This window comes from Alternaria dauci, chromosome 5 (genome assembly GCF_042100115.1).
Source record: "Alternaria dauci strain A2016 chromosome 5, whole genome shotgun sequence".
Classification (NCBI taxonomy): Eukaryota; Fungi; Ascomycota; class Dothideomycetes; order Pleosporales; family Pleosporaceae; genus Alternaria; species Alternaria dauci.
This window is the reverse complement of record NC_091276.1, coordinates 2,574,867-2,843,612: the sequence shown is the minus strand read 5'-3', so window position 1 is coordinate 2,843,612 and position 268,746 is coordinate 2,574,867. Positions and strand designations below refer to the sequence as shown.

General features: G+C 52.5%; 74 protein-coding genes across 74 annotated transcripts in view; 34 read left to right on the top strand and 40 right to left on the bottom strand.

Annotated features, from left to right (window-relative positions):
• ACET3X_006360 (uncharacterized protein) overlaps positions 1-284 on the bottom strand; it is a gene marked incomplete at both ends in the record, with an annotated part of 1,323 nt that extends 1,039 nt beyond the window's left edge. Inside the window, one exon of the mRNA XM_069452563.1 lies at positions 1-284. This exon is cut by the window's left edge and continues 1,039 nt beyond it. Coding sequence (XP_069306720.1) covers positions 1-284 — 284 coding nt within the window.
• Positions 285-852: 568 nt separating this feature from the next.
• Positions 853-2,111, top strand: ACET3X_006359 (uncharacterized protein; the record flags this gene model as incomplete). The annotated part of the gene is made up of 2 exons (XM_069452562.1): positions 853-1,145; positions 1,211-2,111. 2 exons carry the CDS (start codon positions 853-855, stop codon positions 2,109-2,111), a joined length of 1,194 nt encoding a protein of 397 aa, XP_069306719.1.
• A 311-nt stretch (positions 2,112-2,422) lies between these two features.
• On the bottom strand, positions 2,423-3,123 carry ACET3X_006358 (uncharacterized protein; the record flags this gene model as incomplete). Its single annotated transcript, XM_069452561.1, has 2 exons — positions 2,423-2,883; positions 2,937-3,123. The coding sequence occupies 2 exons, from the start codon at positions 3,121-3,123 to the stop codon at positions 2,423-2,425; spliced, it is 648 nt and encodes a 215-aa protein (XP_069306718.1).
• A 1,678-nt stretch (positions 3,124-4,801) lies between these two features.
• ACET3X_006357 (uncharacterized protein) lies at positions 4,802-6,393 on the bottom strand. Its single transcript, XM_069452560.1, has one exon. The coding sequence runs from the start codon at positions 6,178-6,180 to the stop codon at positions 4,996-4,998; it is 1,185 nt and encodes a 394-aa protein (XP_069306717.1). The 5' UTR covers positions 6,181-6,393; the 3' UTR covers positions 4,802-4,995.
• Positions 6,394-7,042: 649 nt separating this feature from the next.
• ACET3X_006356 (uncharacterized protein) lies at positions 7,043-7,899 on the bottom strand (the record flags this gene model as incomplete). Its single annotated transcript, XM_069452559.1, has 2 exons — positions 7,043-7,708; positions 7,774-7,899. The coding sequence occupies 2 exons, from the start codon at positions 7,897-7,899 to the stop codon at positions 7,043-7,045; spliced, it is 792 nt and encodes a 263-aa protein (XP_069306716.1).
• Positions 7,900-8,807: 908 nt separating this feature from the next.
• ACET3X_006355 (uncharacterized protein) lies at positions 8,808-9,719 on the top strand (the record flags this gene model as incomplete). The annotated part of the gene is made up of 2 exons (XM_069452558.1): positions 8,808-9,097; positions 9,146-9,719. 2 exons carry the CDS (start codon positions 8,808-8,810, stop codon positions 9,717-9,719), a joined length of 864 nt encoding a protein of 287 aa, XP_069306715.1.
• A 158-nt stretch (positions 9,720-9,877) lies between these two features.
• ACET3X_006354 (uncharacterized protein) lies at positions 9,878-11,237 on the top strand (the record flags this gene model as incomplete). The annotated part of the gene is made up of 4 exons (XM_069452557.1): positions 9,878-10,051; positions 10,158-10,245; positions 10,318-10,475; positions 10,563-11,237. Exons 1-4 carry the CDS (start codon positions 9,944-9,946, stop codon positions 11,235-11,237), a joined length of 1,029 nt encoding a protein of 342 aa, XP_069306714.1. The 5' UTR covers positions 9,878-9,943.
• A 212-nt stretch (positions 11,238-11,449) lies between these two features.
• ACET3X_006353 (uncharacterized protein) lies at positions 11,450-15,546 on the top strand. Its single transcript, XM_069452555.1, has 4 exons — positions 11,450-11,731; positions 11,782-13,736; positions 13,799-14,096; positions 14,179-15,546. Exons 1-3 carry the CDS (start codon positions 11,497-11,499, stop codon positions 14,054-14,056), a joined length of 2,448 nt encoding a protein of 815 aa, XP_069306713.1. The 5' UTR covers positions 11,450-11,496; the 3' UTR covers positions 14,057-14,096; positions 14,179-15,546.
• A 582-nt stretch (positions 15,547-16,128) lies between these two features.
• On the bottom strand, positions 16,129-17,303 carry ACET3X_006352 (uncharacterized protein; the record flags this gene model as incomplete). Its single annotated transcript, XM_069452554.1, has 2 exons — positions 16,129-16,473; positions 16,533-17,303. The coding sequence occupies 2 exons, from the start codon at positions 17,301-17,303 to the stop codon at positions 16,129-16,131; spliced, it is 1,116 nt and encodes a 371-aa protein (XP_069306712.1).
• A 1,395-nt stretch (positions 17,304-18,698) lies between these two features.
• ACET3X_006351 (uncharacterized protein) lies at positions 18,699-20,314 on the bottom strand (the record flags this gene model as incomplete). Its single annotated transcript, XM_069452553.1, has 4 exons — positions 18,699-18,829; positions 18,893-19,418; positions 19,476-20,052; positions 20,097-20,314. 4 exons carry the CDS (start codon positions 20,312-20,314, stop codon positions 18,699-18,701), a joined length of 1,452 nt encoding a protein of 483 aa, XP_069306711.1.
• Positions 20,315-21,522: 1,208 nt separating this feature from the next.
• ACET3X_006350 (uncharacterized protein) lies at positions 21,523-24,714 on the top strand (the record flags this gene model as incomplete). The annotated part of the gene is made up of 11 exons (XM_069452552.1): positions 21,523-21,525; positions 21,580-21,675; positions 21,732-21,845; positions 21,895-21,929; positions 22,006-22,144; positions 22,192-22,614; positions 22,664-22,899; positions 22,947-23,591; positions 23,643-24,183; positions 24,242-24,395; positions 24,449-24,714. The coding sequence occupies 11 exons, from the start codon at positions 21,523-21,525 to the stop codon at positions 24,712-24,714; spliced, it is 2,652 nt and encodes an 883-aa protein (XP_069306710.1).
• Positions 24,715-25,068: 354 nt separating this feature from the next.
• ACET3X_006349 (uncharacterized protein) lies at positions 25,069-25,680 on the top strand (the record flags this gene model as incomplete). Its single annotated transcript, XM_069452551.1, has 3 exons — positions 25,069-25,210; positions 25,261-25,593; positions 25,643-25,680. The coding sequence occupies 3 exons, from the start codon at positions 25,069-25,071 to the stop codon at positions 25,678-25,680; spliced, it is 513 nt and encodes a 170-aa protein (XP_069306709.1).
• A 650-nt stretch (positions 25,681-26,330) lies between these two features.
• Positions 26,331-27,329, bottom strand: ACET3X_006348 (uncharacterized protein; the record flags this gene model as incomplete). The annotated part of the gene is made up of 1 exon (XM_069452550.1): positions 26,331-27,329. One exon carries the CDS (start codon positions 27,327-27,329, stop codon positions 26,331-26,333), a length of 999 nt encoding a protein of 332 aa, XP_069306708.1.
• A 3,727-nt stretch (positions 27,330-31,056) lies between these two features.
• Positions 31,057-33,738, top strand: ACET3X_006347 (uncharacterized protein; the record flags this gene model as incomplete). The annotated part of the gene is made up of 1 exon (XM_069452549.1): positions 31,057-33,738. One exon carries the CDS (start codon positions 31,057-31,059, stop codon positions 33,736-33,738), a length of 2,682 nt encoding a protein of 893 aa, XP_069306707.1.
• Positions 33,739-36,242: 2,504 nt separating this feature from the next.
• Positions 36,243-37,879, top strand: ACET3X_006346 (uncharacterized protein; the record flags this gene model as incomplete). Its single annotated transcript, XM_069452548.1, has 2 exons — positions 36,243-37,450; positions 37,870-37,879. The coding sequence occupies 2 exons, from the start codon at positions 36,243-36,245 to the stop codon at positions 37,877-37,879; spliced, it is 1,218 nt and encodes a 405-aa protein (XP_069306706.1).
• Positions 37,880-38,048: 169 nt separating this feature from the next.
• Positions 38,049-38,696, bottom strand: ACET3X_006345 (uncharacterized protein). Its single transcript, XM_069452547.1, has 2 exons — positions 38,329-38,696; positions 38,049-38,271 (listed from the first exon to the last, which is right to left on the bottom strand). Exons 1-2 carry the CDS (start codon positions 38,646-38,648, stop codon positions 38,163-38,165), a joined length of 429 nt encoding a protein of 142 aa, XP_069306705.1. The 5' UTR covers positions 38,649-38,696; the 3' UTR covers positions 38,049-38,162.
• A 484-nt stretch (positions 38,697-39,180) lies between these two features.
• On the bottom strand, positions 39,181-40,793 carry ACET3X_006344 (uncharacterized protein; the record flags this gene model as incomplete). Its single annotated transcript, XM_069452546.1, has 3 exons — positions 39,181-39,513; positions 39,574-40,691; positions 40,739-40,793. The coding sequence occupies 3 exons, from the start codon at positions 40,791-40,793 to the stop codon at positions 39,181-39,183; spliced, it is 1,506 nt and encodes a 501-aa protein (XP_069306704.1).
• A 3,446-nt stretch (positions 40,794-44,239) lies between these two features.
• On the bottom strand, positions 44,240-45,911 carry ACET3X_006343 (uncharacterized protein; the record flags this gene model as incomplete). Its single annotated transcript, XM_069452544.1, has 5 exons — positions 44,240-44,743; positions 44,800-44,889; positions 44,957-45,050; positions 45,109-45,554; positions 45,621-45,911. 5 exons carry the CDS (start codon positions 45,909-45,911, stop codon positions 44,240-44,242), a joined length of 1,425 nt encoding a protein of 474 aa, XP_069306703.1.
• A 1,603-nt stretch (positions 45,912-47,514) lies between these two features.
• ACET3X_006342 (uncharacterized protein) lies at positions 47,515-50,370 on the top strand. The gene has a single exon (XM_069452543.1). The coding sequence runs from the start codon at positions 48,133-48,135 to the stop codon at positions 49,351-49,353; it is 1,221 nt and encodes a 406-aa protein (XP_069306702.1). The 5' UTR covers positions 47,515-48,132; the 3' UTR covers positions 49,354-50,370.
• Positions 50,371-51,562: 1,192 nt separating this feature from the next.
• Positions 51,563-52,045, top strand: ACET3X_006341 (uncharacterized protein; the record flags this gene model as incomplete). Its single annotated transcript, XM_069452542.1, has 2 exons — positions 51,563-51,606; positions 51,739-52,045. 2 exons carry the CDS (start codon positions 51,563-51,565, stop codon positions 52,043-52,045), a joined length of 351 nt encoding a protein of 116 aa, XP_069306701.1.
• Positions 52,046-52,294: 249 nt separating this feature from the next.
• Positions 52,295-54,544, bottom strand: ACET3X_006340 (uncharacterized protein; the record flags this gene model as incomplete). The annotated part of the gene is made up of 2 exons (XM_069452541.1): positions 52,295-52,439; positions 53,448-54,544. The coding sequence occupies 2 exons, from the start codon at positions 54,542-54,544 to the stop codon at positions 52,295-52,297; spliced, it is 1,242 nt and encodes a 413-aa protein (XP_069306700.1).
• A 3,542-nt stretch (positions 54,545-58,086) lies between these two features.
• Positions 58,087-60,776, top strand: ACET3X_006339 (uncharacterized protein; the record flags this gene model as incomplete). The annotated part of the gene is made up of 2 exons (XM_069452540.1): positions 58,087-60,268; positions 60,328-60,776. Exons 1-2 carry the CDS (start codon positions 58,138-58,140, stop codon positions 60,774-60,776), a joined length of 2,580 nt encoding a protein of 859 aa, XP_069306699.1. The 5' UTR covers positions 58,087-58,137.
• Positions 60,777-63,628: 2,852 nt separating this feature from the next.
• On the top strand, positions 63,629-64,900 carry ACET3X_006338 (uncharacterized protein; the record flags this gene model as incomplete). Its single annotated transcript, XM_069452539.1, has 2 exons — positions 63,629-63,977; positions 64,032-64,900. 2 exons carry the CDS (start codon positions 63,629-63,631, stop codon positions 64,898-64,900), a joined length of 1,218 nt encoding a protein of 405 aa, XP_069306698.1.
• A 1,264-nt stretch (positions 64,901-66,164) lies between these two features.
• Positions 66,165-67,488, bottom strand: ACET3X_006337 (uncharacterized protein; the record flags this gene model as incomplete). The annotated part of the gene is made up of 2 exons (XM_069452538.1): positions 66,165-67,357; positions 67,407-67,488. 2 exons carry the CDS (start codon positions 67,486-67,488, stop codon positions 66,165-66,167), a joined length of 1,275 nt encoding a protein of 424 aa, XP_069306697.1.
• A 1,639-nt stretch (positions 67,489-69,127) lies between these two features.
• On the top strand, positions 69,128-70,591 carry ACET3X_006336 (uncharacterized protein; the record flags this gene model as incomplete). The annotated part of the gene is made up of 3 exons (XM_069452537.1): positions 69,128-69,146; positions 69,200-69,855; positions 69,905-70,591. The coding sequence occupies 3 exons, from the start codon at positions 69,128-69,130 to the stop codon at positions 70,589-70,591; spliced, it is 1,362 nt and encodes a 453-aa protein (XP_069306696.1).
• A 1,547-nt stretch (positions 70,592-72,138) lies between these two features.
• Positions 72,139-72,777, bottom strand: ACET3X_006335 (uncharacterized protein; the record flags this gene model as incomplete). Its single annotated transcript, XM_069452536.1, has 1 exon — positions 72,139-72,777. One exon carries the CDS (start codon positions 72,775-72,777, stop codon positions 72,139-72,141), a length of 639 nt encoding a protein of 212 aa, XP_069306695.1.
• An 838-nt stretch (positions 72,778-73,615) lies between these two features.
• Positions 73,616-74,290, top strand: ACET3X_006334 (uncharacterized protein; the record flags this gene model as incomplete). Its single annotated transcript, XM_069452535.1, has 3 exons — positions 73,616-73,663; positions 73,762-73,808; positions 74,080-74,290. The coding sequence occupies 3 exons, from the start codon at positions 73,616-73,618 to the stop codon at positions 74,288-74,290; spliced, it is 306 nt and encodes a 101-aa protein (XP_069306694.1).
• A 364-nt stretch (positions 74,291-74,654) lies between these two features.
• On the bottom strand, positions 74,655-75,732 carry ACET3X_006333 (uncharacterized protein; the record flags this gene model as incomplete). Its single annotated transcript, XM_069452533.1, has 5 exons — positions 74,655-74,931; positions 75,018-75,361; positions 75,462-75,568; positions 75,661-75,682; positions 75,730-75,732. The coding sequence occupies 5 exons, from the start codon at positions 75,730-75,732 to the stop codon at positions 74,655-74,657; spliced, it is 753 nt and encodes a 250-aa protein (XP_069306693.1).
• Positions 75,733-77,645: 1,913 nt separating this feature from the next.
• ACET3X_006332 (uncharacterized protein) lies at positions 77,646-79,800 on the top strand. Its single transcript, XM_069452532.1, has 2 exons — positions 77,646-78,868; positions 79,129-79,800. Exons 1-2 carry the CDS (start codon positions 77,735-77,737, stop codon positions 79,135-79,137), a joined length of 1,143 nt encoding a protein of 380 aa, XP_069306692.1. The 5' UTR covers positions 77,646-77,734; the 3' UTR covers positions 79,138-79,800.
• An 8,316-nt stretch (positions 79,801-88,116) lies between these two features.
• ACET3X_006331 (uncharacterized protein) lies at positions 88,117-96,035 on the bottom strand (the record flags this gene model as incomplete). Its single annotated transcript, XM_069452531.1, has 9 exons — positions 88,117-89,781; positions 89,829-90,182; positions 90,231-93,367; positions 93,419-93,878; positions 93,928-94,371; positions 94,764-95,283; positions 95,333-95,372; positions 95,422-95,816; positions 95,956-96,035. The coding sequence occupies 9 exons, from the start codon at positions 96,033-96,035 to the stop codon at positions 88,117-88,119; spliced, it is 7,095 nt and encodes a 2,364-aa protein (XP_069306691.1).
• A 2,468-nt stretch (positions 96,036-98,503) lies between these two features.
• Positions 98,504-100,076, bottom strand: ACET3X_006330 (uncharacterized protein; the record flags this gene model as incomplete). The annotated part of the gene is made up of 6 exons (XM_069452530.1): positions 98,504-98,565; positions 98,615-98,838; positions 98,893-99,218; positions 99,266-99,487; positions 99,536-99,600; positions 99,710-100,076. 6 exons carry the CDS (start codon positions 100,074-100,076, stop codon positions 98,504-98,506), a joined length of 1,266 nt encoding a protein of 421 aa, XP_069306690.1.
• A 2,426-nt stretch (positions 100,077-102,502) lies between these two features.
• On the top strand, positions 102,503-103,252 carry ACET3X_006329 (uncharacterized protein; the record flags this gene model as incomplete). Its single annotated transcript, XM_069452529.1, has 5 exons — positions 102,503-102,525; positions 102,584-102,675; positions 102,720-102,821; positions 102,868-102,945; positions 103,011-103,252. The coding sequence occupies 5 exons, from the start codon at positions 102,503-102,505 to the stop codon at positions 103,250-103,252; spliced, it is 537 nt and encodes a 178-aa protein (XP_069306689.1).
• A 3,364-nt stretch (positions 103,253-106,616) lies between these two features.
• Positions 106,617-108,072, top strand: ACET3X_006328 (uncharacterized protein; the record flags this gene model as incomplete). Its single annotated transcript, XM_069452528.1, has 2 exons — positions 106,617-106,913; positions 106,999-108,072. The coding sequence occupies 2 exons, from the start codon at positions 106,617-106,619 to the stop codon at positions 108,070-108,072; spliced, it is 1,371 nt and encodes a 456-aa protein (XP_069306688.1).
• Positions 108,073-108,605: 533 nt separating this feature from the next.
• On the bottom strand, positions 108,606-110,160 carry ACET3X_006327 (uncharacterized protein; the record flags this gene model as incomplete). Its single annotated transcript, XM_069452527.1, has 5 exons — positions 108,606-108,853; positions 108,927-109,725; positions 109,783-109,879; positions 109,940-109,976; positions 110,064-110,160. 5 exons carry the CDS (start codon positions 110,158-110,160, stop codon positions 108,606-108,608), a joined length of 1,278 nt encoding a protein of 425 aa, XP_069306687.1.
• Positions 110,161-110,505: 345 nt separating this feature from the next.
• ACET3X_006326 (uncharacterized protein) lies at positions 110,506-112,854 on the bottom strand. The gene has a single exon (XM_069452526.1). The coding sequence runs from the start codon at positions 112,078-112,080 to the stop codon at positions 110,887-110,889; it is 1,194 nt and encodes a 397-aa protein (XP_069306686.1). The 5' UTR covers positions 112,081-112,854; the 3' UTR covers positions 110,506-110,886.
• A 6,298-nt stretch (positions 112,855-119,152) lies between these two features.
• ACET3X_006325 (uncharacterized protein) lies at positions 119,153-121,819 on the bottom strand (the record flags this gene model as incomplete). Its single annotated transcript, XM_069452525.1, has 8 exons — positions 119,153-119,279; positions 119,652-120,376; positions 120,424-120,699; positions 120,752-120,919; positions 121,021-121,144; positions 121,205-121,276; positions 121,326-121,701; positions 121,762-121,819. 8 exons carry the CDS (start codon positions 121,817-121,819, stop codon positions 119,153-119,155), a joined length of 1,926 nt encoding a protein of 641 aa, XP_069306685.1.
• A 3,146-nt stretch (positions 121,820-124,965) lies between these two features.
• ACET3X_006324 (uncharacterized protein) lies at positions 124,966-125,446 on the bottom strand (the record flags this gene model as incomplete). The annotated part of the gene is made up of 2 exons (XM_069452524.1): positions 124,966-125,177; positions 125,341-125,446. The coding sequence occupies 2 exons, from the start codon at positions 125,444-125,446 to the stop codon at positions 124,966-124,968; spliced, it is 318 nt and encodes a 105-aa protein (XP_069306684.1).
• A 1,508-nt stretch (positions 125,447-126,954) lies between these two features.
• ACET3X_006323 (uncharacterized protein) lies at positions 126,955-128,966 on the bottom strand (the record flags this gene model as incomplete). Its single annotated transcript, XM_069452521.1, has 2 exons — positions 126,955-128,484; positions 128,535-128,966. 2 exons carry the CDS (start codon positions 128,964-128,966, stop codon positions 126,955-126,957), a joined length of 1,962 nt encoding a protein of 653 aa, XP_069306683.1.
• Positions 128,967-130,831: 1,865 nt separating this feature from the next.
• ACET3X_006322 (uncharacterized protein) lies at positions 130,832-131,752 on the bottom strand (the record flags this gene model as incomplete). The annotated part of the gene is made up of 1 exon (XM_069452520.1): positions 130,832-131,752. One exon carries the CDS (start codon positions 131,750-131,752, stop codon positions 130,832-130,834), a length of 921 nt encoding a protein of 306 aa, XP_069306682.1.
• Positions 131,753-134,073: 2,321 nt separating this feature from the next.
• Positions 134,074-135,681, bottom strand: ACET3X_006321 (uncharacterized protein). The gene has a single exon (XM_069452519.1). The coding sequence runs from the start codon at positions 135,624-135,626 to the stop codon at positions 134,658-134,660; it is 969 nt and encodes a 322-aa protein (XP_069306681.1). The 5' UTR covers positions 135,627-135,681; the 3' UTR covers positions 134,074-134,657.
• An 893-nt stretch (positions 135,682-136,574) lies between these two features.
• On the top strand, positions 136,575-137,718 carry ACET3X_006320 (uncharacterized protein; the record flags this gene model as incomplete). Its single annotated transcript, XM_069452518.1, has 2 exons — positions 136,575-136,981; positions 137,042-137,718. The coding sequence occupies exons 1-2, from the start codon at positions 136,735-136,737 to the stop codon at positions 137,716-137,718; spliced, it is 924 nt and encodes a 307-aa protein (XP_069306680.1). The 5' UTR covers positions 136,575-136,734.
• A 3,647-nt stretch (positions 137,719-141,365) lies between these two features.
• Positions 141,366-142,061, bottom strand: ACET3X_006319 (uncharacterized protein; the record flags this gene model as incomplete). The annotated part of the gene is made up of 1 exon (XM_069452517.1): positions 141,366-142,061. One exon carries the CDS (start codon positions 142,059-142,061, stop codon positions 141,366-141,368), a length of 696 nt encoding a protein of 231 aa, XP_069306679.1.
• A 453-nt stretch (positions 142,062-142,514) lies between these two features.
• ACET3X_006318 (uncharacterized protein) lies at positions 142,515-144,055 on the top strand. Its single transcript, XM_069452516.1, has 4 exons — positions 142,515-142,749; positions 142,801-142,836; positions 142,893-143,727; positions 143,778-144,055. The coding sequence occupies exons 1-4, from the start codon at positions 142,602-142,604 to the stop codon at positions 143,899-143,901; spliced, it is 1,143 nt and encodes a 380-aa protein (XP_069306678.1). The 5' UTR covers positions 142,515-142,601; the 3' UTR covers positions 143,902-144,055.
• Positions 144,056-144,214: 159 nt separating this feature from the next.
• On the top strand, positions 144,215-145,705 carry ACET3X_006317 (uncharacterized protein). The gene is made up of 3 exons (XM_069452515.1): positions 144,215-144,516; positions 144,600-144,871; positions 144,946-145,705. The coding sequence occupies exons 1-3, from the start codon at positions 144,333-144,335 to the stop codon at positions 145,525-145,527; spliced, it is 1,038 nt and encodes a 345-aa protein (XP_069306677.1). The 5' UTR covers positions 144,215-144,332; the 3' UTR covers positions 145,528-145,705.
• A 4,063-nt stretch (positions 145,706-149,768) lies between these two features.
• Positions 149,769-150,417, bottom strand: ACET3X_006316 (uncharacterized protein; the record flags this gene model as incomplete). Its single annotated transcript, XM_069452514.1, has 2 exons — positions 149,769-150,243; positions 150,296-150,417. The coding sequence occupies 2 exons, from the start codon at positions 150,415-150,417 to the stop codon at positions 149,769-149,771; spliced, it is 597 nt and encodes a 198-aa protein (XP_069306676.1).
• Positions 150,418-151,775: 1,358 nt separating this feature from the next.
• On the top strand, positions 151,776-153,535 carry ACET3X_006315 (uncharacterized protein). Its single transcript, XM_069452513.1, has 5 exons — positions 151,776-151,886; positions 152,106-152,127; positions 152,243-152,319; positions 152,372-152,617; positions 152,667-153,535. Exons 1-5 carry the CDS (start codon positions 151,845-151,847, stop codon positions 153,228-153,230), a joined length of 951 nt encoding a protein of 316 aa, XP_069306675.1. The 5' UTR covers positions 151,776-151,844; the 3' UTR covers positions 153,231-153,535.
• Positions 153,536-153,614: 79 nt separating this feature from the next.
• Positions 153,615-154,379, bottom strand: ACET3X_006314 (uncharacterized protein; the record flags this gene model as incomplete). Its single annotated transcript, XM_069452512.1, has 1 exon — positions 153,615-154,379. The coding sequence occupies one exon, from the start codon at positions 154,377-154,379 to the stop codon at positions 153,615-153,617; it is 765 nt and encodes a 254-aa protein (XP_069306674.1).
• A 1,653-nt stretch (positions 154,380-156,032) lies between these two features.
• On the top strand, positions 156,033-157,290 carry ACET3X_006313 (uncharacterized protein). Its single transcript, XM_069452510.1, has one exon. It carries the CDS (start codon positions 156,118-156,120, stop codon positions 157,099-157,101), a length of 984 nt encoding a protein of 327 aa, XP_069306673.1. The 5' UTR covers positions 156,033-156,117; the 3' UTR covers positions 157,102-157,290.
• A 9,937-nt stretch (positions 157,291-167,227) lies between these two features.
• On the bottom strand, positions 167,228-169,558 carry ACET3X_006312 (uncharacterized protein; the record flags this gene model as incomplete). The annotated part of the gene is made up of 1 exon (XM_069452509.1): positions 167,228-169,558. One exon carries the CDS (start codon positions 169,556-169,558, stop codon positions 167,228-167,230), a length of 2,331 nt encoding a protein of 776 aa, XP_069306672.1.
• A 651-nt stretch (positions 169,559-170,209) lies between these two features.
• ACET3X_006311 (uncharacterized protein) lies at positions 170,210-171,615 on the bottom strand (the record flags this gene model as incomplete). The annotated part of the gene is made up of 3 exons (XM_069452508.1): positions 170,210-170,542; positions 170,597-171,344; positions 171,599-171,615. The coding sequence occupies 3 exons, from the start codon at positions 171,613-171,615 to the stop codon at positions 170,210-170,212; spliced, it is 1,098 nt and encodes a 365-aa protein (XP_069306671.1).
• Positions 171,616-172,271: 656 nt separating this feature from the next.
• ACET3X_006310 (uncharacterized protein) lies at positions 172,272-173,162 on the top strand (the record flags this gene model as incomplete). Its single annotated transcript, XM_069452507.1, has 5 exons — positions 172,272-172,305; positions 172,357-172,391; positions 172,448-172,557; positions 172,636-173,041; positions 173,100-173,162. 5 exons carry the CDS (start codon positions 172,272-172,274, stop codon positions 173,160-173,162), a joined length of 648 nt encoding a protein of 215 aa, XP_069306670.1.
• Positions 173,163-176,650: 3,488 nt separating this feature from the next.
• Positions 176,651-178,865, bottom strand: ACET3X_006309 (uncharacterized protein; the record flags this gene model as incomplete). Its single annotated transcript, XM_069452506.1, has 5 exons — positions 176,651-176,775; positions 177,180-177,509; positions 177,957-178,137; positions 178,512-178,552; positions 178,802-178,865. The coding sequence occupies 5 exons, from the start codon at positions 178,863-178,865 to the stop codon at positions 176,651-176,653; spliced, it is 741 nt and encodes a 246-aa protein (XP_069306669.1).
• Positions 178,866-181,958: 3,093 nt separating this feature from the next.
• On the top strand, positions 181,959-183,869 carry ACET3X_006308 (uncharacterized protein; the record flags this gene model as incomplete). Its single annotated transcript, XM_069452505.1, has 1 exon — positions 181,959-183,869. One exon carries the CDS (start codon positions 181,959-181,961, stop codon positions 183,867-183,869), a length of 1,911 nt encoding a protein of 636 aa, XP_069306668.1.
• Positions 183,870-186,850: 2,981 nt separating this feature from the next.
• ACET3X_006307 (uncharacterized protein) lies at positions 186,851-187,921 on the bottom strand (the record flags this gene model as incomplete). The annotated part of the gene is made up of 1 exon (XM_069452504.1): positions 186,851-187,921. The coding sequence occupies one exon, from the start codon at positions 187,919-187,921 to the stop codon at positions 186,851-186,853; it is 1,071 nt and encodes a 356-aa protein (XP_069306667.1).
• Positions 187,922-188,076: 155 nt separating this feature from the next.
• Positions 188,077-188,831, top strand: ACET3X_006306 (uncharacterized protein; the record flags this gene model as incomplete). The annotated part of the gene is made up of 2 exons (XM_069452503.1): positions 188,077-188,114; positions 188,162-188,831. The coding sequence occupies 2 exons, from the start codon at positions 188,077-188,079 to the stop codon at positions 188,829-188,831; spliced, it is 708 nt and encodes a 235-aa protein (XP_069306666.1).
• A 470-nt stretch (positions 188,832-189,301) lies between these two features.
• ACET3X_006305 (uncharacterized protein) lies at positions 189,302-191,144 on the top strand (the record flags this gene model as incomplete). The annotated part of the gene is made up of 3 exons (XM_069452502.1): positions 189,302-189,610; positions 189,852-190,974; positions 191,029-191,144. 3 exons carry the CDS (start codon positions 189,302-189,304, stop codon positions 191,142-191,144), a joined length of 1,548 nt encoding a protein of 515 aa, XP_069306665.1.
• Positions 191,145-193,903: 2,759 nt separating this feature from the next.
• ACET3X_006304 (uncharacterized protein) lies at positions 193,904-196,146 on the bottom strand (the record flags this gene model as incomplete). Its single annotated transcript, XM_069452501.1, has 3 exons — positions 193,904-195,394; positions 195,449-195,584; positions 195,644-196,146. 3 exons carry the CDS (start codon positions 196,144-196,146, stop codon positions 193,904-193,906), a joined length of 2,130 nt encoding a protein of 709 aa, XP_069306664.1.
• A 636-nt stretch (positions 196,147-196,782) lies between these two features.
• Positions 196,783-200,148, top strand: ACET3X_006303 (uncharacterized protein). The gene is made up of 4 exons (XM_069452499.1): positions 196,783-198,105; positions 198,169-199,430; positions 199,508-199,677; positions 199,760-200,148. Exons 1-4 carry the CDS (start codon positions 196,941-196,943, stop codon positions 199,767-199,769), a joined length of 2,607 nt encoding a protein of 868 aa, XP_069306663.1. The 5' UTR covers positions 196,783-196,940; the 3' UTR covers positions 199,770-200,148.
• Positions 200,149-200,859: 711 nt separating this feature from the next.
• On the top strand, positions 200,860-202,119 carry ACET3X_006302 (uncharacterized protein; the record flags this gene model as incomplete). Its single annotated transcript, XM_069452498.1, has 1 exon — positions 200,860-202,119. One exon carries the CDS (start codon positions 200,860-200,862, stop codon positions 202,117-202,119), a length of 1,260 nt encoding a protein of 419 aa, XP_069306662.1.
• A 1,926-nt stretch (positions 202,120-204,045) lies between these two features.
• On the bottom strand, positions 204,046-208,757 carry ACET3X_006301 (uncharacterized protein). Its single transcript, XM_069452497.1, has one exon. The coding sequence runs from the start codon at positions 206,550-206,552 to the stop codon at positions 204,258-204,260; it is 2,295 nt and encodes a 764-aa protein (XP_069306661.1). The 5' UTR covers positions 206,553-208,757; the 3' UTR covers positions 204,046-204,257.
• A 761-nt stretch (positions 208,758-209,518) lies between these two features.
• Positions 209,519-211,869, bottom strand: ACET3X_006300 (uncharacterized protein; the record flags this gene model as incomplete). Its single annotated transcript, XM_069452496.1, has 3 exons — positions 209,519-209,526; positions 209,700-211,109; positions 211,158-211,869. 3 exons carry the CDS (start codon positions 211,867-211,869, stop codon positions 209,519-209,521), a joined length of 2,130 nt encoding a protein of 709 aa, XP_069306660.1.
• An 875-nt stretch (positions 211,870-212,744) lies between these two features.
• On the bottom strand, positions 212,745-214,605 carry ACET3X_006299 (uncharacterized protein; the record flags this gene model as incomplete). The annotated part of the gene is made up of 3 exons (XM_069452495.1): positions 212,745-213,268; positions 213,319-214,383; positions 214,437-214,605. The coding sequence occupies 3 exons, from the start codon at positions 214,603-214,605 to the stop codon at positions 212,745-212,747; spliced, it is 1,758 nt and encodes a 585-aa protein (XP_069306659.1).
• Positions 214,606-216,213: 1,608 nt separating this feature from the next.
• On the top strand, positions 216,214-217,599 carry ACET3X_006298 (uncharacterized protein; the record flags this gene model as incomplete). The annotated part of the gene is made up of 1 exon (XM_069452494.1): positions 216,214-217,599. One exon carries the CDS (start codon positions 216,214-216,216, stop codon positions 217,597-217,599), a length of 1,386 nt encoding a protein of 461 aa, XP_069306658.1.
• A 460-nt stretch (positions 217,600-218,059) lies between these two features.
• On the top strand, positions 218,060-220,640 carry ACET3X_006297 (uncharacterized protein; the record flags this gene model as incomplete). The annotated part of the gene is made up of 2 exons (XM_069452493.1): positions 218,060-220,431; positions 220,595-220,640. The coding sequence occupies 2 exons, from the start codon at positions 218,060-218,062 to the stop codon at positions 220,638-220,640; spliced, it is 2,418 nt and encodes an 805-aa protein (XP_069306657.1).
• Positions 220,641-231,574: 10,934 nt separating this feature from the next.
• On the bottom strand, positions 231,575-237,178 carry ACET3X_006296 (uncharacterized protein; the record flags this gene model as incomplete). Its single annotated transcript, XM_069452492.1, has 4 exons — positions 231,575-232,923; positions 232,971-233,320; positions 234,249-236,903; positions 236,970-237,178. The coding sequence occupies 4 exons, from the start codon at positions 237,176-237,178 to the stop codon at positions 231,575-231,577; spliced, it is 4,563 nt and encodes a 1,520-aa protein (XP_069306656.1).
• Positions 237,179-237,532: 354 nt separating this feature from the next.
• Positions 237,533-238,804, bottom strand: ACET3X_006295 (uncharacterized protein). The gene has a single exon (XM_069452491.1). The coding sequence runs from the start codon at positions 238,421-238,423 to the stop codon at positions 237,899-237,901; it is 525 nt and encodes a 174-aa protein (XP_069306655.1). The 5' UTR covers positions 238,424-238,804; the 3' UTR covers positions 237,533-237,898.
• A 2,312-nt stretch (positions 238,805-241,116) lies between these two features.
• On the top strand, positions 241,117-245,289 carry ACET3X_006294 (uncharacterized protein). The gene is made up of 6 exons (XM_069452490.1): positions 241,117-241,619; positions 241,677-241,827; positions 241,884-242,040; positions 242,094-243,730; positions 243,778-244,443; positions 244,502-245,289. Exons 2-6 carry the CDS (start codon positions 241,774-241,776, stop codon positions 244,694-244,696), a joined length of 2,709 nt encoding a protein of 902 aa, XP_069306654.1. The 5' UTR covers positions 241,117-241,619; positions 241,677-241,773; the 3' UTR covers positions 244,697-245,289.
• A 1,101-nt stretch (positions 245,290-246,390) lies between these two features.
• ACET3X_006293 (uncharacterized protein) lies at positions 246,391-248,763 on the bottom strand. Its single transcript, XM_069452488.1, has 2 exons — positions 248,071-248,763; positions 246,391-248,019 (listed from the first exon to the last, which is right to left on the bottom strand). Exons 1-2 carry the CDS (start codon positions 248,143-248,145, stop codon positions 247,396-247,398), a joined length of 699 nt encoding a protein of 232 aa, XP_069306653.1. The 5' UTR covers positions 248,146-248,763; the 3' UTR covers positions 246,391-247,395.
• Positions 248,764-251,899: 3,136 nt separating this feature from the next.
• On the bottom strand, positions 251,900-252,773 carry ACET3X_006292 (uncharacterized protein; the record flags this gene model as incomplete). Its single annotated transcript, XM_069452487.1, has 2 exons — positions 251,900-252,048; positions 252,113-252,773. The coding sequence occupies 2 exons, from the start codon at positions 252,771-252,773 to the stop codon at positions 251,900-251,902; spliced, it is 810 nt and encodes a 269-aa protein (XP_069306652.1).
• A 1,489-nt stretch (positions 252,774-254,262) lies between these two features.
• ACET3X_006291 (uncharacterized protein) lies at positions 254,263-256,551 on the top strand (the record flags this gene model as incomplete). The annotated part of the gene is made up of 2 exons (XM_069452486.1): positions 254,263-254,907; positions 254,953-256,551. 2 exons carry the CDS (start codon positions 254,263-254,265, stop codon positions 256,549-256,551), a joined length of 2,244 nt encoding a protein of 747 aa, XP_069306651.1.
• A 962-nt stretch (positions 256,552-257,513) lies between these two features.
• Positions 257,514-259,909, bottom strand: ACET3X_006290 (uncharacterized protein). The gene is made up of 4 exons (XM_069452485.1): positions 259,757-259,909; positions 259,040-259,695; positions 258,905-258,973; positions 257,514-258,838 (listed from the first exon to the last, which is right to left on the bottom strand). The coding sequence occupies exons 1-4, from the start codon at positions 259,868-259,870 to the stop codon at positions 257,803-257,805; spliced, it is 1,875 nt and encodes a 624-aa protein (XP_069306650.1). The 5' UTR covers positions 259,871-259,909; the 3' UTR covers positions 257,514-257,802.
• A 153-nt stretch (positions 259,910-260,062) lies between these two features.
• ACET3X_006289 (uncharacterized protein) lies at positions 260,063-261,149 on the top strand (the record flags this gene model as incomplete). Its single annotated transcript, XM_069452484.1, has 2 exons — positions 260,063-260,242; positions 260,295-261,149. The coding sequence occupies 2 exons, from the start codon at positions 260,063-260,065 to the stop codon at positions 261,147-261,149; spliced, it is 1,035 nt and encodes a 344-aa protein (XP_069306649.1).
• Positions 261,150-261,900: 751 nt separating this feature from the next.
• ACET3X_006288 (uncharacterized protein) lies at positions 261,901-262,433 on the top strand (the record flags this gene model as incomplete). Its single annotated transcript, XM_069452483.1, has 3 exons — positions 261,901-262,244; positions 262,293-262,335; positions 262,392-262,433. The coding sequence occupies 3 exons, from the start codon at positions 261,901-261,903 to the stop codon at positions 262,431-262,433; spliced, it is 429 nt and encodes a 142-aa protein (XP_069306648.1).
• Positions 262,434-263,913: 1,480 nt separating this feature from the next.
• Positions 263,914-264,921, bottom strand: ACET3X_006287 (uncharacterized protein; the record flags this gene model as incomplete). The annotated part of the gene is made up of 2 exons (XM_069452482.1): positions 263,914-264,805; positions 264,890-264,921. The coding sequence occupies 2 exons, from the start codon at positions 264,919-264,921 to the stop codon at positions 263,914-263,916; spliced, it is 924 nt and encodes a 307-aa protein (XP_069306647.1).
• Positions 264,922-268,746: the final 3,825 nt, after the last annotated feature.

Sequence of the window (268,746 nt, the reverse complement as noted above, 5' to 3'; positions counted from 1 at the left end):
ACGCGCTTGCGACGGCCGGTGAAGTTGCGGTTGTCGCGCTTGATCCAGCTCTTGCAGTTGGCTGGCCGGATCTTGACACGACGCTGGCGACGGGCTTCTCGGTCTTCGAAACCACCGTTGAAGGCAATCTCTGCGGCGAGAATCTCCTGGTAATGAAGGTCCTCTTGGTACTCGGCAGTGGATTGGACGGCAGCTGAGAGGCTGGCGAGCTCAGCGTAGAGGCGTGCAGGGTGGTCTGGCTCGGGGTCAGCCGCCTGGGCGGGGCTCGGGCCAAAAAGACTCATGGTGTAGTCTGGAGTGACTTCTGAATGGAAAGAAATGGGATAGAAAACGGGTAGACAGACGAAGAGTTTGAAAGTGGATTTGTAAGATAGAGGGTACGTTGAAGACGAGAGATTGCAACTGAACAGAAATTTTTTCAACGAAGCTCAACGTATCCGAGACTGAAAGAGGAAGGCTGAAAAGAGAGAGGCTGGGAGGTCACCGGCGCATGATGTTTGAGTTGACATACCTGAAGTGAATGTGAAAGGGCGACTTTGGCGGGTCTAGGAAGCGAGCTCAATCTGACGCTACAGGATGAGGCAAAGCGACAACAAATATCAAAGCGATCAACGCAATCAGTACTCGATGTAGGGCCTGAGCTGGTACGTAGTAGTGTACAGCATCGTCAAGTCTTGGCAGTCTCAAAGATGGTGGTTGTGACTGCAATGTCAGTTTCGTGCGCGCTAAGGTGGGGTGGTGACTAGCGTCATTGTAGAGTTCCCCACTTGAGATGCACCGCGCATCCCCATCGCGAAGCATGTTGCACACACCGATCGCCATGAGGGATACACAGACACTTGCATCCGCGACATGACGAGCAACGCGCACCCGGCGTCGTCGACGAAGCCGCCGCGCCCAAGGTCTCCGCACTTTCCGCCCCACAATGCTCCGCGCGTTTGGTTCATCACAAGAGGCGTGTCGCCGATCGCCATCGCGTTGGCACGGCAGGTGCTGGAGCATGGTGATTATGTCGTCGCCGGCGTGATGCCGATTGAGTTTGAGAAGAGAGAAGGTCAGAGTGAAGACTTCCGTACGTTTCTCGAGGATGCGAAGGCGACGGACCGGTGGCGGGAGCATTTGAGGGTCGTCGGGCTAGACAGCAGGTGAGCACGCGATGATGCGAATTGAGGTCAAAAGTTGCCGCGCTGCTAACATGAACGTTGTGCAGAATAGTTGGCGAATGCCAAGCAGCGGTCGCTGAAGCGGTAGAGGCATTTGGGCGCATCGACGTGTTGTTGTGCGCGGCAAGTGAAGCTGTGATCGGTTCCGTGGAAGAGCTCGCGCAAACTAGCCGGACAAGAAGTCTAGTGGATGAGATCTTCGAGATCAACTTCTTCGCCAACGTGAACATCATCAAAGCCGTGCTTCCGATCATGCGCGAACGCAAGAATGGACATGTCATCGTCATAACCGGAATCACCGGCCATCTCGGCACCCCGGGCTTAAGCATTTACTGCTCATCGCAGTGGGCGGTCGAAGGATACTGCGACAGCCTTGCCTACGAGATCGCTCCCTTCAACGTCAAGATGTCCATAGTGCAAGCCAACATGGAAGTCAACGTCCTCACTAATCGCATAACCTCTGTACCGCCCATGTCCGAGTACCTCCAGGGCGAGAACCCTGCGCCTCTCGCCCGCGAGATCTTCTCCGGTCTGCTCGACAAGCTCGAGCGCATCGACAACCCCGCTGCTCATCCCTCGTTCGACGAAAACGCGACCAAGTCGCCTGGAGAAGAAAGCATCGCATCAGACATGAATCCGGATGCCGAACCGACCATGGGCGACCTATTGAGCTCCGACAGCGTCACGAGTTTGTATGCGCCCTTGCCAATGCGCGTGAAGAGTGAGCTGATTGCGGAGACCGTGCACGCGCTGACGGCGATCGGTGGCCATGACAACCCGCCTGCACGGCATATTGTGGGCTCAGAGGGTGTCGCGGCGGTGAAAGAGAAGTTGAAGACAACGAGTGAAGAGCTGGAGGACTTCATCGAGGTGAGTGGTGCTGTGGACATTGTGCAAGGAGATGGTGATGCGTTGATGGGTATGGGTATGGATCAGGGGCTGATGTGATGCCCGTAGCATATCATTACTTCGTGTAAAGTCAGAAGAGATGTGCTATCCGTCGTCGCTATCCAAATTTTCCAGTCTTTCGTTTCCTGTCTATTGGGGTCAGAACTAGACTACTTTCTTTCTGAGCTCCCTTTCGCAAACGCGTGGGATGTGTTGTCACATGACGCATGGTTCAGGAGAGTAGGTAAACACCAGGGGTTTCAGGATTGTATTGCTACTGCCTACAGAAGTAACGAGAACAATTTCACCTGCGCATTGATCGCGTTTGGGTCAGGGTTCCCACGAAGCGTCTCCGTTCATCTTCTACCCATCTAGAAGTCAGGTACAAAGACGTACTTGTCAAACTCAGCACCCGGAACGAGGTCAGTCCACGCGCACTCCATCAACGCCTCCCGGTCTGCCTCAGGTACACTGGCAAGGTTGTAGTACTTTCCGTCAATGTGTACAGCACTGGGGTCCTTGGAACCGTTGCACCTCCAGATGGGGTCGTCATTGGCTTGACGCTTGACCTTGTCGTTGTCGTTGTTATCATCCGAATCATCGTCATCAGAATCACCAGAGTCACTGCCATCAGCGCCGGGTTCAGTCCATGAGAAGCCATGGATAGAGCCGGAAAGACAAGTCTCGCGCTTCTTGACAGGGACGTTCTGGGCAATGGTTCCGCACTGAAGAGGACCATCGGCATTGGATCCTGGGCCTTCGTCCCAAGCAATGAAGTGCTTCTTGCCTGTCTCTTGCACTTCGAGCTTGCCGGAGCGGACGGTAGTCAGACCTGAGAGAAGTCAGATGATGTCTTTGCGTTAGATCGAATGGTGATGTTCTTACCCCTTGCAATCGCATCGGCTGTGGAGGTAGCATTGCCGGTGATGGTAAGAGCGCAGACGTTGTGGTCAATGTCTTTGAAGAAGAAGGCCGCACCCTTGCAGCCGGGCTTGGTGTATGTGTAGATGTTGTCGGCCACGGCGAGGCTGGCGAGCGCGCCAAGGGCGAGGATGTTGGTAAGGGAGGGCATTGTGATTGTGGTATGAAGTTTTAGGCTTGATTGTGCGGTTTCGTAGTTCGTCGTGCACTTGTTGGATGCTTGATGCGCGCGGTGCAGTGGCTTTTATGCGATGGCAGCCAGACGCAATGTCTTCGTGATGCGGTCATGTCGGTGATGACTTTCCATACCGTGCTGGCCGAAGTAAGCACCGGATTACGACCTGTAGTTTCTTTCACGCCGAACACGGTCTTGGTGATTCCGCGCAGGTACCTAAAGATGGCATCGGCGTGTGATCGTCATAGTCTCTTCCTCCCTGCGCTTCTTCGCTGCCGAGCGTGATCGTGATGATGGTTGGAATTGGCGGCCCAAGGGAATGGCCATCGTTTGTGAGGACGCATCATCGACTGACGATCATTTATTTTCGGTTTGCGTCCGCTCCGCGAAGTCGATCCTGTTGAGGCGGAAAACCTGGCATTGGATACACCGGACGAGTTTTGATCGGCAATTGCTCGGTCGGTACGCCAGGAACCGGTAAGCCGGAAGTGAATGTGCTCTCAGTGGAGCAAAGAGGTTGCGCTTGCGCACGCACTCACGGTAGACGTTGCGCTTGCATCCGCACCCGCACCCGCAATACACGCTGCGCCGTGCACAAAGCATCTCAGACTACATGCACTTCTTCGTTGCCAAGCGCAATGCGACAGAATGGCAGCTGGGTACACTGAGTGCATACACGTCATCTGACCAAGGTCGGGCCCAGAGATGGCATGCCAAGGTGCTAGGGTGAATTGATTGTGAATCAATTCAGAATTAAATCACTCTTTATATAGGAACAACTTCTTAAGAAAAGAAGATATAAGAAAATTTTGTATTCTAACGTTATAGATCTAGCTTATATCTCTAGATTTATAATATAAAGTTTTTTTTATATCTTCTTTTCTTAAGAAGTTGTTCCTATATAAAGAGTAAATTAATTCTAAATTAATTCTTCTTTAATTTTAATTTTTAAGATAATGTGGCATGGTCTTAGCATGCTATGTGAGAGAAATTGCCTATTTAGGTTAGACCATGTCATGTCTAGGCGCGACCTTGGTCAGATGGGTTGCATCCTGGTACACTGATGCGCCGCGCATGCTGACGTAATTGCATCTGACTTCCCAAGCATCGAGCGCGCGCACCTGATGAGGCGGAGTCCCACCTGAGCAATCTCGATCGACGCCGGCTTACGACCTGTGAGTGCTGTACCTGAGTGCGCACCCTCGCGATGCTTATTCACGGGACGGCTCGGCGATCGTACGTAGCCACGTCGTACGACTTGACGGTGCGCTTCGATGTCCAAATGCCGTGTAATGAAGGCATTGGCATTAGTGTAAGGTTTGGAGATGAGATGCGCCGCGAGAGGTTGGATGAAGTGATACTGCGAGCATAGTCCCAGTGTGCGGATATGGTAGCATCTGGTTGGCCTGCAAGATATTTTACGTTCGATTGTTGTCCTCTTGGTGCTGCGCGTGGTCACAATCTTGAAGAAAGGGGGTTCTCTTCTTAGCACACTCGGATCTTGACGGAGTAGAACCGTATGCGTAATCATGATGCCGCCTCAGCTGCAACAGCTTGCGAGCGCTGACGCGCAGACAACAAAGTGCGTTGTGGACCGCTCGAATGTGGAGAAGCAACGAGTTCAATGTTCAAGATGGCGGGGTTTGCAGTTGGATCAGGATAGAAATAGCTACATTCGGTCTACTAAAAAGGTCTAGCGCAAAGATGCCAAAGGGTGGAGAAAATCAGGTGTTCTGTAGATAATCTTCACCATGACTACATGATACTGCAATCCAGCTGTTATGGCTCCATCAAGAAAAGGTAGAGGTGTAGCATACTGCTACGCTTTCTCTAAAGTAGGCGGGATCGCTAGAACGTTTCTCTCTCGACCTCGATGATGAAGTCATCGCCTTCCCGCGCGAGAACCTTAACCTTCACGCCCAACGTAGTATCGAGTTCTGCATCGACATCGCGCAGCGGCGCATCATTCAAGGCCGAGCCATCCCACTCGTTACCGCATCCCGAAGTCGCGTAGTTTGTGTCGAGAATTCGGATTGGACCTTCACCACTCCCAAGCGCAGTGTCTGCCGTATAGAGGAGTACCCCGGTCGCGGTTTCGCATGCCGCGTAGTCGATTCCTTGCATTGAACGTACTTCCACCATGACATAGCCTGTCGCGTTCACTGGGATAGCAACGGCCTTGACACCGCCATCGACTTCGATTGGACTCAAATGGTGCGTAGTCGTGCCGGACTCCGTGATGCAGGCCACTTGGTTCTCCTCGATCCAGTTCAGGCGCCACTTGTGCCACGCGAAGAGATCGGGTGACTGGCCCCAGACGACGCCCATCATGTCGAAGCCCCCCACCCATAGACCGTTGCCTCCGGGGCCGTAGGGATACAGATCAGGTAGGCCCATTGTGTGGCCCACCTCGTGATTTACAGTCTTCCAACTTCCATCCGGGTACAGGTCATTTCCAAATGTGATGACACTGCCCGCACGGAATTCTCGGCCACTTGGGGTGATGACAGGACTACTGTATGAGGCAGAGCGATTGATTTGCTCGGTCCCGTTGGGCGGCGCAATGAACAGGATATCAACGCTCGCAAAGTCGAAGTCGTCACGGACGGCTGCAAGAGCATCGGAAATGTATTGTTCATGTTCCGTAGCGGTGAGGCCCTCCTCGTCAGCGAAGCCATAGGATGCAGAGTCACGGGGCATGCGGTAGAACTTGTCCAAGAGGGGTACGATCTCGAAATCGAGCTTTCCGAAAGACATCTGTCGATACAGGTCGGCGGGTTGTGCCTTGAGCGGCTCAATGAGCTGCCATGGCTCTTGGCCAAAGTGGTCGTCCGGGGTGTCGGGGAAGTCGACGAAGATGAGACCAGCACGTAGGCGGCCGACCGAAGGCGCATAGTCCACAGCCCCCCACGCAGGACGGCAGCTCGGTGGCTCGGTATCGCAAGCAAGTTCGTCTTGCGATGCCAGTGGGTGGGCAAAGACGGTGCTAAGCAGCGCACTCCCAACCAGGTACGAATACCACGCTGAATGCATAATGACTTGGAATGGCTCGTGATAATGGCGAAAAGAGTCTGTTGTAAGATGCGCGGCGAAGGCGAGGGTGGCAATCGTTGAGAAAGTGACAGTGATGGAGTGATGAGATGATGAAGGGAAAGTGGACTGGATTTCCACGCATACACTCTTATACCTTTGTCGCGGAAGCAGGACATAAATCGACTACAACCGCCACTGGGACTTTTTGGCGGTGAGGATCATTTGGCTGACTACGTTTCGTCGAGCTGAGTGTAGCTGGATGTAGCATGCGGCTGAGGCTGACTGCCAAGCATTTTGAACGTGGTTCGATGTTCATATACTTCAGCTCGTATCTGCACCCGCGATGCGTTCCATAGCTATATGTTACTAGAGACTATTCACAAGAGGTATCTTAGTATAGGTGTGAAGCTTTGCTTACTATCGAATGACCTGCACCCGGACTCGCAGATCCTCTTGCTATCCACACCTGTCTTATACACCGCATCCTATTAATCTCCAGCTGCTGATCTTTCTAACACAGTCTTCAAAATTCCTCCCTAAAGGCCGTCTAGGCCCTCGTCAAGACCGTATTCTATAACGTTCCCCCACATTCTTAGTTGCTTAGATAACTCTAATCGCTTAGCATTGCCTGAGCCTGGAATGATGATGTCATGCTTGCCGGAGTTATTCTACTGCCGGACCCCACAGACGTACCGCTCGCGCACACCACCATGGGACAAGCACGACAGATCTTCGCTTTATTTTAACAATCACACACCATCGCAGACTTGAACACCTTCCACTGAGACTCTTACTGTGGCCGAAACGAATTCCAGGCGAATTCTCAGGTCTCGACACAACATGCGCTCTATGTTCATCCTAACTAATACATAGCCCATCCACCGCTCGCAGACAGCACCTGACCACTTATCCACCGACTCTCTTCGCTAGCCAGCCATGCGACGATCTGAGCGATATCGTCAACCGTACCAACCCGTTGTTGCACTGGAGTCTGCGCCTTTTGCATCTCGATGTAATCCTTAGGAATGTTTTCCATCATCTCAGTCTGCACTGGCCCAGGGTTGACTGCGTTGACTGTATGTCCAGCAGAACCCAGCTCGGCAGCCCAGCATCTGGTGAGACCCTCCAATGCTGCCTTGGAAGAACAGTACACGGAAAGCTCCTTGAAGCCATGCCGAGCGCCGACTGAGCTGATATTAATGATACGACCCGGAGCGCGGAGATAGGGCACGACTGCCTGAGTCATCAGAAGAGACCCACGAACGTTGAGATCGTACACAAAGGAGAAGTCCTCGGTTGAAATATCCTGGAGCGGCTTTACAAGCTCTACGCCTGCGTTGTTGACAAGGATATCGATGTGGTCGCCGAAGGCTTGGCGAGTCTGTGCGACGATATGCTTGGGCGCAGATGGGTCACGAAGGTCAGCTCTCAGCTTGAGAATAGTCGAGCCATTCTCGAAGCTGGCGATCTGCTCGATCAGTGCGTCCACCGCTTTCTCACTGCCTGGCGAGGTATAGGTTGCAGCTACCTAAGCCCTTGTCAGAATTTCCACCTTTTGATGGATGCACACCAGCCTCGAACTCCTGTACTCACCTTGGCCCCACGTCGGGCGAGCTCAAGGGCGATTCCAGCACCAATGCCTCTTGATGCTCCTGTGACAATGGCAACCTTGCCTGCTAGGCTGAGGGATTTGTACGCCGAGTCTGGTACAGAAGCCATGTTTGACGGTCCGCGCAATTTGGCGTCGATTATAGATCAAAGGTGTGTCCTTATAAGCAGTGTTTTGATGACTGTAGCTGCTTGACTAGTTTTTAGGTGCTAACATCACAGCAGTCATTGAAAGGCCAGCCTTTATGTCGGTAGAGATGCTAGAGAAACGAGAATTGCCACTGGACTACCACCGCAAAGCCTGACAGATGGCCGTGGCTCTTGCCAATCCGGTTTCCGGCAGAGATACATCTCAGCTTCGGTCTTTATCTCCGACTTGGCCACTTTGTCAAACATGGCTCGAGATTCCGAATGAATATTGTCTCCAACAGTTCTGACGTCATAGCAAATCCTCAAGCGCGCCACTCTCGTCTTCCGACGTTGATCGTATCCATAGTCGGTTGGATAAATATTTCTTCAAGCAAGCTACGTGTCAGCCTCTGATAACACCTCTTCGACCTCTCTTGCACCGAGCTCATGCATCATGCTGGACGCCAAGCAAGTCGTCCGAATCTTTCTCCTTTGTCCGAAGACTTTCGGTCGTCTTGAAACCAGCTTCAACGTTCAACTGCGTTTCAAATGAACCCGTATGGGTTAGCTTCGCCCTCAGTAAGCGTGCCAAGATGCTTACTGAGAGTCCTGCATGTCTTGGCGTATATGCTGACAGTTACCCCATTATCCAGCACTCAGATTCTTGCATCTTGGAACAGCGTGTTTGCATGCAAACACCGACAGTATGGAAGGCTCTAGATAGTCGACAGAGCTTCTTGGCGATCGGGTTGTAGAGCCAAAGGATATTTGTTTGCTCCCCAGTCTGCAGAAATTCAAGGCCTCAGACCACATCGCATCTTGTCTCTTGTCACTACTCGGATCCTCTGCATACTGCACCTCCTGGCGTTATCTGTGTGTTGAATCCCACAATGTCCAGCGATACTCCGGTTTGGCTGATTACAGGTTCCTCGTCCGGCTTCGGAAAGTTCATTGCTTTGGAGGCTCTAAAACGTGGCCACAAGGTCATTGCCACAGCCCGCAATGTCTCTCGCCTCAATGACCTTGAGGCTGCTGGAGCTGTTGCTTTGGCCCTTGATGTGACTGCACCACTTTCAGACCTGAAAAACGTCATCAAAGCAGCTCATTCGAAGTATGGCCGCATCACGCACCTTGTTAATGCTGCAGGCTATGTCTTGGAGGGAGCAGTGGAGGAGATCAGGTATGTCCAATGAAGCAGCTAGACTAGTACGATACTGATGGCGAACAGTCCCGAGGAAGACTATGCAACCTTCAACACCAACGTCTTCGGCATGTTGAACGTGAGCCGTGCTGTGCTTCCGTACCTTCGCGCTGCACCTGGCGAGAAGGTTATTGCAAACTTTGGCAGCATTGGGTCTTGGAGCGGTGGGGCAGGTTACGGCCTTTACAGTGCCACGAAATGGGCGTGCTCTGGCATCAGCGAGAGCATGCGGCCTGAGCTCGAGCCTTTTGGGATCATAACCACCGTCATCGAGCCCGGCTACTTTCGCACCAATCTACTAAATGCTGATGCCAGGGTCAAGTCTGCGGTGCGGATGAAGGAGTATGACGAGACAGGCGTGGGAGAGACTCGCAAGATGCTGGATAATAAGAACAACACACAGTTGGGTGACGTAGAGAAGGGAGCAAAGATAATTGTGGATATCCTGACACACAGCGGTGTTGCGGAAGGACGAGACATACCAATTCGGGTTGCGCTCGGGTCGGATGCTACGCCATTCATTATAAACAAGTGTAAGGAGACAGAGAGACTACTGAAGGAGTGGAAGGACATCACGACTGTTACGGACCATGTCGATTAGAGCGATTGATTCATAAATTGAACGGTTTTGTTGGCACATTCGCTGGAGTAAGCACTAAGAGACCTGTTCGATAATCGTAAAAGTGGCTGGCCTTGAACTGCTATGCGCTTACGTGGACATCGACAGATTAGTCACGGTTCAGAATACGAGCGTTCCACTTTCTATTAAAGTCAAGAGGTGCTCCCGACACTTTGCTGCTCGAACAACCCTCTTTCAACAGTCTAATGGCGATGGTTCAGAATATTGCAGCCTGGCTGCCAGGGGTAGGGAAGCAAATTGAAATCGGTCCTGCCGATATTCCACAACCTGGGCCAGGGGAGCTTCTGATTGAGGTGTGTAGAGCAAGACAGTCAAGTGGTGGCAGTCATGACAGTCGACTACTCACCACCCGTATCAGTCACCCTATACATTGTTAGTGACCAACTAATGCCGCGGCAGGTCAAAGCAGTCGCTGTTCAGCCAGCAGAGTACAAGATCCAACAAGGAATACTCCCTTTTCCGTTGAAATATCCGACCATCATAGGGTGTCAGTACACAGTCCAGGAGCTTGCCGCTGCACCACTACTAGGAACGTATGCTAACGAATTCGGGTGCTCAGTATCGTTCTCTGGTACGGTCGTCAAGGTCGGCAGAGACATTACCCGCTTTAAGCCTGGGGACCGCGTTGTCACAAACAGTTGTGGGACTATCCGCAACGACGCGCGGTTTGGAGCATATCAAAGATATGCACTTACCACCCAGGAGTTGACAGCGAAGGTAAGACAGCCTCTTGCTTAGCTGTAGTTCCTCTAGAGCCTGGTCAGAACCTCCGCTGGGATAACTGTTGACAACACTACATTTTAGATTGGACAAGAGTCTTTCGAGGCGGCAGCCTCCGTCTCCAACCTGTACGGTGCAGCTAGTGCATTAATCCTGCATTTGCACCTTGAAAGGCCATCAACAAGCCCTAACCCGGACAACAAAAATAAGAAAGTCCTTATCTGGGGTGCTTCGTCTTCCTTTGGCGCCTATGCTACCCAGTTAGCTGCTCGAGCTGGCTACAGCGTGATAGGAGTTGCATCAAGCAAGAACGCCACGCTCGTTGTATCATTTGGTGCTGCACACTGCGTCGACCGAAAATCACCAACAGTAGTCCAGGAGCTTGCCAGCATTGGCCCATTTGACGCCGTCCTGGCGGCTGCGGACTCGGCCGAAGATCAGGTCTTGCTGGGCGCCGTCCTGGCTGCACAGGGAGGTGGTTCGTTTCTGACCACGATGGGCGTGCGAGCTGGCGTGGAGTTGCCGGCAGGCGTAAGTGGATTCTTCAGGCAGTTTGTGGACGACTATCTCGACCCCAGGAATGCGGAGTTTACGCAGTGGGTATGGTGGGATTTCCTGGAAAGCCAGTTCGCATCTGGCGGGCTAAAGCTGGTGCCTGTCCAAGTCATAGGCGGATTGAACAAAGTGCAGGAAGCCTGGGACCTGCTGAAAGAGGGGAAAGTGAGTGGTCAAAGGCTCGCGATAGCCCCTGGCCTTTAGACATGTTGTGGGGAAGGGTTGGCAAAATAGTATTTCACCGATGCGAAACGACGCTCAAGCAGACGCCGAGTGTTTTGCGTTGTAGCTGGACTTGTCCTGTGGGTCAGACGTCCGAATGTACTCTAGTGCCTCTACTGACTAAGCACATTGAGGGCGTACCCACATGGGCCAATCGGCGCCCGCATAACCCCCGACCTCCGCGAAATGTGTCCCAAAGCCGTCCCCGCAGAGCTCCAGACAGCTCCGACGACACAACACCATGACGCGCGAATCCCGCCATGGCACCCTCTGGAAGGGGCTGACATGCCTCCTGGCTCTCCAATTGCCCCTCGCAGGTGCGCAGGTCGCAGAGGTCGAGAAGGCGACCAATGCGAGCTTGCTCTGGGGACCGTACCGCCCCAACCTCTACTTTGGCGTCCGGCCACGCATCCCCAAGAGCCTGATGGGCGGGCTGATGTGGACACGGGTCGAGGACTACCAGAGCGTGCAGCACAGTAGGTTGTCACGTGCGCAGCTCAATGGACACCACGTGCTGACCTGGCAGACTTCCGACACACGTGCGAGCAGCACGAGCTCGACGGCTACGGCTGGGACGAATACGACGTGCGCAGCGGCGGCCGACAGACGATCCACGACCCCGCCAACAAGATTGACGTCACCACCGAGTTCATCAAGTTGCCTGGCGGCGAGCACGGCGGCAGCTGGGGCGCGAGGATCAAGGGCACGCCACGAGACGACGCGGGCCCAAATCTGCGCACGACAGTCGTCTGGTACAACACGCTCGAGGGCTTTGGGAACCTCCAGGTCGCAGATGCTGACACATCGGAGCCTGGCATGGAGGGCGACGTGGTTCTGAAGGGCCAGACGATAGAACTGGGCGAGTTTGAGCTCACAGTCACAGAGGGCAAGGCCAAGCACCCCATTCATGACCACCCCAGCTACGCCGAAAAGCCACTGGATCGGACTCTCGTGCATAGCGGACAGGTGCCCGAGGAAGCGCTGTGGCAGGTCAAGCCCATGATGTTCGCACACATGAAGGGCCAGATCGACGTGCTCGTCCCCAAGTATGGCGAGCAGAACCCACCGCCGCCTGAGCAGGTCTACACGATCCAGCATCTGCCCGGGAAAGGCAACATGCACCTGGTACAGAAGGTCTTTGAAGGTCCCTTTGAGTTCGACATCCTCTTCTCGTCTGCGTCGGCGCCGGAGAAGATTACGTCGGAGCATCTCACTCAGCAAATCGATTCCGTCACATCTAGTTTCTCGGCTCGCTTCACGGATATCTTCAAGCCCCAGCCGCCTTTCCTGAAGGAGCGCTACGAGGAGTTTGGCAAGTCGCTGTTCTCGAACCTCATCGGTGGCATCGGCTACTTCTTCGGCGACTCCCGCGTCGATCGATCCTACGATCCTGCCTACGAGGAGGACAGCGAGGGCTTCTGGGAGGAGGCTGCCGAAGCGCGAAGCAGGAATCAAGCCCAGCTCGAAGGACCGTCGGAGCTGTTTACCGCCATTCCATCGCGGCCTTTCTTCCCCCGCGGTTTCCTCTGGGACGAAGGATTCCATCTCCTCCCCGTCATCGACTGGGACGCCGACCTCACGCTCGACATTATCAAATCGTGGTTCAGTCTCATGGACGAAGACGGCTGGATCGGACGCGAACAGATTCTCGGCCCCGAAGCGCGCAGCAAAGTCCCAGAAGAATTTCAAGTCCAATACCCGCACTACGCCAACCCACCCACCCTCTTCATGGTCATCACGTCCTTCCTCGACAAGCTCGACGCCATCAAGACCGACACCAGCAGCGAGAAGCTGCAGCAGGAAAAGTCCTACTCGATGCAACTCTCGAACCGCGAGGCCGCACTCGAATACCTCCGCTCCCTGTACCCCCTCCTCAAACGCAACTACTTCTGGTACCGCAAGACCCAGGCTGGCGACATTAAGAGCTACGACCGCGAAGCTTTTTCGACAAAAGAAGGATACCGCTGGCGCGGACGCACACCGAGTCATATACTTACCTCCGGTCTCGACGATTATCCACGCGCGCAGCCGCCGCATCCGGGCGAGCTGCATGTCGACTTGATAAGCTGGATGGGCATGATGACGCGCGCAATCAAGCGCATAGCCATCTATCTCGACGAGGAAGACGATGCGGCGGAGTTCGCGCGCTACGACGAAGCGATTATGCACAACATTGACGATTTGCACTGGTCGAACAAGGAGAAGACGTATTGCGATGCTACGATTGATGATTACGAAGAGCATAGCTTGGTGTGCCACAAGGGTTATATTTCACTGTTCCCGTTCCTGACGGGCCTTGTGGATAAGGAGAGCGAGAAGCTGGGTCATGTGCTGGATTTGATTGAGGATGAAGAGGAGTTGTGGAGTCCGTTTGGAATCAGGAGTTTGAGCAAGAGTGATGAGTTTTATCATACGGCCGAGGATTATTGGAGGGGCCCGGTATGGATGCCGATTAATTATCTGGCTGTGAAGCAGTTACTTGTAAGTCTCTTGTCCCTACCTACTACCCATTTTTCCCTGTATACCAATCTAACGGATGATAGAACATCGCAACTCAACCCGGCCCTCACCATACCCGCGCATCCAAAATATACACCGAACTCCGCAAGAACCTGGTCAATACTGTGTATGAGAGTTGGAAGGAAACGGGCTTTGCGTGGGAACAGTATAATCCTGAGACGGGCAAGGGGCAGCGCACGCAGCACTTTACTGGCTGGACGAGTTTGGTGGTGAAGATTATGGCTATGCCGGATCTGGGTCAGGGTCAAGAGGAGGTGGAGATGGTCAGGGATGAGCTATAGATGTTGATAGGTGGAGATGATCACTCTCGATGGTTAAAAGGTGAGCGTTGGCAAACGAGACTTGTCCCACGTCACGCTGTGGGAAGATGGCATCCCGCATGTACTAAAATCCTGCTCTGTAGCATATTTATTACTACATACAGCTAAAACACTTTGTGTTAGTTGTATTCTCCTGGCACTCTATTCATAGACGCTAGCCAATCTAAATCGTACCATCTATAAGCAGATGGTACAGGCTCGACCACCATACTCTCGCGCCTCCTCCGCTCCGTCTGAAACCCATAAACAGGTTCAGAAACTCCGGTTATCCCCTCACCAAGGCCGATACCCTCGTGTCTCGTCCGCGTCGTCTGTACCTCAGATACAGGTCCCCAGCTTCTCCCTCCACCCTCACCAGCATCACCACTCTCCGTATCCGTGGCCTCAGCATCAGAATCGTAATTCCGAGAACCCCACGTCCGCACCTGGTTTCCCAACCGACGCTGTATCTCTTCGTCCATGGCTGAAGTATCTAACCGCGCTGCCGCCCGTGCTTGTCGTGCCTGGAGCAGCACGCGGTCCGTCATACAGACGAACTCACGTCTCTGGACATGGGGCCGTGCGAGTTCATCTTTCGGCCATGAATCCGTCGAGTCAGTGAGCTTATCATATACATCGTTGTATCTGACCGGCCAGGACGCGTTTCCCTGCTCCACTGCGTTGCGTTGGAGATTTTCTTCGTATTCTCTTCGTTCGAGCATGACTGTCATGCTATAGGCGAAATACATGGCCCGCCAGTATGGGGTGTAGTGTGCGAGAGATGGGTGGTTCCAGCTTGGATGGTTGGGTGGATCTGCGCGCGGATCGTGAGATATCATGGTGAGGAACATGGCTCTGGCGGCGGGATGGAGGTGCGCGATGTATGGGTGAGTCCACGACCAACGCTCTGGTGGCGATGCGTTGGGTCTGGTGAGATACAGGGCTAGGATCCTGGCCCTGTGCTCGATCCAGAGGTGGGCTAGGAATGGCAGGTTCCATAACAGCTGCACGGGTTGGGGGACGGCTTGTGCAGTGATGGAGGGGCTGGGAGCATCTGTGGTGGCTGTGTTCATTACATACGTGGAAGGCTGAGCGAGCTGTTCGTCGTCTCCGATTACGGGTCGGTCGACGGGGTCGGTGGAAGTCGTAGTGCTCGGCCCAGCGAGTGTGGGATCGTCAGACACCGTTTGAAGCTCCACCTGAGATGTTTGAGGAGAAGCGGGTGTAGATGGATCCGACGCAGTGTTTGTGGGCTGGCAGTCTTGACCGCTAGTATCGGTAGCCCGTGAATTGCTGGCGGGTGCATCGCTCGATTCCTCTTGTGGTGCGGGCGAAAAGACTTCATATCCCTCTGGCGCTCGTCCCTGCGCCAATGTAGGAAGCAGGGTGTTGAAATGACCGGAATGAGATTGCTCTCCTTCAAATGTACGGGGATCATCGGGTGCAGGTGACGTCGGACGCGAGGGCTGCAACGACTGATCGCCCTCAGCAGCCACTGGAGGGTTCTCTGACTCTTGTCGAGAGTCCATCTTGATTTGCGTGGCGTTCAGCACTTAAATGTTATTCCAGAATGAAAATCCAGAGCAAAGGTAGCTCGTCGTGACCTCTTCGATGCGTCGCTGAGATACGGGTTTTGTTGTGATTCCAGTTGTGAGTGCGACGGCAAACAAGCGAAGGACGTATAGAATGCAGGAGTGATATAAGTAATAGAATGCCTAGCTCTTGTAGAGTAGCGATGTGAGTGTCGAGCGGTGCGGCGTTGTGATGTTGTATCCAAGTAGCGAAAGAAGGTCAGGTGTTTTTGAGCACTTACCACAGGTCGAGGTAGGCGCTGTTGCGTCGCGCATCCCATTTCCGCCATGGCAACGAACGAAAGACCCCATTACTCATTAGCTTTCTGCACCCACGGCAACGATCAAGATGAAGTGGACAATTGGTAACGGCACAGATCTATAGACGTAGAAATTACACATCAATAATAGAAGCTTGTAATGAAACTAGTAATAACAGATCGAAACAAGAAGTACAAACACCGTTGTCGACAGTCCTCCAATCTACAAGGCCCAAGTAGCGAGAGCGCCGAGCGTGGACAGTGCCATAGCGAGTGTGTTGACCGAAGACACCGAAGTAGAGGTTCCTGCACCAGTTGCAGCGGCAGCTGCATCTGCAGAAGCATTAAGTGCGGGGCTAATGTCAAAGGGGGCGGGAAATGACGAGTTCTGGCTGCCTGGAGGGCAAGTGAGGTCCCAGCGAGGGGTGGTGCTCAGGTTGTCGGTGACAGCGAACTTGACATCGTTGGCAGGGTTGGCGTCGAAAAGGGTATAATAGAAGACATTTCGTCTACCGAAGAGGCGACAGCCGATTTCTTGCCAATAAGTAGCAGCGTTTTCGAGGGAAGGCTACAGAAGGATACAGATTAGTACATGTCTCGCATGCATCTCGAACAGTTGCAACTTACCACAGCATTACCCCACGTTCGGCCACTGAATGGCCAACCAGTTTCGGTGATCCAAACGTCTTTCCCGCCAGCAGCTTCATCCATAGCTGTCAGAATACCGTTGAATATAGCCGGCGCATTGTCAATGGTGTTGTCGAGAGTGTCAATGTACGAGGGGAAGATGTTTGTGGAAACGAAGTCGACCTCATCAAGAACAGCGGAGTTGGAGGTGTTCATCCAGGCGTCCCAGGCATCGACATGAGTGAAAGGCTTGTTTGCAAGCGCCGTACCATTCAGACGCTGGCGAGCCTCCCTGATGAAGCGTGCGATGGTGTCCGGACCGTTTCCAAGTCCAGCATTATTCCTCACGCCAGATGCTGAGGCTCGGTAAAGATCCTCGCTACCAACCGAGATAGCAATGACCAGGTCCGCCAGGTCCGAACCATGCTCTTCGAGAGCTGCTTCCAATGCATTCAGCTCGTTGTCGATGCTGTCGGTCCCCGAAGCCCAGATGCCTAGGAGAAGGCTTGTGTTTGTCGCGATTGCAGCCGGGAACGCAGCAATTGGTGTATCCTGAGTTTCCCATTGGACATTAGAGTACAGGCGGATGGTGTTGAGTCCATCAGGGGCGCCTTCTAGATTCTGCGCAGCTCTAAATTCACGCTCGAAGTCTTCCTGGGTCTTAGGATTGCTCTCGGCATCGGACGCGCCAGAGTTGAAACCCACGACGGGACGCTGAGCAGCTGCACAGCCTAGCGATGCTGCGATACTGAGGGCGGTAGAGATACGCATGTTTGCAACGAGTGAAATGTAGTTGGTGACAGGCGGGAAAGTGGAGGACAAAAACGCGTAGCAGGACTGATAGCGGGCCACAGCTGTTTAAGCAGTGAGACGGAAGATTCCTTATTGCCATATTCATCAAGCAGGGCGCCGAGCATCGCATAAGATTTGGACTGCACCTCGGAGGTATTTGCGGATATTTGTGATAGTAGTTGACGTTTCGATTGGATCCGTGCTACTTGGTTTGTCTAGGCAAGGCTCCGTGCCAACCCGCTAGGAAGTTTAACGTTCGCGCACTGCCGCACTTGAAGGTGGCTCACTATCCACTTGTAGCAAGATGTGGGGATCATGTGTATGTGGAGAGGCAGTGGGGTTTAGTGGAGATCAATCCTTGAGGATCAGGATCTCGTATCGTGAACGAGATGATGTGTTGTATGCCTAAGGCACGTGACCGTGGCTTGCATTAGCAGCGAGACTCCTCCCGCTTTGAAAGAGGTCGTCCCCTAACGCTCGGGAAGCTGGACCGGGCATCACGACATTGCCGTTGAACTCATTTCGCGATTGCTCATCCAGGTAATGGCGGCGGCAGAGCTATCGGGCCGGTCATCTTTAACTCCGACTCCGTAAACCGTCTCAACAGCCGTTACAGCGTATCATGTTGCTCGCAGTCGAGCGCGCCTGTGAGGGACGGCCGTATTCGTCTTGGCGACGGTGTTAGAATGTCCCGTCCCGCGCCCCAACTTGAGTGCAGTCGGGTCGTTCTCCAGTCGCTTGTCTGGCACGTCTTGGATGGACGTATCGGATACCCCTACATTTCCTTGAGCTGAGACGCTGCCATCTCTCCGGACCAGGTTACGATCTTTATACTGTCATGTTAGTTAACACTAGCGGGATTATACGTCTCAGTCAATATCGAGAAGGTTTCCAACGTTTCGCATCGAGCATACGCATGATGCTTCGGTATGCCTTGTTATCGTCGCCCCTATCATCACGATTACGCGTCCCTCGATGCTCATCGGTTAGGCACCATGTCTCTTGTCGGGATTGTCAGTTTTGTTCATGCGACAACTCATTTTTTGTTACTTTGGTGTGGGTTGCTTGTAGAGCGAAGAAATGCGAATTCGAGAGGATGGAATGGCTGCAGCTTGGTGTGCGGCGGGCAACAGTCCGAAGCGGATAGCTCGGATGCACTAAGCTACTTCAGTATCGCAATTGGACCAAAAAAGATCTCAAAGAACAAGTGCACGACCTTGACGTGTGTCTCTATTTTCACGACGTCTGTATTCATCTCACGGTTAGGTGTTCTAGAGTGTTCTAGTTCGCGACGCCAAAAGTATCCACAATCGTCGCCCGTGGTCGCCCCGCCATCATCGCGTCATCGATCTGCGCTCAGACCCGTGCCTGCGCTCACGCATCAGACATCCTCTTCTTCTCCTTGACTCTGCGCAGCAACGTCTTCCATCCCAAATAGCCATGTCCGCCCTTCTCCACTCCATCTACCAATCTTGCCTTCGCGTCCCTGTACCATACCCACCAGACTGATTGTTGGCACGCCATGTTAGCATATCAGCTAGAAAGATTTGCGTCGGACTCGCACTTACTGGTCAAGACTACTGCAGTCAAAGGAATAGCGATAACCCACATCAACCAGAAGTCGCGCGACACCGTAAGGTGGTACGGATGGTCATCCTGAAGCTTCATAAACTGGCTACCGAAGATGGAGGCGACCGTGCCGAGCGGCATGAACACAAGCGTCAACCCCGCAATAGTCTTCATACTCTGGTTCTCCGACTGCATCACCTTGCTGTCGCCCTGCGTAACGATGTTGAAAGACATCTCGATGATGTTCGAGAGCCTCGCATTCAGGCTGGCAAGCCGTCGCTGCGTTGATTCGAAGAGGGTCTTTCTGTACTTGAGTGCCTGTCGTGTATGCCTTTGCGGCATCCCTGGGCTTTCGCCTGTCGCTGCCTTGTGATGGTTGTAAAGGTCATCCAGGGTAGCCAAGGCTGCTTCACAATTTTCACGCAAGTATAAAGTATGTTTCGTGAGGATGTGAAGCTCCGTGAAGAAGTCTTTAGGCAATTCTTCAACTGCCTTCCCTGGGTTGCTCGCAATTCCTGAAATTCGCTGACACACTATTAGCACGAATGGTACTGCTACGGTGAGTTGAAGGGCTGAAATTACCGTCTCCAGGGGTCCAAACGTGTCAGCTACGGCCCAGGCCGTCCAATCCAGTATCTTATACATCTCGTCGAACACAATCTCCAGCAATACATACGGATCGTTGAGTAACTCCTCGCACGTGGTTGTCGCTATAAGTTCTCGGATCCTATCATGCAGCGTGCTAGGGGCACCAAAACATACCAGCTCTACCCTGGCTTTGACTGGAGTAGCGGTCAAGGTGTCATCGCTGTCTGATGTTGACGTCCGTACAGGCTTTGGCAATGCCGTTGATGGCTTTCTGATCTTCAGGACAACACCCGGCTTCAACCAAGTGAAATGTGTTCGACTCGGAGGTTGTACAGACTTCCCGCGTCCAGCTACTTCAGAGGGCGCGGTCGCGTTCTCGGCTATAGCAAGCGTATTGCACAAGAGATGGAACCATATGCACATCGAGCCGTCAACGTCTTCTCGTGCTGCGAATGACTGCGAAACAGCGCGCAGGCTCTCATCGACAAAAGCACTTGGAATGCTGCATGTTTCGAATAGTTCAACCAGTCCTTCAGTTGTACCTGGTGCAGGCGTATCTCGGGGTGCAAAGCTAAGACTGTCAGCAACTTCGCTGTAGCTCACAGATATGCTCACATCACACGGACTATCCCCTCGCTTTTCGACTCGAGCTCTTGCACAGACTTGAGGCCAGATTTCTCAAGACCTTGAGCGGAACCTTCGGACCATTCGAACAGGTCCATTTTTATGCCAGCATGTGTCGCATCGTGCTGCCTCGCAGCGAATGTTGAAGCTCTCCTTCCAAATTCATCCAAGGGCTTGCGATCGGCGGTTAGACTTCGATACGAGCTCATGTTTACGTGTGGTCTCTCGGAAAAAGGGTTGCTAGATTGAGCGTGTGAGTAGTTGAGTTATGAAGATGGTTGGGAAGCAGTTCCGCAGTCACAGTACAACGACACTCTAACAATAGCGGCCACTCGCGAGCTTGAAAGCCATCGCTCAAATGGAGCAAGCTTCAAGGCAATTGCCGTGCTCGTCCTCCCTGGTCATCCTAAAGCTGCAAGCCAGCGCCACGAATTTCTGAGATAGTCGTGAACCAAGTCAGGCGGGGTTTTGGGTCAAAATCTCGGACCATGAGACCACAGGCCAGCGGTTCAGTGCTTGGCATTTGCCAGCTCTGTCTGAAAGTGGACACGCAATCTCAGGAGCTGAGAAAAAAGGTCCGAGCGGACCTATCGGGATAAGCCGCCAGCGGCACGCTTAATTGGTGGCGCAAGGCTGAGAATGCCAAGAGGGCAGCTGGCAAACATCAGAGCCCCTCAATGTGGTACTGTACACGAGTATGCGACCTGTGGCATCCTTCCAACGCCAGAACACCAGTCAGTTCACTACGAGAGTGAAGAGTCGCTTTTTAGTCTTGGTTGAGGCCTACTGCATCGCGATAATCATTGGGTTGAGCGTTGGGAATCTCTAGATATACCAGCTTGCACGAAAGCCGACGTCAAAGGTTGCGAAGTTGTAGCGGCCGCTTTTCGCTTCATGCCACAAGGAAGATCATACCCTGCATGCAGCAGGCATACATGTTTCAACGACCGATATGCAATAACCAGGGTAGCCGAAGATGTAAAACTCCTCCAGGCACCCACTGCAGCAGCGCTGCTAATACCAACACACTGCAGATAGCGTTAAAAACCGCCCCCACCGCTATTTTTCGCCGAATGATACTGGATGTCACATGGTAGTGGTCTCGGCCCGTTCTAGTCGTACCTCCGCCTAAGAGTCGGCCTCCAACGCCACAATGCCACAATGGGACGAGTGGAGTGATCCGGCAATACGAACCGACCAATTGAACAAAATCTTTGGGCAGGCTGAACTCGATCGTGCACCCAAAAGCAATTATTCCAGGACGTTGCGCCTTCGAACGGGCGCTACACCGTCGTACTACTTGAGCATTAGTCGGGGCAGGTATCTAAATATGAGGGGCATGATAGACTATCGCCGGTCAAAGGTTAATACAAGAGCAAGCCCAACTCCACCGCCTCCATTTGGCAAAGAGATCTGAATGGTACATAACCTGACGCCCTCTGTAACCCTCATTAGCAATTCTAATACCCATCAGGCTTATCCTTATGATATCTCTGGTAAACACGGCGGCGGCTTTGATCCTAACAGTGACACGTCTGTACAAGTAGTTCCATCTCAGCAATATTATCCGGTGAGCTTGCCACAGACTCTTCTACCTTCCTCTACTAATCTGACGATTCTCATCAGACCCAGTCACATCATTGTGGTGGAGGTGCTTACGACCCAGACAATCCCACAAAACCTGTCGTTCTAGTACAGCAACAACCAGTATCACGACCACAGCCGACATTCGCACCACAGGTATGTATCCCACTCCCGTTTCCTCGTTGTCTAACTAATAGAGGCAAAGGCACAAGCTGCGAATTACTACCCGCCTTATCAGCAGTATCAGCAACCTCCGCCGCAACTCCCAAGCAACCAGCCGGGATTCATCACTCAGCTGTGTGCTTGTTTGAAGTAGACTCACCAACATCGTCATCACAATGGTCGCAAATGACGCCCAAGCTTCGGTTCGCGAGATCGCGCCCTATGAACAGGCTATTCAGCACCAAGGCGACAACGGAAACAACGAAAAACATCCAAGCGTCGCTTCCGTACCGGTTCGTTGATTTATTCACTCGATTCGTCATCAGCTAATGTGAGGTAGCGCAACGGCCCGATGCAGCTCAAGGGATACGCATATATTTTATCCCCTTTCACCACTGTGAAATGGGGATATCCGAACTTCTATCGCAAGCCAGGCCTTGGGTATCAGAAGCTTGGCCAACATCGTCATCGCGACATCTTTGATCGCGAATGGACAGGCGACTATGACGACCGATACATCTCATCTTGGGATGGCAAGGTTTCCAAGCTCGTTGTACAAGCGGTCGACGACATCTACGAGAACAACTTGGGATCTACGTACAGGAGGACGTTCATCCGCAATGTCGCACCAGTGTATATGCGACTGGCAAATTGGCCCTTCAATCACATTGACTTTGCGCAGCACGATGGAAAGATCCCTAGCGAAGACTATCCTATGCTTTGCCTCAAATGGTTCGTCGCGTCGTGCATCATCACGATGTTTGTAAGTTCACGCCCTTCTTAGGGCAGATATATGGCTGACAGTAGTGCAGATTTCCAGTCCCAGTCCCGCTGAGATCGCTTCACGCAACGGAGGCAACTACGACTGTGTGCCGTATCAGTACTTTGGATATCCTAAAGTCGCCAGAAACGCGATTGAAATGCACAAACCTAAAGGTCTTCCGTCGAGCGAGGCAAACCCTGTCGCTGAACGCGTCTTGCGTCCCAGATACCTCTGCTTTCTGCGCGAGCAAGGTAGGCCAGCGAAGATCACGAACGTCGAAGAGTGGTAAGTTGGCTCGGCACATGTCACTCATGCACCTCTGACATCTCCAGGCTGGCCCAACAAAGTGGTCACTCTCTCTCATACGTCTTCATCGCATACACTGCCGAACAGTTCAACACGCCCGACGACTTCAGGGTGCTCCATGAAATCGCCGATGCCGCGGCGCGCAACGCGGGAGTCATTGCATACTGGGTTGGGTGTTCTTGCATGCCCGACAACCAACTCGAGGAGGATGTGTATCGCATCTGCGACGTCATCCGAGGCGCGCAATCCCTTGTCATTGCAGTCGCACCTCCGGCAAACAACAGATACGAGATCAACACACCCGACCTTATGCTTCAGCAATGGGGTAGCCGGGTCTGGACGTTTCCGGAAGTGCTGTTAGCTCCTGCTGGTGAGAGCATCAAGGTCTATGTGCGTGATAGCGACCTATTCCGGCCAATTCTGGTCGCAAAGAATCAGTTCGCCGCTCAAGTCTGGCGGGACGACGCCCATGTTGCTCGACAGCTTATCGACCACTACGAAGGAAACTTGATTTTGAGCCAGCTCGAGCTCGTCACGCTTGCTCTCGAGTGCCTGCACAAGCGCCAGACTGGACAGTACCTTCCCGGAGATCATAGTTACGCTCTGATGGGCTTGCTTCGCGTCAGGCCACAGATTGATCGCACCGACTCTGCGTTCCAAGCATTTGCTCGGTATGTAACAAAGCAAGTGCCTTTACATGTCGTATCACTAATTTCTTGTAGTCTCTCCCTCGCAAACGGCAGTGATCAGCTCCTCGAGCGCCTGGTATGCATGTTGCCAAAGACGCCGGATCAACCTTGGCATTCGATGGATGATGCCTACAATGCCAAACTCTGGGACATACTGCCTCAAGATGTCGGCATCGCCGGTGTTGGCGAAGACGACAGTATCATTCTTGACGGTTGCCGTGCCGCAAATGTACGGTGGAAGGCGTTCACACCAGTCGCCCACACTCGGCGTGACTCGTGGAAGCGTATCTTCGCGAAGATGATGTTGCGTACCAGTGGTATCGTGTTCCTTGCGGCCATTGTATTCCTCGCTATCCCTACGCTCCTCGGTGTCCCTGCATTGCACACCATCGGCGTCATCTTGCTCATCTACGCATTGGTAATCATGGGCCTATCGCCATGGTTGCTTCGCTTACTCTATCTTGGCAAGTTTTGGGAGCAACAATGTTGGTTTTTCGGCTTTGAGGGCTACATGGACCTGGATACGATTGAGAGCCAAATCTTTGGTGGTAGGCTTGGGCGCATGAAGTGGACCGTATGTGTGCTCTCATCCCATTCATAACGTCATGCTAATCTTGTTCTCGCGCATATAGGCAGCGGCTAGTCCACTTTCCAGGCACGAGCGCAACATCCACGGCGAATGTATTCCTGTCGATCCAACATCCGACCCCGCTGTTGCAGCTCTTGTACAAAAAGCGAAGTCAGCTGGACCAGGAGACCAACGCCTCTTCACGCTCGTGGATACAGGTACGTGCTAGCAATAACGCGAGCCACGAGACTAGAGTACTAACTCGCCATAGGCAACATGACTGCGACGCTCTTCCTTGCCGAACGACCACCCGTGTGTTTTCTCATGGCCGGCTCTGAGGGTGGTATGAAACGCATCATCGGTTGTTCATACGACTGGACCACGGCGACGATGTACCGAGAAACTGTACTGCGAATTGGTACAGAGTTCGAGGACAAGATGTCGCGTGTTGGACGTGTCAAGATCGGCTTCAAGCGCAAGCAGCATCCCTTCGGGCCGTTGGAGCAAGTCGGTGAACCGGAAGGCAGGCAGATGTAGTGAAGGTAGTTCTGGAGTGCTTTATGATGTTATGCTTTGCTATCGCGTGGCAGGTTAATTGCGCATGAACCTCTACTGCGTTTTTAATGGCGAATCGGGAGTATTGGAAGCCTTGCCCCTTTCTCTCGCACCATCATTTTTGTAGGGAAAGCCGCTAGTGCAGATCGGGCGAGCCGAGTCATCTTAGTGCTAAGTCTGTGACGACGAAAGGGCCGAATGTAGCGCGAGGCCAATACAATATCTCTTGCTCATCACATGTACAATCCATCGAACACTTCGGCTTGCCTTTATCAATATCAACAAGAGACAACGTCGCTGACCCATCGGTTCACGTGTATTCGTGACTAATTGACTATGCATCACTTTATCGCCCCACTCTTCCTGGTCTCAGCTGAGGACCAAGCGAACGAGGCCGACCGGCAGCTCGACAACATCGAAGCCCTGGCGAACAAGCAGCGCAGAAAAGTCCAGAATCGTAAGAACCAAAGACTGCATCGTGAGTTTGGTCGTAGCACCCTGCCCTTGGCTGAGCTTATCTTCAAAAAGGACTACGAAAGAAGGGACCCAACGCAGCTTCTGCCCAAACCTCACGCCCATTCCAAGTCGAGCGATGGCGCCTGGACGAAGTCGATGGCTTAGTAATCGACGCCGGGGATTCCATTACCAAGGATGCGAAGAATGTTACTTCGATTGCTATATGTGCAAGCACTGTGGGACTCCGGCAGTCACCTCCACGCGTTTCGACCCTAGCTCCGACCACGCTAAATCCTCCGCCCATGGTCTTCCCTCTTTCCACCGACCATCTCCTCCATCTAGTCCAATACAATGTTTTTCGAGCTTTCGTTTCCAACAAACAAGCCCTGAATGTGCTTCTCAAAGGTTGGCCATACGGTAAACCTTCTACGACATGCCCGGTTTGTCCCATCAGCTTTTCCTACACCGACGACACCAACATCTACCCTCTGAACCCTAACATACCTCCGTCGCTCTTTCCAACCCGCCTACAGCAAGAGCGTGGGAATTCCTCCTGGATCAATCTCTTCCCGTTTCCTTCGCTGCGCGACAATCTTATTAGGCACGAGGCACGACTTGATCACTGGGATCTATTAGGAGATCTCATTGGCGAGCTTATGGGAACTATACCTACCCGAGAGCGGCGAGGCACGCCTGTCGCTATTACTTTGTCGAATCCAAAGAGTGTGTCGGAACCGTCCATCACAACAGTAGGAGACGATGATGAAGGGGTCACAGCGGGCCGCAGGGGACTCATAGTGTGGGGAGAGCCTCACAATATACGAAACTGGGAGGCTACGCCTGGGTTTCTGACCAAGTGGTCTTGGGCGGTTCAAGGGTGCGAAGACCTGCTTGCATCTACCAACTGTTGGAGGCTGGCCAGAGGGGAAGAACCTTTGAGTCTTTAGCGTTGGAAGACTCGTCCTTGAATCAGGGACATCTCCACACGGTATGAGTGAAACCGCTCGTGGAGTACGATATATGGTATTGTGAAGCCACGATAAGGATAGTAGTTGCATCACGAGCTGCTGTAAGAAGATCTTTTATTGCTATGCTACTAAGACCCTGAAAGCACAATTGAATACATTGTTGCTCCCTAATATCTACTCATCTTCCGGCAGTCCTACAATCTTGAGCGAGTCCTTCCACAGTCTCTGCGCCTTCTCTACATCATAGGCCCACGGGGCGTAGCCTTTCGAGGTGTACTTGTCATCGCCCTCCTTGTATGGTTCCGCCTCTGCGCAGTCGTGCAAGTACTTGCCACCCTTGTTCTTCCAAGTGTCGGAGACGGCCGCCCATACCGTTGTCGCAGCACCCTGGTCTGGGTTCTTCATCGTAGGATATAAGTGCTCCTGACCCTTGAATGCATCCGCAGGCATATGCTGCGTAAGTGCGGTCATGACAATGCCGGGATGAACGCTCGTAGCGTGGAGGTGGCGCTCGCCATGTCGGCGCTCGATCTCATTGGCTAGGTAGATGTTTGCTGTCTTGGACTGGCCATAGGCCAAGGAAGGATCATAGCCGCCTTTCTGGAAGTTGTAGTTGTCGGAGTCGTTGATGCCGCAGACATTGTGTGCTGAAGAGGAGAGGCTGACAACGCGGGATGGGAGGCTGGGCGAGGCGGCTGCTAGTAAGGCAGGCTCTAGGAGCTTGTACAAGAGAAAATGCGACAGGTGGTTCGTGCCGAATTGTAGTTCGTGTCCATCAGCTGTTAGGCGCAGATCCGGTATAGCCATAATTCCAGCATTGTTGACAAGGAGATGAATCTTTGAAGTCTTGCTAAGAATCGTCTCTGCGGCGGCCCGGACAGAGGACAACTTCTCTTGATCCATCTCGACAATTGTCATGCATGAAGGGTCGAAGATACCAGCAAGGGCAGACTGGGCCTTGGCTGTGTTTCGAGCTGTGAGGAAGAGGGTCGCGCCAGTAGCTGCGAGGGCACGAGCGGTTTCAATACCGATGCCGGAAGATGTACCAGTAATGACAACGACCTCTCCTTTGAGAGTATTCTCAGCCTTATCGTCCTTGATAATTTGCATAGCTGTTGGACGCGCATCGCCTGGGCCGTTCGGCGAAGCGTAAACCTGGGCGTAACGAGACATTGTTTCAACGAGAATGAATTTGGTTGAAGAAGGCTAAGGGTTGCTTGCGTGTGCTGAGTTGGCGAATTCTTGAGTGATGGTGATCTGGAGTGACAAAAAGATATTCCACGGACAGGCTGGCCACATATATAGTCGGGGCTCTTGACAAGTTCGCACGCCGCCAGATTGCCGCGGAGTCCGCACTAACAAATCAGCGCTTTCCCGGGCAAGACAAGACGAATGGTTCCACCGCAGCTCCATGTAGGTCATGTAGGCCGTGTCAGAATTCATGCGCTATACGCTCAAGATATCACTCGGAGTGAGGCTCGCTACCTGAACGTGTTTGGATACGTGGACACCGAACTGCGAGCTAGGCTAAAGAGAGCGACAATGTCATCCGGTGGAGCCAAAGCTAGACCGCGAGTATGGCCGGCGAGGCACCGGGGCTGAGACGCGCTAGGTAAGAACGGGAGAAAATGTCATCCCCGCTAGTAGTAGATCTTCCAAGGACTCCGCTTTACCTAACGTTAGGCGAAAATTTCTTGTTGGTAAAGCATCATGCCAAGAACGGTGTTAAGTGTAGGAGATACCATCTAACGCCGTAAAGCAGAATCGTCGAATGGGTGAATATGGTATATTTATAGGACGTATCAGCAAGGAGTAATCACAACCCAATGTGCAAACATTGTCTCGACTTTCTAGCCAACAGCATTGTCAACAAAACCTTTGATACTCAACAATATATTTGCAATCTCAACATGGCTTCAGTTCCATCTGCAACACCTCTCCGAGAGCGAATCGAGATCACAGCTCGTGCCTTCTTGTTGGCATTCGAAGAAGGCGCAGCTCATGGCGACGCATCGATCATTAATCGCGACGTTACATTTGACTGCACACGTCATTTACTCCCGGCGACTGTACCCAAAGCTTTTGAGCTTGCGGCGGACGCTTTCTTCGACACGACCACTTTTCAAGGCCTCTTTGAAAACGATATCAGGATATTGAACTTCAAGGATAACATCATGTCGAACTTGGTCATCGATGTGGAGGCGCGCCGGGCCGCTTTTACATCCAAAGCCGATGTGTATGTGAGGAGCAGTGGAGAGACGTACTCTTCTGAAGCTGCTTGGTTTTTGTACTTTAATGAGGATGGGTCCAAAGTGAAGAAGGTCATTGAGTTCGGCGAAAAAGATGCGTTATTGAAGATGGCAAGCGATGTGGCCGCTGCAAAAAGAACATAAAATTGGCTTTGCTAGATGCTGAGTTTTTAGGAAAAGCAAAACAAAATCTTGATTTAGCAGGCAACTGCTTCAAAACTGTAGCCGTGTGGGGTTATGTGACGTCGCGATCGTTTTGTGGGACCCAGATATCGAACCGCGACGCGATTGTTGTAAATTCTTGTCATATGTTAGCTATACTCGTTGGGACTTTTAACGAGCAAGTCAAAAAAGGCGAGAGGTGTAATTAGTAGAGCAGCAATCAAAGGGGGACGGATTTTGAACCGCCAGTGCTCGGGTTCGCGAATCGAAAGACGTGACTGGCTATGCCTGTGACTGAACTCACGAGTATGCGACGTGATTGCGAGTCCCCCCACAGTGAACACGAAAGACATTTCCACCAGTGTATCTAGAGTGCCAAGCTGCCAGCTGGTCATCCACCACATCTGCATCATGGTTGCGTCTATTGTCCTCAAGTGCTAACGACCGGAACGAAAAAGTAAAACTGGTCTTCGGTGACCAGCGGTTGGTTGTACATGTGTGCAGTTGGTAGGGTTGCGTGCTTGAAGTGGCTGCATCGTAAAGGCGACCAAGTACCCACATGTCGCACAGTGACATGCAGAATGCATCCGACCCTGACGTGCATGCGAAAAACGACCCCATTGTCTGCTTGCAGATGAGATCGATATCTGACATCGCGCGTCAAGGCACTGATTGGAAAGATCGCAACGCGTGCGAGGTACCTTGTCGCATTGCACCAATTGAAGGACTGAACTCGGTATGCGAGATCAAGGACATTGAAAGCGACAAAGGAGACGAAGGACTGCGAGGTGCAGGCTCGAAGCAAAACTGGACCGGGGTGTGGAACCACTCCTACGAACCGTACGCGGCCTGTCTGCCTGGGCGATCAGAACGCGATCGGGCTCGAACTTGACACTCGTGAACTGCGCATCAATCGTGAGCAACTTAGTTGCATGTTACCACCTCTTTAGTTGATCATGTCTTATAGTTATGGCATGACTGCTCGATGCCAGTGTCAAACGGCATCGAAGTGGAACCGAACGATGTGGATGCGTGGGTTCCCGCACTCCGCCCTATCCCTTTGAAAGCCGTGTTACGTGCATAACCGGGAACTAGACGGAATGACTGACATGAAACCGTGCTTTAGCTTACCTATAGTGTTTATTGTAGGATGGCGGTGTGCGCATGGAGTGCGGACTGTGTGGTTCGATCGAATCACCGTTGTGGCAAGGTGGAATCTAGACAACTGGCCTGGGTATATTGAACGGTGAAGTCGTATAGCTTTGTAGGAACATCTCGGTCCGGAGGAAGGGTGTTGAGTAGGCGGCTCGCTGTCTTGCTGCAGCAGAGCTAGCCATGCAGCTGCTGAACGGGGCTATAATATTCGTTCGGCAGAGCTAGAGAGAGGTACGCCTTTAAGTTTCTTGCTGCGCCATGAACAGGCACACTCCGAATTTTCGGCAACAGGTACTAGACGTAGGATATCAGGTTGTGTACAGAAGGTGAGGCTGTATAAAGGCCCATCGCAACTACGCGTTATGGCGAGCCATGTCGGCTAGTGACTGGGTATCTGACAGGCGATAATACCCGAGTTGATGGAAAGACTTGCGTGGAGCCGGACGCCCGGCATACTCTTCTTTCTTGTTGGTGGTCAAATGAGCCATGAACGGTAAAGAAGCCGACATGCAGGGTGGTGTGGTTGCCAGCCACCAAAACCAAGAATTTATGTAACAGCATCCTCAAGCCCGGGTGGCTTAGTGAAGCGACTGAAAACCTTCTGCTGGTAGTAGGTGCATTACCACCTGAGGGTACGACTCGCAATATCGATCAGTATTGCAGATCACAGGGTAGACAATAGTGGAATTTGAAGGCAACTATACTTCCCTTGTTACCGAGGGTTCATGGTGACAAGTGGAGTGAACACATTTCCTCTATATCCCCCGGTTCCACCCGCCGGGCCGAGCCCTGCGTTAGACTTCGGTAAGCTGCAGCAAGCTAAGGCAGCCTCGCTAGCCTTTGCGGGTACCCCTCCATACGAACTGAACACCATTTCAGAAAAAGCCCATTTCCTGGATATAGTTAAGCGCTCGCTGTCGTCGCCAGAAAAAGAAGGGTTAGTCACTAGGTGTTGGTGACTTATCCACACACACACTCTTGTGTGGGGGAGGTAGACCCGCACTACTAGTGATTGTATACAACGCCAGACGGCGTTACCTGGAACGACTTGAATGATGCCTTCGATATCTTTGTTTTTGGTCGTGTGTTCTGCCTCTCACACTAAGTTCGAGATGCATAGTGAGTTGCAAAGACGTACAGCTTCGCTTAGATGCGAGGAAAGTTCTGTTCACACAGCCAGGGCGGTGTGTGTGTGGTGGATCTCTCAATCTTCCTGATATACTATATAGGCCGATTGAGCATATCTCAAAAGGTTCTATAATCTTGTCCTGGCTAGAGAACCTCGCCTATATCTCTTTTCAAAAACTCTCGAGCACCAGGTACTCACGGCACTCATGATGAAGTTTCTTCTCACTGTTAGACTTCGCTCCCTCTTTTCTGGCAAGGACCAGCTCAGTTACGCCGTCTTCAAAGACGCCAGCTCTGATCTTTCCATTCCGTTGACCAGTCGAGAGACAGTCGACGTTTGGATATGCAATGGCGATGAAGTGACCAGTGACCTTATGGACAGCTGGCTCGCCCAAGCTTGTCATATACCCAAGTCGATGCTAGTGCGAGATGCCACTAGCATCCCTCGCCTACAGGAATATGCCAATGGCCGTGTGGCTCAAATTGCCAAGTTTTCCGAGCAAGATCCCAACGCCTCGACAAAGGAGTGGGAGATATCGGTCCTTCGAGATGCAGAGATGCTTTATGCCCGAGCGCGCGCCAATACCGGAGATCTTCGAGCCAATATCAACAGAACGAATTTCCATGCCAAGAAGAACACTGTCCTACTCGTTGGCGCGGGCATCATGAACCTGATGACCGCGCAGCTCCTGGCTATGCGTGGCTACCGGGTGCGAGTCGTGGACCAGGGACCGGATCCTCGCCTTTGCCAACTCAAGGACTGGACTCGCCTAGGCGTTACAAGCGGCGGCCACAATGCTCGCATGTTCACCAACACTGAAGCCGACAACTACAATGAGCAGGGCAGCGACATTTACCAGGACATGCAGCCGATATTCCGGAAGAGTGTCCGCGATGGTGGGTGGAGTGTGAAGTTGCCCAAGGACTTTTCCAGCAAAGAACAAGTTTGGGTTGACGCTTTTGAACGCATTCCGAGTTGGATGGCAGAGACCTTCAAGAAAAATATTCACGAGGTGAACTGTGAGTCCGGAAAGATCTGGAAAGAACTCATGGATACCAGTCCTGATCTGTTCGATGATGTCGGTTTCCACAAGGACATCATACGCATGTATGTGGAGCCAGTCGCCTTGGAGTCATCCATCAAACTCAACGGTAGGCTTGGTGCGCTGCTCCAAGTCCCTTCTCCTGAAGATTTCCTGGGAAGATACCCTGGCTTTCGCATCGCAGCCGAATCAGATCATCTTGCAGGAGCCATCATCGTGGACGGATTCACAGTGAACATCCACCTATTCATGGCAAAGTTGATGCACCACATCGCTGACCTGGGTGTGACGTTCGAATGGAACTGCGAAGTTCAGAGCATCCAGCGCAATCCTCAAGGCGAGGTGACCATGCTGAAGTCAGGGAAGGGAGATTTGGAAGCTGACCACTTCGTGATAAGTCCTGGCACAACAAAGAACGATCTCTTGGACGGAACGATCTCGGAGAACTTGGTCCATGGCGTGCTGGGAATATGGTTGCAAATCCCCAACCTTCACCCGAAGATGCAGAATTCCATCAAGATTCACCGACGTGGCCACAAGGTAGAAGACATCAACATCACCGTAGCTAGTGACCCTGAAACCGGCGAAGACATCCTCATCTTTGGAGGTGGTTACGGGTACGTCGGCCTAGATCGCCCAGCACCGAACTCGCCAGAAATGGACGCTCTTTACGCCGAGCTGGAGGAAGTTGCACGTATCTACTTTCCACAGAACTATGCCGCGGCGAGGAATCGTGGCCCGATGGCCATGTACCCAGGTGGACACCGTAAGTTCTGCGTGCGTCCTTTCACACCTACAGGCCTCGGGCTTTTCGAAAGAATTTCCACCGCTGCTGGCGGCCAGCTTATCATTACTGGAGGCAACAACACGGGAGGCTTCGCACAGGCACCCGCTGTGGCGCATGCAGTGTTGCGATCATTGCTGGGCGAGGAAGATCCTATTCATGTACTTTTCCATCCTGATCGCGGCAAATTACGTCCCGCTGAGACCACGAAGTTTCAGGCTCCATGCAACAGTTTGCAACTCCAGAATAGTTCAGGTGCCAAGACCCGGCAGCCATTGAAACTGCTCCTTCTCTGTTCGGATGGCCCCCAACATCGTTACCTTCGCTATCGTCTGGAGCAGGCATTTCCCGGCTACCATTGCATTCAGGAGACAAGCTATGGACAATTCCACCAGCTTGTGAAGAAGCGCCGCTTCGTTGATGCGTTCTGGCAGAAGTATCACGGGCTTCGCCGCCAAATCTTCGGTCATGATCGCCAGCGCAAAGCCTACTTCGATCGTCTTATACCGCGAGATCATGTCTTGGCTGAACCGAACCTCGTCGTTGAGAGTGTCAACTCTCGTGGCGTATGGAACGCAGTGGAAGAGTGGAAGCCCGAGCTGACCATTGTCTCCGGGACAAAATACATCGGCAAAAAACTGACTGCGCGTGCGGGACTGATGATCAATATGCACACGGGCCATCTTCCTGAATACAAAGGAAACCACTGCATCTTCTTCGCACTGTATGATGGCGCAGTTGATAAGATCGCATCAACGCTGCATCAGCTGACGTCGAGTTTGGACGGAGGTGACGTCCTGGAGAAGGTCTTTCCGCCAATTTTGCCCGGCGATAACGAGGAAACGCTGTACACTAGGTGCCTGGAGATGTCGATAGACCGCTGCATAGACCACGTCGGGCGCTTTTCACAAGGAGAGCAGCTGAGTTTCGTTCCACAAAAGGCGGAAGGGAGGACGTTTCGACATCGGGACCGTACGCCGATAAAGGAGTTATGGCTGTGGTGGAAGTTGAAGGTGAACGGCTTACTGACTGGCATGGCTAGGTCGAAGTTGCCTATCTGAGAATCTGATGGGTGACACATGTTGGACTTCGAATGGTCCCAGAGCCAAGCGTTGGGGCCCTGTCTGGTGGATGTTTTGAAAATATGACGGGATGGTGATAAGGTGATAGACCAAAGACATCGGTAGAGAAAGCTAGCACTTCACGACTCATTTTGTTGAATCAGATCATTGATCCAGCCCAACTTTTGTTCAAAGATGGGCGATGAGAACAAGACCGTTACTTGCGGCGCCATGGTCGGCGGACTCGATTAGCCAAAGGTGGATGAGCGTTGGACGTGAAGTGGTGAGATGGGGAAGCTTGAAGTTTTGATTTTTCTCGGAACATTCCGATGCACGAGCCATGTCGGCAACTCATTTCCGTCGACATCGTCTTCCCTCATGGCTGCTCCCTTATCTGCACTCCCACAGCTCTTGATTTCCTCCCTAGCAGCACCCACACCTTGGTGAGACCTATTGGACTGCCACCCGAGTTTCTAAAGTCACAACAATCAAATGGTCTGTGGCAAGGGCGATAGTAAGAGTGGAACCTCCCGATATAGGCTAGCGCTGGTTTTGTCGCAATGTCGGCTCGAAAATCTCTTGATACCTGTTATCCTGCTTCAAAGACGCGTAATCTAGCTCCGTTCACAACCAGCGCCATCCACGTACTCTCAGCGACTTTGCAACGTCTTTCTCAGACGCATAGCGGGACCCTCCCTAGCCGGCCGGGCTATGACGGCTGATTACTGGTATGGAACTATAGACGGCGATCATCCGTCTATTATAGGTTAGGTACGTTCCATCAACTCGCAGTACCTTCACACTTACCTGCAACGGGGCATGGTCATCGGCCGACATCCAGATCTGATGTTCGACCCTGTGGACGTGCGTAGCAAGCAAAATAGGCCAAATCTGATGCAGATTGGACCACTATCCAACCGTCTCAACACTCCTGGACATCCGTTAGCGGTCGCCAGAATTTGTTCAGGAGCATACTTGTGTAAGTTGCAGGCGAAAAGTTCTCCTGTCCACAATCGTTCGATCGATACCTTATGGATCCCGATCTGTTCAACGCAACCTTCGCCGTTCTTGCTCAAACAACGAAAGATCGATGTACTATTTTTTAGAAGACACGTTTTGGATAACAAAATAAATGGGCAAAGCAACGAAAATCGTGCGAATAGAGATTTCCGTGGCTTGTCGTGGTGAACTCTGTCACCCCAGTCGTTCGTCACTTCCTTGCAACAGGATTGAACCTGGCGATGGACGATTCATTACCTACGACATGGACCAATCGGTATATGTGAACACCACAGCAGGGCACATACTTGCATTTTTCGGATCGTACCGGCGTACTTTCCCGTCATGAGGTACAGTTTAGCGACCCTGATAGCATAGCGTGTATTAATACTCCCAAGAAAAGCTTGTCGACTCGCGTCAGAGCTTGAGATATCACAAGAGTGCGAACACGGTATTTGTACAAATGGAATGCTAGCCGAGTATACGCAATCCACCTTGGCAACCCCTATCGTCGATCGTCACTGAGTAATCCACAAGGCGTCGCGATGAACTCGTCTTGAGCACGCATCGCTACCCGGCGCTTTGTTCATATCTGTAAACCTTCGATAGTAAAGTATATGACTATGTTACAGAAATACTATAGCGAACAACAACATAAGATCTTTTTGGCATTGCAAATATGCACCAGCTGGAGGGACACAGACCCCAGCCACGATCTCGTATCCCGACCAGGTAGTTTACCCGAATGCTCCAGACATCAGCACTAACGGAACACGAGCCAAATATCGACGAAATTATACCGTTGTCTACAACGGTGTAAAATGGTCCAGGTTCAGGGGCTCCTCGAGGCGGTCTGCTCTCATGACGTATGACTGCCGTCCTGGTGCGAACAACTACTACACGGTACACGGTAGATAGTTGCTGAGTTAAAACACAGGACGAGTCTGACGTTCGATACAACTTACCTTTCGATCGTCTGAACGGATTCAAGACAGCAGCAAACCTCCGACATTGCGCCACATCGCGGCTACGTCGGATGTGCCAGAGGCCAAGCATGGTCGTGAAAGAAGAGTGGAGATTCTAGAACACCACAACTCGGGACGCGTGGTGATCAATCTGAATGGCGAAAATAATTCGCAATAGCTGGTCGGCAATCTTTCATCTGGTCGAAGACAATGCGCAACTTAACTACTAATCATTAGGTATGCTCGGTGGTCGTTTCGTCCGTGAAACGAATCTCCCATTCATTTCGACTAGTGTATCTCAATCCTCATATTCTGTCAGCTCTTTTCATGAAGTAAGAAAAGTCGTCTCTCGCTACTCCCAACTTCAGTTCTTCCTCACGATACGTTCTGTCTCCACAAGTTCATTACACCACAGGCGCAAGAAGTTCGAACTAGAAGTTAAACCACATGAGTAATATTCCCATCTCCAATCACGCGCATGGAGTCACGCGGCGTCAATTGCTGGCCCTGGGCCTTCAAACCGCAACATTATTCCTAGTCATGTGGAACAGCTTTGTGCTACTAAGACCAGGCGGCATCAGCCCTTTCGAGGTCTTCCTGATCATCTGCATTCTCCTCGGCTCCGTCTCCTTTGTCGTTGATCTCTGGACCAGCATCATTGGCCTTTGTATCATGACATTTGGGAATGCAGAAAAATCCATATTTCCATATTTCGACGCCCACGGTCCGCTTCCAGAACTGCGTTCGACAACTGCACTTACTATTTACATGCGCAACGAGGACCCGGGTCCAGTACTCGATCGCCTGCTTGCTATCCACGATAGCTTGTCTCAGACGGGTCGCCTTGGAAACTTCAGATTCGTCTTGCTAAGCGACACTACCTACCCGGATATCATACGCATGGAAGAGGAAGGATTCGAGAAGATCAAAGATGGCCTGAGCATAGGCACGTACCGAACGGCATTCTACCGCCGCCGCAGCGAAAATATCGGTTTCAAAGCTGGTAACGCTTTCGATTATGTCGAGCGCCATTCCGAAGGCGACGAATTCTTCGTTCCCCTCGACTCGGACAGCACCATGAGCGGGGACTTACTAGTACGGCTAGTCTCTAGTATGGAGAACAATCCGCGAATCGGCATCATCCAAACCCAGTTTGGCAACACACCGTCGACAAGTGGCTTCAACCGTATCATGAACTTCTTCACCAGGCATATCCACAACACAGGACTGAGCTGGTGGTACGGAGATCGTGCGATCTACTGGGGCCACAACGCAACGATCCGCACCGAGGCATTTCGAGACCACTGCAAACTGCCATTTCTTACCGAAAGACCGCCGCTCAGGGGCCACATTCTTAGCCACGACGTTATCGAATCCAAGTTCATGGGCCGCGCCGGCTACGAGGTCCGGCTGCTGCCCGTACAGCATGGAAGCTACGAAGCAAACCTTCCTACTCTCATCGATCATATGCGCCGCGATATTCGCTGGTGCCGGGGCACCATTCAGTATCTTGCTTTGTTCAACCAGCCTGGTCTCGACTTCTTTGATCGCGTCCAAATATGCCATATTTTATGTTCCTATCTGGGCCCGGTCGCTTGGACTGTGGTGACCTTTGCAGTTCTCATCAAATCGGCAATATCCGGGGATAAAGCTCGCGATATGGAATATCTCGAAGTCTACTCTCAACCGCTGGCCATTGTCTTGGCATCCTTGTCCAGGATTGCTGGTGATTTCTACATAGCAACCAAGTGCGTTAGAAGCTTTGGAGACGCCCTCCGTTGGGTCGTCTCCTGTTGTACCCATTTTTCCTATGCGGTCATTGTCGCTCCCGCCATGAGTATGGTAATATCTGCGCAGGTCTTTGGTTCTTTTATCAATAGTTCATTTGCCTGGGACGGCCAAAATCGCGATCGTATCGGCCTCAGTTGGCGAGATGGCTTCCGAAGCCTTTGGCTGCCAACTTTGATCGGCGTTGGTCTCGCAGGCGCGATACTTACTCTGGATGATTTCCGACGCGGCAGGCTCTTTATGCTTACTATAAGCTTGTTGTTGAGCGTTCCGGCCGCAGTCTTGACTGCGTCGCCGTCTTTCAGCCGCATCGTCCTTTGTATGCGCTTGTTCAGGATCCCGGAAGACGTCGAAATGCCACCAGTACTGTCTTCGATAGTGCCGCCTGAACTTCACTTAATTTCTCGGCAGAAGGCAAAGAACCAGTGAGATAGTATGTCACTAATCAGTAATGCTAATATCAACCACTTTCACGTTTTATCCTGACGGCTCTCGAGGATTTCCGGCTTTCACACGCTTCAACGGAACCAAAACACATGATGTGAACATACACCGATAGCACATACACATGATATTTCTGCTTAGCTTTTCCGTGAAAGACTACCCATCCCGCCAAGCACTCTCATCCAACCAACCCCCTCGCATCCCCATGCGTGATGAATCCCCATCTCTCTAAGCCACCGCAGTAACCTCCGTAGGAATAATCTGGAACTCCACCGCCGGACCCAGACCAGTATGCGCAACCGAGTTATTACCCGTATACGTATACGTCACATCACCCCTGTCACGAATCAGCTTCCCTCCCCCGCACCCACATCATCCTTTGATCTATACTCACTGCGTAAACGTGTACCGCACACTAACAATCGCGCCAATATCGAACCCCTGATTGAACTCCTGCGTCTGGACATTGGCCGGTACATCAACGCCTACTACACTGCATGCTTTATATCCGCCCTGTACACTGGTACCAGAACAGAAACTGGCGTCGAAAGAGGGCTGGCCGGAGGGTCCTGTGGGAGCAGACACGTTGAACGAGTAGCGGCATATGGCCGCGCTGCAGATGCTGGAGAAGCCGGTGACGTCCCAGGTCCAGGGAATTGCTGCTGCGGAAGCGCCGGTGGCGAGCAGGGCGAGGGCGGGGATGGTGGTACGCATGGTGCTTTGGTGAAGTGTGTGTGAATGGAGTGGGTGTTTGGAAGTGTATTGCTGGATTTGATGCTGGGTTGGAGGTACGGTCGCAGGGCTTTATAGAGGTTTGTTTATCGGAATTAACGCTACTGTCGCTATATTGTAGCTCTTGTGGTTCCGAGGGTGACATGGCATACGATGTTACAGAACCCACTCAATGTTGCAACACGTGAGGCAACTGTGGGTTGAGGTCGCTTCCTGCGGTATACCTCGCCGTCCGTATTCGTGATATTTTACTCCAGGGGCACGTAATTTGGTCCTGCGCGTCGGGTATGTCGTTGTAGCATTAACTTTAACGACTTCCGCTTTCGGTGGGTTGATGATGCTGACTGATCGTAACACGAGTGGCAAGCGGTGCCGAGAAGGGAAACATGCAGAAGCGATGTCTCGAAATATCGCGCGATACTTCGACGACCCATGTCTTAATCGCGCGATGATCCGTCATCGATACCCGCTGTGCTGCGTCGGCTCATCCGGCGTTCCGCAGTGGCACAGCACCTCACTCCGGCACACCCAGCGTGTCCCCTATGCTCGTCATAACCCTCTTCTTACTCACGGGGCTTCCCGTATACACATGACTATCAGTCACAGCCCGCATCATACCCGGCCTTCTCTGCGTACTCGGCAAATCAAAAGGACTAGCGTGACCATGCGCAGATCCGAAAAGCCCAATCCTCGACTTGTCGCCAGGTGTCGCTACGGATTCTATAGGTATCGGTACCGGTTCTGGTTCGGCGAGCGGATCGGAGAGGAAGAGCGTGAGCAGCTTTTCGACGATGTCGCGCATCTTATCGGGTGTGGCATGTAAGGGGAGGGTGGACATGTGTTTGCGCTGGAGATGGTTAGGTGGAATCTCGAGAAATGCGTATGTAGAAGGGAGCGTGTGACTTACCAGTGCCAGTGCAGCGCCTTTGTAGGTCTGGTGGTAGATGAGTTTGTATTCGTCGTCCCTTGCAGCCTCTTCAGCCGCCGCCGCCTCACTCAGCTGCTGGCTTTCTTCTGCACCAGCGGCAGAGGCGCGACGCGATCTGTTCTGTTTCCGCTGCTGCAGTCCATGCATGCGCATCGCAGCCATGACCACTTTCACAAGTGCATCTTTGTTGCGCGACTCTGTTGTTGGCTCTTCGGGCTGTATCGGGACTGTGGCAACCTGTGACAAATTGCTCCGTCGAGCATGGGATTCCGGCAATCCCTTCCGACTCAGCGGTCTGGTATCGGACGAGATGCTTGGCGATCGGGAGATGCGGCGCGATGTAGGTCGGGATAAGTGGTCGGAAGCAGACGGCGGTCTGGAGTCTGGATAGGGCGAGGCTTTTGTATCGATGGAGAGGGACGATTTGCGATGGGTGTATACGTTCTGCGATTCGCTAACACGTGCTGCAGCTGCGGATACTGCGCGTCCACCTCGGCCTCGTGCTTTCTTGTACTGTATAGTGGCCTCTTCGAAGAGGTCGCGGTTGCGTTTCGGTGATTTTGGGTGGACGTGGGAGTCGCGTAGTGGCGGGAGGAATTGCGGTTCGGTGTCGCTCGGAATGTCAATAGTAGTATGCAGCAAATCGGACGATAGTGGCAGAGCGTGTACTTGAAGCTCAGGCAGAATCTCGCCGTGCGCATTGTCGACATAAGACGAAGAGGACGGGGGTGTTGGTAGCCCACTTGTGACCAGAGCAGCAATTGTGCCATAGAAAAGTATCTCAGTCACTCGTGGCTGATGCGCATCTTCTCCCTCAGGTCTTTCAACTTGCACGAGAACGCCAATTGGCGACTGCGAGCGCGCAAGCTGCCACCACTGTTTTGCATCGTGGCTGGGTGCTTCTGCAGGCGGGGGATTGCTCAGCAGTATCGCCTCGAACCAAGCCTGAGTTGCTTCTTCTGTTGTCCATACATCGAGACTGGGGCCAGCGGCAAGATAAAGCGGTATCTTGGAAGTATCGACGGTTGCGAGGAAGTGTAGAGGCGTGGCGGGAAGGGCTAGTGAAGACGCGAGGTTTTGCGACGCAAGGCTGATGTCTGGAGCATGTTAGCCGCGGTATACCCGGAAAAGCGATCACGTGTACCTCTGACGGTATCATTATCTGGCAGCAAAATGTCGCCGCTCCAGATATCGGTCATTGCTAATGTTCATGTGTGGTTCTTGTCAAAGACATGTGGGCCGCAACGCGGCTGTCATGACGCGCCGTCCCGAAGTCGCGCTAAAGACACGCGACTGCACGTGGGAGAGTCAAGGGTCTATTTTCGTTGTAACAATCCATCAACCCACGAGAGTGTAAAGCCGCTTTTTCGCATCCACATTGTCATGTAGCGCAATTTCGCAGGCACTCATTAAAACCTCCCTACCCTTGTCCTAGTCCGTAAGCCTCAAGATGCCTCCACCGTCCCATCACCTCTTCAACCCAGCACGCCCATCATAACCGCTCCCCACCCAGCCATCACACTCCCATACCCCCAATGGTTCCACTCCCCTCCCCCCGCTTCCTTCCCCACGACCCACCCATCCACGCCAGCACACGCCCCGGCCGCAACCAGCAACAACCCCGCGATCCTCCGATTTCCGCTCCACGTCGCCGCTAAGATGGCAACACCCACGAACACGTCCTTCGCACCGTATAGAACCATAATGCGCTCTATCAGCGCCCACTCGGGTTGAGACCAGGCGGCCGGTGTGCTGGGGGCAGCGCTGAAGCCGAAGAGCTCATAGCCGCGGCGGGGCGAGAATAGGTAGGTTAGGCCAATTGTTAGGAATATGCCGCCGAAGGCTGTGGAGACGTAGCGGAGAGAGGGGTGGGTAGATAGGGCGCGTGGAGACATTTTGCGTGTTGAGTCTATAGAAAACAATGTAGAGATTGTATATGGACCTCGGGTTGGGTACGAGGACGAGAGCTGCAGACTCGCTGAACATGGCTGTTCACGGCCTTTTCAACGCGTAAACACGAAATCACGCGATAGCGCATTATGCGAGAGCGAATAGTAAGTGCACTGCTGCCTAATTTCTTTCGCGCTATATGTAAGCCACGAACACCAGCTCTTCATGACTTCTGCCGTCTTATGTGCACTGATAAGACGGACCTTATTTACCCCGCCTCGAGGACTAAGCGTCACCATTCATTCAGCCGTATCACCAACATTGACCAGAACCTGCCCTGGAGGCTACTGGAAGCCAAATTCACGTGGCAACGATCTGGTCTGGCTCCAACAAATCTGCGCAGCGATCAAGACAGGACGAAAGAAGACGGATGATATCCCCGAAGAACAGCAGCTACGGACGAGTGTCAGTATCGACTGAGACTCTGACCCACTCCATCTATTTTCCTCCCTCAAAGTCGTCGGCACCGGTACTCTTTCTTCCTAACGCAATACCATTAAGGTGGAGCTATGTCTGCCTCGGAGGCTCCAGCACTTTGTAATCAGTGCTCGCGTATATTTCAAGGCTCTTTTGAAATCAGTCTAGAGGCAACTATGAACGCACATCATGTTTCTGTTGCAAGTCTCGCACGTGCAGCTAACGTGAACTGTTTCATCTGCAAGACGCTCTGGAAAGAGTTTTCAAAACTATCAGATTTGGAGAACGAAATTCTCTCTGATGATGCTGATGCCAGTGAGCACAGCATCACAGCATACACCTTTACATCGAAGACGTTCTACTTTCGTTTCCCCTCTCATCTAGCCCTCGATTACGTACAATTTTCGTATGGGGAAACGCAGCGTAGGCCCGCCATTCAATTATTTGAAAGCAATTCCGGTTCACTGACGTCGAACAGTAGATCATCAGACTCAACATAGTTACTCGCCTCTCTCGACTACATCTACGTCTAACTTAGAAGCTCCGAAGAAATGGTTGTCGCAGTGCCTTGCGACACACTCCAAGTGTCAGGCTGCAGAGCTTGTCAGAGCGCGGAGCCTTAGGAAAGCATCTGCCATGCGTCTTCTCTATATAGAAGACAAAGATCGAGTCCGCTTGTTAATGGAGCCATTATCGGACATAGCACCCGCCCCTCGCTATGCCACCCTAAGTCATTGCTGGGGGCCAGATGAATTTTTCAAGCTGACCGATACCACCAAGGACCAGCTGATTGAGGGTATCTCAACGTTGATGCTCAGCCAAACGTTCCAGGATGCCATATTCACAGCGAAGACTTTGGGGCTGCACCACATCTGGATAGATTCCTTGTGCATATTTCAGGACTCGAAGAAAGACTGGGAGGAACAAGCACCTAGGATGTACGAAGTCTACAAACATGCCGTCCTCAGCATTGCCGCGACTGCTAGCGCGAAGGGCAGTTCTGGATGTTTTCGCACACGTGAAGCTGGCTCCATGGTAACCTGTGAAATACAGACCTCCTGGGACGATCGAACCAATGGTATTGTCCAGATATATCATTCAAAAATCTGGCTTGAAGCTTTCGATGACCAGCCTCTCATGAGAAGAGCATGGGTAGTTCAAGAGCTACGGTTGCCTCCGAGAATCCTGCACTTCAACTCCAACCAGATGTTTTGGCAGTGTTACGAACATCTAGTCTGCGAAGAACTCCCCACTACGATGAGCGCTGACCTTGAGACCACAAATTTCGAAGAGCAAAATTATCAGTTCAATATTTACGAACACCATCATCGCCCATCAGAGATCGACCAAACTATACCTAACCTTTATGACTATAAGTTCTGGCACGCCTGGCACGACCTCCTCGAGCGCTACACAAAATGCCACCTCAACAACAGCTCATCAATTCGCATCTATATCATGGTAGAATTCAGAGGCTGCAAGGTGACCACTAAAATAGACGACGATTTTTCCGAGGTTCTGGATGGCGTGCTTCGATTATTCGGGTTCCTTACAAAGATGGAACTTCGGTCAAGTTCGGACATGAACTTCGATACATACATCGATGGGGAGCGGCTGTATAACTCAACATATGGCTCACCACGCGTCATACTGGATTATAAGCCCTCTGACGCACAGGTTATGTTCTGCCTACCCATCCTGCTGCATCATCGGTGGGGCTACTGGACACTCGAGTGCCTCGTTATTGTTGCAGCTGAAGATGACACGGCGACCTTCAAACGTATTGGGAGGTTATCAATTTCAGCTAGTGGGCTCCTGAGACAGTATGACTACAATAAACTTCAAGGTGATGCTGAATCTCAGGAGGCTCAGGGCGAGGGCGAATTCCAAGACCAGAGACAGCGACTGGCATCGCTTTGTACTATCCTGGAGTGAGCGCTGCAACACTTTTGCACGATCCTTTGATTGCTTGGAGTATGAAACAATAGCTGTTCCCGGGGCTGTCGAAATATCGATTGTATAGAGCTGTAGAAGTATGCCCCTATGATACAGCGATTAGGCTTCCAAGGAATTTATTCGAGTATATCAATGCGAATGGAGATTGGAGATTGTAAGAACAGCAACACGTTGAAATCAGTTTACCAAGTCAGACACAGCCCCCTCTTTCGTTTCACCTTTGCTGTAAACCGCCCAGTCCAGTTTGAGCAGCCTCACCAACCCAAAAATTACTCTTCAATCAACCAACCTGGATTCCAACACGATCCAACTCCGCAAAGAGCTAAGCTTTGCCCAAAAACAACGTCTGAGAATTACAATACGACTTCAAGCCACCCACGCCCCACTCTGTCCCAACCCCACTCTCTTTGTGACCCCCAAACGAAACTCTTGGATCCAGTTCAAAATGCGTGTTAACCCACACAGTCCCCGCCTCTAACCTCTTCGCAACGCGATTCGCCCTCTCCACATCTTTTGACCATACACTTGCACCCAGGCCCATGTTTGTATCATTCGCCTTGCGCACCGCATCCTCCTCGTCCTTGAAGGTAAGGAATGGAACAATGGGGCCAAATGGCTCTTCGGCAACTATGCGCGAGGTTTCTGCGGGCCGGTCGATAATAGTCGGTGTGATAAAGTATCCACGGCCGTCTTTAGGGTTCTTACCGCCCACGGCGACAGTCATGTTTTCTTTGTCAATGTCTTCAAAGAAGCCCTTGACGCGGTCGTATTGCATGGAGTTTTGGACTGGGCCGAGGTATACGTCTGGTTCGTTGCCTGCGCCGACCTGGTTGTTCGTAGTGAGCATACAAGTAGTGTATACAACAGGAAATAGCTTCGTACCTTGAGATTCTCTGTAGCTTTGACGAGCGCCGGGAGGAATTTTTCGGCAATGGATTCTTGCACGAAAATACGCTTCAGCGCGAGACAGATCTATACAGGCAAAGGTCAGGAAATTCGACTAGACAAGAGCACGTGAGGGACGTTTTCCCAAACATACCTGTCCAGAGTTCAAAAACGCCAGTCCGGCCACCTTTTGCGCGACATGATCGACATCCACGTCGTCAAAGACGATCGCAGGATCGTTTCCTCCCCTGCAGTTGTAAGTCCATGTTAGATCCCCGTCAGTAAGAAAAGAGACTTTCAACATACAGCTCAAGAGTGACCCGCTTCAGCGTCTTACTCGCACTCGCCATAACCTTCTTTCCCGTAAACGTCGAGCCCGTGAAACTAATCTTCGCAGGCACAGGATGTTCCGTCAGCATCGGCCCCAGATTATCACCACCAGACAGCGCCTGTAAGACCCCTGGCGGGAAGAACCTCTGACCCAGCTCCACAAGCTTCAAGCCACATGCCGGCGTGAACGGAGACGGTTTGATAATCATTGTGTTACCAGTAATCAGCGCTGGCACAATCTTGCCCGCTGCAATAAGCACAGGATAGTTCCAGGGCACGAGACCGACGGCGACGCCGAGAGGCACAAAGCGCGTGACGATTTCCTTATCGCCATTGTCGATGCGCTCTTCGGGTATTTCTATCTTTGCAAGCTCCCGCATCCACTGCACTGACATGTCGAGTTCGACGCGGGCAAACACAAGCTGTGACAGACGTTATGTCAGCCGGTCAAAATACAGGCGGGCAGGCGGGCGTCAAGTGGCTCTTACAGGCTTGCCCTGTTCCTTGGTCAAGTGCTGCACAAATGGCTCGCTCTCCTCTTCAAGCGCATCTGCAAAGGCCAATATAGCCTTTTTGCGCTCAGCCCATGGTACCTGTGCCCATGAGACAAAGGCCTTTTGGGCAGCGGCCGTTGCGCGATCTACATCGTCAGCGGTCGAGACAGGCACCTCGGGGCCTGCATCTCCCGTCGCGGGGTCAATGCCATGACGGGTTTGAGAAGTAGACTCTAGCTTTCCGTTGATGATGTTGTAGAAACGGGACCAGTCAAGCTTCGGCATCGTAGCAAACTGCAGCGTGTGGCGTGGAGATAATTTGCAATTGAGAGTTTGGCACGAGTCTCAATTTAAAGCGCCATACTGCTCTTTTTGTGAGCGGAATGAGCGGAGGATGTTCCGCTGACTCCGCAAAAAGGCTATATGCAACACACGCGCAGCCGTAGCTCTTGCCGTGCGGGCACCATTCGCTGTTGTGCTTGGGCACGAACTACTGCACCTCAGCTCGGCTAACTCTGCGACGGCCCAAGCCATACCCGTGCCGATGGATACAGCGACCTATCAAATATACATGTTCCATAATGGCACAACCATATCAGACGACTTCTGTCAGCAGAAAAAAGTACATGCGATGTGAAGAGGCTGAAAGCGCCACAGCTTGCTGCTCGGTGGAATGAAGAGGTTGACATGGCGATGTAGGAAAGGAATTGCGATTTCGAAAAGACCTCTGTATAGTTGGCAAATGGCGTAAATCGTGTTGGGAGAGATGGGATACGATGTATTCTATGAGCTCGGCGGGTAGAAGGGGCAGGGAGCCACGACAGTGGGTATGACGAGGAGAGGCAATCAGCTTTGGTCATGCCAGGGCCCATCTATCTAGGAGAACCATGCAGGATTCGGATTTTCCCGCCCAAGGTGGAGGTTAGTACCAGGTCTTGGTGTTGTCGATGGTTGTGCCACTCACAGTGATGCCTGGTGAGATAGAGGGGCGAGGGCCCGTGCACATAGTAACCAGATGCCTGAGCTGAACGGCACATGACGTAAACATTCACCAGACGTCCATGTGCAGACGCCATTTTCAAGAGCTGATCAGTCGCTGCCATTCCCATCAGGGTGACATGTTGATCTCCCCTCCATCCGCCCTGTGGTCAAGAGAGTACTTAATGCACACCCATCCCTATGGCTACGTCATAAGCGGCTTTAAACGGCTATGTGGATCATATGAGTCCACGCACGCGAAAGAGCGAGGCTAGTCCTGGCGCCATGAGGCGCGCCGCATCAGCCTCTATATATGTATGCTGCGCTCAGCCCTAACACGATGGTCCAGCCCTTGCCCGGAACTACCCCGCGTTCAGGCGGGCATCGATAGACATGACGAACGCTAGTTCAGCCGCCGTGCATCGTACGAGATGCGACAGCGTTACAGAGAGCACGCTTTCCGCATGTTGCCCGGGTACTCGGGACTGCTCGGTGCCGACGTGAGGTATGTGAGCACGCGATCTCAATGGCAACGATGCAGGTCGGCGAACAGCAGACCACTACGTGATGAGGTAAGATCGGACACCCCACACTTGGTTACGAAAGGAGAGAGTGGGGCGGTCGATGTTCCCTTATCATGGGGTGATGACTTATTCTAAACGACTACTAGAGAATTTTTGCAGCGTCAGCTGCACCCACAAATGAAAGCACGAATAGGCCAAGCCTTCGTCTGCTTGTTATAACGATGGATCAGGTGATTTTCTCGGCCGATCACGGCATGATAGATCGTCCCTTCTCCGTGTAAAGGCAATGCACTAGGTTAGCACTGCCAATGTCTTATTATGGTATGTGGATACGCTGAATCGGGCCGTTCCTAGAGGTCTGCTAACCAGAAGTGCTTACCTAAATAGGATGTCTTTTACGTGACTACAGGGCCCATGAAATAAGCCCCCTGCTAGCTGTCCGTATACCCTTCTACGAAAGTACAGCACAATAGGATTGAGAAACGGCCACGCACCCTGCTCAATACTTTTGATTGTGCTGAGTAGCTTGAGCACAGAGCTTACCAATGACTGCGGGAACCAGGTAATGCAACATCGATGATTCGATGTATTTCAGTACGCATGGGATGATACAATGGTTGAAATCGCGTTGTCACAGTGGAGAAATGACTCCTTGGGACTCCCATACGCCCGTACGGCATGTTTCAGGTTCACCCTAGAGTTTTGTTTTATCTGATCTCCGGTACGCTATAGCTTCAGAGTGTCGCTCCGATCGGACCTTGCCCGACTACGAGCTCTACCTACCGTAGGTAGATCATTGCCAAGCTCCCTGTATAGTTAGCGCTTACTTGTTCATCACCACACTGCACACCTCTAGAACCGACAGCGCCACGCAGCTCTAACACTACCTAGGTAATCTCAACTTAGCTCTCGTGTCACGTTATTCCATGAAAGTGTAGCGTCGCCTTTCGGTCCTCATCCATCCAACTGCGAACAAAGATTAATACCAGCTATACACGAAAGACATGGCTGCCTCAATGTTTCAAGCGTACCAACCCACTCTCCACCTTGACTATTCCCGCCTCGCCGTTAAGCTTCCCACAATAGCAAACCAGGTAAAAAACTTCGACCCAAACGTCATCCAAGCCGACGCCTCGAGCGTCCGTGTGATCCTCCACGCCAATTTCCCTTCTCTAGTCCAAGATGTCCTCGCTCACAAGCGCACCCACGGCTCCGCGCACGAAAAGGCCCTGTACACACCCTCTTTCACCTGGCGCGATGAGGTCACCCGCCTCGTAGCTAAACGCCCACTCATGTTCATGGGGGAATCAGATACAACGCTGTTACGCAACGGTACAACGCTTTGGAACGGGGTGAAAGAGTGGGATCGCAACGGTACGCCGGGTCAAGATCAGAACGAATATCTGACGTTGGACGAGTACCTCTCGTATGATGAGATAATGTTATCGTCGCTACTGGGCGTAAGTGGGCAAAGTTACTTTATCAATGACGGAGCGCGGAACAATCGAGGGAAGCGCGGTGCGCCTGGGACTTTCCAAGAGCGCGGTGTGATTGTTGGGTTAGTGGGCGCGCGGTTCGAGAGAGAGGACAGAATGGATTCTGTCTACGTCCTGCCGTCTGAAGGAAAGCACCAGCATCCCGATCTGCTCGCGCTATTCGAAACATTTTTCGGTGTTACAAAAAACGTAGCGGTAGCTGGCCAAGGCGCATTCGATGCGAACATGTACATGGCGCGCATGCGCATCACCATCGACATGCTCCTCTTGGAAGCAAACGACCGCGCACAAGAAACAGGTCAAACGGCTTACACGTACGTCGTCGGCCTCGGCCTGGGCGTCTGGCAGTACAGTCACACACAACCTACCCTTTACATCGACACTTTCACCGCCGCGCTTTCCGAACTATCGCTGCCCAATGTATCCACGCTCGAATTTGCGTGGATCGACGTCGACGCAGCGTGCATCGCACGCGTTACTGCTGCAGCAAAGAAACAAGTCATCAAAGTCCTCTTTAGCAAGCGCAATCCAGCCGAGAGGCTCGATACAGATGAACTGCTTGTGATCAGCTACGCGTGGGATGGGAATGCGTTCCCGGGGAATGAGTATTGGGCTGGGATGTTGGCTGCAAGTGGCGATCCGGCAGCGGTATGCATGAGTACGATTGCTGAGTTGCACAACCCGTTAGTGAACGACTTCACGGGCAGGATCAATGTGCTTAGGGGGTGAACATTGGGTTCTCTTAGTCAGGTAGAAATGAGCTTTATGGGGGGTTTATGGTAGAGTCTTTATTTGTTTGAATTTTCTGCAGCGAACGAAGCCGTCACTGACAGTGTGGCATCTACCCTCTTCGAGCTCCATGCTCGCAGATGTCATCCAAACAAGGGACTTTGAGAGCCGTACAAAGGACAATCTCACATGTCCAACTCAGCACCACCAAAGTGCAGAACCTTCCCTGCGTGTAGGAACTGTGGATGAATCCGGGTCCGCCGGCATCACTTGCATTCACAAATTCAACTTCCGATCTTACCAATACTAGGCGGTTCAACGGCAGACAAGAAGCCTTCTCCCAAGTCATACACTAAATTCTATTCACACAGACATACACCTGGGCAGCAAGTGCCACGCAACAGGCCAGGGGCACGATTCATTATTACCACAGAACAGAAACCCAACACCTTCGCGGACGGGCAAAAACACACTGCCCGCCATACCATCTCTACCGCATCTCACACCCCAGCACGCCCCGGCAAAGCCTGACCGCAAATTCTTTGGCCTCATCCCCTGTAGCCAGGAAACCGGGGCTACTTCTATCCCACGTGATATCGGTGATAGTAGCAGCCCAGTGACCAGCCTGGCCAGGTACGTTAGTAGCGAGCCCCGGCGTCTGAACGTGAAGGCGAAGTTGCTCGTCGCCAGATCAGCTTCGGCAGATGTGAATCACGATACAGCCGTTCGCGTCTGGTGTCTCTGCGCGGCAGGCCCAGTGGTGTTCCATTTGCGTTGGCTCGAAGCCGTGGGTTAATTTCTTGAGATCGTGGCTGGATATGGGGAAGTGTCATAGGACTGTCTTTGGGTATCTCATATTGGCGATGGTTGGGTGCGACGGAGCGGAGTGTGGAGAGTTGAGAAGATGATTGTAGGATTTTGAAAGTGAAATGTCACAACTCGAAAGAGGATAGTAGTAGTTCTTGCTTGATCAAGAAGAAGAGGGATAGGCTAGGACAAATTCAAAATACATAGAAGGTCATGCTTTGTATTTAAAGATTACTACTATGTACCGTAGAAGAAATCAAGACTAGACTACTTAGAGTAGCCTGATGACGGTTTTATCAACGTCTGATTAGTGATTCGACTAATCCATATCAAGCATTAAGCTAAATTATCAAGATTAAGAACAACTCCCCCTCAGACCACATCACCACGATAGTACTGGCGCCCGCAGCAGCTTACCCAGATGAACCCCTAACGTACAAGGCGAGCTTTGATAGGGCCGAGTATCGGGACCTCGCATGACAAGACTAGTGAAGAGTTCTCTAGTTGGATTGCTTTTTGTACACGGGCCCATTCCAGCTAGTGCATCTAACACAACTAGTGCAGACAGACGCTCACTAGAGTGTATCACAAGTCACCGAAGCCATTGGAGAAGCCGATGGGCACGGTAACGCTTCCCGAGAATACCATGCCGAAGCCGATAGAGACATAGGCTATCGCAGGAGCCATATTCCATACGGGCCGTCCTGTCATCGTTGAGTAAGGCTCTACAACCCGAACTAGTAGAGCTGTTTCATTGTTCAGGTTCGTTGCTTTACTTCGGAGAATTGCTTCAGCGTGAATCTTCGGTGTATGAAGCCGTGCAGACAAGCAGAGCTGCTAAGATACTACCTAAGCAAGGTTTCATATTACTCAAGGCTCGACCATCATCGAGCTATCGAGTTTGACCGAGTACCACACAAATTTTTGAAGGTTGTGAAGTAGGATCCTGGACAGGATTGCTAGAGTCCATGCCTAGGTGCGTTAGCCCAGGTGTTGCGGTCAAACAACAAGAGCAAGATTTTCGCACCGATAAGTGTGGATGCTGTGGATAGTAGACTTGGTAGAGATTAACCGTTGCATGAGCTGTGACATCTCACCTCATCTTCCACAAAAATTATCGTACGTTGTTGTTCGTGACAAGGTCGACGACAGGGCGTGGCCTGCAGCATATGCTCATAATTGTCGGATCAATAGATGATGGTGATAATCTGAGATGCTAGACGGTGAGAATGTGAAGGGCATTTGAGTATAAAACAGGACCTCATCCTACAGTGGCATTACAGCAGAGATCCAACAGCAACGATCACTACTCCCATCTCCAAAGACCATTCCCCTTCTTCTCAGAAAACCTCTTCTCTCTTCCTTCTCCACCTCCAGGCCTGCCACGGTCTCCATCGCCACCATGCTCGCCGCAAAAAACAACCTCGTCCTCCTCGCCCTCACTCTGTGACTCACTCTCTGCAACGCCCAATTCAGAGTCTACCGCGGCGACTCTCGGTCTCCATCAGACATTTGAGCCGCCGCTGGTTTCCGCGCTCGAGGCGTAAGCGCCCTCGCCGCACTCCCCCTCGACATCAGCATGTACAACCACGCGCTCGGCATCAACGGGCAGAGTCAAGACAACGACGGCTACGTCTCCACATCCGCCGAACGCACCGTCGCCATCCAGTTCATCAGAGCGCGTCCCGGCGGTAACGGGTACCTCTACGAGATGGCGGCGTCCCCGGGCTTCATTCAAGTCTCTGGCACGCTGGGCGAATTCAGTCCGTATCCCGGCGAAGCGGAGTACGCAGTCATGGGCGGCTTCACGCTGGACCAAGTCATTGGGTGGACGCGCTTCGAGGGCGGTATTGCCATTGGTGGCTTTGTGCCTAACCCGGATTAAGTTTGCTTCCAACATGTTCAACTCGGCCAGACTTTCCAACGGTATGCCTCGCCTCGCGGGCTTTCCCCCGGGTCATGCTGCATGGCGTCGCGCTCCTTGGATCAATTTTGCGGCTTGCAACCCGGGAACGAAGTCGAAGCGCCAGGCTGGTGGTTGCAATCCTCGCACGAGTGCTTTCGATGCCGCTAATGAGTTTTTGAGGCAATGCGTCAGGGACCACCCGGTTTGCTAATCTGCCTGGAGAAGGCTCTACTCCCAAGGCTGGGGCCATTCGTCGATGCCGGCGGGATTGGGATGAGGGTGCGCGTTGAGAACATTGGCCCTGTCAGATGATGTTTGTGGTTGCTGGGAGACGCTCGGGACTAAGATGTGACATGCAGGGAATGAGCCCAATCTGCATGCTTTAGAGCGGTTAGAGGGGGCACATGCTATTTGTTGTCAAGTATTCTATTCGCTGGTGAGGATAAATATCCTCCACTGTCTATTTTTAGAGTCTTCTGTAGTTTTTAAAATCAAAACAGTCGTGCTTAATCTCTTGGAACCTACTGGATTGTGATCTATCCCATATTCCCTACGCCGCAGCAGGCCGCCGTGGAGTTTCTCAAGAAGATGATCATAGCAGTGTGTCATCTCGCTGTTCCTTTGTGTGTGTCAATGCCCGCTGTGAACCCAAGTCTAGCCTAGTTCTCAAAGCATACGGCTAATAACCCCTTTTTACTCTATGCGAAGTAGTGCCGTCTTAGTAACGCTTCTCGCCTATGCTTAACCGCTCACTCGCGAGTCCAGTCCACAACCAAGAGGTCAGCATAGTCCACGACAAATCCTAGTCATCGTCTGGAAAAGAGACGCAGCATTACTAGTCTAGACAGTAGGACTCAAGTAAATCATGTCCCTCTGAACCCAAAGCCCCGACCCTTACACCTCCCCACCCCCCTCCTTCCTCGCCGCCTTCCTCTCCTCAATCCCCTCCCTCCACCCCCTCCCCCAAACCGCCGTCGCATACGTCATGCCCGCCCCAGCCACAAGAAACCCCGCACTGATAGTCGAGAACCAGCCCACGCCAATCGCTCTCACAGCCGGTAAACACACAGCCGACCCCCCAGCCGCAAACATATACCTCATAAAATAATTGCCCGCGACGACCTCCGCACTCCGCCCCTGCATGACATCCAAACAATACGTATTCAGGCTCGGAAAACAAAAAAGCTGCGCCACTCCTTGCAAAAACATCATAATAACGGGTAGCGCAACGCCACCAACGCGTTTCTCCACGCTCCACCCGTAAACAATCATACACGCTGGCATCACGACCCCAAGAAAGAGCACACAAGACCTCAACCTGTCTTCCGACACCCTGCGTCCACGTTTCGCGATGTACGTCTTGACAACATGATCCGCGTACCTGCCGCCAAAAAAGGTACCAAGCAGATATCCGCAGCCAGGTGCGATATAAAACAGACCGGATTGCAGCGGGCTCTGGAGATCGAATCGCGGATTGAGAACGTACCGAATAGGCGTGAGCAGGGAGTACATGTTCCAGACAAGACTCGCCGACGCGAGCGCCGTAAGCAAGATATTCGGGTACCGGTATAGAAAGATGATACGGAACGGGTTCAGCCACTCCCACATTTTGCGACTACGTGCGCGGAATGGAAGACCCGTGAGCTCAGTGGCGCGTTTCTTGTGAATCGTTTCAGGCTGCAGGACAGCACAGAATACCGTCGCCGCCCCTGCGAGCGCAGTCTGCAACCAAAAGATATCGCGCCAGGATCTGAATGTGACAATAATACCGCCAATAAACGGACCGAGCGCAGGTCCAATCAGAGTACCAGACAAGAACCAGCCAAGTGCTGTTGCGCGCTCAGTCGGTTTATATATATCGCCAATGACCGCTGAGCCAATAACCAGGAAAGCGGTGCCTTGGAACGCAGTCAGGATCCTGAACACGAAGAAAGATGTCAGATTTGGTGACAGCGCGGTGCCGATGCTGAATGCGGTGAAGAGAGCTGCGCTAAACACGCTGACCCATTTCCGGCCGTAGATGTTTCCGTAGGGCCCATAGAAACACGGCGACAGGCCCATGAAGAGCATGTACAGCGCGTTGGACACGTTGATGATGGAGCCGTCTGTGGAAAAGGTGTCTGCGACCTCGGGCACGGCAGAGAGCACGGTGGTGGAGGAGATGGGCGCGAGGAAGCTGCAGAAGGAGACGACGGCGACGATGACCATTTTCCGGCGGGGGGTGAATTTGGTGTAGATGGTGTCGTTGTCGCCGGTGGGGATGTAGGTTACGTTTGGGAGGTCGTGGTGGCTGATGGACGAGACTGTGCGTTGGAGGTGGAGATTGTTGTTGTTGTTGTCATCGGCGAGAGGGCGTTGGTTGGGGATGATGGAAGCGTATTCTGTGTTTTTTTCAACGTCGACGGCATGGTTTTCAGGTCCGGGGGCGGGTTGCTGTGGGCCAGCGGGTGCTGAGGCGGATGTGGAAGAGTGTGCCATTTTGTGTACTCATAGAAGGCGAGCGAGTCGTGTGTCGAGTTACTCTTTCTACGAGGAGATTTACAAGGACGTGTGCTGCCGTGATACAAGACCTCGCAGTACTCTACTCCAGTCGTAAAGAATATTTAAAGAAAAGAAGAACAAGTGACTCAAGCCGTTAGATATGCAAGTCCTACGATACGCGTTGGGCTATCGTTCTGCAATCTTTCCATCCTAGCGTCGTCCCACGGCTTATATCCGCGGGTGGGTCCTCGCCTTCCTTGCATGCCATCCCCTCGTTTGCCCAACAAGATGTTTTTCCGTGAAGATTTTCGCGCGCATCGCTTCGACGCGTTGGCGTATCCGGCGAGTGGAGTACTGCAAGTAGCGCGACGAGTGGAGCGCGACATGGGGTGGCGGCGGAGGAAAAATGTCCGGGTCGGATACTTTGCCGCCGATGGATATGTGTAGTGTGTCGCTCGGTGACGAAATGTCTAAATTGGGAGTGTTTGTTGGGTGACGTTGGGTTCGTCGGGGTGATGTGAGGTGCAGTGCGCAGTCAGTCGGGCCGGATACAAGAGACTTTTTCCGTGGACACATGACTCATGCCAATCACCGTCACATGCGTGCTGCCACATGCGCGAACACAGTGTATCTTTGTCGATAGCTCAGCGAAGAGCTGCGCAGATGTGTATATGTATATGTACGCCTATAGCGCGGCCAAAATATATATACGACGGAAATAAATCTAAATACCCAGAGCCCAAGCTGGCATCTTTGCCACGAGATGTCGTCCCATGTCCCCCAAACGCCAGTGATGCAATAACGCTTTTCACCAAACCAAAACCCCCCAACTCATATACTCAGCTTATCCAAACTCAGTCGATCCGCACTCCGATGCCTCTTCACCATGCCCAGCTTATAAAACTTGTCCTCGCCCGTCGCCGTCCTTCCCCCAATATACCATTTCTCCGCCCCCATCGCCTCGTGGAACCCCTCCGACGAACTATCTGACCCCCGCCGCCCCCGGCGCGTCGCACCCGGTATGGGAAACGCCTGGGCCTTGGGCGACGTGGAGCGGTTGTACGGCGCCGTGTGTTGGCGTGTGGGCTGGAAGTGGCCTGTTGTTGCTTGTTGGACGGACACGGTGGTTGCGCCGGGCGAGGGGGAGCGGGTTTTTGTGGTGATGGTGCGGGAGGAGGGTGATGTTGTGTCGAGTGTCTGGGGTTGTTGTTGTTGTTGTTGTTGTTGTGGAGAGCTCGTAGTGGTGGTTGGAGAATAGGTGGCTACGGATGCGGCTTGCGAGGCTGTTGTTTTTTGGAGGCTGGGTTGCTGCGCGCGGAAGGCGGCGAGGAAGCTGCCGAAGAAGGGGCGGTTGGTGGTCATGCTGGGATATGTTTTGTAGAGTAGAGGTGGGATAGGGCGGGTGTGTTTGTGTATATATGCGGCAGGGCAAGCGGCGGTGTGGACGTGTGGTGAGGTGTGTAGCTGTGTGTTGGCGGCGGCTCCGCAACACGTTGTTTGGTGTTGTCGCGCGCGAATAACAACAGTCGAGACGGCACTGCTCGGACTGCGCCGTGAACTAGGATGCGACGACCACGTCTTTCTTTCTATTCCATGCGCTCAGTGCGGCGTCAAAGGGGGAGACTCGGACACGCGGCGGGCCTAGGCCGGGTGGTCGTGATGGCCGGCGTGGGCAATTATACGCGCGAGTGTGCGTGTGACGTATGCGAAGTGCGTCTATGTATGCAATGGGAGCGGGCTGCGGTGCCGTTGGTAAACGGGCGGGGTAAGGCGACTCAGCGGTGTTTATAAGGGAAGATGGCGGGGCGAGGGAAGCGAGGGCGTCTGTCCAGTGTTGGTCTGGCAGCTTTGGCGTATCGGACCGTTGTAAAGGGTCATCGATGAGTGTGAGCGAGGAAAAATTCGGAACCAGGTGATTGGGCATGCGACCGCCCTCCCGAGCCTTGACCGAGGTTAGACTACACGGTATTCTGCCCTGCGAGTCCTTCCACCATACCGCCTCTGCGACGCCGTGGAGCTACTGACTTCTCCCACGATGCGCTGTTTGGTGTGCTCCTCGCTTCGTCATGGCGTGCAGCTCTGACAGATCCAAGGCCCATGAGTGGCTGCACACGTCTTTGCGCCTCTTCGCATAACCACCACCACAACTGGTTCGCATGCCCCAATGTCCCGCTTCTCCTTACCCACGCAAATCATCATCACCGGCCATCAGACAAACGCCCGGTAGCGACCCCCCATGGCGCTGCCGTGCCACACACAACGACCAAGGCGATAAACAAGGATCGCTAGATCGGCGCAATTACAGGACCCATAGTCACGTGGTGCATCGAGTGTCACCCTGGTTCGTATTGTGATAAAACAAGCTACTGGAGAATGGTTCGCAGAGTGGGTCTCTCCGCTATAGCGCCGAGATCTGGCAGCCCTTGAACAGGCAGCGACAGAGGCAGAACATTAAGCGAAGCGGCTGGCTTAGTAGCAAGAATGCTCTCGACTCTTCGAAAGACTACTTCCTGCGAGAGCAAGATGATGGTGTCGTGCTTCCGGTACGGCTGATGACAAAAAATATTGGCGGGACTTTCTTAAGAGGTGTCGTCTCCTACCAATGCACCGCGGAGCAGCTTCGCAAGGGATAGCGTCATCGCGTATAGTCAACTGTAACAAATTTCTAGTTTGGAGAAGAGCACGGAGAGCTTGGAGAACCTGCAGAGCGAGACTAGATATCCGATTCATGTTACTGTCATCCCAGGCTTGGAATCACAAGGACCACAAACGCGCGCGGCACACAAGTCAACGGTGAACTTGGCGCTGAGCACACCGGCAGAGTAGCAGGCTGTGCTGTTCAAGTGTGTAAGCCTTGAGAGGGTTGAACATATGCGTAGCGCAAGGGATAACGTTGCTTCTCTATTTCCACCAAGCAGAGATGACAACTGAATCGAATCCACGTTTGCATACGAACTAATGTAGACATGTTGGCGTTTTCGCAGAATCGTAGTCGTCTGTGCTATCATATCAACGTTTGATTCAAAGCACTCGGGTGAGGAGATGGTAGGTGTGAGAAGCGATGCATGATTTCTCTCCAGGTGACGAAAGCAGACATCGACATCGTGAGCTCAGTATTCAAATTGCTGTTGCAGTGCTGCGAACATGTACAGACGTCGTCGTTGGTCAGGACGTCGGTGCTTACCTAAGTACTTGTTACCAGGAAAAGGCGTCACAGTTTAGCCGCACGCAGTTTTCTCAGCCGTGGTCCCACCAATAGCCGGTCACCTACCGTGCGGTGACCCTCCAACGCCATCGCAACACAACAACCCTCGTAGTCAAGAACATGCTGACTATTGCAATCGTACATGCGCGAAGTGAACCCATGCTCTGACAGCATTCTGTAATCACCACTGTGCAGCACAATCCCTCCACCAACGCGCATGCCGCCTCGCTCGCTACACAAGCCCGCCTCCCAGCCGCCTCTACCCGAGACGCAAAACCCAGTCATACCCGGTCCACCCGCCCACCAAACATTCCTGCGCCATCCGCCCTCCGTCGCACCACCCTATCAATTCCCATTAATTATTTTTCCATCGCCGTTGCAATAAATGGACGATTCCAATCCGAGCTCCGGCCCACAAGATGCCAATTCGAGCTCGGCGTCAAGCAAGAAGCGGACCCACCCTGAAGACTTCAAGCGCGCATACAAAGCTTGCATCAATTGCCGGCAGCGCAAGGCGAAATGTATTCTGGGCACGGGGCCAGATGGGGGCGAGCTGAAGCCGCCGTGTCAGAGATGCAAGCGCGAGATGCGCGAGTGTGTGTTTAGGTCGGAGAGGAGCTGGGTCAAGAGGCGGAAGCCGGGCGATGTGGCGAGGGAGGGTGAGGACGAGGACGAGGGTATCAATGGCGGCGGTGGTGGTGGTGGTGGTACTACTACATCCGCACGCGACCGCCCTCAGTCACATCCTGCGCCGCTGCCGTCGCCAGGTCATAGATCGTCTATATCGACGCATGGATTCACACCGGGTGCTAGTCCACATGTCAACGGCACGAACCGTTCCGACTTCCATTCTCCGCATGCCCACTTGCGCAGGATCTCGTCGTCGCACGGGCAGCCCGATCTTGCGCATTCGGTGATGCGGACCGTCGTGTCGAGCGGGAGCGATGCACTGAATTTGCTGTTTGAAGCCGCGCACCATCGCGATGCGATCGATAACCAGGAACAGTCCGGGTCGCAGGCATACGAAACGCCCAGGTCTGGTCCATCGGGCTACGATAATGGCGTTCCGTCGTCGCCATTCCACACGTTCAGAGCCCAGCCGGTGCAGATGTCGACGCCGTCGCCGGAGACGCTGAAGACGTGGACGTCGTGTCGGTTTGTGCAGATGGGCTGGTTTTCTGCACACGAGGCGGTGACGTATGTTGATTTGTTCTTCAAGAATTGCTCGCCGCTGTCGCCGATACTGGGGGAGTTTTATGCGCATCATGAGAACCATTATACACTGATTGCGCTGGACCCTTTCTTGTGTACTACCATACTTATGATCTCGTCGAGGTACAACATCCTCCCTGGCGTGGGCGGCGCGTCGAGAGGGTACTTTGTGCACGATAGGCTCTGGGAGCAGTGCCAGCGTTTCATCATGAAGATCATGCTCGGACAGGTCAAGCCGTCCAAAGCGCAGAGTCGGACTATTGGATCGATAGAAGCCTTACTCCTGCTATCGGAGTGGCATCCTCGTGCGCTGCATTTCCCTACGGCCGCTGACGGCTGGGACTGCGAACTCATGATCGGCGCAAACAACACCACGGAAGAAGGCGCGAAGCTCTTGGAAGGAGACGTGACGTCGAACCGATGGCTTGAGGATGTCATTGAGCCGGCGAAACGCTCCGACCGCATGTCGTGGATGTTGATGGGCTGCGCATTATCATTAGCACAAGAGCTGGGACTCTTCGAGGATAACGCCAGGATAGACAAGGACCAGGTGTCGTATCCCAAGTTCACCACCGAGTACCTCATCCTACGAAGAATCCGGGCGCGGAAGCTGCTGTACGTTCTACTCGAACAACTCTCATGGCGACTGGGCTGCACGTCGATGATACCTCAAAGCCTCAACCACGCCCTGATGGAGAAGATACCTGTTGACTCTGCGACGGGCGCTGTAGAGCAGTGGCAGTCCTTCATGAGCGCATGGGTCGAGCTCACCAAACTCGCCCGCTCAATCTCCGACACCATCTACCCAAACACAGCCACAACACGAAGCTTACTACGAACCGGTCGCTACATAGGCCTGCTCGAGCACTTCCAGCCGCTGCTCGTCTCGTGGAGGAAAAAGTACCTCGACCCCTGCAAGCTCAAAGTCGGTTTGCACGATATGCTCCACATCGAATACCAATACGTTCGCATCTACACCAACTCGCTGGGCATGCAAGCGGTCGTCGAACGCACGCTCGCGGAAACAGATCCCGATGTGCCGCAGGAAGACAATCTCCCGTTCAATCTCGAACCGCGAGACTACGATTTCATCCAAGAGGTTGTAGATGGAAGCTGCCAGATACTGCAAAAGGTCTGCCAGCTCTCTGAAACAGGAGCGCTGCGTTACTCGCCTGTACGCATCTTCCTCCGGATAACTACGAGTTCAATCTACCTAATCAAGGGCCTAAGTTTGGGGTCAAGAAACGCAAAGCTACAAAGTTCTCTAGACATCCTAGATGCCGCTATTCGAGCTCTTCGCGCAAGTAAGTCTCCTCCCCCCTTCCACACCGTAAATATTCCCGATACTGATCACACGTCCCAGGCACCCTCGACGACATGCACCTCGCCTCCCGCTACGCAACCCTCCTCGACCTCCACGTCGCCCGCCTCCGCGAATCCTTCGTCGTTTCCTCCCGTCCCCCTCGCCTCCCTTCCCGCGCTACATCCACAACCCACAACACCTCTTCCTCCTCCTCCTCCGCCGCCGCCGCCGCCGCCGCCGCCAACGCCCTCTCTTCTCACACCCCGTCCGCTGCAACAGAGGGCATGGCCTTTTTGAACAACCATAACGCGGGTCAAAGCAGTTTGTCGAGCCTAGCGGAGAATGTGACGGGTCTGATGCCGGATATGCCGGATGATGATTGGTTGGCGTTGCCGTTTGATCCGGCAATGGCGCCGTTTGGGTTGGGGGATGGGGGGGTCGGGGGGAGTGGGGGGTTTCAGGGGTTTGATGATGGGACGTTGGATTTTATTTGGAATTTGCCGATGTAGAGGAGGAGAAGGGGGGTATAGGGGGGATGGTGTGGTGGGGTGGAGAAGGAGGATATGGGGCTAGTTGTGTGGATATAGTGATGGAATGATTTTGTTGTGGTGGCTTAAGAAGTGTAATAGATTTGTAGATTCTTGGTGGTTCGCTACACGTCTGGTCCTTGGATGTGTGCTAGGTCGCGAGGAAAGGCGCTTCCAGACATGATCATTTGGCAAAGAAATGGCTAAAAAAAAATACATCTTTTGTAGCGAACAAGCATAGAAGCCTTGACATATACCCTGATGAACCTCACATCCATTCCATCCACCCCAGCATCCGATCTCCGACCCCAAACCCCAGGCCCAACACATCACCTCCACCACCAAGATCACATCGCAACCTACCTACGATGATATGCGCATCCCAACCGCCCTCTCCGCCACCCTCTTCGCCCCACTCACCCTATCTATCTTACTCTTACTTCCTACAGATGTCTTCAAATGCGCCTGATAGATCATCCAAGCCGCCTACTTCTACCACTTCTTCCTCGGCATACGGCCAGAAGGCACAGATCTTTACATTTCGCAGGCCGCCATATTAGTAGGCATTTCAGTGTCGTACTGGGGACTCAGTGATAACGACGAGGTCGTGTGGGGAGATGGAGAGGGCGGGGATGAGGACGTGTATGGGGTGGAGATGGCTGGTGATTTGGAAAGCTGGTTGATTGGGGATGTGGTTGGAGATGGTGGGGTGGATGGTAAGGATGGGTATGTAGATTGGGAGGTAGACGGTGGTGAAGATGGGCTGGGAGTGTTTGGGCTCTGGATGTTTGAGGATTCTGGCGAGAGTACGCTGAAAGGAACTAAAAGCGAAGTCAGGCACTATAGAAGGGTCGAGAGTATTGTGAGGGATGCATATGCCGGCCATCGGGACTTGATAGTGACAGTGGCGGCGCCGACGGCATCTGTTCTAGCATATATCAGAGCCAGATTGGAAGACAGGGGAAGGAGAAATAATATAGTATAACCTTCCCAGTCAAGAAATAATCTAATTGCAGGGAAAAGACTTCAAAGTAACACAAGGCCCACTGATCGCTAGCTTAAAAGTGCTAAAACATCCACACCTCCCATCACAAGCTCCCCACCCATAGACAAGAAAACACCCATACAACCAGCTCACCTCCCCACCCCCATCTCCTCCCTCAACGCATCCCTCACAATAACCCCACACATCTTCTTATACGGATTCGTCCTAACACTCATCTCCCTCGCCACCCCATCTCCATACCTCGCTGCAGCCGCAAAATCTTTACTCGCTGCCTCCTCCAGCTCCGACGTCGTCAACCCCTTCCACCGCGTCTCCGCTTCCACAGCTTTAAGATACAAATACGCGCGGTGCGAGTACGCAGTCCGCAGCACCTTTGCGGCGTGGGGAGAGACTGCTGGTGTGGAAGGGGGTGGCGAGGAGAGATGGATTGCGTGCGCGAGATCGGAGAATATGGAATCGAGAGCTGGTTCTGAGGGCGGGGTTGTGTTGTTGTTGTTGTTGTTGTTGTTGTTGAAGATGTTTTTGCTGGCTGAGAGGTGCGCTTCGAGGGTCATTCGCTTGAGCATGGCGCGGTTTACCCATGCGCCTGCATATTCTGGGTACTGGTCTATCACCCTGTCTAGTTCTTCTATTGCAGCGTCGATCTTAGTGATGCTAGAGGTGCTGGATGTGCGTCCTATAATGTCGCTTTGCTGGCGCTCTAGCAGTGTGAGCTGCGATGTGGAGATACTGGGATGAGCGGGTAACGAAGGGTCGATTGACGACGAAGTCTCTTTTTGTTGGCCGACGGATGATGGAAGGGTTTCTGGGTCGAATATCGCATTCAAGATTCGGGCGTCGTTTGCGGACAGAGATGTGTTGGGGACGGTGACTGCCATGACGGGTTGATGTCTGGTGTGATCCTTGTAGCGATGGGCCTGGGAGCGATTGGTATGGTCACGGAGATTGGAAATGGGTTGAGGTTCAATTCAGATTCCACTATGCGTTAAGAGTAATGCGCAGAAAGCCTGTTAGTGCTATTAATCCGACCCTCTTGACATGTGCAGGTCACGTTCGTTCACTCGGCTTAGGCGGAATTCCACGGCAAAGAGCTAGGTCTGGTACGGAAGGCGGCTTGTGCAAGGCTCCCTGGAGTCTCGGCCCGCTGCGGGACCATGACACCTATCACAACGAATCTCGACACACACTTAACCTACCAGGCTTTTGGAGAGACGAATATTGCAGAGCTGACCAAGCGTATCAACACCAGGAGGAAATTGAGCATTTCAACGATGGAGGCGTGTGGTATTGACTTGTGTCATCGGAAAGAAGCCTCGCCAGGCAATCGCCGGCTGACCTGTGACCTCGCCACGACGCGACAAACACTCTTAACACAACGTCGCGACCGCGCAACCTCGCACCAAATTGCACGTGAATGACTACCGGCGTCATGTCACCAACACGCTCGACACCGTTGGTCGCATGCCTGCTCGGGCTACGCTGTTGAGACGCGTTGCGTGCACAGCGGCTGCCGGCGGAACACCCATTGGCGGAAAGCAGCGGTACCGACCTTTGCTTTCTTCTGACGGCCACCACACGTGAGCTCGGCATAACCGACATGATGACGCTACCAGGGTTGGATAGGGCAGTTGGCAGCAAAAGAGATCGGATATCGGTTCGAGAAGGAAAGTGGATGCAGAGTGGTAGAAGATAAAGAATGGCTGCGCATCGGTGCCTAGTGTTGGGTTCACTACACTTTGCGGCACTGCTTTAGTTTCTCTCAAGTACAGGCCTGAATACTTCTGGTTCTACTCACACATAGTTGTTGTTCGCTATCGACTCTTGTATCATGGCGCCCGCTGCTATCTCTCCTCCTTCATCGCCACGGCCATCCGCCGCTTCTCCTTCGGATGTCTCGGCATACCAAGGCTACCACCACGTCCACTGGTATGTTGGTAACGCCAAACAAGCAGCCTCTTTCTACGTATCGCGTATGGGCTTTGAGCGTGTCGCATACCGTGGTCTGGAGACCGGATCAAGAGCCACTGCCTCTCACGTCGTACGGAACGGCAACGTGACTTTCATCCTCACATCACCTCTGAGGTGTCTAGAGCAAGGCTCACGATTCAGCAAAGAGGATGAGCAGCTACTACGGGAGATCCACGAGCACCAAGAGCGCCACGGTGATGCCGTCAAAGGTAAGCGATAGCACCCCCTGCAACCATATCGCCCATTACTGACGAGGCCCCCAGACGTCGCATTCGAAGTCGACAACGTAGATGCCATATACTCCGCAGCTGTCTCAGCAGGCGCAGCCGTCATCTCCGCTCCCCACGACATCTCCGACACCTTCGGCTCAGTCCGCCTCGCCACTATCCGCACATACGGCGACACAACGCACACGCTCATCCAAAAGAACAACTACGCCGGCATCTTCCTGCCCGGGTACCGCCCAGAATCCTCCGCCGCAGACCCCCTCCAAAATTTTCTGCCGCAGGTCAAACTCGAAGCCATCGACCACTGCGTCGGCAACCAGGACTGGGATGAAATGGAAAACGCGTGCGACTACTATGAAAAGGTGCTTGGCTTCCATCGCTTCTGGAGCGTCGACGACAAGGATATTTGCACAGAGTATTCTGCGCTCAAGAGCATCGTGATGAGTTCGCCCAACGACGTCGTCAAGATGCCCATCAACGAGCCGGCCAAGGGAAAGAAGCAGAGCCAGATTGAAGAATATGTTGATTTCTATGGCGGGCCCGGTGTCCAGCATATCGCGCTACGGACGGATAATATTGTTCGCGATATTACGAATCTGAAAGCGAGAGGCGTCGAGTTTATCAAGGTGCCGGAGACGTACTACGATTCTATGAAGATGCGGCTCAAGAAATCTGGGCTCAAGCTCAACGAGGACTTTGAGGTGCTCAAGAGTTTGGATATTCTGATCGATTTTGATGAGGGCGGGTATCTGCTGCAGTTGTTTACGAAGCATTTGATGGACCGACCGACTGTGTTCATTGAGATTATCCAGCGCAACAACTTTGACGGCTTTGGCGCAGGCAACTTTAAGAGTTTGTTCGAGGCGATTGAAAGGGAGCAGGATGCGAGAGGGAACTTGGTTTGAGCGAAGCCGTGACCTTGATCGTTCGGGTGTTGTCGCATTTTCTGGTGTTCAATATGTTCTCTAGCGGGTCAATCTCTGGTTTCTTATCCGCACATTAGCACGCTTTTTGGTTCATTGAATACGATACATTCTACTTCCATTGCAAAATTCGGACCTCACGCTTCGCATGAACACAACCCGACTGGTCCCAATGTCCCCGTCTCGTCCTGCAACGTCACTCCGAAACGCGTTTCATCCCCCTGCTCCAAGCGTCGACAACACCAGCACCCTTTGAGACGAACAACTTCTCATCTCTCACACAGCCAAGAATAGGGTAACCAAGAAAACAACCCCGAAAGGACGCGTAACCAAGCCTATCCACAACACACCGCGACGTCTTGACCCAGCCAAGCCACACCCGCATCAAGGGCGAGCAACAACATTTACAAATCTCGTGACACGCGATCCTCCGGCCACGTAGACACCCGGTCACGCTCCTTCTCGGCGACCGCATCTCCATCGGTAGTTGGTGCATCCGTAGTAACTGGTGAGATTGCGTATAAAGCAGGCGCTTTCGCTCGACTGTAGTAGTACAACGAGAGTAGCGCCGACTTTTGCTTTCTGGAGCTGACAGCGGAGCTCTGCCGGATGATCGCATTTCGAAAGGAACCTCTGCTTCGACACTTGTTATTGATTGGAGGCGGACCTCTGCCGCTGTAGTGGATCACGACACAAAAGCTCTCTGGGATCCGCTGGGGCTTTTGTTGCTGGTGTTGGTTTAGCCGCTGGAGACGGATTTGGGTGTAGTTCGACGAGCGGGCGATAGCTTCCTTGTGACGGAGCATCATACAGATGGCATTGGGAGCAAGGTTGTCGTACATGACATATGTGCAAAGTCTTGAACAGCTTGACATCTAGTCTCGAGTCATTACTTTGTGATGCCTATAGTCTGAACCACATTGGAATCCAACAACAGTGATTGAGCAAGAGATGAAGACATGGTGATGATAGGCAGCGGATGAACATGACATTGTGCACTAGAAGAAAAGAATGACCACGTAAAGAATGAATGGCTGCCCCATTTGATAAAAATTTCTTGTTTCAGTTTAACGTGTACCGTCATCGACGTAACGACGGCCTATTGTGTTCCCATACTCGTACAATTGATCATTCTGCCAGGTGTGATGATGGCAGATCTTGTCTTGACATGAAAGAAACGCGTTGCGTATAGTGTAGTCCGGCTCTGCAACGCACGCGATTGCTCAGGACAGCTGTGACAGCCCGCTTAAGCAAAGGCTCCGACAACGGACATGCCAGCTGCACCCATGAGAACGTAGCAAAACGCGGTAGTCTTAGTCTTGCCCGTCATTGTGTGCGAAGCCTCTTCGGAGAGGAAGTCCTCAGCCAACAGATCAACGAGCGCAGCGTAGATCAGCAGACCCGAAGAAATAGCGTTGAACACTCCGACGATGATAAGTCCAAACGCCGAGTTCGGATCATAAGATCCACGAGTCATCAGTCCAATGGCCTGGCCAATGGGCGCAGTGGTTCCGAAAGCGACAACGAGAGCCCACGGCTTCCAGCTGTTCTTGGGGTAAGGCACATCCGCGATACGCGTGCCGAGACCGAGTCCCTCGAACATTTGATGGAAGACGATGGCAATAAGGAGGATGATGAAGCCCTCGGCTGTGATGGAAATGGTCATACCCACGAACACAGAGTGGAACAGGATACCGCCTTCGATGAGCGTAATCTGCATGGACTGCTTCTTGAGGACCATGGGGTCAACGGCCTGCTCAACATCGTCGTCAAAGAATGAGTTCTCTGCTGGTGCTGAAGCGACCTGCTGTTGTTGATAGTTGGGAAGAGCAGGCATGGCGCGGTTGATCGTGGCGAGCATCTCGTCGCGCTGGCGCACGTACTGCTCGTAGAAGACGATGAACCAAGGTGGCATCTCGGACTTGGCCTCCAGCTCGTCGCTTCCGCTCTTGGGAAATGGGAAGTTGTCGACAGGGTATGTGGTCTCTTGGGTCCATCCGCGCTTCTCGTCTCGCATGGCCAGCATCGTCTTTTGCGAGTCATAGCTGTCGACGCGTCGGATGGGGTTGTTGAACTGGGCCTGGATGCCGGTGGTGGAGTGTTGTGCGCCGCTGAATGCTTCGCCCGTGGCACCTCCGTGGCTGTGACCGCCAGTCTTCGCATGGAGCCACATCTCGATCACGAAGAGGATGAACAGCGAGCCCATCATGATAACGCCTGGTAGAGCGGGGTACTTTTCGGTGAACAGATCTGGTAGGCATGGGTCGTTGAGCGAGGCGAAGGCGGTCGGCAGCAGATGGACGAAAGCAGTGGCAATGAGGACACCAGTACCAAAGTGCTTGCAGAAGAAGAAGATCTTCGGTGGGATCTTCATCCACTTGATCTTCTTTGCCACTACTGGGAAACCGGCACCGAAGATGGAAGCAATGAACACAATGACTAAGGCTGGGTTAGTAGTGCACCTTCACATGACATTCGATGTACTTACAAACGGCACCAACGTGCAGAGGGAAATCGTAGGCAGCAGCATCCGCCTCACTGCCACACTGCGGTTTCTCCATGTCGGACATTGCGATTACAAAAAGGATAAATGTGTCGTTCAAGGAATGTGCGGAGGAATCCCAGACTTGCCAGCAGTCCCGTCGCCGGCGACGATGAACAAGAAAAAAAGAGACGAAGAAGAGAAAGGAAGGAAGAAAGAAAGCAACTCAACACACTCTCTCAAAGAGTAACAGAAACCCAAAATGCAACGAACAGGTGTTGTGAGGTATGGGGCAACAAGCTCGGCATTGCAGACTATGTATTGCTTTGACGGCCGGTAGGATAAGAGACACTAACCGCATCATGCTGATCAGCGGTCTCCAGAACACCTGAAGACGAAAGTGGGACCTCGATACCGTGGCCTGTGCCTCAGACGCCGCCGCTGGTGATAGGTGCTTCACGCAGCAAATGCGGAGGTCCAGACGGTGCCAGGACCAGCCAGCCTTGCGCCCAAGACAAAAGAAGCATTGCTGTGAGGCAGCAAGGCTGGAATTGGAATTGCGCTTCGCCGAGACTGCGAAGCTCACTGGAGACAGCTGTCGTGCGCGTAGATGCTTGGCGGGCGCGCTTGATCTGCGAAGAGGTGGGGATGTGATGCGGCTCAAGTCTCGTTTCTGTCGAGTGGGACAGCGAGTGGGTAATCGAAGGGCAGCGAGTGGGACAGCTGACGAAGTGTGGAGGTGCGAAGCATTAGGGGTGAGGCTTGACTGCAGCCATCTGGTGCAGCTGAGGTATCGGAGTGGCTCAGCATACAGATGAGGTTGGCCAATGGCACGTTTTGCAATTGCCTTGACGTGTATGGGCCAAGATCGGCATGGTTTCGTGCCGTCGAGGAGAAGCTTGGCATCGTCCGACGTTGTAAAGTTTGAAACCTGGAGAGACGTAAAAGAAAGCTTTGTGGGGTATAGATGGCGTTCACTATGCACCCGCGCGTGTAGCCGATGCAATCCTCCCGTGACGATCACTGCGTTGTGTGACGAATTTAGCCGTAGAGCGCAACGGAAAGAATGGTCGGCCCTGCACAACGTGCGACGTGGCCAAGTCGTCACCACCACCGCATCAACCACTCCATCGACTCCACCGAATCCATCGCCGTGTATGCGGGGAAGTGTTCGTCTTCGGACAAGCTTTTTGCGCGTCTTAGCACCTAAAATTTCCGGTCAGTTTAGATCGCGCTAGCATCGCACATCCACAGCACACACGCGCGCCCGCGGGCATCTTCACCGCGCCTCCACGTATGCAGAGAGCCAAGCCATCTAAGGTATCAAGATCAGGCCAAGCTCTTTGAGCTCTCCCCAATCAGGCATCGCCCTAACCTCAGATGTAGTAGCTGGGCGTCGAGAAGGCTTAGCGAGTTTCATGCTCCGTGCCCAGCATTCCTACACCTGCACCAACGTGCAGCATTCACACAATCTGACAGGAAACTGGCAACTTGCAAACCGTCTGGCCAATCTACCATGACTTCTGGGTTCACAGAAAGACACTCGAGCGGAGGGGGGCGGGAACAGCGCCGCGGGTGGCATTCGCAGTGTTGCTTTATTACGCTGCTTGCCCGGCGCTGAGGCATATATCACACACCCCATAACCTCCTTACACCACAAGATCCCAGAGATTGCCCATACACACACAAAAACGCATACGCGTCCCTCATCTCTTCATTCGGACAGCATGTCTTCCGACGCTCAGAGTATGTCTCAGGCAGCCCAGAGCTGTGGTTCTCTTGTCTGACAGCTCGCCTAGTTTCACCCACCGGCCCATCACACGACCAAGCTGCTGGGCAAACAAGCGCTCCAGTGATCGCCAACCCTACCACATCTTCAAGCCAGGCCAACGTCAGCGCCGAGCACAGGACAGATGTCATTGAGCGCCTGTCATCTGTCGACAATGCATCGTCGCGCGAAGCCAAGGACGATGTCACCATCGTCGTCAACGGCGACCCACTCGATCTTGGTAAACACCGCAAAGACGATGTCACGCAGAAACAGATGAAGGCAGACCATCCGCTCGCCAAGCCCAGGCACATGAAGAAGTTTTACACGAGACAGAATGCCTTGATTGACCAGTTCCTCCAGAGTGGCGACGAGGAGCGGTTAGCTGCTCTCGACCAGCTCGAGAACGGACCAAAGGTCCGGTTCGCAGTCAATGCTTCGTTCATTGTCAACTTCTGTCTGTTTGTCATCCAGTTGTATGCCGCCGTCTCGACAGGTTCGCTGTCGCTATTCGCAACAGCTGCAGACGCTTTCATGGACTTGGTCTCCTCGGTGGTCATGCTCATCACGTCTCGCATGGCGGCACGGCCAAGCGTGTACAAGTACCCCGTGGGGAGGACCCGCATTGAGACGATCGGCATCATCATGTTCTGTTGTTTAATGACAACCGTCGCTATCCAATTAATCGTAAGCACACCGTCTTGGGACGATGATGCGGCTGCTAACGTGTGTCAAGATCGAATCTGGGCGTGCCTTGGCTGGCGGTGCCACGGATTCAGAGGAACTCCACATCATCCCTATTGCCTTTGTTGCGACGGCCATCTTCTGCAAGGGCTCACTTTGCGTCTACTGCTTCATCTACCGACGCTACCCAGCTGTCCATGTCTTCTTCATCGACCATCGCAATGACATTGTCGTAAACGCGTTTGGTCTTGCCATGTCCATTGTCGGCAGCCGAGTCGTCTGGTACGTCGATCCTATCGGTGCCATTCTGATCGGTCTCTTGATCCTCGTTTCCTGGGCCGCCAACGCTTTCGACCACGTCTGGTTGCTCGTGGGGAAATCAGCGCCAAAGGACTACATCAGCAAGTTGATCTATCTCGTTGTCACACACGACGATAGGATCCAAAAGGTGGATACCTGCCGCGCATACCACGCTGGACAAAACTACTACGTTGAAGTAGACATTGTCATGGACGAAGGTCTACCGCTAAAGGTCACCCACGACGTCTCGCAGACACTGCAGAGGAAGCTCGAAGGTCTTGCCGATGTCGAGCGAGCCTACGTACACGTCGATTATGAAAGCGAGCACGATATCTTTGAGGAGCACAAGCCACTCTACGAAGTCACGCAGTCGAGGACGATTAAAGAGCGTGTCAAGGCTATGCGTTACTTGTTCAACAAGTCAGAGAAGGGCGCTTGAGCATCGGACGATGCGTGTTTTGTACATTGCGGTGCTACGATCACCAAAAGTTTGAGTTTTCTTACGAGTCATTTATACCCCGTGCAGCAACACACAAGACTGCAGAAGACACTGTTAATTCAAATGTTAGTACCATCAAGACGAGTTTTCCTGATTCCGGGCTAGAAGACCCTTTACCGTGAGTGTTTTCACGATGCTTACGTTTTACCATGTACTGTTCTTTGTGATTGAGCGTTTGATACACTGTTAGAGCACATGTGAAGCCATCATATGACGATCTCCTTTGTCTCGCGGCATCACGACACCTCTTTCTGACCTCGATTTCACCATCGCCGTCCGTCACACACCTTTCCAACTCAGTCACGTTATCCTTCCCACTCTCAACATGCCTGTCCACCAGAACCCCAGAATTTCCTCCATCGCACTGTTCCAAGTCTATCCCGCAATGTCCGCAACTGTGCATGAACTCGCTCTCAAACGAGGTTCTCCCATCACCAACACCCCATCACCAACAGTGCCATCACAACCATCGCCATCAGTATCATCACCAACGGCTCAACCTGAAAAGTCTGATAAATCGAAACCAAAATCTCCTACTCTGACAGGGAAGTATGGAGATCCTCCGCGTACCGTACGCGAGCTAGCGGCTTGGTTTGATAAGAAGACAAAGGGAAGTTTGAAGCTGGAGGTTTTGACGTGGGATGGCAAGATTGTACGGGTACCTATGAATGAATCGGGTGACAGCTGGTGAGCTGAGTAAGGAGAGGGTGTGAGTCTATAGTTTTGAATGCAGTAAGCGGATAGAAGGACCTAAACACGTCGGATTGATTCAATCCAGGGAATCTTACAACTTCGACTCGCTTTACTCCCGAGGTTCATTCTTTGGCCAAGTATGAGATGTTTGATGATGAGCTGGTGGATATTCAACGAAAGAGCGTCCTGGTAAAAGATTCTTGCGCCCTGCTCACCGTGGTGTAAACATTATTGGAGACTCTATCGGTGTTGTCCAATATTGTCGTTCATTCTCTTCCGAAGACTAACGAGAGAAAGATACAATAGACATTCATAGTTCATTCCAGCACAATGCAAGAACATAAGTTTATCGTGGTGGGACAGTCGGGCGAGATGATGAGCGCGTGAAGGGCCGGACTGGGAAGTGATTACGTGGGAGGTGAGAGGGTGGGATGTATTATTGCGCCTCGCAGACTTGTAAGTTAGTATACGCCAAATAAAGGTGAATAAGGGAACTAGAACAACTATCAGAAGGCCGTAAATTCGTTCTCCGCAATGTGTATTCGCATACTGGCTTTGATTGGATGAAAAGCAACGAAGACGACGGGCATGACGATTGGGGACATGAGAGAATGTATTTATGCTCTTTGATCGCCAGTAGGAAGGTGAAGGCCGTGCTTTAGTTTGGACATTCTTCCAATGTACCGTAATATTCCACTCTCAAATTTCCGTAGTGGCTGGACTTGTTTCGACAAGGTAATCGTTCAAGTCCTGTTGCGTCTGCTGTTTGCGGTCCATCCCGTGGTATACTAGATTTATCCGGACAGCACGTCGGAGATGCAAAACACCCCCCCGTGCGCTTTGGACTGAAGGGGAGAGCCCCGAAGCCCTGAGCTGCTGCAGCACGAGGCAACATATACTCGCTCTTTTCCAAAATTTGCATAGACCTGGAGGGCGCCACCGCCCAAATCATACCATGCACCGCCATCGGCTTTGACAGCTTCATAGCGGGCTTCGCGGTTGACTTGGAAGAGAGCAGGGTAGCCGCGTGTTGTGGTGACGCTCAAATGTTTGTTTCCGTCTTTCTCTTCATGCTCATGAATGATGATGCTGTTGCCGGAGAGGCGGAGTACCCACAAATGGAAAGGCTGTGGTGCCAGCTCAATCTGATCGTTCACTGCCATAGCCCAGATCCTGGTGCGGAGCTCAGCGGGTAACCGCGGGAAAGGATGGAATCCAGTTTGCTGCTTGGGGTCAGCCTTCTTAGCTCTTTTGGCTTTTGTAGGGCGCTTGACCTTGGTGGCTACCTCGACGTTTGCATCTGTGGTAGCGGTTGTATTCGTTGAAACTCGAGCGAATCGCTCATTTGGAGTGGAGAAATATACAGGTGGAGCGGTTGCGGGAGCCTCTGTATGACCCAAGACCGAGCTCAGGACCGGCGCGTTGTTCCACATGATGCTAGCGAGTGGGTGTCGATGGTAAAGCGTGAGGATCGTCGAGCTCGTTCGGTCCCGAAGTATTTGGTCGGTTGCTACGAGATTATTGAAGAGAAATTGGCAAATTTGGAAGAACGGGATTTTGTGTGTAGCGAGACTGTCTCTCACACGAGGTGAAGGTGAGAGCGTTTGCTGGTCAACGCGACGCCAAGGCTTACTTGGTCGTTACTTCCCTCTCAGTCAGCTTGCAGTGTATCCTGAGATATGGCAACAAGAAAGACTCGTCAGCAATAAGAAAAGAAGGACATGCTCGGTCACATTGAATCCAGACAGCTGCCTGGACTGTCGTTCCTGTTGTTGACGTCTTGCGCTAGGAGGCCAGGTAATTGGCAAGAAAGAAAGGCAATGTGAGGACTGTCTTCACTCTGCGAACGTAAGTATAAAAGCAACTGAATCCGCAATGTTTCAGTTGCTTTGTAAAAGCCATGCATGGAATGCGCGAAGGACGAGGGAAAGGTGCCTTAAGCTACCTCCTCTCCGCGTCGTAGAGGACCGCACATGAGTCCTGCTTTCAAGTCAACACTGGCAATCAAACAGCTTGACATAAGTCAAAAAGAATACCCCACTGCAAGGGCGTAAAGAATAATACGCGCATCCCCATCTCGAATGCTGAAGAAACATCGACGTTCCCCCCCAGCCCGCTGACGCCAACACCCGCAAAATCCCGCCTCACCTGATTCGCCCGTCCCGCCAAGCCCCATCACTCCCGCGCTTTCTCTGCCGCCATACAACGCTCACCCAACAAACCCTCTCCACACCCACGCGACTCGCACACCCCAACGCCGAACCGCCAAAGATGTCTGTCTCGTCCTTCGGCCACCATGGCAAGACGCCCGCTGCCGTCGTAAGTCCTCACCGCGCGCAATTGAGCAGGGGCGAATGAGCCTTCTGTGCAAAAGGAACAATGACGAAATGGAATGGGAGCTGATAGACTGGTGATAGAGCATGCGCAGCCCGTACAAGGCTTACAGGAGTCCTTTTGGCCCTCAGTAAGTGGTTTTTTGAGTGTTGCGATGGGACAATGGCGTGGGGAAGGGGTGGTGGTGATGGTGGGTGGAAGCATTGGGGACGGTGGGAAGCTACAGGAGGATATACGGCGACGGCATCCTCCTACCAAACTACGACACACGCATTGCAGCGCCACAAAAGAACACAGAAACGCATACCCGCGCAAGAGGAGGAACCACACAAACCCCCCGCTACCCACGCCGTCCACCTCCCACTCTCTCCCTCTTCAACCCAGCTAACCCTCCCTACCAGATACACCATCCCCAAAAACTACCACGGCCTCACTCTCAACCAAGCCGCCAAATACGGTGTCCTAGCCGCGGGCTTCGGCGGCGTCGCCGGCTTCTTTGCCCTCTTCTTCTTTGCCGAAGTGCCCAAGGTGCGCGACGATATCATGAAGAAGATCCCTGTGCTCGACAAGTTCTTCACGCACGAGATACCGCCTGAGGATAACCCTTTCTGAGCTTGTGGCTACGTGTGGCTATACGAGAGGGACTGGGGGATGGAAGGAAGGAGGAGCATTGCAAAGACAGGAATGTGTATGATATGGGCATTGCGAAGAGGGAATTAGACCGCTTTTGTCTTTGTTCAAGGCTTGGTGTCGTCGTGAATTGAGACTGCCGTGATGATGGACCGCTCGTGATACACCGCTCACTGCACAACAGCTCGCCACTCAACCTCTCGAGATACATTTGGTCATTTCTTCATTTCCACATAATCCAAGCCACATGGCCCGAGATGCTATCATATCCCATCATCCACCACCCTTCCATTCCGCCCAGCCACCCCGTTCTCCCTCTCACACACCAAGCTCAGCCATGTCCAGTCTAGTTGGTAGGCAGCCTTCCAACCACCTCCGCCATCTCCTCATCCGTGTAGATTCTGAATCCCTTGTCCTTGGTCACACTCGCCAACTGCACATTCTTGCTATCCAGCTTCTCCTCCATGACCTGCTTGAGCGTCTTTAGCGTCAGCACCTCGGCCTCGGGCAGCGTAAGCGACTTGTGGAATTCGTTCTGGAGCTCGGCCTGCGCGCCCTCGGAGCCGGAGCCAATAGCTTTGGCGTCGTAGCGGTAGAACGTGCCTGAGGGTTCGGCGTGGTAGCTATCCATGATCAGTTCTCTTTCCTCTTCAAAGAGCAAAACAGGAGTAGAGGTCGGTGGAAGAGAGAGACAAGGGAAAACACATACAGACTCGGCCCATCCTCATCATACCCCGCAATCAACAACGCCACACCAAACGGCCTCGACATGATACTCTCCTCGCCCTCAGCCCCCTCGCCAAACCTCAGCGCCAAATCACATATCGCCTGCGTGCAGCTCTCTACACGCAGCGGCTCCGCGTAGTTGAACGCATGGTTCTGGGATTCGACACGCGCGTGCTCAATCATGCTGCGGGCATCGGCTTGCAGACCGGACATGGCACAGCCAATGTGGCGATCGATTTCGACAATCTTTTCGACAGAAGAGGTCTCGAGGAGCGTGGACGTGACACGCTTTTCTACGCCGAGGATTACGCCTTCGCCGGTGGCTACCTGTGGGGTTTGTGAGTTTGTGTTTGGGGGTGATGGCGGGTTGTGGGGGAGGGGAGGGTATAGATATGGATGTGGGTATGATGGGTTTGAGGAGACGTACGCCTATTGCTGTCGAGCCGAGCTTGATGGCTTCTAGTGAGTATTCGACTTGGAAGAGACGGCCTTCGGGCGAGAAGGTGCTGTGAGTTTGTGAGCGGGCCATCTTGTCTTGGGAGGCGCGGGGTCGACGAACTTGATACCACGGTCTGTGACACTTGATTAGCATATATCCTCTTGCTATGAGCTGCGGGAGAGCTTACCATATTCGCTTCGTGCTATGAACTGCTCGTGTTAGTACAAGAGCTCCAGCGGGGTTCAATCAAGCGTACCATGGCGGCGGTGTTGCGGACAAGTCGAAGAAGGGTGCAGGTGAAGATTCGTGTCAAGTCTCGGGGAGAGGAGTGTATGTTGCAGGGGTGCGGGCGGTGGTGAGGTGTTGCGGCGTTGTCGTTGGCGACTTGGATGTTTCTCTAGCTAGAGCTTCAGGCAACATGAGCCGCGAGGTCGCGCTAGGGCGGGATGCCAAGACTTTGAGCTGGTAAGCGGAACGCGCTCTCACCAACACTTTTTACTACCCGCGATCTCATTTCGCCCATAACTACAATGGTAATATTTTCTTAGGGCTGCGATTCGAACGTCAAAGAAAAGTGTTCGGCGCCACCCACATAACCGTTGTCACTCAGCCAGCTACTTTGAGACACAGTCCTTGGGAGACAAGAGGAGCTATGGACTACAAGTTCTCGTTGTATGAGACTGCGGATGAGATATCCTGTTGAGAGCTGAGCGTCTTGGTGATGTGGAAGACTCGTTGAAGCGCTGAGTTTGCTTCAAGCTCTAATCGCTGAACCGTCAATCTCGCAGACTCCACCAATCGCTAAGCTCGACAAGGACGACTGTGTTACTACGCCGCCCGAAATACTCATGCTGCTCGTAACGTATCTCCGCCAATCCACCTTCGACGTGAGGTGAGATCGTCTGGTGCAAAGACGCAGGCAAGCTCGACTCGCCAGTCGGGCATTTCGCATGGGAGCCGGCAATGCCAGGCCCCTGGCGTTCATAAAGGCGAACGGTCCATCCCTCATTACCGTGCCCGTGGCTGGACTCGCAGCGCAACAAAGCGGCATCCGCGAAGGATCCCACAGCCACAATACCCACCCGTTTTCTTCTAGAATCCTACCTGTCGCAGAGTGCTCAAAGTGCCTGTTTGATTGATCAAGCTTCCGTCGACATACCAAACTCGTGGTAAGGGTAGAAGCTTAGCGCTACCGAATCGTGACGTTGGCGCATGTAGCGGCGGGTCGAAACGCCAACCAAGATAGCAAACCGCTGGAGAAATGCTCCGCATCAACTTCTCACCCTCCAGCATCGACTACACGTCTCGTTGTTGACTGGGAATTCTCGCCTCACCATCCGCGGATCGAAAGCCGAGGATGCGCGTCATAGCTCGGATCAAATGTCCCTGGCGTCCGCACCGTTTCTCCTGAGTTCGGACCAGCAGCGCTATCCACGTCACCACATTCTGGAATCTCGGCCATGAAATGAACGATGCCGTCTGTCAAGAACGACACCCCATCACAGTACCACACGACATCAAGTGATGATGGCACGGGGACATGTGTCGACCAGACACTCGTATGCTGCAGTCGTACTCGCTAAGAAAAAAACTGTTGATTGTGCAGCCACTCAGGTATCGACGTATTTCGATAATTCTCGCATGTGCCATGTTGCACGCAGGATAGTCGAGATGTGCAGCTCATCTCCCGCAGCGGGGATGATGTCGATTGCGAGTTATTTTTATCCGGATACGACTTTGTGCCGGGGGCTTGACGTCGCTGCTAGGCTGTTGAGTATTGCCTTCTCCACATGGGCCAATGGCTAGCGAGACTGGGGCAAAAGGGTCGTTCCTTGTCCGGCTGCATCGGGCTCTAGGATGCTTGGAAAGCTTCTTCAGTCGACAACGCGAGGAGAGCAGCAATACACGATGCGATAGATGTAAGGAGCGAACGCAGGGTAGAAGAAAGAATGCTGTGGTGCATGCCAAGATTGCTTAACCAGGAACAAGGACGGGGATCACCGCCGGCATCCGCGTTCCTGCTTCTTAGAGATGGCACTAATTTGCTCTGACCGTGCGGCTAATGCACGTCCGATGAAAGGCCTTCGACGGCAGCGACGTCTAGAAGCCGCAAGACGTCACCAGCAAATAAATACTTCGCCGCGTCCACCTCACCATTCCTCACGCACGCCTTCTTCTCGCGCCCTTCTCACACCTTTCTCACACCCTATCAAGACTCCATTCTACACTTTTAATATTGTTTTCTTCCTAATACAGCAACCATGCGTGTCTCCTCTACCCTCCTCGCCACAGCCGGCCTTCTCACCTCGGCCAACGCTGCCATCAAGGGCTTCAACTACGGCGCAAACTTCAACAACAACCAGGCCAAGACGCTCGTCGACTTTGAATATGAATTCAACGCCGCCAAGCAGCTTCCCGGCACCGATGGATGGACCAGCGCCCGTCTATACACCATGATCCAGCACGGCACCCAGACCAACATCATCGAGGCCATCCAGGCCGCCATCAACACCAAGACCACCCTCCTCCTCGGCATGTGGGCCTCCGCCGGCCAGGCCAACTTCAACAACGAGATCACTGCGCTCAAGGCCGCCATTGCCAAGTACGGCACTGCCTTTACGGACCTTGTCGAGGGTATCTCTGTCGGCAGCGAGGACCTCTACCGCATCACGCCAACCGGTATCGAGAACAAATCTGGCGCCGGTGCCCAGCCCCAGGAGCTCGTCAACTACATCAAGCAGACCCGCGATGCCATCCGCGGTACCCCTCTCGAGGGCAAGCCCATTGGCCACGTCGATACCTGGACTGTCTACGTCAACGCCACTAACAACCCTGTCATCGACGCTGTTGACTTCATCGGCATGGACGCCTACCCTTACTTCCAGTCTACCATGAACAACAACGTCGGATCCGGCAGCCAGCTCTTCTTCGACGCGTACCACCAGACCGTTGCCGCTGCCAAGGGCAAGCCCGTCTGGATCACCGAGACCGGATGGCCCGTTACCGGCCAGACTCTCAACCAGGGCGTTGCTAGTGCGGCTAATGCTCGCATCTACTGGGAAGACGTCACCTGCCAGCTGGTCAAGGACAACGTCAACCTCTGGTACTACATCCTCCAGGACGTCCAGTACGGCAACCCTGTTCCCTCGTTCGGCATCAAGCCTGCGGGCGACCTCATGCAGGTCGCGCCTTTGTTCGATCTTTCTTGCCCCGCAAGCTCCACCCCAGCTCCTACCAAGAAGGTCTCGACCGATGGTACTTGCGGATCTCAGGGCGGTGCTACTTGTGCTGGCTCGGTATTTGGCAACTGCTGCTCGCAGTACGGATGGTGCGGAAACACGGCCGGACACTGCGGTACCGGTTGCCAGAGCGGATCGGGTACTTGCACCAGCTCGGTAAGCTAGTACCTTCCCATGCTCTTCTTGTCACCCATGCTATCGTCGTTCCTGTATACTTTGTCTGTGCTCTTGTCGCTTTCTTGCAATTGCCTGTGCTCCGGTACTGCCCCTTACGGGGCTGCGCGGACTAACGGGTATGCGAAGAATCCTTCGAGTAGCAGCGGCAGTCGTATCGGGATTGCAACAGGTATCGGGTCGTCGAGTAAGAGGGCTGAGGGAATCTTCAAACTTGATAATCAGAAGCTAACATGTCCCAGCGCAAGTAAACACCCCAACCGTCACCATCCCAGTACTAAGCTTCGACCGGCCTACCCCAACTCCTCTCGAGAGCCTTGAACCCTTACCACAACCATCATTCACCCCACTCCAGGAACCATTCGAATACCCCCACCAACTTATTCCTATCGACATATTGGACCCCACAAAAGTAATTAGCAATGGCTACACAGTCCGCCTCTCACCCACCACATCGACACTCTTCATCTACAACATCCGCCCCGAATTCGCTGGCAGAACTTGTACCCTAGCTCTCTACATGCCACCACCTTTTCCCACACCAGATACCGCACCAGTACATATCCGCGTCCCTGGCGGTCTCATCGCCTCGCGTCTTGTCAATCAGATTCCGGATAGCGTGTCTGTGCAGAGTGTTGGTGAGTCTAGGTTCGTGGGTGTGGTGCCGCGCGTGGAGATGCCGGGAAGGTATGATGTTGCTAGGTTCCCTTGTGAAGCGGGACAAAAGGTTGGGTATAGGGTAGATTCTGTGGACGGGCTCGAGGCGGATTGGTTTCAGATGGTGTATCCGGCGCTGGGGCTGTTTATGCTGGTTGGGTAGATGAGGTTGATGGTTGAGGGTGGTCTGGGATGTGGATGCGGATTGTATTGTTAGGCGAGAAAAGTACTAGGATTCTTTTAATGTAATGTTTGTACCTTGAAGGTAGTCTCTTTGGTGACGATGAGTGATGTGATGCTGGATATGAGAATGAAACCTAAGAACGCCGCACAAGCATAAACTCCATTACACGACTACACAGAAATCCTCCACATCCAATCCATCAGCCACCCCCCCCTCCCTTTCCCACCTCTTCCTGTCTCTTCATCCCCATCCCCCTCCATACCACGCTCCTTGTCTTGCTCCATTATATCCTGTGCTTCCTCCTCCTCCTTCTCCTCTACCTCTCCATCCCCGATTCTTTGTTCCCTAACACGTAGACTTTTTTCGCGACCGAAAGCTGCGGTGGAGAGCATACAGCCTACGAGAAGCACGGCGAGGATGTAGCATATGGTTGGGTGGATGGCGTGTGAGATGGGCATTGTGTTGTAGTCGAGAGGATGAGGTGTTTGGCGGGTGGTGTTTGGCGGGTGGAGTGAGAGGGGTGTGGAAGACGGCGATAGTAGGCGAATGGAATAGCGATAGCGGCGGTTATTGGGTTTCGGGGTTTTGGTTCTCTCTCGTATGGCTTCGAATATGGGATTTGTGTGTGATTGGAAAGGATTTTTTTGCGTGGTTGGAAGGCGATGGGTGGGGTGTTAGTGGGGTTGGATTTGGGGTTGGGTGGATGGGTGGCGCGGTGTTTGTGGTTGGAGAAGCGGGGAGTGAGGAAATGCTTGATCAAGGGTTGGGTACTGAAGGCGGCTTCTGAATAGTCCACACTGGTGGGAGTTTGTTGGATCGGCGGTGTCGTAGTGGGGTTGCTTAAGCAAGGGGTTTCCTTCTATTTCACTCCGCCCTTCCTGTAACATTCATGCTCTTGAAATCATCCGCTTTCTTTTTCGAGAAGTGGCCCGCTGAAATCTCGGCGGATGCAAACACCGCCGTCTTTATGGTTTCGCATAAGCGTCGGGAAGTGATGTTGTTCAGCTTGTGAAGATGCTCTTCGCTCATGGGTACAATGTACGAGGAGCATTCTCGTCGCACTTGCATCGCGCGACTCTACACTAGACACAGAGTGCGCATTTCCCAGCCATCGTCCGGCCGAACACGATTAAGCCAGCTGAGAGTATCCTCACCTTGCCAGACAGCTTTACTGCTGTGGTGTATACGCAGACCAACTCGGCGCCACGTCGAATCGTCGACCATCTCTACTACCAGGAATCGTAATTCTCTTAGCTCTTTGTCATTTAGGCTCCAAAATGATGCCAGATGTCCAAGATATATCGCAACCAGATTGTCACCCAGTGGGGTGTCTAAAAAGTCTGGCCAGAATTCAAATTGCCCTTGGAATCCAGAGATGTAGAACGGATAGCCATGTTTAATAAGTTCTGTATCGCATGAAATCATCCAGCTTCGGATGGATATCATTGGTGCAAGCGATCTGCCATCTTCCTGACTAAACTTCTTGATGTAGTGATTCAATTCCAAACTGCCCTCGCTCTCATCATGCAACCAAAACCGCAAATCCTGTCCGCATGAAAATATCACTAGCGCACCTGCCTGCATGATTTCCGAAAGGACATCCGGCTTCTGAGAGGCCTTGACGCTGGCCCAACTCCATGATGGAAAAGATATATCGATCGCAGTACTGTTCGTTTCACCAGTGTCTCCAGACACAAACCAAGCCAGACTATATGCGAAGGTTGACGTTGGTGTGAAAACGGTGTTATCATACTTATCCCCCGGTGGCAAGCAAAACGCAGGAGACATCTGACTGTAGAATATTGGCAAGCCAAATACATGAGTGGTATCTACTCGGTCTGTGGTTTCTTGCAGTTCGAAGGCATGAATGACACCAGTTACAGCTTTAACGGTATCTTCGGGGAATGATAAACGTCTCAGGAAATATTCACTTATCTGGATGTAGAGTGATTGTGCTGTGGACCTCGTATCCATTCCATGAAATGCCTGAAGTTCGTTGTGGAAACAGTTGTTGTCAGGCATAGAGCCATAAACAGAAGCTGTCGCCTGCGAAGGAAGGCTTTCTATGCGATGCATGGTGTTGCACTGAAAGTACATTTGCGACCAGGTGAAGATTAATCGGCGTCTTGAGAGTACCAGTTCTTGATATGTCCATCCACGAGTATGCCAGACTGAATCTTGTATCTCTTCCTCCGGATGCTCGAGGCCGACAATCTTTTGACTCGATGTCCCTATTGAATGACTGTAGTGTTGACGTCGAGGTGTCCCGTTGACACCAGGAAGACCACTATGTGGACTGTCCCCTACAGCAGCGATAATTGTAAGTGCTGCGCCTTTATAGATTGCTCCCATGTTCGTGATAAGGTGATGTTTTTCGGCAGTGTTGTGTTGGTCGATGCAATATCGATCCACCCATAGGTATGAATACCCTAGTTGTAGGGTGACCCACATCGAATCTTCTATAGTCTTAGGCAGTAATTTCGAAAGGTCTACATAGGTCTCGTCATCGACAAAAGCCTTGCCCCAAACATAACTCAAGCAGATGTACGGAGTTCCGGGAAGGATCTCGCACAACTCCCGTGAATTACAATCGATCACTTTTAGTGGAAAACCAGAGGACTTTTCATGACCACAATGTTCCTCATGTGATCGTAAGCATCTGGTAATCCAGCTCTTGGCAAGCTTCATATCGTGCAAGTCTGTGGGTACCGATCGCAGGATACTGCTCTCGAAAAAGCTCACTCTCCTCCTGTCGCAAATGACCTCAAAGCCTAGAAATTCTTTCCCCCTATACTCAATAGTGGAAGGGTGACAGCGGACCGTTTCCTTGGCCGATCCAGAGGAATCGCCTCCGTCATCTCCTGACCCGTCGGATACCCCAAAGTGAGCCACCAAACTGTCGCATAAAGCACATCCTTTTCGAGCGTCATCCCAAGTGCCACTGAAAGTAACCTTTACCACCTTCGAGGTACTTCTCTGGTTGTACAGGCTCGAAAAAACATGACGAAAGCATGCCATTGCATTCCCAACAAATGCCTCTGCGCGGAGGGGTCGAAGGTCCACCAGCCGAAATGGCGGTACTGTTATCCATGACGAAGAAGATAGAATAGCAACATGAAGACAGTGCCAGAAGTTTGCGAAGCGGGAAGACTGGAGCAGTGGCGAAGGGACTGAGCGTCTTATCATCTAGGCTACCATGCCAAGGCTGAGCAGAACGCCCTAATGTGGGCTGTGCAAACTTGCATATCTGTACTTAACCGAGATCTATTTATAGACGGTCCGGCCCAATGAGCATTCAAAGTAAGCCGTTCAAGGTGCTCAGCTGAGGTCTGCGGGGTGGTCACCTGGGTAGATCTAGGGGAGAAAGGGTCAGATTGATAGGTCTCACATATACTCGGAAAGCTGAGCGAATGAGCATCTGATTAGTTCATGTGATCGGCTTGATGCTCCAACAATATGTCTCTGGTCCTTTCCCAACGGTCAGAGATACAACTGCCACTGTCACTATCGATGCCACTGTCATCATCGCCATCGATGTCGATATCGCCGTCGCTATCACTTCCACTGTAACCATCACTCTCGTTTCCGCCATAGTCGTTTTTCGCGGCCGATTCCAAAGCGTAATCCAAAGCTGTGCGACCAAATGTGTCCTTTTCACCTGCTTGAATGCCGATGTTATTGACGAGAAAGTCCAGCGATTGGATAGTGACAGCGCCATTCATAGCCGCATAGTGTAGAACAGTCCTTCCATCATGATCCTTCATCGCTAAGTTGACATCGTAGGCGCTGAGTACTTGCAGTAAATCGACCCTAAGATCGGGACTTTCAGCACACAGGTGTCCAAGGGTCTGTCCGTCGTCATTGACAAATAACGCGTTTTCCTTATACTCGAGGAACACCTTGAAAACCTCGATATCTATCGACAAACTGCACCTCTTGATCATGCTTGCTAGGGGGGGATTCCCCAAAGTATCAAGTTCTGTAATATTCGCTCCTTGGTCAAGTAGCCATTGTATCACCTCAACTTGGCTTTCAGAGCGCTGGAATCCAATATGGTGGAACACATTGCGACCGCTCCCGTCCTTCGATAGTAATAACTTGACTGACTTTGCGTCTTCGGTCTCAAGGATGGCGATGATGGTATCGAGACTTCCACTTTGAGCTGCGTAATGGATTGCATTGAGGCCGCGTTCATCAGTCAGCGATACCTTGGCACCCGCACTGATCAGGGCTCGAACTGACTCAGTATCACCAGCTTTGCTAGCAAGGTGCAGTGGGCTTTGTTGGCTCGAGTCGACGCACGACGGGTCCGCTCCTCGTGATAAAACCCTCTGAACCAAGGCCACAGTTTCTGGGGTTCCATATTCAATGTAGTGCAGGAGGTTTGCACCTGTGCAGTCCCTTGCTGCAGTGGAAGTTTTGGGATGTGCCAGCAACATATCCAATCTTCTACCACGTGCAGACGCGGCAGCCGAGCGGTCTGCATGAATGTGATTCGTGTAGAAGTGTTTTCTCACCAACCTGGATTTCGCCCTGAGTTTTATATCCGTCCAGCTATCTTCGTATTCCGTTCCATAGAGTGTTCCGCGCAGATTAAGATGCAGAGGGGTCTCACCATACTCAGAAAGAGCATTGGGATTAGCGCCGTGATCGAGAAGAAACTGGGTCATTGTAGGATTGCCGATCAAGGCTGCCAAATGTAGGGGAGTCAGGCTACCTGCCATGGCTTCCCAATTCGGATGCATGGTCTCCATTTGGTGATCGAGACTTGATGCGTCGCAATCCCTAGGCCACGACTTTCGCTGAACTCCTATGTCGATCGACACCCCTGCATCAAGGAGATATTTTGCTATCGGCTGATTGCCAGATATAACACAATAATGGAGCGGCGTCATGTTATTGGCATCGATCGAGTCCAGAGAAGCGCCATGTTGCTGCAAAATAGTAATGATTGACGGTGTGCACCGTCCACTATTAGCAGCATAGTGAATGGGACCTTTTAATTTCTCGTCCAAACCACAGTACGCACCTCGTTCAAGCAATAACGCAATCGTGGCTTCATGTCCGTCTTCGATAGCAGCCTGGAGTGCGTTACGCGGATACCAATTAGGCATAGTCGCATTAACGTCAGCGCCCGCGTCGATTAGCAACTTGACTATTGCCTTGAGACCCCGTTGTGAAACTACGCATAGCGGAGTGCCCACATATTTATAAGCGCAGTTGATGTCTATACCGGCATCAATAAGCAACTTAGCCACCGCTGTGTAACCTCGAGCAGAAGCTGCCATGAGCGCATTCCTGTAAATTCCACCCTGCGCATTGACATCGGCACCTTGTTCTAACAGGAATTCCGTAATCCTACTCAAGCTCAATAACGACGCGTAATAGAGCGGTTGTGCTATGTCATTCAACGCACGTTGCAAGGGCAGATATTTGTGGTCTGAATCATACAACTCCAGCCAACTGATATATGCTGGGTTGTCCATCGAGAAAACACTCATCGCTAGCCGGAATACGCTTTCCTTCTCTTCTCCTGCCTTCTCAAAATGCGAGATCCAGTGCTCTGCTGAGTATATTGCGAGCGTGGAAATGTCTAACTGTGCGTCGGATATCGGTTCTTTGAACTGTTTCAAGTACCCAATACATCCTCCCATGATCGCTTCATGGCTTTCAGCCTCTTGCATGTGATACTGTTTCGCTGGCCCTTGTTTGATCCTGTCTGACACAAGGTACTCTTGGACTGAGTAGTGTGCTAGGCTGAAAATCCGTGGGTCAGCTAATCGTCCATATCCATTTTTTCGCTTCTCTGCTGTACCAGTAACAGTAACTAAACTAGAACAGATGTCAAGCACTTCTAGCGGGTCTATTAGTACTTCATCACGGTCAAATACTGGCTCGCGCGTAACATCAAGTGCAACGACTTCAGCAACTTCTTCAACATTAAGCGGCTCTTCAGAGAAGGTCAACCACCGCAAGATGCGTATTACGTACACGCAGTCTTCTTCGCTTATAGAAGCAAGAATGCGATCGTATATTTGATCCAAAGTTAGCGGCAGACTAGCGAGCGACTTACGCAGCATCGCTAGATTGCGACACTTTGCCAGCATGTCAAGCTAACATACAGCCCATCAGAACCTAAGCTATTATTAGATTAAACTCATTAAATAATTCGTAGGTACACATACATTCCGCCAGCTTTTTGCATCAGTGCTGTCTCGATCTCTTGCCTGATATTTGCATCCTTATTCCATTTCGCCAGGGCGTTGTCGCTTTGCAGCCTATCTCAAACGTATCATGATATGTCTTTGTCCACTACGTCCCTCTAGAGACCAATAACATTGTCTTGTTTAATACGACTCTCCAGGGACATTTCTATGTCCCTCTCTTTCTGACTAGTCAGGAGCAGATGTATCATATCAACCTTCCATTCAATGACTGATTTAAGCATAGTTATCAATTCCAGGCGTTGTGTACACTCATCGAGCGCGTTAAGAACAACATAGACATGTGTAAACTTCTTTATCACTTGCGGGATCACATCAAGAAGTTCGTACAGTAATAGCTGTCTATTTCTGTTCTAACAGGACAAGAATAAAGTGTCGACGCCCTCGCATGTCGTTACCAAGTGCTGCAGGAGCTGGTAAAGCAACGAGCGAAGCATCAGCTCTAGGTCCTATTTCTGCGAATCGTTGAAGTCAAAGTAGAAGTAGACTATTACTTTATTAACGTCATCGTTGCAGTGCTGCTGTAAATACTCAATGATAGTAGAGCTCAGGATGGTCTTTCCGCATCCTAGTATTCCATACAGCCACAGTCGTGACGCTGCATCCTGCTTCCAATTTTCAAAATGTGCGCTGTTCAGCAGCCAGAGCCCGGTATCAGCCTACCGCTGCTTCTGCGCTTTGTGATAGTTTGCAGACGGGTCTGGCGCCGTAAGCCAGCAGCGGATCTTGCTGAGCCTCTCTAACACCTCTGGCATCTCCTTCCTTAGTCGCTCCAATGCTCTTTTCTTGCCTTCGCCATAGATCAGCGGAAGGTAGCAGCCGAATATACCTAACAGACAGTATGCACCATCTTCCTCGCGTGTCGTCTGGCGATTTTATGCCCAAGAGAACCGTTCATTGATGTCGAATTTAGAAAGATCACTCCCTGTCAGAGCCTCGATAGGTATCTGCGTAATCTCGTGTATCGTCTGCCTAAGCGACTCTTTGTCGCCCAACCATGCGTCGTCTTTGGAGAAGAACTCAACGGTACGCAGAGCCAGAAGCTCTTGCAGCGTCCAGCCTCAGCTGAACCACCTGCTCGCCCTGAAAGCTGCCTTCCATCTCGATGATGACCTGTCATCGCCCTCTGATGACTTGCCCTCCACGTCCGAGAGGAAGACGTAGCACTTGTCCGCTCTCTGGTACCAGCAAAACATCGAGTTGATCGCCTCCGAAAGCTCCGTGTGATTGGCCTTGTCGATGCAGCATGTGTCTACCCAGAAGTATTCCAGGCCGTCGCTCTTTGCCTGCTGCGCGCAAAAGTCAATTTTCTTCCACCCGTCTTTCTTTCTCGCATCCCTATTTCCCGTGCCATCCAAGCTGTTTATATCACTAAAGAGAACCTCTTGTTGTCCCCAAGTGTGCGAGAGGATTGCATAGCGGGGGATATTCTCCTTGAGAATGATGTCTCCTGTAAACTCGAGCTTCCCGTCGTCGGTCTTGCGCAGTAGCCGCATCTTGCTTACTCCGCCTCACGCGTGCGGGTGGTACAGGAGAGCCTCGGAGGGTCGCGAGAGGTCAGGCAAAGGAACGGTAGATACTAGAAAGTGACTTTCGTATGCAAGGCGTAGAGCTCGTAGCTGTCGAGCTTATTGCGAACGCCAACAGAGAGTTGAGGAAGGGAGATTGACCCCTGGCGGCTAATTGTTGGAGCAGGCTGCATCCTCGACACTCAAGGCAGCAGACGCAGCCCGCATGCGCCATGGCGTTCATCGGAGAGGGCGGTGCAAGGCTGAGACGGCATCGTTGCGCGTGAGCACATTCTATAGGCTGAGGGCTTCAAGGCGCAACACGGTGGTGCGACAGCGCGATGCAAGGTGTGTAGCAACAAGTGGGGCAGCAGATCCTCGCTATATGCAAATGACGTGGGGCTTAGAACGAGAATTGTTCGATACGATCAGGGCCGAGGAGCCGCTATAAAATCACCACGATAACATCACCACTATAGGTAACGTCCCCACTATGAAATCACCAACATAAAATCACCACGGTTGAATTGTGCCATGGTCTGTTGTTAACCGCAAGAGGTGTCAGCACCTTCATGCATCGTCTTCGCCCGTGGACAGGATGTGCGATGTGTGGGATAGCGGTATAATTTTTCCAAGCTAGCTAATAGTAACTCTGATTTATACTCGCGTACTAAGCACAGCCTCTATAGCGCCTTTCGCCATGTCTCTGAGGGTGCTCTGCATGATCTCGAGAATGCTGATCTCATACCCAAGTTGCTGCTTCGCCCAATTCCTCAGTTCAATGCCGACTAAGCTATCCAGTCCAATCGAGCGCAACGACTCGTCAAGATCCATGTCTTCGACGTTCCGCATGAGAAATCCAAATAGCGTCTTGCCGATTTCCTGGGCCACATATTCTACGTTCTCGGCAGCCGCAGAACTCAGGCCGGATACGTAAGCCTTGAGGTTGGATGACGTAGAGGATGAGGAAGTGTTCTCCACATCATGTGTCCGCGCGATAGCAAAACGGCGGTCGGCCTTCCAGATGATACGGTTGTTGGGATCGTACAATGAGAGGGTAGTGCGGACGCCTGGAGCAAATTGGCTCGGGTTTGAGAAGCCATCCCCTTTCCAACCTAGTGTAGGACTGGAGCGGGACATGGCGAGCCTCACGATATCGAAGATTTCCTTCTCAGTCAGCGTGACGGATGACTGTGACTTGAAGTAATCGAGCAAACTTTCGGCTTCGGCGACGAAGCCCACATCTTCCATGACGCCTAAATCGATGACTGAAGCGGGCAGCCCGAGACTGTGGCGGTACTGCGCAAAAGCGTCAAGGAAGCTGTTTGCTGATGCGTAGTTTGCTTGACCAAATTGGCCCATCAAGCCGCTGATGGAAGAAAACATGACGAAGAAATCAAGGTCTTGAAGTGCGTTGTGTAGGTTCCAGGTACCGGCGACTTTGGGCTCAGTGGCTGCCTTCCATGCGTCCCAGGAAATCGATTCGATGGCTTGATCATGCAACACCATGGCAAGTTGGATGACACCGCGGATAGGCATTTTAGCAGTTGAGACCGCAAGCTCTACCACGTCCAAATCCGCAGCTGATCCTGCCACGACTTGAGCAGAGCATCCGAGGACCTCAAGCTCTTGGAGAAAGTGCTCATTCTTTGCAGATCTTCCCGACCGAGAGATAAACATGAGGTGTTTCGCCCCATTAAGAGCGAGTGACCGAGCGATCGAGCGACCGATACCTCCCAGGCCACCAACCAGCAAATACGAACAATCGGGATGAATGTCGAGTTTAGGATGATGCTTCTTGCAGGCAATCTCGTTGAAAGCCTGCGGATCCTGAGGCATAGTCACCGTGATCTTGCCTATGTGTGTACCTTGCTGCATATATCGGAACGCATCCGCAATCTCTGCTACGCCAAAGTTCTTGATTGGCCGTATCGGATGAACGTGACCTTCGGAATATAGCTGCGCAATGTCGCAAAGTAGCTTTCCACACAACTCCGGCCGCGTGTGCTGGATGTGGTGAGCATCCAGACCGATGAAGCTGCGATTGTCCGTGAAGCCGACGAGGTCTAGTTTTCCGTGCCCGTAGAAGTCACGCTTTCCGATCTCAATCATTGCGCCAAAGTCGCCAATGCACTGCCATGTTTCGTGCAAGAGCTCGCCAGCGAGAGAATTGAGAGCAATATCTACGCCGCGTCCGTTGGTTGCTGCGAGGATCTCTGTGCGGAATGCGTTGCTGCGGGAGTCGAAAATTTGCTCGCGTGGGATCCCGAAGTTGTCGGTCAGGAACTTGGCCTTTTCTTCATTGCCAACTGTAGCGAAGATCTGTAAAGAGTCAGAAGCAGTAAAAGAGAGTCTCGTAGAGTCATTACCTTGGCACCAATCATCTTCGCAATTTGAATGGCTGAGATGCCCACACCTCCAGCAGCGGAGTGAATCAGAATACTCTGATCTTTTTGCAGCTGCCGAGCATGTCGCAATGCAAATAGCACCGTCAGATAAGTGCAAGGCATCGTGGCGGCGTCCTCCATGCTCAAATTGTCTGGAATTTTGGCAAAGAGCTTGGCGCTGTTGACCACACGGTTCGCGTAGGAATAAGAGACCATGGCGAAGACACGATCGCCGACTTTGAAGTCTGTAACGTCTGGCCCGACCTCAGTCACAACACCCGAACATTCTGATCCCAGATCGCTGCTGTCAATCAGGCCTGAAGTTTGGACGATATCCTAGGTATTCTTAGTCATCGTTTCGAAGAATTAACCACTTGAACTTACTCTGAAGTTCACGCCCACTGTGTGCGGGCGGACAGCAATCTCGTCGCCCCGACATGGTCGACTGACAGCCTCATTATTCTCCCAACGCAGGCTGTTCAAGGAGCCCTTCTGCCCGATGCAGAGATACTTGTTCTCGACATCTTCGGTAGCTTTTTCTAGCTCGTCCTTGACGGAGATCCAATGATACCTCGGCAGATGAAGAACTCCGTTCTTGATCGCATATTCAAAGTCAGGCTCCATGTCATCGTCTGGTGGTCCGTTGTTGATCTTTTCATAGAGGACAACGACCTTCTGTGAAACATCAGGAGCGTCAACGTCGTCAACCTCAAGAGTCGTGATGCTGGTCTTCTTCTCTGAGCGGAGGGTACGCGCGAACCCGAGCGACATGGAGTAACCAGGCTCCTTTGCGCCCATGGACGATGTTCGCGTGATCCAGAGCCATTTCTCTGTGCCTATTTTGCCAACCATCTCAACCCAGCGCTCAAACTCGGAGCGTTTTATGTCGTGGAAGAAAGGCAATTCAAGCTCCAAGAAAGAGACGACATCTTGATCGATTGGGAGGGGGCTTCCAAAGGGTACTGGCTGAACCGAGTGACCACTGGCTTCGAAAGCGTTCCGGTACGATTCTAGCCTTGCGTCAAAAGTTCCACGGTACAAAAAGGAAACACTCTTCTTGGCTGGTTTTGCCTGGACAAGTGAAGAGATAATGGTGGCGGAGACCTGAAATGGCGGCGTGCTATCGTACCATTTCGCATCAACACCAGTGAAGCCAGCGGCCTTGAGCTCGATATCCCATCTCTCTGGAGCAATATATGGCTCATCCGCGCGACCGTCTTCTTCACCAAGCCACCAACCAGAGAAACCAGCCATGATGAAGTTGACCCACTTGGCGGGCATATCCATCTCCTGAAGCATCAAGCGGCCCTTGGGGTGCAACAGCTTCTTCACCCGCGATAGGGTGTCTTGTATGGAAGGCGTCGCATGAAGAACGTTTGCTGCAACAATGAGATCGTACGAGCCCTCTTCAAATCCTTGCGTCAGCGGGTCCTTGCTAATGTCAAGAACTGAATACTCAATGCCCTGGTAGTCTTTGAAACGCTCTTTCGCGGCTACGAAGAATCCAGATGAAATGTCTGTGTAGCTGTACTTGGAGTACAGACGCTCTCCAAATTCGGAAATGAGGCCTTGTAGCAAGTTCATTGTGGTGCCTCCCGTGCCCGCCCCAATCTCGAGGATCTTCATTGTTGGCTTACAATGACCAAGAACCTGCAGAAGAGGAGAATAATCCCAACAGACGTTGAAAAAGGCGTAGATCTGCATCAGGATATTGTCCTCCATGAGGTAAACAATGTTCTCTGCAGTTCCTTCAAGGAGGCCCTTTGAGTTCTCATGCACCCTTCTGATCGCTGTTTCCATCGTGCGCGTCCACTGATTCGATCTCAAATGGTCTTGCAGCTCACGGATCAGATAATTGCGCTTATTTTCAGACAATGAAGCCAGTTGAGGGCCCTCGGGGAGAACAACGTGGTCCCCTCGGGATACCTTGTCGACATAGGAATTGAGCCATGTTCGGAACTTCTTTCCATGGGGTAACTTCACTTCCTCAACAGCCGCCATGATCTTGACTGTATCGAGGGCACGGAGGAAGAAATACTCCTCAAGTGCGGGAGTATAATCTGCCATGTCGATTGGCGTACGAACCAGATTGTCCAGATTCAAAAGATCAATGTCGGGCTTCCAAACAGCTTGGACTGTATGCTTCAGCTCCTCGTTTTGCTCTGCGCTTTCGCCCAACGGCGAAAACTTGAGACCCCTCATCTCACAGACAAGCTTGCCGTCAGCAGTGCCGAATGAACCTCCACACCAGGCTCCCATCAAGTCTTGCCACGCCTTTGTTGTCACTTTGATCTCCTTCATACCACCCGAGATGTAGACTTCTGAGATGTATGTGGGCATACTAAGTTGGTTGAACTGTGCCGGGTTGCCTTGATACATAGAGACGGTCATGGGCTGGAGAAGATTGTCCAAAATGCGGGGATGCACTTCGTAGAAGGACGACGTTTCATCCACAATGTTTTCCACAGTGCACACTGCTTCGTGTCCGATCGGATTCGCTGAGATGGCTCGCATATTTCTGAAGGTAGGACCGTAGCTGAAGCCGATTCTCTCCAGAATTCTGTACCAACCCTCTGCAGACACCTTTCGTAGATATTCGGGCTGAGGGTCTGGCAGCATATTTGGACGAGCTGGACCTGATTTTACCTGGCCCGAGCAGTGCTCGCTCCAAGTGGAGCCGTTGAACGAAGTGACGCGGAAGTCATACCAATCGGTCTCGATCGTCGTGGTGACTTTTGTGCGCTTGAAAGTAGTGACAATATCGACGGGTCGGGTGTCATTGACAATCATGGCACTACGAATCGCAAAATCGCGGATAGAGTAATCAGAGCGCCCTGTAAGCTGCCTGATAGCTTCTCCTGCCATAGAGAGGTACCCAACAGCCGGAAAAACGGTGTCGGAGCCAATAACATGATCACGTATCCAAGGTACGTCGCTGAGGCGCAAGACCTTCCTCCAAGTAGGCATAAGGTGGCTGCTTCCGGGCAACCGTACGCCTAGTGTTTCGTGTGGAAGAAACTCTCGGCTCTTCCACTCTTTGCACATGCGACTTTCATCCCAGAACTTGACCGAATGATCCCAAGAGTAGGTTGGAAGATCAGTCAGCACTGAGCCAGTAGGGTAAAGAGCACTCAGATCGACATGGACGTTGTTTCTCCAGAGATTTCCGACGGCATTGTACACTGATTCGGTATCATCTTGACCCCGTACCAGGCTAGAGACGTATGTCAGGGTCGCATTCTCAGCAGAGAAGATTTGACGAAGCGGTCCAGCGAGAGCAGAATGGGGTCCAACCTCGAGAAAAACAGGGTTGTCCAGATCATACTCGATGATGTTGCGAACTGCTGTATTGAACAACACTGGATTTTCGAGGTTGCTGCGCCAGTATGATGGGGTGAACGTGTTTGCCGACTTGATAACTTGACCGGTAACTGACGAGAAGAACGGGATGTTGGGTTGATTGGTTGCACAGACGTCGGAGAGTGCTTTCTCGTAGGCGTCACCAAAGACTTTCATGTGGTCTAGATGGGTTAGCAGGCTTGTTTAAGTGTACAGTGCCATAATGTTCTTACGAGAATGGTAGGCATTGTCGACTTGCAGAGCACGCACGAAGACATCAGGCGATTCCTCGCGAAGGGTGGCGATGAATTCCTCAACTGCGACACGGTCGCCGGAAATCGTAGTTGAAGAGGGACTGTTCTCACACGCAACCACTACTCCTGGCTTGAGGAGATTCCGAACGTGGTTAGGACCAAGTCCTACGGCCGCCATTGCTCCATCAGCCAGTTTCTTGCCGGTGATTAGACCCCTGAAGTAAGCTGCGAGCACCGCCTCCTTCTTTGTAAGGCCATCCGCTGCGTATGCTGCCGCAATCTCTCCGCTTGAGTGGCCGACAACGGCATCAGGTTTGATGCCCCACGTATGGAAGAGGTCAACAAGAGCGATCTGAATAACGGTGCACAATGGCTGAGAGAATTCCGCTTTCGAGATCCGACTCCGCACTTTCGGTTTCCTCAGTTCCTCTGTGAAAACCTCGTCAGCGGCGTTCTCATTTGACGGATAGAACTTACTTGCCTAGTACAGTCCATGATGGGGGGGTATGACATTCTTGTAGAATCTTATCCATCTCCTGTATATTCTTCTCGAATGAAGGAAAGTCGTCTACCAGAAGTTTCCCCATCTCCGCCCACTGGGCGCCCTGACCAGTGAATACGAAAACCATAGAACGAGGAGTCATCTTCGTTCTAACGGACGGCAGAGTCACGAGTGGCTCTTCGCCGTCGGAAACACAGAAAGTGCGATGATCATGATGCTCCCTACGTGTACCTAGGGTATACGCAATGTCACCCAATCGTGATGAGCCATGTTTTTGAACATAACCTGCGTGCCTCTCGACTGAGTCTTGGAGAGAGATATTGCTCTTCGCTGAGAACAAGAGCAAGGAAAGCCTCGGTCCTTGCTCTGTGGATAGCGACTTCGGCTTGGGCACTCCATAAGTAGAGGCTGATTCCAGAATGGCCTTTACCTCTCGTTAGCGAAATGACCGCTAGTGAGGTAGATTTTGAGGAATACATACGTGTGCGTTCATTCCACCAATGCCGAAAGAATTCACCGATGTCCGTTCGAGACGATCCGATGGCCACTTCATACATTCAGTAGGCACCCTGAGCTTTGCTTCTTTCCAAGGGACTGAAACAATTTGATTAGCATATACTCAAACGCAGGTTGAGATGTCTTACTTTTAGGATTAGGCGTTTCAAAATTCACGTTTGGTGGGATGATCTGGTGCTCCATTGCTAAGATGGCCTTGATGACTGACGTGTTTCCACTCGCGCCTTCCGAGTGCCCAATGTTGGATTTGACCTGTAATCGTCAGTGGTTCTTTCTTTCTTCTAGGGGGAATGCTCTGTCGCTTACCGATCCAATCACCATCCCATCCTTGCCAAAAACTCGAGCCACAGCGCCGACTTCGATTGGGTCACCGACGGCAGTGCCCGTTCCGTGGCACTCGAAAAACCCAGTCTTGTGGAACTCTTCTTCTGAAATTCCTGCAGTACGATATGCTGCCCTGATCAAAGCCTCGTGGGCGTCGGTATTGGGTTGGGTGATTCCTGGTGTTTTACCGTCGTCGTTGCATGCAGTTGACCGGACGATCGCGCGTATGGGGTTCCCATCCTTCAGAGCATCGTCCAAGCGCTTCACCAGGAGAGAAGATACAGCCTCTCCTCTCCCGTAGCCTGTTGCCTTTGCATCGAATGAGCGGCACCGTCCGTCCGCAGAATTAACTCCCTGGCCGCCTAACGCGCCAGAGAGAGCAGGGCTCAGGATAAGGTTGGCACCACCAACGATTGCGGCGTCACAGTCTCCAGCATTGAGCGCTTTGAAAGCTTGGTCGAGACATACCAACGCCGCAGAGCATCCTGTCTTGATTGTCATGCTGTCCGTTGTTAGCTATCATCACACGTGGAGGGGTGTCGGGTACCTACCTAGGCCCGCTCCAATCGAACTCATGCGAGATACGATTACCTAAGACTTGGTCAACTTGACTCACGAACATTCTGGGGATGAAACTTACTTCCAAAGAGATCCAGGTGACCTGTAAGAGACAGGAACTCATGAGGTTCTGAATCCTTTGCTTGCATTTCGACGAAATCATCGGCAAACATACCCACATACACACCAACTTTTTTGCCTCTGAAGTTGATTTCTCCAGCATTCTCAAGCGCCTCATATGTAGTCTCCAACAGTACCCTATGTTGAGGGTCGACTTTGGCAATCTGCGCCGCTGACATCGAAAAGAAACTTCCATCAAAGTCCGCTAGATCAATGCTGCCCAGAAAGTTGCCTTGGTTGGTCTTGACCGTACCAGGTCTTCCGTGTGGATCATAGAAGCCTTCGTTGTTCCATCGACTAGACGGAATATCGATCACTCCTTCACGCTGGTTGATGAGTAGGTCCCAGAATGCTTCGCTATCGTGACAATTCCCTGGCAATCGCATTCCCATCCCAACTACGGCTATCGGAACAAACGCCTGCGATGACTTTTCCGTTGGAGTTGAGACCCTATTCTGTAAGCGAGACATTCTCCCTAGTGGGGAACATGACTTACCCATCGAGAGAACCACTCGAATCATGTTCAACATATATATACTCATGATTGAGCTTCTTGGATGTTTCATAAGTCTCCATCATGAGGGGTTTTAGAGTTGTAGTTGGTGAAGCTTGATAGTGAGGGCAGGTTGTTGCAATGCACTTGTGTGTATCGTAGACACCAAGGGACATACTCGGCTTATAACATTTTGATTCTCAACACTTAGCCGTGTGCTTATCGTCCCTACACATAGACATGTGTTGTCGTCATACCGTGAAGTTCCGCGCAAACAGTCCTGTGCCCAGATATCTCCATCTTTCCATACATTGCGTTGCTGATGCCGAGCTCTTGGTCTCGTCGCAGATTACTTCGTACTCTAGGACGATGTGTACGTACTTCAGAGTTGATACAGTGGGTCTTCACCAAAAGACCGATAAGTGACGTTACACTCTCATTGCATCCGCTATAACGCCGGCTTAGCCTTCTTAGCCTAGAATAAGGCCGTACGCCAACGCGCAGGAGTTTACCTAGGTATTCTTGGCACCCCGCACCCTCGGTACTTAATTTAAAACATTACCCGGATTGAGCTTGATCATGCAGCACTGCGTGAGATTGCTTTCAGAAGAATGACTAGTGCTATCTATTCGCTTACAGAGCACATGTTTTTGGTGATTGCCTCGGCACAGAAGCAGGAACTGCCGCGCCTTTCCTTGGGCCTTCCAGCAGCTGATTCCCGATCTCCTCACCTGTCCATCTTGCGACCAAATCCGCCTCAAACCGCAGTGTCCATCAAGGCAACTGTAATTTCGATAAGACTATCACAATGGACCCAAAACCTGGGTCGAACCTTCCTAATGCTGGAGAAGGAGCAGCAGGTTTGGACTGGGACAACGTCAACAATGTTGACAATCCCCGAAACTGGCCAATCTGGAAGAAAATCCTCCACAGCGCAATCCCAGCCGTGTACGGTCTGGCGCTGTACGTCTGAAGATCTCATTTGCTGAGAGGGAGCTGACGGTCTCATCTAGCACGATGGGAACTTCCACATATGTTGCAGGCGTTCTACTCGTTATGAGACAATTCGACATAAGTAGAACTGTCGCACTACTTCCTATCGTCGTATACACCCTCGGGTTTTCTCTAGGCCCACTTGTCGCCGCTCCCATGTCCGAGATTTACGGTCGCCTTATTGTCTATCGAACCGGCCTTCCGATGCTGATGATATTCAACGTTATCGCGGCTGCATCTAACAATTTCACTGTACTCGTCATTTTTCGGTTCCTCGCAGGCTTTGGCGGCTCGGGAGTGCTGGCTGTAGGCGCGGGCACTATTTCCGATCTATGGAGTTCAAGGCAGGCCGGCTTGGTTGGATTGACATATATCCTGGCTCCCTTTCTTGGACCTACCCTTGGGCCTCTCATTGGCGCGTATATCATTGCTCAATATGGAGACGATTGGAAATGGTCTATCTGGATTATTCTGGTCCTATGCGCACCCATATCTATCTCTCTATTGTTCATGCGGGAGACTTCTAGGAGCAGGATAATCCATCTGAAAACCAGCAGAACAACAGAAGTTACTCAGGGAAGTTTCACTACACGTCAACTTGGTATTGCCATGTTGCGCCCACTGCACATGATCTTGCTAGAGGTACGTCAATTTGGTTCCCACGAGCCCACTGTTAATCTAACGTCTGAAACAAAGCCACTCGCGTTCTTTCTCAGCCTTTATACGGGCTTCAACTTCGCTATGATTTTCTCATTCTTCGGTTCCTATTCATTTGTATACAGTAGGGTCTATGGATTTGACCTGAAGGAAATTGGGCTGACATACATCGGGCTTGTTGTGGGATATCTTCTCGCTATTGTGACAATTGCATATTTTGATCGCACGAAATACCAGCCGGAATTTCAGAGAACCAACGGAGCAGTCGCTCCAGAGCATCGCCTCTATTCAGCCATGTTTGGGAGCTTTCTTTTACCTATTGGACTTTTTGTAAGTGAACATGGGAGCCACTCATGCCCCGCATCTCAGTTGTTGCCGCCACTAATGCACACCTGGGTCTCTAGTGGTTTGCATGGACGCCACGCGAATCAGTCCATTGGATGATTCCAGTGTTAGCTGGCGTACCTTTTGGCTGGGGAACGTTGGCCGTCTTCCTTGCATCTGTGACCTACCTTGTGGATACATATCAAGCGACGAACGGTGCTTCAGCTATAGCTGCCAATGGGTTTCTTCGGTTTATCTTGGGGGCTGTCTTTCCTCTCTTTACAATCCAGATTTATGAAAATCTCGGAATTCACTGGGCTGGAAGCATCTTTGCGTTTATTAGTCTGGCTTTGATTCCAGTGCCATGGGTCTTCTTTTGGAAAGGAAAAGAGCTTAGAAAGAGAAGCTTCTACGAGACCTGTGGTTATTAAAACGAATAACGCTTTCCTTATTCTTAAACTATAAACAGTAGCTTGAAAACACTTATAATATCACTCCAATCAATTCGCCAAAATAAGCTGAAAATGTAGTCCCGCTGGTTGACTGGAATGACCGGCTATCTTGCCTATGTATGTTCTCAAACGATCATCGTCCAGTCTTGCTTGTTGACGAACCTGAACCACCACAAGCTGTAACTATCTGATAGATAGCGTAAGCAAAATCCTCACGAATCGAATGCAGTACTCACTCCACGGGTACATTGTGTGGTTCCATCCGTTTTCGGTCACGTAGTAGGTATGGCAACCCGATCCCCAAACACCTCTGCGACAGGCCGCTTGCACCTTGTCCACGTATTTGCTCTCAGCTTCAGCTGTAACCTCGACATGATTCAGCTCTCCCCGAAGGAGAGGCGTTATGACATTCAAAATCAGTTCTACTGTTGCTTCGATGTACCAGATCACTGAATTATGACTATCGCAATCAATTAGTCGTTATTCCAAAGACATAATGCCAAGTCCTACTTACCCAGAAGCCATGTTTGGGCCCCTGATCATGAAGAAATTTGGAAAGTCGTGCATCGCAATGCCTTTGTAACAGCTGGGCCCGCCAGCCACAGCCCAGTGATCATCAGGGGTAGTACCGTTGCGTCCCTTGAGTGGAAATGTAAAAGTCTCTGACTCGAAACCATGGGCAAGAATCAGTATATCGCATGCGTACTCTTTTCCTGATCTTGTAACCAGTGCTGTCTCGCGAAGAAACGCAATTTCATCCTGAATCAAGTGCATTTTGGGATCTTTGAGGCACTCTAGGTACTCTGGAGCAAAAACAAGTCGTTTGCATCCTGGTCGATACTGACGATATTAGCAAGAAGGAAATAAACCCCCTGAGAAGAACTAACTGAAGGTGTAAGAAGGTCATAGTACTCCTCGGGTACTTCGTGTTGTTGTAAATACTTCCTGCTCATCTGCGGAATTTTCTTCCCCAGAATATGGAAGAAAGATTCTGCGACTGCAAAGAGTACTGTGCGAAGAATTGTGAACAGAAAAGGGACGCGGGTGAGCAGCTGCAGTATGGTGATTGGAATCTTCGGGTTTGGTCGATGCAATATCCATTGTGGCGCCTTTTATGAAGTTAGCAACGCTACTTATATAGATCTCTGGTTACTCACTCGCTGGATCTGTGTACATTCTTTTACATGGTTCAAGATGCCAGGAACTAACTGGACAGCAGTGCCTGCCACTTGTTAGTGATCTTTGTTGACTCGGGCAGGAAGTCAATTTACTCCCGTTCCCTAAAACCACCACGCTCTTCCCTTTGACATCGATATCGCTAGTCCACTGACTTGAATGTACAATCTTTCCTTTGAAGACAGGCTTTCCTTGTACCTCAAGCTGCTTAGGGTTGACTAGATGGCCTGTCGCGCTGATGAGCACCTTGCACATTTGAGTGAAGGTGTTGCCCGTAGTGCAATCCCGCAAGATGACTCGCCAGCAGCTCGATTCCGGAACCCATACACTCTCCTTCCAGCTCATACTGAACTTTACATGGGGGACGATATTGAACTGATCAGCGACTTTCTCAATATAGTCATGTAGTTCATTCCACATGGGAAAGGCTCGCGAGAACTTTGGCTCTGGCGCGAATGAGATTTGATACACGGCTCCAGGGATATCTGCCGCTGCTCCAGGATCTTTCTGTGTTAGAATCATTGGTTCTGGTAGTGTATTCGGTGCAATGACTCACATCGATTGTTATGCCATGTCCCCCCCAGGCCAGTCTGTTTTTCATATATGACGAAGTCATTAAACCCGAGTTTGCGCTTCAACTGACAAGCCATGACCAGACCTCCGAATCCACCCCCGATGATAACAACCTGCCGGAAAGGCAGGGCAGATGATGGTGTTCCCATGAGTGCAGCAGAATAGAGAGAGCAGAAAAGTCGGTTGATGCAGCACGACTTCAATCACTTGAAATGCGCAAGATGAATAAAGATTGATACACAGTTCTGGAAACCTTGCTCTAACGTGGTTATAGCTTGAACTCGTCACTCTGCTCTATTAGTTGAGCGTATTTGGTAAGATAGCGGTGAATGACAAGATGGGCTGCAGCAGAGCGTATCCAACAGGGATTGTTGGTCCGATCGTTGATAAGTCTGACTGGGTTGTATATTCTGTCCTCGCCAGATGACAACATGTATGACGTGGGTTGGTGGTCGACCGGCCTTGTCAGCAACTGGATACCTAACCGAGCGGAATCTCTTCGGTGCCTAGAATCTTGGTTTTAGACGTTGAGATGCCAAACAATCAAGTGCTTCGTTGTCTCTGAACAGAACGGTAGCTGGTGGAACGGGCCAAGCTGCGAGATACGGAAGATGACGCAGCTAGTTCGCAGGTCACTAGCTCATGCATGAATATACGGGGCTATACCTTGCGTCTTAGGCCGGCTTACGTGACTCTTGGTATCCCCACATTGTCACCATCTTGTGTCCGGATGATTCCGGAGCTCGACTTCACGATTCATTGTTGATTCCAAGACTGGTGATATTTTAGTTCAAACACCGAAATCGCGGGGTATTTTGGAGGCCAGACAACGCACTGTGCACACACTTTCACATGCCGAGGCAGATTTGTAAGCTGATGGTCTGAATTTCGCCGCAATATCATGGACTTGGAACCTTGGCCCTCTTCAACTACGACATTGGCTCTACGCCGTAATATTTTGGGTGGAACAAGGTACGAGGTATGTACGCTCCTATGCATAGATGTACCTACCAAGTTCTAGACTAGCAAGGGCAAGTCGGTGTATAAACGTCGTGTAGAAGAATGTTTACCTAGATATCATCTATCAATCAAATCTCCTTCCTCGAGAGTTCAGACAGCTCTTGCAACTCTCTATCACAAATCATTCTCGTAACATTCACACTTAGCGCACAATGGCGATAGTTTCATCACCCTTGCTCCTCGGGGCAATTGTCATTGCCGCACTTGTTGTTCTCAAGTCGTATCAAGTCGATGCTGATAGAAGGCGAAGATATGCTCTTCTTGGTGCAGGACCGCCTAAGGATGTACCCTCTCATACGTTTGGTTAGTATTCCAACTTCTTCCTACCTAGGTATGATTCCAGAGCTGACTCACTTGCCACAGGTATAGGAATCGCCATGCAGATACTATATGCTATGAGGAAACATGAGTTTTGGCATTGGACCAAGGACATTCTGGATACCAATAAGCATACGGTTGACGTGCGAATGTTCGGAAACAGCATGTACTTGACCGACGACCCTGAGAATATCAAGGCTATTCAAGATACTGAGTTGCGCCTTCGCAAGCGAGGTTTAGGCTCACCAACTGACAAATCATTAGTTCACTCGATTTAAGAAATCGAAGGCTCAGCATGAGATTTTTAAACACATTCTCGGGGATGCAGTATTCTCAAGTATGACGCACAGAGGCTACACAGACCTGAGTGCTAATCGTTCTTAGTGGACGGTGAAGAGTGGAAGCAAGAAATTGGTTTTCTTAAAACACACGTGAGTTACTCAATCCTTCTTCCGATCAACTCTCACCGTTGTAGATGAGTCGAGTGCGAGATTCAGACTACGGGATTACCGAGAAACATCTGAAGCATGTGATCGATATTCTTGCCAATCCTGGAACTGATGCATTCGACGCCATAGATCGATGGCAATTAGACGTTGTGACGCACGTCTTCTGCGGCAAATCGACAGACTCACTCACTTCCAATCAACAACCTTTCCGTGACGCAGTGGACGTTCTACTTAGAATTGCTAGCTTTAGGCAGCTTATGGGGTTCGTTCAAAGTCTGTTGGTGATGTCCTTCCGATACTGAGCTATGATCTAGTCCTGTCGGCGTCTGGCTTCGAGATGACTGGCTTGCGCCGCGAGCCACACGTGAGATCGATCGATACTTGGACCGATTTGTCGACGAGGCCTTCGCTAGAACATACAGTGGGGATCAACCTTGCCTGATCGAAGATTACGTTCGAATGGGGAAAGGTCGTGGTGTTGTTAAGAATGCAGTCATATCGACGCTGCTTGCTGGCAAAGATCCCACAACAACAACGCTCGCATGGGCCTATTACGAAATTGCACGCCATCCGCATGTATTTGCGAAAATGAAGGCCGAGACACAAGAACAGTAAGAATATCAAAACATGCCGAGTCTGTTGTACATTAGTCTGGCTAACACACCGCAGTATTGGAGATCGCTTGCCAACCAAAAGCGACCTACATGAATTGAAGTATATACGGAATGTAATCAAAGAAACACTACGCGTCCACCATCCTCGTACGTTGAATGTCCCACATACTATTGCCAAGCTAACTTATCAGTGGGTTTCAACGCTCGTGTGCCTGCTGAAGATATGATCTTACCGCGGGGTGGGGGACCTGATGGTAAATCGCCGATAGGTGTCTTGGAGGGAACACAGATTGGTTAGTAGATTCTTGGCTTACTTGGCTATTGCTGACAATTTCATAGTGTACGGCCTCCTCTCGTTGCAACATCGTACCGATCTCGGAGTAAGGGATGTTAACCTATGGATACCTGAAAGATGGGGTATGTTGACTCCTTTCACCTCACGTCCGATGTGAACAAAGATTCCCATTGCTAACTTTGAACAGAGTCATGGAAACCTAGCAGCCAGTGGGAGTATATTCCCTTCAATCACGGTCCCAGGATCTGTCCTGGTCAGCAATTTGCGAACTTCCAGATGGAGTATTTCCTCGCTCGGCTGTGTCAGGAGTTTGAGAGCATCACTCTCACACCTGAATCCATGTCCCAGGAAGGCAAGGTCAGAATTGAGCTGAACACCAAGCTGGCCTATCCGATCTTTGCGGATGCAGTAAGGCGGACGAAGTCTTAGACAAGTGCAAGTGCACGAAGCATACTCTGTGGTGTACTCGTAGATAACTCGATTGTTAATCAGCCGACCTGCTGGTCATCATCGGTAGAATGCAGTTCATGTTTGATCATAGTAAGTCAGCCTTAGTAAGACCATACGCCCGAGTTAGGGCCGGAATCGGGCCCACTGTGAACCCCTGTCCCCCAAGATGGCAGTTCATCGATTAGCTTCTTTCTCGTGAGAAGCGCTGTCCCAGAAACCAGGAAATAATGTTTTAGTGTACCTCACGTCGGCCGTACTATCAGTGCGGAGAAGGACGGAACTGACAACACCTGTGCACGGTAGAGGTCCATCTGTGCGAATGCTTAAATCTACAGCTCAACCCCAGATGCTGTTCAAGCCCGCACGGCAATGACATCTTAACACAAACATTGAAACGAATATCACGATGCAGCATATCTCACGCCCGTACGGGCTCGATTTTGTACAGCTCTCGCCTAGTGTCTTCTACCGAAAACCTCTAGACAACGCCAAACCGACTTGGGGAGCAATTTCAAAAGACCCTCATCTCATCATCGTTGCGACATGGCTCAATGCCTCCCCGAACCAGATTCAGACTTATCTGTCTGGCCACATAACCATCTTCCCAAGCTCTGGCCTGCTGCTTATCTTGACAACTACGAAACACTTCCTTTTCCAGCCGACTGCCCAGCGCATAAGCGAACTCCAGCCTGCGCTGAGCATTCTCCAAGACACCAAGGCCGAACAAAAGGTCTTGCTCCATGTTTTCTCGAGCGGCGGTACTTGCGCCGTCTATCAACTCGCATCCGCGCACAGACACCAGACATCCCGTCCACTTCCGGTATCCAAGATTGTTTTTGATAGCTGCCCAGGAGTCACATCTTACAGCTCCACGGTAGCTGCATTCTCCGCTTCTCTTCCCAGGAATCCGATCTTATGGACCATCGGAAGCGTGTGGTACCGCATTCTTTTCCGTGTCTGGTTTATCACGGAGAGATTGACTAGATGGAAGAATATTGTTCGAACGGCTTACGAAGGACTGAATGAGAAAGCACTGATTCCTGACTCCGCTGCCCGACTTTATGTGTATAGTTTGGCAGACGAGTTAATCCATTGGAAGCACGTAGAGCGACATGCTGATGAAGCATGCAATGTGTGCCACGAGGTTTGGAGAGTGAGATATACACGCACACCTCACGTCTACCACATCTCTGAAGGCAGAAGGAAATATTGGAATGCTGTGGTTGGTTTATGGGATTCAGACTATCTGTCTGCGCCAGGGAAAATCCGTATAGCGCTTTAGTGAGCTTTGTATCTAGTGTCCTCTTGTGTACAAGCAACCAAGAAGCGGGGTTATCTATTTGAGATACAAATCACATGATTTCTCTTGGGAGATAAATTGATTCTAATCTTCAGCGAGAAGATCGCATGCCCGCCTTATCATTTCGGCAGTCTCTTGTACCTGGAACAATTTTAGTCAAGATCTTCATTTTTGATGCATCCAAACTTACAGCTTTCTCTTCGAATAACTCAAAGTGATTGACCGGCATATCCCATATCGCGGCAATAAATCGATGAGGAAACAAGCCCCATCCATTCCTCTGGTCACGGTACTGATCCACCATGCACCTCGTACCCTCCGCATTGTCTTCGACAAGAAACTTGTTCGCGTGAAGCAAAACGGCAGGAGCAGGCTCTTCGCACTCGACTTCACCAAGTTGATCAATGTCGCCTTTCCAGTTTCTGAGAACCCATTCGTCGCAGTCTTCTTTCGACCAGCGCATGCAGCGAAGTATGTTCTCTTTCAGATCAGGTGGACAGTCCTTAAGCACAGTATCGACGGAGACGCTCGCGTGAACAGTGCCTGGAGGACCCCAGTATGGGAACATTGTATCGATCATTACAATGCCTTTTACACTCAATTTTGAGCGTCGATTGAGAGCTAACACACGTCCAATGTCGATACCTAACTGGCCACCGAGCGACCAACCTTGATCCATGAGTTCATGCAACACTACCAGAAGTTTTGGGGGCGTTTACCTCCAATCAATATCTCTCCCGTCAGAACCACGGATTTTATAAGCTTAATGTATTCTTCCACCAAGCCCATGATTCCCCCTTTCCATTTCGTTGGCGAATCAAACCATGGGTTGTGAATCGCGTTGATGGTACGACCGATGTGTTTGAGCCTATGATAATAGGATGCTGTTCCACCGGCGTCGTGTAAGAGAAAGAGTGGTGCACGGGATGCATCTCCCTTGTGAACAAGTGCAGGATTGGCAAGAAGTGCTACAGATGGAGACATGGTCGGTCAAGAAACGAGAATAAGTTGACCTTGCAGTGAGGCCTAGAGGTATCAGTCCGAGTACCGAACTCTGGGGCTTGGGAACGGTTGTTCGTTTCAAATTTGAAGCCAGGTGGGCAAGCGGCTGCGCATTCTGAACCTCGGTGAACGGCTTCGGTGTGTTATCCGTGAGCTGGTCAAGGATATCCAAGGAATTCTGCAGGTCATGGGCCCCCTCTTACTGCATTGTTCGGCAGAACGCAAAACCAGGACTGCGAGAATGGGCCAAGTAGCAGAACGGTGGTTACCGGACGATGAGATAACGGACGGACGGACGGCTAGAGACTAGTGACACGACAGCCAAGTTTGCGTGTCCTTCAGAAAGGACCATCTCCGTGAAAATGCGTAATCGACTCGATATACGGTGGTGATTAGGTACCTACAATCACGCCGACATAAAGTGCCACGCAAGTACCCAAGCATGTTGAGTAACCCCTCAACAAGTCGAGTCAGTGGAATTAATATATTCCCTTCGGGCCAAGTAAACTGCATGACGGTGCTTACACAATTACCTTGGCAGCTGTACTGAGAACACCTGTGTCGGGTCATCCACGGCCTTATACTGCCATTAGCCTATCCTACGGCAATTGCAATGATGACAAGAAAACAAGTTCTGGGCACTCAGGTGCGGAGAGTTGAGCCGAATCGCCCAAAACCTGCCAACATTTCAAATCATCTGGTACGGTAATTGCGCTCCCCCCACCCCCCGTTGCCGTTCGCTGCTCCACCGAAACCGAAACCGAAACCGAAAAGGCTCGCAACAAGTGAGGCGCTCCAGACCTCGCATCATGATACGATCAATGATGGAATCTCTCGGGATCCAGTGGATGGACGTTGTCGAGGAGAAGGCCTTACTTGGTCTCACTACCGTTGGCTGCTTGCTGCTTGGGCGACTGTTGTGGGCTGTTTATCTGTATCCTCTTTACTTTAGCCCCTACCTTTTCCTGCCACAAGCCAAGGTACGTGTACATTCCACAAAGGAAGGAAAAGAATGCAGAAACCACGTACTGTTCGATCAAAATGAGTATTATTGAACTGACGATCGAACAGCAGCGCGAATCTTGGATGGGCATCACGCTGAAGCCGCTCCAAAACGGTAGCAAGGTCCTCGAATATCTTGACAACACGCCTAATGAAGGCATTTTCCGTGCTCTAGATCTTCTCAACAGAGAAGTGCTGGTAATCACGACCCCGGAAGTCATCAAAGAGATCTTGCACACCAACGCCTATGACTTTCGAAAAGTGCCCAATGTGCAGAACTTCATGAAAGTCCTGCTCGGCGATGGCCTTCTCACTGTGGATGGCGAAGAGCACAAGGTCAGTCACTCGCCCATCAATGAGTTAGAGATTGCATTCCGTTGGTACATCAGTGCGACGACAAGACTGACGCTTCTCTTCGCAGCAACAACGCCGAGCACTCAATCCTGCCTTCTCCGCCAAACACGTGCAGAAACTGTATTCTGTCTTTTACTCCAAGTCTCGCGAGATGGTCTCTTATATAAAAAAGGAGTTACATTCCTCGCAAGGCCAGCAAGAACATGCCATCGATATAACTGCGTGGGTCAACAGAGCCACTCTGGACATCATCGGCATTGCGGCGCTCGGCATCGATTTCAAGTCACTGACGGACCCGAGCAACGAGTTAAGCCGTGCTTACCAAGTCATCCTCGAGCCTGACGGCACCTCGACCATCATATTCTTGCTCTCGATCTTCGTCACAACGTGGGCAGTCAAGCTGCTGCCGCTGAAGAAGGCGCGCGAAATTCGAGCCGGCTCTGCGTACGTGAAGAAGTACCTAGAAGAGAGAGTGACGCAGAGGACTCGGGAACACGACGATAAAAAAGCCCTCCATGAGGACATACTGTCAGTCGCGTCTCAGTACGGCAAGCTTTCCACGAACAAGCTCGTCAACCAAGCGCGCACTTTCCTGGCGGCGGGCCACGAAACAACAGCAACTGCAATGCAATGGGCGCTGTACACGCTAACCAGACCAGAGAACCTCCACGTCCAGCACCGTCTCCGCGACGAAGTCCGCGCACAGCTACCTCCTCTAGCCTCGGACCAAGAAATCTCAGCATACACAGTCGGCAAGAACATGCCGTACCTGGACGCCGTCAGCAAAGAGTGTCTCAGGGTCCACGGGCCTTCGCCGTTCTCAAAGCGCATAGCTGTAAAAGACACGGTGCTCCGCGGTATTCCCATCCGCAAAGGCACAAGCTTTCTGATCCCGAACTGGGCAATCAACAAGTCGGAGAAGCTTTGGGGAGAGCGTGCGAGGGAGTTTGATCCGGAACGATGGCTTCATGGCAACGAAGCTCTCAATGGAGGCGCTGATGCGTTGGCTTTTCAGACCTTTTCGTCCGGCACGAGGGGTTGCATTGGGAAAGGTGAGACTCCTACATGTGTTTCAGAGTATGATACACCCGAGACTGACGAGAAACACGTACAGGCTTTGCGTTGGCGGAGTTTAAGATAATGTTGGCTGTCCTGGTAGGCACGTTTGAGATTACGAAAGCTGCAGATGAGAAAGAGGTTGAAACAGAATGGAGTATTATTGCTCGGATCTATAATGGCTTCAAGGTAAATTTGAAACCTGTGTAGCTAGTAGACTATGTACCTAGGTATCCTCTTAGACTAGAGACACTATATTAGCCAATGCGGAACAGAACTTTAATGTCAACTCTTTACCTCCATGTCAACTCCTTTACCCGTTCAAAACACTTGTCCCGCATGCACTTTACTTCACATCTCATCAATATAGCTCTATCACCCTCAAAAAAGTCCCCGCAGTTCAACTCAGCAAATCAAGCTTAAAACATGATACGATGAAACTGCATAATACCCGTAGCAAACCAGACCAAACTCTAGTCCTCGCGCTCATCAAACACCAAAACTCCCAGCCCTTATAGAAAAAAAAACCCCCCCACTCGTAATATCCGCACAATACGACACACCACCCCCACCAACAAGCGCAAACACCCAGTCCCACAGCCCGCATCCCTCCATCCCTCAAGCACCCCCCTGCCTCCCCGTCGTCGTCGCAGTACTAGGCTGATCATTATTCCAAGTAAGATACGTATGATCGCCCAACTTCCTCGGCTTAATCAGATGCGTAGCCAGAAACACGGCGCCCAACAACAAACAAATCCCGCCAACGACTAGATACGCAATACCCAGGAACGGGTTCTTGCCGCCCATGACGGTGCGCGTAGAGATGAGAATGGATTTCGTGCCGCTGTACTTGTCGACTGGGAAGCCTAGATACAAAAACATATCAGTAACCCACGCTCTAGAAAGGGGGAAGGGAGGAAGAGAGAGAGAAAAACTCACGATCATAAACCTTCAACCGATACGTCCCCGCCCCCAACTCCTCGTCATCATTCCTCTGATACAATTTACTAAACGTCGGCAACCCAGCCGTCCTCATCCACACCTGAAACTGCTCCCACGTATGCAAATCCGGCAGCGTGTCATTATACCTCCCGTTGTGGTACTGCTGCTGCCAATTCGGGGGCGGAACCACATCTTCAGGTCTATATTTCGTCTTGCCATACAAATCCCCCTCGTGCGCCCAGCTCGTGCCGGAAACAGTCATGGTGTAATTTTTGCCACCGGTAGAATCAGAGTCGGAGTCAGCGGAAGGATTGGCGAGCGTGAGGTTCGAAAAAGTATCGTTGAACATGGAGTTTGCAATCAGGCCACAGGGATAATATGGTAATCCCGTTTCCGGATCGTTATCGAGCGGCGAACAGTCTCCAGAGCTGAGGTCACTCGCACTTCTCACATCCCCTTTCAACTGATCAATATCCACACTCTTCACATACCTCCGATGGTTCTGATAAAAGTTCGTAAGGCGGTAATAGAACAAGATCGGGGGCTTGATATTCTCCGGCACCGTGAAACTCAGGATACACACATTCGTCTCGAGCGTGACACCAGACTCAAACGTATAGTTCTCGAGGCCCCAGCCCCACATGGCACCCGGGTCGGCGTTGGATTTGAATGTCGCGGATACTCTGCTCGACGGGATGGGCTCGAGCTGGTTTTCGGCCGTGGGGTCAAAGTACGTCGAGTCTTGGCGGGGCGCTGTCGTGTTGCAGTTTGTGTAGTCGATGGCGATCTCCTGGACCTGTGGGGGACATCGTCAGCATGCCACCCTGTATACACCATTTCAACCCATTCATACCTGCGCACTAGCATACAACAACAACCCCCCAATCGGCGCAAAAATAACGCCAACGATAAAGAACAACGGCAGCACCGTTTTCGGCGTCAAAATAGGTCTGTTAGCGCCAGTCAGTCAGTCGCTGATACCAATAACACTCCAATGCAATGCCACCTACTGCCATGCTTTCAAGCGCTGCTGCCTAAACGCAGTATCTATTCCCCATCGTCAGCAACATTCCTCTCCATCGCACATGCACATGCAACGTCGCATTGCATCGCGCGCAGGAAAACACTTCTTACTCGGCGGCCTCCTGCTCTTCGTCTTCTTCGGCTCTTCGCGGTTAGGGTCCTGGCTGCTGATCGAGTCGGTATGCTCGACCTGCTCTGTTCGCGACATGCTCGTGGATTCCGCGCGACGCGGCGGGTCGACTGTTGGGAGGGGCGTGAATGTGTGGTGCGGTGTGTGGTCGTCGCTGGTGAGAGATGGGTGAGAACGCGCGGGTTGGAGGTCGGCCAAGCCGCGAGCCGTTTGTCCCAAATTAGTGACAGAGCGGCCGCGCCACACGCCTGGCGGAGCTTACACATCCCCGCTTCCGGGGACCCTGAACTCGAACCGCTTCTTACGGACATATCGCGGACTCGTCGTCGTCATTACGGATCTGGTAGGAAATGCGCACTACTCTGCTAGATTAAGTCTTTCACGGGCATCCGTAATCACTTGCAATGCATTGTGCATGATGCTGAGATATTGCATTCGATCTATCGCCACCAATTCGTAACAAAGCCTGCATTTGCGGCGACAACGGGTGTGAGCTGGGGGGTATCGCATGCCGTGGATGTAAAAAACCAAAGTAGTGGTAGTAGAGAAACCCAAAAACGCCGTGGGAGAGCAGTGCCCAGTCCCAAACACCTATGCATGCCAACACTGATATCCATAACGCCCCATCGTAATTTCATGCCAGAGGAAAGACAACCGTGAATCCCTCCGTCTTGTTCATGTCAATCTTATCCAAAACAAAGCGTACTCAGACCACTGAGCCGCGAGATGCGACGACCAAATTGATGCATCATAATCGGGGGAAAAAGAAAATAGGGATAAGAAAAGGTGCCGCGCGCGCTACGATCAGAGATATTGGCGGAAGTAGTCGGGATTGAACCAGCCCACGCGATCATACGACTGCCACAGCTTGCTAGCCTTGTTGACGTCAATCTTGCACGCCTGCTGGGCATCCGTCTTGCGGAACTCCTTGCCAATCTTGAGTGCCTCGATGCGAGCCTGGAAGATGCGTCGCTTGCTCGTGAGATACGTGGCGCAGTTGAGGCGGAGCGTGCCAGCGAGGTTCAGCTCAGCCTCGTGCAGGAGATCACGATCGGGATCGTCGGCCAGTGACAGCGCCTGCCCTTTCCACTCAGCCTTGAGGACTTTGGTGTTGCCCTTGGGCAGTGTATCGAGCGGTGGCGAGTAGTCTGGGATGGCATTGTAGTCGGAGTCGTCGCGGTTGGTGGCTGGCCGCGAGGGCTTGGGAGAGGCTGACTTGGTTGCGGTTGCAGGTGTGGTTGTGGTGGTGGTAGTGTCGAAGGAGTCGAGGGTTTGTGCCAGAGGCGAGCGCTTGGCCTTGGGTGCAGCGCGAGAAGTGCGAGGAGGCAGCCGGGGAACAGCGACCTTGGGCTGGCGGGATCGCGACGACGGTGCAGGTGCGAGCTTCTTCAGGGGTGTGCGCTTTTGAACACCAGTGGGCTTGCCGTAGTAGCTGTCGAAGCGTCGCTCCTGGGCCCACCATCCCTTCGGGTCCTTCTGCGCCGACGCGAAGACATTGGAGACAAAGGAAGCGGCCAATTCGTAGTCTGCGCGGCTCGGCTTCTCCTCTAGCTGCGCGTACTCGTGCGAGTTCATGTGTGCGGTGATGGCATCTCGCGCGGCCACGGGGACCTGCGAGGCTGACTCGGAGGAGTCGTCGGGGAACAGCGGCATGTCAGCAACGGGCGCCGCTGCATCGACCGGAGCGAACAGCTGGGGGTCCCGCGTGCCCTGTTCGTCAGTGCTCTCCATGTTCTCCTTTTGTGCCTGTGTGTCGTATGGCGAGATTGGTGGAGAGGCGTAGGCGATGCGGTGCGCGGCTGCTGCCTGGAGCGTCATGTCCTGGCTGTTGCTGGCCGACTGCGAAGGGCCTGAGTGGAACGAGGAAAAGGGCGATTGAATAAATGCAGGCGGGATTGAAGTGCCAAACGACTCTGATCGCTTCATCTCTGGGGGTGAGAGGAGTGAGGAAACGGAAAGGCGATTGCTCGGGGGCGTCTTGTAGAGCGAGTTTGCCATTGCGTGGTGGGTGCGAAGTTTGTCCTTTGGTTGCAGCGCAGCGTCGGGGCGGTAGCGGTATTTGGATACTTGGATGCGTCCAAGGCAGCCACACGAAAAATGCTGCGTTGGAAATGCGATCAATGGTTGAAGGATGCGATCAATGGTTGAGGGATGCGATCAATGGTAGAGGGAGATGCTTCAATGGGGGGGGGAGAGGTGTGCGTGGAATGTGTGGCAGGCAACCTTGGTTGAGTAAACGGCTTCGCCACAGTTATATCGTCAGGTGCGAGCAGGCGCAAACGTTACCGTGGAACCCGGCAGAATGGTCCGACCGACTGACTGCTTTGGCCAGCTTGGTAGCAAGTCGAATTAGTAACCCTAGCTGCGAACTGGCAGTGCGGAGATAGGACGAGTTGAATGGAATGGCGAGTCTAGTCGTCCCGAAACAGACGGGGTGGGCGCGGCCGAGTTATAAGATGGACCACACACGCCCAAGGTTCGTCGGGGTTTCAGCAGGCTACAGCATGGGCGAACAAGGCCAGTGTGACTCTCCGTTTGAGACACTGCGGCCCATGTGTGCTAGCGAACCAGACAAAGAGGGTGTGCGGTTGGCGCGTGCCAGGCTCTCCTCTCTCCCAGGCATCATCCATATGAGGAGCGCGGCCGGCAGCTGACGAATGCGGGCGGCCAAGAAGTGAATAGAAGGAAGACGAAGGGGGCTCCAATTAGAGCGGCCAATTGCAGCGCGACGCCTGAGGCGGAGCTTGTGCGGACATGGAGCGAGCAATGGGCTCGTCGCAGTCAGAGTTGAGTCACTGTACATGGCTGCACAGTTGCTGAGCAATTACTTGTCGCTCCGTCTATACAAACCCGGCTAGCCCGCACACGACTCGGCGCCCGCCCATGCATCCCCGACATTGCACTCGCTCTCGTCATGAGCAGACTGCATACACGTTGCCTGCTGCCATTGACGAGCAACTGTGACGGGAGTCTTGCCATTGCAGCCCTCTGGTACCGAATTCGCATTCCACGGGCGCTCGCTGCCTGCCATTGGGCGCCCAATTCCCCAGCCAGCGTGTCACGGCAGCGCCCAATGCCATGCCCCTCGACACATCGCTTCCGGTCGACAGTCACCGCTCTCCGTCATCTGCGATCTTCGCCTCGTACGCTACAGTATGCGCAGTCTGACCGCCGTCGTTGATGCAAACATGATTATGCCCCATGCTCCACCCTCTAGCCTGGCCTGCCACGGCTGCCCAATTCACTGCAACTGCCTCTCCAGGCGGGTGGCGGACTGATTGGGTCTGTTTCTCACCCCTCCGCCGTCAGCGGCGGCTACCGAGGCCTCGCTCACCGAGTTCTGTGGAATGGCGGTGCCCGTTCGTGGTCTTGTGACATGGCCTCTCATGGCTCAAGGCTCAGGCCCAAAGCTCAAGCGGCTGCAGTGCCAACGCCACTGGCGCCGTCGCTGTGCAATTGCACCAGCGCCGACTAGAAGGTTCACTCAGGGCACGCCAATGTCTCGCAGCGGGTAGACAGGCGACGTCTGCATCCTTAGCACCAACTGCGGTACCTTCCCGCCCATGTGTTATCGATTGCCCGTGCTGCGCTTCTTGCATGTGAAAGTCCCCGAGCTCAGCAGGACATAATAGCTAGCAGGTCATCTCCACCATGACGCCTCCATCATCTGAACACCTCCCACTCCCCTCCGCACCACCGCAGCTCACGGGACAAGCGGTCCACACACCATCTCCTGGCTCGTTCAAGGTCATCCTCTAGCATACTCCGGGGTGTCTTATCGTCGTTATCGCGCCTGTGGGGGAGGGGTTCCAGCATACCCCTCAACCCTCTCCTTGTATTCTTCCCGCCCAGCGCTGTTACCGCCCACATTGCCATCTGACCTCAGCCGCCTAATACCGTCTGTTGCCTTGCCCGCCATATCAACCTCCCAGGACATGGCTTCCGCCATACCCCTCACGCACCTGTATAGTTCCGCCGGACACCTGCACGGCCCAGACCGATGCCGAGTAGGTTCCGCGGCCAAAGCAAATACAATGCCCATCGACAACCTGACTCGATAGACTTTGCCCTTGCGATAGAACGCGTATCGATAGTGAACACCCACCACATTTCCAGCACGTCTAATCAGTCTAGAAGGCCTGGCCATGTGCGCTCCTGCGCCGTGCGGGTAGATCTGCGCACCCCAGCCCTGCCCGCCCAAATCTGGTCAGCCGACTGCGAACCGATAGGACAATGCGAGCAGATGACTTGCTGCCCCATCTTCGCAGGCTCAGGTTCCCACACTACACAGCAGGGCACCAGTCCCTGCATCTTTGGCCCGCCAAACATGCCATTCCTGTTTGAGTTGTTGTTCAATGGAAGTGGAGAGGCCTGCACGACCTTGTTTCATGGTCGACATGGCTCGTCGCAAAAAGCAACGTTTGTTGGCGTCCCTTTCATCACCACATGCTGCGACATGATGTCATGCACATGCCAGGTTCACCCTGCATGCATGCTTGCATTTCAGAGTACCGCCGAAAACAGACTATGGTGAGGCGCGCCCATGCCGGTCAGCAAGAAGCAGGCTGCAGGCTGGCAGGCAGGCACGTAAGTAAGACGTGGACTCGAATTGACCAACAATCTCAGCGTATGCGATGGTAAGCAAGGCATTGGAGAGCCGGCTGCTAATGACGCAATTGTACGTGCCAGCTGTCAGATACCAAGCCGTGGATACGTACTCGTGAGATCAGGATATCGATAGTGTCGTTGTGCTAGAGGTCTGGACGCCGGATGCAGCCGGATCACGTTACTTGTTTGTTTTCACGTGGTGCGGTGGACTGAGCGTCGCGCCTTCCCGTACCCGCGCTCCCGTCGCGACTGCGTGTTGGTCTTTGCGGTGCGAGGAGTTTGTAAAAACCAATATATCTTAGGGGGGTCTATGCTTTGTCTCCTATCGAAAAGTAGATTATTGAAATGACGCAGGCTATGTGATGAGCCGTCTCCACGTCGTCTATCACAATGAAGAAGTGTTGGTGCTGAGTCAGGACGCATAGTGCAGTCAATCAAGTTAGTCCATGAAGGCGCACTGCCGAAGACTAGGTGTTCTTGATAGGACCTAAACACTGAAGAAGACACCTGGTTGTTGTATCGGTGCCATCTTCTCAGAATGCAACAAGTCGACAGCCGAAAGCATATGTGCAGAACGAATTACCTTCCCAATAAGTTCTACATTGCACCAGCAGAAGACCATACTACGTGAACTGACGCTTTCAAAGAACATGCCTCGCAATACCTGAGCACCTATCTTTAAGTAGTCGCGAATCGTGATAAAACAGCAGAACCTTCTCTATTGTCTACTTCTCACCTTCACCACGATGTGTATACCCGAATCGGGACTAGCGTACACGCAAGCAAACGCCTTGCGATAGTTCGCCTCGCCGCTCAAACCCACAAACAATCATCACACACCACTAAACTCTACCTCTTGCTCTCGGCTTCGACCACCGCAGCTGGTAGCTGAGGGAGCAGCTGATCTGCGCACTGCGCAGTGCCGCCGCCGCTGCTGCTGCCCTCAGCATCAACGCGAATGGTTATCGACAAGATGCGTGGTACCACTTGATTGTCGGTCCAGCCACAGCCCTTTTAGAGGCACTGAAAAACAAAACCCTCCCACTCCCACTCCCGCTACGACTTTTTCTTCCGATTAGAGAATACGCCTGCGAACCTTTATCAACGCTTTTTGGGGCTGCGAGATTGGTTCTAGGGAGCACGTATTACTCGCTGAACTGCGGTTCCTGCGAGTCCGATCTTTCATCATACCTACTCTGCCGCCGGTGGTACTTGGTAGCTTTGAGCTGCCAGGTGTTCAGATTAGGAATACGATACGAGTAAGTAAACCCAGAGTCTTGCAACTGTCTCTGTTACTGGAAGAAAAGCTAATATGTTGCTAGAAACGGCATCACACACTCCCCATCTTCCCAACTTCTTCGTTCTTCTCTTCGCTGTACCCCGCATCTTGTCTATCGCCCGAAGAGAACTGCAAGCACTCGCAAACTCTGACGACATGATTGTTGGCGTCGGCGAAGAGCTTACGTTCGGTGAGAGCAGTCATGGCGCGGAAGGCAACGGCACCAACCACGACTTCCTTCGAGAATATCCTGGCCTTTGCGATTATCCCAAGCACTGTGACGGTCTATTGCAAGTAAGTGGATCCCTTACAGAGCCCTCTCGAGTGTTCACTAACTCACTGCTCTAGTGGTAGCTCAATCAAGGCATACAGGCTGAACTAGCAAGGTCTGCTCGGCAACGACAGCAACAGCCCATGCCTCGTGAGAGTCATTCTCGTCAACAGCATCTGGCATGGCGATGGTCTGTTCAAGGTGAGAGGACGACTAGGTGAAGACGCCTTAAAGCTCGGACTTCCGCCGCATATAAGAGTTCGCCCTGCTTCTCCTCTCCTCCACCTTACACCAGCTCAAGACCACTCATTGCAGCGCCGGTGGCCTTTTTCGCAGCTACCGGCGCTGTAGATGATCCCTCATTCAATCGCGGGCCCGACAAAGCATTCGCCTCAGCCGCATCACCAGCCCCCACCTCCAAACACAGCCCCCGCCTCCGCCGAGCATCGTACGCCAGCCAAGCATCTGAGTCACGCCAGGGGAGCACAAGTACGATGACGAGGATCTAACTCACCCGAGGACTCCTTCGTCCTCACAACACGACTGCGAGAAGCAATGCCTGAGATAGTGAGTACTCGGAAGCAAGGTTTTTGGTGCTAGGCGCCAAATCCGAACCTTCCCTGCGCGACCTCCTCAGGTTCGTCTTCTCGCATGAGTACGACCAGCTGTCGCGCCACCATGCGAGCGCAGCCCTTTTAGAGGCATTCAAAACTTTTACATCACCCTCAATTTCCAAAACAAAAATCTAAACTCACCTTCAGCTTCATGGCAAAGGTCTTTGCGTACGCACAAACACTTTGACAAGTCGAGCAGTTGCGGCTTTGGCACAGACTCGTCCCCTGAGCCATGCCTTCACGACAAGCTCAACCTTACCCTCAATCATCCTCTCCGCTACAAGTTCGCCACATCAACTTGATGTATCCTTCACCACCACACCTTTCATTCGATCGCACCACCACCTTCCATTCGATCGCACCACCACCTTCCATGAACTGCGTTGGTCACAACTGCTTGAAAGCATGCAAGACACACAGACTAATTCTTATCTCCATAGGCCTTGATCACCTCGCCACGGTCTCGCACTCCGTACGCAAGGACGTCAAGGGTCTTCGGACTGCGGATGTTGTCTAGACCGTCAATGTCAACTCGCCTCAGAACGCCATGTCGCGCCAGGCCTACGACAAGGTCCTGGGGCTGAGTCGTCTGCTGGAACCAGTTAAGGTCCCTCACACGCCAACCAAACCTTGCATTCATCACGATAACCATGGCTGGCTCTCAGCGCCTATGGGGCTCCCCAGTTTAGTTCCTGGCTCAGCATACGAGACTGAGACTTTCCCTGCCGACAGTCAGTGTGCTTTTACGACTGTTCGTGAGACATAATCCAACTTTGCTCTGGCCATTCAGATCGATATGTGTTCTGCCGGTCATGCCAGCTTCTGGATTCACTCAGCGCATAGTCTCAATCACACTCCGCCCTTTTCCGCGCCTGCTATCGTTCATCTGCGTGGTGAGTGCTGCGAACGTGGATGCGGGACCCCGCCAACCCGAGCCACCCGCGGCAACGCTCGCCATCTCGCCTACTCAGCCTGCGCACCGGTCAGACTTGACCAACGTGCAGAAGGTCTCGTTGTCCGAAGAGCTGCTCGGCCAATGTTGGGCGTGGCGCCACCCACGACCCTTTCTCGATACGGCTTTTACACACAGACTGCTACGACGGGGGCTACACACCATCAGGAGCTGACCATTAAGAAGCTTGCTGTACACTGCGACCACGCATGGCTGCTGTACCATCGTCTTCTCGATTCACTGCGACGACCTCCGGCCCTCCCTATTATTTTCCCACCAGCCGATCACACCACCATGTCTCTTCCCAAATGAGGGTCTCGATACACGACTCTTCCTTGAAGAACTCGCTAAGAAGTTGGAAGAACGGATGGTCAAACAGGGGAGGGAGGGCAGTTTACCGGCTACGAGTGTTCATCTTCCGCTGCCGGACGTGTGGAAGATGTCCTAGAGCTTCCACGCCATCGCGGATGTTCACGAATACCTCCAGGGTATCTTATGGAATCCGACAACAACTCCGGAGGGCCTGACGTACGCTCCAACTATCTCATCCTTGGCCATACCTTACCCAACATGCTCATGAGAGTGCCAAGCCAGAACTCTACTCCGTCCAGCCAGGCCACGACGCAATCTGCGGCGCCCAGAACAGCACTGTTGACGAGGTACATCGAGGCCTTGGTTGAGTCGCACTTGGCTTCATGAGCAAGATGAAGATGCCCGAGAAGCTGGTGCTTTGCTTGTGTTGGTCGAAGTCGGAGATGGGCGCTATTCTTGCCATGGCACGTCTATCACATAGCCTGACTGTGGGTCGGGAGCTATTCGAGGTCGATCTGGTGGCGTATGGTAACTTTTGGAGATGCGCTGAGCTTGACACTCGTTTCTTCGGTCAAAGCCTAAGAATACTCGCATGGTTCAAGCAGCACCCACCGCATTCCAGAGGTACTACACGCACTTCCTTTTTTGCTGTACATCTCTTTTGAGAGCCTCGTTTACGTATGGAGCATATGAATTTCAGAGGTTGCGAGTGGCTCGTCGGTCATGGGTCATCGCCATACCATGGTTGGGTACTAGACGCACCTTGATGTTCATCTGTCGCTAGGAACGAACACAGGAAATCCTGTTACTGAATAGCAAACCATATCATAGCCCTCCCTCACATCTTGAATGAAACGAATGGCTCTCTCTGTCTGCACCCAAGCATTATAGTTCTTCTGCACCGTCTCCTGCATCTCCCCGTCATTGCTTACACCAGCAGAGATCGACTCCACCCACGGATTAACACCCTGATCTAACAGCCCATGTTACACATACCCGTTCTTCCCACTTACCGCGCAGTAAAGCCACTGAACCTAGTTCTCGATCCCGACAAGCAGCGGCGCATACATCTTCCATTCGCGATCGTACTGGTCACCTTTCTCAATATCACAGCGGAAGCGACTTCGGATTTTCTCCCTCTCCAATCCCATACCGTTCATTCTACAGTTCCAAGAACATACACACAAAACCGCATTACGCGCCTATGCCACGTATCCCACCACCTACTCACCACCCGCATTCTTCAAGTTCGTAACCGTCGCAAACATCAAATCCCTAATCCCACCCAGCCCCCTCTCCTTCAACCACCTCAACACAAACACCTTATACCCGCCCGCCCCCTCCCACTCCACACCCACACCGCCCTCGCTCTTCAACAACACCAAACTCTTCTCCGTTACCGGCCCAACATGATACTTCTCCACCCTCCCCCCCTCACCCACCTCCCGCCTCTCCATCGCGCGCCACGCCGCCCCCGCCAGGGACGCCAAACACGCATCAAACGACAACGTAAATGCGCCCGCGACCGCATACTTCCTGTCCACAGTCTTGAGATACGCATCGAGCTTCGCTCGCAGCTCCTCATGGCAATAACATCCCTTCGATTTATCCTTTTGTGCAACGAGTCCGCGCGATACCCAGACGAGGTTATACAAGTCGCGCAGACACTGGTTAAACGTATCCGTGACTTCCGAAGCATAGTACGACTTGACGGGCTTGGGGTGCGCGTCGAATGCGGATTTGTAGGTCCCGATTATGCCGCAGGTGCGGGATAGGGTTGTTGCGGATGGGTCTTGGGTGAGGAGGTAGACGAGGTGCATGGGTGGGAGATGGATGGGGATGACGTGTGGTTTTGAGGAGGCGCTGAGGAGCTCGTAGAAGGAGAGGATGGAGGATGTGAGGGAGGTGCTGGAACCGGGTGGGACAGAGAGGAGAGCGGAGGTGAAGAGGTCGGTTACGTGCTCTGTCATGTCTTCTAGTACTTCTTGGCCTGCTTCTCGTACGTCTTCGGGGCCAGTGGAAGTCAGGTTGATCTGGTTCCGCAGCAGCGCGGTGTAGAAGTCGACGAGCGCTGCGTAGGCTGGAATTTCCTGGGTCGCTAGGGCGGATTCGATATGTTTGAAATAGGATCTATGGTCGGCGTTGAAGTCGTAGACCTGGAGGAAGGACACAAGTTCCAGTACCGTGGCACGATCTTGCTGTCCGTCCCATATCGGCAGGTATTTAAGGAGAAAAGCTCGTGCTGGACGATGTACTTTCTTCGACGAGTCAGCTGACGGTCTAAAGAAATGGACGGCATACTGACCTTTGTGAACTGAGCGTATCTCAACAGCCCATCGAGGATCTCAGATAGGTGTTGAGCATTTGCGGTACCTTGGCGGCATTCCTCAAATTGCTCTTCTAAACATGCTGCAAGCCAAGTGTTTAGTCGAGCGGTGATGATTGGTGATGGCTTGAGGGCGATATATTTTTGCAGCAGTGGGTCCGTGAGAACAGCTACCATCTGGCCCGGCGGCTCTATCCTATCGAGCTTTTCGACAAAATCGTCCACGCCATCAATACCCTCGAGGGTTACCGAGTTCTGTCATACAATGTCAACACTTTTAGGGTGATAAGAACACGTTTCCACGCACCTCTGTCGCATAATAGGTATGCACATCCGGAATTACCGATTCTTTGCTACCTTTGAGTCTCCTTCGTAGCACCTTGAAACTGTGCTGCCCGTCCGCATTGGAGTCATCTTCCGCTACACTGGCCTCCTGGATCGCGATGATCTTGGCTTGCCATTCAGATTCCGGTCGCTATAAGGTTAGCCCGCGTCGGCAGTGTGACGGTGCATCGCGGGGCGAGGGTGTGGGGATCCAAGGTAGCATTCGTGGTGGCACAGGGGACGGGTACTCACCGGAGCGAACGACTTTCGGCTCGTGGAGGTGCTGCCGAGGATTATGTCTGGATAATAATCCTTGTAGACACGGAGAAGACCTTGGAGCGCTGGTTCATTGCCGAGGCCGCGAGATAGCTCGAGCCTGTGGTGGCGTTAGTTATTGGTATCAAAGTTTCTCCCCTGCTAGTGGTATCATACGTACAGCTGCTGTATCCGGAATGGCTTGACGTGTTTTCTGCGAGTGATGAGGGAGAGAAGATGGCACACAGAAGTCCTTTTGGGTTTAGCACGGATCGGTGTCGTATCTCACTGGGGCGGCGCACCTTATGCTGATCATATCAAGCATGCCAAACAACACTCCGTACAGGCGCGACAAGACTGTTGGGCTTTCGATAATCTCATGGACAATGATGAGCCACTTCACAAGACTGTCTTGTGTACCTGGCGATGGTTTGCCCTTGCCCTGACCAAGAGCACCAACAATGGTGACGACAACATCGCCTGGAACCTTTTGAGACGGATACAGGTTCTTGATCAAGGTCGTGATGGTTGTTTGGTCTAGCAGTGTCTTCACCGATGCGAGCTGAACAATGTCTCGAAGAGCATCCTGGTCAAGACCATCCTCTGCGGCGTAACGGCATATGACATCGACGATACTGGATACCTTGATTGTACGTTGCTTTGCTGTCGTTCTAGATGCTGCGGGCCTGTGTAAGCACTGTTCCTAGCTGGAATCCATAGCCGCATACCGACACTTACCTTGATGCAGTAGGTTTAGCGTGTCCTGCAGCGTCGGCTGCTCTTCTGCAGAGTCCATCAGTAGCGGGCCTGGAGCGAAGTCGATGTGGATTTATTGGCAACGGGCAGCATCACATCATCAGTGCAACATGCATATGCTAAAACAGTGGTCAGCTCGTTGTATGCGCCGTTGGTGATTACGTGGGCGCGTCGTCGCGATGGTTGTTGACACCCTGATCGCGCCTGCCCGCATCCGATCAAGCGAGCAAGCCCCACTAACCACCCTCGCGCATCTCACGCGTCTTCCACCCTCATCTCCCCGCCAGCGTCGACTCAAAACTCCATCCGATGTATTACAGACCTGGTGTTCATCGCTAGCCATCTAGTCTGGGCGCACAACAGCGCGGAAGCCGGTCTGGCCATCCGCGGCTCGTTCGCGCTATTTGCGGTGGATTCAATCAATCGTGCAGATGGCACCCGCATGTACGAGCCATCACTGGGGCATGCATCGCAACTGTCGCCCGTTGCCGCATCAAAATCAACCCTTTGTGTTACACAAGAAACATCGAGATGTAATGAAAGCGGCATGCGCGGTTCTCACTGGCCAAAGACGATGGTCGCCTTGCAGGTCAGCGATCAACAAAAGTACGCCTTCTGCAGCCTTGACTCGAATCGTACTGTCCCCGCACACCGTACTCCCTTGAGCTGGGGCTTACATGCAACGGCTATCGACCTACGTTGTCGACCTGGCTGTCGGCTCTCGCTTCGTCTGGAGTGGTCGGCTTCCTTGATCTTTGTCATTCTCCATCAGGCCGGCCAATTGGTCTCTAGGAGTGCCCTTCTTCCTCTCCAAGTCAGTAAATCTACAACATGACGTTATCAGATTCTAGACCGACGGTGAGATGTGGCGTCTTCGATTCCTGATACACGATTCTGCTACTGTCCGCCGCAACCGTCGCCATGCAATCATACACTCCTTGTTCTCCTCACTGATATGCACGAACACGCCACGGAAACGCTTCTGTCGTTCCTTTCATGGCTACGAGCTGGATAACGGCATGTGAACGGTAAGATCCGCGCCTATCATGGTTAGAGATGCACTGCTCTATCTACACGCGGAGACGGCATGGCCGAGGTCTTGTACTACATTCTCCATCTTCCATCTGGTATCACCTCATCACTGCTTCCAATAGTGCTGAGTTTACCATCAGAAGCTAGATCTTCGTTGAACAGGGTTTTCACGTCGCCAGGCACAATCGGCAGGGTTACAATTCACTCGGCGATCGATGACCACACAATATTGCTACCTCATTAGAAGGCTTCTGGGATGGCTACGGGCAACCTTGGGTAGCTGCTTTACTGTACTCCTGAACTCTACAACCGGGACGTTCACCTTGGCTATCGAGCATAGCGTTCAGCGCATGTCGGCCACTCACCTCGGACTGGTACGTCAACGGTATAGCGTCGTCACAGTGCTTTTTCCCACTCGAATGATATTCGATTTACCATGAAAGCTAAGGCTAGGTAGGTAAAGGTGCAAGGTCGGGCTGCCATAGGAAATGCTTATATAAACCACCATCTCCCGTCACGCCCAGCCCACCTACAACTTCTTGTCTCCAACCAGCCTGGCGACAGCCGAACGATTATGGGCGAACGCAAGAGTCAAATTTCATCAAAACTCAAAACGCACCGCTCCCAAATGCCTCCATCCAGCTCTCCCAAGTCGGCAACAACGCAAACCTCATCTACCGACGCCGCCAGGATCGTACGCTGTCCAACAGAAACTCTCGAGCGGCTGCGGCGCCTCAACGAAGCAGAAATCATCACGCTCTTCACCCCACTCGTACCCCATCCCCCATCAACAACACTGGCAAAAGATACAGATCCCTTTGAGCCCCTCGGCCGAGCCCTGCCGCGACAAGTACGCCACGTCCCATACCGCCTCGACTACGGCATGACAGAAATGCACGTCGACTTCCTGTCGGCCAGCGGAGCAGTTGTAATCGTTGTCTGCGCGACTGACAACGTAATCAGCCACCGTGCTCAGGCGTTTGAACGGCAACTGAAGTTTGCGCGAGACTTGTCAAAGAAGATTGTACATGACGAGTCTATAGCCAGTATTTCGACTATCTTGCTTCTTGTTAATGATGGTGTGACGGCGCAAGGATATGTTGATGCGGTGGATAGCTTTCCGGCTGTCGTTACGATTGGTGGTTATACTCCTGCGGCGCTTTTGAATGCAGTACGCGTTTTGTTTGGTCATTGAGAGCGTTACAACTCGGGTATTGTACCATTCCAGCTGACACTTCTACTGCAACAATCGTGTATACGCCCGTGTCTGGTTCAAAGAGCATGGTTTGGGAGGGACAATCGTTTCATCTGGCGGGTATCTGCTTCTAGCTTCGCAAGATACCATGGCTACTGGGCGGTACATACATCTACACACTTGATCATCTCGGTACTAGTTCCTCATCACTATATATCATATTCGCGTTGCAACCAGGGCGGTGTATCATCTCTCTACCGTGTCCAATTTTGTTCATGGATATCACTTCTCTACGGAACGGGATGACTTTGCACTTCTGTCTTACTCTGATTGCGTACGTACCCATTCGCCCCCGTCAAGCATTAATAGCAGACACCATTACTCCTACAGACTTACAAGGCACCATACTACTGTCCAGTCTCAGCACAGCTTCACACTACTCACAAAGAACCTTTGGCCCGGAAGCCAGAAACATGGCATCCGAACATTGGCCGACCCTGCTGTTAGAACGTCAGCCGCCCATGCACTATGCACATCATGCAGTTGAAGTGTGACTTGACCGTGACGTGTGCCCCAAGCATGCAGTGCATCATGCGTCATGCATATCACAGCGCATACCGCATCGCTCACGTGAGACGGTGATATTTCTACGCATGCCTCGCTCCTTTCTACAATGTACCCATATCGCTGCGCGTATAGACCTATCGGAATGGCGAAACATGGCTGTGCCACATGGGCATCGACGAACGAGGAAGAGCATTGTGATACACTTATTAACATTACTAAATCTCTCATACATTTATATTTCATGCCCCGGTCTACCAACCAAGCAGACACAAACGCCCATTTACGCCCCACTACCATGCAAGAATGCTCAACATTATTCAGACACCGGAAAGCGATGCCCACGCCCACGCCCACGCCCAACCCCATATCTCCGGCCTTGCTATTCCAACGCCTTACAACTCCATCATACCCCTTCCATTCCCCATAGCACCCGCGCCCAATGGCGCATTCGGCATGCCCACGTCTTTCGGCGTCGAATTCGTGAGCGCGTCGCGGTTCCCGGAGAGGTAGTACGACATGCGGTTTGCGATGATGGTCAGGTGCTCGGGGAGATATAGCGATGCGGCGATGATGAGGAGGGAGAGGAGGAGGAAGAGGACTGAGTCTGTTTGGAGTTTATTAGCAAACATGTATGTACGTGTAGCGACATTGTGGTATGCGGAGAGGGATAGGATAGGGGGCGGTGAATCGTCGTTCATGTCGGGAAACGGAGAGAATGCGCTGTATATCTTTTTGGGAGATTGTATGCGACGGAGGGATAGACGTACTGAAAATAAACTTTTCTGTCGAGGTCAACATGTACAGTGAGAAGGTGACTTCGTATTGGTACCGCTTGCGCTGGAACCAGCGGAGCAGGGCGGACGGGTACAGCATTGCGGCGAGGAGGAGCGTGGATGCGCTGGCGAGCAGGAAGGCGGCTAGCAGGATCGTCGTATCGGTCATGTATCTGCGATTACGTGGTGGACGTGTGTTTTGTTTGCGGGCAGAAAGGTTGTATGAGCTGTAGAGTCGTGAATTGGTGGTGTTGGGCGGAGACGAGGGTTCAGGGACCACCGGTTGGATTCGGAGCAGGGATTTGGTGATGGCGAGCATCGCTCCGGACGAACAAACATCTCATGACGCGCCGAATCGGTGACCAGCGACACGACTCGAAGTTTCCAACGACGACTAATTACTACACGCCTAATGCGTATCGCCAATGCCGTCGCCAACCCATTTACAATCCTAATCCCACAACCCACAATGCGTCTCTTCCGCACCACCACCACCATCCCGCGCTTCACCTCCACCACCACGACGCTCATCCCCCGCGCCCCTCTCACCACCTCCCCCCCTCACCTCTTCCCATCCAACAAACCCCTCCCCCCACGCACCCCACTCCACGACCACGACCTCATTGAAAACTTCCTCAAAGGCTCCGGCCCCGGCGGGCAAAAAATAAACAAAACGTCCTCGGCCGTGCAGCTCAAACACATACCCACGGGCATCGTAGTCAAGTACCAGGACACGCGGTCGCGCGAAGTGAATCGCAAGATGGCGCGGCGCATACTACAGGACCGGATTGAGGAGTTGGAGTTGGGGGAGCAGGCGCGGACGAGGGTCAAGGCGAGGGAGTTGAGTAAGAAGAAGAGGAGTAGTGGGAAGAAGGCGAGGAGGAAGTATAGGAAGTTGGCGGGGGAGGGGAAGGAGGATGGCGAGGAGGAGGGTGTGGGATTGCGGGGAGAGGAAGGGAAGGTGGAGGGTGGTGGGGAGGGTAACAAAACGGCGGGTGGGTGAGGGTAGGTTCGGTTTACGATTTGTTGTACAAACTACCAAGAACATAGCACCGTGCTATGGATTCCGACTGCGACAGGCGTGCAAGTGTAGGAAAGGATATACACTACTCCGGTTCTGCGCGGCGAGATGCCGAGCCATCGCAGAGATATCACGGCACGGCTAGGCATGCAAGATGCGGACCTTGAAGACGTCGAAGCGCGCGGCGCAGTAGCCAGAGTAGCAGGCGGCGATGTGAGGATACAAGGTTTATGCCGAGTGGTTGTCAAATGCCATGTTGGTCCTGCTTCTCTCGCTCGCACATATACGCTCCAGATAGCAAACATGGAATACAATACAAACTCAATCACAGCATCGTCGTGTGATACCATCTTCGAGTGTCGTCTCAGTTTATCACTTTTATACCTGACTCAGTACTCAAGCCACCACACTCCACTCACAAAACGTCCAGTAACCCTATTCTCCAAGCTTTCGAAATCAGAGGTATCATTATATCTACTTTGATAAAGCAATTCCAACCCATCCGACATATACCCGCGGAGCTCTTCCACAAATACCAAAACGCCTCTAAACACCACTATTTCCTTTTACAATCTCAGATTCCCATTCTACGCCCCAATAGCCTGCGGGTTCCAAAACACCTGCGCAGGATCAACCTGCTTCTTCAACGCCGCCAACCGAGCATACACCGCATCGCCATAATACAACTTGTGCGCCGTCGCCGCATCATAACTCGGATCCACATAGTTCAAATACGCACCGAAACTCGTCTGCGGCTGCGCACTAACAATGGCATTATTAATGCCATTCACAAAGTCGACAGACGCGCCTCCATATCCATAGTTTTGCAGCACCCACAGACTATCGCGATCAACATAGGCTGCGAAATTCGTATCCTTCTTGTTGATCGCGGACCCCGGGCCACCGTAGAGATTAATAATGATATAGTATTCCGTTCCATCGGCAGTCTTGAGGTAATCGTACAAGGCATTCAGCGCCGTCGCCGTCAGCCCCGTAGACTCCGGGACAGTAACTGACTTCGCAAAAAAGTCTTCGTGCTCGTCGTAGCCGGTAAGGGGCTCTTTGATGCTGGTCTTGCCGGAGACTTTGACCATGTAGTCGTACCAGGCCATGGATGTGACGGTCGCTTGGGCGGTCGCAGGAAGCGTGCGCAGCAGCTCCGGACGCACTTTTGTATTGAATTCTGCGACGGTGCCGAAGAAGGCGCCAGAGAGGCTGTAGGACCCGTAGTTGTCGAGGTAGATGCCAAACGAGACGCGGTTATCGACTACGGACGCGTTCTTCGCCACGTCCTGGATGTGCAGGAATGTGTTTGTCCACACACTCTTGGAGTCGTGGATGCCGGAAAAGGCAAATTCAAAGTAAGTGATGCTGGCGGGCGCGGCGCGTGTCTGCAGGTAGAACTTTGTCACGACGCCAAAGGACTCGGCGGCGCCCTTGATGGCCCAGAAGATGTCCGGGGACTGGGTGGACGAGGCCTTGATGAGGGTTCCGTTGGCGAGAACAATGTCGGCTCCGATGACCTGGTCCATGGCTAGTCCCCAGTTGCGTGATGTGTGGCCGTAACCGCCGTGGGTGTAGTGGCCTCCGATACCAACACCAGGGCAGGTACCCTGGGCTAAAGCTGCATTGCCTTGGGTGAAGATGCCGTCGCCGAGGTTGCCGAGACGCACGCCTCCGCCGACGGTAGCAACGCCGGAAGTCTTGTCGAGTTGGATGGTCTGGAAAGACTGGAGGTTGATCTGCATAGCGCCATCCTTACCCCCAGAGCTGAAGCTTGCGTAAGAGTGTCCACCGGACTTGGCCTGGATCTTGAGGCCGGCTTGCGCACCGCATACAACTGCATCCTGAACGTGCTGGTTGGTAGTCGGCAGGACGATGACAGCAGGCTTGAAGGGAACGCGCAGGTTGTAAGGCTCTGAAAGCTCAGAGTACTCAGCATCAGAGGTCATCTTGTAAGGCACATTCTTTCCGTTCAAGCATTGGAGAGCAGATCCGGATGCTGTTGATGACGGGGCTGATGAGGAAGTCGTGCTAGCGCTGCTTTTGGTAGTGCTAGATCCTGAGCCGGTGTTGCTGCCGCAGTTTCCGAAGCCAGGCTGGCAACCGGTTCCACACTGTCAGAGTCAGTATATGTTCAGTCAGAGTCAGCATTTCGAATACTCACGTATGCGGATGTCGAGCCACACCATCCGTTCGCACTACAGCAGTTGCCTTCAGCGAAACCCAGACAGGTATAGCCATTGGCGCCACCACACGTCGCATCTGGCGATACCTTCTTTGTAGGTGTGGATGAAGGAGCTGGGGCAACCTTTGTCGAAGAAGGCTTGACCGTTGCTGAAGTTGCTTTCGATGTGGTAGTGCTGGTGCAAGTGCCAAATGCTGAGTTACAAGTGGCACCGCAGTGGTCGGCGGAACTTCCGCACCATCCGTACTGCGAGCAGCAGTTTCCAAACGAAGAACCGGTGCAAGTGAAGCCCTTTGTTCCTCCGCAGGTTCCGTCAGTCGACACAGCTCTCTTGTTGAGCGGTGCAGCTGGGGAGGCAGAGGCCAAGCCAATGGACAGCAGACCTGCTGTAAGGGAAACGAGGAACTTCATGGTGTATAGAGAGTGGGATACCACTTGCGTCTCTAATTGACCAGGGGAGGCAGTCGTAAACAGGAAACGACCGGATGTAATATCGCCTGCTGACTGAACGGCAGAAACGATCAAAGACTTGCCAAGGTAGATAGAGTGAAGTCTTCCACAGGGACCATCATCTTCTTAAGACCACCACCAATACGAGACATTTGCCTCCCTGGCTGCACCCAGCACTCCCGTACCTGCATCAACCGCACATCCTTGACACGAATACACCCTCGGTCCACTCAACACGAACGAAAACTCATCTGCCCTAAGATCCACCCGGGATTCGAGACAGGATACCCTGTGTCGATCCCCTGCCCGAGTGCCAATTTGGTCCTAACACGAGCTTATCAAGCAAAGACCAGTAAAGCTTGCGCTCGCGACGAAAAGCAAATCCATGTTTCCTGCCAACGAACCGACGATCAGTTCTCGTCCGAGGTCCTGGTGCGTTGTATGGTTACATAGCAAAGACGGACGCCTAGTGGACTAGTCGTAGTACAAAAAGTCGACGGCGTTCTGGTGGCGTCCAACGGGCACGTCTGAACCTTATTCATTCGCAGACGGGGAAATGACGTCTGTGTACCTGTCAATGTTCGTGTTTTCCATCGCTAGCCCGGATACGAGCGCATTTTCCGGTAATTGTGCAAAGTCGGGCGCTGGGTTAGGCCGTCCAGGCATGAATCCGCTGTTATTTGATGTGGAGTGCGGTAGGCCTAGATGAGTTACCACGGCGCCCCTAACGGCTGGAAGCGACCGTGGCCCCTGCACGCCTATTTTTGGCACCACGCGAGATCCGATGGATTGTGGGAAATACGGCGGACCCGACGACCCGGTGTGTTGCTGGCAGCGTTGTGACATATCAGTGGACGCCTTGTGGCATCTTCCTAGACGCCCTCGTCGTGACCTCGTTCGTGTTGCGGTACCTCTGCAAATCGTGTGCATTACGTTGTTGGACTGTTCTCGCTGCATCTGTGTCAGACCCCGCACTTGTCATGTCATGGAACCCGATCTCGCCGTCGGGACATAGCTTGGAAATTTGACTGGCATTATCGCAGCAGCTGAAAGCATGCAAAGCTACTCCCGTCAAGTATATGGTCAACGACATCAGGTGGTAGTTTGGCGTGGTATGGCGCTCATCCGGACGTAGAGATAAACCACCCTCTCCTCATGTAACCATGCAGCATAACAAATCCTCCAAACCCATCCCAGCAGCGTTCAATGGACGATGCCATCGTATCCGCCATCCTTACTAAAGATGACGCCGAACTCGCTCGCTTCCTACGCTCTAATCCGGACTGGCCTCCCAGCCAATGACATCTCGCGTACCCGCACGACATGGCCGCCATATCCGGCCGCCTAGTATCCAAAACATACGTACAGTATTTCCCGCAACCAAAAGATTGGGATTGCAACCATGCCGGCAATCTGGTCGGCATTGCTGTGGCGCGAGCGATGTAGCGTTGGGCAGGTTTTGTTCGGAGCTAGGGCATGCGGCTGATGAAAGGAGATGGAGAGATGTCCTAACATTCGATGCTGTCGAGCGTCTGAAAAATATATGTACACCTGAAGAGAAAGAGGAGAAGCTAGAGTTACTTGTTTTGCAGGGTGCGATGCTGGAAGGCACGTCCAGGCGTGTGACAGAAAGAGAAGAAGTTGGATCTGTTCCGACAGGGTATGCAGTTGATCAAGCGCAGGCCATATGGATGTTCGAAAACACAAAACTTTTGATCTCACAGAAAGCCAGCAATGTCTCGCCCCGTTAAAAGGACAGTACTCCAGCCTCTTCCGGTGTACACGAGTTTCCCCCAGACGCAATCATCCATACCCACACCAGCCACCTAGACATTGCTCGTATCAGCCTCCGCCTCCCACCTACGAACAAAGTCCTCCTTCATCCACCCATACCGTTCCTCTGCAATCTTCCTTCCCGTCTCCGTCTTCATCAGCCTCGCATACTCGCCGAACCTCGCCTCGATCAACTTGATGCCGCTATCAATCGACCCGTTTCTCCGGACCTCATCAACACCTCCATATATAAACAAACGACTCACGCCTATGGCCCCAAGCCCATCAAGCCGATCCGCATCCTGCACGATGCGCAGCACCTGATACACATCCGCAAACGCCTTCGTGTCCGCTTCATTAGCCATCTCCTTTTTGAACGAGACGCGCGGCGCGAGATACGCGACTTGGCGACGGATATACGACGGGCAATCTAGCACACTCAGAAACTGAACAATCTGATCGTGTTGGCTCAGCTGCTCGCCATCAGCCTGGTACTTTGTGTCGCCGATATCGTGCGTCATGCAAGTGACCCAGAGGATTATCGGATCGATATCCCGCGCCCACTGGTGCTGTTTCTTTTCTTCTTCGAGGATGTAGGCGGCGTTTGATACGACGCGTCGGATGTGCTGGTAGTTGTGGGATGCGTCGAGCGTGTTCATGTGCTTGCGCACGGCGATGTTGACGCGGCGGAACCAGTCGCGGTGGGAGTGGTCGACGCCGAGACGGTTCAGGCTGAAGAGGGGGTATTCTGTTTCGTAGGCCTTGATTAGAGCAGGAGTTAGCGGGGTTGGTGCAGATGACTGTGGTTGGCTGAGGTGATGTGGACGTGGGTCGAGGGCGTTGCCGACGACCGTGGGCACGGTGGTGGGGTTTGTGGTTGGGGTCGCTGGGCGGGGAGGGGAAGTGCTTGCAGTTTTGTTGGTCTTGGTGAGACGAGAGAAGCAGCGGGAGAAGATTTTGATAAACTTCTTCATGGTTGCAGTGGAGTTGTGGAGATGTAGTCGTTGGGTGTTATTGATCGAGGATGGGGATGACGATAAGTTGCGTGTAGGTAGCAACAAATGGTGGGCCAAAATAGAGATGGCAAGACACAATAACAACGATAAATCCAAGGTGAGCGTGGATATCAATCAAGGGTCCATGCGCTATCAAGAACGTAACATTATAAGCAAGGTGAATGGAACTAATTGTGGATCTCTCCTTCACCCAGCTACATAGACTCATACTCAGAACAATCTAATCCAACATACAGTTCCCCACCATCGATTCGAGCAGCTTCCGCCCTGGACTCGCGGTTCACAAAGAAGGGAGTTGGGTACTTTCTTCGTGTACGATGACGATCTCATCAGCTTCTCTGTGGATATCGATGTCTGCGCGTTGTATCCAGTGCCTCGATTCATGAAAGATCGTTTCTTTGACCAAAGTCAAGGCTCAAATATTGTTGCGTAGTTCGACTGGGAGTTCAGAAAAGCGGTTGAAGATTGGACTTTCGGAGTCTTCCTCTGGGTCGGTCGCGGTGGATTTCTGGGCGTGTAGGGTTGGAAATTATACTTCGTAGACGAATGAAGATGAGGGTTGAGGCTGTTGGTTGGTAGAAGAAGCCATATAAGGCGGTTGTGGTGAGTTCTTGGGAGTCAACCGGAGCATATTCACGAAACCTTGATATATTGTAGAAGGAGAAGGAGAAGGCAGTGCCCGCATGATCCATGCTTTCCCCGCAAGTCCAAGTAGGCTAGGGATTGTCGTGCAGAGGGAAACAGGAACGGAGACTGTACCCTACGCGCGATTATCGTGGAAGTGAACTTTGGGTGATAAGTTACTGCTTCGGTGCAGTTCAGTGTACGTCCTTCCGACCTTTGCTCAACAAGTGCGTTAGAGCCAGTAGCGGAGTCAGACTTTGGATGTCATTGTCGGCCTTGGTCAAATATAAGACTCTGAGAAGTATTGAATGAGCCTCGAAGCAACACGACTTCGAGATACGATAAACGTCGGTACTGCAAGGCATGATCATGAGAAAAGTTCAGGATCAGTGTTCTCGAATAGAAGATGTGAAACGCTGTATTATGATCATAAAATATACTCGAAAACTGCATCAATCTCCTCCAGTGCTTGCCATAACTATACCATTACATCAAGCATCAATCTCAGCAAACTGTTTACCTGATTCGACCGCCTGGCTATCAACTTCAACCGGAGAACCAGCATTTATCTCGTGCCGTATCGACCCACGTGTCGAATCATTATCCAACTCGCCTCCCCATTTCGTCAAACACTGCTCTTTTGACGGTCCTATTTCCAGTCGTTGGTTCGGAGGTGCTTCGTGGACATGAGCACCTGTCGCTTCGTAAAGATCTACGCCCGGTACTCCTTGCTTGCCTCCGAGCTGTTCAGTCATGCTAGCAGGTAGCTCGTATACGATAGAATCTCTCTTTCGGTGACGGAAGAGTAGCCATCCCGCTAGGAGTCCGAGGATAATGGCGATGGGTATCCCTACGCCTAGTCCAATCTTCGCACCTAGCGCGAAGCGGTCTTGTGTGGTGTTTTTCGTCGGGAATATTTGGTCCATTTGTTTGAATGTTCGATGACTTCGAGCCGGTCGGTGTCGACATTCCTGTTGAGTGATGTGTTCCGTAATGTGTTGACATCCATGTTGTTCTTAGTGTTGACTCTGATGCTGAGTTTGACGCTGCACCTGATAAGGCGCTCGACGTTACCGTAGGAGATGTCGCCGAAGACGACAAGCTCAAATCACTTCCTCGTCCGGCATCTTCCTCAATATAAAAGTATTGGCTGTGTGCGATCTTGGGGGATAGCTCGTCGCTGCCCTGGTAAAGAGTGAGAGAGAACAGGTTGGATTCTGTGAGATTTCTCTGCGTGGATACACGCCATTGGAATCCTGCACTTCCGGCCACATCCACTGATTCGAAAAGTCAGCCGGTATTACAAGTTACCAATGAGCTGAGCAGTTCCATACCCAGTACGTATTCTGGGTACATTAAGTCGTATACGTCTTCCTGGACCAGCAATATCGAAACAGTCTGCGAATGGTCGTCCGAATTCCATGTCATAGGCACACTGTCACTTTTCGTGTACTCTAAATAACTGCTGACGTCGCTGCCCGTATTGGAAGGTGGTGGATTGATGAAATGCAAACTAGCACTGGCCGCGTGTGCGAAGAACGTAGTGAACAAAGCGCATGCCGCCGGGCGAGCCATATCGAAACGGCTGAAGACACTCCAATGCGATGAAAACTGATGATTAGCCGGCCAAGAAAAAAGATATCTGATCAAGCCATGCAAGAAGCTGTGTGAGAAAGTGATGTAGGTATGGATAAATGTTTTGAATCTCCGTACATGCTGGCAGATCCAGCAGCGAACCGCGTGGAGAAGGGCTTACGGCGCATTCCCATGATGCGCATTCTGGAACCAAGTTTCTTTGTACTCCTCGTATCGCTGGCTGAAACCTCGGGGTGGACCTATTGCGGCCATGACCTCGAACGTCAACTGAATGGATGACATCAGATCTATCCCCCTCAGAGCTCGCACCCCTGCCACCGGAGAATTGACAGAGCTAATGCATCCACAGTAAGCAGGAACTGCGTGTCCTGCCGTGTCGGGCCTGTTGCGGCGCTTGGCTGCCACGCGTATGAGGATCACCCTTCACTGAGCCCATGAAAGGAGCATGTGAACGAAAGCCACTTCCGTTTTTGCGCTCTTCCTCCACGTTACTCGAATCTTGGCTGCAGCCTTCCTCAAAAGGTCCCACCATCAAGATGTAAACCTTGAGGGCCAACTCACTGCACCGCCACAGCTCGGTAAGGTGAGTTCCGTGGGACACATAAGGGGATAGAATTCCACTTCAATTTTGTTGATGGTGCAATCATGGTACGTCCTTCCTCCTCTCACCTCCTTCCTTGTTCTTCCAGCTGCCGGCGTAATGGTGGGTCACTAGCTGTGGCGGCAGAAATTGCTCGTCGTCTGGCTTGTAGGTGTTGGCAGAGGCTGCGAACGAACGGCCCGGCATAATCAGAACATCGCCAACCAGTCTCGGTCGCACAAGCTCCATTATATCGTGCTCATCGACGGTGCTGTTAAGCTGGTTGCCCAAGCTTGTGAATACACTGCGCGTCAAGCGCCGCGGGCCAGTAAAGTCGACCGTATCGCCCATCATGTCCATTGTGATGTTGCTGACCGAGATGCCCAACTCTGTCGTCTTGTCCTTTGTTGTCTGCAGGATATCCTCGACGACCTGCATCATGTGCGGCGAACGCGGGGCCGCCATTATAGTCCAGCTAGCGAACTGGCGGACATATTCGCCCGGCCAACCTTGATCGAACTCCCACCCCACCACCAGGTTTGCCTTGTCTTTGTATATTTCCGGCACCCACTCATCCATCTTTACATTGTCTTCGCACGAAACGTCTAGGTCAGACCAGACGCCGCCTTCGTTCCAAAGCAAGACATAGCGTAGGAAGTCGGCTTTGTAGATGGGCACAGGGAATGCGAGGTATGTATCGACGATATCAGGACGGGTTTCCCCAAACGTCTTGCGGATGTACTCATCGCCGTCGTCCTCTGTGAGGAAGCGCGCTTGGTACTCGGGATTGTTCTCGATGCAGCTGTCGGTCCATTCTCGCGTCTCGTTGGAAAGACCGTTGGGGCCTAACTTGTACCAAATCTGTTTGGGGATGCCACTACTGGTGACAGCGGAAGCTCCCGGCGCACGGGCGATGAAGCGGTCTTGTATGGAAAAGAAATGATAGAACAGCGCTATCAAGCATAGCGCAACTAAAGTATGGTAGTTGAAGAATCTCGACAGCTGCTTTGGTGGCGACAGCATGGCGGACATTTGAACGAGGGACTGGGTGAGTGTGAGAAAGGGAACGAACGAGCGCGGAAATCACAATACGTTTACTTATCCCCATCAGTCGCGAACGTTTAACCCATATAAGGCCGATGGCCAAGCGCCCCGCGGGACACCCGGTACCTGCCTCGTCCACTCTCAATCAAACTCCACTGGCATCTCCTTTACTCGTTGATTGCGGCGCCTAATTGCTGACACCCCTGGTGGCGCTAGACTGGTTTTCATGACAGGCGCGCATTCCACCGCTAGCGCCTAGCCCCTGCATGGGCAAGCATGGGCAATCACGCGCAAACGCCAGGTATCACAGGTATCTGTGGGTCGCAAGTGACATCGACACGGAAGCACCCATTCCCACGCGAACAAGTATCCAACGACGGGGCCTGCTTTTGACAGCGCCTTCATCTGGGGTGTTTGTTCAATCCTTCCTTGTCTCAGGTAAACGCTGCTCTTCCGGATCGGGAAAACGGACAGTCTGCGTGCCCAAATTTGGCACCGGTTCAGCCTGCATTGGACGGAATTGTAGTAGTAACGGTTGTTCTCATGCCCGTCCTTCCAATCGTCCCGAGGAGCCTCCGCATGGCCACCGATCTTGCGACTACAATGCAGATGAACCGCAGCGATGTGCAAGGGCAAACTCTGTCCGAGAAGCAGAACACAGCTGGATCGAGAGTCGACGGCATGACGGTGACCTCTAGGCAGAGGCGTATTTTACAACTTCATATGTTTCAAGTCGAGTTGAACACTCACTGCCCCAATCCTTTGCACCGATCCTTCAGCCTGGAAAGGGAGATGAGCACGAAAAAATCCTGTTATGGTAAGCGCTCCGTGGGGGAAGCGCTGCTGTGCCACTCTCGTGCAGTTCGCCACGGTTCCAAGTAAACGGTGGAAGAAAATGCAGTGTCTAGGTAGGTGAGCCCACATCAACAGTGACCAGCCTCCTCGTAAAGCGGCAGGACCCGTGTTGTCGTCCAGTGTTCATTCATTTTCGCGCGCTGTTTGTCATTCTGGCTTGCATTTCACTACTGCTTCTGCTGCAGCAATACGACATCGAACCATACTTGTTCAATCTTTCAAGTCGATCCTCTCTTTTACTATGGCTCGCCTTGCAGCATGTGTCCTGGTCACTGGACTGCTCACATGCGTGTCTTGCCTCATGGAGTTTATCAACCCGCCGCCGTTTGGGACTGTTGGCGACATGAGTAACAGCCCCAAGTACTCGGTCGGTGATCTAGTCAACGTCGTCTGGACTCCTGGAGAAGAAGGAGGTGCTGTCTCGTTATGTCTTTATCAGCAGAACGAAACAGATGGAAAGTGGTTTGGAGACATGGAGTACCTCACCCGTAAGACCAGCCGTTCCTCTTTCCAGATATACCCATCGGTAAGCTAACCTTAGACACCAGAAAATGCCCTGGAAATCACGAGATACAACTGGCTTGTCGGAACGAGGAAGAATCTTACAGTGTCAAACCTGTTCTATCTCAGTGTCTTCCAAGAAGGAAAGGGTCCCTCGGACTCAAACAGCCACTACTTCTATATCGAGTCGAACCAGGTCGAAGAAGCTGCCCCGTCATCGTCTTCGGTGAGCTCCTCCACAACTACAAAGAGTGAAGCGTCTACTGCAGCAGCGACCACAACACCAACAGGCTCCCATACACCGAGTGCCGAAACAAGTGCACCGCCAGCGAGCAGCCCAACCAGCAGTGCCACAAACGCACCAAGCCTCTCCAGCCAGGAAATCCCATCAGACAGCTTTCCCCTGGGCGCCAAAATCGGTCTCGGCGCAGGAATCCCCGTCGCCCTCATGCTTGGTCTCGTAGCAGGTTGGCTACTGTTCCGCCGACAAAGGAAGCGAAATGCCAAGGCCCACGAACTCCCCGCTCTCCAGCCCGAACAGTACAAGTATTACAACAACAGCTTTGGTGGCCATTACGGCTCCAACATGTATGAAGCGCCGCCAAGATCGCCGGTAGAGGTTGGGCGGCAGACACCCGCGCACGGCTTCAGCACATGGGAAGGCCAGCCTCAGGAAAAATCTGTCGGGTTGGCTACGCCTGCAATGGTGCGGTACGAGATGTGAGCTGGTCTCTCATCCAACGTACTGTTACCGTCTAGCAGTGGAGCTTCCCTGAGGCGTGTTCTTTTTCTTGCACTACAACGCTATGTAATGATACTATATTATTGAGAAAAAGTGGCCGTTGGGCTCATCTCGGGGGAGGGTGTGACGAGGAAAGAAGTAATGATTCGACGAGCAGAGTGTATGATATGTGGAAATCAGGTAGGAATGGAGGCTGAAGCCTTTCTTTCCTGTAACAATGAGATATCCTTCTACTTCTCTAGTCCGTTGATTGCCTTTTCAGGACGAGCTTATATCAGCTAGGAATGAAAGATCATACGCGATGAGACTCCTCTTCACACGATGCTATTTCTCGATCCAACGCTGCACGCTCGCGGAGCGGCTCTGCTTGACATGAGCGTGCTGAAAGCGTTAGTCGATCCAAAACCCAAGACCATAAGACTTACCGAGCGAGCGGCTATCTTGTTACTCTGCAACAGATTTCCCAAACACTCCCTTTTCGACCAGTAATGTCGATTGGCTGGGCATTTGCAACACGCGATGCGTGGAAGAAACCATTTCCGGAAGGTTTAGCGGCCATGTCGGCATTCGGCCCTCCTGCGGGCCGCCTAACCCTCCCCCAACATCTCCCTACTCTCTGGAAAAGACTTCTGCGATCCGAAATCATACCCTTAACGCGCGAACTAAACTACAGCGGCGGACTTGGATACTGGGCCGCTGTATCGCTGCTGCTGCTGTTGCTAGACTTTAAGCCCTTCCCTTGTTGATGATGATGACATTCCGCCTGCGATCCCGACGACAACAACGACAACGACGACGATGAAGAAGAAGCGAAATAAGGATTATCAGGCATAAACATGCAGTTTTCCGATACTATGCTCGCCAAACTAGGCAACGCATAGCGCACTCTACTCGCATCATCGCCCCTCTGATCCACCACGCGTGCCAGTAAACCCACCTCTTTGATCCCCTTGACTACATCCTCCACCCCACCACCACCCATCCTCACCCTCCTCATCACCTCCCACGCCTCGCTCTCCGACCCCGACCTCATCATCTCAAACAACTCAGCATACGCCTCGTTCTCGGCTTGCAAAATGGTAAACTTGCGTTTGAGCGCCTGGTTCTGAGTTTCTGTCGAGCGCGCAGCGTAGTGGCAGGTTGCGGAGCGCTTGGTGCATTCGAGACAGGCTGGGCGGTCGCCGTTGCATTTTATTTTCCGGAGACGGCATTGATCGCAGGCGGAGGGGACGCGGTCACGCGGTTGTGCGGGTAGCGGTTCGTTGCGTGGGCGGGCGGCGGCGGGGCGGAGGGGGCGGAGGGGACGGATTGTAGCTGTCATTCTTTTTTTTTCTTTTTGTGAAAGGCAGGATAGATTGAGCGGGAAGGGAGCAAAATAAAATAAGATAAAAAGCTGGGGTATCAAGGTTGTGGTTGTTGTGCAAAAAAAAGGCCGCGGAGCAGGAAAATTCATGGGTATATATATGTTTTTTGTTATCTTGGGGTCTGCAGGATCCCGAAAAGTAGGGTACCTTACTACTCAGGTGCACACATGCATATTTTTTAAGATGGGATGGGGTTCTAGGATATCGATGCTGAGGAAGACCGGCACTACAAGATCTTCGATGTTCATTGGAACGCAAATGGAATCCACCCGCCAATCGGAGACCCACACGCGGCTTGTCTTTCCGCTGGGCAGCATCGTTGTTCAGGGCTGTGTTTCTCGTCGCGTGTCGTAATTCTCCGTCATTGGGTTTTTGCTCTGCGTAGCCATTGCCTTGCACATTGTAGCTTCCTCTTTGGCAGTCGTCCCATGATACCCGTAACGGTAGGTAGGTAGGCGGCACACAAGATGGGACTTGGTTCCGACGAATGGGACATGATTCCCGCACGACGAATAGACTCTGGTAGTGTGTCGGATACCAGATTGCCGTTGCTCGTCTTACTATAGTAGCGGTGCAACTGCGGTTTCTTAAGCACGGCATGGACCACGATTAGCCGCACTGAAGGTGTTGTCGCGGCAGAATCTTACATGGGAAGCATACAGATACATCAGACTCCACCGCTGAAACGGCCCTATGACCATCTCCGCGATCTCACGATCGTACGTTGTTCGGCAATGTATTCCGCTCTCGAGCCAGAGTGCATAGCGTGAGAGATTGGACATCTCACCACTTAATTTGTTGTCTGTTGTAGTATCCACTCGCACCCCTACTAGCACGTCTTCCTCTCTGGTAAGGAAAATCTCGCGAAAATACAAGCCCTTGTTTAAAGCGTTTTTAATCCATGCAGCTGGCTTTTTTGGCCTGATTTGAGTGGTCGAAAAGTGGAAAAGACTACGCTACGCAGCCTGATCAGAAAGCGGGCTGCATGGAAGTGGCTTTCTCGGAGTCCTCGATCCGGGCCTCCCAGATATCAATGTTGAATCGGGTGCGCTAGTGGGCATTATCGGTATGTCGGACAGGTCACTCGTCGGATATGCTGCCGATGAGGAATTGGATGCACTGGCGTGGCCATTTACAGAATTTGATTGGTTATGGCGGGTGAGTGTGCGGTGTAGACGGGATGTGCGACAAAGAGTGAAATGATCTGGTATCAGAAGCACATGCGTATGCGCGATCTAGATGGAAGCGGTAAGCGTGTAGGTGCGGACTGCACGGCGCCTATTGGCTGGAACTTTGATCCACAGACCCTGATCTACACGTCACTGTTACACTTCAACACCACCAACATTCCAAGGTTGTCTATATGCCGCGGTCGCTCTTCACATGTCATGTTCGATAGACTCGACGATCGCATCTACAAACGACAGCCTCGCTACCTACGTATTTCTCGACACCAGACGCACAGCGCGCCAATTGAACAGCGGCTTGCGCAGTAAATGTACGTGGCCCTTACATTGCATCCGCTTGTGGCGTTCGTATCGACCGAACACGACTTATTCGGCCCATATGTCTTGGCAAGTTCATCGGTCAAGTAGGCCGTCCAGTCGCGGTAAACTCGGTGCCTCAGAGTCACGGACGGTTACATTTAAGTATGACTCGCACGATACACTGAGAAGGTTTCTGGAGACGACCACCCTACTTCCCTCGATGCATGTCGTCATGACTCGGAGATTAATCGTCCAAAGTCTCTCTGCTGCAAGTCATACGTTCGGTACTTGAACCCGCATTTTCACGACTACCGCTGCCCTACAGCACCTCTCCACGGGACCCGACGCATCCCTGTTCGCACGCTTGTATACATTGATCGCGTTTAGTGTGGCACCATCTGGACGTACTCCGGTGTCCTCACACCCTATTCAGTCGTCTGGAGTGAACTAGGCGGCCAACCGCTTCCCATCGGGATCCACCCCGAAACTTTGTCCAAACGTCCACATGACCAGAAGGAAGAAGGAATCCGAAGACCGCGTCGTCCATCCTTTGATTGATGGTGCTTGACCTTCGGTACATGCTACAACAAGGCCTGACGCTATAGCTTTCCAGGCCATGTCCAACCCCAGGAAACACAGTAATATCCACGAGAGTATCGTAGCAATTCCTTCTCAATTCGCGTCGAAATCCCTACCCACTGTATCTTGACCCAAACCAACCACATCCCCCCATCCATCCACCCCATCCATCCACCCCATCCATCCATCCCACCCCCCCTCACTCCATCCCAAAACTCAACCTCGTCTCCTCCCCCCACTGCCTCACAAACCCCACCAACACCTCATGCCTCTCTTCCGCCATCTCCCTCCCCCTCCCCGTCTTCATCATGCCCTTCAACCTCACCAACTTCTCACCAAAATGCTCCACCGCCCTATCCATCCCGCGCTCCGGCATCTTGGCCGCCCCAAACGAAAAACAACGCCCGATGCCCACGGCCCCAATCGCATCCAGGCGATCCGCGTCCTGTACGATGGCTAGTTCAGGATGCGTGGCTAGAACCTGTCTGACGGCCTCCGGGTTCCTGGTTTCGTGGGTGTAGGAAACGTGGTGCACTATTGTTTGTATCTTTTGTGCGAGTGTGGGGGCGCAGCCGTGGGAGAGCAGGGTATTGTAGATTTGGTTCTCGATGTCGGTGCCGGGCTGTGCGTATTTGTGGTCGCCGACGTCGTGGAGGAGGGCGGCGAGGTACAGGGCTGTGGGGTCGTAGGTGGTGGATGGGTTGGCGGCGCGCTCGTGTGTGTAGATGGAGTGTGTGTTGGAGAGGACGCGGAGGATGTGGTTGTAGTCGTGCGAGGCGTCGTAGTTGGACATGTAGGTGTGGACATGGGCGTTGATGGAGGCGAAGAGGGGTTTGTCGGTTTCGGGGAGGGGGAGGAGGGGGACGGGGAGGTGGGTTGGGGGCGTGGAGTCCATGGTGCAGGGTCTTTGGGATGTGTAGTGGAATGACGGAGATGAGATTGGAAGGGGAAGTTGGAAGAGAATGAAGTAAGTAACAGGCCTGATATGTGACGCCTCAAGACGGACGGCTGTGTCCTCGAGGATTGTTGTAAGCGGACGTGTAACGCGTTTTTCTGCATACGCGGAGTCACATGTCCAACGACCTTCCTCTTAGGACCAGCTCGCGCCCTTTTCCACGCCATCAAGGGCTGTAGACAAATCCGACAAGACCGCCATACCGCAGCTCAAAACACACATTACTCGTAAAACTTCATTTGCGTTCAACGCACGAGTAGATGGAAAAGGGAGCAGCGTGCTCATCAGAGTGGAGACGAACATCCGGGGTAGCTGAGCCGCAGCTGCCTCGGCTCTCAGTAGCGCACGCGATAATGCATCCATGACTTCACCCCTTCGCCCATCACTCCTATCTCTATCTCCACGTGCACACACCTCGGCCGCACCCCAACCACACCCAACGTCGCGCACTCGCTCCCTCCCGGCGCGTGTTGCAGAGACATGTACAAGCAGGCGACGCAGACGACGGGCGCGGTCCTGTCCATGCCGTCGCAGTGGCTGGGCATGTACTCGGACTTTATCACAAAGAACAGCAGCGCGGTAACGCAAATCGAATCTGCGCTGCGCTCCCTGACCTACATCATCCCCGGTACAGTACCCTCACGTGCCCATGTACACACATCTTGCTGACGCCGGATAGGCCGCTTCCGCGAGTCTGAAATCGCATCCGAGTCTTGTAGGTTTGCTGCGCCCGGCTATCGCGCGTGCGTCGCGACTAACCACGCGCAACAGTACACAGCGGCGTCCAGGTGCTCTCGCTATACCATGACTCGCTCCTCTCCAAAGCCATGGCGCAAATGCCCGGAACGCGACGGCAGCCCCTCACCCCGCATCATCGCTACACAAAGTTCTGGACGCAGCACTCGCCCACATACAAGCGCATCGCCCTCGTCCTCCAGATGATCCAGTACACGGAGCTGCTGTGGGAGATGGCGGCCAAGCGCAAGGGCGAGAAGGTGCGGTGGCGCGTCGTCGTGCTGCTCGAGATTGTCAAGGCAGTGTGTCGGTTGCTGCTGCTGCGACTGACAAACTCGCGGCCACTCCTGTCGCCGCCGCTCCCACAACGCGAGATCGATCCAAGCTCGCTCGAGGAGTCGTCGGCAGCGGCAGACGGCATGGACACACCGCCGAGCGAGCGCGCGGTCGAGGCAGAGAACTGGGCGATGCCTAGAACGGGCCTGTCGATGCCGAGTCTACCGGATTCGTCGGATATCTCGAGCTACCTCCTCTCCAAGGTACTGACTGCAGACGACATCAAGCCGCCAAAGGCGCTCCTCCATCGGGTCAGCGGCAAGGGCGAGCTGGCCGAGGCACTGTACATTCTCCGGCCGGTTGTCTACGCGCTGGCTATGCAGCACTTTAGCGGCGACCGCAAGAGCTGGAGGCCGTGGCTGATTGGTGTCAGCATGGAGTACGGCGCCAGGCAGCTTGCGAAGAAGGACTTCCAGGAGCGATTAGCTGGCGGTCTGAGGGGCTTGACGGGACTGGAGAAGGAGGAGCTGCGCAAGCGGGGCTGGTCCCTGGGCTGGTGGGCCATGCGCGGCGCTTTCTACGAGAACATTACCAAGTAAGTCTGGGTGTGCTTGTTTGCTTTGGTCAGCGGCTAACGACGGATAGGGCGTGGATCCACAGCATTACTGGAAAGCTAAAGGGCAAGCCGCTGCTCGATATGGTGGGTGGCGTTATTGAGGACTATGAGTTCCTGTGGGATCAGTACTACTTCCCGACTGCCACGCTATGAGATGTTCTAATCATGCACGTTCTGGACTATGCGATAATGTTTGTTCTTTACCATTAGACCATCTCAGAGCTCTGGGCCGATGCGGAGTTGGGTTCCGTGATTTCCATTGAGCATTTTGTGTACAATATCCTTCTTCAGATACCAACTATTCGACTTTTTTCTTGACACAGAGTTGTGATTGAAATATTTCCTCTGCCATAGCCAGACGCGCTGCACACATGCCACTCACTGACGCACTGCTGGAAGCCTAGCGCGGAGCTCTGACCCACCATCACCATGGAGCAGTTCCGAAGCTTTTGGACACCGCAGAGCCGCAACACCAAACAACCACCGACCACGGGCCCTCAGCAACAAACCCCCACCAACCGTCGCCGTTGCCTTTTCCACACCCCCCTCCATCTCCCGGCGATACAGACTCGACGCCGCCCAAGATGCCCGCCACCACAGCCGAGACGCTGTCGCTCGTGACCCGCAACGTCTCCGTCGCGCCTCTCGTCCTCCTCTCCGCAGCAGACCACTACGGCCGCCAAGCAAAAGGCACAAAGCGGAGAGTCGTCGGCGTCCTCCTCGGTCAGAACGACGGCAAGAACGTGCGCGTATCCAACAGCTTTGCGGGTGTGTAATCTCCATCCCCCCCTCCATTATCCATGTGTGCCGCCGCCCAAACAAGCCACCACCTTGCTGACAATTACCTACAGTGCCCTTTGAGGAAGACGAAAAGGACCCGTCGGTATGGTTCCTCGACCACAATTACGTCGAGTCGATGAACGACATGTTCAAGAAGGTGAATGCGCGCGAGAAGCTCATCGGCTGGTATCACACGGGGCCCAAGCTGCGGGCGTCGGATCTACAAGTCAACGAGCTGTTTAAGCGGTACACGCCGCATCCGCTGCTCGTCATCATCGACGTGCAGCCAAAGGAGGTGGGTGTACCGACTGATGCGTACTTTGCCGTTGAAGAAATCAAGGATGTAAGTCTCTACAACTACACCCACTCACCGCTCGAGCGTCTTGAGAGAGAGATGCTAATTATGGGGGTTTATAGGACGGCACAACGACTTCCAAAACCTTTGTCCACACCCCCTCCATCATCGAAGCAGAAGAAGCAGAAGAAATCGGCGTCGAGCACCTCCTCCGCGATATCCGTGACGTCGCCGTCGGAACCTTGTCCACTCGCATCACTTCACAACTGCAGTCGCTCCAGGGCCTGCACCTCCGGTTACGCGATATCGGCCAGTATTTGCAAAAAGTGCTCGACGAGGATTTGCCGGTTAACCATGCGATTCTGGGGAATCTCCAGGATGTGTTTAATCTGTTGCCGAATCTGTCGACGCCGAAAGCGACACCGGTTGGGGGTAACAAGGCGGATGCGGGTGATAATGGGGAGCTGGCGAGGGCCATGAGTGTCAAGACGAATGATCAGCTCATGACGATTTATTTGTCGAGTTTGATTAGGGCGATTACGGCGTTTCATGATTTGATTGAGAATAAGATTCAGAATAAGCAGCAGGCTGAGGATAAGGAGAAGAGTAAGGAGGAAGCGAAGGAGGGTGGTGACAAGACGACGAATGGCGAGGTCAAGGATGCGGAGAAGAGCAAGGAGAAGAAGGATGAGAGCAAGAAATAGAGGGAAGCGTGGGATGGGGAGGCTGAGGGATATCATCATGTATTATACGAAGCCTGGACACGGAGCTGCACGTGGTAGAAGAACACGGTCGAGAAGCAGAGTTGCTCTGCGTGACCCCGGGGGACACATGTTATGTTACGACATAATAGCATGATAGGAATGACACGACTCAAGAAAGTATGACATGGAGAAAGCTCAATCTGTGTTTTTGGTGTCTTGGTGTCTATCCAAGTCGTTGGTGTAACTGGGGTATCATATCGTAAACAGCATCTCCCCATTCTTTTCCCTTTGACCCTTGACCCCGTAGGTAAAGTAAACACGGAAAGTAACGACGTTGTTAAACTGTTCAAAACAGAATACCCAAACATTCATTCATTCAATCCCCCCACCCAGCACCCCACCCCGCCGCCTCCTCACCACTAACCTCCCTCCCCTCCACAAACCCCCCAAATAACCCTCTACATCGCTCCACAAACACACATGCAAGGATATGTTTGCATACAGGCGGCGTTCCCGTCCCGAGACTCGTACCCCCAAATACCCACTGCTTGTCTGCATCGGTGTATACATGTCCATCGACCGCTACTGATGTTTCTTCTTGTGTATTATGATGTGGCATACTAGCAGGGAACGCGGAAAAGGCGAACGCGGGACACGTGCAGTTCCAGGTTCGGAGGCGGACTTGGTAGTATGTTGTTGATTCGAGGGAGGTGGTGAAGCGGGAGGGGCGGTGGTGTTGGGCGGAGCGGACGTAGTAGATTGTGGGGTTGTTGTTGTCATGATCAGTTGGGTTGTCTTCTGGTTCTGGAGCTGTGGTGGTGGTGGAGGTGACGGCCGTGGTGGCGGCGGGGGTTGTGCATGTATCCTCTTCTATGTGAGTGTCTTCTTGCTGCTGTGGTGGTGGTGGTGCTGCGTCTGTCTCTGCTGCGCTTTGTATCCGCACATCTTCTTGTTCTTTGGCTGCATCAACAGTCTTCAGCCCAGCGCGTCGTTCCTCATCCCGAATATAGAAACGCGTAACGAGTCGGCGATCCAATAAATCCAGCGCTGGTACAAATTCATTTGGGAACAGTACTTGGAGCGTCAACAACTGTTTCCTCGTTGCGTCGGGTAAGCCGTTCAGCGGATTGGTATTGGCATTATCGTTGACAGCAGCTTGGTCACCCGGGAGTCTTGATAGCGAGTCAAAGAGTTGGGTGATAAAGGTGCGGTTCGTGGGTAGGGCGGGCGACGTGCTAGCCATTGTGAGTACATGGCTGGGGAGGATGGTACTAGTATGGAGCGGAGGGATGACGTACTGTATGTGGGGCAAGCGCGACGGGAGCGCGGGAGGGCGCGACGCTTGGGGCACGACGACACGTGAAGTGAACCAGCTCACTCTTGTGGTTTCCACGAGTGTGTAGAGTTCGCTTTTCGGTCTCGGTGAAGGCCTACTGTATCGCGACGACCGTTGGGTTGAGCTTTGGGGAACGGTTGATTGTATGGCTTTGGTTTTGATCCGCTGGCTTCGTCTTCACTTTTGTCGTGAGTCTGCATAACTACTACTGTGTCTGTTCCATCGAGAATGATTCCGATTTCTGGTTGTTGGGTTGCTAAAGGTTTGACAGAGGTTGAGTGCCAGCCGAGTCGTTGTTCTGTCGCGTGTGGGGGGCGGGAATTGGGGGCCGGTATCGACGAACCAATCTTCAAAGTGTTTCCAATCTCTGCTACGCAGCCGAAATGCCTTGCAGCAAGCTCAACGGCCATCCTGTTGATTATGGATTGCCGCTGCCTGACTGATCCTTCAGTAAGCTAGGTCTGAAGGAGTGACCACGAAATTGCATGTGGCTGAGGATGTAGCGATAGGTATGGCTAAAAGCGATTCTCGTTTCAGCCTTCTGCATGCCTGCCTTGGCTTGTGTTTTCTTCAGAGGTATATATTCTAGCCTTGCCACGGTAAAACCTTCGATAAGAATGGCGCATGACAATAGTTGTTACTACAACTGTTCGCAGCGTCCTAGCGAGCTAACTTCTATCCCTGACATTTCTGGAGTTGGTGTAAGACCTTGCAACAGAAAAGTTTACATTACTCGTGCTGATAGCTTCCAGGTTCTCATTGGATATACAGCTACTGCGGCGATAGTCGTGTTGATCCTAGTATTTCATTACCATCTCGCACATGATCCCACAAAGGACCCATTTCATAAAGAGGATGTTTCTGCGTCTCCCAACCCACGGCCCAACCCAGTCGACGTGGTATATCTCAGTCTTTCATCCAGGGCCATAGCACGGCTAAGGCCACGCCGAAAGCTACCGAAAGTAACGACATACCCTCGTTTACAAGCAGTCTTCATCAAGGTGCGCATTTCTCTCCTTTCAAATTCGTCTTCACACTAACTGGTCATAGTGCGTCCAATCGATGAGCGACCTACAGATTCTTACCGGTACATCCATTCTTATCAGTGGCTTTGCACAGCTACGTTGCGGCATTTCGACCTTTCATTGGCAGATCATTGTCTTGCTGGCTTGGTTCTCGAGCATCACCCACCTGTCTTGCCTTACCTTCCTCCGTAACCATTTGTACAATCGGCCTGCGGAACGGGCGTGGAGGTTGATCACCATGGGCTTGATGATGTTGATGCTAATCATCGCATTAGTACCAACGGGTACCTTCCTTTGGACGGACGCTTATTATCATCTCTACGGCCGTTTCGACGATGACTGGGTAGCCATCAAGCCTAGCGACTACGCGATTTGCTATCTACTACCCACCAGACCGGAAATTGCATATGAACCCAAACGCTTCCTAAACACTGATGTGGCGGTGTTTTGGACAATGGTTCTTTCTGCTGTTTCCTTGACCCTAGGCTTTATTCACAGGGTCATCCGGCTGCACAGGTCACTCTCTGTTTCCGTCGTTGGCCGTGTAAGAACAACCTGCAGTCAGAACGCTCGGGGCGTTCTTCGTCTGGTTTACACAAAAATGAACCTGGAAACTTCGGGCTTGACGTTCAAGCGGATGTTCATTTACCGACCGCTCCTAGCACTGTTTCTGACCGCTCGTGCTATGTTAGATTTTTGGAACTCCATGTTCATCGAGGTATGAAGCTTCTGATTGAGCATAGTTGGTACTGATCATACAAGCAGATTCTTTGGATGGTAGGAAGCTTTTGTTGGGGTCTCATCCGGTTGCTGTCCACACTTTCGTTAGAAGATCGTGGCTCTAGCGATTGGTCTTTCGGCCAGGTCGTCCCTATTGTTCTCCTCGCAGCCCCCTTGCTTGTCGTCTTTGAATCCTTCTTCAAAGGTATGTCATTTTCCCTGGCACAGAAAGGACGTATCGTTAATGACCATCGTAGCCCAGCAACCCAGCAACCTGCTTTCGACAGGGCTTTTGCAGGTCCACACTGCCTATTCGCAATCCGATCATAGTAATCCGTCGCCAATCCCGCCGCTTCATGAACGCGACCATCCAGACCATGATTTCTACCAGGACTCCAGCTGGACTCGCTCGCTGATCTACCTCATGGTTTCCTGTACTATTAGCACTGCGACATTGGTTTTATCCTTGGTTAATGAATATATCCAACATGACTTGATCGGCTTCTTGGTTCCTACTTCGGATATTTTGGCATACCTTCCTGTCTACATGACTCTGGCCATTTGGTTATTCATTATGCTTTCCATATTGATCGAGGATATTAGTTATGCGCAGCAGAGTGTATCCGGATCCTTGGTTGGAATGGCAGGCAAGACGTTTACCAGAAGTTGTAAGGTATTTCTTTTTATTCTCAATCTGGGCGGCATTCTCGCGGCGCTTATAATGATGTACCAATTGGTCAACATATGTCTTCTTGGCACAAGCGTGGTCATGTACTGCGTGCTCTCGATAATGGTTCATTGCATAACGGTTCGACACGAGAAAGTATTCTTATAGTTAGCAACAGCACGGACGAGCTGGACGTAGATAAAATTTCATATTCATCACACCGATATTGTCGCTCTGAATCGTAGTATCTAAGCTAGACATGAGAGACCCATGCTATTTGCATCTCAGACTCTATCGGCACCGTCAAGGTAATTATATACAACCTTAGAAAGATTAGATAAAAGTAATTTACTACCTAAAGGCTTCTGAAAAGCTGCCACCAACAGTTTCCGCAGAGCATTAGCAAATAGCAACTATTACGCTCAAACATAGGTACTTGAAGGTAGCATCGAGAAGCCCATAGGACACGGGTGAAGTCACTGCAGCATAACCCTCAATGCACTGGTTCCAAGAGGTGAATCATGTCTTCATCTCCCAGGTGTCTTGCAATATCCAAGGGTGTACGACCCTTTGTATCCTTTATATTTCTGTCCGCTCCCCTCTGAAGCAGAAAGCGGGCTACACCGACCTTTCCGAGTTCAACCGCTCTGTGTAACGGAGTGCCAAGGCCTTTGAAGTGTTCGTGATTCCAGGAATCTACGTGTTTTGCGTATTGAATCTCGCCGAGAGGTGCGCCTTTGGAGACGAGCTCCTGCATGACTGCGATAGTATCCTGACTTCGCTCGACAGCATGGTGCACCAACTGTCCCTTTTCAACGCTCTCTAGCTCAAGCAGCACGCTGATAGTTGATAGCTGGGCACGACTAACGGCGAAAGACATGGGAGTGATGTCCAAGTAACACCCAGCATCGGGCCTCGCATTGTGTTCAAGGAACCATTGAGTGAAATCAGGGTCATCGACAAAACAGCTAAGAAACTTCAGCTTAGAACATTTGGTCGATCAAGGCTCCTTCTACTCACGCAAGCACTGGGGGGTGGAGGTTATCCCATGTCTCATTCACATCCCATCCACTCTCGACAAATGCCTCAAAGACTTCCTTTGATCTCGTTTCGATGGCCTGTCTGATGTACATTTCGTTCATTCTCAAGCCTCGAGATAGCAGTAGCTTGATGATCTTGGGCCGGGCAGACTGCACAGCAGACAGAAGCACGGGCCAAAGCTCACACAAAGATTGGTTTTTTTGCTCGAACACTTCTAGGCATCTGTGGAAGGCCTCGTTGACGCCTTGGTTATCAAGATCTCCGAGGTGGCATAACTGGGACAGAGTAGAAATCTCCTCGGGTGGAAGACGATCATTAGTAGGAGGCGGCAGGATTGGTATCGAAGCCATGGAGATGCTGTGCATACGTGTGCTATCGGGGAAGTACAGACTCTCTTGTGAGAACACGAAAGCCTGAAATAGGATAGTGGTGGTGCCTCAACATTGAGAAGGCAATGTTAAGGCCAAACAGAACTGTAGGTGGAATTGCAAAGCCCCAAGTAGATGATTTATGTCTGTTTGCGATGTCGACTATGCAAGGGTATCGCTACTCGGTGAGTGAGATCATCGACCAGAAAGTCATAAGTTAGACCTGGCATCTCTTTCAGCTTATCGGCTTCACTAGACAACGACTGCCAGGGCTTGGTATCCGTCCACTGGCGAAACGACATTGAGTTGACCCGACGTGAGCGGCACGCGGGTAAGTCGTAGTGGCGGTCAGCCCGACGGTCACTACCGGAGGGGCACTGAGGTCTGCCAGACAACACCGTTACCACCCTCACGATGCGACCCGAACAAGACTGCAACACCAACGTCACCCGTCCAGCTCTCGCCAGCCCTAGAAGCCATCGAGGCTTCGCGAACCACGGCACGTCTTCCAATAGCGGGCAGAGCGATTGAAAATTCGCCGCCCTGGAGGCCGGGCCCCACGCTCGTTGAAGCCCTCGCCGCTAGTTGTTGGCCCGAGCCAGGTTCCGTCCCCGAGATTACCCGACCTAAAAATGGCGGACCCTGACCGTGGTGGCTCGCAGAAAGGAGAGGCGTGGGAGACTTGGGCTCGAAGAGGCATGTGAACACTTGTACATCCCCACAGTGGATTTTCCATGTTGAATTGACGGCTGCGGGCTGCCTGTAGACGCGGTTTCGTCAGAGACTATCCATGGTGTGGCTGCTACGGCAATGCTGGTGGGCGTCTATTAGCAGCCACAAGGGAGAGAAACATTGTTGTTATTGTACAGTAGGTCTACCGGCAGTAATCAGAAAATAGTCAAAGTCAAGTGAATCACAGAGCCCATCGTGACAGCCTTGTCGTATTCACTGTCTCCCACACTCCGCGTTTCCGAGGTGTTGATGAGGAAGCGCTCGGGATAGCGGGCAAGGAAACTAGCACGTGATGGGCCTAGTGCGACTTAGCGCAGCTGGCAGAATTTGTCGCAGCTTCGCTACAAAACGCCTTTCCTCCCTCAACGCAGCACCAGCATCTGCAACCTCACCCCTCTCAACCAATCTCCCCTCTACACGTCTTCAAGATGTCGGGAACACAGCAAGACAAGAGTTTGTTCGGAATGCCCGTATGTAACTTATCCTCGGACTCGCCAGCTGTTCAGTTCGACAACCGTGTAGCCAGCAATAGTTGCAGATCTATCTCAATTGCATCAATGGGGCTCTCTCCAGCGATTCGGCAATACCCTGAGATGGAGTCGACTTTACTGGCTGTGCGCGCGTTGGCTGGATGGATGCATGGTCAAAGTGCGGCATTTACTTGGAACTTGGGCTAACGATCAAATCAGGGCTTTGTGGTCGACTTCCTGAGTACGTCCCATCACCATCGACAACTCCATCAGCACGAGTGCCATTGGCACGTGAGCATGATGCGAGCACCGTCGGCAATTGCTTGCGTCCATGTCAGACACTAACAGCTTATCAGTGGGCGGTGTTTCCGCTGCCGTCTCGAAGACCGCTGCCGCTCCCATCGAGCGTGTCAAGCTCCTCATCCAGAACCAGGTACGCTCCATCAATACGACCCCGCACATTTACAATTTTTAACACCCCGCAGGATGAGATGCTCAAGTCCGGTCGTCTCGACCGCAAGTACGACGGCATTGTCGAGTGCTTCAGCCGTACCGCCAAGAACGAGGGTGTCCTTTCCCTCTGGCGTGGTAACACTGCCAACGTCATCCGTTACTTCCCCACCCAGGCGCTGAACTTCGCTTTCCGCGACACCTACAAGTCCATGTTCGCCTACAAGAAGGAGCGTGACGGTTACGCCAAGTGGATGGCCGGTAACTTGGCCTCCGGTGGTGTAAGTACACTCGCTCAATGCCTACTGGTACACAATCTAACAACGACAGGCTGCCGGTGCCACTTCCCTCCTCTTCGTCTACTCCCTCGACTACGCCCGTACCCGTCTTGCCAACGACGCCAAGTCTGCCAAGAAGGGTGGTGAGCGCCAGTTCAATGGTCTCGTAGACGTCTACAAGAAGACCCTCGCTTCCGACGGTATCGGCGGTCTCTACCGTGGTTTCATGCCCTCCGTTGCTGGTATCGTTGTCTACCGTGGTCTGTACTTCGGTATGTACGACTCGATCAAGCCTGTCCTCCTCACCGGTTCCCTCGAGGGTAACTTCTTGGCCTCTTTCGCTCTTGGTTGGGCCGTCACCACTGGTGCCGGTATCGCCTCCTACCCCCTTGACACCATCCGTCGCCGCATGATGATGACCTCCGGTGAGGCCGTCAAGTACAAGGGTACCATGGATGCCGCCCGCCAGATCGTCGCCGCCGAGGGTGTCAGGTCTCTCTTCAAGGGTGCTGGTGCCAACATCCTCCGTGGTGTTGCTGGTGCCGGTGTCCTGTCCATCTACGACCAGGCCCAGCTCATCCTCTTCGGCAAGAAGTTCAAGGGTGGATCCGGTTAAGCGCCTTTCTTCCCTCTTCGATACCCCCAGCCTGCGTTTATGTGGTGGAAGCAGCTAATCGCGACGTGAGAGATGGGGATGGGGTGTACGTGTATGAGGACGACCAGACGCTCTGCGGGCCGACGGTTGTCCTTGATAACGAAAAGCACGATCCCGGGGTGGTAAAACACTCTTGTACTTTATACATTCACACGTCATATCCGGCTTGCAATGCTTTTGTCTCTTGCCTGTACTTCCTCTTTTCATCGCTTGGTGCAATGGGGAAAATAGTGGTCTATAGAAAGTCATGGGTTTCTTTGTACGCAAAACTATTCCGCTATCGAGTGACGATGTGCAATACGAGTGATGTACTGCCCCTGCCTATGCCGCCCCCTCCAAGCACACTCAAAACCCCCCACCATTCTTCCCCTTGACCGCCCTCCACACACTCTCCTCGCCCTTCTTCAACGCCTCACCCGCTTTGTTCAACATACTCCACGCCTGCGCTCCAACACCCTCACCCCCGCCATCCCCTCCAGCGCCACTCGGCCCACCAATACCCCCTCCAACCGTATACGGCGCGTTATCCGGCGCCTGGACGTAACCCGGCGGGTGTTCCAGGCTCGTCCGCGTAGGCTGTGCTTGTGCCGTATCAGCTGTCTGGAAAGGACTCGCTGCCGGGCCGTAGTTGAGTGTTGTTGGACCTGGTTTATGACTAGCCGCTGGTGTGGAAGTAGAAGAAGAGGGTATGGTAGAGCGGGTTGCGAGCACAGAGTCTGAGGGAGGGGGATGGGTGAATTGTGGTGGTGGGGCGTGGACGTAGGCTTGTCGCGTTTCGGTCGTTATGAATGTTGCTGTTGGAGTAGGAGTTGCACCTGGTTGGGGCGCTGGTGGCGATGTAGTGTCGTTGTTATCCCGGTTGTTCTCGGTCATTCCTGTGCTTGTTGGTGCGGCGGGGCGAGCGCCGGGTTGGGAAGCTGGGGGCTGGGAGACGACGCCTTGTGTTGTTGTTGCGGGGACGTAGGCGGGCGTTGTGCGTGTGGGTGGGGGGTTGTTATTGCTGTGAAGAGTGTCGTTGGAGGCGGTCGAAGGGGTTATGCCGTCTGCTTTGGCGGCTGTCGTGGGCGTGGGCGTGATGGGGGCGTTCTTGTGGATGGGGATGGGGGGCATGTTGGGCAATATGCTTTGTGGATTGTTTGGGGAGTTGGTGTGGGCTTTTGTGAGTTGAGATTCGTACTGTGAAGTCTGGATGGTGAGTATGGTGGTGTAGTTGTGCGTGAGGACGAGACGATGACTTGCGAGGTGGATTTGCTGAGTAGCGGATTCAGACGTGTGGACAGGTTGTAAGCTGTTTGTTGCTGCCTTGTGCTATGTTCTGCTGTCCTCTTTCGCGCGCTCTTTGGTTCGCCTGCTAGAGGTGGTTGCTGCTTTGGGCGATGATGTCACTCTGGCACGTGAAACTTTCCAAGCTTCGTCCATCCGTAAAACCTTCTTTGGACGTCTGCAGCCAGGCCTTCAGAATCACTCAACACTGTTTTATTTCATGCGATACACCAGAGGCGACATTGCTGGCAGAGCTATGCGTCTTCGCGCCGGTCTGACACTATCATTCGGCAGGAATCCAACCTGCTACAAGCTGCATGTGCTGACGCTTGGCTCTCCCAGGCTTCATGTATATGAAAGAAATCACCGCATTTGGTATGACTAAACTACGCCCCTTCTCTACTTCCCGTGTGTCCCAGCCACTCGTCATGTGGCTGTGCCGTGCTCCCGAGAACGGTTGTTCGGCGCAGTCAAAACATCGCCCAGAAATCCAAGAGAAGCTTCGCATTTGTCTCGTCCCTTACTCGATCCCTCCCTTCCTGCTACAGGGAATTCTCAAGTTATCCACATTTGTTACCACAGCATTGGGCAGCAGCGTGGTTATCGGCTATGTTATGTTCAGGACCTGGAACAAGCAATGGGCCGATGGCAATAACGATCATCAAGTCCAGACGCCTCGGTAAAGACAGAGATTTCCTACAATCTTAACAGAATGACGGAAAACAAAAGTTGTGCACGCAACTACTCATGTTTCAATAAATCGACCTAATGTTCCTGCGGTCCACCGGATTGCAGGTTGCCAGACGCCTGCATTTCACATCGGCCAGCACCGCATCCGCATCCGGCATCCCACGCCATATCGAGTGGTGCAATACACCAGATCCATATATTCAAAATTGACTACATGCATCAGGACCATGTCCGCACATTTCATACATGTTCTTCACCGATCCCTCACGACTCAAGCTACCCCTTCCACCAGTCGATCCGTCACGATAGCGGCAAGCGCCCGTCATGTCTCCACTGATCCCATAGTCACGACATTCCTGCGGGTGCACAGTTATGGTCACCGAATGCGAGATTGTTTCGAACGACATCCTTTGCAATTTTACAGGTCAAGAAGTGGAGCTTCTCACGGCCGTTTCAATCCCGTTCTGGTTAGTCGTTTCAAACAGAATCCTGCTGCATGATTGCCAAGCCCACTTGACATGTTCGCGACGTTTGCCCGCCACACGGTACCTGGCTAGGGAAGAGTGCTCAGCCGAGATCGTGAGTGACGGACCATGTCTTCCACTGTGGTGGGCCGCCCAGGAGAGAGGATTGGTGCGAAAAGCTTGAAACACTGTGCCCCCAGCGCGTATCCCTTCGGACGTCGGCAAGGACTTCATTACGGCGACGGAGGCACTGCAGACGCCCAGCACTGGGAGTGAGCGGGGTACTGGATTGTATATAAGGTCTTGTATCACCGTCCCAAGAGCTTTTTGGCAGCAAAGCTCTTCCATTCTTTTCTACACCAACAACTCCAGTCCTTCGCTTTTTCCCTTCACATTCATTTTCCAACTTCAACAACAACTTCCTTTTGACAATGAAGTTCTCAATCATGTCTCTCGGCCTCATGGCCGTCTCTGCTCTGGCAGCACCTATGCCCTCTCAGATCGCACCCAAGCGTGCCGGTCTTGCCAAGCGCGCTGCATCCCTGGAGGATGTTGCCACTACCGGTTTCGCTACCCAGAACGGAGGAACCTCTGGAGGAAAGGGAGGCAAGACCGTCGAGGTCGCCTCCCTCAGCGAGTTGCAGGCCGCCGTCAAGGGTGAGGATGCCGCCATCGTCCTCATCACCGCCCCTATCAAGGGAAGCGGAGAGAACGTCAAGATCGGCAGCAACAAGTCCGTCATCGGAAAGGACTCTTCCGCCGTCCTGACCGACTTCACCCTTACCGTCAAGGCGGCTAAGAACGTCATTCTCCGCAACTTTGCCATGGAGAAGGTCGTTGGTGGCGATGCCATTGCCATCCAGGAGGCCCAGAACGTTTGGGTTGACCACGTAGACCTCTCTTCCGACAGGGACCACGACAAGGACTACTACGACGGTCTCCTCGACGTCACCCACGCCGCTGACTACGTCACCATCTCCAACAGCTTCATGCACGACCACTGGAAGTGCTCTCTCGTCGGCCACTCTGACAGCAACGGCGGTGAGGACAAGGGCCACTTGACCGTCACCTACAACAACAACTACTGGCTCAACATCAACTCGCGCGGCCCCTCTTTCCGCTTCGGAACCGGCCACCTCTACAACAACTACTACGAGAACGTCTCTGACGGCATCAACACCCGCCAGGGCGCCCAGCTCCTCGTCCAGAACAACGTCTTTGTTGGCTCCAAGAAGGCGCTCTACAGCACTGACGGTGGCAACGCTGTTGCCGAGGGCAACGACTTTGGTGACAGCGAGAACACTGCGCCCAAGGGCTCGCTGGCCAAGGCTCCTTACGAGGTTCCTGAGCTCCTTGAGGCTGCTGCTGTCAAGGCGGCTGTTGTTGGCACTGCTGGTGTTACCCTCAAGTTCTAAGCGATGAGTGTAGTATAGGGTTATGCTAGAAGGATATGATCTCAGGATTATGAATCAAAAGCATCCAGGGATGGAAAAAGGATTGGGAGAAAGGGGTTCTCAAAAGCTTTCGAATTGTATATATTTTGATAGCTGGTTTCTTGTAAATATGGACGCTGTGCGGACAGTATTTTTGTCAATGAAAAGGACGCTTTTCGTTGCAGTTTATCGGTGTCATATTTGCTTGTGAGTACTTACTGCTGATGTTTTGTTCGCTGCATATGAACATGGTGATGTCTTCCAATTCAAAATAGGGCTGCGGAGGTACTTGCACATGACATAAGTTATGCTACCGAGGTGCACATCCCTGCATCACTGCTATTCGCCAAGGTACCGGTACAGCACGGGTACAGTCACTCATCTCATCAGTGTCCACAACACTACATATCATCGTGCAAGAAACCAACAAATCTCGCGTCCCATCTGAGGCACGGCTTACACGCAATCACTCGACCTATGAGACTGGATATCTCGGACTCAATGCAGCTGGAAGTGAGACTGCGCCGCAAGCTTACGTAGGTACTGTCTCCCCGCTTCCACTCTACATGCAACAGCCGCAGCTCGCAGGGCTGGGTATTCCATGGCGTCTTTTACAGGGACGGAACGAGGGTCAAAGGAATTGCACATGCTATTGAGCGATAACGGCAGCATGACGACAAACTGTGCTGATGCTCTACGATCATCAGCGCTCCATCGAAGCATACCCCAATGATTATCGCGATACACTAGGCCTGCACCAGGAGCTCGAAAGCGACTTTACACTCCTGTAGATCAGTGCTGCATCTCCGAATATACTGAAGGCGCCAAAGCGGCTCTAGATTGGCAGGTCAGCGACCGATAACAGCATGTCGTGGAGATTCCCATGCGTGTGTGGTTTTATACGATGACTGCGTTCAACGTAGCAGCCAGGCTGGATGCCGCAGTGCCAGAACTGAGCACACCACCAGTGATCAAGACTGTATACGGCCGCTTCTCATAAGCATTCACTACTGACCAAGACAATTCTCTTCAACTAGAACAATTCTCTTCGACCAAGACGTCAGCCAAGATATTCACCAAGATATCCACGAAGACGTCCACATAGACGTCCACTGAGGCACCTGCTTAAACACTCACCAAAGCATTCCCATTTCTGTTGCGCTCAGGTGAGAGACACCCATTTCTATCGCGTTCAGGTGAGAGAAATACCCCGCTCCGACCGCGGCGCAGGCAGCAGGCGCGCCCCAGGTGAGATTGGGTAGTGGGGTATATAGAGCAACTTTCCCTACTCTTCCTCCATCTCTCCTACACCTCACCCCATCTCTTCTACAATCCTCATCGTGATTGGCACGATCAAACCTTTCTGCTTATGTCTGGCTGAGGTGCCATGGCTATTGTCAAGATCCGTTATATCGATCGCGTGAATGATCCGACATTCACTGAGTTTCGGAGCAAGACGCCGAGGCGCACCGGGTGCGACCCAGAGATCGGACTACTGGAGGTGAACGACCTTTACCTCTCTCTAAACCATGAGAGGTCAACGGCCAACTGGTACTGCTCAGCGCGACCGTCAGTGATGCCATCAACAGCGCCAGCCATCTGCCCGACAGGTGAACTGGAGCTCATCTACCGAACGGCCAACACCATCAGCAAGATCCCGCATAGATCAAAGAAGCAAATTGCTGTACCGGGCCATGTCGGTGAGGGAAGTCCACTCTCATCGATCTGTGCGGCACCCGTGCTGGCGGTCCTGCCTTCACCTGCGCACCAATAACCTATCAACAACCGGACGACGTGACCGAACACGAGTCTTCACACGACTACATTCTTGTCACCATTCACTTCTACACCACTGAGCATCGGGAGCAGCCCACTCGTTCCTTCGGAGACGACGTCATCAAATGGCTGGGGGAGCGAGCCGGTCCGCAAGGTATTCGCAAGTTCATACACAGAATCATCAATCATATCGAGGACCTGCCAACCGAGTTGGCAGAGTCCGAGAAAGGGAGGAAAATTATTCGGCAACCCCATGGCCCCATAAACACCGTACTCAAGCGACAACTAGCATCGGCAGCGTCGATGCAACGGAGCGACGATCCGACAAACTCGTCACCTCTGCTTACGAGGGTTCAACGAGCCGTACAGGACGTGCTCAAACTTTCTGCGTTCCCGGAAGGGGTGGCGGTCGAGATTGGTGAATTCGCAAACCATCTCACCGAGGATGATCGTTCCAATACGGTCAAGAAGATAAGGGCCAGTTTGTTCCGGTTCGGAGCGGAACTGGAGAGTCTGGAGGCGCCCGAAGTCACCAATGATCCTTGACTCGAGGAGGCGTTTCGCAAAGTGCTACCTGCTCTTGGGCAAGAGGCCAAAGCGCTTCAGAGGAAAGCGACAGATCTGGAGCATGTCAGTATCACATGAATATCGGGAAGATTTCGCTTACGTTGGATAGCCACACTCCAGTACAGACATCTCTCCAGAGGAAGATGCAAACAACCAAGACGCTCCTGAACTTCGCCTCACAGAGGCACAAATGAAAGACAGAGTATGGATTGTCAACTACATCTTGATGAAGTTCATGTCAGCGGACACTGAACTTGCCGGAGAACTGAGAGTCGCTACACGTCACATCACGACCAAGTTTCTAAATCCGACGGACGAGCCTGACGGCACCGCCGTCGACACCATGATGGACTCACACGAGTTCATCGAAGCGTACAAGACTCGATTCGGACAAGACCTGCCTAGGACGATCGCTGCAGCAGGTTGGAACCAATACATCGGGCAACGGTTTGTTCCCTATCAGATCGAACAACTGACCCCATTTATCTCCGACTACCTTAAAGGCTGGGGAGACGTCCAGGGTGCGTCCACAGAGGAACAAGCTAAGTTCAGGACAGAGATCCAATATCTATATCAACAAGCCCAAGCGCAAAGCTGGCAGGTCTTTTTGGAGACAAACAAGATGCAGATAACGAACACGATTGACTACATCATGACGCGCCATTCTGAGCGACATCACGGCCAAGTTTCTAACTCGACTGTCGAAGATCGGCTCCCATGCATTTCGTACAGCAATTTCAAGCTCGTCTTAGACGGTGACATCAAGGATACAGCTCACTTGGTTCTCCAGCAGAGACCCGCCAGAAGCCTACAAAGTGAACCGGCACGCTCTGAATGGAAACAAAAGACAATAGTCTACGCCCAGCGAGGCTCATGGCAATGTCAAGGGCGGTCAGGAGGTAGAAGTAGTCCTTAAGCAAGCTGCCAGTCACCCACTCAACCAGACTGAGTGGGTGAACCCACAACTACCTCTTATACCACATATCACACAAGCGAATACTGTGTTGAGAGCCAAGCCGATGAATCAGCAACAGTGGGGATAATCTTCGAGGTCCTGACGACCTTGGTCGATGCCAACGTCCCACTCCGATCACACGACATTCGCTATGGTGCCGCAGAAGACCTCCTCCAGGTCCAGCCTAATCAACAAATGGGGGTATCAGAGATCGGAGAAGAACTCAATCACAGCGTCGCTTCTACAAACGGGGGAATTACAAGGACATACACCAAGAAGAGTTCTCGACCAGACACCTGGCAAGACCGAGTCAACCTGCCAGACAAGAGACCGCTATTCACCCGGATAATCTTCAACACAGAAACAACAACACCACTACGTTCTGGTGAGAAACGTAAGCTCTCGAAAATAGAGCACACGAACGTCCTGTACGGCGATAGAACCAACTTAACCACTTTTCCCTGCTGAACTCACACCAACCAGTGGTACTGCAGGTTAACAAAACAAATGCAGCAAGCCTTAACAACACGCAGACAACCCGGATGCACGTCAGGCCAAGGGGTGGCACTTTCTCCGACAACGGCAAATTTCCGTGTCAACTAGAAGACTGTTGCATGAAGCCTGGAGATGCATTCCACACACTGGAATACCTCCAAGGCCATGCACTGGAGTTTCACGACCAAATTTCTACACCATGTCCAATACCAGGTTGCGAAAAACCAGAGCCAATCAACAACATCGACGAACTCACTTCCCACATGGAAGAACACTTGCAGCCGCAGTCAAATAAGGCCCACGCCGCCTACTTTGTTGCTTGCCAACAACCACGCTGCGAGTATTCCTTTCCAAGAAACACCCTGCTAGTCTATCAAAACCACCTCGCAAAGGCCCATGGGATATTCAACATAAGGCTGACCAAGGAAGACGGCGGAGACCTTTGCTTCACATGCCTGGTACCAGACTGCGGTAACAAGGGACAGTTCCCTATAAATGATCGCAAGGGCAAGTGTGGAGTCTACACAGGTCACCTGGTCGAAGACCACGGCTTTATATCTCCCTTGTCTCGTCTAATCTACCAGCCGAAGCTCTACACAAACGCCACGGCATGGTTCGCAACCGAACGAAACAGGTCTTTTTGGAGACGAACAAGACACGGCTAGCGAAGATCGTAGAACACATCAACACACATCATTCTGAAGGCAGCGAGAGTACAGTCCTAGGGGTATCATTGGGTCCTATGTTGAAGCGCCTGGATATAACTGTATGAGTGGATAGTAGAAGAAGGCAGTGTACTGGTGCGTGGGGTAAAGTCTGTGGCGTACACGGGAGATACCAAAGCTAAGCAGTGAAGATTTACGAACTAAGACTCTTTCCCAACATTCATTATCTCTTTTGCTTCGTGCACTACCCGACACATTTGGTATGTGAAAACGCTCGTATCATAGTTTAGCTCATACAATACATGCTATGTTGATACTATCGACCACTACGGTCTGACACACATGCAGCTGGCGGTACTCTACATATCCCAGTGCCGAAATAGGTGAGTAGATGATTTCCAACCCTGATCGTTGTGGGCTATCTCGATCGATCGATTCTGTAACCGAGATCCATGCGCTATGCCAGGACGTAGCCGGTGTCGCATCGAAGTACAAGTACTGAGACTATCGATGTCTAGGACTACCCGGCAGTCCCCCTTCTAGAGACGATCGCAACCAAGATTCTCAGTATATTGCTGGCTCTAGATTCCTGTTTCGCCCTCTGCTAGCGGACGCTGATTCCTCAGTCAATGTTCGTCAGCGTTGTGGTTCGGTCCGCGTGTAGCCCAAGAACCTGCGTTCCTGCCCACAAGCACTACTCCAATCGGTGTCGAACACCTGCGTAAACACTGTATCCTCGAGGAGACCATCAGCTAGCGTCGTCGTCGGCACGGCAACCACTCTCGTATTCTCCTTTCTCTCTGATGTTTTGTTGATGCTGACTTGCCTGCGTACATAGTAGTACCTGGGCCACTGGTGCCCGTTCTTGTCCACACTTGACTCTATTTGATTCTGACACGAGCCATTCGGCATCATACCCCAGAATCTTACATTCGAGCCCAAAGCACTCATATATGATAGTGTCTCTGTGGCGCAGTGTTGCATAATAGTTCGCATCGCCTCGACATCCACGTCGGCGATTGGGTTTTCGGCAGTTGGTACATAAGGTCGGCCAGAGTCTCTAGGAAATTCGATAGCGGGAGGTGTATAGACGCGGACGCATTTCAGTGTATTGTGGGCTGAGACAACAGTGTGAGGCGTCACCGTCAGTGTCTGCAGTAATCCATGAACGATGCAACTAGTTGCTTACCAAGTATTTTTCTAGTTCCGATGCTGCGTGAACTTCTCCATTCATTTTTCCTAGCTTGAAATTTGAGATGGCATGGTCTACCTCGCCTAGGCGCACTAGAGGAAAGTCCACTCGAGACCTTCAAGACGCGGAGTCGATTGAAGGAGTTCATCCAAATCGTTTACAGTGAGCCACATTGTAGGACAGTATATGCCGAGATGTCGGAGAGAAGAACCGTGGTAGATGATGCAGGAAACATCAACCATTCGCTCGCTGAGATCGAGCGAAAGCACCCGAAGGCCACTGAACGAACGCAAAAGTCTTTCGATCGCTCGTTCATCCTGATCCTTTTTACGATCGTGGTCGCCCCTCCACATGTGCAGGATGAGCTTGGTGAGATTGCAAAACCGTTCAAGTTTCGTCAGGAGAAGGTAGGCTTTCCTGCACCCCACCATCTGAAGACTCTCGAGCTTCGACAAGTCGACATGTTTTCGAATCAACTCGGCCGACCCCACATCCAACCTCATGCATTCCAAGCTCATATTAGACAACTCAAGTCTAGCACGTCGATCCTCATCCTTGTCTCCAGCTAGTCCTCCACAAGCGTTGTAACCCGCTCGTTCCAGCAAGTCGTCTCGACGCATAAGAAGCGGTCCGTCGAACCTACTAGTACAATGGTTCCTGATCCTAAGATCCTTGAGACACGGCGCTTCGAACCAAGAACCCAGCTGGCGAGTTATTGTCGACGAAACCAGTCGGGAAGGAGACCGTAAGAGAGTCGACATCCTCGCACCGAGACGCTGCCCATGACACTATATTCCGGTCTTTAAAGTCAATGACTTGTGCACTGTATCGCGTTCGATGATGAACCGCTAAGCGCTTTAGTCGTGACTGGTACCGAAGTACGGATACCAGTATAGTCGGGTCCACCACTATCTCATCATCACCGACCAAAGCGCGCAGACCGTCTTGAGGAAATGCGCCAATGACCATCTGGAGCATGGGGTCTGTAATGACATCTTCATGTTTTTCCCAACATCCATCGACAATGAAGAGGTTGCGAACATGACGTGTAATGCCATTGTTGGGATTTAGGAGTGTACCTATCGTCCGCGTGGTGAGTTTGCGTTTTTGAAGTTTGAGATTCTCGAAGAGCATAGGCGCCATGATGTGTCGGTATTGGCGATTGGTCAGACATACGGCTGCCTGGGTGGTCCTCTCTCGTACGAAGGCGAAAATTTTGGCCTTGATCTCCACTGGAAGGCTGGAAGGGTTGGGTCGGCCATCGCAGATGTAGTTGAGAGTTGGATGATTTAGGGGCGTTTATGGCAGGCTGCCAAAGGGAGATGGTTGAAGGTTTTGGTTGTGGAGGATATGATGCGAAATGTTAGGCAGCAGTCTTTTATAGTTGCACAGGCGCGCCGCAGGAGCAAGCGTTCTTTTACCTCCAAATTTTCTCATTTGAGAGAACCTGTTCGTTCAGATTATTGAGGATTTTAGAAGTTGTGATTGGCTCAAGCTGATAAGGAGATCGAATCCTTTCCTACAAGTATTTAGTATATTACAGTTCATCCTTTGAAAATTCAGAGTATGCTGTGTACATATAGGATGCTGTACAGCCGAGATACAATCTACAAGGACATAAACAGACCTACTATCATATAGTAAGGCCCCGGGACTCGCATTCTCCGAGCCATTGGACGCCTTGTCGCCCCGCTTATTTCATTGGTCAAGCGCAGCGATGGCTCTGCTCATCGAGGGGCTCGTATTTGTCATCAGCAAACAGTAAGTTCAACAATCCATGGAAACGTAGTATGCTAAACACGCGGTACCGATGATATACAACCCCAACTCAATCGCATGCAGACCAATACCGGAAACGAGGGCTTTCTCCCCATCCTTCCCAACCCTGCGACGCACATTCGGCTGCTTGTCGTCTTCGCTGGTGGTGAGGCAGGCGTCGCTGACATTCAAATCTCACTCATCTCTGTTCCGTTCCATGACGCACCAGCCTATCATGCGGTTTCGTATACGTGGGGCGATCCCGCGTCCGAAGAAGATATCACAATATGCAAAAGCGATAACGGGGACTCGAAGAACAGAAGCAATGACCGTCGACGGATGACGGTCCGCAAGAATTGTGCAAATGTGCTGCGACAATTAGCCCATTTCAAGACGACGAAGTACTACTGGGTGGACGCAATTTGTATCGACCAAAGTAATGATACCGAGAAGAGTTATCAAGTCGCAATGATGGGGGAGATTTTCAGTCGTGCGGATTGCGTGCTATCTTGTGTTGGCATGCATGAAGATGACAGCAAGTTCATGGCCGACACGCTTAGGAGTTTCGATACATACTTGGCTTCACACGGAAAATCATCTGCAGTCTTCAGCGACCGAAGTGGTGAATGGACGGATGAGAAAGGCTGGACACTCTGGCATAGTGAGCACTGGCTGGAGGCCCTCGCAGACGAGGACACAGTACGACTTTATCAGGCTCTTGATGCTTTCGCTCGACGGCCGTATTTCTGGCGCATCTGGATCCTGCAAGAATTGTTTGTTGCTCGTCGACTAGTCTTTCTATGCGATCTTGACGAGCTTTCGCTTCCCACACTTCTTTTCTGGTGGTCCGATGCAAAAACCCAATGGCTTTTCCGGCATCGAGATGACATTGCGGCAGGCAAAGAGCCACCTATCCTACTGCGCAAACTCACGGCGTCAGAAGCCGGCAAGGATTACTTGAGTAGAGTGCAATGGACTGATGTGCTCAGATTTCTTGATGATGGAGGCTCAGGTCTCGGTGCTGGATTCGAAGACATGCTCCGCGAGCGAGCAGTTGCTTTTGATGAGACGACCGAACGACAGCAATTGTTCTTAACAAAGATGCTTGCCATGTGCGAAGACCGATATTGTCAGGATCCGCGGGATTATGTGTACGGCACCCTTTCCTTAACGGACTGGGCTGACGGTACGACATCCACGCTGGATGGAATTTTGATTCGGCCAGCTGCAAACAATGACGGTGTTCTTCGCCCGGACTATACGAAGTCCAGCTATAATTTAGCGAAAGAAGTTATGCTGAACTTCGACCAGATTGGCGAGGTTGTTAAGCTAGTCATCCACATGCTTCGGCTTGGCTCGGATGTGGAGGAAGTAGAATCAGGGATTGACTCTCGCCGTCAGAGAACCGTTACCACAGCACCAATTGCGGACGAGGACCTAGTTGATCTTGCCGACGAGGACCTAGTTGATCTTGCAAACGAGTCAGAACAGGAGCATTTAGAACTCGTGGAATGTGGCTTCCAGATCACACCAGAAAGTGTCTGGAGGATAGAACGGGCCACAGATTCCACGTATGTGTACATTCACGCGGTAGATCGATCTGACCACTTTCGCGCACTTGCAAGCGCGACAATACATGTCAATGATTGGATTGTACCTACAGCGTACGGTTACGGCTTTGTCCTCCGTCAGGTCAGTGAGGCAAGCAAGTATTTCCAGATTGTCGGAAAAGTATGGTTTCCCCCAGAGCTTCTACCGAATGATCTTGAAATGACTGCTTTCAAGTTGTGGCTTGGGGTTGATGACATCCTAGTACATCTGGCAGGTGGGCTCGCATCTATTCTCTCGGAAGACAAAGCAAATAGACCGGGAGAAAGGGTACTTGAGCTCATCAATGACGACTTTTGTGGGGAGCCATACTCCAGTTGCGTTGTGTGGAGCCATACTCCAGTTGCGCTATGATTCCGGGGGAGCAACGCACTGGTACAGCCGACGATTTCTTGGATGGTACAAAGACTTATACTTTGCCATTAATCGGGGATTGGCATCTCTCTATGGTGGAAAACTCCGAACGTGCGTAGAAATGGAGTTTCTGATTATGTTAAAGCGTCTAGAGGGGAGGAGAAGAAGAGCATTCTTATACTTGCGAATCCTCTCATTTGAGAGACCTTGTTCGTTCAGATCGTTGAGCATGCACTGGCTTTACTCAAATGGGGGCGTTCAGCGACGTGCCACTCGATATGACGAGTGATCAAGTCTCCGCCTCCCTGTCAGATCTCCTCTCTTCCTATACTTCTTTTGCACTCCATCGCCATCTTGCAATGTCCGCGTGGAGACACCAGCACTTTATATACTCTCTTCCTCCATTCGGTCCCGACGCGGTCGAATGCGACTGCGCGTCTCTCGATGCGATCGCCCTGGTTACATTACGTGTTTTCTGCCTGCGTACAGTACATTTCTTCCCATAGCTGGTGACATTCTGAAGGAGGTTTCTTTGAATATCATTCAGAAACCCTTGTAGCCATGCAGGATACCCTTCTGAAAGTGACACTGGCATTTACGTCTCCGCCGTCAGATCATCCATGTCCATCTCCATTTGGTGACGACACCTCACTTGGTCTTCTTAACTTGAGAAGAGCTCTTGTTCGTTCGTGGTGTCGCCACCGGCGTCGCTGGCGACACCGCCCGCCTACTCAGAACCTACTCGTTAAGAGACGAAACAGGTTTATTTGCATTACGAGCGCTCTTGCGGACACTTGCGGGTGCAGGTTTCGGTGCATGAGACTTGGGGCGGCTAGTTTGAGACAAGGCGGGTCGTGTCGGTCTGGCGGAAGTGGATACTTCTGGGTCGTTGCCGTCAGGTATGATGGTGTTGTTGTTTGGTTCCGCTGGCTCGATGGATGGAGGTTGGACGTCTGGATCAAGGTCTTCGTTTTCAATGGTAGCAGTGGCGCCTTTGCTGTGGGACGATTCTACGTCATTCATCTGTACCGTCTCGTTCGTTGTATTGTCATCCATTTTCGCGGGCGACCCCAGCACTGAAAGCTCGACGCTTGGCCCTCCGCTAGGCAAAGGTGTATTCATGGTTGGAGAGGCCGTTTCGGTAACGGACTTTACAATGAGCTTATCCAAGCTGGGAGTTTGCTCGTCACCAAGGTTCTCTCTGATACGCAGAGCCTGAGATGGCTTAAGCGCCCCTTTGTCGTCTCCAGCAGCAAGCTTTCGCTTCGTACCTGTACGCATCGAGATAGGGGGCATGTCGGTTCGAAGGCCTCCATCTACCTGCACCGCGCCTTGCCTCCGCAGCACAGACGGGGACGCCTCGTCCAAGCCAATCGCAGGACCTTCGATTCTCTCATCTTCAGAAGCCTTCGAGGTCTTACTTCTATCCGGCACGACCCCATCATCTGCTTTATCAACTGACACTTCCTTCGCAAGTCTCACAGCTGGTCCCCCACCAGACGTAAGCACACCAACCCTAACCTTCTTAACCGGCCTACGCGTCTCTCCGTTACCGTCTGGCTTCCGCTTACCAGATCTAGGCGGCAGCGCCGCTAGTCCTTGTACATATCCCGATAGATCAATCTTCCCATCCCGGTACAGATACGCGATTGCTACGCTATCGAGTGTCTTATCTGGCGTGGCGGGCGATCTGATTAACGGGGTTGCGCGACCGGCTGGTGAGTCGTTGTGGGGAGGGGTTGATGGGATGATGCCGCCAGCGATTGAGAGAACTTGTTGAGAACTATGGAGTTTATGATCGGAACGGAGTGATGGTGATGGTGACGTTTCGAGGGAGCCAGGAAGAGGTATTGTCTGGGTTCCGGACGAGGTGAAGGACGTTGGCGGAGGCAGGGCCTCTGGTGCTTGGGGATCGGTAGCAGTAGTTTCGAGCCTCCCTTCGTCGTCTTCGTATTTTGACCTGAGATATAACATCTGCCTTTGTAGCTTGGAAACCTCTTCTTCAAGGTCCCTGCACCTTGCTGCTTCCTCTCGGAAACGTTCTTCAAGATATGCTTTCTCTTCATAAAGCTCACTCAACAAGGCATCTCCAACATCCTCTTCTTCAGCAATCGGATTATTGTCCTCAACTGGCTGCCTTAGACTCTGTAGCTGTTCCTGGAGTGACGCAATTTGCTTGCTGTGCTCTAATCGCGTCTCGCCGAGTTCTCTCTCCAGCAACGATATATCCCTCGTTGCCTTCTCTTCCTCTTCTCGCGATGCTTCTAGTTGCGAATTCAGAGTCGCGATTTCGGCGCGTACGTCTGGCAGAAGCTTCGACACTGCTTCCAAGCCCTGTTCCGCTGTCTTTGTATTTTGGTTCGCCTGATCCAGCTTTTTCTTTATGGACACGACTTCTTCCTTGGCCTCTTTCGCTTCTTGCTGCGCCTCTTGCAGCTTTGTATTCAGAGAAAGTGCTTCCTGCTTGAACGCTTCAATCTCTATTTGCGCCGACTCGAGCTCTTCTTTACTGAAATCGAGTTGGGTCTTGAGATGGAACGCTTCTTGTTCGGCTGCTTGCGCCACATGTCGCCCCTCCTCCCCCGAAGCCCGTTGAGTCGTGGCCTGTACTTCCTTGAGACCGATTCCAGTCTGACCTTCTTCTACCATCTTCTCAGTCTTACTTCCACTACCCGTACTTGCTGTCCTCTGTGCGCTGTATTCCTCCAACTTCCTCTTCGCATCCTCCACCTCCCTCCGCAATCCATCGTCAGACCTGAGCTTCCTATGTAACCAAACATGAACACGATGCTTCAAAGCCAGCCACCTGGATCGATCAATCCCAGATACCGCCGGCGGAAGCGACCTCCGTCGTACGTGCCATGCTAGCGTCGCGCCTGCAGTGATGGCTGCAGCCAATGCGTATTTAACTGCGTAGGTTCTGGCGACGACATCATTTCGGTCCACGGCATTGTACGCGGTGACCACGTTTCTCAGTAAGCTCGGCGAGACGATGGCGTCAAAGTGTGTAGTCATGTATCTGGAAGCAGCAGGCGCGGTGAGCGCCGAAGTCGTGTATGTTGTCTTCATGATGGTATCGGCTGCGGTACTTGTCGCAGTGGTGGTCGCGAGACTGGTCCTGACACCTTGTACAAAGTCCGACGTACCTGGTGGAGTTTGGAAGGGGGTAGTGGGAAACATCCTTGATACGGGTCGCAATGCTAGGATAAAGGTTAGCGACCATACAGACAGGAGGTTGAGTGAGTATTCCAGACTCACGTTGATAGTCCGGCCTTGAATAACAACCGGTTACGCAACTGTGCGCTTGCTCAGTTCTTGTAACTTCCTTTCCGACGTCGGGGCTCTCGGTGTGATTGTATCGCGGTTTCGTGGCCGGCGTGCGTGATGTTGCGTGTTCGCAGTGGATAGAAGTGGTTCGAGGAAGAGGGGTAGCAAAACCGCCAATCGAGATTTACAAAGGAAAGCAGGGGAGTGAAAAGCTACGATAGTGGGATTCCGACTTATCTGACAACTCGCAGTGGAAGAATTTTAGTATTTCACTGTCACAGTCGAGCGCAGGACAAAGGGACAAAGGGAAAGCGATCTTGAACGACAGCACATGCAACGCTGCAATATCGCACGTTCCATAGTTTTCTTGCAGAAACCACATTTACCTGAGAGAATGCTCACGTTTCATAGCAGCCGAAGCTGAACCTGCCCACCGACTTCCCACAAGTAACCCTACTTCCCCTTCTGCCCCCACCAAGCCTCCGCCTCCTCAGCCTTCCACCCATCATACTCGCCCGCCGCCCTCTCCACAACCGCCTGCTCAGCCGCGGCTTGCCATGTCTTGGCCAAATGACCATTCTTGAGATCCTCCTGGAACTTGGCGACGTCTGTCCGGAAGCAGTTGTTTGCTAGCGTAAATGCTGCTGGCCGCGTATCTACCGTCTCTCCAGCAGAAATTCTGCCGAGGAGGGCGATGTTGTCGGGAGACTCGGGGAGCATGGAGATGAGAGCGGACTGTTGCGACGGAGTAAGAGACGTCCAGGCTGGGCCTTCGAGGAGCATGTGCTAGGGTACGTTAGATATATGGTGTAAGAAGATGACTTATTGGGGCAGACTTACGTAGACATCGGCTTTGACTAGGCGGCTGGAGGAGTTGGTGGTTATATATACAGGGTCAAAGACCTTACCAGTTCCCTTCTTGGCAGGAAGAGCTTTGGAAGTAGTCTTCTCCTCCAAGTCCATGAGGCGCTCTGGTACTTTACGGGTTCGTGACGGGCGCGAACTGAGTAGTGGTGGTGCGGCTGCAGGCTTCTTGACAGGGGTTTTCTTCGGCATTGCTGGCTTCTTGGGAGCGGCAGCTTTCTTTGTAGCGGCCTTGCTGTTTGCTGGTTTGTTTGCCTTTCTGGCTGGTCTCTTGGGGGGTGGTGTGCCAGAGGCTTCTTCTTCGTCATCCTCCTTTTCGCGAGCTCGCTTTGGGCTCTGCTTGGGTGCGCGTTTAGCGCCAATGTTGGACGATGTCGCGGCCGTTGATACAGATCCAGATGTCAGCGCCTGCTGAGTCTGAGGCAGAGAGTCGTTGGTTGCCATGCTCGCCGAGCCGTTCTCTATGCTCGGAATGGCAGTGTCTGCGCTCTGGCTTGGTATACTTGAGGCAACGGGTGAGGTCTGCTCAGAGGGAGCCGAAGGAGCCGAAGAGAGGGGTGATGGGTTTGGTCTGGAATGAGACATCCTTGCTCTTTTGTTTGGTGTTTTGGGATCTGGTGGTGTAGGAGTTCGCTCTTGCCTTGACTCGGACGTGTCCTCTATGGGTGAAGCAGTTGTTGATTGCGAGCTGTATGAACAGGCGGGTTGAGTAGCGGACGAGGGTCTGTACTTGTTGATTAGGGCTGTGAGACGATATGCAGGTTGCCAATGCTGTTGGATCTTCTATTGTGGGTGGGTAGACTGGTGAACAATAAGACGCGATACTGGGCGATAATCATGTGTCAAGGATTATCAGGCTTGGCATAAAGTGAAAGTGGAAGTTATATTGAGCGATTGCACAATAGCAGCTGCGCGCTTGGCAGTCGACGAGTGAATCGCAGGGACACGATTTAGGACATGTTGAAGAATGGTACGTACCTCACCGGCAACGACATGTTCGTAATACGGCTCGAAATGAGAGATTTGGTCTTCGACTTGAACAGTCGTCTCAAGAAGTGCCGCTAGCGCGTTTGACTCGAGTCTCGTGAATGGCAGTCGCTATAACAGGCTGTTGGTGTTTCTTTTCTTCGAGACGATAAGGCAGCGGCAGTCACGTTTCGAAAAGCTATGCTACCAATGGCTGAGAGCGCAAGTCCAGAGACAGCGAACCGCTTGCATTAGGGCTGAAAGCGCGTCCGCCACTCAATGATTGGGGTGAAGGTGCGAGAAGGGTACGCGAGTACTGCGGCGCGATCCGGCATGGTGGCTGGGGCGTTGAGTTGATCTTGTCCACACGTTCTGTAGCGACGATGCCAACATCAACCTGTGCTGTCTCTCCGCGTCCGTTTCTTCGATTGGAAAGTCGTTTAGAGTCATGAGTGACAGAGGCTCGAAGGTCACGGCACACTTGGTCGTTCTGTAAAGGCCGTTGGTGAGTCCGTGCGCCTCCGCGACCCTTTCCGCATCGTCATCTCGCGATCTGGTATCATCGACACCAACACGTAGCCTTTACTGCGCCGTCCCACAGCTGCAGACCGAACTTGACGATACTGGCCTAAATTGACGGTATTCTAAAGCTATCGCGCATAGTTTTACACCCACAACCGCCACCATGATCAGGCACACTCTGATATCTCGGCTTGATGGTCAGTCACGCTGCACTATTCCAGGGTCCATAAGCACTGACAGATACCCAGGCCTCCTACTCACAGCCTCGGTCGACGATGAGCAGGTACCGCCGCCTTCAAGCACGCGCATATATCCCTCCAAGAAACTTACAATTTTCAGAACGACGCCGAGTTCAATGAAGTCAAGACCAAGGTCAAGCTTGTACAGCGCCGTCTAAGCCGTAACGCTGAACAACAAGCGAGCATAGAGAGCGGCAACTACACATACCAGTATGCGCATTCGTACCTCTACTCTGCTTCATAAACAACCAGAGCGCCTTCAACCATATGCTAATACATGACCACCAGCTACATAATCGAAGGCGACCTCTGCTTCCTCTGCATATGCGACAGATCCTACCCACGCAAACTCGCCTTCACATACCTCTCCGACCTCCACCGCGAATTCACCACCACATACCAGCCGCAACAGTACCTCTCGCCCACATGCCGGCCCTACGCCTTTGTCGAATTCGACACCTTTATCCAGCGCTCAAAGAAGACATACCAAGACGCAAGAGCGACACAGAACCTGGACAAGCTGAACGACGAGCTCAAGGACGTCACAAAGGTCATGACCAAGAACATTGAGGATCTGCTGTACCGCGGCGACAGTCTGGAGAGGATGGGCGATATCTCGAGTCGGTTGCGGGAAGACAGCAGAAAGTACAAGAAGGCTGCTGTGCGCATCAACTGGGAGCTGTTGTTGAAACAGGTCAGTGGCGGACAGCAATACAGACACGTCAAGATCGTGGAATGCTAACAATGCGCAGTACGGACCCATTGGCGGACTGGGTTTCATAATCATCGTCTTCATCTGGTGGAGATTTTTCTAGGAATACGCGTGCAGCGAGTCGGTGCTTTCAGTTTGTATCCAGGGGCGTGACTCTGGGTACTGTCGGCGTTGGAGGCGCAAACTTCGCCCGGGGACGGCGACAGACGTACAACAATACCCAGGCTTCAGCTTTTCGTATACAACTCCATACATCCATCGCATCTGGTTCTGCTGTGACTGTTTCCCTATTGGGTGGACAAGGATACCCTTTCAGTGACCCTGGTATTCTCGAGTCATGATTGGCTGTAAACTCATCGTGAATACCACCCCTCGCTAACGCTCTAGTTCATGCCCGCCCCACTCCACACTATCAATTTCGATCGAGAACTTCAACCTTCAGCAATCCGACGTCGACCTCGGTGGAAGTTTTCTTACTGGACGTATACGAACGAGAACTTGGCGATAGACCAACCGATTTACACCATGTGACGACCCGAATCGCGTGCACGCACGTGCCGACATCCATACTACAACGAGCCGACATAAACGACTGAGGCATATCCTGAGAAAAAAATGAGGAGAATATAGAGCTATGGAGTTACAACTGGGTTCTTGATGGAGCCTCCAGCCAGATGTTCCAGCTTTCGTCTGTCAAACCAGAGCCAGCATTCTGATATCATGACGCCTTCATGCCATGTCGCATGGTGACAGTCAACACCAACCTCATGGACGGATCCGGAATGACAACATGTAAAAACGACTTCTGCCAGTAAGAATGTGCCATCTGGTGGAAGGGATATGGATTCAAGGGCATGACTGAGGGCAGTGTCCCTAGGAACGTGTGCTCAGCCGTTGCGGAAAGACTGAGAAGATTGCCGTACGATCAGGCAGCACATAACCATGGCTTCGACTACACCTACCTTCGCAAAGACGTCTTACCACCATCCACTTCGTCTAGATTCCGATAACGACACGGCTTGGAGTGAGCACGCATAAGCACTTCGCTGCAAACATACACGTCGACATCATGTCAGCCGGGGCGTCTCCAGGCGCCCAGTACAACACTACAGACGCTTCACTGACTGGCTCCTACAACATCACGCTTAGAAAAATGCTGACCGCTTGCATCCTTATCACCTGAAAGAATCCTTCAGGCAATAGTGAGCACAGTCGCCCATGCCCTACCTGGAACTCTTCGAACAACCACAGGCAGATACAAGCGGATCAACGCTCAGACCAGGCACAGGTTATAAGCTTCAAGATAACCAGCAATCCTCCTTCAAGAATCTTCGAACAAGACTCACGCACCTCCTCTCCACCGACATACCTCACCGATCCCACTTCTCAACCCCACCACAACGCCTCCCACCCATCCATCATGTCCAAGAAACCATCCTTCGTCCTCATCCCCGGCGCCTGGCACACACCCGCCCACTTCACCCCGCTCATCACCAAACTCCACGCTCTAAACTACACAACGCACTGCGCCCAACTCGCATCCGTCGGCAATCCCGATCCCCCAACGGATCCCACACAAGACATCGCAATCGTACGCGCCCTCGTGCTGTCCGCTATCGGCGACACAGGAAACGATGTCGTTGTCATAGCACACAGCTGGGGCGGTATCATCGCCGGGAGCGCGCTCGTCGGGCTCGGCAAGAAAGAGCGAGAAGAGCAGGGATTGAAGGGTGGAGTGGTGTGCATGGGGTTGATAGCGGCGTATATTGTGGACACAGGGATCTGTGTACAAGATGCTGTTAACAAGTCCAGTCCCGCTTGGATAGACTTTCAGGACCCGTATGTGTACGCGAGGGACGCGAAAATCTTTTATGGCGATTTGCCGGACGAGGAGCAGAGGTATTGGTTTGGGAAAATTGAGTCGCAGGCTGTGGCGTCGTTTTATGCGCCGGCGACGGGGGCTGCGTGGAGGGAGATAAGGACTTGTTATTTGTTATGTGAGGAGGATGTGTGTGTGCCGCCGCAGGTGCAGGAGGGGATGGTGGATAAGGTGAAAGAGGCGGCGGGGGGGATTGAGGTCACGAGGGTGAAGAGTGGACATAGTCCATTTTTGAGTCGGGTGGAGGAGACGGCGGAGTGGATTCGGGGGATTGCTGGTGATGTTTAGTTGGGCAAGAGGATGAGGAAGATGCATGGGGATGAGAATGGGGATGAGAATAGAGATGAGAATGAGATTATCGAGAGGGTGTCGATTTTGGAGCCATACAGACAAGACCCCCTTTTTTGCGGACAGAAATCAACATCACTCCAGGAGTCATACGAAACGAGATGGTCCAATACATGATTCCCGTTCACTGTTGACAGTGTAGAGTAGAACAAGATGCGCAGATCCAAGACGAACATACCGACGACTAAGAAAAGTGCGATCAAATCCAACTCTTTTCGAGTCCAATATGCATATACCGACACACCGAGCAGACAAGTCACCACCACCCAACACACACATCACCCGTCGCCCAAGCAACACAATCCCTCACAACATCGTCACGACACGGCACATCAACAACGGACACTTCCCCTCACGCAATTTCTACACGTCTTACGCATCTCATCTCGCCGCTTTAATCCTATCCATCCATCCTGCCATACATAGCATTACCCATTCCCAACAAGCAGATCATGAAACGCATAACGTATTGCCACTCCTCAATGCCACTCCGGCGCCTACCAAAGTTTATCTTCGAACGAACATGTCCATTTCCACATACACATTTTATATATATATACATAACTCCCGCCCGGAAAACTCCCCCGAAATCGAAATCTAAACCTCGATACAATATTGCCCAACACGCCGATCCCGATACTCAGGAACCTTTACTCAACGAACTGGCCTAGCCTCGCTCACGTCAATATTATAGAAACTGCAAGAGAGAGAGAGACCGAAGAACCACCTCCCTTTGCCCCCCTAAATCTCGATCATTGCGAACCGTAAGCACTAATAAGTTCTTGGTCTGTCAGCTTTCCCCCCTACCCCAACAACAACAACCCAAGCCAATCCAAGCGTCGGCAGATATACACCGAGTCAGGATTATGCTGTGAATCTCCCGCCCGTGTGTCGGTTCTTCTTCCCCTGGGTGAGAAAACTTGCCGTGATAAATTTCCGAGGAGGATTTTAGAGTTTTTTTTTGTTGGTTCTTAGCTGTCTTTTTTTATCTTTCTTTGCAGAACCTGTGGCTATCAGACATGAAAGTGCTCTTGACAATTTGGAAGAGGGGGGGGGGGGGGGGGGGGGGGTGTGGAGTTATATTTTCTTTCGAGAGAGGCAGTGGTATTCTACTGTTCAATAATGATAACATTGGAGGAAAACGACATCTTTTCTTTAAATCTACAATACTGCACCTACTGTGAAATCACTCGTTCCATATAGTTTATGAAAATCTGCGAGTACAATAACGAGAACAAAAGACCTTTTTCACTGCAAGACCATTTGAAGAAATACAAGCACACAGTCTCGTAATCGCGCATCTAGCAGTCATCTCTCTCCATTGACCTCCAACCCCCATCTGCACCGCTCAACAACGAAACCCCTCACGGCAGCTCATCCAACCTCTCCACAACCACAAACTTCTCCCTCGCCTCCTCCTCCAGCGCCGCATTCCCTGGTCTATCAACAACAACAGCATACACACCCGCTTCCATCGCTGCTTCCGCTTCTATTCACAAAACGAACGTGTTAGTCAATGTATCGCCAGAACCCGCATTGTACCGAAAGCCTAGCCACGTGTGTAGTAGTAGGAGTGGGGTGAAAGAGGATATGAAACATGTGCGTGTAACTCCGTATAGTGGGGTCGCGTGACAGCGAAAAGAGATACGTGGAACATGTAACAAAGACAGGTGGGTTAAACGAGATGCGGCATGACGACGAGAAAAAGATACATGTGGGGTGGTGTCAGGTAAAGTCACACTATAGTGGTGTGTTGGTAGGCCGACAGACGTTGCTGCGAGAGACAAAAAGAGGTGGGGCGGGTTCAGGGCGGTGAGGAGAGGGTGGTGTGTTGTTTCACAAATCCAATACAGCAGCAGCAGCATGACAACCAAAAAAAAATCCACAACGTACCTTTAACATTATCAGTCAAGAACGCAACGGCACTCACGTCCCTGTCCAACTCTTTGCAAATCTTCTCATACGACTCCTTTTGCATCTTGGGCCCCGCATTCACAGTATCAAAGTGCGCCGCGAACAAGGATCTAATGTCGCGGGTCCCGTCCTCGGGACCGCCGTCTCTGACGTACGAAAAGAATTGTAGCTGAGCTGCCACGCTGCCCGAGGAGAAAATAGCTAGTGTTTTCCCACGAGCAAATTTCCACTGCTCGAGCGTAGGCACCACGTCGTCGAAGAGCGGGGTCTTGAGATCCCCGTTGCGGAAGCCAGTCGTCCAAAGCGTGCCTGCGACGAACACTGGTTAGTCTTCGGCGAAGCCCACATAATAGTATTGATTCGGTATGCCAATGGCAGAGCAATGATAACAAGGCCAATGTGCATAATCGAACATGTGATAATGCCCTAGCCACGCCAGTAGCATCTAGGGGGGGAAGAGCAGATCCGTACGATTGCCAGCCAGACAGACTTCGCTGTTGGAGCGGCGTCGACTTCTGACAATGCAGAGGGTTTGGCACTACCACGCGTCCGCTGCAACAGAGCGGCGACTATCGCGATAATGCGGCCGGTGGTGACTGGCGCATCGGAGCTACCAGCCCACCAATCGATGGCGCTAGCCCCGACTTTAGAGCGGCGCGGTGTCGGCGCTTGGTGGTTGGCAGTGCTTTGGCACAAAAGATGGCATCCCGGCATGTCGACGTTGGGGATGAAACAGACTCATTTGTTCAAACCTACCTTGTAGTTGCTTCAAGTACGTAGCCTTGATATCACGCCGCGTAAGATCTTCGACATGCGCAATCAGCGCATCGGCGCTTGTCTTGCTATCGGCTGGGAACGACGCAATGAGGTTTTGGAAGTCGGCATCGCTCCACGAATTACGTGCTAGTCGTGTGAGACTATCTAGTGCATACGGATACTGCGGCTATTGTGAGCAAGACGGTGCGAAAAGGGGGAACACTGCACCCCACAGGCCAGGCATCGCGTGACAGATGACGGAAGTTGGATCATCGTGAGAGACTTGGAGTGGCAGGTGCAGCTGTCGGGAAGACGATCTAGAACAGGGGAGGCGAGAAAATGAGAGGCGGCGAGTGGCTTTGCTGCATTTGCCGAGGGGAGCAGTTACTATGACACCAGAATGGGCATGGGAGTCCGGGCCGGCGTGATTCTCGAGTGGATGTTTGGTGGTGTTGATCACTTGGACGGATGCGGGGAAGATGCGCCTCGAGACGAACAGCAGAGGAAAGTGGACGCGCGAGGGAAATGAGACTCGACGACGGAGAAAAAGCTTACCATGACATCCTTGACGAATGAAATGCTCGAAATAGTGCCCTCTGAAGGTTCATGTCAGCGCGCACGTCGAGGTTGGACAAGGCGGCTGAGGTTGTCGTGGCGCAGGCAAAAACCTGGGGTAGCGCCGCCCGGGAGCGCAGCAACACAGACATTATGGGATGACAGGCGAGCGCAAGGTTCGTTGTCGCTGGCCGTCGGACAGTTGCTGACTGGGCGCGTGCCTCGCCAGGTTGGTGGAGGCTGGTGCAGTCGTTCCATGCGGGACTCGAGAAGCAGGCGATGCGACTTACCGATATCGAGCAACACTACCTCTGCTTGCTTCCAGCGCGCGTCATCGAGGGACGCGGGAGACATTGTTTTGCTCGTTGTTGTTGAGTGCAGGGCGGTGAATAGCGGTGAGGGGGGGAAATCTCTGCTATGGCGCCTCTGTCCTGCGAACTGTAGTTTTGTGTGTCTGGGCTGGCAGCTAACTGGTGCAAGGCCTGGGACGGGAACGTCAAAACATGGCGGTGAGGTGTGTTACCACGGCAAGTTGTAGATTACTGGAATGGTAAACAGGTTCTGGACGACTATAGGACGACTGCCAGATGAGGCCTGACAGCCGCGAACGTGCTGTCGAGAAGAAAATTTTCAAAGAGTCATCGGGCATCGGAGGTTGAGGCCATGTGTACAGTCACGATGACTTTTCCCCAACAACGTGCTAGACTCGGTTGCAGCATCGCAGAATCACAGGTGAGGCTGGTCGTTGAGGCGCACACCGTCATACGAGCCCGAGAATACCCACACTTTTCACGTGTATTGGGGAGTATCTACGGTCGACCATGGAGAGATGGACGGGTGTTCCTGGCTAATTGGAGCGTGTTGGTGCTGGATGTCGCAAGATTTCCAGATAGCTTCCGTAGGCCCCCACTTGCACTCCGCCTGTCATGGAGATCACGTCGGCTCAACGTGACAAAAATGCATCCAATACCAGAAAAGTTGGTTATACTATTCGCTGGTATAGAATGTGTTGTCGCTGTTGCTCTACACCGCTCCAGGGTAGCCCAGGGACAGGCACAGCGAGTGGATACAAAGAAATGGCCCGGTGCATGTTACCTGCAGTAGCCCGGCGAGTGCCTGTCCAACACGCCCTCTGGGTGGCTCTGGACGCAGGACGCTGCAAGCTGCTGCAAGCTACTGCGTGTCCTCCTTTAGACTGCAGTAGGACGCTGGCTCGGAATCTGAGCAGCCCCAAAGACAACAAACAGAGGGACGACGAAGGATCGCGATTGCTGCGCTGGGTGGATGAGCCGCGAGACATGCATGTGTCGTGTCTCATGTAGAGGGCGTGTTGTAGCGACTATAGTTGTCGAAGCCGGGAGATGCTGCGACGCTGAAGTGCGGCAGCAACATGGCATAGAGGGTCACAACACAGCACCTGGCAAGCTTTCCCCGGATTTCTAATGTTTGCCGCGACCCGCCCAGCGCGCGACCCTGTGAGGCCAAAGTCGAGGGTGGATAGTCAGCCGAATAGTGTACTAAATGGCCTCGCCGCTAGCACACGAAACACTTGTCATGCTGTATTGGGGCGCAGATGCAGCCCCTGGATGGCACGGCGAGCTACACAAGAGCACACGACAGCAGCGAGTGCAACGTCGGCATCGCACCGCAAGGCTCATGCAAGACGGCTGCAGACAGAGTGGCAAGCATCACGAAACGAGAGATAACGGTCTCGTTGGAGACGGGCATGGAGGGGGGGCGAGTGCAGTTACAGGCCAGGTGGCAGCTGTGTGCTACATTGCGATGGGATACGATCAGCACGGCGGCGCTTGGGGCTAGGCCAGCATTGGCGCACGACAGGTGGTCAGGCTGGCCGTGGTCTGGATGCGCGCCTTGTCCGCCGTCCGTCTTTGGGAAGCCAGGACAATGTTTCAGCGGTCGTCATAGCTAATCTCTGAGCATCTCGTCCGCCAGCACATGGGCCGCCAGCGGCCGACGGGGTGGGGTGACTATGCACAGCGAGTCCGAGTGATGCAAGAGAGATGATGCGATGCCGAGAGACCCGCTCGCTGCTGCCAAAGCAGGGACAAAGGCTGGGGAGCAAGGCGAGCGACAGTGACGAAGGAGCGTGGAAAGGCATCGAAGGCCGTGGAAAGTTGGCAGGCGGCCGGCGCCCCTCATTGGCCCGCCCGCTCGTGCTGCTTTATGATGCAAGCCACGTAGCTCCCCCGGCTAGTGCATCCGCGCTAGGCCCAATGCCGCACCCCTGTCGGGCCACCGCCGCTTTGCTGTGAGCGGGTCCCGAGGGCTCAGCTGCTCCTGGCGCGGTGCCCTCTAATACCCAGCATGGCCGTCTTTTACCCGCCATCACCTCACTCACCCCCGATGCCTCCATAACACGTACCCACCCATTGCTCGCCGTTGTTCGTAAGCTCTAGCGTTGCTTTCCTCACCTCCTACCACCATCAGCCTCATCATACCCATCCGCTCCTGCCTTAATAAACCTCTACCTCACCATCGTTCCTTCTTCCGCAGCCGCAACTGCTCGCAGCTCAGACGTCAACAACGTCAACATCCTCCTTCCGCCCTCCGCCCTCCGCCCTCCGACCCCCGACTCCTCCTATCCCGCGACTCCCACACGACAACCACGCTATACCACTCGGATACTCGATTATATAGCTGCCGTTGCCGCGTCCTGATTTGATGTGACATTGGACTTCGCTGCTGGCCATCCCGACATCCGCCCGACAGCTAGCCTACTCACTCGATCCTCATCACGCACCTCACTCCAACCGACCACCTGCGCCGCAATAGCTTCCGCACGCACACGTTTGATGCTCCATCGGCCGAATCCGTCGTAGCCACCACAACAACTGGCATCGTCGAGACCCTCTTCGGCCCCAAGCTAGCTGCCTTCCGCGTGAGCCCGTGCCACCTGACTCACGCCGTCAATCGCGTCATCCAGACACCCCCTACTGTCTGCCTACCGACGACACCCTCCACTTCCACGTGTTACGACTCTCTTCTCTTTTACGCAGCGATCCCTCTTCCTTTCTGGTCGTCCACGACTCCAGCCCTCCTCTCCCACCCGATTGTTCGTTGACTCGAGCTATCCATACGCAATTAATACCGACCAATGAGAACCACACTCTCTTGAGCATTTCCTTGCTGTTTCCGTCGACGGACCTCTGTGCATATCACCGACGACTTTTGCTTTCCGTTTCTTCGACAGCCATTGCTGTTGCCTTACGACATATTCGGTCCGGACCATCTCACCACCACTGGACACCATTACAACCATTTATTGATATCTTCCCACGACTCCGTGCCGCCAAAAGTCTGATAGAGCATCGCTTTTGGGCTTTCGGCTGTCTGCCCATTGTTTGATTCGCATATCGAGCTTTCCTGTTCCTTTGTTTGTCCGGCTTCACTTCCAAGCCACCTCCATCTCCTCTACACACCATCCCAATGGAGTGCATGCGCGACCAGCTTCATGACGGCGTTGTGCTCAATGGACGGTACGAGACCATCTCTCCTCTCAACAATGGCTCCTTCGGCATGGTCTTCCAGGCCAAGGACCTTGTGACCGGCGACAACGTTGCCATCAAGGTCATCACCAAGAGCTCCGCCGCCATCAACTGCCCGTCCGCCTTTGCAGTCGATGAGCGCTCCGAGGAGCTTGGCGTCCACCTCCACCTTGGTGACCACCCCAACGTTGTCAACCTGCTCCAGTCGTTTGAGACCCAGAACCACATCTACCTGGTCCTCGAGTTCTGCTCCAATGGCGACCTGTACGAGGCAATTCGTGTTGGCAAGGGTCCCCTCGAGACTGAGCACGTGCGCGACTTCATGATGCAGCTTGTCGGTGCTGTCGAGTTTATCCACTCCAAGGGTATCTACCACCGCGACATCAAGCCCGAGAACATCTTCCTTACCCAAGATGGCTCGATGAAGCTTGGTGACTTTGGTCTCGCCACTTCCGACACCTGGTCCTACGAGATTGCTGTAGGCAGCGACCGCTACATGGCTCCCGAGCAGTACGACCCTGGCAACACTGGTTACTCCACCGCCAAGGCAGACATCTGGGCCATTGGCATCGTCCTCCTCAACATTCTCTTCCAGCGCAACCCCTTTGCGGTCCCGTCCTCTTCAGATCCCCTGTACGCCGACTTTGCGCTTGACCGCCAGAGCCTCTTCGATGTCTTCCCCAACATGTCGCAGGACACCTTTGAGGTCATTCGACAGTGCTTGGCCATTGACCCCGAGAAGCGTGACCTCAACGCCGTCAAGGACGCTCTCGACCGCGTCATCAGCTTCACCACCGATGACGAGAGCCTCGACGACTTCTGCACCGAGGAGCGTGACGTTGTCGCTGTTGGAGCCAACCGCGAGCCCCTCCGCACGCCTTCCATCTCAACACCTCAGCTCGATAACGGTGGGTCGTTCCCATGGGCGAAAGCCTTGGCAATGTCCCCACCTCAGCAGTTCCGTCAGCTCTCAGCCATTCCTGACGAGGAGATCTACGAGGATGAGATGTTTGGTGGTCCACCCTACGATGTCAAGCCAGATACCGCGTCTGCCGTATCTTTTGTGGACTCTGGATTGGGCTTATCTTTCAAGTCGGTTGACGTCAGCGAGCCGAAGTCGATGAACTTTGCCCGATCTCGGCCCGTTCCCATTTCAGGCTCGCTCCCTGCCAAGGCTTTCAACAGCATGTCTTCCGTCTTTGGCAAGAAGCGCGACGTCTTCTCGAAGAGCTGGAGTGACCTCTGGGATGAGGAGGACGATGACGCGCAGTTCCTTGCCGAGCTCGAGAACAACTGCCACTCCTTTGGTGGTCAGAAGTCGTCCAAGGCCAAGGCTGTCGTCTCTGAAGCCGGATCAGGTGTGTCGACCCCCCGCGGCGGCTTGTCGGAGGTCAAGAACCCTGCCACCGTCCACAACAGTAGGGATCGCTCGCCCAAGAACATTCGCAATGCGGTAGACCACGTCAGCGCTGCGACTGGATTCGTCTTTGAGGAGCATCGCACCCCCGCGCCTGCCAACAAGCGCTCCGCTGCCGACAAGTGGGCTGCTCTCGGCGACCGCCGTCGTAGTCCTGCCGTGCAGGCTCAGCAGCAAGTCCAGCAGCAGACTCCGTCGAAGCCTTCACGGTCTCCCAAGTCAGCTCAACCCCCGGCGTCCGCCCGGAAGCGGAGCCGGACTGGCACTGCCATGCGTCAGATCAACTGGGGTCCCAGCCACAACGAGAACAAAAACTCTGTCGGCTCTTGGGAGCAAAAGGTGGACAACTGGTACAGGAGCAAAGATTGGCGCTCTCATGCCGATCATCACGCCCAGGTCACGGACGACCTGGGCGACCTTGAGTGGGTGTGGTAAGGCACTATGGCCTGCCACTTGTAGTCTTGACAACTTTTCTTATCCCTGTTTTTTGCTTTTGCTTTTTCGAGGAAATACGTTGTAGCGAGAGTCCTACGATGCGCATCCCCCCGATCCTCAACCCTCGACGCTGAAATTGTAGCTGTTTAGAGATACCATTTCCTATCTCTCTCTCCTCTCTAACCTTATCACCTGTACCTTGTACACACCACTACTCTCTACTTCACCGACGACGGAAACATTACTCAGCATTTTCGAGCGCCACTTGTACCTTGTCGTCCTTGGTATCTCTCCTTTGTTACTTCATGGGTGTTGAGCATTGTCTGGGACTCTTGCATTTGCCGGCGATGGTGGATGGTGGTTTCAACACTAAAGAAACCTCGTTTTCTGATGAAGGCTTTTCGTCAAAACTCACATTTTATAACTTGCAAAGATGGATGCTTTCTCTCTCTCTCATAAATATGAAGGGAGGGGAGACAAGCGAGCAAAGCAAGCGGCATTTGGGAAGGAGTTTTTCATGTTTTCTTGGTTGTTTTTTTCTCTTTTTGTTTTCGCTTCTTAGGGAAGAAAATTTAGTTAGTCAAGACTCGTATCCGTCGGAGATTCACCTTTTTTTCTCCAAAGTTGAGAAAAAGGTGAATCCGGGATTTACCCACTCAAGATCATTTCCCGTCCGCGTCCGTATCATGCGTATATCGGTGACGATTGCATTGCACGGCTTTCTTACTTGGAGTTGGTTTCAAGTAGGAGGTTGTGTACCACTACTACTATAATTAAACTAGAACTCTTTCTTTCTCTCGATGAATTGTGTATATATATATCTTATACCTTTTAGATTTAATAGCTTATGTACCTTTGTAATTAGAATATCTACCCGTAGAACGTACAATTCCTGTACGTATAAAGACCTCAAAAACTGTTGTATTGTATTGTACTGTTTTGTTCGTTTACCTACCTATCATTCTTCATTCCTCTCCTCCAAATCCGTACTCATACCCCCCAACAACCCAAATTCTCCCCGCACATGTCCAAAATCTACGTCCCGTAGCACCATACTCGCTACTGCTTTGGCGGCCACCGGGATCAGAGACATTCCTCCGCCGTTGAAACCGGCTAGGAGCCATTGCTGTTGTTTGTTTGTTTTGCTTTGACTTTGATCTTGAGTTTTACTAGAAGGAGGAGGAGGAGGAGGGACGCGGCCAATATATGGCATACCGTTTTCAGTCTTGCCTTGGATGCCGGTCCATATTATATCTGGTTCGAAGGAACGATCACTAGAAGACGTCTCTGGGTGGGCAAGAGAGGTGGGGGAGTAGGCGAGGAAAGTGTTGGACATGTAGTGAATCCAGTGTGCGTATGTGTCTGCTGGGAAATGCCCTGTTTCTGTGCTGTCGTCTACGGTGTTGAGCCATGTATATCTCTCGTCCTTGTTCTTGTCGCCATTCTTGTCCTGGTAAAACCAACTACCCCCGCCAACGACAATAGATCCGTCAGGTCGCGGATTCAGGTAATCGCATCCGGTGGGGTGGCCGGGGAATAGTGGGGCGAAGTGGATGTTGTAGGTGTTGGATAGGTGAGGGGGTATGGTGTGCGTTGGTAGGTAGGAGGAGTTGGGTGGTAAAGAAGAAGAAGGGGTGTGATGGCTATTCATGCCTTTGTATGGGATAATCGTCTTGCTGAACGAGGAGAGAAGCGAGGCTGTGTACGCGTTTGTTGCCAGGACCACTTTCTGCGCTGTAAGTGTGCCGCGGGGTGTTGTCAATACATTCGTGACGTGGGCGGTGGTGTCGCGCTCCATGCTCTCAGCAGCCATCGCTGAACAAGAAGAGACAAGGCGCGTCACGACCGTATTCATCTGTACATTCAGCGCCTCCCCAAATCTCTCCACCAGCCCCTCAAGTACCCCACACACAAGCTTATACGGCCAAAAACTCGCACTCTCAACACTAAACGCGCCAACCGCCCCTCTCACCCCCGTAATCCCCTCCACCCACTCCCCAGGCACTACACCCGTCCTCTTCGTCCACTCTTCCCCTTTCTTCGCATCCTCATCATACACCTTCTTCACGCGCCCAAACTCCTCGTCGTCGCAAAACACATCAAAGCTCCTTCGCAACTCAAACTCACACATCTCTGCCAGCCCCTCCGCGTCAACGAGTCCTTTTAGCTCGACAATCGTCCGATGAACAAAGTCCTGGAACGCTGTTCTCGCAGCGCCATTCGCGAGACTAGTCAGCGTTGCTGTTTTCACTTTCGAGTGTCCGCCGTTGCGCGCCGTAGCGCCGCTGCAGAGATCTCGTGCGTCGAGCAGGACAACGCGGGGCATGCGTGTGCCGGCCTGGAGAAAACTGGTATGCGAGGTGTGCAGGATGTGGTATGTGGTTAGGACGCCAGACATTCCGGAGCCGATGATGGCGATGTCGCAGGAAAGGGGGAGGTGTGGCGTGGTGCGGAGTTGGGTGTAGGGGTGGGGTTGTTGGAGCCAGTAGCTCGGCATTGGGTTGGGGACGGGGAGGAAGTCTTGGGGCTGTTGTTCGGGTTGTGGTTCATGGTTTGGTGTGGTGGTGAGGGTGCTGTGTGCTGAGTGGTGGGTGGGGTTGGGATGGGAGCATGGTGTGAGAATCTCTCTGAGAACCATGTTTGCCTTGTAGGCTCAGGGAGCAGTGTCTGGAGAGTGTCTCGAGGAAACGGCTTGTTTATATGCTCGAGGAAATGTTGTTGGGGCGTTCATCTACAGGTCTGGCGTTGCTGACATTGCCACTTCGGTGTTCGGGATGAAGCGAGAGGCGTGAGATACGACAAGCACCTCTATTCCGGTTGGCTAGATGAGCTTATCAAGATCAAGATTCATGCATCACTGAAGAGGGCCAGGCGCACGACGAACGCGGCAACTACAGCTGTTGGTGGTGATCAAATGTCGACTAGTGTATAGTCGGGGTATCATTAAAAGAAACGCACGACTTCAGCTTCTTGCGACCAGTCTACGGCACACTGGGCGTAGTCGGACTCGTCAGTCCACCCTGACTCTTCCTCCTATCCTTCTTCTTCTTTGGCGCAGCACCAGCAGCCCCCTTCTTGCCCTGCGCCTCGGCCGTAGTCGGCGTCGCCACCCCCCTCGGTGTGCCCACAGCAGACGGTGCGGCGCTCGGCGGCTGGGTCTCAATCTTCAGTCCCGCAGGCGGTGCGGCCAAGGATGCTTGCGCTGCTTGTTCTTGTGCCTTGTTCCTCGCGCTCACGGCAGTCTTGGTACCCTCGAAGACAAACGCGCCAGGCTCACCCTTGAGCGGATTCTCGTCCATGTATTCGTCTCCATATGCATTTGTGAGGCTAAGCGAATGCATGAACAAGGCGTCAGAGAACTCAGTGGTAGATGCCAGTGCATCTGTCGCCTGTGAAGTCGCACCCGCTCCGGCGCCCTGTGCCTGCGAGCCCGCAACATCTGGATCCGTTGGCGCCAGTGTCGGACTGCCGATGCGACTCGCCGTCGCCGCAGCCTTTGTCGCTTCGTGTGACGGAGGAAAGTACGAGTAACCCGTTGCAGGCGTCCAGTGCGTCATGTTCTTTGATATCTCGGCCATCTGCTCCATGCGCGTCGCAACCGTGAGCAGGCGGCTCTGCACCACGTCCAGCAAGCTCGGCGCCATGAGGACCTTTGTGCCATGCGTGTACCAGTTGCCCTCGACGAACATGCCAATCTCCTTGCTGCCATCGTCCTTTGTGACTTCAGCCTTGTGTTGCCGCTGGAGGAGCCATGGGTGGCCCTCGCCCTGCCCTTCACCTGCTATGACATATTGTATTCCCTTGGGCGTCTCTTTGATTCTTTGGTTCCAGAGCTTCGGATCATTCATAATAGTCTGGGCATTGGCCGGATCCTGAAGGTTGAGGTTGGTGAAGATGGCTATGTTAATACAGTCTTCTGGATCGAACCATGGCGACGAGGTGAAGTAGAAGAAGAGGTTGTTTCCCACGGCCAGGTCGCGCCCGGGCAAGCCATCGATTGTCATGGGCTGGTCATACTCTTGCTCGTCGGGGGGTGGGAGTATCGGAGGCATGTTGGCGGTAGTTGTGCTTGGAGAGTGGTTGTGTGTGGAAGCTCTTTGAGGCTGGTAGCGCAATGGAGCTATTGGTAGCACGGGCCTCTCACCTCCGCGTGTTGGCCGCAATCCACTTGGGCCATCTTCCATCACCGCCACGACACATCAACACCATGGATCTCGTACAGACAGTGCGCAAAGAAGGAAGCCGGTAAGTTCACTGCAACTGAGTTCACAGTGATGACTAACACTGCGCAGCGGCGGTCGCGCCGACTTCAAATGGGAAGACGTCAAGAATGATGCACAACGCGAAAACTACCTGGGCCACTCGCTCATGGCGCCTGTTGGTCGCTGGCAGCAAGGACGCGACCTGAACTGGTACGCAAAAGGCGACGCAGAATCAAAAGAAGCCGAGGCCGCGCGCATCAAGGAAGAGAAGCGCAAGCTCAAGGAGGCCGAGGAGGACGCCATGCTGGCCGCCATGGGCCTTCCCGTCCCAGTACGCAACAACGCAAACCTGACGCCGCTGGGCGAAAAGGCACACCAGGCAGATGTCAAGGACGCGCTAGACGACAAGGTCAAGGCGGAAGAGGACGACGACAGGGCGAAGAAGAGGGAGAAGAAGGAGCGCTCGCGGAGACACAGGGACGATGACGGAGAGCGAAGGCGGCGGCATCGATCGCGGAGTCGCTCGCGGGACAGGGAGCGAAGACACAGACACCGGGATCGTTCGCGGTCGCGGTCGCGCGACAGACGCAGACACCGTTCGCGGAGCCGCGAGCATAAGCGGAGAGAAGATTATCCAGAGCGCAGGCGCGACCGCGATGGCGATGCGAAGCGATCCAGGTCGCCCTCGAGAGACCGTAGACATCGGAGAGATACGAGGAGCAGGTCGCCGCACAAGAGGGGCGAGAGGAGGAGGGATTGAACACGAGCTGTACGAGGAACGAGTTTTGCCATGCAACTTCTGTCAAATTATGGGCACTGTCGAGTCGTGAAGAGATATGATATTATCATGTCTAATCGTGCATCGAAGCTTATGTAGGTTGAGCAGTACCCTCTTCGACTCCAGATATTGATAAAATCAAAGTTACGCATTCTTTTTGAGCAACCGCCTACCCCGTATGCTGGAAAACGCAGTCCCGTATGAGCTGCATTACCCCAGTCTATACCCACATTCCCCATGCTGGGAATTCCGATCGTAATTCCGACGCGGGAACATCGGCCGGCTCCCCAGACCCCTCACCGACAGCATGTAACACAGAATGTCTTGAACATTACACCCTCACCATCTCTCGTAGCTTTTCCCGAACCGAACACCCGTTCTTCTCCTCATCCTTCATAGTCCTTGCGCGAATAACCTCGATACCAAGAGCCTGCAACTCATCACTAACAATCATGACCACTCCTACAGCACCACCCATAGCCGACTGGCAGACCCTCGCCAAGTCAAAGCGCGACTCCGTCTTTGCCAAGATTCCAAAAGCCTGGCTCCTCCCCTCCTCCCAAACATCCCAATACACAGAAACCTCGTCCATATCCGTGCTCGACGTACCGCGCACATGCGGCATCTTGACTGAGAAAGAGCTGGACATTACTGAAAACTACGATGCCACGGATTTGGTCAAGATGATGGCAGAGCGGCGTTTGTCGAGCACGGAGGTGGTGACGGCGTTTTGTAAGAGAGCGGCTGTTGCGCAGCAGTGTGTGAGTTGTTTGACTGAGATTATGTTTGACGAGGCGATTGCGCGGGCAAAAGAGTGTGATGAGTTTTTGGAAAGGGAGGGGAGGGTCATGGGTCCTTTGCATGGGCTGCCGATAAGTCTAAAGGTACCTAATTCCACTTCGATCTCCCAGGATATCGAAGTCGTCTTCTTCTCTCTATCCTCCATCCATCCCTTTCGTTCTTCTACCTCTGTCATCCCCGCTAGTACCCTAACACCCCCAGGACTCCTTCAACGTCCGCGGCGTCCAAGCAACACTCGGCTACGTCTCCTTCATCGTCCACCCCCCATCCGCCACCAACTCCGCCCTAGTCACCCTCCTCCACTCCCTCGGCGCAGTCTTCTACGTCAAAACCAACCTCCCACAAACAATGATGACCGCAGACTCGCACAACAACATCTTCGGCCGCACCCTAAACCCACACTCCCTCTCCCACACAGCCGGCGGCTCCACGGGCGGCGAAGGCGCGCTCCTCGCCATGAAAGGCAGCGTCCTCGGCGTCGCAACGGATATCGCGGGCTCGAGTCGTATCCCAGCGGTGTGCTGTGGGGGCGCGGCGTTGAAGCCGTCGGCGGGGCGTGTGCCATTTGCGGGGGGTGTGGCGGTGGGCAGGCTGGGGAGTCCGGGGGCGGTGCCGGTGGTGATTGGGCCGTGTGGGCGGTCGGCGCGTGATTTTGGGCTGTTTATGGAGAGCGTGGTGGGTGCGCGGGCGTATCGGCTGGATGAGAATTGTTTGAATGTGGGGTGGCGGAATACTGGACCTGTGACGGGGTCGCTGCGGTTCGGGTTGATTCGGGGGTGTAAGGAGCGGCCGCTTCATCCGCCTGTTGCGCGGGCGTTGCATACGACTGCGATGAGACTTAAAGCGGCGGGGCATGAGATTGTTCTGTTGGACGAGAAGATACCGGATCTGTACCAGACGGCTATGCTGGCGTGGAAGTTTTTTATGCTCGATCCGAGGAAGACGCCTTTCAAGTTCATCAAGGACAGCGGAGAGCCAATGATACCGAGCATATCTACGAGTTCGTTTCCGGAGTTGCAAGGCTGGCAGGCGACGCTGGACGAGCTGTGGGATATGAATGTTGAAAAGGCCAAGATTGTGAAAAAGTTTCATCAACTGGTGGTTGGCGATGGCAGTGGGGATGAGGGAGCAGAGAAAGGGCTCGATGCCATTCTGATGCCTGGATACCAGGGTGTGGCGCCCAAACACGATACATATGGTCTGCCAATCTATACAGTGGTGGTCAACCTGCTCAATTGGCCGAGTGGGATATTGCGCGTGGGCAGGGCAGACAAAGAGAAGGATGCGGAGTTTCTAAAGGAGGGGGCCAAATATGAACCGCCTTGTAAGTTATTGTTCACCATGAAGGGCTGACAGGGGCTAACGTTTCTTGCTACAGATGACGCGGATGATTGTGAGGGCTTGCCGACGCACGTACAGGTTGTGGGGAAGAGCATGATGGATGAAGAGTTGGTCGAGGTTATGAAGATTGTTGAGGGCGTGTTGAGAGACTAGCCGACTACAGTCTTCAGGTATCTCTTTTTCCTTATTGCTTATCCACAAGCAACAACAGAGTGCTGATCTGTGGAACACCAAGAGAACTGTCGGTCATTCGAGTATGAGCCTCAGTATCTTGGGCATTTATCTTTAATGATTGAAAGTGATGGATCTTCGAGCCATTTCAGAGACAACGAGGTCTTCATAGTTGCGTGTATCGCAATGTCCAGGCATCCGCCCCCTTGGACAATCGTATACGCTCCCATCCAGTCATCCTTCTGCGCATATCCATGCACCATGCGGGGTCAGTAACACAACATATGCAAAGCCAACAAAACCTTGTAACCCCATACGTCACGCCTTTCTGCGGCAAAAAAAAAGAAGCAACCACACACCTCTAAAGCCTGATCCTTCTATCCCAAAACACCACACACCATGCCATCCACAATGGATATCGAAACCGCAGACGTCGTGATATGCGGCTGCGGGCCAACAGGCGCCATGCTATCCGTCCTCCTCGCCAAACACGGCGTGCGCAACATTGTTCTCGAACGCGAAGAAAGCGTGAATACAGATCCGCGCGGAATCGGTTTGGACGAAGATGGGATACGGTGTTTGCAAGCTTGTGGTATTTACGACAAGGTGTTTACAGATATCGGGCAATGTATGTTGTGTGTTCTCTCTCTCTTGTGCGCGAAGGGAGTGAGGAAGAGAAACTATCTTGATCAGTAACGTTGTAATGACGCCGTACAGGTATGGGCACGTTTGAATTCATAAGCGGTGTTCATCACGAGCTGGACAGGAAACCTTTTATGGTTATGGATTATAACACGGTTTGTCCCTTTTTACCACACCGGAGAGGTACAAAGACGGTGTGGCACATACTGACTTTGTATCTCTACCTAGACCGAAGGCGGAACAGGCCATCCAGGTTTCCTATGCCACAAACAACCCGCAATAGAAACACACCTCCGCTCCAAGATCCACCAACAAGCCCAACACTCGCAGCTCCGCCTCGGCGCAACCGTAACTTCAATCCGCGAAGACGCAGAATGGACATACATCACCTACACCTCCTCCTCTTCTCCCACAGGCCAAGAACAACACCACCTCCGCAGTAAATTCCTCATCGGCGCAGATGGGAAAACCGGTTTCGTACGGAAACAGTACCTCGAGCCCCTCGGCATCACGCTCGACCAAGTCTCCTCTTCACCATACTCACAAACCTGGGTCGCACTCAACTGGAAGATATCCCTACCCAGTCCCACCACGCACCCATCGTTCCCATTATGGAAAAAGGGATACACACCCCAACAAGTCTACGACCTCTTTTTCCCAACAGAGTTTCGCTTCCTATGTAATCCCCAGCGCGCAGCAGTCTGTGGCCGATTCGGGCTCTCTGCCGACCGCCTCTGGCGCTTCGAATTTATCGTTTTGGACAGCGAAAACGGGATGGAGATGGCTGGGACTGAGAAGATAAAAAAAGTCGTGCATCCATATATTACGCATCCCGGACACAAATACGGTGTTGACGAGGACGTCATGTACCCATTAGATTGCATCGAGGTCCTGCGATGCCGCCCCTTCACCTTCTCGGCACGCAGCTGTAATAAATGGGCGTTGGGACGCGTCGCCCTCGTTGGAGACGCAGCGCATGTGTTTCCACCGTTTGGCGGCCAGGGGATAGCAAGTGGGTTCCGAGACGCAATAAGTCTGGCATGGCGTCTTGCACTTTTAACACAGACACCTCGGGCCCATGCCCGTGCCACCTCCACACCACCCGGTTGCGGCGGTCCCAGTCACGAAAAGATGCTACGGGGTTGGTATACAGAGCGCAAACAGCAACTAGACCACTCCCTCGCATCCACGATCGAAAACGGTGCATATGTGTGCGAAACGGATGCGTGGAGGATCTTTGTACGGGACTGGTATCTCTGGGGCCTGCGATTAGTGCCGCGTTGGAAGAGGTGGCTCGAGCAAGGGAGTCGAAGGGAGGGGTTGACAAGGTACGAGTGGCGGGATGGAGAGAACATGGCGTTCTTGCCTAGTGGAGGTATAGGCGGGAAAAACTTTCCGCAGGTGTATTGCGTGGGGGTGGGTGAAGAGGAAAAGGAGGAGAAGAAAAAAGGTGTAAGATTCACAGACGATGTCGTTTTCGAGCCAGCGAAAAAGGGGTTATTCCAACTCGTTGTCTTTATCGATGCACTATCGGAGGTTCATCACATCCAAACACTACTCACTACCCTCGACCAGGACTCAAGCGGTGCACTGAGAGCGCACGAAACGACATTCTTCCTCAAGACGACCAAGGCGATGCAAACGAGCGGGACCATGCTTGCACAACACTCGCATGTTCACCGCCTCGCAACAGCCTGCGAGTTTGCGGCTTCGCCACTTTGCACAGGGCGTCCGGAGCCGCGGTACTACGATCCGCAACGTATATGGCGAGAGTTGGATGGCAGGCACTTTGTCATTCTCCGGCCTGATCGGTTTGTTTTCGCTGCTTGTGTGGATGTGGTTGAGCTGCGTGGAGCTGCTATCAAGTTTGCGGGGTTGATGTCTGATAGGTGGGTAGAAGAGTGTGGGTGAAGAGGCTTGTGAGGTATAAGATTGGGAATGGATGGCAGAGTTGAAGTCATGGTCATTTTCACATTTCGCTAGCTCGTTCATTTCTAGTATCATATCATATCCTCCGTCCTTCATGTTCAATGTTAGAAGACACGCCTCAAATCCCGATGTACCTCAGCGCATGCAGCTCCCTGTACCCATCCCCTTGTTCACCAATGATACTGCACATTCGGACCAGCATCTTCCCTCGGCAACTCTGAATGCCCACGACCACGACCACGTCCACGTCCAATAACCAGACTGCGCGCCCGTCCTCTCGACCTACCACCTCCACGACCACCGCCGTTCACCTGACCACGCTCCGAGACTCCCCGCCCATCACTGCCACGATGTCCCCTCACACGTTGCCCATAGTCCTCGCCATACGCCCCACGACCACGAGGCGGACCCATATAATCCTCTCCAGCGCCATCATACTGCGGAACAGGCTTAGCCTTGTTCTGCACCAGCTTCGATACCGACGGCATAACCGAAGCAAGAGGAACCGGTGCGCCACCATCGCCCACGTCCTCATGATCACTCCAGCCCTCCGCGTCATCCTTGGCTTTCTGCTCCGCCTCCTCAATCGCCTCCTTGCGTCTGGCTTCCTTTTCCTGCTCGCGCATATTGTCCAGTTCAGGAGAGCCACGGAGCGTAGCCTCTTTGACACAGATACCCAGCATGGCCTGCACGGTGTACACGGCGTCGTTACCTGCATTGTGCAGCTTCCAACCTTCGATGTCGAATGCTAGAAGGATTTTACCTAGGCTGGTGGGCTGGGGGTCCCGGTTCCAGACTTTGTACATGGTTGCCGTGTCCATGGCTTCGAGGATGTGTTCTACCTTCATGGGGTCATAGCCGAGCTGTTGCAGGTAGCGGACATCGCCAAGCGTATCGTGTCCGAGGAAGATGATGTTGCGCTTCTCAGTTGGATCGTATTGACTGGGGAAGTCGTCTCCGTCTTGGGCTCCAAAGGGGGCGTGGAAGCAGGCTGCGACGTGGTCTGCAGCGTCTTTGAGCGGGACAAAGGTCGACTCGCCGAAATCGAAGCCGTCGGGGTGGCCGGTGACGAAGTCGGAGTTGCGGAGGTGCTTGTATTCGTTGATGCGGAAGTGGCGGGCTCGGATCTTGTTTCTCCATTCTGCACCATTCTCACCGGGTGGGACACCAACGAGTTCTCGGGTATCCAGTGTAGCCACGCCCACTTCGGTGATCTTGTGGTGGGCTCTCTCGTACGACTCAACGTCGACGCACACAAAGACGACATCCTGATCGAACGGAAAAGGGGCTGGCATGGAGGGGTCGATGGCAGGAGACTTGGTAGATGGAGAGGAGTTCTGGAGTGAGCCGCGAACACCGAGATACCGTCCAGCGCGCTTCAACTGGTCCTGCATCGTTTTGTTTTTGGCCATGCGCTCCTCTTGCCTCTTTTGCTTGGTTGCCTTGCTCTTCGCCTTTTGTGCGTCTGCCAGGTTTGCCATCAGCTGCTTGAACCCTTCGAGAGTATGTGGCTCAAGTGGTGGGTGTGAGGCTTCTCCTGCTGCACGGTAAGCATTGTTGGGTGCGTTTTCGGCCATGCTGTCAACTTCCTCGCGCGACTGAGAGCGGCCGAGATAGCGAGGCAGGCAGCGTGGGTGGTCAGGGAATTGTACGAGAAGGCCCTGTCGGTGAGTGTTAGTCTAGTATACAACTGGTAGCACAGTGACGTAATCTACCTCCTCTCGCTGCTGGTCGGTGATTCTCAAAGTAAGATTCAGGTGCTTGTTGATCTCAGCAAGTAGTGCTTGAACTTGGCTCTCACGGACGAGAATGAATGGCTTGGAAGTCTCTTCGACGTCCCAGATGTAGTATCTAGGAGGGTTAATGAAACTCATGTGTGATGGGGGTGAGTGGTGAGGTGGTAAACTCACAGATCCCACTCTCGCTGCCAGAATTTTCCTTGATCAAAAAAGGCAGAGGCGATGTCTTGCATATGACTCTTGTTGCAGTACTTGTAGGGATACCTTGCCAGCGCCTGAATGGGGGTAAAGTGGTGACGAGGTGAAGCTAGGTCGCCGCGTTGAAGATCAGTCACCGGAAGAGGGGCTGGAGATGGGGCGGTAGACAGTCGCATCGAGTCGAGGTTCGGGTTGAAGGAGCTGTAAGCGTCTTTGATCCAAACGTATCGGCGTTCAATGTTCTCGGCAAGCGGTGTCTTTATAGCGGTCGCAGTTTCATTGGACGAGGTTTGTTTGCTAGCAGACGAACCTGGAGGGATGTTCTCGAGCGACACACCGCTAGACGAGTTGCTGCTAGCATGGTCAGGTTTGGGCTCCGGCTCGGGCTCACGTTGTGGGGAGACAGGGCGGTCAGGCAGGGCATCGAGGTCTGCCTGGACGAACCTCCGGAGACGCTGCAACCGTGCTGAAGCCATGGTGCGTGTTTGAGAGATTGGAAGTTGTTTGCGAGGGAAGTGTGACGGACGACATACGGGACGCCGCGCTCGGACAGACAAATGAGGCAAGAGCAAACGCAGAGCCATGGTGAGGGAGAGCCGCAGCTAGAAAGAGAGAGAGATGATAGAAAGATATGCCTTGCAACGTAGGAGCACAAAGGGAGGCTTCTTACTGATTGTAAGTTCAGAAAATGAGACACCCAACTCAGTAGGAAACGCACAGTATGATGCTGGGCGAGACAGCGTCAAGGGATATTGGTCCAGCATCATGCAAAGAGCGCATCTACTATTTGTGAATTCACATACCGAGCGGGAGTGGTACACGATTGCGATGCGTCTAGTTGATATACTCCACAAATGGCTTTATCCGAGAGTTTGGGGTCGTGATAGCGCCGGGGATTCCAGGGGCGGAGAGCCTTCAAGGTCTTCCCGACGTGCAATCAGCACATGGCATGGCGCAGCAAGCAGGAAGCAACGCACTGGGTCAGAGTGTGAGAGGGCCAAGCACTGTCGTCGAGTGATGGGGTGGCGGGGCGACGGCTTCCGGCTGTCCCAGGCGTTCCTGAGCGAGTGTCCCGAAGAAGCCTAGCGCGAACCTCACTCCAACGCAGGTTGCGACCAGCTCCCAGCGCACCCCATCGCCGTCAGCGCATATCGCAACTCGCGCCCTCACCATCGCGCTGGTTCTCCTCAATAGTTTAGTTGACGCGTGGCTGGAGAGTCTGACGCGTGCGTCGCAACCCTCCATCTACTCGGCCTCCCCGCGATGCGCCATGTCTGAAGCCGACGATGCGCCTGAAATGGCCCAACCCGCCCCGAATCCGGATGCCCAGACGACGGTCAACGACTTCCTCGACTACACGGACTTCTTCCCCTCGGACCTGGTGCGCTCGCTGACGCTCATTGCCGACCTCGACTCGACGTACGCCGACGCCGTCCAGCACGTCCACGAGCTGACGGTGCAGTATGGCCAGCTGCCCACGCTGCCCGAGCCAGAGCGCCCCGACCCGGTGCTGCTACGCAAGCAAATCGCCCAGCATCTGCAAAAGGCCATCAACCAGCGCGAGTTTGCCTACACCGAGGCCTCGCGCCTGTACGAGGTGACGGTGCGCCACTGCCAGCGCTCCTCGGTCATCAAGAGGAAACTCCAGGCCCAGCCACAGCCGCCGTCGCGCGATCCCACACCCCCGCCAGTCTCGCCCACCGCCCACCGGCCCATCCACCGCAACTACGAACGACCGCCCCATCTGCGCTTGACCTTTGACAGTGGCCGCCATGGCGCCAACACGTCACGGCCCCGAGATCGGCACAAGAAGGGCACCGTCTCTGTCCCACGAGGACGCGGGCGGATGCGCCGTGGCTCAGACTCGTCCGACTCGGAGATTGGCTCAGGCATCGACGTGGCATCGCCCAGGAAGCGCAAGGACAACCGCGACAGACATGCACGCGCAACTGGCGGCAGATCGCGTGCTGCCGGCGTCCTCGGGACCAACGTACACAGTTCGATTGCGGGCATCTCCACGAGCAATGCCCTCGCCCAACTCGCCCCACCGCCCGCCGACGCGAAGCCTGGCAGCAAGTGGGCGCCGTGGAAGAAGCTGACCGAGTACGAAATGGCTGTACTGCGCAAGCAGATGAAGAAGAATGCCGTCTGGACGCCCAGCCAGACAATGATGATCCGCGAGCTTGAAAAGAAGCACCGTACAGAGGCAGACTACGAGAGGGAAAAGGCCCGTTGCGAGGCCACAGGCGAACACTTTCTCGACGAGGAGCCTGAGACGCTGCAGCAGATCATGACAGCCTCTGGCCTGGGGCTGCTGGCACCCCATGGTCCACAGGCAGCCAACCCGCCCCCGCCGACCGAGCCGGTAGAGGAAGATGCCAAGGAGGAGACTGGTCCAGTCAGCATCCGCCTCAAGCCTGTCGCGACCAAACAAGGTAGGAAGCTCGACCGCACATCTCAGCGCCAAAAGGCTATGCAGGACGCTCAGGAGCTCATAGGTGCTTCTGAGAAGATCAGAGAAGCTGCAAACAGCCTCAAAGAACTCAACTTCAACGCGACCGTTGCAACGCCCGCGAGCCAAAAGAAAAAGGCCGTCGTCAAGCCTTTGAATAAACGCAAGCGCGATACCTCGCCCGCAGCTACCACCGACGGCGCCGAAGCCACGAGAGAAACGTCCGTAGCCACACAGGACAGCTCATCAAGGCCTCCAGAGCCCAAACGCGCACGATTGCAGCTCATTGCTCCAGCACCCAACTCCGTCTCCTCCCCGATTCCAACCCCCGCCTCTACCGTCTCCACCCCCCGCGAACTCCCTGCCTCTGTCGTAGCTTCACCGGCAGCTAACACGCCTGTGCCACTTCCAGAGCCTACGAAGCCATCGACAAATGGAAACACCGTACAAGTCCCCCTCGCCCCAGCAGGTCCAAGCACACCGAAAGTTGACAGGACTATCCCAAAAGAGCAGAGCCCAGAGCTGACGCCCATCACAACTTCACCAGTAGCGCCCGAAGAATCCCCCGCTGTGTCTGACGCTGTACAATCTCCAGCACCCCCTCAATCACCCAGCCCAGTACCAGTCGCACGCTCACCAACTCCAGCCGCAGTTCCACCAGCACCAGCCTCAGTTTCGACAAGATCAACACGTGGCTCTGTTGCCTCAAAAGCACCTACTCCGCCCGTGTCTTCTCTCCCTTCCGCAAAAGCTTCAAAGACGCCGACGCCAGTACCCGAGTCTGCCCCAGAAACACCTGCAGCCCCCACTCTGCGCCCGCGATCTGCACGCGGCCACGTCCCGACGCCGAAAGCACAGAGCGAAGAGCCGAAGCCTGGCAGTGAACAAGGTAGGATTACACGAGAGACACGTCGTCATAGCGTTTTTAGCCAGCCTGCGACTACATCTCCGGCGGCGGCAGCAGCAGCAGTACCATCCGCGGTACCTACTTCTGTCCCACACGTCCACCAGAATGCACAGCAAGAACAACAGCAGCCAGCCATGCCCACGACACGCACGAGTTCGCGAAGAAAACCGCCTCCGAAAGGCGAAGTGACGGTTGCGGAAGATGGGCAGAAGACGGTGACGAATGTGAAGCGTGCACAGGGGAGCAAGAATAAAAAGAGAAGTAATAACAATCGACGCGCAGAGGGCAGGGCAGAGGCGTCCGAGGAGACGGAGCTCGCGGATGAGATTGATCCGGATGAGCCGCGGTATTGTATTTGTGATGATGTGTCGTATGGGCAGATGATTAGTTGTGATAATAACGTAAGTCTTCCTTTTTCTTTCCCCCTCCCCGCCTTTTACGACGGCAGAGGAATGGCGGATGGCTAACGGTTGCATAGTGCGATAAAGAATGGTTCCACCTCCCGTGCATGAACATGACGGAAGACGATATACCGTCGCGCCGCGCGAAGTGGTATTGTCCGGATTGTAGGGCCCAGCTCGGGACGGATGCGTATGGGAATCCGTTGGTGCCGCCGCCGTTGCCGGGGAGGAGGGGTGCTGGGAATCGGTGAGTTTCTTTTCTTCTTACCTCCATCCCTGTCTTTGAGTTGGAGTGGAATGCAGTACTGAGCATGTGTGTGTGTGTGTAGGTCTGTCTGAGCGATGCGGATACACGCATTATCTGGCCGGAGGAAAGGGATTCAAATGGACTATAGGGTATGAGGAAAGTGGTTAGGAGTTGGCGCTGGGGGTCTCTATCTTGTTATGGGGTTTGCCCTTGTTTTCTCTTTATCGGAAATGAGGCGTGTGATATTCATTATCATCGTCATCATCATCATCAGCAGGGATGATAATGGGGGGTTAACGGGCTTTATCGCTTTTCAGATATCCCTCTCAGCTACAGGATTAGGGTTTCTTTCTTTATCTTATGGCTTGCTTGGTGTTTTGGAGTTGGCAGCTTTTTTATGTGTCTACGGACAGCTGCTTGGGTAGTAGATGGATACCCGTTTAGTCTTTTCTACTGATGTTATGTGTTTCGGATGCAAGTGGTTTCTTGGGTCTTGACTGTTATTACTATGTTTTTCTTCGTGCATGTGACAGCAGTGGGAGGATACGTCGTGCCCACCGAACTCATGTTTCGTGTCTCGCGTTACTATCTTCCAAGCCAACGTCCTATCTTGTTATTGATATTGTACCTGCGGACACATTCATCGGTGGTTTCTTTGTCAGGAAAGATGAAGTGAATTGAAGCAGCGGGACTCTCAAAACGTCTACACCACTCGCCTTGGTCATTCACGAGCCGCAATTTCTACAGCGCTGATCATCATAGTCTGTGTACACTGGTTCTGTAACGCCCTACTTCTACTCACTACTACAGTCTTCCACATCAGCTCACTCCTTCACACTCAACTACCAATCGACCCCTCACGATGACTAGATCAAAAATTGTCTCCCAACACGATCCTACAACTTCAACCGGAACTATGACGTCTGCATCCCGACTAATGGACCTTCCGGTGGAGCTCTTTGAGAGGGGATCGTCGCGAACTATATACATAGTGTCCACATTTACCATGCCTTGACTGCGCGTACAGTTTCCAGTAAGTTAATCCCGCCAGACTCAATCACTACCTGCTAATATCTTATAGGGATATTCGACGAAGCTATACGCTGCCAGATCGTCCACCATCTACCCACATCAATCTTCAAAGATGATGATTATTACACTGGTAACAAGCAGATATGTACGATGGATCTCTTTACCAACATATCCGCCGACTACCTCGCAAGCCCGTATCGAAAGAGGATGAACGAACCACTAGTCACTCTAATCCACAACTGTGCTGACTGGGTCCTCGGAATCGAGGGCAAGTCCTCTGGCGAAGAGACGAAGACTCGATACCTCCACGATATTATCCAGTTCATGACTCGAGAAAATGTATTCGCGACTTACCACCAGGCGATTTATCCGGAGTACACCCGTTATGATCTAGGACTTCCTTCGCAAGACGTAGCGAATCTGGCTGCCGCTGCTGCAGCAGGCAGTCTCGTAGCGGTCAAACGTATGCTTAGAAAGAAGCCAATGTGCTGGCCTTCGGTCGAGTACTTTGATGCAAATTACAACACAGGCGTCCTCTCAGACCCCATCGGAGCGGCAGCTTGCAACGGACACTCAAAAGTCTTGAAGTTCCTGATCGCTGAGCTGCGCCCTTACTTGAACCCGAGATGTAGAAAGTATGCAATCACTCATGGCGGCCTATACCTCCATCGTCTCCTCGACTCCATCTTCCGCCTGGCCATCCTCTCAAAGAACGGCCGGACCATCCAGATCCTCGCAGAATTCGCCAACACGCACAAGACGTCTTTTAGCTCCGAACATCTTGCCACCAGCAAGGCGAACGGTGAAGCATGGGTCAAGAGCGCCGTCAGTACTGGTTGCGTAAACACACTCCAGGCCACTCTGTCAGCGATGATGACCATAAACCCCGCTGCTTACGGACTCCTAAAAGATCACCATCTCGCACTCGCGTTCCAGCACTCTTGCCGCACCGGCCAGAAAGACATTCTCCAATACCTCGTGGCCCAAGATCGCGCCTTGTTACGCGGAAACGGCAAGAAAGGTATGCAGTTAGCTGCACAATACCTTCACCGCAACATCATCACCGCTCTTCTCGAAAACGGCATCTCGATCAACAGCGGGCGGGCGATTCATGAAGCGATCAAGTACGAGAATATCTCTATCATCAAGTTCATGATTGTGCGCGGCGCACGGGTGGATACAGCGACGTACGAATTCTGTGTGTCGCAACTCCAGGTCAAGGATTACAAGGACGTGAATGCGTGGCCGACTACGAGTATGATGCCGGTAGTGTTCTACTGGGTTGCTAAAGTCGTGGAGCAGAAACCGGTATCGGGGTGGTTCCAGGTGGATATCCTTGCGAAGCTTGTTAGGGAGGTAGATCGCAGCGAGCTTTGGAGGGGAAGGGTTGAGGCGGAGTTTGGTATTTAGAGTGCGGAGATGGCTTCCGTTCTTTGAAGGGCTGCGTATGATCTGCATATGAAGTTATGTCTGTGGTAGTTTTTGAGTTGTCCGAAATGTGCGAAAGCTTGATACCTTGATCATGTGTTTAGTACCTAGGTATGCTCTCTGGCGCGATATACAAGAGGTGGCGGTCTTCTACATAACCTCTTTTATCTTTCACAATGCAATTGCTATTTCTTGATACCAAAAATGAGCTTCTTAGATTGATGATCTTGTGCCAGCGGACTACAAAAACAATGGCAGACAAGGATATGCCTTCTTCGTCGTCTCTAAAAACAATCAACGACGCAGCTATGAGGAATAGACAACCAGGTTGAGGTGTACAACAGTTTTCCTCCTCCACTCAAAAAATTGCGACATGTGCCATCTACACAGGCTATTACTTCCTCAAACTCAAGGATCATAACGAAAGCGTCTTCTCAAAATAAGTATCAAGAAGTGCTAATGTCTGCGGCGAGCTGCGCCAGCTCAAGCTATATAAGGACCATTTCTTGCACTCCGTCTCTCTATCACGCACTCATTACCTACTCGAATTCCAAAAACAATAGGACAGAGATCCATGACCTCTTTCCCCGTCATAAGATTTCCCATGTCCGTCAAGTGTCCGTCGAGTGTCCGAGGTGCAAAATCGTCTCCTCTACATTCATATTAAGCCACTTCCATAACAGTCGCGTCATCTCCAAATATGGGTGTCCATTCCAACGCCAGCCACTCGCATAGTGTATAAAAGCCGCTCTTTCTGGCCACACTTCCTTCCCTTCTTCCTTCATTCCAAAAGAACCTCCTTCTACTCAAAAAAACCAAAATTCGAAGAGGCGTTTCGCATGTCTCTCCTTCTCCACCTCAAAATCGGACGGTCTCAGTGCATGTGCGAGACGCGACCGGAAAATCTTTACTTTGGTTTCTCATGCTCTGCTGTTCTTCCAATACCATACCAGCCGTCAGCTCATGTCCACCCTTCCGCCTCTCGCTTCCAAAGTGTATAAAATCTCCACATTACTCCAACATTTCTGCTCAAACGATATAACACCGTCCCCATGCTGAAAACTAAAAGTACAATTAGTTGGACCATGTTGTTCTTCTCTGCCTCCAAAATCGCAAGTACTATAAAGCCATGCAAGACACACCAGACAATCAAATTACATATACCAACGCTGAGCACTTCTCCCAAAAACATTTGTACAAGAAACCATGGCCTCTGCCGAGCGCATGACGTCAGCGATACATAAAAACCTCTTCCTCTTCCACCTCCATTTCTCCTCATCTACACGACCTCGCAGCGAGAACCAAAACTCAGCATTATCTGGAACAATGGTGTGCTTCTTTTTTGTTCCCTCCCAAAACTACATTTTTGTCACCCTGTGGGAGGCTCCCCGCCCCTCTTGCCAAAAATTTGGTAGTTTTGATTACATGTCCTGCACCAACTCTTCCAAACTTTATCAAATACCTCTGTCAAAAACTACTTTCAGGACGTCAAAATGTCCTGCCTCTGCATCTTCTTTCTCTACACTACTCAAAAACAAGCTCGCATACCAGCACACACCTGCACATGAGACGACCGGTCTCGAAACATAAAGACGTCATTTTCATGGGACAAAAGCTGTGTGCTTTGCAAGAACACGACTTCTCAAAACCCATAATGATGTTTTCAATGTGTGCCGTGTTTTACATCCTGTACTCTGTACTCTTTGCCAAAGGTGGGCCTATACAGTTGGATGTCGAGAAGTGGCCTCCACCACAAAAACCAACACTCCATTCGCCATGTTTCCGCCATGATGATCACAAACATCTATCGCCAATGTAGTTTAGAGACTTAAATACCGTGGAGACCACCTCATGCACTGTCTGCTTAAACATTTTGACTAGGGGAGAAACACGATAATCGGATCATAGGGGTATTTCATTGATGCACCACTGATACCTGGTGACTAACATACCATCTCTCATACTCACTACCCTTCACCCAATCAGTACACATTACTCCCCAATGCAAACAAAGGCCCACTTTTGTTGCTGAAGATCCAGGCGCCATAAACTCCACGCTCGGTAGTGAGAAAAAGAAGATAATCGAATCCATGACTCCCCTCGTAGTAACCATACCACGCTTACGGCTCCATGAACCCATTTCCTTTAAGCCCACACTTGGTCTCCAAGCCGAAGCTCTTCTCAAACGCCTGGACCTTCTTCTCCACCTCCACCTTGGCAATCTTGGCCTTCGACACTGGCGGGCTAAGCTTCGTTGTGACCTTGCTGATCGTGGGAATAGCAGCGCGCTTTCCGTCACCGCCGTAACTGCTGTTGGAAACGCACTTGCCGCTGTTCTTCCACTGAGCATCAGCAGCCGACTTCCACAGCGCCGTGATATCAACCGTCATCTCCGGTGTGTAGTAGAGACGGCAATCAGCCTCCTCGTACTGGAACTGCAGCGCCACACCCGAAGTGTCATTCGCGCGGAGGCCATCCCTGGTGTTGACGCCTCCAGCGCCACTTACGGCACGGGAGAAGACGATGTCGCTGTAGTAGTCGTCTACCAAAATCGACTCGTTGAGTGAGGGGTCAAACTTGACGGCGTATTGTACGGTTTGCTGGATGTAGCCGAATGCGTAGTTGTTGACGCCCTTGACGCCGCCGATGGCCTGGATGGGGTTTTTGTTGCTGCGGCCGCCCATGGCAATGGTCTTTACGCCCGCCTGCTGCTTCATCAACTCGCTGAAGATGGTGCAAGTAGAAGCGCAGTAGCCGTCGGTCACGATGACAATGTTCTCTGGTGCAAACTTTGGCGGTCCTGTAACGTTGGCTAGGGGACCATAACCAGTAACATTGATACCGCCCGATACGTAAGGAATGTAGACGTCGGAGAGGTTCCACTGAGCTGGCGTAGTGTATAGCTCACCATTGACCTCCTGCGGACCGAGCTTCTCGTCCCACGAAGAGAATGGAGTACCGTCAGCCTTCATGTCCATGTGGTAGTCAAAGTAAGAGGCCTGAGCAAAAGCAATGGTACGGTTGCTGCTGTACTCTCTAGGGAATTGGCTTGCAAATTTGCTTGTGGCCTGCCCGACAAGGTCCAAAGCCTCAAACGCCCTCCAGCGGTTGGTGCCTTGGGGCTCGAGGTCGGGGAACAATTGCTTGAACATATCGTAGCCTTGGAGAATAGTGCCACCACCGTTGGCTTGCAGATCGATGATGAGTTTGGTCTTTCCGTCTGCGAGGGCCTTGGGGATGAAGTTTTGGGTCAGCTGCTGGAAAGGAATCTCTGCGCTACTCGATCCGACAAAGTTGGGGACTTGCAATACCGCAACATCCTCGTAGCCAGCACCGTTGATGTAGAAGCCGTTGATAAGGTTCATGGGGCCAGCGGCCTCTGGAGTAGGGAAACCAGGAGCCGCGGCGCCAGCAGCGAGGGTGGATACCTCCTCTTCTTCTGATTGAGCACGTGTATCGGCGAACGAGGGACCTGCGGAGCCATAGCTGAACCACTTCCTGGCCAAGTCTTCACCAGTGGCAATTCCACGGAACGGAATGCTAGGACGGGCGTAGTTTTCCATTGTATAAGAAGAACCGTTGGCGAAGTGCAGGGTTGTGGTAGCACCAGGGTAGACCCAACGTCCACGACCACCTCCAGTAAACATACCGGTTCCACTACCTTGAGTACCGAGGCTGACCTGGGCGAGTTCGTAGAAGACGTTGTTGTAGAGCGCGTCGCGATCCTGGAGGGAGCCAAACTGACTCAGATCCTCAAGGAACTCGCTCGCGTCCTTGTCATCGATACGAACAACAGGCGAGGGTGTGTAGGAGATGTTGTTGTATTGCATACCGAGAACATCAGCAAAGACAAAGACAGCGGGCAGCTGCTCTCCGTCCTCGGAAACTGAGACCAGAGGAATAGGGCGACCCCAGGCGAAGATGGAACCAACCGAGTCTGGAATGTAGGAGAAATGTCCATCGTGGGCTGATTGGATCAGGGTGTAGAGGCTCCAGCCAAATTCGTACTCATTCTTGTAATAACCGGCGTCGATGTAACGGTCCATGGTGTCGAGTCCGCCAAAGATATCGACGGGAGGCTGTACCTTTTCAACGTACTCGGCAGGTGGGTTCTTCAGCTCAGCGAGCGTGCTCTGCCACTCGATGTAGGGTTTGAGTGCTTGAAGAAGTCGCTTGCCTGATGAAGCGTTGAAAGGAACGTCGTTGATGCAGTCCCACGCCATCTGAGCAGGAATAGTCAAGTGGGCGGGTTGGGTGCCATCGCCGTAGACGTAGTTGGAGACCTGGGCACATGGTGGAGTGGTACCATTGTCCTGGCGAGCTTCTATCTGGGGCTGAGTCCGCGAGGGTAGGACCGGAGAGGCGACAGCCAGTGATGCAGCGCCGATGGCGGCGAGCAGGGCGGAAATCCTCATGCTGGGTCGAAGCTATTTGACGGGGAAGATATGAGGATAAATTGAAGCGAATGCAATGGCCAGAACAGCGAAAGCGAGTGTGATGGTCTGGTTGAGGGGAGAAGATCGAGGGAGGGGTCGAGCGACTGTTGTTTGTGGTAGTCGAACGCGCCTGCTCTATACGTAGCAAGGTGAGAGGTGAGCACGAGGCAAACAGTCACGTGCAGACCCAGTCCAGGAACGTGCAGATGCAAACGGCCGGCAAATAACTCCAGGCTGCACCTCTTTTCTGGACAAAGTACTCCTCGAGGTCGTGGGAATGTGGCCTAGGGAGGAACTAGATGGCAGCAGAACGGAACAGCCCACCGCCCTCTCTTAAGAAAATGGAAAATCCACACGCGCCACTAGGAGGTTGGTGATATACTGGAGTGACGCACCAAGGATCCGCTCGCACACAAATACTGATAGGCCGGTTCCGTATCGTTTGCACACTAACCCGCAAAACCGAGTACAAACGTGCTCTCTCGACGTCGTGACACCAATCACATTCACATCCTTTTCCGCTTCAATGTGCGGGGCTTTTCCCGGGATCCATGAGGCAATCATGGTTAGATGGTGTGCAGCAGCGAGAGCCGCCTTTGAGCTAGGGGCGTAGCCTATATGCAGGCAAAAGCATAGCAATTTTTCGACACAGGGTCTGTTCGGTGGTCAATCCTCATCGTCGACCCGTTTCGAAGACATGCTTCGCTATCAGCAAGCATCGCGAATGCCATGGTGTCGGATAAGGGGAGATAAGAGACGCGCGACCCTTCTTGACTCGTCGGTGTTGCTACGATGTCATGGCAGTGGAACGGATGCAGGACGGGTGGTTGAGGTGGTCGAAAGCGGAAGCTTGACAATCTGTGCCTGCAGATCGTCCAGGCGCATCCTGGCCACTCGCTCCACTCCTTCGACGCCCCAATGCATGACCACCTCATCGTCCGCTCAACGACGCGCTGTCGAGACCGGTCACCACAGCACTGCCCATTGCTGGAAAGCCTGTCGGCAACCGTTGCCGTATTACGCGGTCCCTTTGCATCGTGTACAGCATTGAGGCTGTACGCGTCCTTACATCCCGTGTAAATTGGGCCCGGCTGGCAAATGTCCACTTTATTACCAAGTTCATGCGCCCCTTGGACACCTGGGTACGATCAACATCCTGTGGAGCTTTCTGCCTTGCCACCTCCGCCCTAAGCGGTGGCGGTAGACTTTGCGCGAGAGACACATTTCATGGTGTCATATTACCAAGCTCGAGTTCAAGCCTACAACTAGACTACTACTATGACGAAGACCTAGCTCTGTACCTACACACGCAGCAGCGTACGAAAACTAACATCAACAAAACCGTTCGGCGCCCGGTCTGTGGGCCTCGCATGCCTGCAAGGTCGGCGTCACGTTTCACCTTCCCTTTGGTAGCCTCAGCAACTTGCCTTTTTCCGCCCTCGCACGAGCGCCGTGCTACGCCGAATCAAGAACCGTCACATTTTCTTCCGGCTAACCGTAGGAACTAGGAGAGCTGTCAAACTCTGGTTCGACTACAGCACGGTGTCGTCGTTGGACGCTTGGCGATATCGATCTGGGCTACGAGGCTGGTGGCAAGAGCAGGTAATATGTGATGAGCACGGCAATGTGTCGACGACCATCACCGGGAATGCACATGGTGTTCTGTATCAAGCACCATCCACAAAGCTTGAGCGCTGCGAAACGAAACGCAAAACTAATGCATCCGCCAACCACCTGCCCTGTCACGGCTGCACCAGCCACTGCGCTAGTGGTACCTGAGGCTGGTATCCTTTTTTTGTCCGTACATGTTTTCTTTCTCTCCGGTATTTATAGTCGGCGACACATCTGTTGCGCAAAACGATGGGAGGAATGCGGAGAATTTGTCTTACGACGACGCTGTTGTCGCATGTTGTCGCACATAGTTTTTGTGACATTGAGAAAGATGGTTAGCTGCGGAGAGTACGTACCACAAAGCAAAGGGGGACCTATTTCCAAGATATCCCTTCGTGTTGCGTGTTGGTTGATCGTAATGTCCACCGATATTGCGACAGGAATAGAACTTGCCAAATCTTCCATGGATAAACTGGTTCTTCAATGCGGCGCAGTCATCCTATCAGCTCCTGATTGATGTGATACCTCTACGCTGGAAGAAGACGCGACCACAACCGTCACCATAAACTCAACGCTCTCATCGTCCTTGGAGTGACTAATATGTACTACTCTCCTTCGTGCCCTTCTCCTGCTAGATTAACACAAGCAGCCTTTTAATCTATCGATCGATCATCACACACTACAATGCAAGTCATCCCGCAATATGCAAGATCATCTGCGCAGAGGACAATCACGCAAGTCGCCCATGGCTAAATCCTTTCATAGGCTGAAGGAGACATCTAATATACATGCCACAACCAACGAGCAAGTAGAATACTGGGGCCAATAACACATCTAGCGCGCCTGTCATCTATACAAAAGGTCACACTCTCTGTACGCTCATATGTGGAACTAGTTCCTGCATCACCACATCTCCAACTACTCCGCAACAGCGCTGACATGTACACACCGTTCTACCATTACTCTGCTATTTTACACGTGCAATACCTACTCCAAACCAATGATAATACCTCATTTCCCAAAGACACATCGCAGCAACGAAAACAAGCATCCAACACCATCACTCGTGCTCGTTACAAAGAAAAACAATCCACCCATCCCTTCCGACTCAGACTCAGCCCACTCCCATCTCCCTCTTTCAAACCCTAAGCTCCATCTGCTCCCCCGAACTCGCATTCTGATGATGATGATGATGATGATGATGTAAATGCTGCCCCCTCTCCTTAACCAACTCATTATACTTGAACCCAAAATTCAAACACAACGCAACCGCCAACCCCACACAAACCACCAACGGCCCCGTGATTGCATCAAAATCTTTCCCACTCCTTTCCCTAATCAGCTTCGCACGGTAAATATACATTGCGTATCCCCAGGCCAGCGTAAATGCAGCCACACACGTATACACAACAGCCAACGCACGCGCAATATCGTTCCCTTCGCCCGCCGCATTATATAGGCCGAGGGACAGAGATGCCAAAAGGACAGAGACGTGCTGCCACTTGATAAACGTACGCTGGTTCGCGAGCCAGACTTTTGCTTCTACGCGGACGGGGCCCTGGTCTTTGATCCAGATACCCGGGTCCCGGATACCAGGCGGCAATTGGATTTTGCGAGCCGAAGCCTGTTTGCGAGCGTACTTGGAGGTGGAGAAGGATGGGAAGAGGGAGGCAAGGCCGCTTGCTTTGGCGGCTTTGCCATTCTGGTTGCCGGTGATGAGGAGCGTGTCTTCGTCGTCCGAGTCGGCTTCCTCGTTTATGCGGGTGTTGGTGTTGTTGTTGCCACTGTCTTGTCCATTTCCGTTGCGTTGACTGCGCTGAGAGAGGTGGCTTCCAATCGTCGGGAACGGAGGCTTGACAACGGGCATGGAGTGCGCTGCTGCAGACGCGCTCTTAGGTACAGAGCGTGTTGCCGCTGGTGAGCCAACGGGGGAAGCGATGGAGGCGCGGTAGCTAGGGCTAGCCTTTGCACCGAATAGAGACCCGACTGCAAACTCGTCCTCGGCCGCCTTGCGCTTCTTCTCCTGCTCGTCGTCAAACGCCTTCTCGGGCTCCTTTCGGATGTCGTTGTCGACCTCGCTGAGCCAAAAGGGGAATGTATTAACGTTATCCTCGAACAGCTTCGCGACACCGTGGACAAACTTTGAGAAGCGGGGGGATTCCTTGACGAGATGGCTGTGCATCAGGTCTTCGATCCACTCGTACTTCTTCATGCCCTTGACCTTGATTTCAAGCAAGGCGTAGGGGAACCTGTGCAGCTCGCCCTTCTTGAGGGCCTTGAAGGGGAACTCCATCTGCGCATTGTCAATGTCGCGGCGGTGCCAGTCTTCAGGATCCCGGCAGGGCCTGTCGTCGTCGAGTGCGTCTTCGCGGATGAGGGCGAGGTTGGTGTCGAGAGAGATGCGGACGCGGTCGTCGCCAGGGATCTGGAAGGCAGTGCGGGTGTAGTTGGCGCGCAACATGGGCTGCAGCTTTTGCTCCTTGACGAAGCCCTGGATATCGCCAACAGCCTTCTTGAACTTGTCAATCTCCTCTTGATTGTGGTTGGGGCGGTAGGTCATCTTGTCGATGCTCTTCTCCATGTGGTACTTGTCCTCGAGGAAGGCCTGCACGTACTTGGCCTTGATGGGGAAGCGGACCTCTTCGGCGGCGTTGCCCTCCTTGATGACCTTCTTCTCGAACATGATCTCGGGTTTCTCATCGAGCTGGCCGTACCACCTGAGGCGCAGCGACGCGGCATCGGGCTTGCCGGTGACCTTGTCGGAATAGAGGGAGAAGTTGGGGTTGTCAAAGTAGATGGATGTGATGGTCGGGTCGCGCTGCGTGCCTTCAGCCACCTTGGCCGACTGGGGGTTGTAGACGAGGACGGGAAGACGGCGGAGGATGACGGTCTTGACTTCAAAGAGGTTGTCCATGTGGACCCAGACTGTGTCGTGTTAGCAGATAGTCGTTAGCAATAGGGCGCGCGTCGTACACTTGTGTGAGGTGAAGCTCTCGCCGTCGGTGCTGCCCTCGCCAAAGGAAAGAGCCTCCTTGGACCTGCCCTCCAAGCTCTGGCGGACGAAAGAGTACAGCGCCGACAGCCTGTAGAGCAGCGGCGAGGCGTCCTCGGTGTGCAGAGGGTGCCGAGCAATGCGCGCATCGATAAAGGGCCGCAGGCGGTAGGAGCTGCCGCGGAGCTTATCGTGCTTCTTGGTGGCCTTGATGACGGCCGTGAAGTTGACACGGCTGAAGCTCTCGAGCTCCTTGGTCTCTTTGGTGATGTTGTCGAGCTCGCACAAAACGTCCTTGAGCACCTTCTCCCGCTCCTGCTGGCTGAGCTCCGGCTTCTTGGATGCATCGCTCGACGCGTCGGCCAACAAGCCCGCACCCTTGCCCTCCTTGTTCTCCTTGTCGCCCTTGCCCTCCTGATCGCCTTCCGCCTGGATGCCTATGGCCAGCGGCTCAAGCTTCTTCTCGCATGCCGTGGTTCGGTCGCGCAGCTTCTGCGAGATGTCGGTGATGAAGTTGTGCACTTTCTCCAATTGCACATTGGCCAGCTCGTCGACAAACGCGCTCTCGTCGTCGGCCGTCCAGGAGTCGTCGTCCTCATTGTCCTTCAACAGCTTCTTGAGCTTGTCGTAGTCGATGTACTTGTCCTTCCATGGCGCATACACGCTCTTGCGCAGAGTCGTACCGAACTTCATGGCTTAGCCAACGCGAACGAGTCCGGGATGTGCGGGAATTCCAGGAATTCCAAGCAAGATGTAAAAACTGCCGGCGTCGGAAAGCTCTGCCTGCAGGATTGCAGATTATGGAGAATGAAGCAATGCAGCTGCGTTTAGCTGGTGGGGAGCGTCGCGCAGCCAATGCCCAGGAATCTTGGGCGCACGTGTCTCGCCTGCCGCGAGCGTCATAGCTGCGCAACTTTGCTTCCAGCCCTGCACTCTTCAGATGCTTCTCTTTCTCCTCAGGTGCACTATAGACTGTTGTTGCATCGTCGCATCATGCTCCAAGGTTTTAAGCCAGCTTTCTGGCTCACTTGCAGCGTGATAGACGCCGCGCAGAAATGCTGCTCTCACAACAACGCCCGTTGACGCGAGTCATTCCCGCTAGGAAGACCCACGCATGTCCTGTCTCTGCATCGTCCCGACATTAGTTTCCGAGGCCCGAGTCTGGCCCATGTTTGTTGTCTGCGCCACTCCAGAGTTCGGTCGTTTTTGCGGCCTTTCGCTGTCAAGACATGGCAATGACCTTGGTATGCCCTGTGTCGTTGCTGTTGTTGAGGTAGCCTCGTTGCTACATGCACCAGTGCGAGGACTTCGTCGGCTATATTCGTCGTTGTCCCGTTGAGTCAAACTCCAAAAGCTGTCACATAAAGACGCCATTGTTTAGCGTGTTCAAGGTGATTAGAACGTCTTCTTAGTTGACTCTGTGAATATCATACAAAAGACCATGTGTATTTTACAAGGCCGCACCCACAACAAAACACCAGACGCTATATCAGATACACACAGTATCTCTCTATACACCGTCTAATTCAAGTCTCTCCGTCGTGAAGATATTAGTTACTCTGATCCGGTCATGTCCGCATCGGCACCAAAAAGCTTGTAGCCGACTCATCGCTCCCCGTATACTGCAGCTCAGACCCGGATGGAAACGCAGCTTCCCAGTCAATTCCTAGGCCAAATGGATTGTACGAAGGGTAGTCCCAGAGGCCCCAATCGACTGCAGGTTCAGGAACGAACGGTAGAGCATCTGCCTCGACAACTGTAACATATTCCTGATCCCGTCCAGACACATTAGGTGGCACTACTGGAGACGGCCTCTGAACCGTCAAAGCAGACTCAGGTAGAGGCGTTGCGCGGGGCGCACTGTTTGTAGACATGACACTGCTACGTCGGGTCGTACTGAAGGATGTCGGCTGTGCTTGGTTCAGCAGATCTTGCTCGCAGCGGCGCACGATTTGGGCCACGCGCTGCATGATCTCTCGCTCAACAGGACTCGGTACTTGTCCGGCCTCGATCATCAGTTCTTGGTGTACGCGATACAAAAGATCTCTGCGGAAGCGCCGCGATGTTTCGCTTGGTGAGTCACAGTCGTAGACTGATGCATGTTAGCGGATTGTAGCTGTTCAGTATAGGAAGACATCATACATGGACTGGGTATCTCGGCATCAGCCACATCTGGAAAGAGAACCTGATATACGTCTCTCCACTTGTCTTCCTCTAGCATATACGCAGGAGTGCGCTTCTTTAGCGTCCGAATAGTCTCGCGGTCGATTCCTTCAATCTCTCGGGGCGGGGAGTTCTCGCACTGTCGCAGGCGTACGTGGTTCGACTGCGCCTTGTCTGAAGTGAAGGTCTCGTAACAGATTGGACAGAATATCGGCTGGGAATGTGATCGGTAGAGGTGTTCTTTCATCCGATGGACAGATGGCCAGCCTGGTCCGGGACAAGTGCGCCTGTTGCGATACCTGTCTGGTTCATGTTTGTAGAAAGGACATGCAAACTTTGCTCCAGTCTCGGAATCGTCCGTGGTAGTTGCTGTGGAGCCTCGGCGTCGCTTGTTTGCACCATCGTCGTCATCGTCCTCTGGTGGTAGACTGCCTTCTAGACGGGCTTTGCGTTTGGTTCCTGAGCTCACGGATGTCTTTCGGCTGCTCTGGCTTGAGGAGAGCGTGCCTTTGCCTTGTGTGTTTGCGGCTTTGCTTCCCGTACATTGCTTGTAAGCTGCGTTGCGGAGATTAATCTCGACTTTGCGTAAGATGAGATCGATAATCTTCTGGGTGGATGTCGGAAGGGGCTGTGTAGCCTGCACATTGTGATCCATGTCGTCGTCGCTAAAGTCGGTGTTTGTATGCATGTCGCAACTGCTCGTGGATGAGATTGAAACGATAGATGTTACTCGTTCTCTAGGGCGCTTGCTAGATGGGAGATTGTCGCTGATCCACCGCTCTATATCTTCATCCTCTGACGAAGGCCTGTCTTGAGGGATGTCCTTATGTGGAAGGTCAAGCAGAGTGCCGACGGGTCCTATTTTTGGAGCCTCTGGAGATGTGGTTTGGAGGAATGCCTGCCTGGTGGTGATTGCTGCAGGGTTACTTGTGATGCTGTTTCGGCCAGCCAACCATGGCCTATCGACGTTGCGTCTCTTGGAAAAGGTAGCCTTGTTGTTGACAAGAATGCTCGGCACATATGGAAGGGGTGCGAAAAGAATGTCTACTGCGCTGTTAGCGATCTGAGCTTCGGCCAGGTCTTGTAGTAGGATGTACCTTGATCCAACGGTCCAGCTTCCAGGGGCGAGAGAGTCTCAGGATCGCTGTTATAACCCGAGTCACGGGTCCTGGACGAAGACAACGAATCCCTTCTGCATATCCGCTTGGTCGTGCTCAGTCTGGGTAAGCCGGCCTGCGCATGGCTGCTTGATGCCATGGTGAACATTGCGCAAAGCTGTAAAAGAAGTCTATGGCGAATGCTCGCGCTCGCAGTACAGGCAGTAAGACGTTTTGTGAGTAGAAGAAGATGGCCACGTTGTTGAGGACATCGTGGCGTTCTTGAAGGATGCCTGGAGAGCTGTCACAAGCTTTCCAAGGCTCAGAGCGACTGCGCGAATGCGCAAACGTGGGAACAGAAGCTGACATTTTCCGTCCATCCGTCATCAACCGGTGTCCAGGCACGCGAGGGCTGCGTACCAATCGCCGGGACCCAGGATGCGTCGGGACAACGGCGTCGCGGCATGACCATGAGGGCGTCGGTGGCTGAGCAGTATTGATGAGTGAGGTGGTCGTGACACGAGCGCGGCCCGGGTGGAATGCACCAATGAGACGCGCCGTGAGCGGGCACTAAAAAGGGAAGTGGAATGTGGGGTTGCGACGCTGTCAACCTCAGCTGCACCTTGTTCATCTCTCCATCTTGTCCGCGCCTGTTTGTGCTTGTAATAACTTTGAGTCAGACGCGGGTGGCTGACGGGCGATGCCGACTCGCTGGGCGCGTCTAGATTGGGAACGACTCCACATGCGACGAAAAAAATGAGAGACCCGCCCACGATGCCGTCTACCACAACCACCACAACCAGACCACGGCAGCGAGCGCAAAAGATGGGCAAAAAATGGACTTGCAGGGAATCGAACCCTGGACCACTCCCAAACCTCTCCTGTGCGTTTTACTGCTCAGGAGCTGATGCTAAGGGAGTATTATACCACTAAACCACAAGCCCGATTTTGTTCTTGTGGAATTTGGACCCCCCGGAGGCCTGATATTTCGAGGCTTCTCCGGTGCTCTGGCTCTGGCACGCGGTAGTTTAGTTGTGAGAGGTCCCCACTTAGAGTGACTACCATAGCTGGCCCGATTGAGTCAAGTTGGATGGCTGTTCAAGATCTACCTTGAGGCGGTCTTCACGTCGCATGCAGCATGCTCAAGAAATCTTAGAAGCCTTTGTCTAAGGTCCTCTTCAAAAGCTAAGAAACATCTTGAGGTATGTCTTTTGATATGAACTCCTGTTTCCAGATTCACAGGATCAGTCAGCAGTGTTTGAAAGCATACGAGATGGTACAATAGTGAGACGATGCTACATACCTAGTACCTAAGTAGGTAGGTAACCAAACGCGACCAGGATGCATTTCTTCCTGGATCTACCTTGGAGAAACACTATAATCCAGTTGCGCCTACTATGTTGAGTGATTTCAGTACAATGATTTTGGTGTCTATTCAGGACATGTTTCTCTCGCCATTGGTGATGAGGACATGACCGTTGGAAGAGCTGGTGGCTCAACCAGGCTTAGTATCACGTGCAAGCATGGCTGACGACCTCGGGAAGCGTCTACAGGCAGACTTGATCTAATTTCTCCAACAGACATATCTAGCAGTAGTGATAGAGCAGCCAAGCCCCTAGCATGAGTGTTCTTGCCATAGGTGACAGGTGATGATTACTGCGGATGATCTACCTCACTACGCGATGTCATGATACCAAGGACCCGTGCGCAACCTGAGTCAGGACCACAACTTTCAGTCTCGAGCAGCGCCCACGCTTTCTTTCATCGCGCCGCCACCATGCCACCAACGATGCGGGTCCCGACTGTCGAATTCCGGTCGCTCCTCCTCCCACCCGTGCGAATACCGATACGCGCCCTCCAAACAGTATACCGCCCACAATACGTCTCTCACATCGCGCGCCCTGCATGTCCTGCGCCACGCCTCGAGCAGCGCCGTGCGCTCAACCTGTACAAGACGGCCAAGGCAAGGACGGTCCTCGGGCAGCACAAGGTGCTGACGTTTTCCCCGTATACATATCCGGCGCTGAAAACCTTGAAACACGAGGTCAAACTCTGGGAGACGAGTAAGCACGGTTCGAAGCGGGGCGTGATAGCGGAGAAGATCTCATTGCAGGAGCTTTACGATAGCCACGTCAAAGAGGGTCAATTTATCTGGTGCATGGATGCGCTGGACAAAGGGATGGCTCAAGAATTTCTGGTCGAAGAGGGCGAGGGCGAGTCCAAGAGCGAGGGCAAGGCTAACAAAAGTTTACCCGAACGCTTGACAGCATTCTCCACGGCCAAAGCGCACACGTTCTCAATGCCCACGCCCAAGAAGGGCAGACCGCTTGCGGGGCTCAAAAACATCGTCTTTACCGACACTAGTCCAGTCAGCTACTTCCGGCTGTCGATAGATCGCGCATTCCAATTCCTCGAGGCTGGCTGCGCTGTAGAGTTCCGCCTGCGCTTACAAGGCAAGATGCTTCGCAAAGAGGAAAGGATAAAGGCGGCAGATCATCGCCGGTGGCAATGGATGCATTCGTATTTCCCACATCTGCGACCGGACTTTATCATGAAGGCCATGCCTGCAGACACAATCTACTTGATTGACCCCGTGAGCGATGGACGCGTGGTGCAATGGGTAGCTTCAAGACCAGACAAACTTGGCAATGAGGCGTCTCTCAACCAACGGCTATTCAACGTCAGGAGCTCGGTGGTCCGCTCCATCAAGGAAGGCACACAATCCATGTTGCCAAAGATAATGCGCGAGCAGTTGAAAGAATCCGGGGTAGACCTTTACTCGACCAACACGGGGTTGCCGAAAGAGCAGGCTCGTGAAAAGTACGGAAGGGGTGGGAGCGCCACGTACGGTGCCGAGGAGAAGAAGTGGCTGAGGAAGTTTAAGAGGGAAGATGCGGAGACGGACGCGTTCATGTTGCCAGATCCGGAGTTGCAGGAACAAGGGCCCGTGATTAAAATGGGCGACGATACGCCTGATCCTAGGACGCGGCTATCGAAGAGCGGGTGGGTGACTCGTGGGCGCATAGGTGGTGCTCTGAACGCGCAAAAGAAGGAAGCCAAGGCGCTGAAGAAAGCCAAATACAACAAAAAATCCGGGAGCGCAGGAGATGGAGACGACTCCAAGAGCCTAGGTGATGGAGACGACTCGAAGAAGGAATCGTAGCATAGAAGCCAATATGGCAGGTTCAATGTTCAAATCTCGACTCGTCTCACCCAATCGTGACTATACATATTTTGGTGTTCCGCAGTTGGGGCTTGGCGGACAACGTTGGGCAGTGACCACATCTCTGGGTCGTCGGACATGGAGACGGCCGAACATGTTTATCCACACCCACGCCCTCGACTAACTTGCTGCCTTACCCTCCTTTCTCCGCGACCGTCCGTTTGCACATGCACGCACCGGTGCTAGTGAACGCAGCCACGCCCGAATAATGCAGCGGTCCTGAATCTCCCGGCCATTCCACCTCTCTGCTGTCCTAATCTTCCACGACTCACTCACCCTCCCCCGCTGTTCGTCATCGCATCGCATTGCCGCCGCCGCCGCCCGTTTCCCCATCACCCAGTCAATCGCTGCACCGCTTACCTCTTCCGAATCCGCAACGTCACCACTGCTCTGAGCTTCAATGAACGCAGCGCGGCAGGCGTGTCGCCCCAAGCACCAGGTCCTGGTCCTCAAATGCTACCCAAAAGTCCAGAAGACCGATGTGGAAGCAAAGGCCAATTCGAGCGAGCTCAGCTACCTGCTCTTCTATGCGAGCACGCGCCGCAGTAAGCTGCAAAAGGTCGTCGACTTTCTTGATAAGCGGGCGACCAAGGATGTGTGGAGACTCCGGACAGGCAATGTGCAGGTTACGCTGCAGATTATCAGGGCGCTGATTGAGAAATGCCCGCGCGACCTTCCCCTCTATGCGAGCGCTGTGCTGCGTATCCTGCGCACCATTCTCAACTCAAACGACGTTACCATGGTGGAGGAATCAGTGCCGACGTTCGAGGCGCTATGCGCGCATCAGGATCCCGCCGCCCTCGCAGCCGACCAGGACTATATCAAGAAGTACGAGGAGATTGTGCAGTTGTACGCTCAGTTCGCGTCCAAGGAGACTGTCAAGACGGGCAAGGCACCAGTTAGCTGGCCCGTCGCAGTCAGATACCGCAAGGCTGGACTACAGGCGTTGAAGGCGATTGCCTCGTCTGAGTCACTAGGATCCCAGACAGGGCGCCAGTTGGGCGCCGTTATACCAGTCATACTCCTCAACATACATTCAGAGAGCGGCGCATACCTCAAGAGGCTGGAAGCACGGGAAGCTACCAAGGGCGACCACGACAAGGAGCTGGCATTGCGACGGCGGCAAAGTGTATCTACCGCACGGACCGACGATGAAGACGGCGACCCGATTGCGGCATCTGGAACGACGGAGGATGCGGATAAGCTTGCGGAAGAGGAGGTCGGAGTACTCGCGCTCCAGGCGCTGAGGAGCATATTCCAGGGCGTGAACCGGGGGCAGCTTCGGCTTGCGACTTCAGCAGTGCTCAAGTTTATTGGGTCGCATGTCAAGAGCGTACAGGAAGCTGCACCAAGCGAGAGCTGCCATTGGGCAACCACTCTCATGGCTATGATCTGCGCATGGGTCCCTGTCCAGGACCGATACACAATCCTGGTAGGCGCAGTGGAAGCCCTGGTTCGCAGCCCGATCGTGGAAGACGACCTCGAACGACAGCTAGTTCTGGCGACTATCATCGACTATCTTCTCGCTTCGACGATCAACTTCATCGGGCTCAGTGTCATGGATGTTCTGGTCGGACTCATCTCTCATTCATTACTACTCCTTCAGCTTGGTGGGCCGGGATCGAACATTGTACCGCATCATCAGCAGACAACTTCTATTGTGGGAGAAAAGGACATCAGCAACCAGCCATTGACGACCAACTTGGACGCTGTAGTTACAGAGGTTGTCAAGAAGCCCTCGAACGTGAGGCTGCAGCTGCTGGACACCGTTCAGAGATGCATGGCGGATCTCGCGACACATGTATACTACACAGACCAGATCTCTGACATGGTGGAAGCGATTCTGAGCCGCCTCAAGCCGTCACGTCTCTCGAGCGTTTCGTCCACCACCGAAGCGATACAGAACCCCGAAGCCGCGATAGACGCCGTCGCGGATTCGATCAGCATGCAAGAAAAGACGCATGTAGACCGGTTCTTCTCCTTCGAGACGGCACGCATCACTGCTCTCGATGCGGTCAAAGCCATTATCAAGACGGCAAATGCGCGCAGACCAGACGGATCGACTGCATCTGTGTCGCGGAGCAAAGTCGGTGTGAGTGTCTGGGAAGGCACACAATGGCTTCTGCGCGATCCTAGCGGCCAGGTCAGGAAAGCCTATGTTGATGCGCTGATTACGTGGCTAAACACGGAAAAGAACAAGGAAGACCTGAAGATTGTGGATAACTACAGGCGGAAGGAGAAGGAGAACGATAAGAACGCGTTGGCCAGACGTGCGGTCTCGAATGCGTCGAACAGGGAGAGAGTATCGAAACGTGGTAGGGACACGTTCCTGCCACTGCTTCATCTCGCTGTCTATGAGAACGCGCTTCACTACGTCGATTCTGAGGCGGACTACTTGCTTCTGCACTTGTTGCTCACTACCCTAGTCAACAGACTCGGAGTAAACGCAGCGAGGAGTGGACTGCCAATGATTATGCGACTACAAGAAGATATTGTCACCATCGAAGACCCGGGTGCGAAACTGCGCCTGGGCAGCTTAGTACATGGCTACCTCTGGGCCCTCAGCATAGCCCTCGACTTTGAAGTCTCTTCTGTCGGGCGCGCCTTGCACAACGAGATCTCGCGTAGAAGCAGCAAGGGTCTGTGGATGAAGAGCATTCGCGTCCCACCCATGCCCATTGAGCTCATAGAAACACCTCACCCTACACCTGTTGCTGTACCAGCGGAGATTGTCGAGAACGAAGCTCTAAAGCCGTTTGATAATAGAGAAGCGTTGGTCGAAAAGATATCGGAAGGTTACTCGACTTCCTTATACTCGCCGCCTTCTTCCCCCCCTGGCTCACCTAGCCGCGGAGCTGATGCGTCGATCCCTACTATCCATCAACCTGTGCAGCAACCTCCAAACCATCAGGGCCCACCTGAACTCTCTTTTAAGGTCCGAGAAGATCTCCTCTCGGACTGGTCGAGAGACGCCTGTCTAGCGTCCCACACAAAAGATTCTTCGTCTGCTTCCATCTCAGGATCGAAGACAGGCACGCATTACACTGCCGCAACACAAAAGAACAACTACCTCGGCGTTCACATTCCAAATGAGAATCTGGATAGTAGTGGTGGCAGCTCGCCCGCCCAATCGCCACGACGTGCGCATAGTCGTCCGCCGTCCGCGGCATACGGGCTTGTCGGTCGCTTATCGAGTCCGAATCGCAGCAGGAGTCCTGGCGGCAACACACCGGATTCGTCGTCGAGTCTGCGGTCTACAGTACGAGTCGATGATTTGAGACGCGCACTGAGTACAAGTCACGGTGGAGCGCCACGAACAGGGTATTCGCACCGTGCACCTAGTCATCGGGCGCGGAAGAGTCTGAGTGACCACGATGCTTCGTCGACGAGCGATTCGATGGTCAGTGTGCATTCCTTGTCCGACGCATCATTTATCACCACGGGCCCGGTCAAAGATGGCGGAGAAGGGGGGATCCTGAATCCGGAATCGCCTACCACACCCGCTGCTACGTCTACGCCTCGACCCACTACTGCTACGTCTATGAATTTTGGCACCGCGGGAGGCAGGGAGAGCACGTATACGATGGATAACTTGCCGCCTGTGCCGCCTATTCCGGAAGATTTGTTGAATGGACAGAGCGAGGCGAGGGATTTTGCGAGACCGAAGACGGCGCCGAATGGGGCGGCAGCGCCGGGCGTGAAGAAGAGTAGGAGTGTGAAGAGTGGAGTTAGTAGGGGGCGGAGTGGGGAGAGGAGGAGGGGGACGGGCTTGTCGACGAGTGGGAAACCGGATTTTTCGGGGTTCTTGGATAGTATTGGGGTGGGGGATGATGAGGGGGATGATTTGGAGAGTGTGGGGAGTGGGATTTCGAGGGCGCCGTATTGATGATGATGATGGGTTGGTCGGAAGGGGATAGAGTGAGTTGGTGGGTGGGGGTAATGGAGAAGTGGTGGGAGGTGTGTCGTTTTATTCTTCGTCTTCTTGTTTTATCTGCTGTTGCTGTGTATAGTCCCTTTTGTTTTTGTTTTCCTTCTTGTCCTCGACTCATTCGTCATGGGTATAATCTCAGCTTCGGCTTCGCTCCTATGTTTGAGAAAAGTCTTGTTGGTAATACAAAGATTCCATTTGTTTGTTTATAGAGGTTGCTTCTTCTACTCTTTTGCGCTTCTTCAGATTAACAGAGAGATAGAAATCGTATTATTTGTAGCAAGGTCTGCATAGCGCGATGCCGTCAAGCCAAGTGCGAGTTTTGTGTCTTACTTCTCTCCTGGTACAGTACGCATCACACAAGAATGTGAGCGTCTCTCACGCATTCATTCTCCTGTCATCACACAATGCAATTCCTTCGGTGGATGGATGAGCGTGATAGACACTGGAGTGTGAGATGGATACATCACAGATACATTTGGATTTTGGCTACTTGCATGCCTTGCGAAGTCGTCTGATTATGGTAGGTGAAGTACGTGGATTGCACTAGCCTTTTCCTCGTCTTCACATTTTCTCGCATTGATGGCATTCGCATTCAACCAGTCCGCAAAGTCGAACAAACCACACGAAAAATGATTTCCCACTGTATGGCGTTGATTCAAACACATTTGGCATTGAATCACCCACTCAGAGTTGTTGTGCAGTCCAAACAACACGACGTATGTATAAAGATGGCTCCATGGTCTTTCCTTCTCTCTCTCTTACTGCAATGCCAACAACTAAGAAAACGAGTATCAGCTACACGACAAAGTAACATCGCATTACCACGGCGTCAGCATCACGACCTTGACAATTTCGACGAGAAATCCAACAATACGACTCCTCATGCGCCCTCCCACCATCCTCACCTTATTCGCCAGTCTCGCCGCAGCCATCCCTTACACAAGTCCTCCCTTCGCACTAAGCCCCTACATTCCAATCACCGAAAGCCCAAACTGCAAAGGCAGATGCATCGACGACAAAAGCGGCGTCAAATACTGTCTCGGTTCCGGATTCCTCGGCAACTGTAACTACAAGGCATACACCGAGGGAAGCTCGTGTATTGACTTTTCCAACATTATCCAACGACCGCGCTCCATCGGGCCCGATCCAGGCGGGTACTGCATGTTGTTCAAGGAGAAGGATTGCAGGGGGGAGCCGTTGAGGGTTTGGGAGAAGAGGGTGTTTCAGACGTTTAATTGTCCGGGTATCTCGGAGATGGGGGGGAAGAATGAGTGGTGGACTAGCATGAAATGTGTGAAGAATCAGTTTTGAGGTGTGCGGGCAGAGGGAGAATTGGATGAGAGAAGGGGGTGAATGTAGGTGGGAAGATTAGGTGGTTTGTGCAGATTTAAGGAGAAGTCCATGTTCTCGGTAAGCATTAGTAAATGGTTGGACGATCTTTACGAGATAGGTTCTGGAAGAACAAGGAGGGCTTTGGCGATAAATGGGTTTCGCTTGAAGCAAAATCAGGGCGACTAGAGCGATGATTAGGTGTCGCTTTTTGTCTAGCCATCGGATGCGATATTAGGGATGCGAAGGAGTATCTTGTATTGGAAAGCAGATGTTTGATTTGTAACTCTATAGACATCTCGTGAAGACGGACGTAGGATAGTTTAGGGTGAAGTTGTTACACTGTATGATGATACTTCACCGCCACCAAGTTGTATACGGCACCAAAGGCTTCAAAGCCGCTTCCGCATCCATCTCTCCAATTGTGATGTGCATGGGTAGAAGAAACTTGTCATAGCATTCCAGCTACTCCGGTCTATGATTTAGAGAAACTGACGTCTTCTACTTCCATCGCGATGCTCGTACAGAAATGGCGTATATCAGGATTCGCCATCTGCATTAGCTCCCTCTACCCTTTCTCTACCCTTACGCCACCCAACACAGAGGATCACCTATCAAGTCAGCTCGTAAAGCTCCTAACTTGATATCTAAGCTTAATCTTATATATCTGACAACATGCTAACACTACCGGTCACGGTCTTCTTCGCGATCGCCGCTACTGCTCCCGTCAACACGCCCCCAATTGACAACATCCTTCTCTTCAACGCTACTGACTCTTCTTTGTTTTCACGCGCACCAGTCGAATTAGTAACCTACGGAGATCCACAATCCTCCCTATGCAACCCCAGGGTTGGCCGGCCAGGCAGCGTGTACACGTGCCCAGGCCCGAACTTCACTCCCACCGCCACGGAACAATGCGAGTGGCACTCACCTCCCGCTCCGGGCTTGTCGTCATGCATCACTTTCGTTCCGCCCAAAGCCCTTCCTTAGTCGATCGGCCCAGATCCAGGTGGCTATTGCATTCTCTTTTCGGCAAACGAGTGTAGGAATGGGCAGATGGTTTTGGGCGTCGGAAACAAGTTTTACAAGTAAGCTCATCGCTCTGTAGATACGTTGAGCGTTTGCTAACAGAGATAGCACGCTTGGATGTCCGGGCTTGACACATCATTTCAAGGTTGGCGCGGTTGCGAGTTTGGAGTGCTGGCCGCTTTCGCAGCGGTGGTAGTGTCATGGCAGATCAAGAGCAGGTTGGGAGATGAGTATTGTACTTTTCGTCGTGCATGACTGCATCAACCTGTCTTTTCTGAACTTCGTCATTGTGTTGTGTTCGCGAAAGTGTAACATGTTCGGCTGCGTTCTGACGCTAGGTACCTAGAAGACGTTCCGTGATTGTCCACAATTTTCTGACACCGCGCTATTACCACCGCCGTTCGTCACTGCGTCCTTCAACGCCACGTCACCCAACTCACTACAAATCCGCTGATGATAAACCACTAATGCATCTACGAAGGCTATCAGAAACATCGCACTTCCACGTAAATCGCCGTAAGCACTTGAGTTGTTCGCAGCCAGGCAAGCTACCATTTCTTCACGCTTGCAGGCTTCTTGGTCCTACAAGGTCTGACATTAGCCATACAGCCGGACCATCGTCAATACAGTCTATTCCACTGATGAAAGTACATCTAAGACGCCTCAATCACCTGATCACTGAGCGCTTTGGCTCTCCAGAAGTAATCGCCGATGCCGCCATCAGACTCACCAGTGCCTCGCTCACAATTATCAGAGTCAGTCCTTCAATACTCATCGCTGCTTGACCAATCACAAGGACCACTGCGTGCTACAGCATATGGCACTATAGTCCAAGAAGCGACTGGTGACTGGATCAAGCTTTATAACCCGCCATACGACCGGAGCGACCATAAACGTGCATTCCAGAGCCGGAAACAGGCCACCCAAGTTCCTATCGTCGACTTTCCGGAAGCAACGAACGGCGTCAATGATCTTCAGGAGCCACGAAATCCGCTAGCGCAATGGGTCAGAGACTTGTGGCCAAGATCCAGTTGACCGCCCGCGAAGGTGGCGATTCAATGAGGTCTATACTTCGAGTTGCGCAATCGTAAGAATTCTGTGAAGTATAGAAATCAAAAACTGATTATGCCTCTCGCAGAATTTCTGTCGATTCACGCTAGATAGGAGTCAATGCCCTAGCTGATTGTCAGCTGCTAGATCGTTGGCTCCAAAGCAAGTCACATACACACATTCACACATCTTCAGATCCTACGTTCTCAAAGAACATATAAATATCTGAATCTGCTAAACATCCTCTTCCATAGAATAGCGACAACGATAACACTGATACCTTACTTGTAACAACTACTATACCAATATTCCAAAGATCCACTGCCGGCCGGTGTACCCTTGTCAAACAACGCCATCTTACGTCTATAGCTAAAGACTTAGCACTCGAACACTTCAGTACCAGCAAAAACTTACATATACTTCACCAAGCAGCCTTGTCAGCCTGGAGCCAACAAATCAACATTCGTCTGAGGTCTCTTCCCCCAACATCAGTACACCACAACAATATGTGTCAGATACAGCCATACAAGTGCAAACAAAAGCATTTAATTGAAACCAAAACTGAATATTGCACCGAGCCTAATGCATGCTACATTAAAGCACAATACAAAGAACTGGAACCCATGATTTTACCTAATTATAAGTGTCCCGAATGCCAGGAATTACCACAGGAGACTCTAAGCAACTATAAAAGAACTGGAGAGAAACTCGCTCGCGATTACCAATGGCCCAGTAAGTCTTGCTCGGATGAATTCATAGTCCAGTTGATACAAGTAGCAATTGGAGGGTGGACGTCCAGGAGAAAAGAATGGGAAGAGGGCGGAAAGCGGACTCCAAGGCCGAGACCTTGGACGAAAAGGGAAAGAGATGATGCGGTACTCTCGATTCTGCTTGCCATGAAGCCAGAACATCGGCCAACTGGAGGTCCACAATCGTCGAACCCTAGAGAGGGTGGAGAATTGGAAGATGTATCATTTCACCATCCTCGGGGTCACAACGGCGAGAGCTCTTCTAAGTCCGGTGGCATAGATACTCCCAAAACAAAACGTCCCAACCCTTCGGGTCCAGGAGATGATAGGCATAAAGGCAAAGGAAAAGGCAAAGCCACGCACCCAAGCCCAGACTCCGGAGCATATGAATCTTCCTCTTCAGACTACGAGTATCATCCAGGCGAGCATCTCGACAGAATGGAAAGACTTGATGAGCGAAGGGCTGGGAGGATCCGGGCACCAGGTAAATAGTGCTTATACGAAATATATATGAGACATACACTAACTTCGTATGTTCCTGTCTGTAGTAGGACCCCAACCAGCAGTAGGAACTCATACAGATCAACTGAAGACGTCCAAGGGCTCTGCTCCAGCTAAATCTGCACCGAGCGTGTCTACAACCGGTGCTGAAGTACACACCGCCGGAAGCAAACCGACCTCAAGTAGTTCTACGAGTGGTCCGACAAGACGCAATACCGGAGAATCGGCCTGGAGCTCTAACCCAAGGGACTATAACCCATTTCATGATCCTACTGACAAAGAATTCAATACTTACAAATGGGCAATCGGGCGTAATTACAGCCGTAATCTGTACGCTGAACCTAGCCCTACAAGTTCCAGGGAGCAGTCTCCAGCACCCCATGCTAGCAGAAGTTCCTCCCATGTTGCAAACCAGTCCTCTGCCAGTCACGGTAAAGGGAAAGAACAGCGTAGTCGTGCCTCATCGAAGGCAAGCTCCAAGGGATCCGTTGACAGCAATGCTTTCATGGATGATTTTGTGAACCTATCGCCAGAGCGAGCGCCAACGCCAACGCATACGTCACCTCATCCAATCGGTGCGTCTCATACAACCGGCACGTCTCATTCTGTTCCGGGCTCGCATGATCAACATGTACGCACCCCAGTGCATACTACTACAGGGCAGACTGCCGCACGCCAGAACACGGGTACTGCGTCGAAGTCTACAACTCAAAGTTCATCGTCAAGTTCTAGACCAAAGCAGGACAAATCTGACAAGGGTAAGAAACCCGATAAAGGCAAGGGACCTGCCAGGAGGAAGTGAAGTGAAACAAGACCCAAAGAAGAAACCGACCAGGAAACCTGGTCCTAACGCGTAGGAAGAGGTTATAACCACAAGATATCTCACACGTAGAGTTGAACAAGGTTTGACTGGTTGCTAGGTGTAGTTCTTCACGTCTATTAGCGATGAATGTCTTTATATTCAAGATTTCATTAAGGTCTAGTGTGGTGCTACATCGAGAGATTCGGCACCTTTTTCTCTTGCTTTGTTGCTGCACCCACGATGTATGTAATCTCTCTTGTAAAGCTTCTTATATTCAAAAAAAAAAACACCAAAGACAATTTGAGTAAATCTACAAACGTAAACTATAGTTTACACAGAGTTGCTGTATGTGCGCAATTATGAAACATTGCTACAGTTGCTATTCCTTTAACTATAGTATATAATTCAAAATGAACGATGAGCTACTTGTAAATTCTAAACTCTCTTCGCTTCTTACACCGTAAAAGAGGCTCTAGAATAAGAGGTATCGCGAATACTAGATGTCGATAGTATTAAATTAAAACAAGACTCTCTACTACGTCTTTGTATACTACTGATTATGATTCTAGTGTGGTGCTCTAATGTAAACGCTGTCGGTGTTAACGGTCGTGTTATTGAGTCTTATTCTATTGAGAGGCCTTCTTCTGTAACGCGATATCGATACTTAACAGAGAAGAGAATTGAATATAGCTTGATTGTCTGGAGCAAGTTTGTGTGATGATAATTATGCTTTGTTAATGTTTAAGCGATTGCACATTTTCTAGTACAGAAGGATAACGATACGAACAATGATAATTGATCTGCTAGCTTAAAGTGGCTTGTTAGTCGTTGGAGCACAGGACTTGTCATATATAGTCACATCTGAAGAGTCACATCTAGAGATTGACGATAACTTAATCTGTTTGTCACGAGTAGATATATATACCTTGACCTGCTGTATCTTTTTTCTACTAAAAGTAACAACAGAAAGTCTCCCAATCTACTATTACATCAAAACTTTAGAGACCTACTGCCGGCCAGTATCATACCGATAGCTCGTCCTACCTGAGCACTTGAATAATCAAACACGATCAGTTCTACACGAGTATCTCGTTAGATAATCCTATTCACTGGCTATCCGATTGTTCTCACCGATAGCAACACTCCACCTTTGGTAAATAATATGTGTTTCGTTGGGAAAGCCGGGTGCCGCAGCTGCAATTACGAATGGAATGAGTCCAGGGTTTGTACCATCAAAGATTGCTTTTTCAAGAGATATGGCGGCAACACGGGTTTGAAAAGCTTGGTAGACGCACCATTTTGTGACAGGTGTCAGCGGAAAAAGAAAGAGAAAGAGACCGGAATTCAAGGCTCATCCCGGGCCTCACCCCAACTTTCCAACTCAGCGTCCGGACATGGATCAGGATCAGGCAAGCGCAGGCACGAGGCATCAACACAATCGCCACAACAGGGACTAGGACGGTTGCCGAGACAGGCACAACAACAAAAGGTACCAATGACCTGGGAGCAGGAGCAGGAGATGAACAGGGAAGATTTCTCCAATCAGGATATTTTTACGCGTTCTAGGCACCATAGTGACACCCCCCCTGCAGAGACTCCTACAAGATATCGTGCCACAGGAGATGCTGTCGCAAGCCGGGACACGAGTCCTTCGCCGAGACGAATAACCAGTAGTACAACGTCAAGTTCCAGTCCAAAGGAGGATAAGAGTAAGAGCACTCCCAAGAAGAAGAAGAAGTAGATTGAAGGAAAGACGCACGATTTCTAAAAGACGAGTCCGGAGATTATCAGTCGGTTACTGGAGACCCTTCCCTGTGCCTGTATTGGCAATGCAGAGGTACTATCCGTTTTTAGATGTTTTGGGGATGATCTACGAGTGGACACGGTAGTCTGTTCTCTTTTTTCTCCTTCTTTGTAATGTTTGTTCTGGCTCTTCCTCTATTTACTGGTGAGGTTCTTGTGTTTATAGCGTGGATGTTCTGGTATCAGGTATATGTTTTGCGATAGTTATGGTTGCGAGTCTTTTTACGGTGGAAGTGTCTACAACAGCGAGATTAAGGGCAGAACTGGTTACAGCGGAAGTTTATGTAGCGGGACAGAAAACTTGAATCTACAAAAAAAACGAAACAAAGTGCGTATGCGCAGACGTGGCGGATAAAGACAGGAGGAAACGCTCGTGTGCGTTATGATGCGCAATGCGGAAGAGGACGTCGGCCGCGATAACAGTTCAAAGAATAACGCCTAGTACGCGTCACTTCCACGCTAAGACTTTACGTCATCAGATTTGACATCATGATGCCGATCATCGCCATCCTGGACGCGTACCTTACTCGTACACAACAACCACGGCAAACCACCAACCCATCGATCCTCAGCATATCCTTTTGAAAACAACAGAGTGGGGTGAAGTTGATATCACACTTGTACCCATCGGCTCGCGACATGGGCAGCGGCGAGCGAGCACGAACATGAGGCAATGTGCATCCGGCCGAAGCTCACACACGAGAACCGAACGACCGAACATGATCTTGTGTACGTACTCTTTATTTCAACAGGAACACGCCGGATCCATCACGACGTCGTCACATCGCATTTTGAAACCGCGCGAGAAGCGCGACGAGCGTGCACGACCATACGTTATCGGTGTTCAGTGCTCGAGCCGCGACACATCATTGCGATAAAGTCCATATTGGCCAGCCGCAGCTGCGGCATAATTATGAGAAAGCAGAAAGGCATATAAGACGCAAAGTCTTATACTCGAGCCTACACCATGTAGACGAGTGTCATGTTCCCTTGCCGTCGGGGTCAGGCACAGCTCAGTCGCATTGCGCATGAGAACAGCAGCCGCCCTTTAGGTTTTGATATAGAAGTCATTGCTCAGACTCTGCTGACGCACACATAAATCACCTTCCATTTGTTTTGAGCCAGCATCAAATTGCGCACTTCTTATCTTGTTTCAACAGAGGGAACACCGAGGGAGACGCACGCCATGCCTCAAGGTCGGTTACATTTTGAAACCTCGGATTTTGAAATCGCTGGTTCGTTTTGGTGAGAGAGAAGAGTGGAGGGTATAGGATGATAAACTGCGCACGCACTCGAGCGAGGTTTATGCAGCCAGCACGCGTATTAGCCCCAACCACGGCGCAAGCATAGTCGGAGAACCACATCATGGTCTTATCTTTTAAGTTCCAGAACTTGAATTGCAGCGAACCGCAACCGACGCCACATGTCATGTCATTCTCATAGTGCTTTTTGAAATCCGAACATGATGCGTACTGTTTTCGTTTGACGCGGCGGGACAGGAGAGCACGCGCCGCATACAGGGAAATCAACCATGATTTCTGGCCGTCTGGGCCAGCAAGCCATTAATCTTTACTGACAATCCTTTGGAGTACGAGTCTCACAAAGGAGGTAGTGAGATGATGAGGGTAGTCGCGGCTCCGAGGTACGGGAATGGTAGTGGAGAGGGACGACTTGGAAACATTTGAGGAAATCTTTCGTTCTTTTAGAATATGTGCGCGCTAGATTGTATTTTTGATATGCGTTCGATCGTATCCACTTCTCAACGTCCTTCAGTTTTTGCCATGCAAGGCTTTAGGGAAGAGATCTCAGATCTGGACATGCGTCATGCTTCGTACGTTTTTGGAACGAGGAAAAAGACTGGGAAAGATGTATTTTGGTGTGACAAATCTTTCCAGGCAGACCCCATCGCTTTTTCGGGTGATCCTTTTTTGGGGAAAATTTGGTAGAGAGACATATGAAGAAGAAGAAGATAGGGTATGGAAGGGGAGGTTATATATGCTTCCTCGGACTTGGGCATCACGTATACCACGCCGTCACAAGGACTAGCGATGACGTGCGGAAGTAAAAGCTGCATGGATAAGAGCGGAACATAAGGAGATATGTTCGATTGGGTTATAGGTGTTGAAGATGTCAGAAAGAGGTCGGAAGATAATATGTTTGAAGGCAGTACACTACATGCCTTGGCCACTTCGATTTTGGTCCTTCGAGCAACCCAAATAGGTATTTCATTTCCTTGAGCAAGTCCAACTTTTGGAGAGGGGAAAGACACGCAGTTATAGAACCAAACTCATATCGCCCAGAAAGCAAACTCCATGGAATATTTCGCATCCTTTTACTTGCGAATTCTCTCTCATTTGGGAGAACCTGTTCGTTCAGATCGTTGAGAAGTTTGGAAGTTGTGATTGGCTCAAGTTGATGCGTCATCGCAGTACCATGGGATGAAGTGGATGAAGAAGAAATGGATGAATCAGACGGCAACCATGGGAATATTTCGCACCGCCTTTTGTCAAACATCGTATCCTCAAAAGACCCTCATATGCCGTCCACAAAGCCTAAACGCAGCATGAATACCAAAACTCAAAGCCAATGCACTACGCCCACACCCACGGCACCCAGCATGCAGCGCAGTCGTACCATGGATTTTCAAAGCGCCAAATCCTCTTCACCAAGAGCTCACCCAAACAATCATTGGTCGTGCATGCCATCCATCAACCGCACATCTCACATCTTCAATGTCCTCCGATAGAACGGCCCACGGTACGCCTCCGTACCACCCTCGTTGTCCAACCCCAGGAACGGCGAGCCATAGTCGTTGCTCAGGAATCGCTTGTCTTTCGAATCAACATCCACTACACCCTCTTCTACCGCCGTCTTGAAAAGCTGACCGTGAATGCAAGCAGTATGCAACTTCCTCGGGCCCAGTTTGCGCAGCATACGGGTATAGATCTTCTTGAGATGGAGAACCTCTTCGCGCTGGCGGCAGAGCTTAAACCCGTAGTCGCGCTGGAGGCACGCTGGAGGCACGTCATCGAGGGGATCTTCTATGAACTGTCTGAGTCGCCAAACAGTACTGCGCTGCGCGGGTGCCGTGGTAAGGAAGGTCGCCAGATACGGGAATAATTCGCGAAAGTGGCCATAATCGTGCTTGTCGAAGAGAGTAACGAGCGTGTTGTTCTCTAGAGCGATCTGAAGCTCGCGGCTAATCTCTTCTAGGTTATCTTGGAGTAAAGCCATATACAAGCCCGCTAGCTGCTGTTCTTCGTCTTCGTCCCTGGTCGTGACAAACCCAAAGGCGTACCATGCACTAGTCTGTACGGGCAGAAGTTTCTTCTGCAGTACGGACCTGATGAGTTGTGTGGTCTCTTGCTTGACTGTAGGTTGGAGGCGATTGAGGGCGAGGTCTATCGTCGGAAGACATTGGCTAGAGATAGCTGGCTGTGGATGAGGAAGTACACCAGGATCCACCGATTTTGGTGTGGTAGCCGCCGCTTCGAACCTCTGGCGCCGCTTGGACTTCTCTTGTCGTTGATGTGGTGGGGAAGGATTCGTGGGGTTTTCCACCGGGGTCGCAAAAGACACAGTCTTGCCCGGAGAGCTGGGTCTGAAATGAAACGTAACGTTTCTGAATGCTTCCGAAGCTCTTGCAGACCTGACAGTGGTACTGTGCACTCGCTCGGGAAAGCCCAATGTGCAAATGAGCTCGTATAACTTGCTTGCAAACCGTGTCTTCTCAAGAAGTGACCTGATTCGTTCTTGCATATGGAGGAGCGTCCTTGTCATCCCTGACGCGGTCTGTATGAGTTTGTTCAACTCTTTCATCGAACCGTTGAAACTGGTGATCTGTTGTGAGAGCGAAATGATCCCGTCACCAAGCTCACGATCTAACATGGAGTCCTTGAGTTCGGGATCGTCCATGCCGAACATCCTCGTGATGAGGTCTTCCATTGTTTCCTGGTTATCCTGAAAAGTCTTCTTAATGTTTTGGATGATGGTTTCGACCTTGCTGTAGTTGAACAGGAGAACGGCGTCCCAGAGTTCGTCGCATGCGATTTCAAGTACATGATGCGGCCCTAGAGGTATTAGTAATAAACTCATAGTGTCGTCGTGTCCAACATACCATCTGCATGTTTCGCAATAGCTGCCAGCGCCTCTTCCAACGCTCGCACGAACTTGCGGAGTTCATCATCCAGACCAACACTCGGTTGACCTGGGCACCGGTTGCGCGTAAGGTAAATATCCATGGCGTTGCCATCCCGGCGCTCTTGTATATCCACTTTCGCGCCCAACATCTTGGACAGTCGCCGCGCGAACCGGTCTTTGAGACTCAATGGCGTCTTCAGTCCGACCATGGGAATGATGCCGGTCGAGTCATCAATGAGGTCTTCCTCTATGAGGATACCATAGAGGTTTTCCTCCACATGTTGATGCTGGGCGGACTTCATACTGAAACTATAACTGGCTTGTTGACTATCGGACGTTATTGCGTCTTGGGGCAGACTGGGTGTGAGGTGAGGCCGGCGATCGCTTTTCTTGACGGCGGCAAGCGCCAACTGAGACTGATTAGGTTTATCGTTGAGGGTTGCTCTTCATGAAAGTTTTTGTCCACTGTTTGGCAGTAATCTCCTGCTCTACAGTAAATTTAATGTGTGGTGGAGGAGAGACGCAGATTGAACCGAGAAGAGGTCGTGGATATAGCACGAGCGACCAAAGACGGCTACCTTTACCTTTACCTTGCGCCGCTGCCACGTCACCGCGTGTAGGATAGCAAGAAGTAAGAGGTGATAGACTGGTGCAAAGACGGGCCAATCTTGACTGGTCCGGTCTGTTTGAGCCCGGCATGAACCGGCTGTGGACGTAAACGATGTATACCAAGGCAAGAACAACAACTACCAGAGATGGCATAGGAAACCACTGGCCAGGAAGCCACATAATCAGATTTAGGCCACGCTTCTTTAACTTCAAACACAAGGAGATGAATAAAACGCTATATGCAATGCAATGCCCACAACCCACCACCTCCTTCTCCATTGTTCCCCAACTCCCAACCTATCCAACTCATTATCCATCTCTCCCTCACACTCACCCACCCACTCACCCCCCAAACCCAAAAACCTCCGCCGTACTCACCATACTCATCCTCGTCCCCCACAACGCCACCCCAATCAACACCACATCGACCGTCACCAGCACGGCGGCACCCAACATAAACCTCGGGCAAAAAATCCTATACAGCATCAAATGCCTCCTCAAATGTCCCGCCCACATCGTCGTCGCGAGCTGCGTCGTCGCATAAAACAAAATATGCGTCGCCACGGCTTTCGTAACAACCGACAACACGCCCTTTTTCTGCGGCTTCACCTTCCACAGGACACACGCAGGGACCGCAATAGCGCACAGGATCTGTGCACCGAACGTGTTCAATAGAACGATGATAGGCGTCCATGGGTAGCGGATTTTGGCTAGAGGGATAAACGCAGATTCCCACTGTATACTGCTGAGCGTAGCCTGGTGTCCTGTTTTGAAAAAGTGGAAAGAACCTAGCAGACCCAGGACCACAGGGCCAATAGCTGATTGACGCAAGTTATTCGTATCGATGATTTCAAAGAGCGAAAACAACTGCCAGACCAAAATTCCAATGGCACCAGCGCCCATTGGCTTCTGTAGCACAGCGATAGCGAGGTACCAAATCGTGATCAACAGTGCATACCGACTGCCATGTACATTTGCAAAGCCCAGAATGGTAACAGCTTCCTTTGGTTTCCCATTCTCGTCGACGCCGGCGCCATCTTTATCAATGATGACGTTCAGGAGGGGCTTCGACCAGTTATAAATGGAGTATCCGAACCCGAGGGCGATGGCTAGCACAATCTGTGCGACCAAGCGTTTCGTGATGCCGATAATGTTTGACCAAGCGGGTGCCCACTCGCCGTCGTCGGCAGCATCCAGAGTCCAGTATGCGGCGGATAGCAACAAGCCGAAGCGCAGCGCGAGGCCGATCCAGAGCGTGGCGTTGTGCTGATAGGATTTCGTGCCGTCGTAGTAGCTCTTGATGAACGTAGGGATGAGGATGGCAGCTGCGACTGGGATAGCAAGTTGCCATGGTGCAGAGGTTGTCGATAGGGCGGAGCCGTAGTATGTGGATTTGCAGTAGGGCATCTGCTCCTCTCGGCATAGTCGGGAGAAGCTGGCAACTCTAAGCAACACGGTGAAGAGGATGGAGTGGTAGGCACCGAGCGTTCGGTCTGCGATTCTCTTCTGGCGGAACGAGGAGATGAGCGCAAGGACTCCGAAAGTGGTCAGGAAGTGTAGCAGGATCTCATCTTCCCAGATGGTAAAGGAGTTTGCTGCGAAGCCCCCGGAGAGCGCGAGAGTGAAGAAGGCGCTCGTCCAACCCCAGATGTTGTTTGGCATTGGGGGCATCATGCGGTAGCTCAGGGCGTAGAAAGTTGAGGCGCTGCCGATGATCCCAGTAAGAGCAGAGGATAAGACAAGGATATGCGATCGGGAGTCTTCAGGCATGAAGATGGTAATGGGAAGACCGAGAATACCTCCAAGGACCAAGCCAATGGCACCTCGGGTGAAGAAGACGGGGGTGACGTCGGCACGGTCTCCGTGAAGGATCCTGGCGTAAAGAGCGACCACAATCAGACTTGCGGCCAGGATCACGACACCACTAACCATCCTGGGAATGTCAAATCGAGCCCAAAGGTCACGACAAAGACGGAGCGTGTCGCGCTGATAAGCACCGAAAGCCTCGTATGCTTGACGCATCTCGTCGCTGTTGGCCTTGGACTTTCCTAGCGAGTTCCACGCGTCATTCGCACTCTTCCACAGCGAAAGCGAAGAGGCTCTGGCGCTGTCTGCGATACCACGGACCTTGGCATATTCGTGCTGGTAGTTGTGAATCTGCGCGGCTGTCAGACGATTGACGGCCGCCAAGTTCTTGTAATCGTCGCCGTTCTTGCCAATGAATGCTTCTTCGATGGGCTTTCCGAGGTTGTTGAAAGGTATCGGCAGGCCGAGGAGAAGCGACAGAGTGGGGACGAGATCGATCTGTCCAACCGGTCGGGTCTTTGCGTTGGCAGGAGGTGTGATATAAGCTGGATAGCTGCGGCCAAACACGCCCTTCTTTGAGTACATCCACAGCGCTGCCTGTATCTCGTCGTCCGACTCTCCTCCGTGGTCGCCCTTTCCGTCCATGCCGTGATCTCCCATAACAACGAGCAGTGTATCGTCATCAATCTCCTGAATCATGCGGCGGAAGACGTCATCCATCTGGTTCAGCTTCGCAGTCATAGCAGGGTGATCAGGCCCATAGCGGTGTCCCGCATGGTCCACGCCCAGGTAGTGGCCGAAAATGACATCCCACTGTGTGGCATTCTCAGCCTTCAGAAGTGGGAAGATGTGCTCCGTGACGCCATTGTCAACAGTGTGTAGGTCCCAGACATTGAACGAGTCGTATGCGTGCGTGAGGTTTGGCTCAAAGTAGTTGGGGAAGAGCGCGTGCCATGTGTCGTCTCCAAGGTGAACCATCCTCTTGCTCGCATTCTTCATTTGCCCGACCAAATTGTCTTCCTCAATCTCCTGGCCAGCAAAGTTGCTGCCCACGTCGATGAAGGTGGGCAATGTCCCCGTTGTGAGCCCCTTCAACCGCTGCATCGTGGCCGTCGGCGGGTCGGCGATGAAGGGCAGGAGGAACGCATTCTGGGGCTGATTCTTTGCCGTCTCGTAAAGTACCGGGAACGCATTGTGGAAATGGCGCGGAGCGACTGGAGGGGCTTGAGGCGGGTTCTCGGCCGCGGCGGCGAGGTCGATGGGCTCAAACTGTTCTGGAAAAGGTACTGTAAAGTCGTATCGTAGCGCGTCAACGATGATGACGACGGCCTTTTCGAACGTCTTTGGGTGCCAGCACCCCTTTCCAGCATCGCCGGCTGTGTACGCGTTGGCGGAGTCGACTGGGGGCAGGGCGCATTCTGACTTGTGGTCGAGAACCAATCGCGTAAGGAGGAAGCCGCTGGTGAAGAGGTAGATACCGAGGACGTGGAGAATTCTGTTCACGTCAGCATGGCGCGTCTAGACGCGGAGGCCGGGAATGGGCGCTGATGAGAGAGCGTACAATATAAAGGTAAAGAAGGCGACAATGATGCCATGCTGCGCTTTGAAGTGCACCTGTCCAATTTTCTTGGCCTTGTCCGGGTCGTGGACTTGTCTCCGGGGAGCTCGCACTGTCTCTCGCGGCTCTGGCTGGTCCGCAAACTTGACAGCTTTGCGAGCGCTGCTCTGGCCGGTGATGTCGGACAGCGGCGTAAAGACCTCGTTCTCCATGGCGGGCGGAGAAGGGGGACCAATTGGCTCGCGGTAGATGCCAATCGGAAGTCTAATGGTATTCGGACGGCGTAAGGGGCCTCAAGGAGCGACAGAATCCATGGGAACAAAGTTGATGCGTGGTTTAAGCAAAAGTGAGGATGTGTCGCAAGCATCCACTGTGGATCGCCCATTTCGCCGAGCCGCCGATGTCATGCATCCGCCATCGAGGTACGCGCCGTAATTACGAGCACCGCTTACGATCTGCTATCGATTAATACGAAGCTTGACATCATGTTCCAACGCGACTTGCAGTTTGCATCAAGACGCATCGCGCGCAGCATTCACTCGTTCTTGGTATATTGCACACAGATTTCAGTCTTGACAAAGGATTGTATTGGCTCTCATGCTGCTCTGCACAGTCGCTAGAGAGTGAGTTGGATATCATACATTAATGAATAAGAGTTATGTAAGAGGTATGAAAACCTTGTTGAGGAGATGGCTAGTCATCAGAGTGGGTATACAGCAAAATGGCCAGTCAACTCTGAGAATGTACATAAGAGTGGACGCCCTGCCGGCTATTCCACAGCTTCGGCAGGGAACGGAGAAGCAGACAAGCAGCGCGGTATAGCCGTCATCAAGGTGTAAAGTCGGTCGTAGCCAAATGGCTGGGTGTGCCCGAGATGCTAGACCGGGAGTATCAGCGGTCTGGCCGGGTCTTGACGTGTGGTGTCGTGAGGTTTATGAGTAGTATTTGTCGTCCTTCTCCTTGAGCCCGCCCATGCGATCCAGGTCGAGCGAGTCGAAGCGGTCTGATGCGTCTTGCTGGTACGGCGGGAGGTCCTCGTGCACTGGCTCGAGTCCAACGCTGTGGTCTCCAACGCGGACCACCACAACGCGACCCGACTGTTGCTTGCCAGACTCGTCAACCTCGTCGGGGAAGGTGATGCGGATCTCGGGTACCGGGCTGGTAGGGCTGTCCATAAGGTTCTGCTTTTCCGAGTAGGTGATGACAGACTCGCGGCCCTTGTACGGCATCGCAGTGATGGTCAGGCGGTTGACGTTTGATTGGCGCTTCTCGTAGACTGGGAGCTCTGGTTCTGCCGCGGCTTGTTTCCGGGCTCTGCGGATGCTGCGAAGGAACATGAGACCTGCGATGCACAGCATGCCGACAAGAACCAGCATCATGAGGGTCACGAGGAGAGCAAGGTGGGTGGAGCTGAGGCTGCCATCCTCGTTGCGCTTGCTAAGGCTGATGTTGATCATTATGATATTGGTGATATTGTGTGTCGTTATGGCGTGGCGAGGGCGTGCAGATGACTCTGGGATGTGTAGTAATGATTAAGGAGTGTAGTTGCTGTTTGCACGTTAGGTTCCGTTGTGTAGCGAGCACGTTGCTTCTGTTTGGTGTTGTGGTTGTTGGTTCTCGGATGCTTGGCAGGGTGCGACGGACGCAGACGGGAAGTAGCGGATACGCACCTGGATAGCACCGTCGTTTCGCAAGCGGTTGGATAAGCAAGTAACGAGAGACACAAGTTTCGGAAAGAGCGTAAGGCGAGATATCGCTGAAAGAGTGAAGCGATAAGTCGATGGAGAAGAAAGCGAGAGACGGGGGAGGCGAGACCGTAGAGGAGAAGGTGGGCAAGGAGGTCGAGGTGTGAAGGGAACCTTAGGTATTTTGATGGATACGCAGGGAAGCCGCCTCTGCAGTCACCAATGCAGGAACGATGCAGCCAGGACGAATCAGCGATCGACGCTACACCGCGCACCTTCCTGCCCATCTAGTTTAGGAGAGCAAGCCGCCTGCGCTAAGCCGAGTCGGTGGAGCGCAATAAGATGACGGTAGCACCCTCATCCTCTCGATCTTATTTTTGGCCCTGTTGGCGCCGGTGATCTGCTCAACACGGCCGCACGAGACCACAGCAGACAAAGCCGTTTGCACGCGACCGTTCCCAGGACCGAGACAAAGAAAACACTGAGGTCACCGCAAACAGACCAAAACAAACCCACGTCAAGACGACTTGGTGCAGTGTGGAGAACCTTTGCAAAATGCAAGGGGCGGTAATAACGAATGACGGGGGGTGGGATTTAGCCAAAAGGTCGAGACTCGACCGTGTGGATCGGGAGTGGATCGTGAGCCGGCACGTACTCGTCCTGAGGCTTCGCTTGAGCGACAGCCCCAGACTATGTACTCGCGACGTCAACATGGCAATCTGGAAGTCGTGTTAAGCTTGGCCGTGTGAGACGCGCATTGTTTGAGACTGATTGTGACAACGGGTGCGGAGAGAGAGGTGACAGCGAGGGCTGAGACGAACATCTTGCCAGACGTGTGGAGCGATACAGGCGGATGCTGGTCGATAGCACATAGCACAGCAACGCGCGTAATGAACGATAGACTTGTGGGCCGCCGTGCGCAGGGAGCGCCATGTGGTGATGGAACTCGAGCCTCCTCAGGCACGTCTCTCTTGCGTTCGACATAGCCTTGAAGCAGCCCTTCATCTTCGTAGAGTTCCACATATTTTGGCACGAAGCGTCCGCTCCGCCTGCATTGTCGCAATCGCCAACACGCGTTGCAAGTGACTGCAGCGACTTGGTCATGGTCACACGGATGCACTCTGGCCGGCACTTGGCTACTCCACCGTCCCCGCCGTCAAACATCTCATCGCCAGGCAGGCCCGGTGTTTGAGCCTTTGAGGCTTCGGGACGTTTGATGCCTCTCGCTTGCCTGACGCCAAGCGACTCCTGAACCCCGGGGATGTCGCCGGGCTGCCGCTGGCTGTCGCTTGCAATGTCGCATATGGCCTTCTAGAAGCGCTAGGCGGTCGGTATTTGAGGTAAAGTGCTGTCACCAGCTCACCAAGTCACTCGGAGTTGCTGCATCGCGATGTTTGCGGCCGTTCGTCGGGGACTTGCCCTGTGCAACACCTCAACCACTGAGGGCGGTGTAGATGTGAAGCACTTATGACAACCATAGTCGAAGCTAGCGGGTGAATAACTTTGTCGACGTGCCTGACGTATCCGGCAGTCGCAGCCAGTTTGCTCTGCTTCTTACGGCGCCAGCGCAGCACAGCTGCCACCATATGCGCACAGAGCGGAGCGACGGGTGGCTCACTGGACGCCTCACATCCGACTTGCAGCCTCGCTGCGCAAACCCGCAGCTAGGAGGCGTTGTAAGTGCAGGGAGCATTCTGAGCGAGAGCAGTCCATGGACGGTGCAGGTCACGAGCCTGCAAGGCTTTGCTGCACCCATTGAGTGATGGTTGAATCCACAGCGTGTGCAACCACGGTTTCCGTGAGTCGTCTGCTGTGCGTCCAAGCAATCACGTTGGATACTTCTGAAGATCGATACAAGTTCCGGGCTGCATCGAGCTCGACAGCTAGTGCTACAGCTCGTTCCGAGTATGCAGAAAGGTCAATTGGAGTCGACGAGGCAGCACCTGGTGGGCTCGGGTCGAAGACCATTGCCTAAAAGTCTTGTCCCGCGGGCAAACATGCAATGGCGAAGGCGTAGCAGACAGAGAAAGAGAGCAAGACAGCGAGCTTGGACGTGGCAGCAGGGTGGTGGTGAAACATGGCGGGCCTGTAGATAATGCCTCTGGCGTCCTATCCCATGCCCGCCGTGTCTCAGGCTGCCATAACGACAGCTCGCATCACAGAGGATCGTCCGGATTCCGTTGCCGCATGGTCCCTGACTCGTGCTTGGCACACGCGAGCGCATTGCAGCCGGTGGTGACAGCGAGAGAAGAAAACGGCGACGACGTTTGTTCTTATGGAGATCATCTCTCGTCCCGTCATCGTCGATTTCCTCATTCCCGCACGCCTCGCCTGCACCAAGCACCCGAAGACATCTAGGCGACGCTTTTGGTGCAACCTGGAGCCTTAGCGTGCCTTTCCCCAGCGGACGCCAAACTTAGCTGCCGATCCTATCTTTGCCAGGGCCCAGCAGTCGCATCCTCATCGCCAAAAAGACATCTTTCCAACCCACCCAACTGGCGCGCAACCCTCGCCCTCTGAAGCTGCGCCCGGTCTCCAAGACGCCCGCTACCAAACTTCTGCTCCCGCTTGTCCACACGCACACACACAGACACACATACCCACACGCACCACAGCCCTTCCCCTAAGCCAGCAGCAGATATATTTTCCTCCCCTCGAGTCTATTCCTGCCCTGCTGCTCCACCGTCCCGCGCCCTTGCATCCCCGCCGCTGCATTTGGTCGCTGAACCCTTAATGCGACACCCCCGCCTGGTGCGCGACTTTGTTGCTTCGAGATTAGCATGAACTCTGGTTAGAGACATCACCACCTCTCTCGCTTCCGCACCCGAACGCGACCACGGGCGGCCTCTACTTTCCAGCCCACACTCCTCACGCGGACCCCGGGACCTCTTTGTTTGCCGCCGCGTTCGTGCGCACATTCTTCGTACATTATCTCCATTGTCCCTCGCTATATCAGCTGTAATACATCGTCAGTATTCTGCAACCCCCCGCACCTGCCCTTCCCTGCGCTGACGCCTGAGCCTAGTCCCACCCTCGCGCACGCATAAGCCACCCCGCGCCGCACCATCCACCAGTCTACTCTATTCTCCGCACACTGATAACCTCACACTCGACCTGTGTAGATGAAGACTTCTCCCGGCGACTCAAGTCTTAGCATGGCAGTCATGGCGAGCAACGTGAGCAGCGACCTTTCTTGGGAATCCGGCATGGCGTGCTAACACATATCCTCCAGACTCGATCGCGCGACTACTCCAACGGGGCCTCGCTCAACAGCAACGGCACCGACACGGAACTCTCACGCGCGTCCCCCTGGAGCAAGAACATCTGGAATGCCCCAATCGGCACCTTTCCGCTTGGCTCAAAAGGCCGAGACAACTCGCGCCCTCGAGGTATGCCACCGTCCACGACACATCATGTACCGGTAATGCTGACACACGCACAGAGAACGGCGCTGCCATGGGCACCCCTCCCGACCATGTTGAGGGCAAGACTGGCTCTGGCTCCCTACTCACCAACTCCGAGACCGAATGGAGGTCTGCCGCCCGGCCAGCCTGGGGAGAGACTCCATCTGGCAACGTACCTCATGCAAGAAGCTCCGGAGTGTCGCCGGCACGGAAGCGCTCTATCGCTCAAGCGCAACCCGTCCAGCAGTATAGCGACAACTCCTCATCCGCCTTCTCTCCCTACACAAGAGGCTCGCTTGCAGGCCAAGGCTCACAAGCAAAGCCAGTGAAGCCATTCCTTGACCCTACCACATCAAACTTCACGTCGCGCCAGATCGAATCACTCAACACTGGCTTCACCAACTTTGGATTCGGCCAAGCAGACATCAACGCTTCACGTCCCGATACTGGTGTCACATCGTGGCCAGACACGGGCTCCGTCCACTCTCCGAATGACGACCGCCGCAGCGTAGCAAACTCAGATTACCTTGCGTCTTCAAGTGGCGCCCCCTCGCAGAACGGAAGCCTGCCTCCATCCAGACATGGTGCCGAGCCAGCACCGTTCAGCCAGGCTCCAGATGCGTTCTCGAGACTAACTCAGCCTTCCCGCCAAACATCGTCCTTCTCCATGGCCGGCGGCCGTGCCTTCAACGAGCGAAGCGGCTCAATACAAAGCGAGACCTTCCACACTCTCGGAAGGCTGAACAGCGAACAAGACCTCGATGCACGCATGGCACCGCACAGGTCCTTTAGCATCAACGCTTTCACCCCAGCACACACACCCGGGCAAGACATGAACGATGTGCCCACCGGCTCATACACCCCAGATGGCTACCCCGGCGCCCAACTCAACGGCCAGTATTCTCAGCTACGATCCTACCAGCTCGACAATAGTCGAAGCGCACCGAACGGCACTGGGGCTCGTCAAAGTCCCTTCTACTCCTCTATCAACACACCGCCTGTCTACGATCGTCTAAATCCGTATACCAGCGAGCAGATGCTCGCCCACCCCAACAGTGTTACGCAGCTACAGAACAAACTGGCCGGGTTCCAGATGTCGCAACAGCGTAACTTCATCTCTCCAAGCCAGCTTCATCAGCAGCAGTACCAAAACCTCTTTCCCGCGGCCCAAGTACAGAATCAATACCAGTACCAGCAGTATGGTCTTGCCCAAGCCTACCCTCTATCTGCGATACCGCAACACATGAACATGACTCCAGCAATATCAATGTTGTCAACCGGGTCAGCACCCAGAGGTCCTCGCGAGCAGCAAGTCAGCGATGGTCTCGGTGCAATGAGCCTTGAACTGGCCAGCTTCAAGAGAGAGCAGAAGCAGAGCAAGCGATGGGAGCTTACCGACATCAAAGGCCACGTGGTAGAGTTTGCCGGAGACCAGCATGGCTCTCGCTTCATCCAGCAGAAGCTTGAGTCAGCCAACAGCGAGGTCAAGGAGAGCGTTTTCAGGGAGCTTGAAGAAGATGCGCTGCAGCTGATGCAGGATGTCTTCGGCAACTACGTTATCCAAAAGTTCTTCGAGCACGGAGACCAGGTCCAGAAGAAGATTCTTGTCGGCAAAATGAAGGGTCATGTACTCGAGCTTGCGAATCAGATGTACGCATGCCGGGTCGTTCAAAAGGTATGGTTCTCGTTCATGCGGCTTGGAATACATACTAACTGCAGTAGGCACTCGAGCATGCGCTTACTGAGCAGCAAGCCGAGATGGTCAAGGAGCTCGAAAAGGATGTTCTCAAGACCGTCAAGGACCAGAACGGCAACCACGTCATTCAAAAGGTCATCGACCGAGTCCCGATGCAGTACATCCAGAGGATCGTCGAGGCTTTCAGAGGCAATGTCGGCATACTGTCAGTCAACTCCTACGGATGCCGTGTTATCCAGCGACTACTTGAGAAGGTACCGGAGCCGCAACGAAGGTTCATCCTGACCGAACTCCACGCCGAAGGACCCAAACTCATCACCGACCAATACGGCAACTACGTCACTCAGCACGTCATCGAGCACGGCTTGCCAGAGGACAGGGCCAAGATTGTCGCTCTCATCAAGGCGCAGTTCCTCGCTTTCTCAAAGCACAAGTTCGCCAGCAACGTCGTTGAGCAGTGCCTCAAGTGCAGCGATGATGCGCAACGGCGAGAACTCGTATCGGTTATCCTTGCGAAGAACGAGCGAGGCGAGTCAAACGTCATGAACCTCCTCAGAGACGGATACGGCAACTATGTCATCCAGAAGATGCTGGACACGCTCAGCCGCGATGACTACGAGAAGTTTGTCCAAGCACTCAAGCCTGAGCTTGAGAAGGCCAAGAAGGTCATTCCCGGCAAGCAGTGCGTCTCGGTAAGTGATTTTGTGAATCTGAACACATACTGCGAGGGCTCCAACTAATGAATATTAGGTCGAGAAGAAGATGTTCCGTTACGATCGCATCGATTCGCCAACTATGCTCACGCCAGCTCTCAGCAGTTCCGCTCAATCGCCAAAGAGTAGCTCCAACCCTAGCACAAACAACTCGTCCGTTGACGAGCCCGTCAACGGCAAGCACAACATTGTCGATGGCATGGGTAATATGAGCATCGCGGATACTGCTTGATTGCGCAGCCCGTCCATCCAAGTCTCCCCACACACCGCACATAAGGTCTCCTAATACTCCGCCGCACGTTCTGTTCTCTTCAGCCAACGCACCGTCGCACTGTTTGCATGGCTCGGGTGGCATACTTGCATTCTATTGTTCATATACCATTACTCTTAACCCCCTTGGCTTCCATTGTTACATATCATTACGATTCGCTTGTACGGCTATACGGATGACAACCCCCCTGCCCGCCTTTCTATACATCTTGTCTCTCGAACAAAAACAGGGCCGGAGTCTTTTTTCTTTTAATTGGGAAAGGTTGTTGTTGCTGTTGTGTGTGGGTTTTTTTTGTTTTTTTGTTATTACTAGGTTTACGTTCTTGCTTTCAGGCATGGTATATCATTTATTCATACTTTGTATTACCTGGGATTAACCCTCATGAAATGGGCAATGGCGTACATGGTTTGGAGGGGAAGGGAAATCACTGGTTGGAATATACCATGGCGGGGTTCTCTATGGAAATGGATGTGGGGGAAGAAGAGTGTTACCCACTTGCGCGTAAAAGGATGCGTAGAATGGTCTGTCGGTGTATTGAATATATTTGACTAACACACACCTTTGATATCTGGTTACTTGGCTTGTTTTGTTTCTTGGATCGAATGGAACGTGAAAGTGTAGTATCGTTTTCTTGGTATTGAACGACGAGGAAGAGTTTCTGGTACCTTTCGGAGGCGCCGCCGCCGGGTGTGGCTGATCGCCCCGGATACTGTACCACGAAACATGGCGCCACACGCTAACTTTTTATACTCCCCGTTCTAGCATACCCGTTGGCTGATGCAGGGTATGCTATGTGGAAAGCTTCTCTTCTTTTTGATTTCGTTTTTTTTGTAGATCATTCGAACCTTGTTTTTACTTTGTTTTTTTTTTTTTGTTTCACCAAAAATGGAAGATATTTTAGAATAGTATTGTTTCACAGTTTGCGTGCTACCGGTCGGGTAAGATGGGTTTCTTCTTTTTTTCTCGGAGACTTGTCTGCAACGGAAGAAACAAGAGTGGTGTGGATAATGGAATAATGGACGTTAGGAAATGTGGCTTTTCGGTTCATGTGACGGAAGATTTATTTCGGGATGTAGATGTGTGTCTGTGTCGAGTGAAGGGTGTAAAGATATTTCAAACAAGACTGCCTCACGTGCGCATCAGAGTACACGTGGTTGGCATATATAAAAGAAAGAAACTTCTGCGGACTTGAGAGGGTTCTATTCTATAATATCTTCCTTTTTGACTTTTACCAAAAATGACCTACACCAGAGAGAATGTCTGGGAGAATCCGAACAAAAACACATGAGTCAAAATTTCATGTTTTGCCGTCGCGCTCCTTGTGTCTTGGACAACGTACAATGTACCCGTGTTGTCTGGATTCAAAAAGACAAATGCTGCGCTACATGCGTGAGAACTCAAAAAAAAAATTGGCTGGACTGCTGCCATGTATTCTGGTCCACTTCTGCATTTTTTGTGATACTTCTTGACGTGTTTCTGATCTAAAAAGGAGCTCTTCAAAGTCATGGTTCTGGCCGTTTGCGCAGTTGCCATTATCGAATCTCTACTGGCACGTGGATGCAAAAAAGAACGTACAGTTCATGGACACATGACTTTTGAAAAGAGATAATGTGTTCATCTACAAAGGCTATACACTCATGCCATACATTCTCGCGCTGTTCACTTCCCAGATATGATTGACGTCTCGCAGCCGATGAGAGATATCATATTCACCCATCTTTAAGATAGCCAAAGAAGTGAATGACCAAGCTAAGGATGCTCGTTATGAATAGGCTATAGTGTCGCCGTCCTCGGTTTTGAACAGGATCGATGGTAAAGGAACGTAGTCCGTAATATTCTCCTCCGTCACGGGTATCGCCTGGACCTCAGTACGATGTCGGTGACGGAGTGGTAAGTTTACAGTACCGCGCACGTAGAAGTAGTGAGGCCAAGTGTGGCCCTGGAAGTCTCTACTCACAAGACCAAAGCCCGAGTCAGCCGTAGGGCTGTTCGCAAAGATCTTGATTGATGACCCTCGCTCTACTAGGTATTGCATGACCTCGCTTGCCAGTCGACAGAACGGGCCTGGGTAAAGACTCACGTCTGGACCTCTGAAGCTACTGTTTACGGCGAGCAAGTGGGTGAGGCGCAAGCTGCGTAGCGAACGAAATCGGGCTAATACACCCAGAGCTTTTGTAACATCTTCTCTATTGGTGATGAATGGTGAGGTAAGGGCCACAAAATCCATCGCCACGAAGGCGGCATGAATACCAAGTTCCTCGATGTGTGGGCATCCAGCAGCAAGTATATCAAGCTCTGTAGGTGTGTAGTAACCGTTAGCGTGGGTCGGTATGAGATCGCCTTGACGATACAACGGATCCAAGTGAAGGAATCGCAGAGTGTTTCCATGTCGGCATATCCCATGCACGTTGATGCGCTTAGGCTCTTTCGTCGCTACAAACAACGTCTCTAGACCTGTGATACACCCGACACCCGATAAACTGGTCTAGCGACTCAACCAGCTCCGCTTCTTCGAAAGGATGTGTCAGGTTGAGCGACTTCAGGATATACTCATTTGAGCTCTTGTATAGAGCACTGAGCTGCTGAAGGAAAGCTGGCACTTGACGACAATGAATCAGATCCAATGACTCAAGGGATGGCAGATGGATGCTACCTCCAAGTCATTTAGCTCCATTCACCAGTACCAATGAGGCTATAGACAGGCGTCGAAGTCTCAGGGGTGCGAAACGGTAAACGAGATTCGCCATGTTGAGATGAACTGGATCTTCATCGCGAAAAGCAAGATCGAGGCCAGACCCGATACTTAGGGTTTCCAGAGCCGGTGTGTTCGAGATCCAATAGTCATAGCCGTAGTTTTGGATCTTGGATGTGATCTTCAAGTATCGAAGCTGCTTCAGGCTAGGCGCAAGGAATAAACGGCCTGGAAGTTGAAGTTGAGGCATGTCTGGATCTCCCCGGAATGTGAACTTCTCTAACGAATTTTGAGAGCAGAACAACAAGTCCAAGGCTCCAGCATCAACGCCCCGGAGCTGTACGGTTCTCAGTGTATTCCGTGCAAGGCACGATACTAGCTGCATCGCCGCTGTAGAGCTTTCGGGAAAAGCAACAATCCCCAAGTTCTTGATGTTGTCAAAAATTCCATCGGGTAAAGACAAGATAAGGTTATAAAAGCGGGCGTGATGGGAATAGAGGATAATCTCGCGGGTGTTCCACAGCAAAGTCGAACTAGTCTTTCGCCATCGTTTGCTGGCTAGTCCGAGGTTCTTGAGCGCTGAGATGGGTAACTACACAGGCATTAGTACCGCCAAAGGTAATTAGTATTAATTGCGACTCACAAACTCGCAGATCTGAAGCCGCAGCTCTTCTGATAGTCGTTCAATGTAGTTCTGCATGCGCGTTGATGAGGCCATGCTGAGGTTGATGGGTTTTCTCGGGATGTTGCGGGTCAAGTGTGATACAAGTAGGGTTGAGTTTGTGCGGTTGGTCGATGGGTTAATGAGAATGAGAGCCGGTGGTGGTAAGATTTATATACGATAGAGGTGCGCATTGATCGCTGCCTTCACATGAGTTTGGACTGAGTGAAGGCGATATGAGCTATGGCAGGCTAGGGAATAGGCAACAAGAGTGAGTGCCTGCTCACTAGAAGTGCCAATGCTCCTTTCTGCAGCGCATTGCTCTCTTCAGTGAAAGAGCAAAGAAAGCTGATTCAAATGACTGACAGCGTTGCAGTGGGGCCACGGTGGGAGATGTACGACGAACTACGTCTATGGGGCAAGCGTGGTAAGCAGCCGCGCTGCATCTTCTAATGCACCCGAGTACACACATTTTGCGACATCATGTTATGTTGTTGAGAGTGCCAGAGATCTTTTAACGATAACGTCCAGGAGATGTTTGTTCAGCGATTGCTGCCAAACAATCCAGACACATAGTGGAACAACGAAGTGATGCGAAGCTGCGAGAACCGGAGATGCCGCATAGCTGAGATGGAAGGCAATCGCGAGTTTCGATGAGCTCTGGCAGCATGTGATGTGATGTGATGTGATGTGTAGACATCCAGCGACAACCTCGGGGAGCTCAAAGACCAACTCCGGGAAGCACCCCTGAACTAGGCTATACGCGTTTGAGTTTAGCGCCGTTTATGATGTCATCACACAAGCCTCTAAGGTGAAGTTTCACCAAACACGCTTCACAGCACCGGGCGCATGTTGCGATATCAAACTTAGTCACTGAGCATTATGAAAGTGAAATATCTATTCGTTATCCTTAACCCGTTTCTGTAACGCTATGCAGCGTATACAATAACCCATAACGCACTTTACTGCGATCCAACAAAGTGTCATTCAACAGCGTTGTGCTTGCGTCTTATCACCAGCACGTTCATCATCTCAATACAATAACCCAGCAGTAGATGAGAGCGCATCCGATGTATCACACAGAAGTTTGTGCTTCCCCTACCGTACCTAACACCCCACGCAGAGGTATACATCATCTCGTACCGTGAAAAGTTCCAAGGTACGTGACACCCAGCTGCTCACTTAGTAAAAATGATTTCCTCATGCTTAGCCTTTTCGGCCACAGGAACAGCAACAATGCGCGTTGTCGGCCCCCCCCCCCCCCCCCCCCCCATTGCCACTGTCACCACCCCACGGTGGTAGTAGTAATGGGGTGCATAGTGCCCGTTTACGTCCTCGTACGAATCGTACGGAAACATGTAATCTGGCCAGTATCCCGGACCGAAGGCAAGTAGTTCGACGGTCGATTTGTGTTCAGCAAGAAATTGCATGATGTTATCAGCTACCTGCTGGTATCGAGTCTGATACTGGTTTGTGAAAGGAAAGCCCTTGACTTCGGGTTCGTCCGGTGGATGAAAAAGAGGGTGGGTGATGCGGAGATTTCGCAGCTTACGAAGTCTGATGATGGGCAGCTGTGCAGGAGTTAGTGTTACGCTGCGATAACAACATCGGCACAGTCTTGGGATACTCACCAGGAGATCGGCCAGGCTTACATCCCCCTTTTTGTCGTAGACACTGAATGTGTCTTCTGGCCACCAGCTTTCCAGGTTCATTCCGATAAAATTAAGGCTGAGCCCCTCGATGTTTGGGCAATATAATACGAGCTGCTCAAGTTCCTGAGGGGTATATCGCTTGATCTTAGGCGCAGTGTCATTTGCGTAGTCGAAAAGATTAGGAAAATGATCGACGTGGAGGTAGCGCAGAGTATTCCCATGGCGGCATATACTTTGCATGGACGGGCGTTTCCTATCGACTACGGTGATGCAGAGCGTCTCGAGGGCTGGGACGGCATCAAAAAGGGATTCGAGCTCAGTAAAAAATGGTTCCTCCTGGTTTTTCCAACCCGTCTGGCGGATTATAAGTGATTTGAGCGCAAAATTCTCGCACTCGAGAAATCCATTTGTAAGGGACTGGATCGTGGCTGATATCTTTGGACAGTTACTGAGAAGCAGAGATTCCAGCTTACTCAAATCGGTCAGTCCGCCGAATTCATCTTGTCCCTTCTTGATGAGCGTAGAATGCATCTCTAAACTGCGTAATTGAAGGAGAGGGGTTATGTTTGGGATTTCCCAGACATAATATTCCCCTCCAATCCACTCATCGTCGTACATAAGCTTGAGCGCAAGGTTTCGGAGAGTCTTTGTGAAGGCGAAGTAATGTTCTTGACCGAGTACCTGTTTGTCCTTTGAGATCAGCGTCAAGTCGGTTAATCGGTCTAGATTTGCCATTAAACCATTGTCGCGCAGAGTCTTGGAGGGGACAGCAAGCTTCAGTAGCTTGGTTTGGGTTGTTAGAACACGATGAATCGTGGTTTCGTTGAGGTCGAGGTCGGCTGTGAATGCTCGGAGACCATCGAGTGGCAGCACAGAGAGAAGCCGTCTTGTACGGCTTGACGTTTCCGAGATTGACGAAACCCGACGACCTACGGAACCATTTGTGTGGATGGCCAACTTCTTGATCAGACCTACAACAGTCGTGGATCGAAGTAGCGCATTGATCTTACGTTCGAAGAACTCTTTAAGGGTACTGTTGAAGGTTTGCCACAAAATCGTTCCAGCTGCGTGGCTCCATGCTTTGTCGACAAGGCGAACATGCTTTAGAGACTTGATCGGAAGCTACAGTTCAGTCAGCAATTGCTAGATACACTATATGTATGGAAATGTGGTCGTGGCTGCTTACAAGGTCGCAGATCATACACTTGAGCTCAATCGGTAGAGGTAGTGGGGATTCGAGTATGGCAGGTGTCGACATTGCAGCGGCTGGACAAGCTTACTCGCTAGGTGATTACAAACAGTCCTAGATGGGGACTTGGTAACACTGATAGTTTCCGACTGGTGGATGAGTTGTAGGCGGGGGAGAATAGTTATATGCTCGCAGACGAGGTCAATTATACGTTGTCCCATGATTGCGGTGCATTGACCACGGTTCGCTGCTTAAATGAATTGGCGCGTTGACTGTCGAAGCCTGCGCAGGTGGCAAGATATTTTCTTTCATAGTGAAAGTTGCTGTATTAGAGGTGCGACCCGGAGGTTTTTCGTCGAAGATACTACTCGGCGCGATGGATCGAAGACGCCACTTTGAGTTTCTGAGACCATGAAAATCATATTCCGTCATCGCTCTATTGGATACATGACGTGGTCAGTGTCCAGAGAACGAAGGTCTTGCGCAATTCCGATATGATGCAGCAGAGAAAAAAACGATGATGAGGTATAGCAACGATCTAGACGCTGATTTGAAGCGCGCGAAAGCAATCTGCGCTTTCTGTGACGACACAAACTCGTATCGCAGGAATTGAGGCGTTAAGCGGTCTTCTGTCAGTGCAGCATGTAATGGCGGGAAGGCGATGGTGACTGAAAAGAGGTTGGAAAGCGCAACGCGTTGGATGGGGCACGCGTCGCTAGCCGCGGAGAATGGCGCGCAACGTCACCCACCCATGTCCACGACTGCTACATTCTCGCAAACATGATACGCCGATGCTATCGGCGAATGAGAACTCTTCTTGATGATTAAATCTGATATCTCAGACTCAGGTATCTTCACACAGCATGCATAGTTGAATTTCAGCCTTTCGGGTCACGATCATTCGATGTAAGCTACATCTAAAGCTACGTTGATACTGCTTGCATGCAAGTATGCGCAGCCGGAGTGACGACTAGTCTGCCCAGCCTACAAGTTTGGCAGAGGGAACTGGTGGCTCGACGTTCGCCGCATACTGGCCGCGGAAGTTACCTGCTGGGGCGTAGTTACAGACGGTATATTTGTTCATGGTCGAACTCTGTCCGTTGACGGTCATGACCGTACCTAGAGATCGGTGTACGAGGTCAGTTTTTATCTCACATGCAATTCGTACAGACAGATTACTCACCGCAGTCAAGCGAGACGCATCCGACCTTGGTAGTCTCCTTCCAAACCATCTGTGTAAGGTGGCCGACTTGCTCGAAAACCTCGTGCGGCAGGTTGCTCTTGCCGAACCAGGGCATCATTGGGTCAAGTTCGCCATGGTACCAGCTCTCCGAGATGCCTGCTGTGGCGTTGAAGGCATCGCCAGACACGACAAACAGGTTTTGGCCTTGGCCGGCGCCCTGGGGGATGTAGTGCTCGAAGTTGCACCTGCTAGCAGCGATACGGGCATTGGCCTCACAGTCAGAGTCCCAAGTCAGCGGATCAGCGTTGTGGTTTGCACGGGCAGCGTTGTGATGGAATAGCACCGCGGCTTGATAATCGGGCCCGGACGAGAGATAGGCCTGATCGGTGCCCGAGGGGTGTGGAGACCACGACAGCGAGGGCTCTGGCATGGGGTCAGGTTGCGGCTCCGGCTCCGGCGTCGGAATAGCCACAGGAGGGGTGATGGAAGAGAATGCCGAAAAAGTAGACGTGGGCGGAGTATAGCCTCTAGTAAGAGTGATCACGACGGTCTGAGTGATAATCTTGGTCTCAATGACGATCTTCGGCTGCCTTCCATGGAGCTGCGGTCGTGCAAGGACGCTAGCAACCAGAGATGCGGCGACAAGAGTGGAGTAGCGCATTTTTGAAGAGATCGAAGAGCTCGTATATGTATTACTAGCGAGTGGCAAGGATATCGGATCACTCGGGGAAGAGATTGGACTGGAAGGGTGTTTACTGTGTCAGACAAATCCATACTGTAGAAGAAGTCGACAGTATATGCCGCGTCCGTCTCTGCCTCTTGCCAGTACTCTTGCATCCTGAAAGCATGACGGTACGTCGAGAGCTATGCGCTTACCTAGTTGCTGGCTTCCTGTGAGCTGGGAGATCTTGAAGTGCGACCGTGGCACAACCGAGACGGAAGAAGTGAATGTAGTTGGGTGAAAGCAAAGAGAGTGTTTCTGACAGACAAGCTGTGGAGGGCGTAGGTAGAGAGTGTGACAAATGAAGGAATGTGGTGTGAGGAAACAAAATGGTGGTGGGGTTAAGTGAGGGAGGAGAAAGCTGGTGATTGTTTATCGACTCCCGATTAGGCAAACGCGGCTAGGGCGAGGCAAGAGCGACTGCCACGAGGTGAGGTGCAACGCGAAGACAGCAGCTATCTCTACCGTCGCCATGGTCTTCCTGCATAGGCGATACTAGCAACGGTAGTTCAATGCTACTCACTAAATATCCACAACTGTCGAGCGTCTAATAGCTTGACACATTCCTCAGCATGTTCAGTGCCGCTTCGCAATATCTCTTACAAAACTCATCTTCATCTAGGATTCTTCCAATCCGACTCATCTGCCGGCCATGGAGCCTGTAGGATAGAACATGAGAGGTTTTTCGTCCCTCGCGACTGTCATTGGCGTGTAACCCTTGCGCAGTAATGTGATTTATCACCTTATTCAGGAACCATCTGTCCTCCGGGTTGCTCTTCATTTCCGTTTATACACGACACCAGAAGATCAGATCACAATCGTGCGACGCTGCGTCTCGGTTCGGGTAGATACACATAAGGGCATGCTGTGCTCACGTCGAGAATTTCCTGGAAGCTAGAAACCGCCGTCTCGTCTCATGTCCGCGGATCGTCGGGCGGATCATAGTGTCGTGGTGACCGCTGCTGTAAGCGGCTTCGCTACCAGAAAAGAGCTGCGGGTGGAATCTTCGAGAAATGGCGTACTACGCACGTCATGAAATAGCGCCATACGTTGGTGTGATGCATACTCTGCAAAATCAATGCAGCTCAGAAGGATGCCGATTGCCTCAAACCAGACCCCGCGCCGCCCCCCAGCCACTCAGGGTTCTGGAGATTACGTCGTTGGCGGGGTTGCGAACAGGCAGGGGTGCCGGAGCTATTGCACTGATAACGTCCAGTAGCCTCGGAGCCGCGCGCCACCGTATTCCACGATAGTTCTTTTTTTTCCTTGCTGTATGCCTCCGGTAAAATTCAACCTAAGAGGATCCTGTCGCCCTGTACGCACAACCGTCGCGACCGCGCCACCCCGCCGTGTACCAGCTCTAGCTACTGTGACCCCGCCATCCACATCTCAAGCGCAACAGCGCAACTTTCGTACTTCTATCCTGAAAATGGACGCGCATAATTCTTCTGGCGCGTCTCCCACCTCGGGCGATGCTCTGAAGCTGAGAAACCGCCTGAACGAGAGTCGAAGCCCGTATGTACGAGGCCACATGAACAACCCAGTCGCATGGCAGATGTGGGGACCAGAGGCCATCGAGCTGGCGAAAAAGTCGAATAGACTCATATTCATCAGCATAGGCTATGCAGCATGCCATTGGTGTCACGTCATGGAGCGCGAGTCGTTCGAGAACGACGAGGTGGCAAAGCTGCTGAACGAGAACTTCATACCGATAAAGATTGATCGCGAAGAGCGTCCGGATGTCGATCGCATATACATGAACTATGTACAGGCGACAACTGGTTCGGGAGGATGGCCCCTGAATGCTTTCATTACACCAGACCTGGAGCCGATATTCGGCGGGACGTACTGGCCCGGTCCAGGGTCCACGATGGCGATGGGCGAGCACATTGGCTTTGTTGGCATACTCAAGAAGATTCGCGACGTGTGGAAAGACCAGCGTCAGAGGTGTCTGGATTCGGCGAAGGAGATTACAGCACAACTGCGAGACTTTGCTGAGGACGGAAACATCAGCAGGAAAGACGGCGCAGCTCATGAAGGCCTGGATCTGGACCTTCTGGACGAAGCATATGAGGTGAGTCAATTGTTTTGGTGCAAAGCCTTTTGCTAAGTAATCCAGCACTTCAAGAAGCGATACGACAAGAAGCACGCAGGCTTCGGCAGTGCGCCCAAGTTCCCTACGCCCTCGAACCTCCAATTCCTCCTCAAGCTATCAGAATATCCGAATGCGGTCAGAGAAGTGCTCGGAGCAAAGGACTGCACACACGCGAAAGATATGGTGCTAGCGACATTGGACGCGATGAACAAGGGTGGCATACACGATCAGATTGGAAACGGTTTTGCGCGATACTCTGTCACCAAGGATTGGAGCCTGCCGCATTTCGAGAAGATGCTCTATGATCAGGCGCAACTCCTCCCTGTATACCTAGACGCGTATCTCATGACAAAGAGCCCTGAACATCTTTCCGCAGTCCACGACATTGCGACATATCTGACCAGCCCGCCGATGCACGCCGAAAGCGGAGGCTTCTTCTCGTCCGAGGACGCCGATTCACTATACCGGCCGAACGACAAGGAGAAGCGAGAAGGCGCTTTCTATGTGTGGACATTGAAGGAGTTCCAAGACATACTAGGCGACCGAGACGCTGAGATCCTCGCAAGATACTACAACGTTCACGACGAGGGCAACGTCGCGCCGGAACACGATGCGCACGACGAACTGATCAACCAGAACGTACTGGCCATCACCGCTACACCAGCAGACCTAGCGAAACAGTTCGGCCTTTCAGAAGATGAAGTCAACAAGATACTAACCGAAGGCCGGCAAAAGCTCCTCGAACACCGCAACAAAGAGCGCCCACGACCGGGTCTAGACGACAAAATCGTCGTATCCTGGAACGGCCTCGCCATCGGCGCCCTAGCAAGAACATCTGCCGCGCTCTCATCCCAAGACCCTTCTCGCTCGAAAACATACCTCGCTGCAGCCGAAAAAGCAGCCGCCTTCCTGCAAAAAGAGCTCTACAACCCCGACACCAAGACCCTCATCCGCGTCTACCGCGAGGGCCGCGGCGACGCACCTGGTTTCGCAGACGACTACGCCTACCTGATTTCAGGTCTCATCTCCCTGTACGAAGCCACCTTCAACGACAGCTACCTCCGGTGGGCCGACGAGCTGCAACAAACACAGCTGAGAATGTTCTGGGACAAGCAACATCTTGGTTTCTTCTCCACGCCCGAAGACCAGAAAGATCTTATCCTGCGGCTGAAAGACGGCATGGATAATGCTGAGCCGGGCACCAACGGCGTTTCAGCACAGAACTTGGACCGCTTGGGCGCGTTGCTGGAAGACGAGGAGTACACAAAGAAGGCGCGTGACACGGCATCTGCGTTTGAAGCTGAGATTATGCAACATCCTTTCCTCTTCCCAAGCATGATGGACGCAGTCGTTGTCGGGAAATTGGGTATCAGACATAGCGTTATTACGGGTGAAGGGCAGAAGGTGGACGAGTGGTTGCAGAGGTATCGGGAGAGGCCTGCTGGTCTTGGTACGGTTAGTAGAGTAGGCAAGGGGATGGGTGAGTGGCTGAGCCAAAGGAATGAGTTGGTGAAGAGTATGGATGGGGGTAAGGAGGGGGTTATGGTGTGTGAGGGTGGGGCGTGTAGAGATGCGTTGAGTATGGATATGGGCAGTGTGGGGGATGCTGTGCCCAAGGTATAGTCCGGGATATGACCATCACAGAATGATGTACGGTTTACACAACGGAAGCATATTTGGACGCGAATGGATATGTCTTGTAGAAGAGCTTGTACGGAATAGATACACAAATTTCCTCTTGCAGGGTACTCCGACGCTCCTTCTGTTTCGTGCTGTGCCCCGCTTTGCCCCGCACTTCTGCCTGCACTCACATGGCAGTGTAAGAACCTTGACTCTTACTCCTCCACTACGATCTTGAACCAGATACGGTGATAAATCACTCATCCACTATCACATGTTGTATCACGAATATGATATTTTTATCCAAACTCTCCTTCATCGAACAATAACCTGGTCGCTTAGCTCAGTTGGTTAGAGCGTGGTGCTAATAACGCCAAGGTCGCGAGTTCGACCCTCGCAGTGACCATCATAGATGTTCTTTTTGCTTCTAAAGTTGAGAAAAACTATCTTACAGTTCACCGGTCGCTAAAGAGCTGATCTTTTTGCTGTTGTGTTGCTATCGTGGTGTGTGGTGACTTGGAAAGAAGTGGCAAGAGCTGCATAACCCACAGGCGATATTATGATTTTTGACTAGGCAACTACGACGTCACATTCGTAACGGACGTTGATCCTAAGAACGGCGTTCAATAAATACTCTCAACTGTATAATTGCAGCTCGTGTATTAATGCTTCTATGTTGTTACACGGAATAGATTCTAGTCTCTATCTACTCTTTGTGCTCTTTTGTGACAATAAGAAACAATAGGATTTAAGATGCTCAATTGTACAACTTCTCACCTGCACCAGTGATACTTAATCACGAGCGAGCCGCGTCGAAGAATACCTTGCGTAAGGCCTAAACATATGCGCAGTGTATACAATAACCTTTTCCTCTTTAAATGCCCCTTCTGGAACGAATGCCTCTTAGGTATGTAATAACATGACTCCATATTCAATGCGAAGCAAGAACAATTACGTCAATTCCTCAAAGAGACAACTCATCTACACACGAATGACAAACACATAACCGTAACCAAGACACATAGTAAAAGTAATTCACAGTTCCTACAAGTATTGGTATTAAACTTTTCAGCGCATGGCTGTACATTACGCTCATCCGTCATGCCCCACGTTATGGGTATCCAAAAGCCAATATCCGCTAAAACCAAGCTGCCTATGCAATAAGTCCCGTCTATGTCCGCTCGCCATGCCTTCACGTAAGAAGTGACTCAAAGGTGCTCTTCTCCTGTGCCGTCCGTTGGACAATTACTAACTTCATGCATGTTGTTGTTGTTGTTGTTGTTGTTGTTGCTGCTGCTGTTGCTGTTGTTGTTGTTGTTGTTGTTGTTGTTGTTGTTGTTGTTGTTGTTGCTGCTGCTGTTGCTGTTCCAACACAGCAGTGTTCAGCGGCACGCTCGCCGAGGTATCAACTGTCTGGTTCAAAGGAGTGTTAGCTCTACTTGCAGCTGCAGCGGCGGCGGCCGCCTCTTTGGCTTTTGCCTTTTTGTTCTTCTTCTTACTCGTAGTAGCTGCGCCGCCAGCATTAGCAGAAACCTTGTTGGTCAACTCGCCACCTCCAGCCTCGGCATCGGGCCAGTCGAATGTGTAACGTCCGTCTGCGGCGAATGGCTCCTTTCTGATGAATTTTGAGACGTCCGTCTGCGTTCTCAGTGCCTCGAGGTAGCCTGCTACCTCACGCAGCACGTCGCCTTCCATCTGCTCGGGCGTGGCTGAGAATTCTGGAATCTCCAAGAGGTTGTGTGGCTGGGCGCTCGCCTTGAGTGAGGAGTCGTCGATGAGCACCGTGTTGTGCTGGCCGAATTTGCCAGTGCCAGCTTCGTATTCAGGATGAAACGACTGGATCTGACTGCGGCTCCAGACCAGCTTCAAGTTCTTGTACACTTGTACGTTTTGCTGGTAGTTTGCCGGCGAGAGTCCGAAACTATCGCGGGCCCATTGCGCTACGAGTTTCGAACGCAGATCGTTGTCCAAAGCTTGAGTGACGAGGGCCTTGACATTGTCCGGCCTCGCGCTAGACCACACCATGACTTTGAAGTTGTCAAAGAGGTACCGCAGGAACGGCTTCAAGAAAGGACGTTGTATCATAGTCTTGGCGTTTCTGTTTGGGCGGTAGAGAACAGTGCCGTTGAGATCAAGAATCACCAGCATTTGGCCTGGGGTCTCGGAGGCGGTAGGTTCTTCAGCGGCCTGATTCAAATACTCTTGCGTAGGCTGCGGTGCGGGGAGCATGATCTTGTCGTCGCCATAGCGTCCCTTCTTATCGGCGGCAGCTTTCGGAGGCTTGGGAGTACTGCGAAGCTTGTTAATCCGAGAGCACTTTGTTTCAAACGCAGTGATGCGGTGGAGGGTACCATACTCTTTCTGCTTAGCATGCCCATTGGCAGTAAGCCCAGACTTTGACTTTTTGCCTGGAGGAGTTGGTGCCCTGTGAGAAGAATTAGCCGCATGATTCCTGGATTTTAGACCCTTCAATAAGGCATCAAAAGCGTACTGTATGTCCTCATTCCGTGTTCCATGCGGAAAATTCGCCTGCGGTTGCATCATGCCCGGATAGGGCGGTCGGTTCGGGAACATCTGACGTTGGTGTTGAGGCATAGGCGGCAGCGCACCGTGATGCGACTGGTGTCCGTATGGTGGCTGGCCAGGTGGCTGACCAAATGGCGGCCCACGAAACGGCGGCTGGCCATGAAGCGGCATGTGTGGAGGTGGACGCCCGGCGAAAGCATCTGGACCTAGGGGGAATGGAGGAGGCGGGGGTGGGTGGTTCGGGTGACCATTCTGCAACATCCAGTGATGGTATGCCAGCGCCTGTTGATAGCCTGCGAATTCAGCCTGCGCCTGCTGGTTGTTGAACATGTGCGGGGGCTGCTGGGGCGGGTGAGGCGGCATGGGAGGCGGCGCGAATTCCTGGTTGAAGAAGCCATTGGAGGGCCCATATGGTCCCTGAGGCCCTGGTGGTGGTGGCTGGAAAGGAGGAGGAGGGTGCGGTGGAAGCTGGTTCTCCAAGGCGGCGAAATTCTGCTCGCGACGGTCGAAGCCGCCCGGGCGGAAGGGCAGCGCGTTCGGATTGAAGAAATCGCTCATGCTGGGGGTTTCGGGGGCAGTGAGCGGCTGCTCGGGGATTGTGCTGTCTCGACCTGTCTTGGTCTTTTGGAAGTCGGTGTTAGTGGAAGAAGTTGCGACTGGAGCGCAGTGGGGGATGCTGTACCGAGCTGATGCGACTGCGGCCATGGAGCACGTGCGATGGCGACAAACGCTCGGCGACACGAGAGGTGTGAGTGGTGAGGAGCCTGGTGAGGTGAAGACGTAGCAGGCGAAGCATGCAGCCAGACGGTGTGAGGCCGTCTCCAAAATTTGGGCGCAGTTGCCTGTTGTCGGGCGTGTCGGCGAATCAAACTGCCGGAGGTGGGGTCCACAAAAATGTTGGTAGACCGCGGCGAACCAAGAGCGCGACAGAATCGCATGCGACGGCGCTCTACACACGATCACCACCACCACCACCACCAAGCCCAAAATGGTGCTGTCAAAGAAACTCGACCGCACCCTGCGCGCGGCCGAAGACAGTTCAGATGCGGAAAGCTACTACGAGGTCACCGACCGGTCGTCCTCTGCGTCGGTCATTGAGGCAGACGAGGGTGGTAACGTAATCAGTTCAGACGACGAGGAAGAAGATGGTTCTGAGGATGACGATATGGTGAGCATGCAACAATGCTGCTGAGTCTGCGCCTACCACTAACACCGCCCAGTCAGACGCCTCGGACGACGACCAAGTAAAAGCCCAAATGAGCAAAGTCTCATTCGGAGCACTAGCCAAAGCACAAGACGCCCTCTCTAAACAACAACCGGCAGACCGAAAGCGGAAACGCGGCGACGACGCATCAAAATCACAAGAGGACAAGCTCGAGGCATTGAGGGAGAGGCTACGGCAGATCAAGGCCGAAAAGCTTGCAAGCGGTGCACAACCTAGCAAGAAGGCGAAGACAGCCAAGAGCAAGAGCAAGGGCGAAGACAAACAAAAACCCCAAAAAGGCAGCGACGATGAAGACTCCGACTCCGATGCAGCTCCCCATGCGCGCTCGAGCAAACACGCACCTGCCGTCCAGTCAAGCAAGCGCATGGTCTCGCGTAAACGAAATGTAGTCGAAGTGAAGAAGCCAGTCTTCCGCGACCCACGCTTCGACAGTGCTTCAGGGCCCCCGCCCGATGAGTTTGTGACAGGAAAGCGCTACTCTTTCCTCAACGACTACCGCGCATCTGAGATATCAGAACTACGCCAAACTATCAAGAAGACGAAGAACGAGGACGAAAAGGAGCGGCTGAAGAAGAAGTTGCTCTCCATGGAGTCGCAGCAGAAGGCGCGCGAGAACAAAGAGAAGCTACAAGAAGTGGCCCGCGAGCACAAGAAGAAGGAGAAGGAGCTTGTCAAGGAGGGCAAGCAGCCCTTCTTCCTCAAGAAGTCCGAGCAGAAGAAGATTGCCTTGGTCAAGCGCTTCGAGAACATGAAGTCGAAGCAACGCGACAAGGTCATCGAGCGCCGTCGCAAGAAGGTCACAGCGAAGGAACGCCGGAACATGCCCGACGAGCGCCGTACTGCACAATAGCACACCCACGCGAACTGCCAACGTTTGTAACAATAGCCGTTGTCAGTCAAGGATACCCATTAAGCTTTTCGACCAAATCAATTTGCACCATCTTTAGATCTGTTTCTGTGGCTTCTCCTGACGATGCTCTTTGACTGTGCACCGAGCACTTTATGCATGCGAATCAACCGTCGTAAGTTGAGGCGCTGACTATCGCCTTGTCCGTAGTGAAGCACGGACAGGGGCGGAGGTCTAGATCGAGCCTTCTCCAGATCTGCACTAGCCAGGAACACATCACCCTTCTCGCCAAACTACTCCTGCGTGACGCATTGTCCATTCGATACGCTACAAAGCGCCGCATCTATCATTTACAGATCTGCTAAGTCATCTGCGGTTAACATGTTCAGCTGTGCAGCCTCGTTCTTGCAACGACACCCGTTCAGGGCAAGTGCATACCCACAGCTTAGCGCTTCCGCAGAAATCTCGTACTATAGGAGATTTGAATTCGAGGTCGTTCCGCTCCAGTCTTCACCAAGGACCCTTTTTGGTGGAGGTGAGGGCATAACCGCCTTCGGAATCTCCGAGTAGACTGGTCTGACCTTGTACGGCTCCAGCCATGCCGAGCGCCACCAAGACGATGCCGCAGCTGAATGTCTTTGAGAATGTATATATACTGGCACTTCTTTCTATCTGAGTGATCATCCAAGTCTTTCGTTTAATCAGTGGCACAAACAAGTCCACATTCGGCCCAGAATCGGAAATCTATATCAACATGCGCACATCAATTACTTCACTCCTGCTTTCTCTGGCAGTTGCCAGTTCAGCCCAGGAAGAGATCCCTGGACTTAATCAGCCCAAAGACACTGAGTGTGAGCTTGTCTCACCGGTCGTCGATGGACTGCACGCCGTACCCACCGCCGCAGAATTCTGCTCGTCGCTCCTCAGCATCCCTACCGTGACGGTTACTTCGGTCGCCGTGAGCACATCGACTCTGACCTCCGTCGTGGAGACTCTCGAGACTACCACACTCCTGTCGACCTTTACAAACACGGACGAGACTTCAGTGACTGGAACTACTACCCTGACCGCCGATGCCGTCACCGTGACAGACACCGTGTATGTTTCTCTTCATCAACACTAACCAGCATGTGCTTACATCCCCAGAACCTCCACCGTCGATCTCTGCGCCCCAAAGGTCGGAACTGTAGTAGTCACCGTCACAGCCGAACCCCCCGTCAAGCGAGACTATGGACACACGGCCAGTTCCAGCAGCACCTCGTGTACTGGAAGCAAGAAGTCGACTAGTACTGTGACGCCTTCGTCCACGTCTACGAAATGCTCGAGCACTGCGAGTTTTTCGCTCGCGAAACCTTCCAGTATGGCGGCATACGCGTCGTCTGAGGTGTTGAGCGTGATCCCGGCTTCTTTCTCTGGGTATGCGACTACTTCTCAGATGCCCTCGTATGAGTACTCGAGCGTAGTTGAGTCTGCGTACGCAACCTCTTCGAGCGTTGTTGACGTGTATTCCACGGCAAGTTCGAGCGCCGTGGAGGTTTCATCTACAGCGACTTCAAGTGCTGTGGAAGTCTCGTCTACCTCGTCTTCGATCACTACAGAGCATTCTACGATTGAAGTTTCAAGTGTTATGGAGTCATCTTCTACTATCTTGGAGTCGTCTTCCACCACCATGGAATCATCTACCATCCTGGAGTCATCTACCACCATGGAGCCAACTCCGACACCAGAACCTACACTCTGCCCCTCCGCCCCCTCGGGTCTCCAAAAATACGATTGCGCACAGATCTCCGCAGCCTGCTCCTGCCTCTCTCTCGCGACCCCCACCGTTACCGAAGTGGTCAGCAGCACCGCTACGGAAGTCAGCATGTCCACATCCACTACCTTTACCGAAACCGTCCTAACTGTCACCATCACATCGATACAAGAGATCGCCGCCACGGAAACCATGACTCCCACCACAACGCTCACTGTGACCGCGACCGCAACATCCTCGCCCGACCTCATGAGCGATCCCAACAACTGCGGCGCCTGCGGAAAAGTCTGCGCCAGCGGCGGATGCGCAAAGGGACTGTGCACTAACCCTACTTGCTCACCATCATCCTGCACCAAGTACGTCTACTGCGGCTCAGGCTGCATCTGTGGCGCCGTCAGTGGAGGCGGCGGTCTCTGCGTGCCAGGCACCACTTCTTGCAGCAGCCCTACCTGCAAAGTAAACGAGGACTGTGGTGCTAATCAGCTGTGTATTGTGAACACTTGCTGCAGGGGTGGAGGTGGTATCTGTGTTAATGCGGTGCAGACTTGCTCGAATGGGGTTGCGCCGAGGGCGTTGTTTGGTAGGAAGCCTGCTGGTGAGACGATTATGGGGTGAGCAGATGAAGAGTACTAGAGGGCTTTACTTATAATAGATATTGTTTAATTGCAAAACCGAGTATGGTCTGAATTGATTGCGATGAACGTAGAAACAAGACTAGGATGTTGGATGAAAGGAAAATGTCCACAGTGTGACATGCGTAACCGAGTCAGCCAGCGCAAAGTACAAGCGACGTACTGAGTGACATTTTGTTTCAATTGCGGATTTAATACAAAGACTAAACGTAAAACCGATATTAAGACATCATCTTCTCTTTTTGAATAGAAAAACCCAACAAGAGACGAAACGTCAGAATCCCGTAATCCAAACGCCGGATATATCCTCCCTACAATGCGCAATGAACCATGCAACTTGAATCCAAAAGGGTGAAAAAAAGGTCAACAGCGCAAACCCAGCTTACGCGCGGAGAGTACCGTAGTCGCCATTCGTCATCTCATTCGGCATCTCCTTGAGACTAAACTTGGAAAAGTCCTTCGCAAGCCCATTATCCTTACTCTTGAGCTCCTCACCCCCCTTCCCACTCTTCTGCTGCGTCGGCTGGGGACGCTTAGTCTCATTCGTCGGACTCTCGACAACCGTATCATCGGTATCATCCGCCGTCTCCTGCTCGTGCAGATGCTCAGCGCGCACATCATCATCAATCTCGTGCTCGGCCTCCTCGTCCAGCTTAGCAGTCTCCTGCTCGACGTCGACGAGGTCCTCGGCCTCGGCGGGCTCCTCGCGCGCATCGGGCACGACTTCCTCCTCGAGCCGCCAGTCCTGGATCGCCTTGATGATGTCGACGGCGAGCTGGCCGTTCTTGCGCAGTGCCTTGTCCCAGTGCGCTGGGATCCCCTTTTCGATGACCATCATGCGCGCCACGGCGTGCACGAGCATGTGCCGCATGGGGCTGCCTTCCTCGGTGTTGGCGTAGATGTATTGCACGCGGCGCAGTCCCGGGTACGTGTCGCTGTACTTGTACCATTCCCGGACTACTTGCAGCACGTCGGAGACGAGGCCCGGGATCTCGAATTTCTCGGCCATCAGGTACAGGTCGAAGCAGACGCCGAGGTCGGCCTCCTCGCGTGGCACGGGCAGCGAGGACGAGTAGAGCCAGCCGACAAACGTCTTGAAAGGCGCATCTTCTTCTTCGGGGAGGCCGAAGGATTGTGTGCGCGACGACGAGTTGGACTTGTTGTAGAAGATCTTGCGGAAAAAGGGCGAGTGGTGGCAGAGGAGCTTCTCGTGGAGGATCCAGTGCGTGTTTTCGGGGCCGACGTAGATGTCGACCATTGAGCGGGAGAGGAGCCTGTGGTTTTTTGTGTTAGTTCAGCCCCCCTGCATGGTGAATGCGATGCGCAATGTCATTTCTGCCATGGAAGTCATCACGTACTCATTGAGCGGCTTTTCCTGTGCGCCAGACATGACTTCGGTGGTTCTTCTCGGTGATCTGCGACCGTTACGATCGATTATCCGTTCCCGTCGGGTGTGGTATTGCGTTATGCGATAAGCTTTCAACGTCCGACGTCGAAGATGCGCAGCAAGGTATTAGTTATGATGAAACAGAGTGCAGATGCAAGGAAGTAAAAGACAGATGCAGGACAAAGACACACACATGTGGCAGTGCCAACTTTTAAGACGACCATTCCCAAACCTGCACGGTGGGTAGTGCCATGCTCCCAGCCTCCTTGGCTCGCCATATGACGTAGCTACTTTTTCCCTTCACCATCCCATGCCACCAAAAACAGACCTATGATGCAGCGTCTGCGGCACGCTTTTCCTTGAATAGCACCCTTGTCCCTCTTTCCCGCCCCGTCCCCTCCGCTTAGCTTTACCCGCTAGCCAGGCATTGGCCGTCATCGAGAACACCTGAAATGCACACACAATGCAATTTCCAGCTAGCGATGCAGGTTTTGGCATCGCATTGGCGTTGCATGTCATTTCGCTTTTGGATTACGCGGGTGCAAGAGGCGCTGTGTTGGGAAAGGGGGGGTTGGAGGCGCGCGTTTTGGACCGCACGGGGTGCATCAGGGGAGGTGGATTAAGTAAGTGTGACGTTGACCTGTGGGGATGGCGCTGCCAGGCTTGTCGGTGGCCTGCGGTAGGCAATAGATTGACGAACCGTAGTTCTGTGAGTCTCTGGGACGAGCTAGTTCTTGTATTTCAAGTCTTCTTGTGATCCGTCACTGTAGAACGGTCTTGTGCAATTGGGTGATGACCATAACTCACAGATTCCACATACGCAGCCAGGCGACGATGGAATGCGTCCATGTCGCGAAACACTGTCTCATACGCAGGGCAACCATGATATTGCTTTTGCTAGGCACACGATACTCCAGCCTCACCGCCGCGACAGCCTCGGTGCTTTGTTCTCGTGCTTTTCCTGCACCCTGACAGGCACTCCCCTCTCAACTTCAACATCGCCATCACCAAAACACACAAACCTACCCGTCTAGTCGCGCTTCTACAACACACCGCAACTGCCAGCTCATCGCCCCAGCCTTGCGGTATTTGCATAGCTCAGTGTTCCGCTCAAGCCGCCTGTCGCAGCCTCGTCGCCCTCACGAGTGTAAGCACCAGGACGACGTGAATGCCATGGGCTTCAAGAAAGCTGGGCGCATTGGCGACGTGACCTGATGTTTCGCGTCTTGCCATTCATTTCGATGTACGGGGTTGAGAGGGGGTGTCTCTATGCGTATTCGCAATGTCAAGAAGGAAGCCTCTCCCAGCCACCTTTACGTACTTGCCTCCCTACTTGGCGTCTGAAGCTCTGTGCTCGAGTTACTTACTTCCGTGTCTCTCAAGAAGATGCAAGGCCCTGGTAAGAGTCTAGTCTTCACCCCAAAGCTCAGAACCAATGATTATCGCGACCCAGTAGGCCTCCCAGGAGACCGAAAAAGCGGGTTTACACTCTCGAGTCTAGTCTTCATGGTTGGCACATCCTGCTCGGTAATGCAGAATCGGAGTACCGTAGTCACTGCCGCTATCCTGCCACTCTGTTTTCTGTTACATGATTTTCATGATTAAGAGCACGGAAAGTACCACAGCATTTGCACAAGGCAAGATTTTCCTCGTCGTTGAGGATTTGGCAGGCAGAATACATCGTCGTATGGCTGGCAATGCATTGGTTCTCTATGGTCTGGTGATGGACAAATGACTTGCTTTCCTAAAACCACTTCCACGTGTTTTTTACTATCCGAAGCTATTCCTCGAACTCTAGCTCGCCGAGCCCGACCACCATCACTGCTCAAGGAACGCTGGGATCTGGAAATGGAGAATTGAACGATTCATCAGCGTGCCGGTTATATTCCGTCTACATAGACTGTACGCCCACTGCCTGTGGCCACTTCGCCGCCGCGGAGTAGACTGCTAGATCAGATACACACAGTCGAATATGCAACTGGAAAGCTCACGCATCGGAGTTGGGTGTTAACTGCCTCGTTCGTATTGTCTTACGCGCTCCGCTTTGAATGCTCGTGTACGACGAAATACATGGTCATCAGTAGGCTTTTTGAGAGTTTAATCGTTACACTACACGCCAGTCCGCGAGAAGAGAGCTATAGGGACTGAAGAAGGCGAGGGCTGGAAACAAGTGTGGTGCCAGTTGTACTAATGAACTTCCTTTAACACATTTGATGTACTCCTGCTCTGTCTGTCCTTTTTCGTTGCTGGTGCTACTCCCAATCGCAATGCTAATACAACCTCGAATCTCGAAGCATTCTGTACGCAACATGAAGATAGATGTCGATTTTCTGTGGTCAAAGCGGTATTCGCGCTTTATATGTCGACGCTATCTTAAATTTTCGTTTGGGAATTAGTAGATGTCGTTCTGATTCTCTCCAAGATACACCGACTACTTCTTCAACTTTGACAACTTTACATCACCAAATCGTTACCTGGTATCTGCTTTCTTATTCTCACTACACATTAGGCTAATATCTTAGTCTACCAATTTCTCAACAGTAACAGTAAAACTAAGAGTGATGCCCAATGCGCTGTGCATACCTCAAGATCTGTATACGCACTCAATACGTCATACCAATCGCGAAACCGCGTCTACAAAGAAGCCATACGCGCTCATCCGCAGAGCTTCCGCCAGCCCATTCAGTATGCATCCTCTCCATTACACCACATCGACGAACGCTGGAGTTGTACTCGCTGGGCATTAGTATATCCCGTTTCTCGAACATGTACGTCGCAACACAAAAGGGCTCATCAATATGCGAAAAGAGGTTCTTCTCCGAAGCGAATCGGAGCGCGTAGCCATGGTTGTTATGGTGTTGCGTAACCATTGACTGGATGGAGAAGAGACGCCAATGTCACATGATTTCAAACAAAGAATGTGGTGGTACAAAGCGGAATGGCACACTGTATACTAGATAAGTACTACCCGGAAATGATAACGACAATCATTGCACATGTTGAGCCGCTCAGACCACATATCGCTTGCGCGCTCATCTCCCGATTACCACAAAGCTCCTGGACACTCAGCCGAGCGGCATCAATAGTATTTAGCTCGGCTTCTCGGACGCCGTAACGCAAAGGTTGCTGCTCTTTCTAACTTCTCCTCGTTGACGATGCTCGTTCCACAGGGAGTCTGTCCATGCTGTGAGCGAAACTCTCATGCAGGACACGACACCGTGACGGCGGGCGATTCTGCAAGCGATCTGTCGTGTACTGCAGACTACAGACTTGGTCGATTCGAATCAGAAGCTATAGCGCTGGGTAATAGTGGTACCACAGCGATACTACCGTCGCACAGAAACCGTTCAGAGCAAAATCTCCGAAGCCGTGTCGTGTCGTGCGTGCATACATGGCATCAGGAGAAAGTTGATGACGGTGACAGTTCTCTCGGGATCTGCTACGCATGAAACATCTAGCTCCGCAACCACAGAGTCAGCCAACCCACCACCAGACCCTGAATCTCCCCCACTCAAGCCATTGGCAAGCCTCGTCCGTGTTGCTTTTGTACAGAGGCCACCACATGACAGAACATGATCTACGGCGCAGATCGGACACGCATCTTATCCAGCCACTAAGCCACAGCGCACGCGCGACGTGCTTCTGCGGTTCGATCCGAAACCGTCGAGCTGCATAGCGCTGCACATCTTTCGGTGCGACTGCGGAGGGCTTAGGGGAAAGTATTGGTACAACAGTCAGATGGTCGCCGCAACGGGTGCGTTCGGCTGGATGCGGGTGCTCAAACGTGAAGTGGTAGACGTGGGACGGCAGATCTGCGTTGACGCAATT

Bases quoted from the DNA above. Each gene is read 5' to 3' on its own strand.
- ACET3X_006345 (XM_069452547.1), bottom strand. From the start codon at position 38,648: ATGCGTACCACCATCCCCGCCCTCGCCCTGCTCGCCACCGGCGCTTCC. The intron at 38,272-38,328 runs GTGAGTATAGAT...GATTCGTGACAG, and splicing joins GTGCGGTACACGTTTACGCA to GGGTGATGTGACGTATACGT.
- ACET3X_006342 (XM_069452543.1), top strand. From the start codon at position 48,133: ATGGCTGCCTCAATGTTTCAAGCGTACCAACCCACTCTCCACCTTGAC.
- ACET3X_006317 (XM_069452515.1), top strand. From the start codon at position 144,333: ATGCCCGCCACCACAGCCGAGACGCTGTCGCTCGTGACCCGCAACGTC. The intron at 144,517-144,599 runs GTGTGTAATCTC...AATTACCTACAG, and splicing joins CGTATCCAACAGCTTTGCGG to TGCCCTTTGAGGAAGACGAA. The intron at 144,872-144,945 runs GTAAGTCTCTAC...GGGGGTTTATAG, and splicing joins CCGTTGAAGAAATCAAGGAT to GACGGCACAACGACTTCCAA.
- ACET3X_006294 (XM_069452490.1), top strand. From the start codon at position 241,774: ATGAAGACTTCTCCCGGCGACTCAAGTCTTAGCATGGCAGTCATGGCG. The intron at 241,828-241,883 runs GTGAGCAGCGAC...CATATCCTCCAG, and splicing joins TGGCAGTCATGGCGAGCAAC to ACTCGATCGCGCGACTACTC. The intron at 244,444-244,501 runs GTAAGTGATTTT...AATGAATATTAG, and splicing joins CCGGCAAGCAGTGCGTCTCG to GTCGAGAAGAAGATGTTCCG.
- ACET3X_006321 (XM_069452519.1), bottom strand. From the start codon at position 135,626: ATGTCCGCCATGCTGTCGCCACCAAAGCAGCTGTCGAGATTCTTCAAC.
- ACET3X_006303 (XM_069452499.1), top strand. From the start codon at position 196,941: ATGTCTGAAGCCGACGATGCGCCTGAAATGGCCCAACCCGCCCCGAAT. The intron at 198,106-198,168 runs GTAGGAAGCTCG...AGGAGCTCATAG, and splicing joins GCCTGTCGCGACCAAACAAG to GTGCTTCTGAGAAGATCAGA. The intron at 199,431-199,507 runs GTAAGTCTTCCT...ACGGTTGCATAG, and splicing joins TGATTAGTTGTGATAATAAC to TGCGATAAAGAATGGTTCCA.
- ACET3X_006290 (XM_069452485.1), bottom strand. From the start codon at position 259,870: ATGCTTCGCCTGCTACGTCTTCACCTCACCAGGCTCCTCACCACTCAC. The intron at 259,696-259,756 runs GTACAGCATCCC...GACTTCCAAAAG, and splicing joins GCCGCAGTCGCATCAGCTCG to ACCAAGACAGGTCGAGACAG. The intron at 258,974-259,039 runs GTACGCTTTTGA...TTCTTCTCACAG, and splicing joins ACACGGAATGAGGACATACA to GGCACCAACTCCTCCAGGCA.
- ACET3X_006315 (XM_069452513.1), top strand. From the start codon at position 151,845: ATGTCGGGAACACAGCAAGACAAGAGTTTGTTCGGAATGCCC. The intron at 152,128-152,242 runs GTACGTCCCATC...ACAGCTTATCAG, and splicing joins CTTTGTGGTCGACTTCCTGA to TGGGCGGTGTTTCCGCTGCC. The intron at 152,618-152,666 runs GTAAGTACACTC...TAACAACGACAG, and splicing joins GTAACTTGGCCTCCGGTGGT to GCTGCCGGTGCCACTTCCCT.
- ACET3X_006295 (XM_069452491.1), bottom strand. From the start codon at position 238,423: ATGATCAACATCAGCCTTAGCAAGCGCAACGAGGATGGCAGCCTCAGC.
- ACET3X_006301 (XM_069452497.1), bottom strand. From the start codon at position 206,552: ATGAGGATTTCCGCCCTGCTCGCCGCCATCGGCGCTGCATCACTGGCT.
- ACET3X_006313 (XM_069452510.1), top strand. From the start codon at position 156,118: ATGAAGTTCTCAATCATGTCTCTCGGCCTCATGGCCGTCTCTGCTCTG.
- ACET3X_006357 (XM_069452560.1), bottom strand. From the start codon at position 6,180: ATGCATTCAGCGTGGTATTCGTACCTGGTTGGGAGTGCGCTGCTTAGC.
- ACET3X_006353 (XM_069452555.1), top strand. From the start codon at position 11,497: ATGACGCGCGAATCCCGCCATGGCACCCTCTGGAAGGGGCTGACATGC. The intron at 11,732-11,781 runs GTAGGTTGTCAC...CTGACCTGGCAG, and splicing joins CTACCAGAGCGTGCAGCACA to ACTTCCGACACACGTGCGAG. The intron at 13,737-13,798 runs GTAAGTCTCTTG...AACGGATGATAG, and splicing joins TGGCTGTGAAGCAGTTACTT to AACATCGCAACTCAACCCGG.
- ACET3X_006293 (XM_069452488.1), bottom strand. From the start codon at position 248,145: ATGGCCTCATCAACGCGCATGCAGAACTACATTGAACGACTATCAGAA. The intron at 248,020-248,070 runs GTGAGTCGCAAT...ATGCCTGTGTAG, and splicing joins GGCTTCAGATCTGCGAGTTT to TTACCCATCTCAGCGCTCAA.
- ACET3X_006326 (XM_069452526.1), bottom strand. From the start codon at position 112,080: ATGGCAAACTCGCTCTACAAGACGCCCCCGAGCAATCGCCTTTCCGTT.
- ACET3X_006332 (XM_069452532.1), top strand. From the start codon at position 77,735: ATGCGTGTCTCCTCTACCCTCCTCGCCACAGCCGGCCTTCTCACCTCG.
- ACET3X_006318 (XM_069452516.1), top strand. From the start codon at position 142,602: ATGTACAAGCAGGCGACGCAGACGACGGGCGCGGTCCTGTCCATGCCG. The intron at 142,837-142,892 runs GTAGGTTTGCTG...CACGCGCAACAG, and splicing joins TGAAATCGCATCCGAGTCTT to TACACAGCGGCGTCCAGGTG. The intron at 143,728-143,777 runs GTAAGTCTGGGT...AACGACGGATAG, and splicing joins TTCTACGAGAACATTACCAA to GGCGTGGATCCACAGCATTA.